We start from the raw sequence: 283,094 nt of genomic DNA on the forward strand, positions 1-283,094 counted from the left end.
CCATCGGCAGCTGTCCCTGGAGGTGCTGGGGGGGTTGGACCTGGAACCTTCCCCACTCCAAACAGCTGCCCTGACCTGCTCCTGCTACCTTAATGTCCCTCTGCGCTGGGAAAAGAGATATGTACCGGGTGCCATGCAGGTCCAAGGCTGAACAGTGCCCTTGGACGCTCCTGCAATAGCTAGGAACCAGCCCACTTGGAGACGGTGTGGGTGGTATTTAAAGGCTCTGCCACTCATTCTCACTCTCCCAGACAGTCGGTCGCTCGCGCCACAATGTGGAGGTTCTTCGTCCCATTCCTGTTGGCAGCTGAGGGTAAAGTCCACACCCCGCATGCAACCTAGAAGCCCACCTCCTCAATTCACCTGAGACCACCACCATGCCTGTAGTCATTTTTCATACTGGGCCTCCCCCCGCTTGGTGGACTGTGGTCTTGAGGGTATAACGTAGCAGTATAATGCAGAATCCCCTGTTTGCTTTGAGAGCAGAAATGCGGGGAAACGCGTCTGCTTTGGCCCTGATTCCAGGGGTTTGGAGCCAGTTGCAAAGCTAGCATCGGGGTAAGGTAAAGGGTAAAGGGACCCCTGACCATTAGGTCCAGTTGTGACAGACTCTGGGGTTGCGGCGCTCATCTCGCTTTATTGGCCGAGGGAGCCAGCGTACAGCTTCCGGGTCATGTGGCCAGCAGGACTAAGCCGCTTCTGGCGAACCAGAGCAGCGCACGGAAACGCCGTTTACCTTCCCGCTGGAGCGGTATCTATTTATCTACTTGCACTTTGACGTGCTTTCGAACTGCTAGGTGGGCAGGAGCAGGCACCAAGCAACGGGAGCTCAACTGCTGACCTTCTGATCGGCAAGTCCTAGGGTCTGTGGTTTAACCCACAGCGCCACCCGCGTCCCTTAGCATCGGGGTATTTGAGGCCTAATCTGGAGCCACCCTGGCTTCAGACCCTCCAAGTGTCCCTATTTTCCAGGGACAGTCCTGGATTTACAGAAGCCGTCCCGGTTTCTGACACAATCCCGGAATGTCCCCCTTTTCCTGTCCTTATTTTCATCGGAGAAATGTCAGAGGATATGGAGTTATCTGACCCCCAATAGGGAAGGGGGTTTCCTTTGGGGTGTTTTTTTTAAAGTTTAACGTTTTATCATGTTTTTATATCTATGTTGGGAGCCGCCCAGGGTGGCTGGGGCAACTAGGTCAGATGGGCGGAGTATAAATAGGAAAAAATTTATAGAATAGGATGTCCCTATTTTCATCAGAGAAATGTTGGAGGGCATGTGGGTTGCCTTCCCCGCCTTGCAGACAATCGCAGGGAAAGTGAAATCTGCAGGAAGATTTGGGTAATTTCCATCAATGACCCCCCCCAACGCAAACTGCCTTTCTCTCTTTCATCAGTCTATGGCTGCGGACAACCTTCTTATGCCCCCACGGGGAGAGTTGTGAACGGCGAGGATGCTGTGCCGTACAGCTGGCCCTGGCAAGTAAGTACCTCCATGGGGGGGGGAGCATTGCCTAGTGGTGTCATCTCACCTTAGTGTTCTAGGTGCGCAGCCTGGGAGTCATTTTGGACTCACAGCTGTCCATGGAGGCGCAGGTCAATTCTGTATCCAGGGCAGCTGTTTATCAGCTCCATCTGGTACACAGGCTGAGACCCTACCTGCCTGCAGACTGTCTCGCCAGAGTGGTGCATGCTCTGGTTATCTCCCGCTTGAACTACTGCAATGCGCTCTATGTGGGGCTACCTTTGAAGGTGACCCAGAAACTACAACTAATCCAGAATGCAGCAGCTAGACTGGTGACTGGGGGAGGCCGCCAAGACCACATAACACCGGTCTTGAAAGACCTACATTGGCTCCCAGTACATTTCCGAGCACAATTCAAAGTGTTGGTGTTGACCTTTAAAGCCCTAAACGGCATTGGCCCAGTATACCTGAAGGAGCGTCTCCACCCCCATCGTTCTGCCCGGACGCTGAGGTCCAGCGCCAAGGGCCTTCTGGCGGTTCCCTCATTGCGAGAAGCAAAGCTACAGGGAACCAGGCAGAGGGCCTTCTCGGTAGTGGCGCCCGCCCTGTGGAACGCCCTCCCATCAGATGTCAAAGAAATAAACAACTACCTGACATTCAGAAGACATCTTAAGGCCGCCCTGTTCAGGGAAGTTTTTAATGTATGACATATTAGTGTATTTTTGGTCTTTGTTGAAGCTGCCCAGTGTGGCTGGGGAAACCCAGCCAGATGGACAGGGTACAAATAATAAATTATTATTATTATTCTTGACCTGGGAAAGCGGAAGGCTGACGGGAGCAATTGGGGGGGGGGCACTGGGGAAACTCCCCTATGAGGAACAACTAACAGGTTGGGAGACTTTTCATTTTAGCTGTGGTCACATCCGCATAAAGTTCAAAGTTTCTTCCCGTTGTTATCCACACAACCATCTTGTGAGGTAGGCCAGGCTGAGAGAGAAAGCGATTGGCCCAGGGTCACTCCAGTGAGCTTCATGACCGAGTGGAGATTTAAATCCGGGGTTCTGAAGTCCTCGTCCAGCCTTCTTAACTGCTATCACACACACCGACAGACTGGAATCACCCACCATCCCAGACCTCTTGAGAAGGTGTGGGGAGCCTTTGGCTAACCAGATATGGCTGAACTACAACTCCCATCATCCCTGTTGGAGGCAGAATCGGTTCACGCTCCGAGTGGACTCAGCACGTGCCCCCTGGCACATGCCCCCACCCCATAGCTGTCAACTTACAGATTTGAAAATAAGGGACCAGCAGCCTCAAAAATAAGGGACCAGCAGCCAAAATAAGGGATTTTAGTCAACCAGCTCCCGAGCCAAAGGCAGAAAGCCCAGCCAGCCCAGCAGCCAAACGAAGCCTCAAGCGGTGGTTCCCACAGCACAGCAACCCGGCAAAGGGGATGCAGCAAGGAAAACCACCGTCACCTCTCTGCTGGGAAGCGCTGAGCGAAGGCGAGTCCCCAGGCAACGCAGCCAATTTGATCGGCACAAGGCATGCAAGCTCCACCTCCCAGTCGTTCTTAGACTCCTTATTGGGTGAACAACGCAGCCAAGCAACACAGTTGGAGCCTCCCTCCTCCCTGGTCGGCAGGAAGGGAGGGAGAGGAGCTGCTTCCTTTGAAACCCGGGAAATTTAAGGGACATCATCAATAAGGGACAGCAGCGGGACACGGCGCTGGGATAAGGGACTTTCCCGCCAAATAAGGGACGGTTGACAGCTATGCCCCACCCAAGCACAACACTTGCCCTGTTCCGGGCACTGGTAACCCATGATACACCACTGGCTGGGGCTGCTGGGGGATGCAGTTCAGCAACAACTGGACAGCTGCCCCTGTTCTTGAGGAAAGGAGCGGGAAAGGGCTAGGAAAGTCCTTTCAGGAAAAAATGTTGAAATATACATTTATTAAGAAACCAGAGGCCTTTCTTCTTGGAATAACAGGTTTGGAATTGCCCAAGAAAGATGTTAAATTATTTTTGTATGCCACAACGGCCACCCGAATATTACTTGCTAAAAATTGGAAAACACAAGCACTACCAACAGTGGAAGATTGGCAGATGAAGATGATGGACTTTTTGGAGCTAGCTGACCTGACTGGAAGAATCCGCGACCAGAAAGAAGAGGATTTTCAAGAGGACTGGAGGAAATTTAAGGACTATTTGAATAAATATTGTAATAGAAAAAATTAGAAATTACTTGAAAGAAACAAATAGGCCTAGGATTAAACTAAGTTATAATTAAATAAATGGGATTTAGAATGTTAAGAAAAGTGAATAAGATGGACTATAATTGGAAACTGTTTTAGTTTAACAATGATATTGGAAAGCTGTTATTTTTAATTACAAGGAAACTCAGAAGGGAGGGATTTGAGGAAGTCAACCAAGATGTTTAAAAGGTTGGATTTGTGAAGAATTAAGTTTGTTGTTATTGTTTATCTGTTTATTGTTCCCTTTTTCTTTTTCTTTTTCTTCTTCTTCTTCTTCTTTTTTCTTTTTCTTTTTCTGTTTTTGTGTATCATTTTGCTTTGTGGTTTGTGTTATCATTGTGGAAAATCTAATAAAAATTTTATTTATTTATTTTAAAAAAAGGAAAGTCCTTTCAGGTGGGGAGCAAAGGAGAAGACCTCCCAGCCTGGCCAGATCTCAGCTCCTCCATCATCTACGCTCTCTTCTACAGGTCTCCCTGCAATACGAAAGCGGAGGACAATTCCACCACACCTGCGGAGGGACACTCATCGATGCCAACTGGGTCATGACGGCCGGACATTGCATCTCGTAAGTGCGGTCTCTCTCAAGGCGTGCCGGAGCCAAGCACTGAGCACACCCATGAAACGGGGGTAGGAACCCGGGGGCCATGTGGGCAATCAACGAAGGGCCACATGGACTGCTAGGAGGGCCTAGCAGGCAGGGTAATGGATTTGACGCATACCTTGCTACCTTGAGACCACACGGGCAATCACCCGAGAGTCACACAGCAGCGGGGGGCAGCGTCAGAGGGGAAAGCGAGTGAAGGAGCAGGTATATTTCTTTAAAATTTGGATTGTAGAGTTGGAAGGGACCCTGAAGATCATCGAGTCCATCCCCCTGCAATGCAGGAATGTGCAGCTGTCTAGGACCTGTGCACTTGGTGTTATCAGCGCCATGCTCTAACCAACTGAGCTATGCTGAAACATTTACAGTGGTATCTTGGTTCTCAAATGCCTTGGTACTCAAATGTCTTGGTTCTCAAACGCCTTGGTTCCCAAACGCCGAAAACCCGGAAGTAAGTGTTCCGGTTTTCAAACGTTTTTCGGAAGCCAAACGTCCAATGTAGTGGTTGGCTATTGTTTCCGGGGTTCTTGCGCCAATCAGAAGCTGCGCCTTGGTTTTCAAACATTTTGGAAGTCAAAGGGACTTTCGGAATGGATTAAGTTTGGCGCTTTTGTTTTTTATTTTAATTTTAATCATCTACAATGCTGTCTTACTTATTTTATAGTACAGTACGTTGATAATTATTATTATGGGACGCAGGTGGCACTGTGGTCTAAACCGATCAGGGCTTGCCAATCAGGTCGGCGGTTCGAATCCCTACAACAGGGTGAGCTCCTGTTGCTCAGTCCCTGCTCCTGCCAACCTAGCAGTTCGAAAGCACCTTAAAGTGCAAGTAGATAAATAGGTACCGCTCCAGCAGGAAGGTGAACAGTGTTTCCGTGCACTGCTCTTGTTCGCCAGAAGCAGCTTAGTCATGCTGGCCACATGACCTGGAAGCTGTCTGCAGACAAACGCCGGCTCCCTCGGCCAGTAAAGTGAGATGAGCGCCGCAACCCCATAGTCGGCCACGACTGGACTTAACATTCGGGGTCCCTTTACCTTTTTACATTAATTATTGCTTTCATTTTGTGGATCAGAGGTCTCGTTAGATAGTAAATATCATGTTAAATGACTCTTTTGGGGGTTGTTTTTAAAAGTACAGAACGGATTAATCCGTTTTGCATTACTTTCTATGGGAAAGCGCGCCTTGGTTTGGGAACGCTTTGGTTTTGAAACTGACTTCCGGAACAAATTAAGTTTGAGAGCCAAGGTCCCACTGTAATTCATAAAATCTGATTGTATAAAATGTCTCACAATGGCTTACAAAGTAGATAAAACGATAACATTTTACAAAAACAAGCAGAAATAATTTTAAAACGTCAGAAAGGTTTTAAAAAATAGACTTAAGATCAGATTAAGACTCACACTGACTTTCCAAAAGGGCTTGTCTAAACCAGAGTGTTTTTGGCAGACGCTGAAAAGAGTACCACAAAGGCGCCGGCTTGATCTTCAATAGGCAGGGAGTTCCTACAGTGAACTACATTCCAGCCACACAAAAGCCAGAGGGTTTTTAATGCACCTCTCTCTTCTCAGACCATCCCGCAAATACAAGGTGGTTCTGGGTGAGTACGACCGGAGCAAAGAGGAAGGTCCAGAGCAGCACATCCTGGTGAACTCAGAGGACATCTATGTGCACCCCGGCTGGAACGGCAACTGCGTGGCTTGTGGGTAAGCTGGAGGAGAAGGGCACTTATCTTTTTTCCTATATGAAAATGATATACTGTTGGTATTTAACACCAAGTAAAATTGCTAATTTTTATGGGTGGTGCTGTGGTCTAAACCACAGAGCCTAGGACTTGCCGATCAGAAGGTCGGCGGTTCGAATCCCCGCAACGCAGTGAGCTCCTGTTGCTCGGTCCCTGCTCCTGCCAGCCTAGCAGTTCGAAATCACGTCAAAGTGCAAGTAGATAAATAGGTGCCCCTCCAGCGGGAAGGTAAACGGCGTTTCTGTGCACTGCTCTGGTTCGTCATGCTGGCCACATGACCCGGAAAAACTGTCTGCGGACAAACGCCGGCTCCCTCGGCCAGTAAAGCGAGATGAGGGCCGCAACGCCAGAGTCATTCACGACTGGAGCTAACGGTCAGGGGTCCCTTTACCTTTACCTAAAATTGCTAAAATGTACAAAACAAGTTCAAATTTGTGTCGGGAATGCAAAGAGAAGGAAGGTACTTTTTAATCATTTTATTGTTTTCTTTAATTCATTATACCGTATTTTTCGCTCTATAAGATGCACCAGACCATAAGACGCACCTAGTTTTTGGAGGAGGAAAACAAGAAAAAAAATATTCTGAATCCCAGAAGCCAGAACCAGCAAGAGGGATCGCTGCACAGCGAAAGCAGCGATCCCTCTTGCTGTTCTGGCTTCTGGGATAGCTGCGCAGCCTGCATGCGCTCCATAAGACGCACACACATTTCCCCTTACTTTTTAGGAGGGGAAAAGTGAGTCTTATAGAGCAAAAAATACGGTGTATCATTTCCCAGGAAGCCTTTAGCCGTGTACATGGCCACCACATATGGTAAACAGTACCCTCCTTACCTTTGCATTTCAAACACAAAACCTCCTCCGCCTCCTCTTTCAGGGATGACATCGCCTTGTTGAAGCTTTCTCGCAGCGCAGAGCTCAACGACAAAGTGCAGCTGGGGTGCATCCCGCCCTCGGGAGACCTGCTCCCCAATGGATCCCCCTGCTACATCAGCGGCTGGGGGCGCCTCTACAGTACGTGACCTTATTTATTTACTTGTTGCATTTCTCTCCCCCTTTTTTTGAACCTCTGAGGAACTCCAGGGGGGCAAATGTGGTACTCCAACTTCCTGTTTTATTCCTACAACAACCTTGCAAGGTAGGTTAGGCTGAGAGCAGAGGCATAGGAAGGTCAGGTGGTACCTGGTGTGGAAAATTTCTTGCCACCCCCCCCCCCACATTGATTTTTATTTCATTTTTTTCCTGCAAAAATGGTTTTACATTATTTCATATTTTCTTACAAAGGAATAATAATAATAATAAACTTTTATTTATATCCTGTCCTCCCCAGCCAAAGTCGGGCTCAGGGCGGCTAACATCAGATACATAACATTGGTATAAAATCAAACAACTATTAAATTACCTCCTAAAAACATGTCAAAATCAAGTTAAAGTCTAATTAGATGGCTTTCCGCTGGGTTAGGGTTGGGAACAGTAAGCGCTCCACTGAATTTAAATTTCAGCCTTCCCGACATAGGAAAACAGGCAAGTAAACAGCTATTTTCGTGGAGGAGGGTCAAGATATTAACCGATATGCATGAAATTTCATATATAGATATATAATCCCTAGTGTAGTAAGATAAGACCTTTGGAGCAGGCTTTTTTTTTTAAAGTGTTTTATGAACCACCCTAGTAGGGCAGTAATTGTTCCTTGATAATTTGTCACCCCCTCCATAATGGAACCTGAAACTGTTCTTAATCTGAAGCACCACTTTAACTAATGGGGCCTCCTGCTGCCACTGCGCCGCCGGAGCACGATTTCTGTTCTCATCCTGAAGCAAAGTTCTTAACCAGAGGTACTATTTCTGGGTTAGCGGAATCTGTAACCTGAAGCGTCTGTAACCCGAGGTACCACTGTATTTCCCAAAACCCCTTCCCTTCTCTTACAGCTGGCGGGCCACTCCCCTCCATCCTTCAGCAAGCCCTGCTCCCGTCGGTGGATTACGCCCACTGCAGCCAGCCGGACTGGTGGAGCTACACCGTGAAGGAGACGATGGTCTGCGCCGGGGGAGACATCCGGTCTGGCTGCAACGTCAGTAAACCGCAAAGAAGGGGCTGGCACTGTATAAGGGACCAGTGGTGCTATTGCCCCAGAGGATGCTGCGCGATGGAGCCCCATCTCCAGCTATCCTGGGGGCAAGACAGTGGAAGGCAGAAAGGGCTGGTCGTAGAACTATAGTATTGTAGAGTTGGAAGGGACCCTGGGGGGCTCGAACCACCAGCCTTCTGGTTAGCCGCTACTGAGCCACTAGTGTTCCCAAGGAGGGAAATGATTTCCATAGGAGGATGCCTTTTTCAGATTGTTTAAGGAAACATTAAGGGACGCGGGTGGCACTGTGGGTTAAACCACAGAGCCTAGGACTTGCCAATCAGAAGGTCGGCGGTTCGAATCCCCGCGACGGGGTGAGCTCCTGTGGCTTGGTCCCTGCTCCTGCCAACCTAGCAGTTCGAAAGCAAGTCAAAGTGCAAGTAGATAAATAGGTACCGCTCCGGTGGGAAGGTAAACGGCGTTCCTGTGTGCTGCTCTGGTTCGCCAGAAGAGGCTTAGTCATGCTGGCCACATGACCCGGAAGCTGTACGCCGGCTCCCTCGGCCAATAAAGCGAGATGAGCGCCGCAACCCCAGGGTCAGTCACGACTGGACCTAATGGTCAGGGGTCCCTTTACCTTTTAAGGAAACATTCTAGTATATAGTACAGGCATGTCCAACCGGTTGATCGCGATCGTGGGGTGTCCCTAGCCAATCCCAGTCAATCGTGTGATCCTGATCGACAGGCCCAAAAATAAAATAAATAATAATAATAATAAATCTCGACAACTTTGGGGCTTTCTCCCCCAACTTTGCTGATGGCCCCCCACAAAAAGCTCAACAACTTTGGTCAATCCAACGGGTAGATCACTGCCAGTTCTTTTTATAGTGGGAGTAGATCACAGTCTCTTGTGAGCTGGCCACGCCTGATATAGTATATTATACTATAATATTATGGTACGATGAACTCATGAGCAGGATTTGAGCTACAAGCAACAGAAGGAATTAGATTATAATATTGTGGTTCTGATTTGATAGATAGAAGACAGGGTGCAGCAGAAGGGGTAAAACAACAAGTCCGTGGAGAACGGGGTGGGAAGTCGAGAAAAATAAAAGACGAAATTGTGTTTTGACTGCATGTGTTAAAAATGTTGAAACTTAATGAAATATAATTGGGGCGGGGGAGGAAGGAAGGATTTCCAGAGGAGGCACTGCCTATAGGAAACGGGCATACTATTTATTTAACAGCACGTTATTTCCCCTAAAGAATGCAGGGAACTGTAGTTAAGGCTGCTGGGAATTGCAGCACTGCAAGGGGGAAACTACGGTTCCCAGGATCCTTTTGCGGCAGGGGGGATCTGTGTGCTTTGCAATGTACGGTAAGGATGCAAAGCCAGTCTTTTGCACAAGAACGCAGCAAAGGGTCTTGCGGCACTTTGAACCAGGAGCAGGGAACCCCTTCTCAACTGGGGGGTGCCACATTCCCTTCTGGGCAACTTCCTGGGGGTGCCCTGTGCCATTGGTGGGTGTGACCAGAGGCAAAGGTGGGCGGAGCAATAAAGGTCAGATTTACTTTTGAACTCTAGCATTGTAGAGTTGGAAGGGACCCTCATGGGTCATCTAGTCCAACCCCCTGTGGGGCAGCAATTGCACCCAAGACTCATTTCTACAGGGACTGATTGATTCATTTGGCATTATTCATTTTGCAATCTTCAGCTCGTGGGTGGTATATAAATTTAATAGATAGTATACAAGTTCTAATGATCTACCCTACTGCAGAGCTACAGACCTCGCCAATTACTGCCCGGGGAGCAGCTTTCTTTTAAAAAAATTTTTTTTAATGATTTATGCCTTTCAGATTTATACATTTCACTAATTTTACAATCATTTTAACATTTCCCAACTGACAATAAAATATAAAATATTGATAGATGCAAAAGAAAGAGGTTTTTCCCTGCAGGATATAAAACTATACTATGAGGCAGCCTGTCTTTGCTGGTTGAAGGAATGGATGACATTACAGAATTCATGTATTCTAGACTTGGAAGGTCGTGACAATATTTTTGGTTGGCATGCATATTTATGGTATGAAAAGGCGAAAGTTCATAAAGGATTTACAAATCATATAATTGGGGGGGGATGTATAGAGTATGGGATAAATGCAATAATTTATTCGAGTCAAAAGCACCACTTTGGCTCTCATCGTTGGAAGCTGTAGCGGTAAAGGAAAAGAATATGATAGAAGGGTGGACAACTTACAGAAATTTATTAAAACAAGAGGGAGGAGAATATAAATTAAAAGGCTTTATTTATTTTTTCAATTTTTTTTATTAATTTTCCAAATTTATAACAAATATAACACAACACAAACTAACAAAACATATTAAAAAACAAAACAAACAAACATATAAAACTTCTTGCTATTAAAAATCCAAATTACTTTTCATTGTTAAGTGACTTCCTCGAATCCTTCCTAACTGATTTTCATTAAATCTCATTTTAGCAATTTTCCAATATCCACTTTCTAATAAAATTAACTTATTCAAATTACTAACTTCCTTTCTTCTCATAATATTCTCAATCCATAGTATTATACCATTCAACATACTTTAATCCTAAACCAATTTAGTACTTGCAAGTATTTCCAATTATATTATATTATAATATTTAGCTAAATATTCCTTAAATTTCTTCCAATCTTCTTGATGTTCCTCCTCTTTCTGATCGTGGATTCTTCCAGTAATAAATTAAAAGACTTTAAGAAATTATCAGGGAAGTTAACAACATGGATCTAATATCATCATTTGAACGGGGTGCAGCTTCTGAGATCCTTTTCACACCTTGCCTATTATTTCAGGGTGACTCCGGAGGCCCCCTCAACTGTCGGGCTGCTGATGGGAGGTGGTACGTCCACGGGGTGACGAGTTTCGTCTCTGCCTGGGGGTGCAACACCTTGAAGAAGCCCACCGTCTTCACCCGTGTCTCTGCTTTCAACAACTGGATTGAAGAGGTAGGTCCTGCATGCAAGGGATCTGGCGGGGCACCAGATCGTTCTTTTACAAATAATTATAATTAATTGCTTCGACTGGAGGTAGAGGGGAGAACTTGGAGGTCTGCCAGGGCTTTGGCAGGTCATTGGGTGACTCCCTGTTTGAAATCAAAGGTGGAATTTTACATCAGAAGAGTTGAGAACAAAGAAAAAGACCTCTCCAGAGTAACTCCGAGTCAACAAAGGAGATCAGGAATAATTAATATGGACATCATATTTGAGAAAGGAATAATCGGTGGAAATTAAAACCTCACACAGGAAGAAGAAACGAGAACTTCATTTGCGAATTTACAAATTACTATATGTGTTGATAAAAGGGACACGGGTGGCACTGTGGGTTAAACCACAGAGCCTAGGACTTGCCGATCAGAAGGTCGGCGGTTCGAATCCCCGCAACGGGGTGAGCTCCCGTTGCTCGGTCCCTGCTCCTGCCAACCTAGCAGTTTGAAAGCACGTCAAAGTGCAAGCAGATAAATAGGTACCGCTCTGGCGGGAAGGTAAACGGCGTTTCCGTGTGCTGCTCTGGTTTGCCAGAAGCGGCTTAGTCATGCTGGCCACATGACCCAGAAGCTGTACGCCAGCTCCCTTGGCCAATAAAGCGAGATGAGCGCCGCAACCCCAGAGTCGGCCACGACTGGAGCTAATGGTCAGGGGTCCCTTTACCTTTATATGTGTTGCTGCGAATTGAAGTTAATCATTGTAGCTGTGGAATAAGGGGTTTTATCAAGAATGGGTTGTATTTAGTTTGAGCAATAATGTGGAGGCAGAATTAAAAGGAATCGGACCCTGAAGTACAGCACATGGGAAGCCACCCCAAATTTATAATTGGCTATGTAATTGATTTGGTTTCCTAATAAGCCAATGGCCAATTTAGTCCTGTATCTGGTCCTCACAGTGGCCAGCCACCATGCACTTAAAGCACATGGTTCCCCACCCCAATAATCCTGGGAACCATAGTTTAAGGATGCCAGGAACTGTAGTTCGCTGGGTTCTTTTTGGGGAAGCCCCATGCTTTAAGCATATGGCGTGGATCTGCCCAAAGATCTCTGGCACATTTCCTAACACTGCAACTCTCTTTAAGAGTTTGGGTGTAATCTTCGACACCTCCCTTTCCATGGAGGCGCAGATTGCAGCTATAACAAAGGCGGCATTTTTCCATCTCCGCCAAGCTAAGCAGTTGGCTCCTTACCTCTCTCGCCCTGACCTAGCCACTGTGATCCACGCAACCGTCACCTCCAGACTGGATTATTGTAACTCGCTCTACTTGGGGCTGCCCTTGAGACTGACCCAGAAACTCCAGCAGGTGCAGAATGCTGCAGCGAGACTCCTTACGAGGTCTTCGCTGCGAGATCACATTCACCCGGTGCTATACCAGCTGCACTGGCTCCCGGTGGAGTACAGGATCAGGTTTAAGGTGCTGGTTTTAACCTTTAAAGCCCTATACGGCCTAGGACCCTCGTACCTACGGGACCGCCTCTCCTGGTGTGCCCCACAGAGAAACTTACGATCTTCAAATAAAAACATCTTGAAGGTCCCAGGCCACAGAGAAGTTAGGCTGGCCTCAACTAGAGCCAGGGCTTTTTCGGCTGTGGCTCCGATCTGGTGGAACACTCTGTCACAAGAGACCAGGGCCCTGCAGGACTTGACATCTTTCCGCAGGGCCTGCAAGACAGAGCTGTTCTACCAGGCCTTTGGCAAGGGCACAGCCTGACTCCCTCCCTCAGCAATCTTCACGGAGCTCTGGCCCAATGGTTGCCAGTGGCTTAAATTAATTACTGTATTTTTCGCTTTATAGGACGCATTTTTTCCCCTTCAAAAATGAAGGGGAAATGTGTGTGCGTCCTATGGAGCGAAGACGCCATAGCCCCGCGACCCTCTCCCGGCTGGAGAGGTGACGCGCAGCTATGGCAGGAGCCTCTCCGCTGCGCCTTTCCGCTGCTCCCTGACCTGCTCTTTGGGGCTAGTGGTGGGCTTCCCCCCGCCAGCCCCAAAGAGCAGGTCGAAAGGAACCTGAAGCCTGGAGAGCAAGAGGGGTCAGTGCACACCGACCCCTCTCGCTCTCCAGGCTTCCAAGGTAGCCGCCTGAACGCACCTTAAACGGCACCTTGTTTTAGAGCGGGAAAACAAGAGGGGGAAAGTTCTCCCCCTCTCTGTGCAGCGCCTCCTGCCGCTTCACTGAAGGGGTGCTGGGCAGAGAGGGGGAGAATTTTTTTTTCTTGTTCTCCCCCCTCTAAAACAAAGTGCGTCCTATTGTCCAGTGCGTCCTATGGTGTGAAAAATATGGTAATTTTATAATGAATGATTTTAGAATGTTGTTTATGCTGTACTTTTGTTCTGTTTTATTGTTGTTAGCCGCCCTGAGCCCGGCTTCGGCTGGGGAGGGCGGGATATAAATAAAATTTATTATTATTATTATTATTATTATTATTATTATTATTATTATTATTTTCCCTTGCAGACCATTTCCAGCCATTAATGTCAAGCAGCAGCAACTGCAGCCGAATCCCTTCCTTGCTGGATTCTTCAGAATAAAAATTTAAAGATGCACTCACCTGCCTACCATCTCTTTCTCTCTCTCTCACCTTTGTTGCTTCTCTGGGCCAGCCCTACTGTTAGGCAAGTGAAATATACTAGGAGTCGAGAGTGGATTTCATGCTCTTTATTCAGCTCATAGTAGTGAGGAGGAATGGAAGTTCCCCCAGAATGTCTGCTTTATATACATGATTTACACAATGGGCCCCACGTGATTGGCTAATTCTGGGATTCTCCTGTAGGCCAATCAGGTTGCAGATTCACTTCCACCTGGAGCTGAATTGGGTAGTTCCTGTGGACCAATCAGACTGCTGCATTCTGGATCCTATTGTTCTAGGACCAATCAGACTGCTGCATTCTGAATCCTTTTGTTCTAGGACCAATCAGACTGCTGCATTTTGGACCCTATTCAACTCAGTACATAACAGCAAGGCAAGCTGCTTCAGGCAGCAAATTCTGGGGGTGACGCACTGGATCACAGAGCTTTCCTACAATTTGCTGAGTTAGTCTCAAGCCACCCTGTGGTGCTTTGGAAGAACGATTCAGCTTCCAGCCCCGTCACCTTCAGCAGAGATGGGTTTAGGGGCGCACAATTGCTTTGCTGACATTGGGTGCCGCAACAATGACTTAGAAAGGAACACAAGAGGCGGGAGGGGGGGGCAAAGTTTGGTGTATTACAGGATGCTGCTGGAATTTGAAAGCCCAAAGTCCATCCATGCCTTCTGCACAAGGAGTGGGGAATGGGGGGGGGGGGTCAGGCGCATCTTGTCCTTCCCTTCAGCTGGGAAAATGTCTGACAGTCACTGAGGCAGAGGGTGGTCCATCAGGATAAGTGAGGGCACCACCAACCCCAATGTGCCCTCTGCCAGCCCTCACTGGCCCGCCCGAAAACACATAACTTCCCCCGAAGAGTTGCAGGAACTGCATCTACCCCTGCACCAAGCTACAATTCCCAGCACCCTTAAAGGTAAAGGGACCCCTGACCGTTAAGTTCAGTTGTGGACTACTCTGGGGTTGCGGCGCTCATCTCGCTTTATTGGCCAAGGGAGCCGGTGTACAGCTTCTGGGTCATGTGGCCAGCATGACTAAGCCGCTTCTGGCAAACCAGAGCAGCGCACGGAAACGCCGTTTACCTTCCCGTCGGAGTGGTACCTATTTATCTACTTGCACTTTGACGTGCTTTCAAACTGCTAGGTTGGCAGGAGCAGGGACCGAGCAATGGGAGCTCACCCTGTTGCAGGGATTTGAACTGTCAACCTTCTGATCGGCAAGCCCTAGGCTCTGTGGTTTAGACCATAGCGCCACCTGCAACCCTCTACCCTTAACAAACAATAATTCCCAATATTTGAGGCGGTGGATGTGGTTTAAATGTGTGCTTTAAATGGGATGTGGGTGGTGCTGTGGTCTAAACCACTGATCCTCTTGAGCTTGCTAATCAGAAGGTCAGCGGTTCGAATCCCCGCAACAGAGTGAGTTCCTGTTGCTCTGTACCAGCTCCTGCCAACCTAGCAGTTCGAAAGCACGCCAGTGCAAGTAGATAAATAGGTACAGCTGTGGCAGGAAGGTAAACAGCATTTCTGTGCACTCTGGTTTCCATCACGGTGTCGCATTGTGCCAGAAGTGGTTGAGTCCTGCTGACCACATGACCCGGAAAGCTGTCTGCGGACAAACGCCAGCTCCCTCAGCCTGAAAGCAAGATGAGTGTGCAACCTCATAGTAGCCTTTCTGGACTTAACCGCCTAGGGGTCCTTTACCTTTAAAATGTGTGCAGAATGCATTTTAAATGTATGGTTTGGACCTGTACCTAGCATTGCCCTTGCATAACTGCCCAGGAAGGAGGAGGATGCCTGGGTGGGGCAGGGGTTATGGCAGATGAGAAATGGCCATTCTCAGATACAGTGGTACCTCTGGATGTGAATGGGATCCGTTCCGGAGCCCCGTTCGCATCCTGAAGCGAACATAAGACACGATTGCTCGTCTGCGCGTGCGTGGGTCGCAATTTGCCGCTTCTGCGCATACTCGTGACGTCATTTTGACCGTCTGCGCATGCGCGCGCGGTGAAACCCGGAAGTAACGCACTCCGTTACTTCCGGGTCGCTGCAGCGCGCAACCCAAAAATACTTTTCCCCAAGCTACTTCAACCCGAGGTATGACTGTACAGTGGTACCTTGGTTCTCAAACTTAATCCGTTCCTGAAGTCCGTTCCAAAACCAAAGCGCGCTTTCCCATTAGAAAGTAATGCAAAAATGGATTAATCCATTCCAGACTTTTAAAAACAACCCCCAAAACAGCCATTTAACATGAATTTTACTATCTAACGAGACCATTGATCCATAAAATGAAAGCAATAATCAATGTACTGTACTATAAAATAAGACAGTATTGCAGATGATAAAAAGTTAAAATTAATTCCCCCCCCCCTTACCTGCACTGATGATAGTCATTGTTTGGAGGGGGCGCTTTTATCCATTTCCGCAGTCACTCCATCAATCAATCAGTAGCTGAACTGGGTTCCACACAGTCACAAAAACAAATGAACTGGAAAAGCCTCAAAAACAAAAACGCAAAATAAACAGCAAAAACAAAAGCGCCACACTTAATCCTTTCCGGAAGTCCGTTTGACTTCTGAAATGTTCAAAAACCAAGGCAAAGCTTCTGAGTGGTGCAGGCGCTCCAGAAACAATAGCCTACAGCCGCGTCAGACGTTTGGCTCCTGAAAAACATTCGAAAACTGAAACACTTGCTTCTGAGTTTTCAGCGTTTGGGAACCAAGGCGTTTGAGAACCAAGGTACCACTGTTCACTGAAGATTCCTGCACAATATCAACAGGCAGGACGTTCCTTCCAAGACAACAATGCCCATTTACACCACAAAGAACTCATAACCCACCTGCTCTCAGCAGCCAGAAACACCATAACCAGACACTGGAGAGACGTGTCAGGAGTAAGCATGGACCAATGGTACCAAATAGTATGGGAAACAGCCCTACTAGAAAAATTAACTAATAAACTGAAACTGTCACGGGGACAAACAGAAGAAGACGCCTTCACCCCGGTATGGCTCCCCTTTATCACATACACATCCCAACAGGACAATGAAAATAATCCACCAACAGCATACAAATCAATATGGCTAACCTGATCCAAAACACCCACCCACCTCATTCACACACAAAAATAAAGATCACCACAGCCAATCACAAGCAAACAATCACACCCTAGGCCAACCCCAACCTCTCTCACCACCAAAGGAACACAAGTGAACAACACAAGCAACGCTGACACCAAACTCTACATACATTAAACATAATAGAAACACCACCACCCGACCCCACCCCCATCCATCTTCCCTCTCTCCACCCCCCCTTTCTTTTTTCTTTTTTTTTTCTTCTCCCCCAATGCCTCAACAAATGAAACGGATTTGTAAAAATGTTACATGAAAAAAAAAAAATACGAGGCACTACACTTCCGTAAAACAAGAAAATCCTTAATAAAATATTTTTTAAAAAAACAAAAAAAAAAACCAGGCAGGACGTTCCAAAGCACCCTAAAAGCTTGAGTTCTGACAAATGTGGAATAAGGTGGCAGGTTCAATTGCTGGCAGCAGCTCTAGGTAGGGCTGGGAGAGACTACCTGCCAGAAGCCCTGCAGAGCCACTGCAAGTCAGTGTGGACAATACTGAGCGATGATAATTTTATTATTTATAATAATAATAATAATAATAATAACAACAACAACAACAACAATTTATTATTCATACCCCGCCCATCAGGCGGGGTTTCCCCAGGCACTCTGGGTGGCTCCCAACAAAATATTAAAATACAATAGTCTATTAAACACTAAAAGTTTCCTAAAACAGGGCTGCCTTCAGATGTCTTCTAAAAGTCTGGTAGTTGTTTTTCTCTTTGACATCTGGTGGGAGGGCATTTCACAGGGTAGGTGCCACTACCGAGAAGGCCCTCTGCCTGGTTCCCTGTAACTTGGCTTCTCACAGCGAGGGAATCACCAGAAGGCCCTCGGTGCTTGACCTCAGTGTCTGGGTAGAATGATGAGGGTGGAGACGCTCCTTCAGGTATACTGGGCTGAGGCCGTTTAGGGCTTTAAAGGTCAACACCAACACTTTGAATTGTGCTCGGAAACGTACTGGGAGCCAATGTAGGTCTTTCAAGACCGGTGTTATGTGGTCTTGGCGGCCGCTCCCAGTCACCAGTCTAGCCACCGCATTCTGGATTAGTTGTAGTTTCCGGGTCACCTTCAAAGGTAGCCCCACGTAGAGCGCATTGCAGTAGTCCCAGCGGGAGATAACCAGAGTATGCACCACTCTGGGGAGACAGTCCGGGGGCAGTTAGGGTCTCAGCCTGCGTACCAGATGGAGCTGATAAACAGCTGCCCTGGACACAGAATTGACCTGCACCTCCATGGACAGCTGTGAGTTCAGAATGACTCCCAGGCTGCGCACCTGGTCCTTCAGGGGCACAGTTACCCCATTCAGGATCAGGGAGTCCTCCACACCCGTCTGCCTCCTGTCCCCCCAAAACAGTATTTCTGTCTTGTCAGGATTCAACCTCAAAGCTAGATGGCCCAAGGGTCAGACTCAGCATAAGGCAGTTTATTTTGCTCCAGTTTAAATTTGCCCTTTATCTGAGCGGCAGAATCTTACTTTATTTTTAATGAGAGCCTGTAACTCCATGGCCGAACCCCTACTTTACACACAGAAGACCCGGTAAGATGTTAAGTCCGTAATGATTCACCGGGCAAGAGATTTTGGATATAATATACAGTTGGCAGCATAAGAATGATTTGAAATTTACAGCGTGCTACACGCTGGAAGAAAATTACACAAAGGTGATGTGCCGTTGGTACTTAACACCCAGTAGGTTAGCGATAATGTGTAGCACCAATTCGAATGTATGTTGGAACTGCAAAAATTGTAAAATTGTAAAAAGATAAAGGAATTATGGGAAATGATATATAATGAATTAAAGCAAATGTTCAAAATAACATTTGTTAAAAGACCAGAAGCCTTTCTCTTAGGAATTCTAGGTGCAGAGCTACCGAAAGATTTGAGAAAACTATTTATGTCCGCTGCTACGGCTGCAATGATGCTGCTTTGCCCAGCGGTAGAAATCGGAGAAGACGCCAAGAAATCGGGTCCTCCCTTAAAGAGGGCACGTGTTGCGGCGGGACCTGGCAACCTAACCCTGTGTTGTGGGTGGGTACGTTTGGATAGCCACAATACCCGATTGGTAGGTCCCTTGATGGAGGGTTCAATCAAGCCAATGGGATGCAGGCTAAATGGATCAAGGGACCTATTTACAGTGGTACCTCAGGTTACATACGCTTCAGGTTACATACGCTTCAGGTTACAGACACCGCTAACCCAGAAAGAGTGCTTCAGGTTAAGAACTTTGCTTCAGGATAAGAACAGAAATCATGCTCTGGAGGTCCCATTAGCTAAAGTGGTACCTCAGGTTAAGAACAGTTTCAGGTTAAGAACGGACCTCCAGAACGAATTAAGTACTTAACCTGAGGTACCCATGCACGTGACCCAGAGCTTCCTCTTTTGGTTCGTGCATCAGAACACCCACCCACCATTCCCTATATTTAGGGCTTGTGTGTGTGACCTTGCTACGCCGTCGTGTGTCGTCTGTCGTTGGGACAGGGGCACGGCAGGAATTTTCCCTACTTTGGCTGATTGGCTGTTGCCATTTGGATTTCGCCTGACGCGTAGCAAATCGTCACAACTTGTAAGGTTGCAGATAGGCTCTGGTTCAGGTGATAGGGATGGGAGAACGCTCTCGCCATCCCTATGTGAAGGGTATTCCATTAAAGGAATCCACAGGACAACCCTGTGATGGGGTTGTGCCCATGCCTGAGTCCAGGGGGGCATTTGGGTGGCGGAGATAGCCTGCTCCCGGCTTTCGGCTTATCCAGGTGTTCACCCTAGGCTGACCTAGGCTGGTGCCCTGGGTCAGCGCTACCTGCAAGGGTGCAGGGGGCTAGTTGAACCAGAGCCTATGTGTTAAGTTGTGGATGAACATATCAGATAACACAGTGATTCTTCAGACAGCTCTTGTTTATTCACAGACCCAGGACAGGACAGAACTGAAGGGTTCAACTAGCCTGCTTATATAGAGTTCCACTACAACGCAACAGTAACAACTTTCTGAAAATATCCAATCACTGAATGTCACTTTCAATTCCTTATTTGCATATGTGGACCTGAGTGAAAACTATCTACAGTATCCCCCTGCTGTCCCAGGGTGAGAACTTTAGTACATAACACTATGCAACCAGTCACTTGCTGTAATCAATAAAGCTGTGGCCTAAATTCTGCCAAAAACCAAAGCAAAATTTGAGTCTTGTGTGAATTTATTCAAGGGGGAGGTTGAAAGGTCTCAACACGCAAAAGCAGACTGGCAGATGAAAGTATTAGAATATGCAGAGATGGTGAGACTGACGGGGAAAATCAGAAATCAGGACTATCGAAACTTCAATAGGGAATGGGACAAATAGAAGCTGTACTTAAAAGAACACTGTAATCACTTGAGCTCTTTGGCAGGCTTTCAACAACTCCTGCAGAGACTTTGGAGCACTTTAATCCGGAGAAATTATGATATACACTTGATTTATCAAGGACCCACGGAGGGGAGGAGGGAAGTCCTAAGATGCAGAAGAATCTTGTTTAAATTTGAAATTTTAATTTTTTTAATGTGAGATTTGTTTTGTAAAACCAATAAAAACCATTAAAAAATAAATACATGCAGCTGACCCTGGGCCTTTCGTAGACACCGCAGAGGGCACACTCCCATGAATGATTTAGAACCAGTATGCTCATTTCCCACCCGGGTTAGAAGGAAAACCCAAAGAGTTTCCAAAGAGAGAGGGCGAAAATTATCTGCATATCATTTTCCCCAGCCTGCAGCCAGCAGGCCATCAATCAAGGTCTTGCATCCAGCCTTGGCCTTCCCCTGGCTTTTATCGGCACATTGAGAACGTGGCGGTTGGGTTGGCGGTGGGGTTTAGTCCTTGTGCAAAAACGTCTCTTTTTGAACAAGGGTTAATTGTTAACAGATTCCAGCTGCCCCAGACACCTTTTCTCCTTCTCAAGGGTGTTTCACCTTCGTGGAAAAATAATTTTTAATTTTTTCCAGCTCTTACGACAGAAGGAGGGATCTTGGATTCCCACGCTCCTGCCACTGGGGGCTTATTTTCCGCCCGAGAATGCCAACGTTGTAGATGAGCAGAAATCATGAACTGTTCTTCTCACTTTTTTTTCTAAAATGGTATTGCCAAAATAAGTCTTTTTTTTTTTTTTACCAACCAGAAACAACTCCTTAAAAGACTTGCTGCGAGAGGGAGGTTTCAGTACAAAGGGGCTTGTCTAATTTTAATTATTATATTTTATTATATATATTTTATTATTATTATATTATATTATATTATATTATATTATATTATATTATTATAGGGACCACAAGTGTCATCTAGTCCAACCCGCTGCAATTCCCGAATTACTGCTTTAAATGTCTTTATTACATATTTAAAGTGCTTTTTTCTGGGGGTACGCAGAGGTGTGCACACCCCTAAACATTTTGTGAATCTTTGTACAGTGGTACATCGGTTTACAAACTTAATCCGTTCCGGAAGTCCATTCTTAAACCGAAATCATTCTTATACCGAGGCACACTTTCCCTAATGAGGCCTCCTGCCACCGGTGCCCTTCCACTGTTCGAATTCCGTTCTTAGACTGAGGTAAAGTTTGCAAACCAGGACACTACTTCCAGTTTTGCGGAGTTTGTAAACCGAATAGTTCATAAACAGGGCTTTTCTTAAACCGAGGTACCACTGTACTTTTGTCCATTTACTGTATTTATTTTCCCCGATTTGAACTATAAATTGGTGTTCTTCTTGAGTCAAAATGAGAGTACCGCTAAACATTTTTTAAAGCATTGCATATTTACAGTATCATGTCTATATCCCAGCTTCTATCCCCCAGGGAGCTCAAAGCAGCAGACATAGTTCTCCTCCACCCAATTTGCCAGGTCACCCAGCGAGTTTCATGACCAAGTAGGGATTTGACCCCTGGTCTCTCCTAGTCCAACCCTTACACCACTACACCACACTGTCTCTCAATTTCTTTCAGGAATATATTCCAAGGAGTAGGGGGCCACCACACAAAAGTCCTGATTCCAGCATCACTGCAGGGACGCTGACTAGATGGCCCTTGGGGTTCTTTTTGAACTCTGCAGTTCTACGATTCCTCACCCCAAGAGCAGGTAGATTTTTTCCCTTCAACTGCCTGGCTGACGTTCCCTCAAATGGCCTTGGTTGCTGGCAATGAGAGAGTTCAACACCTGTGCGGGGCACCCAAACTTCCTGGTGCTGATAAGGAGGGGTATTAAAAGTTTCGCAGCGCCACTAAGCAACTCCCAGTCAAGATGCTCGTGCTGTTGATACCCGTTCTGTTGGTGGCTGGTGGTAAGAATCTCTTTCTCCCTCTCTCTCTCTTTTACCATCATCATCATCAAACCTTTATTGGCATCCCATACAAACATTCAGACTAAATAGGCCAGTGCGATCTCGTCGCCATTTCAACAGCACAGTCATTTGCCAAAGGGAAGAAGAGGCGAGCAATCTATTTCATCTCTGTGGGTCTCCAGCAAGGGCAGGATCCTGTAGCGTACTTTGGCGACAAAAAATAAAATAGAGGAATTAGCTACTGTCTTGGTGAGCTCCTGGTCTCTCCCCTGTAATAAGAAGCGTATAACCTCTGACTCTGGTTTCCATGTTGGAATACATGTTGTTGTTTAGTCGTTTAGTCGTGTCCGACTCTTCGTGACCCCATGGACCACAGCATGCCAGGCACTCCTGTCTTCCACTGCCTCCCGCAGTTTGGTCAGACTCACGCTGGTAGCTTCGAGAACACTGTCCAACCATCTCGTCCTCTGTCGTCCCCTTCTCCTTGTGCCCTCCATCTTTCCCAACATCAGGGTCTTTTCCAGGGAGTCTTCTCTTCTTATGAGGTGGCCAAAGTATTGGAGCCTCAGCTTCAGGATCTGTCCTTCCAGTGAGCACTCAGGGCTGATTTCCTTAAGAATGGAGAGGTTTGATCTTCTTCCAGTCCATGGGACTCTCAAGAGTCTCCTCCAGCACCATAATTCAAAAGCATCAATTCTTCAGTGATCAGCCTTCTTTATGGTCCAGCTCTCACTTCCATACATCACTACTGGGAAAACCATAGCTTTATCTATACGAATCTATGTATATGGAATACATAGATGGTCTAAAAATTGTTGGCAGAGATCATCATACATTTTACATTTAAGGGCCATGTGAGCTAGAGTTTCTACCAGGTGGGCATCGCATGGGCAGATCCTATCTCCTTCTGCCATACCTGCACACCTATCCCAAAGGAGGTTAGAAGGATTAGGATTGAACCTAGCCAGCGAAAAAGCCCTTCTTTCTTACGGGTTAAACAGAAATTGCAAATAATTAAGGTTAAATTCCTGCGCCCAAGAGAGTCGAAAATAAAGAGGGGAACATGTTTTTTCTGCAGCTGAGATCAGTTCCTGGCGATCTATGTCCCATATCCTAGTTTTTAATATGGCCTTGACAATTGGGAAAGCCACAGCACCCAGGAGATCCCCGCCCCCGTGTGTGTGTGTGTGTGTGTGTGTGTGTGTGTGTGTCTGTCTAACATAAACCAATAAGAAGAGCCAGTGCTTTTTTTTTCTTAAAAAAATGTTTAGGGGTACTCTCATTTTCCTACTCATATTGAAATACTGCCCCCCCAATGAGGCCAAACTTAGATTCGCCAAATGTTTAGGGGTATGCAACCCCCCGGCGTCCCCCCAGAAAAAAAGAGCTATGCTGGATCCGGCCAGCAGCCCATCCAGTCCAGCATCGTATTCTCACAGTGGCCAACCAGATGCCACTATTTTGCAAACCCGCAAGTAGGATTCGACCACAAGAGCCACTCTCCCCTCCAGCAGTTTCCAGCAACCGGGATTCTGCCTCTGTGACAGCAGAGCACGAATTTGTCTTATAAAGCCACAAATTTGCCTTGCAAAGCCATCCAAGTTAGCGACCATCGCTGCCTCCTGTGGCAGGGAGTTCCATAGGTTAGCTACGTGCTGTGCAAAGGACTTTCTTTTCTCTCTCCTGAATCATCCAACATTCAGCATCGAAGCAACATGCATCGAAGCAACTTCTTGCCGTCGGTCTTAATCTCTCTCTTCCTCTCATCCTGCTCATGCAATGTGCGAGAGCGAACCGTTCGCCCCACCCTGCCTCTAATCGTGCAAGAGGGACTCCTTTTCTCTCCAGCACTTCCCAACCAAAACAGGGACAGCCTTTGCAGCATCCTGTTTTCAAAACACGGAGGCCCATAACTGCCCCACCCATGACTCCACTTAGCCATGACTTAGCCCAAGATACTTGGCCGCTTGATGCAAAGGACAAGATGCCCTAGGCTACCTTCCTGCCAGCTGGCTGGACCGGCAGCCTAGAATCACAGAGTCCTAGAATTGTAGAATGGGAAGGGACCCTGTGGGTCATCTAGTCCAACCCCCTGCAATGCAGGAATACGCTTCTGTCCCTTATGGGAATCGAACCTGAAACCTTGACAAAGACCGGAATCCTTTCATTTAGACATCCTTGATGCAGATATTCCGAAGGAACTGAGAAAGGTATTCATGTATGCAACTACTGCCGCGAGAATGTTAACAGCTAAATGGTGAAAAGGAGATAAAATACCAACTAAAAGGGAGTGGCAGGTTAAATTATTTGAATATAGTGGTACTTCAGGTTACAGACACTTCGGGTTACAGAATCCGCAAAACCAGAAATAGTACCTCAGGTTAAGAACTTTGTTTCAGGATGAGAACAGAAATCGTGTGGCGGCGGTGTGGCGGCAGCGGGAGGCCTCATTAGCTAAGGTGGTCCCTCAGGTTAAGAACAGTTTCAGGTTAAGAACGGACCTCCAGAACAAATTAAGTTCTTAACCTGAGGTACCACTGTATGTAGAATTGGCAAAGATGACAGGAAAAATTAGGAACCAGACAAACCAAAAGTTTAAGAAAAAATGGGGTTTATTCAGACCATATTTAAAAGAACATTGTTCTCATATGAAATCTCTGACGTGCTTGGATTAACTTCTGCAATGCTATATGCTACAAAGATTATCGATAATTTATGATAAGTTAAAGAATATACAAATATGCAGTCAACAAGGAAACAAAGGACCCATACGGAGGATGACGGAAGTCTCAACATATGGAACAATTTTATTTTACATGTAACATTTTCTTTGTAATTGATGGGATCTGGGTTTTTTCCCTTTTGTTCTTTTTGTGGTGAAGGGACCTAATATTTAAAAATAAAATCAGGAAAGATTAAATTGCTAAAAAAAGGAAGAAACTTTGGTGTTATCAGCACCATGCTCCAACTGAATGAGTTATCAAGGCGAATATTACTTCGACATCGGCAATGGGATAATTATTCAGGGCAAGAAGTAGGGTAGCTTAGAGACTTGAGAGGAACCACCTAGGGGCAAGTCCTCTGGCAAAGAGGCGGACTTTGATAATCTTTCGTTAAAATGGCGCCCTGTGCGAAGCCAAAATTTGGCACCCCCAAACGGATCTTCTCAATTTTGCACCCCCTCAGCTCAGTGTCATGTGCAGCGCCGTTCTAAAACCGGCGTTGGTCTCAGGGGCTTGCCACCCAGAATCTGCCACCTGGCTAGTGGTAGGGCCGGCCAGAGAGCATGCCTGATGCCTGGACTCCATCTGCTGTGGCGCTGTCTCCTGAATCAGACCTCCATCAGAGGGAGGCTTGAAAATGAGGAAAGCTTCAGAGCAAGTGGGGTTGTCTTTGTGCCTGTTAGTAATTGCTTGTATATTATTAGCTGTGACGGCTGCATTGCCGGGGGTCATAGCTGTCAACTTACAGATTTGAAAATAAGGGACCAGCAGCCTCAAAAATAAGCGATCAGCAGCCAAAATAAGGGATTTTCCAAGCACAGGTATGTTCAACTTCTGAGCCCCTCCGAGCCAAAGGCAGAAAGCCCAGCCAGCAGCCAAACGAAGCCTCAAGCGGTGGTTCCCACAGCACAGCAACCCAGCAAAGGGGATGCAGCAAGGAAAACCACCGTCACCTCTCCGCTGGGAAGCGCTGAGCAAAGGCGAGACCCCAGGCAACATGGCCGATTTGACCAGCACAAGACATGCAAGCTCCACCCCCCCAGTAGTTCTTAGACTCCTTATTGGGTGAGCAACACAGCCAAGCAACACAGTTGGAGCCTCCCTCCTCCCTGGCCGGCAGGGAAGGAGGGAGAGCAGCTGCTTCCTTTGAAACCCGGGAAATTTAAGGGACATCATCAATAAGGGACAGCAGCGGGACACGGCACTGGGATAAGGGAGTTTCCCGCCAAATAAGGGACGGTTGACAGCTATGCAGGGGGTTGGGCAAGATGACACTTGGAGTCCCTTCCAATCCTACAATTCTATGATTTCCTTCCTTCCTTCCTTCCTTCCTTCCTTCCTTCCTTCCTTCCTGTGGTGGTCATGTGGGATTGCTATGAGGAATTATGAAAAATGAAGCAAGCCATTGTGTCAGCGGTGAAAGCATTGCTTTGACTGGATTTGAGTCATTGACGTGATTTCTGATTCAGTCCCACAAGCCTCTGCATCTCTGCCCCATTTTCTCTATGCCTGGCAGTCACGTATAAGCATTCTACACAGACCAGTTGCTTCACCAGGCATCCTGGGTACATAAAGATAGGTAGCTTTGCTGTAGCTTTTGTTAATCTTTAGGGCCAGGAAACAGAGTTCACATGGAGGTGGTAAAATGCCTGTCTTTCCTTTTATGACCTCCGGAGTTTGCTAAATGCATTCCTCCTTGGTTCCTGTTTTATTTAGCCTAAATGCATGCTCAAATAGGAAATAGTTCTTTGCAGTTAAGAGGCTTCCTCTCATCTGACTTTGTCCCCACGTGGGGTTTTTGAAATGCTCAGAGGAAATCTGATTGGTTCTTACAAATGCTGTGTAAAAGTTCTTTTGTTAATAAAAATGGCCTGGGCCAGGGGGTGACAAGCGCACATTCTCCCAGAGGTCTTGCTGGTCTATTGTATTAATCAGGGTCCAGTCCTTCCTTTACCTTCAGAACGCAACACTTCCTTTCTCCCACAACTCACAGCCACCACTGACTTCTCCCCACAGCCTCCAGTTGTGGAACACCTATCTACACCCCCAATGCCAGGGTGGTGAATGGTGAAGACGCCATCCCTTACAGCTGGCCTTGGCAGGTAAGGAAGCTGCTTCTCCTTCTATTATCTTGTGCCACATTTAGATCCGTTTTTTAAAATAAAAAAACAGCAACAACAACATCAACAGCACAACTTATATACCACTTAATTAGAGGAATATCTCCAAACCTTTTGCATCCAATGGCATAAAATACTCACTGGCTCCTATCCAATGCTCATCCTTCTCAGAGTATACCCATTGGAAGTAATAGCCATAAGGACATAAGCAAAGCCTGCTGGGTCAAGGCCAAGGCTGATTCTCCAAGGGACAATTTTCCAGGGACAGTTCTGGATTTACAGAAGCCGTCCCGGTTTCTGATTTGATCCCAGGATGTCCGGCTTTCCCTTAGGACATCTCCAATTTCATTGCAGAAATGTTGGGGGGGGGGTATGCAAAGGGCCCCTCATCTAGTCCAGCGCTCTGTTCCCACAGCAGCCAACCAGATGCCTGTTCTAGGAAGCCCACAAGCGGGAAGTTAGTGCAACAGGGACTCTCTTCAATAAGAGCTCAGTTGGGATACAGCCCAAATTTAGAGATGTTATAAGAATTCTAAGGTCCCAATATAAAATTCATAAATGTACAAGGCAAACAGATACATAAGTACCGTATTTTTCGCTCTATAAGACGCGCCAGACCACAAGACGCACCTAGTTTTTGGAGGAGGAAAACAAGAAAAAAAATATTCTGAATCTCAGAAGCCAGAACAGCAAGAGGGATCGCTGCGCAGTGAAAGCAGCAACCCCTCTTGCTGTTCTGGCTTTTGTGATAGCTGCGCAGCCTGCATTCGCTCCATAAGACGCACACACATTTCCCCTTATTTTTTGGAGGGAAAAAGTGAGTCTTAGAGAGCAAAAAATTCGGTATATAAGCCACATGTCTGAAATAGTACAGGAGAGCAATCCTGAAGCCATTTTGACTCTCCCAAATTGACCTCAATATATTTCTCTGCAAGGAGGAAGGAAATGGGAAAAGCCTTCCCATTGTCTTTTTGCTTGCAAATCCTGTCTTAAGGGCATATTTGTGTATGAATAGGGTGAGCCTGTGACCTGGAGTCAGGAACTAAAAGTATTAACCATCACAAAAAAATGGCCAGGCTGCCCAGGTAATGCAATCAGTGACCATTATCGGGTACCCTGGCAGACAGGATATCTGCTGTAGATCGCCTCCTTCTGTGATGTATGTATGATGTTTTAGGGGGTGGGTCTTGAGTGATAGGGTGGGCAATTTCAAAAGTCTATATAGGGGCTTGCGCACCATTGCTCAGGGTCCCTTCTGCATCCTGCGTGTGGTGAGTGAGGACCCTGTTGCAACAGTTAATAAAGATCAGGCTTACTAGACGCTTTGCTTCTCAATACAGTGGTACCTCGGGTTACATACGCTTCAGGTTACATACGCTTCAGGTTACAGACTCCGCTAACCCAGAAACAGTGCTTCAGGTTAAGAACTTTGCTTCAGGACAAGAACAGAAATCGTGCTTCGGCAGTGCGGCAGCAGCAGGAGGCCCCATTAGCTAAAGTGGTGCTTCAGGTTAAGAACAGTTTCAGGTTAAGAACGGACCTCCGGAACGAATTAAGTACTTAACCTGAGGTACCACTGTATTCTCTTGTCGGCCCTTTTCTGATAGGGAACCCACTTAAGGACTCTATACGGGCTCTTGGATACCCTGTAAGCGAAAAAGAGAAGTTTTTTTCTTATAGCAGTAACAAAGGTCGCCCCCCCTCCCCGCATCCTGATCTCTGTCACTGTATATTCTGACTCCCTTCACAGATCTGTGTCTAGGATGGTGTCTTAATCCCTTCCCCGCCGCCTCTCTTGCCTCCCCACAGATCTCCCTCCAGTACGAGAAGGATGGCGAATTCCGTCACACCTGCGGGGGCACCCTCATCGCCCCCAACTGGGTCATGACTGCTGCCCACTGCATCTCGTAAGCTATCTTGGAGGTGGTAAGGGGTGGGCAGGGTGTATGTGTGTGTGTGTGTGTGTGTGTGAGAGAGAGAGAGAGAGAGAGAGAGAGAGAGAGAGAGTGTTTACAGGCAGAAGGAGCTGGTTGCCTTACAGACAGGTGAACCGGTCCATTTCGTATTCTATCAGTTTCCATCAGGGATGCAGGTGACATGGGATGGTCATGCCTCGTGATGCCTTGGTCAGACCCCACCTGAAGTCCTGTGTCCAGTTCTGGGTGCACCACAGTTTAGGGAGGGCATGGAGAAGCTGCAAGGTGTGCAGGGAAGAGCGACCAGGGTGATGGAGGGTATGGGGAATAACAACAACAACAACAACAACAACAACAACAACAACAACAACAACAACTTAATTTATACTCCACCCATCTAGCTGGGCTTCCCCAGCCACTCTGGGCAGCTTCCAACAAAATATTAAAATACAATAATGCATCAAACTTTAAAAGCTTCCCTAAACAGGGCTGCCTTCAGATGTCTTCTAAAAATCTGGTAGTTGTTGTTCTCTTTGACATCTGGTGGGAGGGCGTTCCACAGGGCGGGTGCCACTACCAAGAAGGTGAGGAGATTTCACCCCTCCCATACACAAGAATCTCCTGATCATCTCCTGATGGTCTCTGCTGACTCTCCAGAGAGAAGGAGGCGTGTCCTGCCTATCTACTTATTCTGCCCAGCAACATATCTGTGTGTGTGTGTGTGAGAGAGTCAGTCAGTCAGTGTATCGGAGAGAGTGAGAGTGTTGGAGATCCTAGAGATAAGATTGCTGTTAGAGCAGCTGCAGACTCTCAGTGTAGCTTTGATTTATGCTTAGAATATTCAGCTCTGTATATAGTTTTGTATCATAGTTGTAGTTATAGAATAAAAGGAAGATATTCTACAGAGCTGCTCTCCGAGTGGTTTATACTCTGCAAGACTCTGCAAAACTCTGCTGCGCAACGACTGTATTATTGAGACAGTGAATCCGGTGCTCTCAGCTCTGAGCTGTGAGTCCACAGCACTGTGACCGTTTCCTGTGAGAAGGAGGTCTCTGGCGGTGCTACCCAGCTCGCCTAGCCCAGTCGGGGTTGAGGTGCAAGAGTCCAGTTGGTGCACTGGCTCTAGGGCGATGCTGACATCGGTTATGGGCCCAGTCGTTGTTCCAGTCGTCTGACCTGGCGTTGTTCCAGTCATCCCAGGCGTCCCAGGCGTCCCAGTCGCCAGAGGTTTCTGTTGCTGATTGCCGGACGGTGGAACGGACGCTGCATGCTGGACTGATTTGCGGTGCCCAGAAGCAGAGCTGTTTTGGAGCAGAGTGTTCAAGCTGCCGCTGTTGCTCTTGCTGCTGCTTGATTTATGGAGGTATGTTGCTGACTGCCAAAGAAAGAAGATAGCATCCCTGTTTGCCTGTTAATTGCGCTCTGAGTGGGAGAGAGAGTGGCTGAGGGAGTCAAGGCTTTATCTGTGTTGCACGAGGGAAGTGTCGTGCTCTAAGTAATAGCAGACATGGCCTGTGCACATTCTGGCCAGATGGCTCTGTCCTTTCCTCTCCTCACGCCTGAAACCTATGCAGTTTGGCAAGTAAAGATGAAAGCGCTTTTACAGAGGGAGAAGCTATTTCACACGATAGAAGATGACCCTCCAGATAAGGATGATGATGATTGGGCTGAATGGCATGCTGCAGATATGAAAGCCCGAGGGACAATTATTTTGAGTGTTTCAGACCACTTGCTGGTGAACTTAGAGGGTCAAGAGACTGCACAAGCTGTTTGGCATAAGTTGAGAGATATGCATCTTAGACAAAATGCTGGTTCCAGTGTGATTTTCTTTAAGAAGCTGTGCAGGCTGCAGTTGGAGAAAGGTGGTGATTTGCCTAGCCATCTATCTCAATTAAAGCGTCTCAGACAGGACCTTGTTCAGCGAGACCTGGCTATTTCAGAGGCTGTGTTTGCAATGCTGATGATCAATAGCCTAGATGAGTCTTATGATGGAGTGGCTGCCCAGATTTCCACAATGCCTTCTGACCGGCTAACAGAAGATTATGTGTCTAGCGTGCTCTTGAATGAGTGGGATCGCAGACAGGCTGTTAAAGAAAGCCGGGACTGTGCTGTTAAAAATATGCTTGAAAATGTGCCTGAGTCTTCAGCAGGGGAAAGTGAAAGTGAAACTGCTGCTGTTAAAGCTTTGAAATTGAAGCGGTGCTTTTCGTGTGGAGTACAAGGCCATTTGAGTTTCCAGTGTAAGAAGTCTTCAAAGAAGAAGGGAAACTTCAGAGGCAGAGGGGGAGGAGGACGAAATCCCCATGCACCTGCTACTTCAAAGGCTTTGATCTCTCGCTGTTCCAGTCAACGTGGGCGGAGTTTCTTCGTGGTCGACTCTGGCTGTTCAAACCACGTGGCCAAAGATAAGAATCTCTTTGTTCAGCTTGAGAAGCAAGAGAAAGAAATTCATCAAGCAGATGGGACAGTTCTCACGAGTGTGGCTCAGGGAACTGTGTTCTTAAAGAGCCTGAATGCAACTATTAAGAATGTCCTGTATGCACCTGATAGTCAGGACAATTTGTTGAGTGTTTCCCAGCTTGATCGTCAAGGGTTTAAGGTGGTGTTTGCTAAATCTCGCTGTGAAATTCTTAGAGATGGCAAGCTCATTCTGTATGCAAAATGTGTAAATGGATTGTACCAATTGCCTTTTGTTTCAGGTACAGGCACTGCAGAAGCAACTGAGAAAGAGTGTTGCAATTTGTCTGTAGATAAGAATGAGAAGTTGCATGACCAATGTATTCATTATTACCATCGCGTTTATGGTCATTTGAATTTCCAGGCTGTGGCAAAAATGCCTGATATGGTTCAGGGTATGAAGTTGAAAGAATGTCCCTACCACATGAAATGTGTTTCTTGTGCTGAGAGTAAGGCACGGCAAGCTCCCAAAGGTACAGAGTCTGGGAGAGAGGCCAAGAAACCATATGAAGTCATTCATGCAGACTTAGTGGGGCCCCTAGCGCTCTCTAGAGGCAATTCAAGGTTTTTCATGGTTCTGATAGACTCCTATTCGAAATATGTTTGGGTCTATATGCTGCAGAAAAAGGCTGAAGCCTTTACCAAGTTTCGCCAGTTTTGTAAATGGCTCAGAAATGTACATAATGAGAATGTACGTTTTCTTTTCACAGACAAGGGTGGAGAGTTTTGTTCAGAAGAGTTTGAGAGTTTTCTTTCTGAACAGGGCATTGAGCATAGGACAGCCACGCCCAGATCACCCTGGCAGAATGGTTTATGTGAGAGAGTGAACCAGACCCTGCAGCAAGGAATCAGAACGCTGTTACATGATTCGGGGCTACCCAATCCTTTTTGGGCCGAAGCTCTTTCGTTTTTCTGTCATGTGTATAACAGGAGATACCAGTCTAGTGTAAATTGCACCCCATATGAGATGCTTCACGGAAGAAAGCCATGTGTAAAGCATTTTAAAATTTTTGGTTCGGAGGTTTGGGTGCACACCTCGCAGGGTGACAAACTGAGCAAGCGTGGAGAACATGGTGTTTTCCTAGGATATGAGAAAGGGTTTTATCGTGTTCTGATCACAGACACGAAAACCATAAGGCTGACCAGGAGTATTGATGACAATCCACAATGGGACAGAGTTGGCGTTTTTCAGTGCCATCCCATTTGTGATGATGGTGCAAAAGGGGCAAAGAAAGTTAAGAGGGAGGCAAGTGTTATTGGTGATGATAATCCTGATGCCACTGTAGTTCCAGATGATGGCACAGATTATCAGAGCCCAAAAGCCTCAGGTGAGTCTGACGCTGACTCAGACTTAGCAGCTTCATATACTTTAGCTCCCCATTCTCCCAAAGAGGAGGAAGCACCAGAACAAGAGGATCAGAGAGTTTTGCGCAGATCCGAGAGAACAACCAAGGGTGTACCACCGAAAAGGTTTTCTGAAGAGTTTGCAAAGACTGCGGTCACAAGCAACTCTGGTGGGGTTTTCAAACCAGGCATGAAGTGTGCTGAGAGTAATAGCACAAAACGCTTTATTTATTTCCTTACCTGATATTTGAAGGAAAGCGTGTATTTGAGTTCTGAAAAGTGGTTTGTTCAAATCTGCCTAATTAGAAATGTCAATTTGTATTTGAAAGGAAGAAATGTGTGTGAAGATTTTTCCAGAAGCTGCTTATTCAATGGTATTGTAAAAGTGTTTTATATGCCGGGAGAGAGATACCTGCAGATATGTTAACCAAGGTTGTAAGCAGAGAACAACTTTTGGAGTGTATGTGCAAATTGCAGTTATGTTAAAGATTCTTGAAATGGTCGGATGAAATGGGGGAGGATGAGGAGATTTCACCCCTCCCATACACAAGAATCTCCTGATCATCTCCTGATGGTCTCTGCTGACTCTCCAGAGAGAAGGAGGCGTGTCCTGCCTATCTACTTATTCTGCCCAGCAACATATCTGTGTGTGTGTGAGAGAGAGAGTCAGTCAGTCAGTGTATCGGAGAGAGTGAGAGTGTTGGAGATCCTAGAGATAAGATTGCTGTTAGAGCAGCTGCAGACTCTCAGTGTAGCTTTGATTTATGCTTAGAATATTCAGCTCTGTATATAGCTTTGTATCATAGTTGTAGTTACAGAATAAAAGGAAGATATTCTACAGAGCTGCTCTCCGAGTGGTTTATACTCTGCAAGACTCTGCAAAACTCTGCTGCGCAACGACTGTATTATTGAGACAGTGAATCCGGTGCTCTCAGCTCTGAGCTGTGAGTCCACAGCACTGTGACCGTTTCCTGTGAGAAGGAGGTCTCTGGCGGTGCTACCCAGCTCGCCTAGCCCAGTCGGGGTTGAGGTGCAAGAGTCCAGTTGGTGCACTGGCTCTAGGGCGATGCTGACAGAAGGCCCTCTGCTTGGTTCCCTGTAACTTGGCTTCTCACAGCGAGGGAACCACCAGAAGGCCCTTGGTGCTGGACCTCAGCGTCTGGGTAGAACAATGGGGGTGGAGACCCTCTAAGAAGGGTCTGGAGTTGGGTACGTTTAGACTGGATAAGAGGAGACTGAGAACCACTTTCAAATATCTGAAGGGTTGCCATGTGGAAAACAGAGCAAGCTTGTGTCTTGCTGCTCTGGAGGATAGGACCCGAACCAATGGATTCAGATTGCAAGAAAGGAATTTCCAACTAAATCTTAGGAAGACCTTTCTGATGAAGAAAGCTGTTTGACAGTAGAACGGTCTCCCTCAAGAGGTGGTGGACTCTCCTTCAAGAGCTGCAAGCTTTTGGACAGAGTTTGGATGGCCGTCTGCTAGATATGTTTCCTGCATTGCGGAAATGGTGGTGTTTGGACCAGATGACTCTACAAATCTATGAGTCTATGATGGCCTCTTCTCTGTTTCTCCTACACTCTCACAGCAAATCTCGGACATATCAAGTTGTGGTAGGTGAATATGACATGGATGCAGAAGAAGGAACTGAGCAGCGCATTCCTGTGAACTCGAATGACATCTTTGTGCACCCCAAATGGATCTCCATTTGTGCCGCCTGTGGGTAAGTGAGTTGTGGCTAATAATAATAATAATAATAATAATTTTTAAATTATTTATACCCCGCCCATCTGGCTGGGCTTCCCTAGCCACTCTGGGCGGCTCCCAACAGAACACCAAAAACAGAATAAAACTTCAAACATTAAAAACTGGCTCCATCTTGGGGGCAGGGGCGGTCCAGTCCATTCCTCTTTACCCAGGCCTATGGCTTTAAATAATCTATGGCCTGAGAAACTGGGATGGAGAGGACTGTTATTATGATGTCTATTTTATTATCTGTCTGTATGCTTTTTATTATGGCTTTGTTATGTTTTTATCACTGGTTTTCTGCAATGTGTTTTTAATGTTGTACAGTGGTACCTCGGGTTAAGCACTTAATTCATTCTGGAGGTCCGTTCTTAACCTGAAACTCTTCATAACCTGAGGAACCACTTTAGCTAATGGGGCCTCCCGGTGCCGCCGGACGATTTCTGTTCTCATCCTGAAGCAAAGTTCTTAACCTGAGGTACTATTTCTGGGTTAGCAGAGTCTGTAACCTGAAGCATATGTAACCTGAAGTGTCTGTAACCCGAGGTACCACTGTACACCGCCCTGGGATCTTCTGATAAACGATGCTATATAAATTGAATTGATGATGGTGGTGGTGATTATTTTGTTAAGCTGTTTAGAAAAAAAATCTGCTAATTTCCCCCCCCCCAAACAGTGTATAAATTTTATGAAATAAATAAATAAACCCATCTCTAGTCCGGCACCAGCATTCTGGGCCAGCTGAAGCTTCAGGGCCTTGCCCCTTGGGACTGGTGGGTTGGAAGTCAGGGAGCTGACCAGCAGATGGCGCCAGAGTCAATGACAGGCAGAGCCAACTCAGTTATATTTTCTCTCCATCCTCCTCCTCCTCCTTCTCCTCCTTTCGGAGTATACAATGGTACCTTGGTTCCCAAACGCCTTGGTACTCAAATGTCTTGGTTCTCAAACGCTTTGGTTCCCAAATGCTGAAAACCCAGAAGTAAGTGTTCCGGTTTTCAAACATTTTTCGGAAGCCGAACGTCCAATGTAGCTGTCAGCTATTGTTTCCGGGGTGCCTGCACCAATCAGAAGCTGTACCTTGGTTTTTGAACATTTCGGAAGTCAAATGGACTTTTGGAATGGATTAAGTTTGGCGCTTTTGTTTTTGCTGTTTATTTTGCATTTTTGTTTTTGAGGCTTTTTCGGTTCATTTGTTTTTGTGACTGTGTGGAACCCAGTTCAGCTAGTCATTGATTGATTGATTGATTGATTGATTGATTGTGTGACTGTGGAAATGGATAAAAGCCCCCATCCAAACAATGACTATCATCAGTGCAGGTAAGAAAAAACATTAATTTTAATTTTCATCATCCACAATACTGTCTTATTTATTTTATAGTACAGTACATTGATTATTAGAGGGAAGCGGGTGGCACTGTTAGTTAAACTATAGAGCCTAGGGCTTGCTGATCAGAAGGTTGGTGGTTCGAATCCCTGTGATGGGGTGAGCTCCCGTTGCTCGGTCCCTGCTCCTGCCAACCTAGCAGTTCAAAAGCATGTCAAGTACAAGTAGATAAATAGGTACCGCTCCGGCGGGAAGGTAAATGGCATTTCTGTGCGCTGCTCTGGTTTGCCAGAAGTGGCTTAGTCATGCTGGCCACATGACCCGGAAGCTGTATGCCGGCTCCCTTGGCCAATAAAGCGAGATGAGCGTGTAACCCCAGAGTCGGCCATGACTGGACCTAATGGTCAGGAGTCCCTTTACCTTTACCTTACATTGATTACTGCTGTCATTTTATGTATGAATGGTCTCGTTAGATAGTAAAATTCATGTTAAATGGCTGTTTTAGGGGTTGTTTTTAAAAGTCTGGAACGGATTAACCTGTTTTGCATTCCTTTCTATGGGAAAGTGTGCCTTGGTTTTGGAACGCTTTGGTTTTGGAACGGACTTCCGGAACGGATTAACTTTGAGAACCAAGGTACCACTGTACCAAGGAGGAGGAGGAGAGGCAGGCCTATTCCTTGACCCAGATGTCAGAAGGCAGACCAGTGGGTTTGGGGGAACTGAAGCTGTTGGGGCAGAACCACATTTGGCCCTATGGATTGGCCTGGGCTGCCCCACCCAGAGAGCACCCTCTTGACTCTCTCTCTCTCCTGCTTGCTTCCATCCAGCAACGACATCGCCCTGATGAAGCTGTCCCGCGCCGCGGAGCTGAGCAACACGGTGCAGCTGGGGTGCCTCCCCCCCGCAGGGGAAGTGTTGCCCAATGATTACCCTTGTTACATCAGCGGCTGGGGACGGCTGTACAGTAAGTGGTTCCGCCTTTATCTGAAGGGGGCCTGGAGAGGGAGGGTTTTAAAACAGAGGCTAGTGGTTTTTTAAAAAACCGGAGGTTGGGTGGCCATCTGACGGGGATTCTTGAGCTGCGATTTCTGCATCGCAAGAGGGTTAGAATAGATGACCTTTGGGGGTCCTTCCCAACAATTCTACGGTGCACGCATATAAACAAGCTTTGTGTCCTTGGGGAGGCCGGTGGCGCTCCTGTCTGTTTGTACAGAGTGGAATGGGATTTTGGTTTAGGGGACGGGCTCAAGGGCAAAACACCTGCTTTTCTTTCTTTCTTTCTTTCTTTCTTTCTTTCTTTCTTTCTTTCTTTTGTAATAGTGGACTTCTATTATTATTTTTTATAACAATTTATTAATTTTTCAAAAATAACATAGAAGAATAAAATAAAACAACAATGTTTAGGGTACTCAAGAAAATCACCATTTTATAGTTCAAATCGGGGGGAAATACAGTAAATGGACAAAGGTAAAAGATTCACAAAATGTTGAGGGGTATGCGTATCCCTTCGTATCCCCAGGAAAAAAAGCACTGAGCATATATATCCATGTTTGTTAACTAATGTGGTTAAACAATTTTTTGAAGAAAAAAAAAACTTAGACTGAGTTTTAGCACACATGAAAAGCTTAAAACAAATCCTTATTTCCTGATGAACAGCCTTTGGACTATAATATAACTTAAACAGAAAACTATCTTTAGAAAGATCTCTCCTCAAAAAGCATTTTATTTCAAAAATCCAATTTAAATTAAAATTAAATTTAAAAAATCCAGTTTAAATTTTAAAAAATCCAATTTATTTTATTATTTTTTTAAAAAAACACCATTGATTTTTATCCACCCTGACCCTTGACCCTTGACCAACTGCGCCTTCCTTCGCAGCGAATGGCCCCCTTCCATCCAAACTCCAGCAGGCCATTCTTCCAGTGGTGGACAACCAACACTGCAACCAGAAGGACTGGTGGGGAGGCGTCATCCGGCAAAACATGATCTGCGCAGGAGGGGACATCCGTGCCGGCTGCAATGTAAGTCCGGGGAGGAAATGGGAGTTTGGCCCTTGGAAGACGGAGGAACAAGAGTCTTGGAGGAGATGCTTTCAGGGCTAGCCGATGTGCTGTGGTATCCAGCCCTCCAGATGTGGCCCAGGGTGAAAACTTCAGTACATAACAGGGTGACCTTGAGGGGCAGTCACTCACTCTCAGCCTCACGGGGCGATTGTCGAGAGAACAAGACAGGGAGGAAGAGGAGTAGCTAAACTGCAGCTAGGAAGCCAAGCTCGTGAGCAATACTCTGGTCTTGAGGTTAAAACCATGTCCAAACACTTGTCAAAATATTCACAAGCTTTCACTTAAAAAAACAAATGGTAAAGTTTGTTAAGGAGTGCCAAGGTTGTTAGAATAATCCCACCCCACCCCATTCCCCTCACAGAGCTACAATTCCCAAAGAAGTTTAACAATCAATCATTCTTCCCAGGAAACTCTGGGAACTGTATCTTAGGGAGAGGACTACAGTGGTACCTTGGTTCTGAAACTTAATCCGTTCTGGAAGTCTGTTCCAAAACCAAAGCGTTTCAAAACCAAGGTGCGCTTTCACATAGAAATTATACAAAATGGATTAATCCGTTCCAGACTTTTTAAAACAGCCATTTAACATGAATTTTACTATCTAACGAGACCATTGATCCATAAAATGAAAGCAATAATCAATGTCTTGTACTATAAAATCAATCAATCAGTAGCTGAACTGGGTTCCACACAGCCACAAAAACAAATGAACCGAAAAAGCCTCAAAAACACAAAGTAAAAAGCAAAAACAAAAGCACCAAACTTAATCATTTCCGAAAGTCTGTTTGACTTCTGAAATGTTCAAAAACCAAGGCGCGGCTTCCGATTGGTGCGGGCACCCCGGAAACAATAGCCAACAGCCGCATTGGATGTTCGGTTTCCAAAAAAGTTTGAAAACCGGAACACTTTCTTCTGGGTTTTTGGCGTTTGGGAACCAAAGCGTTTGAGTACCAAGGTACCACCGTATAAGGTCAGTGACCTTAACAAACTACAGTTCCCAGGATTCTTTGCGGGAAGCCCTGGTTGTTCAAAGTGGTATCTAGAACTTTAAATGTACGGTGCAAAAGTGGCTTACAAACGCTGGCCTCCTTTTATTCCCCTTAGGATGAAGGGCAATGCAATGTACTTACTTGTTAGTTTGTTAGTTTGCTTGCTGAATTTATAGTCCAGCTTTCCTCCTGGGAGCTTAAGGCAGCAACCACATTTCTGGCAAGTACCGTATTGGCCCGAATATAAGCCGCACCCGAATATAAGCCGCACCTTTAAAATTCAAGTGGGGAAAAAGAAAAAAAGGCAATACCCGAATATAAGCCGCTCCCTTAAAATTCCGCAGGCACCCGTAAATGGCAAATGTAGAAGAAAATCCTACAGCTGCTAGAGAGGACCCACGAGTGGGTTAAACACCTGTTTGTAGCACCGGAAATGCAACAAACAAAACAATACTTCACTGTAAAATACGGGGAAAGTGATGGACGACATTAGAATTAATTGCACAACAGCCTCAAGCTCCCAATAAAATTTTTTTGGTTCCTTTTTACCGTAAATCTGCTTCAGCAGCGATATCGTAAAAGCCAATTTTTGCAAGGTCACGAATTTAAGCCGCACTTTAACTTTTCACGGTCGGAATTTGGGTTGGGGGGGAAGTGTGACTTATATTCGGGCCAATACGGTATAGTGGGTAAGTATGTATACTCCATAAGAGCAATATTGTTTTCTGAGCGGGGAGTCTGATTTAGCGAAAGTGGCATTGCCTCTGCAAAACCTGGGGGAGCCGCAAGTTTCAAAGAAGCGCAAAGTATTTGGGGGTGAGACTTCGGTTCAGGGTAGTAGCTGGGGGGGCCGCATCCTAAGCAGAATCTCCCCCTTCAGCGCTTTCACCGTACAGCATATTTCCAATTGCAGAGTTGTAGAGGGACACCCAGCGGTCATCTAGCCCACCCCCAATTATTATTATTTTTTTGCTGCGTTTTCCAGGGCGACTCTGGCGGCCCCCTGAACTGCAAGGCTGCTGACGGGAGATGGGAGGTCCATGGCATCGCCAGCTTTGTCTCCGCCTTGGGGTGCAACGCCTTGAAGAAACCCACCGTTTTCACCCGCGTCTCCGATTTCGAGACCTGGATTCAGGAAGTAAGCGGTTGCGAAGGAGACCCACCCGGTGGCTCCCATGCTTGGAAGTGCATTTCAGCACGGCGGGGTGACAATCGAAAATAATTTGGGAGAGCCCCCTTTCCGAAGCTTCCTTTTCCTCCCAAACCCCTGGATGTGAAATCAAAACAGCGTCTGCATGCAAGTACAGTGGATGCTCGGGTTGTGAACGTGATTTGTACGGGAGGCACGTTCGCAACCCACAGCGTTCGCAACCCGCAGCGGCGCGTCGGCGCACGCACAGGTTGTGATTCAGCACTTCTGCGCATGCACAAAGCACGATTTAGGACGCGGGTGGCGCTGTGGGTTAAACCACAGAGCCTAGGACTTGCCGATCAGAAGGTTGGCAGTTCAAATCCCCGTGACGGGGTGAGCTCCCATTGCTCGGTCCCTGCTCCTGCCAACCTAGCAGTTTGAAAGCACGTCCAAGTGCAAGTAGATAAATAGGTACCACTCTGGCGGGAAGGTAAACGGCGTTTCCGTGCGCTGCTCTGGTTCGCCAGAAGCGGCTTAGTTATGCTGGCCACATGACCCGGAAGCTGTACGCCGGCTCCTTCGGCCAGTAAAGTGAGATGAGCGCCGCAACCCCAGAGTCGGCCACGACTGGACCTAACAGTCAGGGGCCCCTTTACCTTTACTCAGCCCCAAATTATCCAAGCAAGGCCTTCCTTGGGGCCAAGGTCTTCCTAGAATAGAATTGTAGGGTTCGGGGGGACCCCAAGAATAGGAACATGTATGAAGCTGCCCTCTACAGAGTCAGACCAGTGGTCCATTCATCTCAGTATTGTCTGCACTGACTTGCAGGTTCAGGCAGGTCGTTCTTCCCAGCCGTGCCTGGAGCCTTCTGCCTGCCAAGCAGCTGCTCTGCCCCTGAGCTGAGGCTCTTCCATTCAAAAGTTTACTTGGGAGTAAGAGCTGGGAGGTTACTGGAGGGCGTTTTTGTCGATGCCCCAGGAATAATAATAATAATAATAATAATAATAATAATAATAATTTTTTATTTATACCCCACCCATCTGGCTGGGCTTCCTAACCATTGCAAGTGATGGTTGAATCATTATTATTCTTACTAAAATCGTTTTTATTCAAATATCAGCAGACCCTCCAAGTGTCCCTATTTTGCAGGGACAGTCCCGGATTTACAGAAGCCATCCCGGTTTCTGATTTGATCCCAGAATGTCCCGCTTTCCTTCAGGACACCCCTATTTTTATCTGTGAAATGTTGGAGGGTATGGAGTTATCCGACCCCTGAGCTGCCTGCTGGCAGTCTGATATAGGGGCGTTTTTATATACAGTGGTACCTCGGTTCTCGGTCGTAGTCTGTTCCGGAAGACCGTTTGACTTACGTAACGTTCAAAAACCAAGGTGCAAAGGGCTGGCTGCAAGTTTGGTTGCAAAAAAATTGAAAAATGCACAGTGGAAGCCGTTCAACTTCCAAGGCGCATTCGAAAACGGAAGCAATTACTTCCGGGTTTTCGGTGTTTGGAAACCAAAATGTTTGGCTTTCAAGATGCTTGAAAAATGAGGTACCACTGTATCTTGGAAGCTGCCCAGAGTGGCTGGGGCAACCCAGTCAGATGGGCAGGGTATAATTATTATTATTAATTATTATTATTACCATTATTTAAAAGGACGCCCCTATTTTCATCAGAGAGATGTTGGAGGGTGTGTTATCAGCGATCAGATCATCTCTGCTCTCAGGTTCACAGTCTAAATGACATGACAAAGAAGGAAAAGAGAGGAGGAGGGAGGAGGAGGAGAGAGCAAGCCCTGGCATTTATTCTTAGTGATGGAGGTCTGGCACATGGCCTCCATTTCCCTTCTGCCCTTGGACCAGAAGGAACCTTGCTGCAGGCCTGTGTTAAGAGCTCTCCCAGCAAGCGGTATACATAACCCATGACAATAAACCGGTTTGGTTTCAAGCAAGGGTTCAACAGACCCTACGCAGAGGGTCAGCCCTTCAGATCCCTTGCTCCCGGACCGATTATCCGACTCCAGGGAGGGTCCATATACAGAACACTTCTCCTTTGACAAGCTGCCCCATTGAATTCCCCTTGCCTGTAATTTGATGCTATCATTTATACCCAGCCTCTAATTCTAGATCAGGAGTTATATCTAAAATACTTTTCCTTTTTTCTTCCAGACCATCACTAACCATTCATGATGACCTGACCTGCCTTTTGCGGGACTCCTCTTAGTCCCAGAATAAAAAGCAGCTGAGATATATCTCACTGGTGTTTCCGTTTGCTTATTTCGGCGTCTTCTATCAAATGCAAAACACACACAACCCGAACAGCACCCCCGTGGGGTCACTGTTTTCGCCAAAATTCTGACGTCATCCGATTCACTCGAAAACGGCGCCAAACACCTGCAAATTGCCCCATGCAATGTTTGGCAGCGCAAACACCGTGTTTCACGGTAGGCAAAAAACCGGACCTCAGCGCCCTTACCTGACAGCCCTATTAGAAAAACTAACCAATAAACTGAAACTGACATGGGGACAAATAGAAGAAGACTCCTTCACCCTGGTTTGGTTCCCCTTTATCACATACAGTGGTACCTTGGTTCTCAAACACCAAAAAGCCGGAAGTAAGTGTTCTGGTTTTAGAATATTTTTCAGAAGCCAAATGTCTGACGCGGTCATCGAATATTGCTTCCAGGGGGCCTGAACCAATCAGAAGCTGCACCTTGGTTTTCAAACATTTTGGAAGTCAAACAGACTTCCGGAACAGATTAAGTTTGGTGCTTTTGTTTTTGCTGTTTATTTTGCGTTTTTGTTTTTGAGGCTTTTTCGGTTCATTTGTTTCTGTGACAGTGTGGAACCCAGTTCAGCTACTGATTGATTGATTGATTGATTGATTGTGTGACTACAGAAATGAATACAAGCTCCCCATGCAAACAATGACTATCATCAGTGCAGATAAGAAAGAAAAAATAATTTTTATTTTCATCATATACAATACTGTCTTATTTATTTTACAGTACAGTACATTATTGCTTTCATTTTATGGATCAACCGTCTCGTTAGATAGTAAAATTCATGTTAAATGGCTGTTTTGGGGGTTGTTTTTAAAAGTCTGGAACAGATTAATACGTTTTGCATTACTTTCTATGGGAAAGCGCGCCTTGGTTTGGGCACGCTTTGGTTTTGGAGCGGACTTCCGGAATGGATTAAGTTTGAGAACCAAGGTACCACTGTACACAGCCGAAAGAGTCAACAACAAGAATCAGCCAACAGCATACGAATCCATCTGGCTTTCCTGATTCAAAAAATACACCCCCCCCCCGCTCTCACACTAAAACAAATCTCACTACAGCCAACCAAAGACAACCAACCACACTCTAGGCCACCCAAAACCTCTCTCGCCACCAAAGAAATACAACAAGCTAATAGTAAGAGAACGCACACAAGTAACGCTGACGCAAAACCCCACACATACAATAAGTAGAAGAATAGAAGCATAACCACCCCTCCCCACTCCCCACTCACCATTCCCCTCTCCCCTCTTCCCCCCTTTCCCACTTCTTCTTCCTAGTGGGTTAAACCACTACACGGACCAAGAACTTCTACATTGACCACTAGGGATGCGCGTGGCGCTATGGTGGAAACCACTGAGCCTCTTGGGCTTGCTGATCAGAAGGTCGGTGGTTTGAATCCCCACGACGGAGTGAGTTCCCGTTGCTCTGTCCCAGCTCCTGCCAACCTAGCAGTTTGAAAGCACACCAGTGCAAGTAGATAAATAGGTGGGAAAATGGTGTGTCCATGCACTCTGGCACTCATCACGGTCCTCCGTGCGCCAGTAGTGGTTTAGTCCTGCTGGCACATGACCCGGAAAGCTCTCTGTGGACAAACGCCGGCTCCCTCGGCCTGAAAGCGAGATGAGCACCGCAACCCCAGAGTCGCCTTTGACTGGACTTAACCGTCCAGGGGTCCTTGACCTTTTTTACCTTTTACATTGACCACTAATAGTGAAACATACATTGTAGATATTTTTTCCACATTACTTATGCTAATATACAAATGACATGAGAAAACTTGGCACGCTTATTTGTAAACATTATTCTTGTTTATAAAACCCAATTAAAAAGAAGAAAGAAGAAGAATACAGTGGTACCTCGGGTTAAGAACTTAATTTGTTCCGGAGTCAGTTCTTAACCTGATACTGTTCTTAACCTGAGGTACCACTTTAGCTAATGGGGCCTCCCACTGCCGCCACACCGCTGCTGCGTGATTTCTCTTCTCATCCTGAAGCAAAGTTCTTAACCCAAGGTACTATTTCTGGGTTTGTGGAGTCTGTAACCTGAAGCATCTGTAACCTGAAGCGTCTGTAACCCGAGGTACCACTGTAAGCTGAAAAGTCCCCAGGTCCATAACGCCAACAAGGCTTCTCACCAGCAGGTGGCAGCAGAGCTAGGGCGACCAAAGACCGCCCCCCCTTTAAGACTCAGAAGGGTTTCATCACTGAACCTTGGGGTAAGGGATATTCCTTTACAGAAAGGAGAGAGGCGCTGAGTCCAACCCCACCGCCACAGCCCCACATCCCTCACAGTCTCTGACTCTGGAACTGTGACCCTATGCATGCCCTGATTTCAGCGATAGCACTTTGCACATGATCTGGGGAACTCGTTTTTTTTCATAGCTGAAACTTGGTGGCAAAAGTGTGTCCTGGCGAGGCCCTGGCGTGCTAGGGGTGTACCTGAAGCAGGGGTGGAGGACGTTTTGGGACCAGGTGTCCAAAATGGGTGCCTCCTCCTCCTGACCGCTATAGATTACAAGGGTGCTCAGAGGGGGTTAGACAAATCCCTGAAGGGACAGATCTGTCCGTGGCTAATAAATAAGCATGGTGCCTATGTAGAACCTCCAGGGTCAGAGGCAGTCTACCTCTGAGCACTCGGATTCTGGGAAAGGAACAACAGGGGAGGGCTGTGCCTGTGGGGCTTCTCTCGTTAGATTCTCATTGGGGACTGGACACCAAGAATTGGAAGGGACTCAGGGGATCATCCAGACTGACCCAAAGTGGTCATCTGTCAGGGATGCTTTAGTTGTGATTCCTGCACTGCAAGGGGTTGGGCCAGATGACCTTTGGGTGTCCCTTTCAACTCTACAGTTTTATAAACCCCTCAATCAATATATACACCTCCTCCTGTGTGTTCTCTCTCTCTCTCTCTCTCTCTCTCTCTCTCTCTCTCTTGCACTTCTGCCCACTGCAATCTATTTATTTATTTCCCAGATAGATTGCTAATGACCAGGACAGATAATAGCAATTGCAGGGCACTTAATTCTCACTTATCTTGCAGAAGGATTTCAGCTGGATTCTGCTGGTATTTCCTGGCAGGAGGGGAGCCTTTGGGTGCCTCTGTTAAGAGCCGGCTGGATCAGGCCCATGGCCCATCTAGTCCAGCACCCTGTTCTCTCAACGCCAAGCAGATGCCTCTATTGTGAAATCCGTAAGCAGGATCCAAGCATGAGAGATCTCTCCCCTCCTGCAGTTTCCAGGTCCAGTTGTGGAGGGCAAAGCACAGCCTTATCCCCCATGAGTTTATCTAATCCCCTTTTAAAGCCATCCCAGTTGGTCGCCCTCTTTGCCTCCAGTGGGAGGGAGTTCCATAGTTTAACACGGCAGGCGCGTGGAAAAGGACTTTCTTTAATCCTTCTCAAATCTTCCAGCACTCAGCTTCATTGGATGCCCACGAGTTCGAATCTTACACGAGTTACAGTACTAGGATAAAAATAGAGGGCTCCTCTTACAGCCCAGCCCATCCCTGAAGTGTTGATTCCCAGTTTCCTTACTTAGTCCAGTCCTTTTCTGTTTCCACTTGAGGTTGATCACTTTGCAAGACGGGGCATCGAGGGCATATCATGGGATGGGCTGATGCCATCAAGAAGCGCCTCAGCACATCTTGCTAGGATATGGTTACCAGACGTCCCCGTTTCCTGGGGACAGTCCCCGGATTTACAAATCGTCCCCGGACAAAATCCGTCCCTGGAATGTCCCCAGATTTATATTTTAAGTGTTGCAGATTTATTAGTAGGGAATGAATGTTGTGTGATTGGTTCAATGGCGCAAGTGACATCATATGGGGACTTCCAGCGAGACAAAATGGTGGGCGCCACGGCAGCGGGCAGCTCCTGATGCCAGCCAGAGCCAACTGCGCTACCAGGCTGGCTCCAGGCTGCTGAGACTGCCGCTGCAACTGCAAAGGGGGAACCAGGGACGCCTGGCATGTCAACTAGGGGAACCGCTGGACCTCCACCGCTGCAACCCAAATCGAGCCGGGAGCAAGAGCACCCAGCTGACTGCCCAGCGGTGCAGATATTACTTCTTATTTTTTAAAAAACAAAAAAAATTAATAACTTTTTTTTCCTTGTTTCAAAAAAAAAGTGTCCCTGGATTCTTTGGAAAAAAATCTCGTAACCTTATGCTAGGAAGTCTGTCTGTCTGTCTATCTATCTATCTATCTATCTGAAATCCTATGACATCCATGCTCAGAAGCAGGTACAAGCACAAGTACAGTGGGACCTTGGTTCTCAAACTTCATCTGTTCCGGAAGTCTGCTCCAAAACCAAAGCGTTCCAAAACCAAAGCGCGCTTTCCCATAGGAAGTAATGCAAAACGGATTAATCCATTCCAGACTTTTAAAAACAATCCCCAAAACAGCCATTTAACATGAATTTTACTATCTAACGAGACCGCTGATCCATAAAATAAAAGCAAGAAACAATGTACTGCAGTCACACAATCAATCAATCGATCAGTAGCTGAACAGTCACAGAAACAAAACGAAAAAGAGCCGCGAAAACAAAAGCACAAAATAAACAGCAAAAACAGACAGACCTCAGCGGAACACTCAAAATGGAAGTATAACACTCAAAACGGAGCATGTTCGGCTTCCGAAAAAAGTTCGCAAACCGGAACACACACTTCCGGGTTTGCAGTGTTTGGCTTCCAAGTTGTTTGAGTACCCAGGCGTTTGAGAACCGAGGCACCACTGTATTTGGGCAGCGATTGTTAAGGAGGAAGCAAGAGACTGGCCTACAGGGATCTTTCAGGGTCATCCAGCAAGGCATTTAGTATAGACCTTGCTCCAGTTTGTTTTTCAAATGGTTAGATCCGTTCCAGGCTGAAAGAGGAACAATCTCCGTCTTCCCTCTTTCAGATGAGTCTTTATGACCACCTCGGCCTCGTGCCTCTGCCCTGACTCATCCTGACCCTTGCTTTTGTTCTTTATTGAAGAAGCAGCGTGATTTTATTGTAAATTTGATCTCTGGGCGTGTGGAAGCCTCTTTGGCCCAAACGACAACACCCTAGTCCTCAGGAGGCTTTGGAAAAAAAACCCTTACCGGGTGACAGGTTCAAAGCTAAGAAGGCAGGCAAAACTGGGTGGTTCCCTAGACCAGATGGGTGGGAGGTCACCTGCTCTTGATGGTGAAATAAAAAATTTAAGGTCTTATATATATAATAAATGTTCATAAATGTACCAAGTAAAGACGTTCACGATGCACCGTGCAACCTATAAGCTGATGGCGCTTTGCTGAATCATTGAGAAGACACTATTTTTAGCCCACAGGGCTGACCCCAGCAAATATTTTGGCCTGCGTAAAGGTTATGGGGCTGCAACTGACCACGTCAGTTTCCTAACAGAGGGGGATGAGGAGCTTTTAGCCGTTTCCGGAAGTGAGAATGTGCGCTTTGCACCAGCGTGCAAATCGACAGCCAGGGCCGCTGATCCTCTCTGTTCCCATCTGTGACTATCTCAGCCGCCGGCGATACAGAGCTGGCAGAGGATAGAGTGTTTATCACTGCTGGCGCAGACATAACGCAGCTCAGCCAAGAACATGCCAAACCAGGTTGCCTTTGCGCTAGAAGCTTTTTATTACGGTCCCTGGGTCAGCTGGCAAAGCGCAGCAACACATCAGATTGTCAAGTCAAGCTGGAGTTGGCACTGGAATGGGGTGGGGGGGGTGGGACGTGCGAGTGCACTCTTTGGCCCCAGCGAACCCAGCGAACTCAGAGCCCACCGGGAGCCAGGCAGTCTCAGAGGGAGGGGGACATGTTGCCATGATCCTCAGAGCTTTGATGGGCTGAGCAAAATCCTGTGGGCTGCTGGCTGCTTGGTAGAGAGGGCAGTTTTGGGGAATGGGGCAGATGATGACAACTTAGTCCTGTCTGTACACCTTCCCCAAAGACTCAACCCGGTCTTCCTATCTAAGCTGCGACGCTCCTTCCCCATTGCTATAGAATGATGAAAGGGATGAAAGGACTGTTGGAGATACAATAGGGATAATGCTTCTCTAAAACATTTTTTCCCCACAGTCCTATATTGAAAGATTTTTGGCAGAAGGTAACTGAAACCATCAATGGAACTGTACGGAACAACCTTACATTTACAGAGCAAAAAATCCTCTTGAATTATATACCCAGCACATGGAACCTTACAAAATGACAATACCAATGGACTCTCTGTGCCCTTACCACAGCAAAAAGACTGATGGTGATGAATTGGAAAAATAAAAATGCGGCTCCCTTCTACGGTTGGATTGAAGACTTATATAAACTCGCAACGTATGAACAACTTGCATATAAACGCAGACTTGCCATGGACAAATTCAATGATATTTGGAATCCATTCTTACAAATACTGTACAGTGGTACCTCGGGTTAAGAACTTAATTCATTCTGGAGGTCTGTTCTTAACCTGAAACTGTTCTTAACCTGAGGTACCACTTTAGCTTATGGGGCCTCCTGCTGCCACCGCCACATGATTTCTGTTCTCATCCTGAAGCAAAGTTCTTAACCCAAGGTACTATTTCTGGGTTAGTGGAGCCTGTAACCTGAAGCGTCTGTAACCCGAGGTACCACTGTAATAGGTTAAGATCTGGTGAATTACAATAACAACCTTGTAAAGTATACAGTTTTGGGTTCCCCATCCCCTTTATTTTCCCTTCTACACAGGTTCTGTTTCTCTTTTTCCTTTTCTCCTTTCTATTTACGTCTCACCATATAATTATGTGCTTTTTGAACTTTCAATAAAGATGAAAGAAAGAAAGAAAGAAAGAAAGAAAGAAAGAAAGAAAGAGATGAAAGGACGGGGTAAAGTCATAGAACCAAAAGATTGTAGAGTCAGAAAGACCCACAAGGGTCATCTGGTCCAATCCCCTGACAGATGGCCACTCAACCTCTCCTTTAAAGCCTCCAAGGACCCTCCTAGTGCCCCTATTTTCCAGGGACAGTCCTGGTTTTACAGAAACCATCCCGGTTTCTGATTCTATCCCGGAATGTCCTGCTTTTCCTTTGGATGTCATCGGAGAAATATTGGAGGGTATGGAGCTATGCAACCCTCAAGCCATCGGCAGCCCTGAATAGCGATGCTGTTAAATGTTCTATTATATTTTAAGATATATGGGACATGGGTGGCGCTGTGGGTTAAACCACAGAGCCTAGGACGGTCGGTGGTTCGAATCCCCGTGACGGGGTGAGCTCCCGTTGCTCTGTCCCAGCTCCTGCCAACCTAGCAGTTCGAAAGCACCTCAAAGTGCAAGTAGATAAATAGGTACCGCTCCAGCAGGAAGGAAAACGGCGTTTCCGTGCGCTGCTCTGGTTCACCAGAAGCGGCTCAGTCATGCTGGCCACATGACCCGGAAGCTGTACGCCGGCTCCCTCGGCCAATAAAACGAGATGAGCACTGCAACCCCAGAGCTGGTCACGACTGGACCTAATGGTCAGGGGTCCCTTTACCTTTACCTTTATATTTTAAGATATGTTGGCTAGCAGTGGTTTTGCTGGGCTGGATCAGAGCAGAGCTCCTCAAAATAACTGGTGCAGCTAAACTTAGGCCCACTGATTTCAATGAATCTCATAGATCTGTAGCTTCCGGGTAGGAGTGCATCCTCCTTGTTGAAATTGCAGGATCCTCCTCACAGGACCCAGCTCCTGCAGCCTTGACTTTAGCCAGGGGATTGCCAGCAAAGGCAAGCCAGCAGCATCCCATAATCTCTCCGCTAAGAAGGGAAGGCTCAGAGGATTAAGCCTGCCTTTGTTTCAAGGGCGGTCTGGGCCACTCACTCGTGGTGGAAATTTACTACTTTCTCTACCTAAGGGTTGGCCTGGATTCGTGCCCGTTGCTCCTCTTGGGGCCCTCATTAACGGCTGAGCTCTTTGCCAGCTAGCCGGAGGAACAAAAGACCCTTTTCTTACGCTGCCTGAAGTCCAAAGTGGCTGGGAGAGGGAAGGGAAACTTGGGCAGACCTGCGAAAGAAATATGGTTCAGTTCAACCCACTCGATTTGCGCTCCCTGAAACAAAAGCAAAATTCCGTCTGCAATCTGCGCTTCTCTGAACTTGGCATTACATCTCTCCAGTAGGAAAGCACATGCAGTGGAGTTTAGTGTGCATTAGGTAAAGGTACCCCTGCCCGTACGGGCCAGTCGTGTCAGACTCTAGGGTTGTGCGCTCATCTCACTCTATAGGCCGGAAGCCAGCGCTGTCCGCAGACACTTCCGGGTCACGTGGCCAGCGTGACAAGCTGCATCTGGCGAGCCAGCGCAGCACACGGAACGCCATTTACCTTTCTGCTGGTAAGCGGTCCCTATTTATCTACTTGCACCCGGAGGTGCTTTCGAACTGCTAGGTTGGCAGGCGCTGGGACCGAACGACGGGAACGCACCCCGCCGCGGGGATTTGAACCGCCGACCATGCGATCGGCAAGTCCTAGGCGCTGAGGTTTTACCCACAGTGCCACCCGCGTCCTTTAAAGTGCCTTATAACAGTGCAAATAGCATGCAGGGATGCATATATAGTGGAGGAAATTATCGCTAGGCAAAAATGGGAATATCAGGTGAAACTGCGTGCATGTCCTGGGGAAATTCTCTCACAAAAATGCTGGTGAATTTTCACGAGGATGTTAAAGACACACACACCACAAACTAACGTGAAAACACGGACAATTAGAAATATGAGCAGCCAGAAAGATCAGCCAGCCTCTTGTTGACAGGGCTGCGGGATTTGTTTTCGTCGCCTGGGCAAGTTAAATAAAGGGCTGTATAACTTTATTGCCGCAAATGTCCCGGCTGCCTTTATCATGTTGGCATGCTGCGGAAGAGAAGGATAAAGATCAAGCCAGCAGCCTTGGGAGGCGTGATGGGACAGGGCTGGGCACCCATTTCGCCCTTGTGGGAGGGGAGGGAGGGCGGAGGCTGTTTGCTTAGGGTCACACATTTCCTCGGAGGCACCTAGTCTGGCCCTCGTCGAGTCAGCCCATGAAAAAGCGCGTGGCTGTACCAAACCAGGAAAGGTCATAGCAGGCCAGGAGAAGGTGGAGTCCATGGAGCCTGGTTGCTAGTGTAATAATAAAATTTAAGGTCTTATATATATAATAAATGTTCATAAATGTAGCAACCAAGCACGTACATAGATATGTGGACCACATGTCTGGAGCAGCACAGGAAGACCGTCCTGAAACCATTTTGACTCCCAAACTGACCAAATGTTTTTTCTGCAAGGAGGGAGGGGGCGAGGGAACCTTCCCATTGTCTCAGGAATTGAGTAATCACCATGTCAAAGGAATGGCCAGACTACCAGGAAAGGCAATCAGATAAGGCATTATCAGATAAGCTGGCAACCAGGAAAAACAACAACATTCAAATTTCTGTTGTAGACCACCTTTTCTGTGATGTAGACATGATGTTTGTGGGAGGTAGTCTTGGGTTACACCCTTTCTGTGATGTATGTATGATGTATGGAGGGGTGGTCTTGAGTGACAGGGCAGGGAATTTAAAATGTCTATATCAGGCCTTGCGCGCCATTGTTCTGGGTTCCTCCTCCTTTCCTGCGTGTGAGGGGAGCACCCTGTTGCAACAGATCAATAAAGATCAGGCTTACTAGCTGCTTTGCTTCTCAATATTCTCTGGTTGGCCTCTGTTATTTTCTCCTACCAATAGGGAACCCACTTAAGGACTCTATATGGGCTCTTGGATACCCCATAAGGGAAAAAGGGCAGATTTTGTTTACAACGCTAGCAACAGGCAAATCTGTCCATTTGGGGCTTCTTTCTGCTCCTTTCCACCCACCCCAATTTCATGGCTCAGTCCCAAGCTATCTGACATACCGTATGATTATGATTATAGTTTATATACCGCCCTATACCCAGAGGTCTCAGGGCGGTTCACAGAAAAGATCATGGCATATATAATCAGAATGAAAACAACAACACAATAACACACACACCTTCCATAAAAGAGCCACCTTTTAAAAGGGTATAGGATGTCAAACAGATCAGCCAAAGGCCTGGTTAAAAAAGGAACGTTTTTGCCTGGCACCTAAAGGTGTCTAATGAAGGTGCTAGGTGAAATTCCCTGGGGAGAGCATTCCACAGATGGGGAGCCACTGCAGAGAAGGCCCTGTTCTTGCGCTGCCACCCTCTCGAGGAGGAAGCAAATGAAGGAGGGCCTCGGAAGACGATCTCAGGGTCCAGGTAGGACCCTTCATACAAACCTTCCCAGGCTCCGAAATCTTCAGGGAAACCCTTCTCTCGGTGCTGCCACCCTCGCAGGCACTCTTGGTGGGTTCGCAGGAGAGGGCCTTCTCGGTGGTGGCTCCTCCCAGACAACTTTGCCATCCCCTCCGTAGAGGAGTTAGACTGGCTTCCTCCTTGCTGTCCTTTTCGCCAGCAGGTGAAAGCTTTCTTCTTCCAACAGGCTTTTGGGAACTGATGGTGTCTCAATGAAAGGGCTGGTGTTCCACGGTAAACATTTAACTATGTTAGCAGGTTCGATATAGCACCTGTAATTGAAAACGACAAAGGATAAAACCGAAGTGTAATAATTTAGATAAATGTAATTAGATGCAGTAAAAAAGGAAGATAGATTTTGGAAGCCATGGGAAGGGTAAGTTCGGGGGTTCAGGGAACCCCATAAATGTACTGATATGCACTATGGTTAAATGTAAACAATTGTGTGTAAAAATATTTTTTAAATAAAAATTATTTTTTAAAAAGAAAGGGCTGGTGGTGCCGTGATGTTTTCTAATTCATAAAATTTATATACTGCTTGATTGTAGAAAAAACATCTGTATGTTTTAATAGAGCATGTATATTTTATAAACATTTAATGTGTTGTTGTTTTTGAATGATTGCTTCTCCTCCCTGCTATGCTTTGACTGTTTCTATTTTAGCTGTAAGCCACCTTGAGTCTCCGTCAGGGGAAAAGGAAACATACAAATAAAAAAAATGATAATAGTAAGAATAATGACATCACCTGAGCTGACCCACAACCCAAGCCTAGCCTGTTGTCCTCAGATGCAACTAGGCCTGCTTAGTTGCATCTGAGGGAGAAATTCCATTCAGGTATAATAATAATAATAATAATAATAATAATAATAATAATAATACCCCACCCATCTGGCTAGGTTTCCCATCTGGAATTTAATGGTGGGCCTATGCAGCTCACAATTTCGGGGGGGGGGGGGTCTGTGATCCAAAACACAGATTTCCTTCGAAATCTGCACTCTTCTGAGTTCTCTGTAAAGAGGGAATGATAGTTAACCCACTCTGGGAATTGTAGCTCTTTGACGGGGAATAGTGGAGAAGCCTCCTAGCAACTCTCAGCAGCCTTAAGCTACAGACCCCAGAATTATTTGGAGGAATTAAAGTGGTATCATTGTTTAAAGCGATATGATACCATTTAATTGTACGGTGTGGCAAGGGGACTCAGCTACATTAGTCAAGAAAGTGTTTTGAATATGTTTTAAAGATGCAACACCATATGGGGCAAAAAAATTATAATTTCTAAGCGATTTTCCTTAGTAGTGGTGGTGTTATTTTTTAATTTTGGACTTATTTATAGCATTTCCACCCTGTGTGTAGATCCACCTAGGGCAGGCATAGGCAAACTCAGCCCTCCAGATGTTTTGGGACTACAACTCCCATCATCCCTAGCTAACAGGACCAGTGGTCAGGGATGATGGGAATTGTAGTCCCAAAACATCTGGAGGGCCAAGTTTGGGGATGCCTAACCTAGGGGGTTAGTCCCACAAAGGATCCTGGGAATTGTAGTTTTTTTATGGGTACTGGGAACTATAGCTCTGTGAGGGGGTAGACTGCCATTGCTGGGATTCTTCCTGCTTTAAAATGTGTGCCATATACCAACAGAATCATAGAAACAGTGCTTTTTTTTCTGGGGGGACACAGGGATAAGCATACCCCTAAACATTTTGTGAATCTAAGTTTGGCCTCATTGTGGGGCAGTATTTCAACAGGTTTAGGAAAATGAGAGTATCCCTAAACATTTTTTAGGAGAAAAAAACCACTGCATAGAATCATATAATTGTAAAGTTGGCAGGGGCGATGAGGGTCATCTAGTCCAACCCCCTGCAATGCAGGAATCTTTTGCCCAACATGAGGCGTGAACCCACGACCCTTAGATTAAGAGTCTCATGCCCTATAGCAGGGGTCAGCAACCTTTTCGAGCCGTGGGCCGGTCCACTGTCCCTCAGACCGTGTGGTGGGCTGGACTATATTTTGCGGGGGGGGAAATGAACGAATTCCTATGCCCCACAAATAACCCAGAGATGCATTTTAAATAAAAGCAAACATTCTACAGTGGTACCTCAGGTTAAGTACTTAATTCATTCCGGAGGCCCGTTCTTAACCTGAAACTGTTCTTAACCTGAAGCACCACTTTAGCTAATGGGGCCTCCTGCTGCTGCTGCGCCGCCGGAGCACGATTTCTGTTCTCATCCTGAAGCAAAGTTCTTAACCCGAGGTACTATTTCTGGGTTAGCGGAGTCTGTAACCTGAAGTGTATGTAACCTGAAGCGTATGTAACCCGAGGTACCTCTGTACTCATGTAAAAACACCAGGCAGGCCACACAAATGACCCAGAGATGCGTTTTAAATAAAAGCACACTTTCTACTCATGTAAAAATACGCTGATTCCCGGACCATCCGCAGGTCGGATTGAAAAGGTGATTGGGCCGCATCCGGCCCATGGGCCTTAGGTTGCCTACCCCTGCTCTATAGGTTTGACTTGCTGCAGTTGTTCTGCTTGACTTTTCACCTGCGCCTCTCTAGAAAAGCTTCCACATCAAAGTGTGTGTGTGTGTGTGTGTGTGTGTGTGTGTGTGTGTAAATTCATTAAATAACCAGGAGCCAAGGCAGAGCTGGAAGACGACCCAGCTTGCTTGGCACGTGAGAGAGGACTGGAGAGAGGAAGGTGCTAAGTCTCCTTTATCAGGACCAATTTATCAAAATTGCTCTTAAATGGTGAGGCAGAGATTGATGAATTAAATAGCTGCAAATACTCACCACCTCTGCCAGAGCCATAAGCCGAGCATTGCAGGTTCATCAGATTTAAGCCTATGTACACACGAGAGGCTTAAAGCCAGCGAGGTCATCCTGTGGCCCTGGCTGCATTTCAAGTATCATTAACACTTCATAGTACATAGCCAAGAAGGGACAAGGAGGTCTTTGCACATGTCAAATATGGTTTCCTTGCCCTTTGCGCATGAGCAGTGGCTGTTTCAAACACACGCGAGCTTAACTTTGTTCTAGGCATTCTAAGGTCTCAAATATATAAATTAGATGTTCATAAATGTACAAGGTGTAATAGGAATTTTATGGTCTTAGATATATGGAAATATTCATAAGTGTACCAACCAAGCACATACATAGATCAGCACAGGAAGGCCAACCTGGAACCATTTTGATTCCTAAACTGAGCAAATGTTTTCTCTGCAAGGTAAACTGGAAAAGCCTCCCCAATGTCTTTTCCTTCACAAATCCTGTCTTAAGGGTATGTCTATGTTTGAATAAGGTGTGAGCCTGTGACCTGGCCAGGAACTAAGTATTTATCATTACAAAAGACTGGCCACGCAACCCAGGAAATCCAATCAAGAAACCTGCCAGACAGGAGATAAACAAGGACAAGAGATAAACAATATTTAAATTTCTGTTTAGACCGCCTTTTCTGTGATGTAGGTATGATGTATCTGAGGGGTGGTCTTAGGTTACACCCCTTCTGTGATGTATGTATGATGTTTCTGGGAGTGGTCTTGATCTACAGGATGGGAATTTCAAGTCTTTATAAGGCTTTGCACACCATTTTTTGGGTCCTCCTCCTTTCCTACTTGTGAGGGGAGCACCCTGTTGCAACAGATCAATAAAGAATAAGCTTACTCGCTGCTTTGCTTCTCATTATTCTCTAGTTGGCCTCTGTTATTCTCTCCTACCAATAGGGAACCTATGTAAGGACTCTATATGGGCTCTTGGATACCCCATAAGGGAAAAGGGCAATTTTTTTGTTTACAACAAAGGCAAACACAAGTATATAAACCACGTGTCTGAAATAGTACAGGAGAGCAATCCTGAAGCCATTTTGACCTCAAATATTCCTATGCAGTAAGAGAGGAAAATGGGAAAAGCTTCCCCATTGCCTTTGTGCTTGCATATTAAGGGCATATTTGTGGGTGAATAGGGTGAGCCTGTGACCTGGAGTCAGGAACTAAAGCAGGGGTCAGCAAACTTTCTCAGAAGGCCAGTCCACTGTCCCTCAGATCTTGTGGTGGGGCCGGACTATATTTGGGGGGGGGGGAGAAAAGAACAAATTTTTATGCCCCACAAATAACCCAGGGATGCATTTTAAATAAAAGCACACCTTCTACTCATGAAAAAACACGCTGATTCCTGGACCGTCAGTGGGCTGAATTTAGAAGGTGATTGGGCCGGATCTGGGTCCCGGGCCCTAGTTTGCCTACCCATGAACTAAAGCAGGCATGTCCAAAGTCTGTTCCGGGGGCCTAATCGTTTGGATTAATCCAGCCCCCGTGGCAGTTTATTTCCTGGGGTAAAATTCTAAAAACAACTCCAACTCTGAAAAAGCTCTCAACAACTTTGGGGTAAAATCATAAAAAAAGCTCAACAATTTCAATCCTTCAGCCCTCTTTGAAAAAAGTTTGGACACCACTGAACTAAAATATTAACCATCACAAAAGAATGCCCAGGCTTTCTAGGTAAAGCAATGTGATCATTAACAGGTTTCTTGGCAGACAGGATTTCTGCTGTAGACTGCCTCCTTCTGTGGTCTTGAGTTACAGGGTGGGCAATTTCAAAAGTCTCTAGTAGGGCTTGCACACCATTTTTCTGGGTTCCTCCTCCCTCCTGCGTGTGGTGAGTGGGGTCCCTATTGCAACAGTTAAATAAAGATCAGGCTTACTAGCTGCTTTGCTTCTCAATATTCTCTGGTTGGCCTCTGTTATTTTCTTCTACTGATAGGGAACCCACTTAAGGACTCTATACGGGCTCTTGAATACCCCATAAGGGAAAAGGAGCAGTTTTTTCTTATAACAACTTTGAATGTGGCTTTCGTTTGCAAATCAGATGGGAGCTGGTTTCCGGGGGGAAACGCATCAAACCCCCGTGTTTCTCAAGAAACCGCAAGATATAGATCAAGAACAGGTGGTCCTTCTTTGCAGACAAAGTCGCACAGCAATGGGGCAGGAGCCCTGGAGGGCAGAAAGATGGCGATGACCACTCAGCAACCCCCCCGCCCATGCTTCCTGACCCAGTGACCCTCCCTGTTGGGAGCTTGGAGGCCTTGGCAAACACTTGGCACGCAGAAACACACATCTCACGTTTCCAAAACCCTGGCTCAGTTCATCGGGTGTGCTGCCTGGAGGTTGCAGGGTGCAAACGTCTGTCCCAGAATGGAGGATCTAAAGGGCACTTGATTCACAGCGGAGAGAAAAGATGCGCAGAGCATCCCATTCAGGGGAAGAGGCTGTTTCAGGAAATGTGGGGGGCGAAGGGAGGGAGCGGGGAGGGACAGGCTGTTCTGAACTCCTTGTCCAAAGTCCTCCTGCAAGCAACTGCTGGCCTATTCTCCGATTAGGAAAGAGGGTTGGCTTAAGCCGTTCCTCTTTACTGCCCACCCCTGGAGTGTAAGAACATAAGAAGAGCCCTTGTGGCTCATCCGATCCAGAATCCTGTTTCCACAGGGCCAAGCAGATGCCCACCAAGGGGAGTCAGCCAGCAGGATTCGAACACAAGACCAGCTCTCCCCTCCTGCGGTTTCCAGCAACTGGTATTCAGAAGCATTGCTGCTTCCAACTGTGGAGGCAGAGTAGAGCCATCCTCCTTGTCTAATCCTCTTTTAAAGCCATCTGAGTTGGTGGCCATCACTGTTTCCTGTGGCAGGGAGTTCCGTACTTTAACTAAGCACTGCTTGAAGGACTTTCCTGAATCTTCCAACACTCAAGGGTCACTCGATCCAGAGTAGAGTCATCCTCCTCCTTAGATTTGTCTAATATTTTAAAGCCATCCAAGTTGGTGGCCAGGGAAAATGGTTGCTTAGAAAGGCTAGAGTGAATAAACACCATCGTGATTTTATTAATGAAACAAATGTACAGTGTTTCCTTGCACAGTTTAACACTGGGCTTTCTTTTAACTGTCCTGAATCCTCTGGCATTCAGCTTCATTATTGGATGTCCATAAGTTACAGTGAGGGACGCGGGTGGTGCTGTGGGTTAAACCACAGAGCCTCTTGGGCTTGCCGATCAGAAGGTCGGTTTGAATCGGTGGTTTGAATCCCCGCTGTGGGGTGAGCTCCCGTTTCTCAGTCTCTGCTTCTGCCAACCTAGCAGTTCAAAAGCACGTCAAAGTGCAAGTAGATAAATGGGTACCGCTCCGGCGGGAAGGTAAATGGCGTTTCCGTGCGCTGCTCTGGTTTCCCAGAAGCGGCTTAGTCATCCTGGCCACGTGACCTGGAAGCTGTACGCCGGCTCCCTCGGCCAATAAAGTGAGATGAGCGCCGCAACCCCAGAGTCGGCCACGACTGGACCTAATGGTCAGGGGTCCCTTTACCTAAGTTCCAGTGTTATGCGAGAAGAAAAGTTTTCTGCCTGCCTGCCTGCAGACAAAATTATTCGAGCAGGCTTAAAGGGCTAGATTAATGGGGAAAGTTAGGAATCATGGTGACCAATAATTTAACCCAGAACAGGATAAATACAGACAATACCTAAAAGATCATTGTAAACATTCAAAATCTTTGGCAGGCCTTGAATGACTCCTGCAAGGTGACATAACTTATGGATCTATTGGATCAATATGAACCAGATGTTATTCAAATATGCAGCTAATATAGAATTGTAGAGGACCCACTATCGGGTGGAGGGAAGTCTTAATACTTTAGCATATAATTTTATTTCATTTTCAACATTTAAGTATTCTTTTCTTTTATGCTGGAGAAAGAAAATTGTGATGTATACCAATAAAGATTAAATGCAAAAGAGAGGGAGAAGAAAAGTTTTTCTCTGCTTGCTTCCTCCACGCTGTACATGCAGGAATGATAGATCTGAAATAACACAACAAACAACTTCCGAAATGCAGAAAGGGAATTACACGAGCGCACAGACACTGGCTGCCTAAAATGCCTTATCGCATCTCCAAGGAATAAAATGGAAACGGAAATTACTGTATTTTTTGCTCCATAAGACGCACCTGACCATGACACACCTAGTTTTAGAGGAGGAAAACAAGAAAAAAAAATATTCTGAACGAAACAGTGGATGTATGATTTTAGTGGTTCATGCTGTGGCCACAGACATGATATGTGATTTGATTGTGAGTTTGGGGTAGCCCAATGCAAAAATCCTGAGAATCCATGTGGATCCGTGCTTTGTAACCACGTTTTTGTGCCATTGCGGCCCCACAAAACAGTGGGTGTGTGATTTTTTTGGTGCAGGCTGTAGCCATGGACATGCTATGTGATCTGATGGTGAATTTGGGGTGACCCAATGCAAAAATCCTGAGCATCCATGGGCTTTTACCTCCCCACTCCCAGGCAGCCTCCTTTATCACTAGCGTCCCTTATCTCCCTTCTGATCGCTTGCCGATCAGCTGCTCAGCAGCTTCGTTTCAACACCCCCTTCCTTCTTGTTTGCCTTAGCGTCTTTTCCTTAGCTGGAGCAGTTTTTTGCTCCCCCTTTTCTTCTAATTACTCTCCTCATTGCTTGTTTTACTATTCCTGTCTCCTCCCTTTGCAAGTTCGCTGTCTTTACCTCCCCCACTCCCCCAGTAGCCCCCTTTATCCTCAGCCTTATCTGCCTCCTGATCGCTTGCCGATCAGCTGCTCAGTGGCTTCGATTCAACACCCCCTTCCCTCTTTCTTAAAAAAAAAAAAAGCAGGATCTGCTTTTCGCCCCTGGGCAATTTGGCTCCAGGGACCACGCATTCGCTCCATAGCTGTCAACCGTCCCTTATTTGGCAGGAAAGTCCCTTATCCCAGCGCCGTGTCCCGCTGCTGTCCCTTATTGATGATGTCCCTTAAATTTTCTGGTTTTCAAAGGAAGCAGCTCCTCTCCCTCCCTCCCTGCCGGCCAGGGAGGAGGGAGGCTCCAATTGTGTTGCTTGGCTGCGTTGCTCACCCAATAAGGAGTCTAAGAACGACTGGGGGGTGGAGCTTGCATGCCTTGTGCCAATCAAATCGGCCGTGTTGCCTGGGGACTCGCCTTTGCTCAGCACTTCCCAGCGGAGAGGTGACGGTGGTTTTCCTTGCTGCATCCCCTTTGCCGGGTTGCTGCGCTGTGGGAACCACCGCTTGAGGCTTCGTTTGGCTGCTGGCTGGGCTTTCTGCCTTTGGCTTGGAGGGGCTCAGAAGTCGAACATCCCTGTGCTCTGAAAATCCCTTATTTTGGCTGCTGATCCCTTATTTCCGAGGCTGCTGGTCCCTTATTTTCAAATCTGTAAGTTGCTAGCTATGATTCGCTCCATAAGACACACAGACATTTCCCCTTACTTTTTCGGAGGAAAATGGTGCGTCTTATGGAGCGAAAAAATACGGTAATAGCGATAAAAACCCTCCTCCTCCTTTAAGGAGACTTTCCTGCAAGAGGCAGCCTCATATTGTAGGCCTCTTTGGGTTATCGACGCCCTCCCTGCACAGAAGGCTCTCCCGCATTGTTTTTCAGCACTCAAGAGCAGCAAGTGATGGCCTTCACCTTGACTGTACTGTGCTCCAGCTTCTCAATTTCTCTCTCGAGGGCAATGGGTTGTGTTTCTGGATCCTGGGCCTCCTGCAACTTACACAGCTATCAGGTTTATTCCCCGTCATAAACCATCAAGCGCAGAAGGAGAGTTGGGCTCAGAGTGGACTCGAGACCTCTTGCCACAGTACCTTGTTTACCTTGGACTTTGGGCGATCTCTCCTGGTGTGAGCGCAGGTTAACCCCCTTGCGGGGTGTTTTCGTACAATCTCCGCCATTTCACACAATCCCCAGCCCCATGGATGGGATGGAGGGAACCTTGAAAAGAGGCCTGGGCATTTAAATCTTCAAAGCACATGGCTTCTCCCAAAGAATCCTGGGAGCTGCAGTTTGTACCTGGCAGCACTACAATTCCCAACACCCCTAACAAACTACAGTTCCCAGGGCAGATGGGGTCAGTGTTCTTTAAATGTGCATGTAGCCCATGCAGAACTGCAAAAAAATGCTAAAGATCTCTTTTAATAAAAAACCAGAGGCCTACCTCCTGGGAATAACAGATCTGGATATTCTGCAAAAGAGGAAGGGTATCTTTTTATATGCGACGGCGACAGCAAGAGTTCTGATCGCGGCAAAATGGAAGAGTAATGAAATCCCCTCTATATACGATTGGATCCAAAAGCTGACAGAATATGCCGAATTAGACTGTCTATCAGAAAAAAATAAAGAATAAATCAAAACAGGAATTTGTTTCAAAATGGGAGGTTTTCAAAGAATATTTGAAAAATAAATATAGTAGTTTAAATTCTGTTGCTGCATTTGAGGAACTTCAGTAATAGTTGCAAGGTAGATATAAGAAATTAGATATATTAAGAAAAAGTTTAATTATGATAAAAGTATGTATTGGCAATAAGTAATATGAAATCGAAATATGGAATAGACGGGAGGTTGGGTCTTTAGTGTTAAGACCAATATATGTTTTATTGTTTGTTAAGAAAATGATGTGTCTATGGTTATTTCTGTGTGCAATTTGGTTTTTGTGTTTTTTCTTTTTTCTTGCTGTATCAATAAAAATTAATAATAATAATAATAATAATAATAAATGTGCATGTAGCCCAGATGCTGTTGTTCCATCATGGCAAAGACATGGGCAAGGGGAGGATGGATTGTAGTCGTTCTTGCCCATGGCGGGCCATGAACATCCTCTGGGCTACAGCCTCCTCTTTACGGCAGCCTCCTTGACCCACGCAGGCTCCAAGTGGGTCACTGTGACATTTCACACAGCGCCCAGACTTTGCGTATAGAATAAAAACGGGTTAAACATTAAATCCCACGGGAGGTCCCCTCCCAGGTCAGCTGAGTCGAATGACAGGAGGTCATGTGGCATGGCCACCAAAGCTTGCAGAGGGCTCATCCACGTGGCAGGCTGCCAGCTCAGGTTGGCTTCAGGTCACACAGAGGCAATAAAGTGTACACACAGGACCAGATCTGCCCTGGCTGCCGCTGACTTCCTGCTTATGTGACCCTGAGTAGACCCAACGAGATCGAAGGGCCTAAATTAGCCATGCCAGTTTACTTCAGCGGGTCTATTCTAGAGTAGGACGAGCCCTGGCTACAACCCATGGGAGCAGACTCAGGGAACCCGATGATCCGCTCAGCTCAGCATTGCCAAAACCGACGGGCATCAGCTTAATGGGGTTTCAGGCGGAGGACGTTCCCGGACGTACCTGGAAATGCTAACAGGTACTGACCTTAGGAACTTTCTCCTGCAAAGCTCTGCCACTGTGCTATGGTCCTTCCTTTCCCAATGCAGAAAGTTTCTAGTCCTCACTGAGTAAAAGGCTGGTTTTTAAAATAGGAGCATAGGAAGTTGGCTCGTCAGGCCATCAGTTAACTGCTGTATTTGCTGTACAATCCGCTGTATAACTGGGACACGGGTGGCGCTGTGGGTTAAACCACAGAGCCTGCTGATCAGAAGGTCGGCGGTTCGAATCCCCACGACGGGGTGAGCTCCCATTGCTTGGTCCCTGCTCCTGCCAACCTAGCAGTTTGAAAGCACGTCAAAGTGCAAGTAGATAAATAGGTACCGCTCTGGCGGGAAGGTAAACAGCGTTTCCGTGCGCTGCTCTGGTTTGCCAGAAGCAGCTTAGTCATGCTGGCCACATGACCCGGAAGCTGTACGCCGGCTTCCTCGGCCAATAAAGCGAGATGAGAGCCGCAACCACAGAGTCATCCGCGACTGGACCTAATGGTCAGGGGTCCCTTTACCTTTACCTTACCACTGTATAACCAAGGGTTTGCCTTTGCAGACTGGCAGAGTCTTTACCAGGGACTGAACCCTGGATCTTGGACACGGAGAGCGGATAATCTACCCTTGATCTAAGTCCGTTCCCCTAAAAACAGATATTCTAGTCCTCCTGATTCTGAATCCCACTGGAGACTTCTGCTTTGTGTTCGAAGGAGACTGTGTCTTCTGGGCTGAATTGTGAGCAGCGACCTAACTACGTTTCAAAACGGAACGGACAAATATGTCCACCTGAATATCCAACTTGGCTAGGATTGGTGGCTTATCAGCAATCGATGTTCTGCAAACATGACCCCACCTCATGGAGATGTCTGCTGAAGCTCATTGGGAGCAGAGATCGGTCTATGCGGTTTACTCTCCTGGGCAGACAGTACCACAAACGGGGGGAAACCCCTCAAATATACTTGTTTGGGATTTAGCTCTGCAGAGTTGACCTGCGTTTCAGTCTATAGACCTTTCCTCCACCTTCCTCTGGCACAGCAGGGAGCTGAGCTGAGTTCCAGGTGAGGCCTTTTGCATTGCTGTTTCCAAAAACAACGCCCTGATCTCGAGCATCCTTTTGGATCTTCTCTGAACTGCAATGCAAAGACTCCCCAGCCCTCAAAAGGACTGTTTCTTAACACCCTGTTGCAATCGGGGAGGGAAGGAACAGGAAAGGAAGCAGGTTCCCTGTCCCACCAGCTAATTTCTGTTGCGTTTCTGCCCGCTGTGTTGAGGGAGCGCAGAAAAGTCTTCCAGATCCTCAAATACGAGGGTAAGCTTTAAAGCAGGGTTGGGAACATCTGTGCCCTTGAGATGCTGACCACTGGTCCTGCTGGCTGCTGGTGCTCCTGGCAGCTGGGAGCCCAGCCACACCTGAAGGAACTAAGGCTTCCCATCCCTGAACTAGACCGTCACTTGCCTTTACTGCCCCCATCACAGACCTGCCTTCTTTTAATGGAGGGATATGCCCTTCAGAAAGGGATGTAGGTGGCGCTGTGAGTTGAACCACAGAGCCTAGGGTTTGCCGATCAGAAGGTCGGTGGTTCGAATCCTTGCGATGGGGTGAGCTCTCGTTGCTCAGTCCCTGCTCCTGCCAGTAGATAAATAGGCACCGCTCCAGTGGGAAGGTAAACGGCGTTTCCGTGTGCTGCTCTGGTTTGCCAGAAGCGGCTTAGTCATGCTGGCCACATGACCCGGAAGCTGTCTGTGGACAAACGTCGGCTCCCTCGGCCAATAAAGCAAGATGAGCGCCGCAACCCCAGAGTCGGCCATGACTGGACCTAATGGTCAGGGCTCCCTTTACCTTTATGCCCTCCAGATGTGGCTGGACTCCAACTCCCATCAGCCCCTGCATCACACACGCATACACCTGCACTAGTTGGGGCATGATGGGAGTTGTAGTCCACACCCAAAGGGTGCCAGGTTAGCAAAGGCTGCTCCACAACCCAAGGCTGCACTCTGATCTGCTTCATCCTTCCTAGCTGGGGGGCGGAGGGTGGGGAGAGAGACCTTTGCTCCCAGCCCCTACCTATAATCTAAAGGGGAAAACCTTCTGTTCCTTCTGTGCACCCTGGAGAGAACTTAATCCCCTGATCTCTGCTGCCTCTTGCTCCATCCTCTAAGACTCTGGGGCGTCCAAACTTTTTTTCAAAGAGGGCCAGATTTGATGAAGTGAAGGGCCGTGAGGGCCGACCGAAGGACCAACCAAAATTGTTTTAGGATTGAAGTTGTTGAGATTTTTTGGGATTTTACCCCTGGAGATAAACTATAAACTGCCACAGGGGCTGGATTAAACAGACCAGCAGGCTGGATTAGGCCCAAAAGTGGACTTTTCCCTTTTCCCTTATGGGGTATCCAAGAGCCCATATAGAGTCCTTACATAGGTTTCCTGTTGGTAGGAGAAGATAACAGAGGCCAACCAGAGAATATTGAGAAGCAAAGCAGCTAGTAAGCTTGATCTTTATTGATCTGTTGCAACAGGGTGCTCCCCTCACCTGCAGAAAAGGAGGAGGAACCCAGAACAATGGCACGCAAGGCCTTATAAAGACTTTTGAAATTGCCACCCTGTAGATCAAGACCACCCCCAGAAACATCATACCTACATCACAGAAAAGGCGGTCTAAAACAGAAATTTTGAATGTTGTTTTTCTCCTGTCCTTGTTTATCTCCTGTCTGGCAGGTTACTTGATTGGATTGCCTGGGGAGCCTGGCCAGTCTTTTGTAATGATAAATACTTAGTTCCTGGGCCAGGTCACAGGCTCACACCCTATTCATATCTTAAATGTGCCCTTAAGACAGGATTTGTGAGGAAAGAGACAATGGGAGGTTTCCTACTTTGACCTTGCAGAGAAAATATTTGCTCAGTTTAGGAATCAAAATGGTTCCAGTCGGTCTTCCTGTGCTGATCTATGTATGTGCTTGGTTGGTACGCGTATGAACATTACCATATATCTAAGACCGTAAAATTCCTATCACAATATATGCCTGCTCCAAGTAGGGCTGGTATGAAGATGGTGTAGGTTGTGGAGAGACCCACCCCTCGCCCTTTTCTTTGTACTTAAGCCACCAATGAGAGCAACCAATGAGAGTAGTTTGGGCATCACCTGAAGTTTGGAACTCCCTGCCACTTGACATCAGGCAGGCACCTTCAGTGGCTGCCACATGTTATGGGAATTATAAGGTCTAAGATATAAAATACATGTACCAGGCAAACACATACATAAATATATAAACTGCATGTCTGAAACAGTACAGGAAAAAAGTCCTGAAACCATTTTGCCTCTCCCAAATTGACCTCAAATATTTCTCTGCAAGGAGGGAGGAAATGGGAAAAACCTCCCCACTGTCTCTTTGCTCACAAATCCTGCCTTAAGAGCACGTTTAAGATATGAATAGGGTGAGCCTCTGACCTGGATTCAGGAATTAAGTATTTATCATCACAAAAGAATGACCAGACTCTCCAGGTAAACCCATGAACAGCCAAGCAAACCCATCAAAAGGTTTCCTGTCAGACAGGATTCTGTTGTAGACCACCCCTTCTCTGATGTATGTATGATGTATTGGGGGGTGGTCTTGGGCTGCGAGGTGGCAATTTAAAGTCTATATAAGGCCTTGCACAGCATTGTTCTGGGTTCGTCCTCCCTTCTGCGTGTGGTGAGTGAAGACCCTGTTGCAACAGGTGAATAAAGATCAGGCTTACTAGCTGCTTTGCTTCTCAATATTCTCTGGCTGGCCTCTGTTATTTTCTCCTACCGATAGGGAACCCACTTAAGGACTCTATACGGGCTCTTGGATACCCCATAAGGGAAAAGGAGCAGGTTTTTCTTAAAACAGACATAAAACATTTTTGTTCAGACAAGCCTATCTGGGCATGGATAACGTTGCCATGCGTTTTAATCTCTTGCTAGCTGTCTTAAATTAGCTTGCTAAAGCTTTTTAAGTACCTGTTTAGAACTGCCTTTTATTTTTATTGTTTGTAAATCACTTATCGAGGATTTCGTTACGATGGAATGGTATTTAAATCATGTGAAATAAAATAAAAGCAACATAAACCAGAATAAAATTAAGGGGAGGGAACCTCACTGAAAACAGATGAAACTAAGGAATACAATATCCACACTAACCTTTGCTCTGTGCTTTTTAAAGAATGTGTATACTTTTTCTGGGAAAGCATGTGAAACAGAGCAAACATAAATCTGTGAAGAGCCCAACTGCTGTTTGCTGTGATTATTCAGCAGTAAAACACAGGTTTTCCTGGGGAAAATACTGGGATTAAAAAAACCCAAACCCAACCACCACTCACAGATGGAGCTTCAAATCCCAGACCTGTGCTTAGAAACACCAAAGTGTGGATGAGCCCTAAATGAGTGGCTCCCAAACTTTCAAACCACAGTTCCCTTGGTCGGTCCCATAAATTCATCCCCAGAACCCCCTACCTCACCCTATAAAAAGCAGGATTCACAACAGCAGTTTGCACAACTAACTAAGGGAGATAATAACATGAGAAAAATTCAAAATGGCAACAATTGCACATCAATTCATAATCCCATTTTTTAAAAAAAGTTTACAGTGGTACCTCGGGTTAAGAACTTAATTCGTTCTGGAGGTCTGTTCTTAACCTGAAGCACCACTTTAGCTAATGGGGCCTCCTGTTGCTGCTGTACCGCTGCATGATTTCTGTTCTCATCCTGAAGCAAAGTTCTTTTTAAAAAAAATATTTTTAAATTAAATTTTCCAACATACATTTATAATATCCAATCTAAATTTGTCACATATTTTCCCTTTTTGACTTCCTTCAACCTCTCTGACAATCATCCATTATTCAAATTTTTAAAAACGCATTTCCTAATTTTATATTGCATTTTATAAACCTTCACCTCTTAGTTTTCATCAATACAATAGTCCTCTTCCTGAAGCAAAGTTCTTAACCTGAAGCACTATTTCTGGGTTAGCGGAGTCTGTAACCTGAAGCGTATGTAACCTGAAGCGTATGTAACCCGAGGTACCACTGTAGTTCAATTGCTTCAGCAAAATGGATGAACTTGCTCCACCGATGCCAGTTTTTTGAAGTCTGATGGTCATTGACACCTCCAGTGCCCCCCATATATTGCCCCTCCTTGCCTCTTAGCACCCCCTTGGGTACGCCAAACACCCCACCCCACCCCACCCCCGTGTTGCTGCTGCCCACTTTAGGAGCCACCAGACTAAAACTGTGTCCCAGATAGACTTGTTGGAACACAGAAGTGTTTTTAAATGTGTCAATTCCCTCTTTGGTAAACAGGGGAAGGACAGCCTTGCGGGGAAATGGGGTCCTGCTGTTGTACCAGGGCAAAAGTCCAGGAGCCGGGCATGATGCCAGCGCAAGGCCGTGAAATGCCAGCTACTGAATGGATGCCAGGAGGGCTTAGAGTGCATTTGGCCGTGGAGTAAGAAGGCAGCTTTGCTCCATCCAACCAGGGTACAGTACATTAATACAGGTCTCTGGGAGCAGAAACAGCAGCAGAGGAGAGGCTTTGTGTATGGGGTGGTGGGGAAGAATAGTTTTATGTTCTGAGAGGGTAGAGAAACACCACTAGTAGCTTATTATGATGATTATTTAGAGTGGGATCGAAGTCAGATGTAGAACTATTCAAGACAGTGGGTGTAAATAGCGCCAACTCACACAGGATTGTAACCCTTGTTTACAGTTCCAACTCAGAGTAGGCCTCTTGGAATTAATTGCAGAACTGTAGAGCTGGAAGGTTACATCCCAAGTGTATAGGGAAGTGTTTGATGTTGTATTCTGTTTTTAATATTCTGTTGGGAGCTGCCTAGAGTGGCTGGGGAAACCCAGCCAGATGGACAGGGTATATATAAATAAATATAATAAATATAATAATAATAATGAGGGATGCGGGTGGCACTGTGGGTTAAACTACAGAGCCTAGGGCTTGCCGATCAGAAGGTCGGCGGTTCGAATCCCCGCGACGGGGTGAGCTGCCGTTGCTCGGTCTCTGCTCCTGCCAACCTAGCAGTTCAAAAGCACATCAAAGTGCAAGTAGATAAATAGGTACCGCTCCGGCGGGAAGGTAAATGGCGCTTCCGTGCGCTGCTCTGGTTTGCCAGAAGCGTCTTAGTCATGCTGGCCACATGAAGCTGTACGCCGGCTCCCTCGGCCAATAAAGCGAGGTGAGCGCCACAATCCCAGAGTCGTTTGTGACTGGACCTAATGGTCAGGGGTCCCTTTACCTTTACCAATAATAATAATAATAATAATAATAATATTCTAGTCCAACCCCTGCAATTCAGGGATCACAGCTCAAGAATCCCTGACAAATGGCTCCAGTGAATCATTGCATTGTAGCATTGCAAGGGTCCTCCGAAGTCATCTAGTCTAACCCCCTGCGATCCAGGAATGGAAGCTAACTTAGATCTGGTCATTTGGATGGATCTGCTCTGCATAGTAATGAAGCCGGAGGCAACCAGCAAAACCGGGAATGATTGTCAGCGACTTCCTTGCCCATATTTTTTTTTTAAAGCGGCAGCGCAGTTGGGCTGGCGGGGGCGGGGGAGAGAGGCAAATAAGTCGACCGTGCAGCTCAGACTTCGTCAGCCAAGCGGACTACGGCTCCCATAGCTCCCAGTTGCCACCATCTGATGGGCACCGCTCTGGAGATTACGCACGCCGGGAGGAGCGAACAGGGCGGGGGTGGGTGGTGCGGAGAGCTTTACTCCCGGGAAGGCGTGCAGGGCTGGGCCGGTGTCCTCCGGCTCCTGACCATCATAGAACCGGCTCGATGTTCCTTACAGTCCTTTGGGGGCTTCCACGCCAGTGGAAAAACCAAACAAATGCATCTCGCCTTCTTGTCCTTTCCAAGCTGCAGCGCCTACGAAAGGGGTGTGCGTGTTCCACGTGATTAACAGCATCAACAACTCATCTGCATAATATGCAAATGAAGGAAGTGGATCAGAGCACTTTGGCAAGGGGTCTTTCTTTAATCCTCCCTCCCTCCGCGTCTCCCTCCGTCTCCGCTTGAAAGGGGCGCGTGGTGCCGCGGGCATGGACCTCTCGGGGTGCAGTCCAGAGGCGAGGGAGACAGACGAGGGGCGTGTGTGAAAGGGTGCCTACCCTAGCCACGCCCCTTCCTGTGGAATTTTTCTGGATCTGGGGAAGGGGGGGGGGAAGGAGGGGAGAGATGCGCAACATATAAGCAGCAGCCGCAGCGTTGGACCGCATCAGCAGCTCTCGGAGAGGTGAAAGCGGCGTCGCACCGGATTCGAGTTGGTGAGTGAGTGCGCGCCGGAGCTTCGACCCCTTTACTCAGAAGCTCAGTCGGTAAAGCAGGAGACGCTTAATCTCCGGCTCGTGCGTTCGAGCCCCACTTTGATTCCTGCGTGGCTGGGGGTTGGACTAGATGACCCTTGGGTCCCTTCCAACTCGACTAGGATTCTGTGTGCGTCCGAGAGGAGAACACACAGAATAGCTGCCAGACCCTTGTCCAGCTAGCTCAATATTGTCTGCACAGACTTTACACTGGCCGGCAGTAGCTGTCCAGGATTTCAGGCAGGAATCTGTCTCTCCCGTCTGGAGATGGCAGCGGGGATTGAACCCGGGGATTGAATCACTGAGCTACGGCCCTTGAATCACTGAGCTACGGCCCTTCCGCCGGGAATCGTCTCCTGGGGATGGGCGCAAGGCAAACGCGGTGACGCGTGGCTCCGTGCGCCCTGGGCGCATCGCTGGGCGCTTTTGGAGAGACGCGTCGTAGCTCCAGTCCTGGCCTGCTTGTTGGCGTACTTTACGGTGATACACACCCCCTGGATGCACCGTTGAGGGAAGGACGGAGGCTGCCTCCAGAAGCGCCCCGGAGAGTAGCAGCAGCGGCAGCCACCTGGCTGTATATAGGAGTGCTATATTCGCGGGATATCCGCGCCACCTTAGTTGGGCATCGCCGTGAGAGGGCCCCCCACGCTCCTCCAAATCTCCTGGAGGAGGGAGAGAGGGAAGAAGGATGTTGCTGCCAATGCGGCCCCCCCCCATCAGGAAAGAGGGAATCAGAAAGGGCACTTTGCACCTGCTCAGCAGCGGTCTTCCATTAGGCTATCGCGGAGGTCAGGACCCCTCTTGTTAAGGGCGGTTGGGTGGGATCGCCAATTGAAGCAAGCCTCCAGCTGCAGAGGCAGTCTACCTTTCAGCGTCAAGTGCTTGGAGGGGGTGGGCTCTTGCTTTCTCGTCAGGGATTCCCATTGGACAACAGTGAAGATGCAGGCTGATCAAATAGGGCTGCTCTGGTCTTCCTGTGCTTTGATACCCTGAGATGAAATTGAGAGCTGGGAGAGAGGCCTGTCTTTCTCTAAAAAGCCCACTAACAAACATCAGCTGGCTGCTGGATCAGGCCAGAACCCGGCCCAGCATCTTTCTCTCACAGCAGCCAGCCCCAATGCATCTTCCAGGAAACCCAAAAGCAGGACCTGAAGGCGAGAGCAAAACTCTTCCCACCTGGTATTATTTGGAGGCCACAAACAGGTAGGAGGAGCCTGGCCATTGTGGCTAGTGGCGTTTTTCCCGTTGCCATGGCGATAGGGTGATGGTGCTGAGGAGGACGACACCCTTAGGTGGCGGCAGGGTTTCTAATGGCTTCTAGCCTGGAAGAATCTTTAAAGGTGGGGTGAGCTGCCATCAGGCATCAGGCTTCTGCTGGCTGATGTGATGCCCTAGTGCCCTGTTGCCAGACTCCGACTCCCATCATCCTCAGCAGCTAAGCTGGCTAATGATCAGCAAGGATAATGCTGGGTGTTGCAGTCTAGTAATATAGTGGTAAAGGTAAAGGTAAAGGGACCCCTGACCATTAGGTCCAGTCGTGACCGACTCTGGGGTTGCGGCGCTCATCTTGCTTTATTGGCCGAGGGAGCCGGCGTACAGCTTCTGGGTCATGTGGCCAACATGACTAAGCCGCTTCTGGCAAACCAGAGCAGCGCATGGAAACACAGTTTACCTCCCCGCCAGAGTGGTACCTATTTATCTACTTGCACTTTGACGTGCTTTCGAACTGCTAAGTTGGCAGGAGCAGGGACCGAGCAACAGGAGTTCACCCCATCGCGGGGATTCGAACCGCCGACCTTCTGATCGGCAAGCCCTAGGCTCTGTGGTTTAACCCACAGAGCCACCTGCATCCCCTTAATACAGTGGTACCTCGGGTTAAGTACTTAATTCGTTCCGGAGGTCCGTTCTTAACCTGAAACTGTTCTTAGCCTGAAGCACCACTTTAGCTAATGGGGCCTCCCGCTGCCGGAGCACGATTTCTGTTCTCATCCTGAAGCAAAGTTCTTAACCCAAGGTACTATTTCTGGGTTAGCAGAGTTTGTAACCTGAAGCGTCTGTAACCTGAAGCGTCTGTAACCCGAGGTACCACTGTATCAGGTTCGATTTTCCCCAACACCCTCCAGTGATTTCCCATAGAAGGGGATGTGCAAAAGGTTTCCTTCTGACCTGTTGGGAGAGGGAGCTGTAGCCTGGTGGCAGAGCCCCTGCTTGGCATGCAGAAGGTCCCAGATTCGATCCCAGGCATCCCCAAACAAAAAACCCAGAGCCTGCTGGACCGGTGGTATGACTTAGTAGAGGGCATCCTCTGGCGTTTTAAAATCAGCTCTTTGCTTAGAACCACGAGGACTGGAATCTTAGGGCTCAATAGCGCCGGCATCTCCAGGTAGGGCTGCAAAAGACCCGCCACCTGAAACCCTGGAGAAGCTGTTGCAGGTCGGTGCAGACAATACTGAGTTTGATTGACCAAGGGTCTGGCTCTGTACAAGACAGCAGCATCCTATGTTCCTGCGCTAGAAGGCAGCATTGTTATGTGTTGCAAAAGGGTCTGGGCTCCCTAGCTGGGGTGTGTTTATATGTGTGTGTGAGAGAGAATGAGTGACTGTTCCCTGGTCAACTCCCCTCAAAAAGCGTTTTATAGCATTGGAAAAGGTTTACGAAAATGACCGAGGGGATGGAATGACAACTTGCAAAGAAAAATGACAATGTTTGGGACTTTTTAGGTCAGGAAGAGGTGGCATGATGGATATTTATAAAACTCTGCATTGCATTAAAGGTAAAGGACCCCTGACAGTTAAGTCCAGTCGCGAACGACACTGGGGTTGCGGCGCTCATCTCGTTTTACTGGACGAGGGAGCCGACGTTTGTCCGCAGACAGTTTTTCCGGGTCATGTGGCCAACATGACTAAGCCGCTTCTGGCGAAACCAGAGCAGTGCACAGAAACGCCGTTTACCTTCCTGCTGCAGTGGTACCTATTTATCTACTTGCACTTTGACGTGCTTTCAAACTGCTAGGTTGGCAGGGATCGAGCAATGGGAGCTCACCCCGTCGCGGGGATTCGAACTGCCGACCTTCTGATCGGCAAGCCCTAGGCTCAGTGGTTTAGACCACAGCGCCTCCTGCATCCCTTTTATGCATTGCATAGAGAAAGCAAATAGAAGAAAGCTGTCCTCCCTCTCTCATAATACTAGAACTCGTAGACTAAGCTGAGGGTTGGAAGAATCAAGAAAGTCCTTCAGGCAGTGCATAGTTAAACTACGGAACTCCCTGCCACAGGAAGCAGTCATGGTTAGCAATTTGGATGGCTTTAAAAGAGGATTAGACAAGGAGGAGAGGATGACTCTACTCTGCCAAGTAGCAATGCTTCTGAATACCAGTTCCTGGAAACCACAGGAGGGGAGGGTTGGTCTTGTGTTCAAATCCTGCTGGCTGACTCCCCTTGGGGGCATCTGCTTGGCCCCTGTGGGAACAGGATTCTGGATCGGATGAGCCACAAGGGCTCTTCTTATGTTCTTACGCTCCAGGGGTGGGCAGTAAAGAGGAACAGCTTAAGCCAACCCTCTTTCCTAATCGGAAAACAAGCCAGCGCTGCTTGCAGGAGGACTTTGGATGTTGGGACAAGAAGTTCAGAACAGCCTGAACTTTGCCGCCCACATTTCTTAAACCTGCCTCTTCCCCCGAATGGGATGCTCTGTGCAGTGTAACTCAGCTTCCTTTTAGATCTTCCATTCTGGGACAGACGTTTGCACTCTGCAACCTCCAAACGGAGGCACACCCCATGAACTGAGCCAGGGTTTCGGAAACGCGATATGCGTATGGGAGAGGGTCACTGGGTCGGGAAGCATTTGGCGGGGGTGCCGAATGGCCTTGGCTCCTTGCCATCTCTCTGCACTCCATGGCCTCTGTCCCAGTGCCATGTGACTTCACATGCGTCAGCTGAGAAGACTTTGGTCCTGGGAAAGTGTGTGTGTTGTTCTCTCTCAAGAGGAACATATCTCTCAAGCACACACACACACACACCCCAGTCTGATAATGAGTTTGAGAGATGTTTTTGCCTTCTTGAGGACGGGGTCTAAGACCCTGGGCTGCATCCGACTCAGAGTAAACCCACTGTGATTAATGGAGCCAGCTAACAGCAAACTGAACCTTTCGTGTCATTGACCCAGTCTGGTGCAATGCAGAGACAGAGACTAACAGAGACCCAGCGGATGCCTTTTAAATGGATTTTCTATTCTGCCAGGATTATGCGGGCAATTAGGAATAAATCCAAACCGATGGATTTAAACAGGGCTATTTTTCTAGAAAAAGAGGTGCCAGAACTCTCCGTGAATGCCTCCCTTGTTCTCTTAGAATGGCAAATTGGGTTCCTGTTAGTTCCAGCTGAAAAATAGCCTTTCTTTCTTTCTTTCTTTCTTTCTTTCTTTCTTTCTTTATTTATTATTTTATTTGTTTATTATTTTATTTGTTTGTTGAATTTATATACCACCCTTCACCTGGAGGTCTCAGGGCGGTTCACAGAAAAGATCACACTATATAAAATCAAAATAAAAACAATAACCCAATAAAACCACCCCCAAAAAGAGCCACATTTTAGAAGGGTATCGCATGTCGATCAGGTCGACCAAAGGCCTGGTTAAAAAGGAACATCAAAAACGTTCCTTTTCAACGTTAAAAAGGAACATCAAGGAAGGAGATTATGACTAAACATCAGGAAGAACTTTCTGGCAGGAAGAGAGGGGAACCAACTCCCACGGGAAGTTGTGGACTCTCCTAGAGGGTTTAGCTAGATGACCTACAAGCTTCCTCCCAATTCTACGATTCATAGAATAGAGTAGATTAGAACTGGACTAATAATTGACCTGCAACACTCAAGCCCAGCTTTTTTAGATTCCCCCTCCCTGGTTACAGCCGTGATTATTCTGGGTTGCCCTTTTTCTGAACTTCTCCAAATTGTGGGTGGTGAATCTCACTCATGGTTTAATAATATACACAAACCTTCCCTGGATATTTTATTCCCCCCTGCTTGTTGCTTGGCTGAAGTTCGTCATCTGAAATCTAAGGCTGCATAGGTTTATAGCCACACACACACAAAACCAATTCTGGGAACTGTAGTTTATTCCCTGCAAAACTACAGTTCCCAGCACCCTCTGCAAAAAGGAACTTGGCACCTGTAGTTTTTCCTTTGCAGAGTTACAATCTCCAGCACCTTTAACAAAAAGAATCATGCGGACTGTAGTTTACCCTTCACAGTGCTGCAATTCCCAGCAGCCCGTACAAAAATATTATTTTTTGGGAGGTCTATTTTAAGTGTATGGTGTTCCCACTGCCTGAGAACCTGGCTAGTGACTCCCTGTAAATCTCTAAACATCCTTTCTCTTCTCTCCAGTTACAGAGTGCAAGGTCCTCTTGAAATCCAGCAAAGATGTGGATGCTGTCTCCCCCTTCTGGTGAGTCTCAAATATAGCTCAGTTTCCCACTCACTCTTCCTGTGCTGTTTCTTACTCGTGGATGGTTTTTGATGGGTGGAATAACCTTGCCCACCCCCACCCCCTGCTTGGGAACCAGAGAGGAAGGAAATTTCCCAATGTTATTTCAAAAAACGTAGTCTTGTGACTTGATTTGAATTGTTCTGGCAGCCCCTGTGCTGAGGAATGCTTCCCCAGGGAGGCGCTTCTGACACCTTTGTTGCACTGCGTCTTATGCTGAAGACTGCACCTCTTTACCCTGGCCTCTGACACATGAAACACACGCACTGTGTTAGGAGACAGCCTGCAAACTGTGCTCAGCTGATTTCAGTGTTCGGATTGCATCTTGATAGCTCAGTTGGTTAGAGCATGGTGCTGAGAACAGCAAGGTTGCAGGCTCAATCCCTGTAAATGGATCCTGCATAGCAGGGGGTTGACCTAGATCAGAGCTCTCCAAACTTTTCATGTTGGTGACACACCTTTTAGACAGGCATCATTTTGCGACACAGTAATTCAGTTTTGCAGGGATGCGGGTGGCACTGTGGGTTAAACCACAGAGCCTAGGGCTTGCCAATCAGAAGGTCGGCGGTTCGAATCCCCGCGACGGGGTGAGCTCCCGTTGCTCGTTCCCTGCTCCTGCCAACCTAGCAGTTCGAAAGCACGTCAAAGTGCAAGTAGATAAATAGGTACCGCTCCGGCGGGAAGGTTAACGGTGTTTCTGTGCACTGCTCTGGTTTGCCAGAAGTGGCTTAGTCCTGCTGGCCACATGACTCAGAAAGCTGTCTGTGCACAAACGCCGGCTCCCTTGGCCTGAAAGCAAGATGAGCGCTGAAACCCCATAGTTGCCTTTGACTGGGCTTAACCGTCCAGGGGTCCTTTACCTTTTAACTAATGTGTCACAACACACAGTTTGGAAAACTCTGGGCTAGATGATACCAGAAGCTTTTCTTTTGGGAATTATAGGGACAGAACTACCTAAATTATATAGAAATTTATTTATGTATACTACTACAGCAGCAAGAATGCTACTTGCCCCAAAGTGGAAAGAAGCAGAAGTCCCAGTAAAGGAAGAATGGATACAAAAACTTATGGAATATGCAGAAATGGCAAACTTACCAGAAGAATAAGAAATCAAGATAGCAGACTTTTTATAAAAGAATAGAAATGGTTTATTGAATATTTACAGATAAATTGTAAACAGATAAAAACATTAGCAGGATTATTGTAATGACCTGCAGTTTTATAAGAGTATTTATTTACAGTATATAATTAAATGAGCAAGTTAAATGAACTAAAGGCAGTTCTGTTTAGGGAAGCTTTTAATGTTTAATAGATTATTGTATTTTAATATTCTGTTGGAAGCCACCCAGAGTGGTTGGGGAAACCCAGCCAGATGGGCGAGGTATAAATAATAAATTATTATTATTATTATTATTATTATTATTACTACTACTACTACTACTTGGATATGCAGAAGGTATTAAAATATAAATTAAAGGAATTGCAGAAAGAGGGGGAAGGAAGTCAAATTTTGAAATGTTAAATTGATTGAAAAACTAATGAAATGTATAAATTTGAAAAGTATAAATAAAAAACTAAAAAAAGAGAGAGAAAGCGAAATCTCCGGGATATTAGGTTGTATCCAATGCTAGCCCTACTCTGAGCAGACCCATTGAATTTAACAGACACAGCTGACTTGGGCCCATTAAATATATCTATGACTCCCAGGCTGAGGATCCACCATATGTCCTCAAAAAAATCAGCACCCTTTAGATGCCAGTATCAAAGGCCGGTGCCATCAGTTTGTTGTGAATACCATTTACAGCCAATTCGTTTTGGGTGTCTCCCACATTCCCAAGAAGGCAGAAGGGTCAAGTGGTTGCAGATATCTGTGAAACCACCATTCCTCTCTGGTTCCTCTCCCTTCCGCTCTGTCCTTGGAGGTTTTCCACGGAGCTCTCTGATCCCAGGCACAACCGGTTCTTCTGAGCTTCGACAAATCGGAACTGACTTAATTATGATTATTTTCTACGACTCTTTCATTACTTCAACGGCCATCAGCCCCCTGTGCATAGTATAAGTACAGAAACCTGCCTCAAACGGCAGGAGTTGGGATCCAGTTTGCCGAGGAAAACTGGCTACGCTTATATATTTGTTGCTCAGAAAAATCCTAGAGCTCCTTCAGAATTCATGCCTGATGTGATCCGGTTTGCCTGAGGTTGTGTGAATAATAATAATAATAGCATGTGGGTGGATTTTTGCTTTTTTCAGTTTGCTCCAGTGCAGTTATAAATAAGCAGAATGGTGAAACATTTGGGGAAGGGGGCATTTGAACTGTGGTCCAAAACAGTTGGAGGACATTGGGGAAGACTGGACTGCAAGGCTTAAGGGAAGGCAGGATGCTGTGTCTGTTTGGGAGGTGGGAAGGCAACGGAATTTGGGGAGGGATCTTATGGCGAGGAAACAGGGATGGATACTAAGCGTTGCCAGACCTCCACGTCTGACCTGAAGCCTCCAGGGATGCCTAGCCTCCGCCAGGCGGCAAGTGCAGGGCTTGAAATCTCCAGGTGGGTGAGAGAGGCTTTTATATTATATTAAGAAGTCTGTTTATGTAGCCTGCAAGCTTCAGCCCAGCAGGAGCTGGCTACAAATTATAGCATAGATATTTGGGCAGCTGTGTGTGTGTGTGTGTGTGTGTGTGTGTGTGTGTGTGTGTGTATCTGTATCTGCCCATGTCGTCTCCCAATTAACCTCCGTCTCTCGGGCCTGCCCCTGTGACATCACTGCCCTCCTCTGTCCCAGTTAACCTCCGTCTCCAGGGGATGCCCCTCTCCTGTGATATCACCAGGGGATGTCCCTAGGTCTCAGGTTTGGGATGCTGCTGACAACCCAAATTGGGACCATGAACTACACAAAGGTCCTTCTGTTCATCTGGGCAATGCCAAAGGATTTCCCCACTTGCCTTGCCTTGCGTATCTCAAGATCGGCCTTCAGATCATCCAGTGGCCGAGTCCGACTCACATGTGGCATGATGCTGCCTTAGACAAAGAGCCTTGGCCCATCTAGGCTAGTATTTTCTACACACTGACTGGCAAGAGGCTCTCCAGCAGTTTCAGGTTGGAGATGCTGCTGGGGAACGGAAGCTGGGAGCTTCTGCATGCCAAGCAGATGCTCTACCGCTGAGCCAGGGCCTCAGTCCCAAACAGAGGGAAAGGAAAGGGCTGTAGCCCAGTGGCAGATCACCTGCTTGGAATGCAGAATGTCTCCGGTGCAATCCTCAGCAGCATCTTCAGGGAGGTCTGGGAATGTCCCCCTGCCTGCCTCAAAATGTGTGGACTCTTACGGAGCACTGCACAGTAACACCCTCTACATAAAGCCCAGGTGTTGCTGGACTACAAATCCCATCTGCCTGGCCAGTTGTCAGGGATGATGGGAGTTGTAGTGCACCAATGCCTGCTCAAGATCTTGAAGCTCTGCCAGTCGATATCTGGGAAAGCCAGCTGGTTGTAAATGCAACAGAGACCAGGCTAGCCCTTGCAAACTATTATGGGATGAGCATTATGAGAAGCGGGTATGTTGTAACACTGATGTCCTTCCCGGCACCCTCTCCTTTGGTATCTGCCATCTTCTGAATCCGCTGCCACCCATGAACTGCCTACAAGGACTGCCCCATATTTGCAGCCAAGTCCCAGCACGTCAAAGTGCAAGTAGATAAATAGGTACCGCTCCTGCGGGAAGGTAAACGGCGTTTCCGTGCGCTGCTCTATTTCGCCAGAAGCGGCTTAGTCATGCTGGCCACATGACCCGGAAGCTGTACGCCGGCTCCCTCAGCCAGTAAAGCGAGATGAGCGCCGCAACCCCAGAGTCGGCCACGACTGGACCTAATGGTCAGGGGTCCCTTTACCTTTACCCAGAAGCAGTGAAGTCCCCCCCCCCCAAGGCCCTCACTGGTCCACTTTCCATCCAAATTCAAGAGCAGCTTCCTGCTCCTTTTGCCAAAAACGTTCAGCCAGCATTAAGTCTGTGGAGAGATGGGGGGAATCCAGAATTACGGGTATGAAACAAACAGGGTTTATTAATTGCCTGTTGCATTGTTATCCAGTGAAACTGGGGCTGGGGACATTGCAAATGGGAGCCACGGGTATGTCTTCAAGCTGCCAACTCTTGAGTTTTATCTGCAGCTGATAAATCTCTGCGTGGAACTGACATCTCTTAACTGCAGAGGCACAAAGTCCTCTGGTTTCGGGTAAAATACCTGTGGCCTGCCTTGTTGTTTGGGGGCAAGGCACAGATATTTGGGGACACCGACTCTCTCCCAGTGATGGTGCGAAAACAGTCGCTGTTATCCATCCCTGGCTGGAGCAGTTGACTCAGTAATTCTCTCCAAGTTCACAATGCAAGTACTTGCAAGTTCCGAAGCGAAGAAAGTGTGCTTGAAAATGTTTTCAGCTGTCTGATGTAAATACAGTGGTACCTTGGTTCTCAAACTTAATCCGTTCCGGAGGTCCGTTCCAAAACCAAAGCGTTCCAAAACCAAGGCACGCTTTCCCATAGAAAGTAATACAAAATGGATTAATCCGTTCCATACTTTTAAAAACAACCCCTAAAACAGCCATTTAACATGAATTTTACTATCCAACGAGACTATGGATCCATAAAATGAAAGCAATAATCAATATACTGTACTATAAAATAAATAAGTATTGTAGATGATAAAATTTAAAATTAATTTTTTTCTTACCTGCACTGATGATAGTCATTATTTGGATGGAGGGCTTTTATCCATTTCTGCAGTCACACAATCAATCAATCAATCAATCAATCAATCATAGCTGAACTGGGTCCCACACAGTCACAAAAATAAATGCACCGAAAAAGCCTCAAAAACGCAAAATAAATAGCAAAAACAAAAGCGCCAAACTTAATCTGTTCCGGAAGTCAGTTTGACTTCTGAAATATTTGAAAACCAAGGCATGGCTTCTGATTAGTGCAGGCGCCCCAGAAACAATAGCCAACAACCGCATCGGACGTTCAGCTTCCGAAAAACATTCGGAAACCGGAACACTTCCGGGTTTTCGGCATTTGGGAACCAAGGCATTTGAGAACCAAAGTACCACTGTATAGAAATCAGTCCCTTTGGTGGGAGCACCAATCTAGTTACTGCTGGGTAGTGCTCTCAAGTGAGGAAGGGTATGCTTGATCTAAAGTCCGTCACTAAAAAACCACCCTCATTTTGGATGGCAGGCTCTATACCAATCAATCACTGTTATTCAAGAATGTGAACTGTTGGTTTTGAAAGAAAGGAAGGTTAGAAGAATGAGGTGGTTGTTAACTTAAGCACACACACAATTGCTGCCCCAACAATCGGTTCAACTCTTGAATGAGCAAAATGCATTTCTGGGTTTTTTGCATTGGGTAGAGTTTGGAGTTGGGACGCGGGTGGCGCTGTGGGTTAAACCACAGAGCCTAGGACTTGCCGATCAGAAGGTCGGCGGTTTGAATCCCCGCGACGGGGTGAGCTCCCGTTGCTCAGTCCCTGCTCCTGCCAACCTAGCAGTTCGAAAGCACATCAAAGTGCAAGTAGATCAATAGGTACCGCTCTGGCGGGAAGGTAAACGGCGTTTCCGTGCGTTGCTCTGGTTCGCCAGAAGCGGCTTAGTCACACTGGCCACATGACCCGGAAGCTGTACACCGGCTCCCTCGGCCAATAAAGCGAGATGAGCGCCGCAACTCCAGAGTCGGCCATGACTGGACCTAATGGTCAGGGGTCCCTTTACTTTTACCTAGAGTTCGGAGAGGGGCATCTTTTCAGGGGTTGGACTAGATGCCCACTGTTTTTCCTTCCAACTCTACTATTCCATGATTCTGACGGGTGCTTTTTGATCATGGCGGTTTGGTGGGTGCCCAGCAGTGGCAGAGGGATGGGCTCAAGCAGTTGTGTGTGTGCCTGTGTGTGTGTGTGTGTGTGTGTGTGTGTGTGTACCCAGGTTTCACATTCCTGGGTGATTTTTTTAAAATTTATTTTTTTCGGGGTTGCTCTGATCTGCTGTTTTCTTTCAGATGAAGAATCTCGCAAACTTTCCGGGATTTGGAAACGCGACAAGGGCAGGGTGCAAAACATGCTAGTAGGACATGTCCCTTCTCACACTTTCTCAAGAGTAGACCTTTCCCCCTTGGGGTTATGATAAACTATAATCTATTTTTAGTGTTAGCGAGTAGGGCTGTCAGTTTGCTGTTGTTGTTTTTTATGAATTGTGAGCGGGGCTGGTCTTTATGTTTAAAATTGGGTGGGGGGAGAACGAGAAGAGAAGCATCACTAAGAACAAGATGCTTCTGGGATCGTCACAGCGCTGGGAGGCAAAAGCTAACGGGATGGGCTGAGCTATAGCTTTGCATGTGGGCTGCTGTTCGCTTCCTTCTGTGCTGATACCTCATCTTCTGCAAAACCTAAAATGCCTCTTACTGTGTTTGGTATAAATCCAGCTTGGTACCATTTTGGGGTGCGGGGATCCCACTTCCAGATTTTGCCTGCATGGTTTTGCAGTTCTGCAAAGCACCTTGCCACTGCGGGCTTTTAAAGGCTTCCCTGGGTTGGGTTGGGAGGCAGTAGATGCACCCAGGAAGCAAGATTCACTGGCACGATGTTTGCTAACCAGGGTTAAGGCTGAAGACTCACCTGGCCCAGCAGTTAGGGAGGGGAGGTATACCCTAAAGCTGTACAAAGTTCTTGGCAGGCTGTACTTATGGGTTCCCCCACCCCAAAAGCATGGAGGGGAAAACACAACTTAATGCGTGCCCAATCTCACAGGGGTGGCATGGAGGTGATGCAAGCATGGAGGGAGGTTGAGCATGCCTTAACAGTGCATGTTAATCTACGGAACTCCTTCCCACGTGAGCCAACGATTGCCCCAACATAGAGGGCTTTAAAAATATTAGACAAACTGCAAGTGGGGAGAGGGCTCTGGGGCTCGGATTTTACTTACCCTCTGTCCTGATCCAGCAGACTCTTCTCCTGCACTAATGGGAGCCAACACCAGGGGGTGCTGCTGGGATCATCCGCCACCCTCCAAATGGCCAGTGTTTTGGAGGCTGCCCAGTGGCAGGAGCCAAACACCCGTTGACTTTTCCTCCTTCTGCTGCCTTTTGGGGCTTACGGAAAATCTCCCTTTCAAACTGAGAACAAAGCGTTTACTTTAAAGTCCAGGTAGATCTCGATCTCTCTCTTACAATTTTGCAAATTGTAGGGTGATGATGATATATTTATAACCTGTCCATTCGGCTGGGTTTCCCCAGAATAAACAGAATAAAACATCAAACATTAAAAACCTCCCAGTACAGGACTGCCTTCAGATGTCTTTTAAAATGTCAGGTAGTTGTTTATTTCCCTGACATCTGACGGGAGGGCGTTCCACAGGGCGGGAGCCACCACCGAGAAGCATAGCTGTCAAACTTGTTCCTTTTTTTAAGGGAAATTCCCTTATTCCAAATAGGATTCCTCGCAAGAAAAGGGAAAAGTTGACAGCTATGCGGAGAAGGCCCTCTGCCTGGTTCCCTGTAACCTCACTTCTCACAGGGAGGGAACCGCCAGAAGGCCCTTGGAGCTGGACCTCAGTGTCCGGGCAGAACGATGGGGGTGGAGACGCTCCTTCAGGTATACTGGACCGAGGCCGTTTAGGGCTTGCTTTAAAGGTCAGAACCAACACTTTGAATTATGCCTGGAAACGTACTGAGAGCCAGTGTGGGTTTATGTGGTCTTGGTGGCCACTCCCAGCCACCAGTCTAGCTGCTGCATTCTGGATTAGTTGTAGTTTCCAAGTCACTTTCAAAGGTAGCCCCGCATAGAGTGCATTGCAGTAGTTCAAGCGGGAGATAACCAGAGCATGCACCACTCTGGCGAGACAGTCCGTGGGCAGGTAGGGTCTCAGCCTGCGTACCAGGTGGAGTTGGTAGACAGCTGCCCTGGACACAGAATTAACCTGTGCCTCCATGGACAGCTGTGAGTCCAGAATGACTCCCAGACTGCGCACCTGGTCCTTCAGGGGCACAGCTACCCTATTCAGGACCAGGGAGTTCTCCACCCCCGCCCACCCCCTGTCCCCCCAAAACAGTACTTCTGTCTTGTCAGATTTCAACCTCAATCTGTTAGCCGCCATCCATCCTCCAGTCACCTCCAGGCACTCACACAAGTAGGTCTGGCCCTCTCTTCCCAAAAAGCATAAATTCTGGAGTGGTGATCTGCCCGGTCACCCCTCCACTCAGCTCCCATTGGCCACTTCCCAACATTCCCCTTAAGGGATTGGCGGAGGGCAGATGGGATGGAACTTTAATGCACCTGATTTTAATGCCTGCCCCTCTTTGGGGATGTATGCTCAGCACATAGGGGACATCTCTGCCAGGATCTCCCCCTTTCTTGCTCACTCCTTCCTCTGCCGCCTTCCAGGTATATTCCAACACACCAAGAAGCTGTTCCTGAGCGATCAGGCCGGACGGGCGCAGGCTCTGGAGTTCCTGCGCCGGAATGTTGCCAACTCCATCTCTATGGCCAACCTGGTGATGGGTCTCTCGTCTGTCCTTTGCAGTCTGAATGGGTAAGCCAGACCCCGGGCATGTCCTCTAACATTTCTCCTGTGAAAATAGGGGTGTCTATTCTACGGGTGGCGCTGTGGGTTAAACCACAGAGCCTAGGGCTTGCCGATCAGAAGGTTGGCAGTTTGAATCCCCGCGACGGGGTGAGCTCCCGTTGTTCGGTCCCTGCTCCTGCCAACCTAGCAGTTCGAAAGCACCTCAAAGTGCAAGTAGATAAATAGGTACCGCTCTGGCGGGAAGGTAAACAGTGTTTCCGTGCGCTGCTCTGGTTCGCCAGAAGCGGCTTAGTCATACTGGCCACATGACCCGGAAGCTGTCTGCGGACAAACGCCGACTCCCTCGGCCAGTAAAGCGAGATGAGTGCCACAACCCCAGAGTCGTCTGCGACTGGACCTAACGGTCAGGGGTACCTTTACCTTTACCTATTCTACAACAACAACAATAGCCCACTCATCTGACTGTGTTGCCCCAGCCACTCTGGGAGGCTTCTGTTGTAAAAAAAAAAACCTGCTCCTTTTCCTATCCAAGAGCCCAAGGCATTGAACATTTAAAAACTTCCCTATACAGGGCTGGCTTCAGATATCTTCTAAAGGTTTTATAGTTAGTTATCTCCTTGGCTCAGGGGCCGGGGGGGGAGGGGCATAACTCCATACCCTCCAACATTTTCCCGATTTAAATAGGCAAAAGCGGGACATTCCAGGATCAAATCAGAAACCAGGATGGTTTCTGTCAATCCGGGACTGTCCCTTGGAAAATAGGGACATTTGAGGGTCTGCCTTCATCCACACAGGGTCATGCGTCACGGCGCAGGAGGTAGGGCCATGGTCGAAGACAGTTTGATAGGCCCTGATCCCCTCCTCATGCGCTTGACCGCGCCTTCGCTCGCTTGGCGGCTTTGGGAACATTGAGGCTGCTCAGCAGGGCAGCCGTGGCAATGCGTAACAGGACTCTCCCATCTCTTCCCCCACCAGGCAATATAATTATGCATGCTGGCTGGTCCTGATCGGATTTTTGCTTGACCTTGCGGACGGCGCCGTTGCCAGGCAGCTGAACGCTTGTTCCGCGCTGGGTAAGTACCTCCTTGCGAAAGTCTCCACGCTCCGGCCTTGGACCTGCGTTGCTTAGCAAGCTGACAAGCGCTCATCCGGAAGATCTCATCTGATCAGATAGTTAGGCAGGATGGCATTTGCTCGCACAGGATGTGCCAAAAAGAGGATTATAGAAAAAAATTTCCAAGGAGGAAAAAACTAGCAATGGCTGCTCTCCACCAGCGATAAATCAGACAGGCACTCTCCCTGCTAAGTTTCGGGTGCCAGGTCAAAACAAGCCTCATTGCAGAAAGCTTTTGAATGTCTCCACTGGGACTGTTACAGGTGCCACACATCACTCGTTCCGTAAGATATCCATCTTCTACTTTGGAACTCCCTGCCTCTTGACCTCAGGCAGGCTTAAAACATTTATGTTTAGCCAAGCATACCCAGACATTTAGGGACACGGGTGGCGCTGTGGGTTAAACCACAGAGTCTAGGACTTGCCGATCAGAAGGTCAACGTTTTGAATCCCCGTGACGGGATGAGCTCCCGTTGCTCGGTCCCTGCTCCTGCCTACCCAGCAGTTCAAAGTGCAAGTAGATAAATAGGTACCGCTCTGGTGGGAAGGTAAACAGCGTTTCCGTGTGCTTCTCTGGTTCGCCAGAAGCGGCTTAGTCATGCTGGCCATATGACCCGGAAGCTGTACGCCGCCTCCCTCGGCCAATAAAGCGAGATGAGCGCCACAACCCCAGAGTCGGCCATGACTGGACCTAATGGTCAGGGGTCCCTTTACCTTTACCTTTTACCTAGACATTTAGAAAGCTGGGGTGTCTTTGAATCTGGCTTTTAGCTTATCAGTTATTGCAATTATTTTTTGAACCATTCACACTGTTGGGTTTTTGGGTTTTTTTATACTGATCGTGTCATCGTTTTATTCTTCTTGCAAAGTGCTTTGAGATTATGCTTTGTTTGTACAATCAAGTGGTATGTAACTTTTATGAAATAAGTACGTTTCTGATGTTTCAAGCTCTGTTTTAAATCTTGTATATTGTATGTTTTAGGGTTTTAGGGATTATTATTATTATTTACTGTAAGCTGCTTTGAGGCACAGAATGGAAAACACAAATTCCTTAAAGAAATACCGTATTTTTCGTCCCATAGGACGCTCCGTCCCATAGGACGCACCTACTTTTTTGGGGGGGAAATAAAGGAATTTTTTCCCCCTTTATTTCCCCCCCCCAACCAGGTCGGGGAACAGTGGGATGGCGGTGCTGCGCCTCCCCGCTGTCCCCCGAGCTTGTGGGGCTGGCCGATGTCTGCCCGGCGTGAGGGGCGCTCTGCTTCAGGACGCGCCGGGCGGCAGGCTGCGGACACCTGCATGAAGCACAGGGCATCCTCCGAAGGGCGCCCCGTGCTCCGCGCGGCAGGCTGCCGCCCGCAAGCCTTGTGCTCCCGGGGGGAGTTCCCCCCGGTGCGCAAGGCTTGCCGACACCTGCATGAAGCACGGGGCGTCCTCCGAAGGGCGCCCCGTGCTCCGCGCTGCAGGCTGCCGCCCGCAAGCCTTGCACGCCCGGGGGAACTCCCCCGGGTGCGCAAGGCTTGCGGGTAGCTTCGTGGAGCCTGGAGAGCGAGAGGTGTCGGTGCGCACCGACGCCTCTCGCTCTCCAGGCTTCAGCGAAAGCCTGCATTCGCCCCATAGGACGCACACACATTTCCCCTTCATTTTTGGAGGGGAAAAAGTGCGTCCTATAGGGTGAAAAATACGGTAAATACTCTGCCCTCTGTCAAAGGCAGTATGCTAGGAATCACAAGTGGGGAGACAGCCATTGCTTTCAGGCCCACTCAGTTTCCCCTTCCGATACTGTGCTCTTTATTTTGGGCTGGTGTCTTTATGCATTTTCTAGATATATAACTGTATTTTTTAATTATTCTGGTACCCCTTTCTGGGACTTTTTTTGGAAGGTGGTGGGGCCACCAATATTTATGTATTGTTATTCATTACATTTACATCCCAGCTTCTCCTCCAGTGAGCCCAAGATGGCGCACACAGCTCTCCCCATTTTATCCTCCCAACAACCTTGCGACGTGGGTTAGTCTGAGGCACAGGAACTGGCCCCTCAGTGACCTTTATGGCTGCATGGGGGATTTTGAACCCTGGTCCACCCAGGTCCTAATCCAGCAGCCTAACCACCACGTCACACCGGCTCTCGTTGTTATGTACGGAAGTTCTCACCCTGGGCCAGCAGGGGGATACTGTAGATAGTTTTCACTCAGGTCCGCATATGCAAATAAGGAATGGAAAGTGATGTTGAGTGATTGGATAGTTACAGAAAGTTGTTACTGTTGCTTTGTAGTTGAGCTCTATATAAGCAGGCTGGCTGAACCCTTCAGTTCAGTTCTGTTCTGGCCTGTGAGTAAACAAGAGCTGTTTGAAGAATCGCTGTGTTGCCTGATATGTTCACCCATGACTTAACACTCGTAATAAATTAAACCTTCGAGTTTGATGCCCTCCAGGGGGCCATACTGGAGAAACGTCACTACGTATTTTGGCCTCTACGGGGTGCTCATCTTGTCTCCTGCCCAGGGCTAACTGGCACCCATCTTTGACATTCCGTAGGTGCCAAGCTGGACGATTTTGCTGATTTCACTTCATTTGGGCTGGCCACCGCCCTTCTCTTGCAAGCCCACGGGATCCTCGACGGGCTTTTGGTGATTGTGTACGTCTTGGCTGTGTTCACGCGCCTGTGTTTCTTCTCTAGCGGTGAGTCCACAGCCGCGGCAATAACATGGCCACGTTAAGTTTGGCTGCAGGGGTCATATTCGCTAGTTCCATATATTCAAGCAGTTTAACTTGCCACTCCTCTTTCGATGGGATTTTATCTCCTTTTCACCCCTTGACAATCAGCATCCTCGCTGCTGTTGTTGCGTACAAAAAAATAAATAAATCCTTTTCTCTCTAGGAATGTCTGGTGCCATAATACCTAAGAGGAAGACTTCAGGCTTTTTTGATAAACTTTGTTTGAAACAGTTTTTTCAATTCATTATATATAAGTTCCCAAAAGCTCTTAATTTTTTTGCAACCCCACCACATGTGGTACATTGTTCCCTCTTAACTATCTACACCTCCAGCATAAATTTGAGTTGGTTTTTCTACATTTTGGCCAATTTGCTAGGAGTGATGTACCATCTGTAAAGCATTTTCATAAATTTTCTTTTACAGTAAAACAAGCCGTAAATTTCAGTTCCCTTCTCCATAAATTTTCCCCTTGTCATCTGTATGTTCTATCCAGGGCCAGATTTAGGTCTGATGAGGCCCTAAGCTACTGAGGGAATGGGGCTCTTTATATGTCCAGCTGTCCATTGTCAACAACAAATTTTCACTGTTTTTATGTTGAATATATGCTATATGGTAATTTATGGACCTAATAAGTATAGTTATACCTTGGGTTGAATGTGCTTCGGGTTGAGCGCGTTCAAGTTGCGCTCCGCAGCAACCCGGAAGTAACGGAGCACGTTACTTCCGGGTTTTGCTGCTTGCACATGCGCAGACGCTCAAAATGACGTCACGCGCATTCACGGAAGCGGCAAAACGCGACCCGCGCATGCGCAGACACGCCATCGCTTGTTACGTTCGCTTCAGGATGCAAATGGGGCTCCGGAACAGATCCTGTTCGCATTCCAAGGTACCACTGTATCTAAAGCCATTTTATTTGTTTTTTATCTTATATTTTGGAAATGTACATCCATTTTTTTTTTTCTTTAGAGAGTGGGGCCCTAAGCTATAATTTGTTTAGCTTTCATGTAAATCCGGCACTAGTTACATCCAAAGTCCTTTGCCTACTGCACCGTAACCAATTTTACTTCATCTTCTTTTATTTCCCAGTCTAACAATAATAGCCTGTACATTCTGGAAAGTAATTTGTCTTTATTTTTTAATAGACCTTTCTCTAATTCTGATTTTTCTGTCGCAAAACCAATGTTATTTTAATCTCAAATATGTCGTTCAATTGCTGGTATTGTAACCAATCTTGATTTTTGTCCTCTGCACATTAGTTTTTCATGTTTTTCATAGAATCATAGAATCATAAAGTTAGAAGAGACCACAAGGGCCATCGAGTCCAACCCCCTGCCAAGCAGGAAACACCATCAGAGCACTCCTGACATATGGTTGTCAAGCCTCTGCTTAAAGACCTCCAAAGAAGGAGACTCCACCACACTCCTTGGCAGCAAATTCCACTGTCGAACAGCTCTTACTGTCAGGAAGTTCTTCCTAATGTTTAGGTGGAATCTTCTTTCTTGTAGTTTGGATCCATTGCTCCGTGTCCGCTTCTCTGGAGCAGCAGAAAACAACCTTTCTCCCTCCTCTATGTGACATCCTTTTATATATTTGAACATGGCTATCATATCACCCCTTAACCTCCTCTTCTCCAGGCTAAACATGCCCAGCTCCCTTAGCCGTTTCTCATAAGGCATCGTTTCCAGGCCTTTGACCATTTTGGTTGCCCTCCTCTGGACACGTTCCAGTTTGTCAGTGTCCTTCTTGAACTGTGGTGCCCAGAACTGGACACAGTACTCCAGGTGAGGTCTGACCAGAGTAGAATACAGTGGCACTATTACTTCCCTTGATTTAGATGCTATACTCCTATTGATGCAGCCCAGAATTGCATTGGCTTTTTTAGCTGCCGCGTCACACTGTTGGCTCATGTCCAGTTTGTGTTTTTGCTTCTGCGCATCCACAGGAACAGTTTGCTCCGAGTCAACTCACCACCTCCCTTTCCTCTCATCTCCTTAGGGATGCCGTTCATGTACCGGGGGCTGCCCTGCCCGTATGGAGCATCTGTCCTGGCAGCCACCTACCTCCTGACAGGCGGCAACCTGCTGGTGATGCGTATCATCGCCATGGTGATGATCCTCTTCATGGTGGACCAGGGCTTCTACCCTCACGACAAGGTGCTGGAGTCTCAGCCCTGGAAGAAGGCCGTCTTCGCAGGAGGTGAGTGCAGAGCTGTGGGCCCCTTCAGCTCAAATAAGGAGGATACCCTCATGCTGAAATCTCTCTCTCTAGCTATCCATCGGTCTAAAGATAATAAACCTTTCTAAGATGGGTTCGTGCGGAAACGTTGTCATCAGGTCACAGCAAAATGTTACCTTGGTTCCTGCATTGCAGGGGTTTGGGCTAGATGACTCCACAATTCTGCGATTCCATGATTCAGTTCAGCCTGAAAATTATGGAGAACCTGCAATCCTTATATAGCCAAACCTCGGTTGTCGAACGAAATCCGAAATGTTCGACAACCGAGGCGTAGCTTCCGATTGGTTGCAAGAGCTTCCCGCACTCAGGCGGAAGCTGCGTCAGACGTTCGGCTTCCGAAAAACGTTCAAAAACCGGATCATTTACTTTCGAGTTTTCGAGATGAAACGTTTCAAAACGGAGCCGTTCAGGAACCGAGGTTTGACTGTAGAAATGATTTTTCCCTGCTTCTAGATTAACTTGCATGCTGGTAGCCTGGAAAGCCTTTGTCCAACAATCGTGGACAAATTGGTGTTTCTTTGGTTATTTTAAATCATGTTGATAGGCTTCAATCTACATGCTTATTGTCGAAAGTCTTGGTGGGGAACCGTCGGTGGCAAATAGTCTAAAGAAACTATATCAGAATAAATGAAATTTAAAAACCAGACATGCACTTTTCATTTTTGTGGAAACAGAATTGCATGCTGAATATTCTTTCGTTGCTTGGGGTTGGTCTGGATGAGCCCTGGAAGTCCCTTCCAACTTTACAATTCTGAAATTTCTCTCTCTCTGGCATTGCAGGGATCTTGATGGTGATGTTCTCTGCCACCTACTTCGCCTCGCTCTACTACCTGCTTTGGTCCTCGTCGTATATCTTCTTCCCAACTGCTCTGTGGAGCCACAGAGTCTAACCTTGCTTGCATGGTGTCATGCGTGGATGGACAGCGGCTTTTGCACCTCGCTGTGGGGCACATGCCCAGTGGGGCCACCCCCTCCAGGACCCTAAAGACCGGCCTACCCAGCGTTAACATCCACGCATCGCTTAAAACCATCCTAGAAACATTTCCACTGTCCTGACTAGGAACAGAACAACTGCGAGGTCTCTGCCGTAGGGGGGGATTTCTGCCCTGCAAAGGCTGGGCGTCTAGGGAGCACAGTGGGTGATATGGCTAACACTCCCAAGCCCCACTTTTGGTGTACATACAAATATACAGATTCTTTACATATGTATATAGAAAGAGAAAAAGATTTACAATGAGTTCAGCTTTTTTAGATTTCTATTTTTTTAGTCCACAATTTTACTTGCTGGTGGTTTTTAAAGAACTTGGCCTCCAAATCTCGTCACCAGCTAACTTTTTCGACTAATCCAAGAATAGGTCCCTGCAGCCTCGCCACAAAGTCTTCTTTAAAGAGAACATCTGGATTTTCAACGTACGAATTAGCTGGATTTGAAACCTTAGAAGTTGAGAGGGCTGATGAAACACTGCAAGATCACTGCTTGTGGGGTGAAAGCTGGCCCATGGGGGAAGGGGTGGTGATTACCTCCTGAAAGGCTTGGTGGTCAAAAATAAATTGAACCCATCAAATTACCTGTATGGATCCTAGATTTGCCGTTCTAAATTGGGTGTATCAAATACTTCTGCCAGAGAGCACTGTCAATGTTTTTGTTTTATTGATCATATTACTGAAATATTTGGAAAACTTATTTCCTGCCCCCATCCCCCAGGGGATAATAATGGAAAGGGAGATGATTTGTGTTACTGGAAATATACATTTGAGATGAGTTCTTTTGTTTTGGCATTTTTTTAAAAAATAAACTTTGAAAAACACTGTTTTTGCTGTCTGGCATTGTGTGAAAAGGGGTTTCTTTTTGGAGGGGATAGAGCTGCAAGAGGAATGGAAGGTTTGGGGTGGGGAGAGACCCCCATATGGAGTAGTCTCCCAGAGAAGAGGCACCAGCTACATCAAGTGGAAAAAATGAAACCGGCTCGTTTCTGGAACCAGTGATGATGATAATTATTACTATTCCGGGTGGCTCCCAACAGAATATTAAAAAGACGATAAAAGATCAACGTTAAAAACTTTACCTAAACAGGGCTGCTTTCAGATGTCTTCTAAAAGCCAGATAGTTGTTTATTTTCTTGACATCTGATGGGAGAGTGTTTTACAAGGTGGGTGCCACTACCAAGAAGGCCCTTGGTACCAAGAGATCTCGTATGGATTTAACAATCTGTCTCTGGAGCTGGTCTGAATAGACGGATAAAAAGGGAAAGCCAGAATGCGTGTGTGATGTTGACATGAGAGTGCTGGAGGTGAAATAGTTAAACAAGTTACCCAATCAGAACCCAGGGGGTGGAGTCAGAAGGATTATAAAACCAGCACTAGGAGGGGCGAAGGGAGGAGTTTGTTGGGAGTTAGGTGGTTGGTTGGAGTGGGAGTGAATTGGGATAGTCTGTGGGTAGGTTGAGTTAGTGTAGCGAAATAAGCTGAGTCAGGAACAGTTAGGAGCTAGGAAGACAAGTAAATATCGGAGAGGTGGTTTAGTGAGTGAGAGCAGGTAGCGGAAGTTATAGGTCTGGATAGGCACCCCATGATTGTAATGGACCAATACCGTTTATGAAACCACACGCTTGTTAAACTGCCATAAATAAACAGAAGTTTATGTTTCAATTTAACCCTGACTGGACTCATTATTGTACCAGGTAGGGTCTGGGTGGTGGCAGCGAGAAATAAAGTGGTGGCACAGGGATCAGTAGACGGTGAAACGTCCGGGGACCCTGTGTGATCGCCACAGCGTGCGACAATTCGTAACGGCAGCATTCAGATCACGGATAATTTGAGTGGTACAAAGGATGTTCAAAAAGGAACGAAGGGATTGGTCAGCAGGACGGGATGGGGTGCATGAAGAACTAAAGGAGCAGGATGGCTGGAAGATTTTTAACTATGTAATAATGGAGCAAGCAGGGATAAGAATGACATATGCCCCACCTGCATATTGGAAGTTCCACCTGCTCTGGATTCTTCCTAATGAAGAGTCCTGCTTGCGGACTTCCTGAAAGCATCTTGGTGGTGACTTCAAGAATGGGGTGCTGGGCAGAAGAGCAACTGGCCTGATCCAGCAGGACTCTCCTTATGTCATACTGTAAGGCTGTGGTTATTGGCAATGGAAGACTGGTGCTTCTATTGAGACCAGATGACTCTTCTGAAAGCCTTAACACACTATGTTTGCTATGTAACCTACGGCTTGCTGTGAAGTCCACCTCCCATCAGCCCCAACATCTTATGAATTGTGCTGGGATTTGCAGTCAAAAGCAGCCAGAAGACATCAGCTTGGTTAAGGCTGCAATATGCTATCACAGAGAGAGCGAAGCGTTTGTTTTTTTGAAAAAACACAACTTTATTTCTCAAACCAAAGTAATAAATAGGATTTTTTAAAAACAACAACAACAGGTTTTCAAGGGAGAACTCTGCTCAAGGAAGGTTTGGCAGGGGAACGCTCCGGTAAGGCAGTGTCAGCTATGTGTCATCGGAAGCAGTTCTGCCTGGCCACTGACTGCAGCCATGGGTGGGAAAGTGCTGGTCTTCCGAGCTGCCCGTCTGGAGTGCGGCTCCCGTCCTCAGTCGCTGGAAGTCTGCATCTGCTTGCAGAACGCGTCAAACTGCTGCTGCTCCAGCTCAGTCATCACCCTGTTGAGGGCGTAGATCTGCAGGCCCAACAAGACAGCCCTACAGTTTTAATACTTAAGACTTTAGACAGTAGATTAATAGATACAAACGATTTTAAAACACAGCCAAGCTTCCTACTGCAGATGCCCTCGCTACTTATTGAACTCCCTGCCACAAGAGGCTCCTGCTTAATTCAGGGGTCCACAAACCTTCTTTGGGGGTGGGGGGTGGGGAGGAGCAGCCGGCCAAAGCTGTTTTTCAGGGTGAGGCTGCCATTGCATGTTGACAGCTTCTAGAAGCCACAGGAGAGAGCTGAGTGCCGGGTGGGGACCAAAGATGCTCAAAGTACCCCAGAAGGAGCACGACATCTCCACAGGGTGGATAAAAATCAATGATTTAAAAAAAAATATCAGATTTTTTTTATTTAAATTGGATTTTTAAAATAAAATGCTTTTGGAGGAAAAAATCTTTCTAAAATTGTTCTCTATTTAGGTTACATTATAGTCCAAAGGGTATTCGTCAGGAAATAAGGATTTGTTTTAAGTTTTTTTTTTTAAAAAAAGTTTAACCACATCAGTTAACAAACATGGATACATATGCTATAATGTTATTGCTTCAGTTAAATACATTGTTTAAATTGTTTTTAAGGAAATGGTTATTTTTCTCCTTCCAATAAAATACAACAGAAAAGTTGTCCAAATATAAAGTTAACTTTTTAAACCTCACAATAATTTCATTCATTATCTATGTATTTCTAATAGTGTAACCAAATCAGTAATTTTTGATATAACAGCAAAAACTGCTCTGAATTTTTTTTTTATTCTAAAAATGAAATCTTCATCTGGTTGTAAATACTTATTAAGATTATGCCAGCAAGAATGAGTCTTTCTGTAAAATAAAAATAAAAATATATCAAGTCTGCAAGAAACCCGTAAAAGAAATGGAGTGGCCCTCATAGTCAACAAAAGAGTGGCGAAAGCTGTACTGGGATGCAATCTCAAAAATGATAGAATAATCTCGATACGAATCCAAGGCAGACCTTTTAACATCACAGTAATCCAAGTTTATGCACCAACTACTGGTGCTGAAGAATCTGAAATAGAGCAATTCTATGAAGACTTATAAGACCTTATAGAAGTGACACCAAAGAAGGATGTTCTTCTCATTATAGGGGATTGGAATGCTAAAGTAGGGAGTCAAGAGATAAAAGGAACAACTGGCAAGTTTGGCCTTGGAGATCAAAACAAAGCAGGGCAAAGGCTAATAGAGTTCTGTCAAGAGAACAAGCTGGTCATCACAAACACGCTTTTCCAACAACACAAGAGACGACTCTACACATGGACATCACCAGATGGGCAACATCGAAATCAGATTGATTATATTCTCTGCAGCCAAAGATGGAGAAACTCTATACAGTCAGCAAAAACAAGACCTGGAGCTGACTGTGGCTCAGATCATCAGCTTCTTATAGCAAAATTCAAGCTTAAACTGAAGAAAGTAGGAAAAACCACTGGGCCGGTAAGATACAATCTAAACCAAATCCTTTATGAATACACAGTGGAAGTGAGGAACAGGTTTAAGGATTTAGATTTGCTGGACAGAGTGCCTGAAGAACTATGGGTGGAGGCTCGCAACATTATACAGGAGACAGCAACTAAAACCATCCCAATGAAAAAGAAATGCAAGAAAGCAAAGTGGCTGTCCAACGAGGCCTTACAAATAGCGGGGGAGAGAAGGCAAGCAAAATGCAAGGGAGATAGTGAAAGATACAGGAAATTGAATGCAGATTTCCAAAGAATAGCAAGGAGAGACAAGAAGGCCTTCTTAAACGAGCAATGCAAAGAAATAGAGGAAAACAACAGAATGGGAAGAACCAGAGATCTGTTCAAGAAAATCGGAAATATGAAAGGAACATTTCGTACAAAGATTACCATAATAAAGGACAAAAGTGGTAAGGACCTAACAGAAGCAGAAGACATCAAGAAGAGGTGGCAAGAATACACAGAGGAATTATACCAGAAAGATATGGATGTCTCGTACACCCCAGGTAGTGTGGTTGCTGACCTTGAGCCAGACATCCTGGAGAGTGAAGTCAAATGGGCCTTAGAAAGCACTGCAAATAACAAGGCCAGTGGAAGTGATGGTATTCCAGCTGAACTATTTAAAATTTTAAAAGATGATGCTGTTAAGGTGCTACACTCAATATGCCAGCAAGTTTGGAAAACTCAGCAGTGGCCAGAGGATTGGAGAAGATCAGTCTACATCCCAATCCCAAAGAAGGGCAGTGCCAAAGAATGCTCCAACTACCGCACAATTGCACTCATTTCACACGCTAGCAAGGTTATGCTTAAAATTCTACAAGGAAGGCTCAAGCAGTATGTGGACCGAGAACTCCCAGAAGTGCAAGCTGGATTTAGAAGAGGCAGAGGAACCAGAGACCAAATTGCAAACATGTGCTGGATTATGGAGAAAGCTAGAGAGTTCCAGAAAGACATCTACTTCTGCTTCACTGACTATGCAAAAGCCTTTGACTGCGTCGACCACAGCAAACTATGGCAAGTTCTTAAAGAAATGATCACCTCATCTGTCTCCTGAGAAATCTCTATGTGGGACAAGAAGCTACAGTTAGAACTGGATATGGAACAACTGATTGGTTCAAAATTGGGAAAGGAGTATGACAAGGCTGTATATTGTCTCCCTGCTTATTTAACTTATATGCAGAATTCATCATGCGAAAGGCTGGGCTGGATGAATCCCAAGCCGGAATTAAGATTGCCGGAAGAAATATCAACAACCTCAGATATGCAGATGACACAACATTGATGGCAGAAAGTGAGGAGGAATTAAAGAACCTTTTATTGAGGGTGAAAGAGGAGAGCGCAAAATATGGTTTGAAGCTCAACATAAAAAAACCGAAGATCATGGCCACTGGTCCCATCACCTCCTGGCAAATAGAAGGGGAAGAAATGGAGGCAGTAAGAGATTTTACTTTCTTGGGCTCCATGATCACTGCAGATGGTGACAGCAGTCACGAAATTAAAAGACGCCTGCTTCTTGGGAGAAAAGCAATGACAAACCTAGACAGCATCTTAAAAAGTAGAGACATCACCTTGCCAACAAAGGTCCGTATAGTAAAAGCTATGGTTTTCCCAGTAGTGATGTATGGAAGTGAGAGCTGGACCATAAAGAAGGCTGATCGCCAAAGAATTGATGCTTTTGAATTATGGTGCTGGAGGAGACTCTTGAGAGTCCCATGGACTGCAAGAAGATCAAACCTCTCCATTCTGAAGGAAATCAGCCCTGAGTGCTCACTGGAAGGACAGATCCTGAAGCTGAGACTCCAATACTTTGGCCACCTCATGAGAAGAGAAGACTCCCTGGAGAAGACCCTGATGTTGGGAAAGATGGAGGGCACAAGGAGAAGGGGACGACAGAGGACAAGATGGTTGGACAGTGTTCTCAAAGCTACCAGCATGAGTTTGGCCAAACTGCGGGAGGCAGTGGAAGACAGAAGTGCCTGGCGTGCTCTGGTCCATGGGGTCACGAAGAGTCGGACACGACTAAACAACAACAACATATCAAGTCTTACTGACTAGTGATTTAAATCGATTTGATTTAATTCAAATCCACCCTGCCCCTCCCCTAAAGCCCCATACAAACCGATAATAATAATCATTAACAACAATAGTTGGTCTCTAACCAACTGAACAATTTTTTTAAAATTTATTTATTTCGACTGCGTCAGATCAACACGGCTACCTGCCTGAAACAATAATAGAGGCAGGGAGTTCCCCGGGTCAACTACCGCCCTTCAATGAAGCCGACCCGGCGGAATTTCCGCCAGTCGGCTCCCTGCCACGTCTCGCGAGAGCAGCGCTGACCCGAGAACACCGTACGCACCTTATTAGCATAGCCACACCCCTATCTTGCCTTCAAGAAGGCGTCCCCTCCCCTCCCGTCAGTCATGTCTCGCGAGAGCAGCGCAAGTGCGAGAAGACCGGCCGGCCCCAATTAGCATGGCCCCGCCCACCTCGGCCCGTTGCCGTTGCTTGAGCTCCTGCTGGGCCGCGCGCTGCTTGGCCTTCTCCAGGCGGCTGCTGGGACCGTCCTTGCCCTTGGAAGGCGTCCCCTGCTGCGGCAGCGGGATGGGAGGCGGCGGCAGCTTTTCGCGGCGGGCCCCGCCGGGCTCCATTTCCTTCCTCCTCCCGCGAAGGAAGATGGCGGCCGAGGTAGGGACGGCGCATGCGCCGGGGGAGGAGCGTAGCGGGGGTGGGAGAAGAAGCGCAATTTCGCACGGGATTGGGGAGGTAGCCGCTCTACCCACCCACTCCTCGTCTCTATGATGCGGCGCTCATACATGAGGACTGTACGCATGCGCGAGAACGGGTGCTGCGGTGATATCAGAGATAGGAATAGTAAGAGTTACACATTCCATGAGTTTGGAACGGGCGTTTCCGGGCTCGCTTTGGATAAAAGCATTCTTAAATATCTCACGTTTAGAGGTGAGATATCTCCATGGAGAAATCCTTGATTTTAGCCTAGTTGTGCCCTCTTCTCCCAAAAGAAAAAGGGATGCCGTTGCCGAGATTCGGTTGGCCTTCACTAGTGGCCAAGCCTTTAATGCGGTAGGTCCTGCCCTGCGGAACTCCCTGCGACTAGACCTTTGGCAGGAACCGTCCCTCTTTTGAGAACTGTATTCATGCACTCCTCTGCAGAGATTGGAGTAGCTGCTAGTTTAACAATGCACTGCCTGAAAGGAGGGTTTAATTTCCGGGTCGTGCATTGCAGAGGGTCGGACTAGATGATCCTCCTGGTCCCTTCCAACCATACAAATCTATGATCTGTGATCTACTTGTGTTCCTTTTGCATTAATAGGTAATACAACTGGTAAAGGCTGCTGAGTTTCTCATTGTCTTTTTGAGCTTTTGTTGTTGTTTAGTCGTGTCCGACACTTCATGACCCCATGGACCAGAGCATGCCAGGCCCTCCTGTCTTCCACTGCTTCCCGCAGTTTGGTCAAACTCATGCTGGTAGCTTCGAGAACACTGTCCAACCATCTCGTCCTCTGTCGTCCCCTTCTCCTTGTGCCCTCCATCTTTCCCAATATCAGGGTATTTTCCAGGGAGTCTTCTCTTCTCATGAGGTGGCCAAAGTATTGGAGCCTCAGCTTCAGGATCTGTCCTTCCAGTGAGCACTCAGGGCTGATTTCCTTCAGAATGGAGAGGTTTGATCTTCTTGCAGTCCATGGGACTCTCAAGAGTCTCCTCCAACACCATAATTGAAAAGCATCAATTCTTCGGCGATCAGCCTTCTTTATGGTCCAGCTCTCACTTCCATACATCACTACTGGGGAAACCATAGCTTTAACTATACTTTTTGAGCTTAGTTTAATAAAAATAAAAGTACTGTAATAGTTTGGGCAATGTGCAAGTTGCAATATTAGTGTCGTTCCAATCTCAAGGGCCTTCTGAGGCTGGAGATCTCTTAGCACCTCTCCTCTGCCTATTCAACTCCCTATGCAACACATTCCAGTCCCTCTTTAGTGCCGTTTCTGGTTTTCATTTGTACCTCTTTGCCATTCATCCTCATCCAATCATGGAATGGTAGATTTCGATGAGACCTCCAAAGGCCATCTAGTCCAACCCCCTGCGACCCTTTTTGATTTGCTCCCTGTGCCAAGAAGTTTTTTGGAGAACCACCATGAGGGCCCAACAACACTGAAAAAGCCATAGCGTGAAACAGAGTCCTGCCGGGGCTGGAGGGGATCTGAGGAGACACCTCCAGAACTCCCATCATTTTATTTACATTCATAAAATTTGCTTGGCCACAAAACAAAACAAACCTCAGAGCAGTTTACAAACGAGATAAAATTACCAACAAGAAAAACGACAACAGCGATTTAAAACTACTGTATCAGAAAGTTAAAAATTGCAACAGACTTGAAACAGATAGAAACTGGCATCAACCAATAATAACAACAATTTTATTATTTATACCCCACCCATTTGGCTGGGTTTCCCAATACCAATACCCAATACTTTTTTTCTATAAAAAAAAAAAAAAAGTTTATGGGTACAGTATTCTCATTTTGACTCAAGAAAATCTCCATTTTATAGTTCAAATCAGGAAAAATAAACACAGTAAATGGACAAAAGTACAAAGATTCACATGTTTAGGGGTGTGCGTACCTCCAGAAAACAGCACTGCCAATACTAATTCTTTCCAGGGATTTTGCACTAAGCAACCCAGATTCGCATTTTGGATGAGTGTTTAGTTTTAATGTCAATTCAGTTGTGTTTGCATCCTTCCTTTTTTGCGTATGTCCTTTCTTTTTCTTTTTTAACTTGCCCCAACTTTCCTACCACCTGGATAGGATTTGGCTAGATTCCGGAAAGGGTACGTCGAAGGCGTCCGCCCGATGTCCCTCTGCAGGGAGTTCCAAAGGCTTGGCCCCCTAAAACCGAGTTGTCACAAACGCGGAGAGGCGATTGTGTGACATCCCTCGGGGATGGTGTGAAAACGACGGAGACCGGAATCCGGCGCCGCCTAGCGGGCCGCGCAGCCTCCACCCAGCCTGCGATCCCGGCTCGCTTTGTCCAACACGGGAAGGCGGAGCGCCGGCTCTGCTCTTCCGATCCATCTCGCCTCTTCTTCTTCGTCCTGCTCCTCCTTTTGCAGCCCGTCGGGGGCGCAGGGAGGAGCCGGAGGTAGAGAAGCAGGAGGCGGAGGCAAGACGAGGCCGGCCGGCGGACGCCTCTCTCCTTCCTCCCGGTCCCTTTGCGCTCCTCTCCGCCGGGGCCCCCTCGCCATCTCTCCACCGGGCGCGCCGTCCAGGCGCCCAGGTTTGCGCTCCTCTCCGCCTCTGCCCCCTCTCCATCTCTCCACCGGGCGCGCCGTCCTCCGGAGGAGACACAAAGGGAGCTCGGAGAAGGCGCCTGGCTGCTGGGCCGGGCCGGATCGGGCCGAGGCGAACCGGGGCAAAGCGGTGGCCGCGGCTGGGGCCAGGTGGTGGCGCGCCATGGCGGGCGCGTCGGGCGCGTCGTGCAGCCTGAAGGACGAGCTGCTGTGCTCCATCTGCCTGAGCATCTACCAGGACCCGGTGAGTTTCGGCTGCGAGCACTACTTCTGCCGCCGCTGCATCACGGAGCATTGGAGCCGCCAGGAGGCGCAGGCGGCGCCGGCCCGCGACTGCCCCGAGTGCCGGCGCACGTTCGCCGAGCCGGCGCTGGCGCCCAGCCTCAAGCTGGCCAACATCGTGGAGCGCTACGCCGCCTTCCCTCTCGATGCCATCCTGCTGAGCGCGCAGCAGCGCGGCGCCTCCGCCTTCGCGTGCGCCAAGGAGCACGGCAAGGTCAAGCTCTTCTGCCTCACCGACCGCGCCGTCGTCTGCTTCTTCTGCGACGAGCCGGCCGTGCACGAGCAGCACCAGGTCACCAGCCTCGACGACGCCTTCGAGGAGCTCCAGGTGCGCAGAGGGGAGGAGGGGCCTGCTGCGCCTGGGCAGCAGGAGGAGGCCGGGATGGGGAGGAGGCTGTCTGCTGCATCCCTGGAGAGAGGAGGGTGCCTGCTGTGTCTCTGTAGGAGCTGGCGGGGGAAGGGCGCCTGTTATGCCCCTGGGAAGCTGGAAGAGGCGTGTCCAGTTGTGGCCTTGTAGGAAGGTGCCCGTTGTGCCTCTGGAGGAAGGGAAGGGGTCCAGTTCCAGCCCCGGAAGGAACTGGAGAAGGGTGCCTGTTGTGCTCTTGGAGGTGGAGAAGAAGGCCTGTTGTGTCCCTGTATGAGCTGCAGGAGAAGGGTCCCATGGCGCTTCTGTTGTGCCCAGTGCTATTTTTCTAGAAGAGGGAACCCTTGTTCTCTTAGACTGGCGCCCACCTGAGAGGTGCTGGAACTGAGTTATTGAGATCTTGGACTGAGAAAAAAAAAGCCCTGGTTGTGCCCATATAGTCCAGCATCCTGTTCTCACAGTGGCCAAACAGCAGAGCCATTGTGGCTAGAAGCCATCTCTCCCCTCCTCCATGAATTTGCCCAGTCCTCTTTTAATGCCATCTAGGTTGGTTGTCACGACCGCCTCCTGTGGCGGGGAGTTCCGTAGTTTAACTCTGCACTGTGTGAATAACTGCCTCATTCTGGGAGGGCCCCTGAGCTCTGCAGCGGGAGCAGGGTAGGGGTGCGAGACCCACCTGGACGATGTCGAAGCTGCGGGCACTGCATCACCTCCTTGCCGCCCGTCTATTTTTCAGAGGGAACTTAAGGAGCAGCTGCAGACTCTGCAGGACAGCGAGCGCGGCCACACAGAAGCCCTGGCTCTCCTGAAACGTCAGCTAGCCGAGACAAAGGTAAAGGCTGGGGTGGTGGTTTGGCAGGCCCCAAAGTTGTACCTGGGTGATGGCAGAAGGCTCCTGAGCAAAACCCACCATTGCCTACGCTGAGTTACAGGCAGGTGACATTCCTCATCCTAGCTGGTGCCTTTGGAGTTTGAACCTGGGACCAAGGTGTCTCCTGCTGAGCTATAGCCCTCCCCTAAAAACAGAGTAATATTCTAGTCCTCATTGTTCCGGACAAAAAGCTGGTTTAAATAAGAAGTTCCCTTATACCGAATCAAGCCTTTGGTCCATCTAGGTCGGTATCGCCAACACTGACCAACCAGGGTTTTAGTCTGGGGAGACAGTCCCAGCCCTGTCAGGACATGTTGCCAAGAAATGAAACCTGGGACCTTCATGCTTAGGTCTGCATGCTAAGATGATGCTCTGCCCTTGAGCTGTGGTCCTTTCCTCAAAAAATAAAAATACAGGCTCCTAGTCCTCAAGGCCCTGAACAAATGGTGTGACTTAAGCTCTGTAGTATCTGGAGGGCCACAGATTTCCCCCCTCTTGATTTTAAGTAAACGGGGTTTATATAAATGCCAGTTTGTCTCTTCACCCCTGAAAATTTTGACTTGTGTGCTAAGACTGCAAACCAATACTAGAGATTTTTCACCTGTTTTGCTCCTGCCTTCTGCTAAAAGGAGCCCTTTAAAAAACTTCCCATGCTAGTTTAAAGCCTGCTAGTTGTTGATATCAGCTGCGGAAGAGATTTTGAAGCCTCAGGTGTCTGCCTTCTCACTAAATGAATAGCCCTCTTGTTTTGTGGGGACTGAAGGGAGCTGGGAACATTGCTCAGATCCGATCGCTCCCCCCAGAGTGCAAATACTGCAGCGCTTTCGGATAAAAAGGTTTGTGGTGGTGGCGCTTCTCATGTTTCGACATCCAAGGCCCCTTTGCTGACAGTCGCTCGGGTCCTAAGCATGCAGAAGCATACAATGGGGGGTTCTTACAGTGAGAGAGACCATTGGAATCCACCAGGCTTGACATTGCCTTGCAGAAAAGGCTGTAGCTCATTGGCCGAGCATCTGTGCAAGGCTCCTGGTTCAGTCCCCAAAGACATCTTTGAGAGACCACTGCCTGGAAAACTGGAGAGCCTCTGCCAGTCAGAGTAGGCAGCACTGAGCTAGTTGGGCCAATGGTCCGGATGCGTCACCTGCCTGTGTCTGCAGCAAGGGCTTGGGAACCTGCAGCTCTCCTGATGTTACAGAATCATAGAATTGTGGAGCTGGAAGGAACCCCTAAGGGTCAAAGGCAGGAATCACAACCAAGGAATCCCTGACAGGTGGCTCTGTTGCTGGACTCCAGCTCCCAAGAGCCTCTGCCACTGTGGCCAGTGTTCGGGGATGCTGGGAGTGGTAGTTCCGGAATATCTGGACGAGCACCTGATCCTCATCCCTGATTGACTGTGACTTTCTGTCCAGGGGTTTGAGATGGAGAGGATGTCCCTGTACAGTGGTACCTCGGGTTACATACGCTTCAGGTTACAGGCGCTTCAGGTTACAGACTCTGCTAACCCAGAAATAGTACCTTGGGTTAAGAACTTTGCTTCAGGATGAGAACAGAAATCATGCTCCAGCGGTGCGGCGGCAGCGGGAGGCCCCATTAACTAAAGTGGTGCTTCAGGTTAAGAACAGTTTCAGGTTAAGAACGGACCTCCGGAACGAATTAAGTACTTAACCCGAGGTACCACTGTATTAAGGGACACAGGAGGTGCTGTGGGTTAAACCACAGAGCGTAGGGCTTGCTGATCAGAAGGTTGGCGGTTCGAATCCCTGCAACAGGGTGAGCTCCCGTTGCTCGGTCCCTGCTCCTGCCAACTTAGCAGTTTGAAAGCACGTCAAAGTGCAAGTAGATAAATAGGTACCGCTCCGGTGGGAAGGTAAATGGCGTTTCCGTGTGCTGCTCTGGTTCGCCAGAAGTGGCTTAGTCATGCTGGCCACATGACCCGGAAGCTGTACACCGGCTCCCTCGGCCAATAAAGCAAGATGAGCTCCGCAACCCCAGAGTCGGTCACGACTGGACCTAATGGTCAGGGTCCCTTTACCTTTACCTTTTACCACTGTATTACCTGAAGGTGCTGCTGAGGTTTGAAGCTGGTGCATTCTGCAAATGGAGCTGGGCATCTACCGCTGACCTGCAGCCCTTCTTTTAAGGCAGGGATGGGGAACCTGTGTCTCTCCAGATGTTCCTGGATTCGAACTCCCAACAGCCAGCATGGGCAGTGGTCAGGGATGAAGGGAGTTGAAGGAGGCCATCCACATCTGGAGGGCCCAGGGTTCTCCATCCCTTCATTAAAAGCCTCATTATAACAATACCAATTTATAATACAATTACTAAAATCAATCATTTAAATACCAAATTATATAGTTTAGATAAAGTGCCCCCCACATGCTAGAATTGATGATTTTCTTTATTTCTGCATTCCAAAATCTTACTGATTTCAGTTACATTCCAGTCATAATAATACAACAGCTGCAATATTTATAATTTCTATTTGTGTTGACACATTAAATGATTTATGAAACTACAAGTGAGGATCTCAAAACTATATCCTTGTTCTTCCTGTGTGTGACATTTATTCCATCCATATTGTTTTTTCCTGTCCTTGTAAAATGGGATATATATATTTCCCCAGTTGTTTCTGTGATCTGTCATGCCTTGGGCAGAGCTGATATCCCATTGTTGTTCTCCCTCACTCAGTCCCGTGCTTGGTTATTTTGCAACTTTAAAGTCACACCTCTCATCAAAATGGGAGGTCTCTTTCCCCACCCCGTCCCCCACGCAGACAGCTTTAAACAAGTCGCAAGATCTGCAAGATCTCCGTCTTCGCACAACAACCTTGCAGGGCGGTATCGAGGCAATTGCTGGTCTTCGTCAGGGGGAAGACAAGCTCCACCCATGACTTGCCTGCATCTCATTCTCTCCCCGCAGTCCTCCGCCAAGAGCCTGCGGGCCACGATCGGGGAGGCGTTTGAACGGCTGCACCGCCTGCTCCGCGAGCGCCAGAAGGCCATGTTGGAGGAGCTGGAGGCGGACACGGCCCGGACTCTGACGGACATCGAGCAGAAGATCCAGCGCTACAGCCAGCAGCTCCGCAAAGTCCAGGAGGGTAGTCAGATCCTCCAGGAGCGGCTGGCCGAGGTGGACAAGCACTCCTTCCTGGCCGGCATTGCGTCCTTGTCCGAGAGGTAGGGCGAGTTGCGTGGGCGGCTGACAGCAGGGGGAGTTTGGGAGCCCAGGGTTAGAGCAGCCTTCCCCAGCTGCGTCAAACTAAGCATCACTCATAGGAACACAGGGAGGCTGCTGGACCAGTCCAGCTTCCCATTCTCACAGGGAGCAAACAATTTAACCCCTGTGTTGCAAACAGTAGTCAGTAATATCCAAGGCAACACAATGACCAAATACAATGATACGATATCAATATACACTCTTTATATAATATGAAATACAGTGGTACCTCGGGTTACACACGCTTCAGGTTACACACGCTTCAGGTTACACACTCTGCTAACCCAGAAATAGTGCTTCAGGTTAAGAACTTTGCTTCAGGATGAGAACAGAAATTGTGCTCTGGCGGCGCGGCGGCAGCAAGAGGCTCCATTAGCTAAAGTGGTGCTTCAGGTTAAGAACAGTTTCAGGTTAAGTACGGACCTCCAAAATGAATTAGGTACTTAACCCGAGGTACCACTATATATGAAATCACTTAAACAAAAGACTTATGGATCTCTGAAAGTCACGAAATATGCACTCTTAATGGATTCTCTTGAAAACGTGAAACCAAATAAACATAAGCCTTATAAGTCTCTGAAAGTCTTTGAAGACTATGCAGGTCTCTGGAAGAAGCAATGTATCAGATTCTTATCTGGTGAAAACATGCTGTAAAGCTTTGTTCATGGCATCCAACGCTGCCAAAGTAGTTCGCAAACAGACGCTGCGAACAGTGATTCCGGATATATCCGCTGTTTCGTGGAATTTTTCTTCATAACTTTATGAACGCTGCTCCATAGCAATTGTTGTTATACTTTTCCATTCACCATATAGATGGGTTTATGAAGCATTTCTGTATCCTTCTGCTGTGCTGAAGAAGAATTCCATGAAACAGTGGGTATATTCTTTCAGAGACTTGCATAGTCTTCAAAGACTTTCAGAGACTTATAAGACTTATGTTTATTTGGTTCTATGTTTTCAAGAGAATCCATCAAGAGTGCATATTTTGTGACTTTCAGAGATTCTTAAGTTTTCTGATTATATGATTTCATATATTTCATATTATAGTGGTACCTCGGGTTACATATGTTTCAGGTTACATACGCTTCAGGTTACACACTCCGCTAACCCGGAAATAGTGCTTCAGGTTAAGAACTTTGCTTCAGGATAAGAACAGAAATCGGGCTCCGGTGGCGCGGCAGCAGCAGGAGGCCCCATTAGCTAAAGTGGTGCTTCAGGTTAAGAACAGTTTCAGGTTAAGAACAGACCTCCGGAACGAATTAAGTACTTAACCTGAGGTACCACTGTATATAAAGGGTGTATATTGATATCGTATCATTCTATTTGGTCATCGTGCTGCCTTGGATATTACTGACTCACGGGGCCAGCCAGATACTCCAGTGGGAGACCTGCAAGCCGGACCTCATTAAAACAGCAACTGTGTTCCTTCGTTCTTTCAGCTTGATGCTTATTCACAGCTATACAAAAATACAAACCCATTGCAAAGCATCTTTTTTTATAATATACTAAAATAAAACAGCTACTTTTTATGCTATATTAAGATAAACAGTCTAAAAAAGGACAAAAGTCAGAAAGAAAAGAGAAGTACTGTAAAAGAGAGAGAGAGAAGGGAAAGAGGAAAAACTAAAGGTGTGTTTTCCAGCAATGGTTATTCAAAAGCATCACTGCCTTGGGCCATGGAGGCAGAGTACAGCCACTGTGTCTAGCAAACATCAAGTAGACCCATTGAAAGTGTGTGCAGCCCACGTGCTCCTTGCTCACCCTGGTTCTCTTCCTCCTCACAAGGCTCAAGGGCAAGATCCACGAAACGAACCTCACATACGAGGACTTCCCCACCTCCAAGTATATGGGGCCCTTGCAGTACACAATCTGGAAATCTCTTTTTCAGGACATCCACCCAGGTGAGCTAATGTGTTTGCCTCATTTCTGAATTGCTTCCTGTAAAACTATCCCGATTTTAACAGTGAACGGCCGCAACAAAATCAGCATTATATGACAGTTGCAAGTCTGAGGCAGATGTAGACTGGGATAAAAGATCTCCACTTCAAAGGTGTTGTTGGGAAAGGAAGGTTCTTACTGTTGGTGCAAGGGAAAAAAACAGGTATAAAAGTAGAATGCCGCAATCCACGTTTGGTGAGAGAACCCCAGAAGAGATTTAAAATCACAAAGCACGCAGCAAAGTAAAGCATGGAATTAGAGGTTGTTAGACCGTTGAAATATGCCCTTGTGAGTTTCAGAACTCCCCTCACATCTAAAAAGACCACATGTTTGGGAAATTAAAAATGGTATACTTACAAACTCTCCAAAGGTCATATTCATGTGCTTTTCCATACAGCAGTCAGAAAAAGTTGCCGAGGCAGTAAAACTTGGCTTAGTTACAGTGGTGAAAGTTTAAAATATTGGTGGGTGCCACTACCAAGAAGGCATTTGGCCTGGTTCCCTGTAACTTGGCTTCTCGCAGTGAGGGAACCACTAGAAGGCCCTCGGAGCTGGACCTCAGTGTCCGGGCAGAACGATGGGGGTGGAGATGCTCCTTCAGGTATACAGGACCGAGGTCATTTAGGGCTTTAAAGATCAGCACCAACACTTTGAATTGTGCTCGGAAACATACTGGGAGCCAATGTAGGCCTTTCAAGACCGGTGTTACATGGTCTCGGGTGCTCCCAGTCACCAGTCTAGCTGCCGCATTCTGGATTAGTTGTAGTTTCCGGGTCACCTTCAAAGGTAGCTCCACATAGAGTGCATTGCAGTTGTCCAAGCGAGAGATAACCAGAGCATGCACCACTCTGGCGAGACAGTCTGCGGGCAGGTAGGGTCTCAGCTGCCCTGGATACAGAATTGACCTGCGCCTCCATGGACAGTTGAGAGTCCAAAATGACTCCCAGGCTGCGCACCTGGTCCTTCAGGGGCACAGTTACCCAATTCAGGACCAGGGAGTCCTCCACACCCGCCTGTCTCCTGTCCCCCAAGAACAGTACTTCTGTCTTGTCAGGATTCAACCTCAATCTGTTAGTCACCATCCATCCTCCAACCGCCTCCAGGCACTCACACAGGACCTTCACTGGTTCTGATTTAAAGGAGAGGTAGAGCTGGGTATCATCTGCATACTGATGAACACCCAGCCCAAACCCCCTGATGATCTCTCCCAGCGGCTGCATGTAGATGTTGAAAAGCATGGGGGAGAGGACAGAACCCTGAGGCACCCCACAAGTGAGAGCCCAGGGGTCTGAACACTCATCCCCCCCCACCACTTTCTGAACACTGCCCAGGGGAGTCCGTCCCCTCCCACAACCAAACGGTGTAGAAATATTACAAAATGAATAAATAGCAACATATTTCTCCCCGCAGTGCCTGCCACCCTCACGCTGGACCCCTCCACGGCCCACCAGCGCCTCATCCTCTCCGACGACTGCACCATCGTGGCCTACGGCAACCTGCACCCGCAGCCGCTGCAGGACTCCCCCAAGCGCTTTGACGTGGAGGTCTCGGTGCTGGGCTCGGAGGCCTTTGGCGGCGGGGTGCACTACTGGGAGGTGGTGGTCTCGGAGAAGACGCAGTGGATGATCGGCCTGGCGCACGAGGCCGTCACGCGCAAGGGCAGCATCCAGATCCAGCCCAGCCGCGGCTTCTACTGCATCGTCATGCACGACGGCAACCAGTACAGCGCTTGCACGGAGCCCTGGACCCGGCTGAACGTCAAGAGCAAGCTGGAGAAGGTGGGCGTCTTCTTGGACTACGACCGCGGCCTCCTGATCTTCTACAACGCGGACGACATGTCCTGGCTGTACACCTTCCGGGAGCGCTTCCCGGGCAAGCTCTGCTCCTACTTCAGCCCGGGGCAGAGCCACGCCAACGGGAAGAACGTGCAGCCGCTGCGGATCAACACTGTCCGCATTTAAGGGCTGCCGACTGGGTGGGGGAACCGTCAGCAGCACAGCACTGACTGTTGTGAGCCGTGATGCCTGACTCCTGGGGGTCCCTCCCAACTCTACCATTCTGTGGTTCTGTTCTTGACTGGCAGAACACAGGGGTGAACACGCAGGGTTCCTTGCTTGAGCTTCCGGAAGAGCGGGGCTTTTCAATTAGGAACAGAAAACTGGTGTGGGGTCCACCAGGGGAGGGGAGTCGGGATTCTTGCTTGCGGCGTTTCTGGGTGCTGCCCCTCGACGCAGCTTGGTGGGCGGCCGGAGATGGTGCAGTGAGGTGGGCCAGCTGAGGAACGAGGCACTATTGCGAGGGATCATACTCCGAACTTTTCTTTCCCGGCAAAGTCTGCGTGGCGCAGATTCCAGGCCCACAGGCAGGTGCATGTACCAGAACGAAACCTCGCGGCCCCCACCGCTGGCTGGTTTAAGTGGGAACGGGTTTATGTCTGTATGGACTTGTATTAGTTGGTCTGATTTCCTGTTTGGGGAGGCTGGGAGGAAAATGGCGTCTGGGGAGCACCGGGGAGGGGGAGGAAAGAAGGAAACGGTGAAATAAATGGAACGTTTGGACCCCACACCTTGCTGGATGTTTTGTGGGGTGTGCAGATTGGTGGTGTTGTTGTTTGCAGTGTCAGGCTATGACTAGGGGGACCTGGGTTCAAATCTGTGGTCTGTTCTCTTCCCCAGCCATGGACCAATCATAATCTCTCAGCGCGACCTACCTCGGAGGGTTGTTGTGAGATTATGGGAGAGTCTTGGGATGGAACATGACTGACGCCCTGAGATCCTTGAAGCTGCCTTGGAGCGAGTCGAACCACTGGTTCCCCACCCCTGCATTAAAGGAAAGCGTTGAGCTCAGGGCAGGGCAGGCAAGTGACGGTCCAATTCAGGGACGATGGTCTTCCAGAGACTCCTAACGATCAGAGATTATGGGAGTTGTCCCATGCTAACATTTGCACAGTCGAAGATTCCTTGTCCCTGTGTTTAAAGAAGCCATAGTTGCATTGGAGGCAGCTAGGGGCAGTGAAGGCAAGTGACGGTCCAGTTCAGGGATGGAGAGCTTGTCGTTCTCAATAAATTGCTAGACTCCAGCTACCAGCATCTGGGGGCCATGAGGCCCTATTGCTGGAATGTTGCTGCTCAGTGGTGGAGTGACCCCCACAATTAACAAGCAAACATGGCTGCGGGAGGAATGATTCTGGCAATGCTGAGCAGCTGCAAGAAGAAGGAGGCTGGTGCAAGTTTTCTGTGTGCAGTGGAAATGCTTGCCTCTCAGTTTGCTAAAGGTGCATCCAGGGGGGCACGACTGAGATGTATAGCTTGTGGGGTGTCGCAAGTATGACATCCAATGGAAGGCGAGAGGCGGGGAGACAGGGAAGGCTGGGTTTTGGCCTCACATAGGATGCCCCTGTGATCGCCAAAGAATTGATGCTTTTGAATTCTGGTGCTGGAGGAGACTCTTGAGAGTCCCATGGACTGCAAGAAGATCAAACCTATCCATTCTTAAGGAAATCAGCCCTGAGTGCTCACTGGAAGGACAGATCCTGAAGCTGAGGCTCCAATACTTTGGCCACCTCATGAGAAGAGAAGACTCCCTGGAAAAGACCCTGATGTTGGGAAAGATGGAGGGCACAAGGAGAAGGGGACAACAGAGGACGGAGATGGTTGGATAGTGTCTTCGAAGCTACAAACATGAGTCTGACCAAACTGCGGGAGGCAGTGGAAGACAGAAGTGCCTGGCGTGCTCTGGTCCATGGGGACACGACTAAACAAGAACAGGACGCCCCTGTAATTTGAGGTGACAAACTGTGTTAGCCAAACCGTCCAGAAGAGGGTAGCATTGCCTGAATTTGTGCCACAAGTGAACAGTTTAACCACAGTGAGTTGGGGGAGCTGCATTTTCTTTTCTGCAAGGAATGTAAAATATCTCCCCACGTTGATTGCTTGGCTAGGCATGTCCAAATAGCAGTGATGTTTCATGCTGCAGGTGGCAGAATGATGGCTTTGGTGTCTTTCTCTAGGTCAGGGCTCACCAGTTTGGCGCCTTCTGAAGGTTACCGAGCTGAAGCAACCCTCATCGTCCCTGACCACTGGGCATGCCAGCTGGCAGGGATCTTGGGAGTTGGCATCTGCCAACGTTTGGAGGGCCACAGGTTCCTCTGTTGCAGGCCGACCATCGCTTGCCTTTACTGCCCCTGGGTCTCCATCACAACTCTGCCTCCTTTACACACAGGGATGTAGCAGCCGCAGCCCCCCAGCTGAAGGATTCCTTCTTCCGCCATCACTCACCTTTGACGTCACTTGCCTTTACTGCCCCTAATTCCCGCCATCGCTATTTTGCCTTCTTTTCATGCACGGATGCCAGCTCCCTTCATCCATGACCATCAGCCAACCAATGACGGTTGGAGGTCAGTAGCCTGACTTTCCCTGCTCAAGTTGTTGCAGTGAATGTAGACATCATCATCTTCAATGGATGCAAAACAGGAAAAGGGAAAAAAGCTCTGTGCAAATTTCAGCAAGGCTACCTTATCTTGCAAAGGAGCTGAGTGGGTCATGTCAGGTGCTTGCTGTTGAGCTGGGGAAGGCAGAGGGTGGTTTTTTTGGTTTGTTTTCTCTAATTGCCAGAAGCAATGGTAATTGATTTCCGCTCTCAGGGTTTCCAGGCAGGTTCTATCCCCAGCCCTGCCTGGAGATGTCAGGGACTGAACATCCTTTCCCTTAAAAACAAAGCATGCTTCTAGTCGTCATCGCTGCAAATTGAGGGATGACTTAAATAGGAACGGAGGAAAGTGCCTTATGCCAAGTCAGGCCCTTAGACCAGGGTTTCCTAAACTTGGCTCTCCAGCTGTTTATGGACTACAACTCCTATCATCCCTAGCTAGCAGGACCAGTGGTGAGGGATGATGGGAACTGTAGTCCAAAAACAGCTGGAGACCCAAGTTTGGGGAACCTTGGCTTACTCTGACTGGTATCAGCTGTCCCAGGTTTCAGGCAGGGAACGTTCCTAGCTATACCTGGCTGCGCCGGCAAGAAAACCAGGGACCTGCCTGTAATGTGAGCACCCGGCTGGCGAGTTGCAAGTTTCTAGTCCTCACCACTGTGAGTAAAAGACTGATTTCCAAAGCTGGCAAGCTCCCGTGCTCCACACCGACAGGAGAGCTGTGTGATTGTGGTGTCAGGCAGGACTGGGGGAAAGGGGGCACTGTTTTAAGTAACGGGAAAGGGGGATTCCGGGGCTAGTTGGAATCTGCGGCCCCCTTCCCTCATCACCCTTGTGGATCCACTGTCGCAGGGATACAGCTCTGGCCCTCCTTGCTTTAGCTGGGGCCGGGAACGGGGGTCCTCAGCCAACATTTTTCATGTATTAGATGGCATCATTAGATCCCTTCGTTTGGGAGGCATGCGACATGTCAATAATTCCGGGATTAGCATCTATGTGGGACGGGGGCAACGATGTGCCGGCCAGCCAGAGGTCCTGACACAGGGCCACCTCTCCTTTCGCTGGGCTCAGCTGCTGCAGCTCCAGCTGCTGGTGGGTAACCCTACCCTCGCCCACAACAAAGGGGGAGAGGCGATCGCGACTCCAGGGAGTTATGCGCTCCATCTCAGGCCGCCATCTCAGCTTCCCAGAGTTGGCATGTACCCAAGCAGAGGCGGCCATGTCATTGCAATTCTCTCTCCTAGCCGGTATTTGAGAGGAGGGTCCTGCACCATGTGAGATGCTTAACCCCACTGGAAAGACATGGGACTAATTTTAATTCCATTGCTCAGCTCCGGCTGACATTACTGTCAGCGGTGGCGCTGTCCGAATGCCTGGGAAGTTTTGTGGGGGTTTTTAATTTACTTTTTTAACAGCAGCTGGGGGCCTTCTCAGATCACCCCTGCAGCCCTCTTAATCCGATCTCCCTCATTTCATTTCATTTGATACCCCCGTCAGGGGCAGGGGGCTCTTGATTTTGGCCTCTTCTTTCTCTCTGTATATGTCATATTTGGATATTAATGTGGCACATGCAAAGAATACCTTTCCTCGGAGGAGGAGGCCTGTTACCTTATTCTTTCGGGGAACCTGTTCTTTCTCCTCCTACAGAAAGGTTTAAGTTTCTAGTCCTCAAATTTCTGGGAGGAAGACCAATTTCTTCCAATGCTTGCAAACCTTTTCACTCTTCCACATCGATTGGGGAGCTGTGCAATTGTACCAGTGTCTGTGGCTGGCGCAGATAAAAGCCTCAGATTCATAGGGTCAAAAGCACAGGCCTCTCTGGCAACAGCCTTGCTGATTTTAAGGTCCTGGGCCCAGAGGGTTGCCTCTCCCCATGGATGATCTTGTGTTCTTAGGAGAGAGCTGTTGGACTTGGGTGTGGCTTTTGGGTCTCCCTTTGGGGCCACTGTGAAAACAGGATGCTCTTGGCTCGATCCAACAGGCGCTGCTTAGGTTCTTATGGAAATCTGCACCCTACTACTAAGTCTCCATGACTATGTCTCCCTCCACCTCCGTGCTTTCGAGGGGCTTTTAATGTGTGTAGAGAACATCAGGAGGACACCACTGACCTGGTGGCTGAAGAAGGTTGCTTTGAACACCTTGAATGTAAGGGATATAGAACCCAAAGAATCCTGGCAACCCAAAGGAATGCACAAATACAACCATTTTTAAAAAGACCAACAAGAGCGTTTTCCCCATTTTATTAATATTATTGTTACCAACTCAGAAGCGTCTTTCCATTTGTTATGATACTATTTTTGGTATAATGCCCCAAACCAGTTATATAGGCTTGTATCCGATCCTACCCAAGAGTAGACCCATGGAAGTTAATACACATGACTTATCTAAGGGGCCTACAAGCCAAGGAGGACTTCTCTAGATACGAGCCCCCGTCTCCAGCTGCCACGACTTCCAAAAAGCTTTAGCGTATACACACACAAAAAACACACAGAATATGGAATGGGCTTCGGGTCTTCTGTTTTCTTTTTCTTCTTTTGCATGCACAGAGAAAGGAAGCTGGCATTCGGCTGAAGGACTTTGGGAGGCAAAAAGAAGGGAGGAAAAAAACAAGCACACAGCACCCGCAAAGTCGTCAGTGAAAAAGAAAGCCCCCACAAATCTAGTTAACACCCGCCCCAAAGGAGCCCCATCAGTCCCCGAGCAACGGAAAACAACAGGGGAAAAGAAGCTGCTTCTGCCGGAGGATTCAGGCAAACAGTTTTCCCCCACTCACCCAACGAAGCATCTATTGATTTGTGCAGCTCCTCCAACCAACAGAGGTCTCTTGAGTCCATCGTTCGCCTGGGATGGCACCAACCCGATTCGAAACTCGGGATTGGTGGACTCGGGTCAAAAAGGCACGTGGGCTGCAAAACTGCTTGTCCGAATCCTCTCCCCACCCACCCCCTGGGTCAGTTTTCAGGAAATCTCCCCTTATTACTATGGAGTGACGTTCCACCATTTGAAGGCAGAAGGCTTGCGCTGAACGTTAGTGCCGCAATGGACCTCCCCCAGCTGCTTGTGGTAGGACGAAACGTCGTCAATGAAGGTGCAGGTCAGGCCCAGTGGCTCCAGGAGGGAGCAGACATGCTGCTCCAGGCAGCATTCGGCCTCGATGATAGGCCCAAACGGCTTGGGGATGCCCAGGTCCCTGGACAGGACAATCATGTTCACCTGGATGCAAAAGGAGAGGGAGAAATTGACTGCTGAGCTAACGAGGACCTAACGATGAATTGTTTAAGGGGGAATGGAAAGAAACCATTGATGGGTTATCTATCAAACTTATCGGCCATACATGAAATCGCAGGCAGGATTTGATATACAAGCAGCAGATTATTGAAAGAATACCGGGGCTTAGATAATAAAAACGTGCGTGTTTTAAAACAGCGAATAAAAAGGAGTAATAAAAATAAACATCAGGAAAGGAGGGGTGGGAAGTCAAGAAGAAGTCATGCATGTATAAAAAAACACTCTATAGGGTGATCAGTGTTTTGAAATATCTTTGGAGATTTAATAAAACTATATATCAAAACAAAACAAAAGGAGACGGAGAGAGCAAAAAAGAGACCAGGCTGCGGTCCTTCCTTGGGCTGTCTCCTCCAGCCAACTGCTTTATCCAGCACCCATCTTATTTGTTTCATTTATTTAGTTCATAAAATGTATCTACCGCTTGATTGTAAATAAATATGGATAGCTCAGTTGATTAGAGTGTGGAACACTAAGGTTGCAGGTTCGATCCCTGTATGGGACAGCTGCATATTCCTGATTTTCAGGGGGCTGGACTAGATGATCCTCGGGGCCCCTTGGCATTATCAGCACCAGGCTCTAACCAACTGAGCTATCCAGGCTCTAGTTTGGATATGCTAGTTAATCAATTAGCTCACACTCCTCACCTGGAAGGAAGTTAAGTTTCCTCCTTTGTCTTTCACGATATGAATTCCCCGAGATAGGATGTGCCTGAGCTTGCTGGCTATAAGCTGAGACTATTTCTGCATTTTGTAAACCCAAGACTTTCTGCCTGCGTTCTTCTTGCTGCTGCTGCACAGAATAATGCTTGAATCTGACCATTGGAGTGTTGTAAGTACAGCTTTTAAACTTACTAAGGTGTCTGGTATGTTTAATGCTAAGAGCAGTAGAAATGGAGCAGCTCTGGTAGCGGACCAAACAGGATATTAAAAGGTTTAATGCTACACTTTGTAAACTCTGCTGGGGGTTCTCTTTTGCTGGAGACTGTGTTTAGCCCTGGGATCCAGCCAGGTCCCAAGTTGCAAGGTGGTTAGATTGGTCTCAACTAGGGCCAGGGCCTTTTCAGTACTGGCCCCGACTTGGTGGAACGCTCTGTCACAAGAGACTAGGGCCTGCGGGACTTTTGCTAAATACCCCGTGTGACAATTCTCACCATGTTGGGGAAGTAAGCCATCGCTTTGCCTTGCTTGTCCATCTTGAAGAGGGCTGGGAGGTCAATGATGTCCTTTTCTGCCAGACCCAACTCCTTCTTGAGGATGTCCCGGTTCCAGTCAATGCACCGCTGGGGGAGGTTCAGGAAGTGACAGGTGCAGATTTAGTGACCTCAGATAATATGATTTGTTTCACAAAATTTACACACTGCTTTATTGTAAAAAAAAATATCTCAGTACGATTTACAAAGAGTAAAACCATAAATTAGCAGTAAAGGCAACTCTTGAAAACATTAAAAAAGCAATTAACTAAAAATAGTAGTAGTAATAAAATAGTAATAAAATAATAATAATAATAATAATAATAATAATAATAATAATAATATAATGACTAAGGAGGCTCAGAAGCTTCATTTGTGCCTTGATTTAAGTATGCTTCTTTTGGGGGGTGGGGGATAATTTTGATTAAAACGAAAAAGGACAGCCACTTGACAAGGACAGAACTGTAAAGTTGGAAGGGATTTCCAAGGGATCTCCAACCTGCTGCAGTGCAGAAATTGCGGCTCAGTAATCCTTGACGTACCTGCACATACTGATTCTCTTGCACCATGACCTCGTTGGAGAGCACCTTGTTGACGGTGACACGCTTTGTGTCTGTTCCGGTGTACCCTGGAGTGGGGGAACAAAAGGCGGGGGAAAGAAGGTTACTCCTAGAAGCCACGTGCAGGGCTTGGCAGCTTCTTATTTTCTGAAAGGAATTCCTCAAATGTTACTGCGCGCGAACACGCACACACACGGCTGGATTTAGGTTTGATGAGGCCCTAAGGCTACTGAAGGTAATGGGGCCCTTTCTGTGTCTAGCTATCCTTTCTCAACAACAAATTGTCACTGTTTTCGGTGTTGAATATATGCTATACTAGGTATCTAAAGCCATTTGCACGTGTTGCCATGCAACCAGTCCATGCAGAATGTAGGCACCCTATATATAAAGGTAAAGGTAAAGGGACCCCTGACCATTAGGTCCAGTCATGACTGACTCTGGGGTTGCGGCTCTCATCTCGCTCTATAGGCCGAGGGAGCCGGCATTTGTCCGCAGACAGCTTCTGGGTCATGTGGCCAGCATGACTAAGCCGCTTCTGGCAAACCAGAACAGTGCACGGAAATGCCGTTTACCTTCCCGCCGGAGCGGTACCTATTTATCTACTTACACTTTGACGTGCTTTCAAACTGCTAGGTTGGCAGGAGCAGGGACCGAGCAATGGGAGCTCACCCCGCCGCGGGGATTCGAACCGCCAACCTTCTGATCAGCAAGTCCTAGGCACTGGTTTAACCCACAGCGCCACCCGCGTCCCACCCTATATATAGAAATGAGCAAACCAGTGATATTTTAGGGAGCAGGCTAGCAGGATGGGCCCATTACTTACATCATAGGAGCCTACACAACACAAAACACTGTTGCTGTAGGTAGGTTTTATTTTATTTGTCTTAATCTTATATTTTGGAAATGTACATCCAGTGGTTTTTTTCCTTTAAATTTTTTGGGGCCCCCAAGAGAGTAGAGCACTAAGCTATAGCTTAAACAAGCTTATACATAAATCTGGCACTGCACACACACACACACACACGAATATGAAATGTCTTGGACAGCGATGGCACTAGAAGAAGACACATTGGCAACTATAAGATGCATTTCTCAGGAGCAAGCAGATGAGTTTGAAAATAAGGGACCAGCAGCCTCGAAAATAAGGGATCAGCAGCCAAAATATGGGATTTTCCAGGCACAGGTATGTTCAACTTCTGAGCCCCACTGAGCCAAATGCAGAAAGCCCAGCCAGCAGCCAAACGAAGCCTCATCAATAAGGGACAGCAGCGGGACATGGCGCTGGGATAAGGGACTGTCCCGCCAAATAAGGGACGCTTGACAGCTATGGTCCAGAGCTAGGAAATGAACCAGGTCGAGGAGAAGGTTTTGCACCTAAAGACATGCTCCAGGGGCTCCAATTTAGGAAACCGGGTGCCTGGTTTTCAAGACCCCCAGTCTAGATGACCACCTCTCTGAGTGGAACCCCTGAAATACAGCACATCTCCCCGCCAGTGAATCCTGGGAACTGTAGTTTAAGGGTGCTGGGTATTTAGCTCTGTGAGAGGTACGCTATTTATTCCACAAAGTTTATGCACTGCTTGATTGCTATTTTTTCCCCAAGCTCGAAGTGGTTTATTAAAAAAGTTTAAGCAATAAAATGACCAAAAGGGACATTAACAAAAATCAAGTTAAAACAACAAACTGCCATATTAGAAGCAAAAAAACTTGTTCTGATGAATGGGAAGAGCCGCAAAAAGATTCCATTGAGCACATGGATTGACAATATGGACAGACTAGCCACATATGAACGAATTGCATGTCGACGCAAATTAAGAATGGATAAATATGAAGAAATCTGGAAGGAATATTTAAGTGATAAGGCGGACGGTGGTGGGAAGTAGGGGGATGAGAGGTGGGGAAATATTGTTAAAAGGGTGCAGTCACAGGTATATCAGTACTCAAATCTGAAATGTTATATTGTGTTATTAGTGCTATTGCGGTTTTTGTTGTATGTGTTTTTTTGTGGTGGTTGTTGTTATTGAAAAAATGATTAATTAAATAAATAAATAAAAGTTAAAAGAACAAACTTAAAAAAAACTTGCATCTGAATATACTGTATGGGTAGGCTGGCCCAAAGAAAAATGTTCTTGGCGAGTGCTGAAAAGAGGACACTGAAGGCGCCTGATTGATCTCAATAGGCAGGGAGTTCCAAAGTGTAAACTATACTTCCCATGATTATTGGGGGGTTTTTGGGGGGAGGGAGGGAGAAACTACTTTAAATGGACCTTAAATGCATGGTGTGACCATTGCTGCTTCTGTAATGTTGCCAATATTATCATACACAGCTGAGACTGCAGTAGCATCTGCTGGGTAGGGAGTTGCATTTCGAACATAGCCAACGCTCAGCTTGGGGGGGTCCAAGGCAAGAAGTGGATCTGATTATCCCCTACAAGGAGGCTGGATAATTTGAAGCCAGTGTCCATGATGCGTTCCAACTATGGGCCTCCCCTCCCCATTCTTTGGGACATAAGGCGATTGCAGGAGCCGTCTGTGAGACATCTTCGTCCTGCTTCCCCACACATTGGTGCAGAATAAGGATGGGCAAAGCCACTTGTGTGATTCTCTCTCTTTCTCTCTCTCTCTCTCTCACACACACACACACACAGAGAGAGAGAGAGAGAGAGAGAGAGAGAGAGAGGGAATAGTTTTGGGTTGAGTTACAAGGTGCTTTGCGAAAGGAGCGATAAAACTGATGAGCCAATTTTGCACAAGCTCTTTTAAAAAATGAATGAATGCAAACATGCCAGAGAGTCCATTCCCTCCTCAGAGGCAGGACTCTGTTCCAAGACAGCTACACGAAGCAAGATTGCCGTTTTGGGGACTTTTTAGTTTAGAGAAAAGGCAAGTAAGAGGCAACACGACAGGTATATAAAACTATGCCTGGCATGAAGAATGTGGCTAGAGAAAAGCTTTTCTCCCTCTCTCGTAACACTGCAACTCGCGGACGCCCAGCGAAGTTGAATGTTGGAAAATTCAGAACTGGTAAAATAAAGTCGTTTGTGCAGTGTTGAACTGCGGAACTCCCTCCCACAGGACGACCCACCAACCTGGATGGCTTTAAAAGAAAATGGGACAAATTCATGGAGGAGGAGAGGGCTATCAATGGCTACGAGCAATGATGGCTATACTCTAAACATCAAACGGAGGGGAAAGGGTTCTTGTGCTTGGCTTCTGTTTGCGGGTTTCCCACATGCATCTAGTTGGCCCCTGTGAGAACAGGATGCTGGACTTAGCTGGGCCACCGGCCTGATCTAGCAGGGTTTCTTTTTAGGCTCTTGTTCTAGATCTGTCTGAACAGCCTACCTTTGAACATGACGGCCTCTCCATGACCTTCTTTCTGCTTCTCCCTGAACAGCTTGTAGCAGGCGGAAGGGCTGGCCATGAGCATCCGGAATTGCTGAGAGGAGGAAAGGGAAACGAAGGGCTGTATCAGGGCAGGTAAAAGAAAGGACTTTTCCACGCAGCTCATGGTTACCGTATTTTTCGTTCTATAGGGCGCACCGGCCCATAGGACGCACCTCGTTTTTTTTGGGGGGGGGGAAAATGAATAAAAAAAATTATTACCCCCCCCGCCACCCCAAGCCTTGTGCACACCTGCAAGAAGCACGGGGCACCCTCCGGAGGGCTCCGCGTGCTTCGGGCTGCAGGCTACCGCCCCAAGCCTCACGCGCTCGGCGGGACCTCCTGCCGGGCGCGCAAGGCTTGCAGACACTCGCCCGAAGCACGGGGAGCCCTCCGGAGGGCTCCCCGTGCTTCGGGCGACAGGCTGCCGCCCCAAGCCTCGCGTGCTCGGCGGGACCTCCTGCTGGGCGCGCAAGGCTTGCGGACACTCGCCGGGGCTGCAGGCTGCTGCCTGCAAGCCTTGTGATCCCGCGGGAACTCCCACCGGGCTTGCAAGGCTTGCGGATAGCTTCCTGAAGCCTGGAGAGCGAGAGGGGTCGGTGCGCACCGATGCCTCTCGCTCTCCAGGCTTCAGCGAAAGCCTGCATTCGCCCCATAGGACGCACACACATTTCCCCTTCATTTTTGGAGGGGAAAAAGTGCGTCCTATGGAGCGAAAAATACGGTAAACTATGGAACTCCTTCCTGCAGGAGGCCATGCTGCCCATCCATCTGGATGGCTTGCTCGCTTGCTTATCGGGGATGCGGGTGGCGCTGTGATCTAAACCACTGAGCCTCTTGGGCTTGCCGATCAGAAGGTCGGCCAACTCAGCAGTTCAAAAGCACACCAGCGCAAGTGGATGAATAGGTACCACTGCAGCGGGAAGGTAAATTGGCGTTTCCATGCGCTCTGGTTTCCGTCACGGTGTCCTGTCCAGTTTAGTCATGCTGGCCACGTGACCTGGAAAGCTTTCTATGGACAAACGGCGGCTCCCTCAGCCTGAAAGCAAGATGAGCACCACAACCCCATAGTTGCCTTTGACTGGGCTTAACCGGCCAGGGACCCTTTACCTTTGCTTGCTTGCATTATTTGTTTATTTATTATATTCCTATGCCACTTTTAACTCACATGAGTCACAAAGCAGCTTACATACCATAAATAATAGCACAGCAGAACACAGCCTCGGCCCAGTATACCTGAAGGAACGTCTCCACCCCCATTGTTCTGCCCGGACACTGAGGTCCAGCACCAAGGGCCTTCTGGCGGTTCCCTCCCTGCGAGAAGCAAAGCTACAGGGAACCAGGCAGATAGCCTTCTTGGTAGTGGCGCCCGCCCTGTGGAACGCCCTTCCATCAGATGTCAAAGAAAAAAACAACTACCTGACATTTAGAAGACATCTGAAGGGAAGTTTTTAATGTGTGACATTTAAATGTATTTTTAATCTTTGTTGGAAACCGCCCAGAGTGGCTGGGGAAACCCAGCCAGATGGGCGGGGTACAAATAAATTATTATCATCATCATCATCATCATCATCATCATCATCATCATCACAACCGCAACATAAATCACATAAAATAATCAACTAATCACCATTAACAAAACCACTTAGAAAATAGGCTAAAAAGCACAACCACAAGAAAAGTCGTACAGTGGTACCTCGGGTTACATACGCTTCAGGTTACACACGCTTCAGGTTACAGACTCTGCTAACCCAGAAATATTACCTCAGGTTAAGAACTTTGCTTCAGGATGAGAACAGAAATCGTGCAGCAGTGGCAGCGGGAGGCCCCATTAGATAAAGTGGTGCTTCAGGTTAAGAACAGTTTCAGGTTAAGTACGGACCACCGGAACAAATTAAGTACTTAACCCGAGGTACCACTGTATTATAAAATTCACAAAGCGTTACAGCGCTCATAACCCACAAAACAATATTAACAACATTAACGAACTAAGAACCCAAAACAAACTAAGCATTGCTGAATTCACACATGCACACTCAGGAGAGTGTGACTCCCCATGTGTCCCCATGACTCTTCCATAGTCTCTGTCCAATCCTTTAAAAGAGGACTGAATGAATCCATAGGAGGGGAAGGTTATGGCCACGCCAGCTATGCTTTCATCGCTGTTTCTCAGCCCAAAACACATACTTAACTAGCAACAATGCGTAAGGGTCACAGACCTTCACAGCTGATGCTCACCTTTTTGCCAGGAATGGGGACAAAAGTCACAAACTCGTCCACGTGGCCCACCGTCAGCCAGTCAGAGTAGAGCTCGATGGGTGACTGGACTTTCTGGGCATAGAGGAAATCCCGCACCACCTTGGTCATCCTCCGCCCTGCGGACCTGAAAAGGTCAACATCCCCCCAAGAAAAAGAAGAAGGATGACCAATTAAGGATGAATGGCTTATGAAACTGATGGACTATGCTGAAATGGAGAAAATGACTGCTAAACGAAGAGGACATAATGATGAATTGTTTATGGGAGAATGGAAACCATTCATAGGTTATCTACTAAACTATCGCCCATACATGAAGTCGCAGGCAGGATTTGAAATATAAGCAGCAGATTATTGAAAGAATTAGCGATATTGGGGCTTAGATAATAAAAATCTGTGTTTTAAAGCAGCTAATAAAAATAAACATCAGGAAAGGAGGGGTGGGAAGTCAAGAAGAGGTTATGTATGTACAGTCAAACCTCGGATCCCAAACGCCTCAGTTTTGGAACATTTCCCAAACGCCGAAAATCCGGAAGTAAATGTTCCGGTTTTTTACTGTTTTTCAGAAGCCGAACATCTGACGCGGTTTCCACTGAGTGCAGGAAGCTCCTGAAACCAATCGGAAGCTGCGCCTCGGTTGTTGAACATATCGGAAGCCAAATGGGCTTCCGGAATGGATTACATTCAACATCCGAGGTTTGACTGTATAAAAAAACTATTGGATGATAAGTGCTTTGAAATATCTTTGGATATTTAATTATATAAACACATTCCCCCAGAAGAAGAGGAGGAAAAGAATGAGAGAGAAAAATGGGGCCAGTGAAAACAGACATGTATTTACAGGGCCGGCGCTATCATTTGTCTGAGTGAGGCAGGTGGCAGATCTTCTCCTTTGCCAGAGTTCATCATCGCCTCTGCACTGCTTTCACTGCAAGCCCTGAGGCCCTCATTGAAGAAAACAATCCCTCTTGCCACCGTTGACATGAGGCTCAGATGCCCGTTCAGCCAGCTTCTGGCCACAGAAAGGGCTGAATGTTTTGTCCTTTGCAGGAAAATGCATATTTGTCTTAATTCTTCCCATGCCCCTTTAGCCTCTGTCCTCATACAACGATGGCAGGCAACAGGGGGGGGCTTTGCGCAAGGCAAAAAAAGGTGCCCAAGCCCTATGATTGATAATGGTCAGTGGTGGGTTTTGAGTTTTCTTTTTTAAACCAGAAATTCAGGTCGTCTGGTCTTTTACAATATCGACCTCTGCGTGCACTCTCTTACAGAGGGAAGCTGCTTCCAATGAGGATTCTCCCCAAAGGGTACTCTTTTCCATTGGCAGTCACTGGCGGGCTGACTTCCAGATTCCCAAAAGAGTCCAAGCTGGTGACTTCTTCAAAGAGGGGCTCCCTGGACACGTAGCCGAAATCCGGGCCCTGCAGGGAGGGGAAAGATATCTGCTTCAATCACAGGGCTCCCACTACAATGTTAAGTATCATTGTTAAATTGACACGGAAATGGTGAATGCCTGTGTGTACAGCTGAAAGGGTTCAACTCCGAGATTCCATTGAAGCATTGGTGGATCCCTGATTGTGGATTGCTCTCTCCAGAGAGGCTCGCCTATGCCATCATCTTTAGACACCAGGCAAAAACATTCCTCTTTACCCAGGCCTCTGATTAGTAAGTAATCTATGGCCTGTAAAAGTGTGGGGGAAAGGATTGCTATTATTATGATTATTTTACCATTAGGCTGTCTGTCAGCATGCTTTTTACTATGTTTTTATCACGGATGCTTTGTAATTTGCTCTCTAATGTTGTACACTGCCCTGACATCTTTTGATAAAGGGCATTGCAGTGGTATCTTGGTACTCAAACAATTTGGAACCCAAACACTGCAAACCCGGAAGTGTTCCAGTTTGCGAACTTGTTTCGGAAGTTGAACGTGCTCCGTTTTGATGCCACATTTCCAATTTGAGTGTTACGCTTCCGATTTGAGTGCCACACTTCTGATTTGAGTGCTACGCTGAGGTCTGTCTGTTTTTCCTATTTATTTTGCTTTTTTGTTTTTGCGGCTCCTTTTTGTGGTTCTGCGGAACCCACTTCAGCTACTGATTGATTGATTGATTGATTGACTGATTGATTGTGTTACTGTACAGTGGTACCTCGGGTTACAAATGCTTCGGGTTATGCGCTTTCAGGTTGCGTACCATGGGAAACCCGGAAGTACCGGAAAAGGTTACTTCTGGGTTTTGCCAATCGTGCTTCGCACACGCACAGAAACGCCAAATCACGCACGTGTGCAGGCGCAGCACTGCGGGTTGCGGACATGCCTCCGTCACAGATTACGTCCGCAACCCAAGGTTCCACTGTAGTACATTGTTTATTGCTTTCATTTTATGGATCAATGATCTCATTAGATAGTAAAATTCATGTTAAATGGCTGTTTTAAGGGTTGTTTTTAAAAGTCTGTAATGGATTAATCCATTTTGCATTACTTTCTATGGGAAAGCGCGCCTTGGTTTTGGAATGCTTTGGTTTTGGAACGGACTTGCAGAGCGGATTAAGTTTGAGAACCAAGGTACCACAAAAATAAATTGAAATAACATCATCATCATCATCATCATTATTAATATTTATACCTTGCCCATCTGGCTGGATTTCCCCAGCCACTCTGGGCAGTTTACATCATATCTAAAAACATAATAAAAACATCAAGCATTAAAAACCTCCCAATAGAGGGCTGCCTGAAATAATAGCCATAACCATCAATAAATTGTCTCTGAGCTCCTTCATGGTTTGATAATTAATCCCTCTTCCCAGGGAACTCTAGGAATTGTAGGGAAATTTTGGGAACTCTCAGAGGGGAACTGGACTCTCCAAACATCCCTCACTACTCTTAACAGACTACAGCTCCCATGATTTTTTGGGGAAGCCATGACTGTGTAAAGTGGGATGATAGTGCTTTAAATGCACAGTGCAGATGGCACCTTAGGTCAATAACAGTGAAGGGTCTTGAAACAAACCTTGCTGGGTAACACAAAGGAAGGTCTAAAGGGCAGAAAAGGCACGTGTTGCCCTAATGTTATCTTGCAGAGGGCTTGGAGGTGTGAAGCAGCTGTCCTGACAGACAAGATGTCACAATACTCTGCTAATAAGCATGAAATGTCTCCACAGTGAGGCACATCCCAGTTCCCTGAGCTGTTTAAATCCCCCATAAGCTCCATTTGGAGGGCATCTGCTAGAGTTCAGCTGGGTGGGCTGCCTGCCCCCCTCATTGACTTTTTCACTTTATCTGCTGAGCTCGTGGCAATTCTCTGAGGATTATTTGCATCTGTGTGTGTCGGGGAAAGGAGATTGCTTTTAATGAATTAACTTATTGCTATTATCATTCATATATATATATACTCAGGGCCATAAACATAAATGGAAAAAGGCATCCACTCAAACCAGTCTAAAAACACAACAAGGTTAAAATCTTAAACAGACTGCTTAGGAAGAGCAGGGTTAAAAGTTAGAAGAAATAGGAACAACATATGCTCAGAGGCACTCTTGCTATTGACTTTGCACTGCAGTCCAAAGCAAAGTATAAAAGGGATCTTTAACTGGGAAGGGAAAGGGTGAAGTAAATGCATCTTTCCAGGACGAACGTCCCTAAATATGGTAAGGTCTGGGCTAAGAGCCCAACCTGCCTCGCCTAATCCAAGCTCACATCTGCAATCTAAGTTCGTATCTACTTAAACGCACACAGACGGCAGCCAGAAAATTGCACATAGCCTCTGTTTATTAAGCCACACAGCTTAATTTGGAATTGAGTCCAAATTTGGGGGCCACGAAGAGAGCTACATACTGGGCATAAAACTGAAGTGTTGGAAGCAGCCTTACATTTGTAATAATAAAATTTAAGGTCTTACATATATAATAAATGTTCATAAATGTACCAACCAAGCACGTACATAGATCAGCACAGGAAGACCGACCTGAAACCATTTTAACTCCCAAACTGTCCAAATGTTTTCTCTGCAAGGAGGGAGGGGGTCAGGGAGCCTTCCCATTGTCTCAGGAATTGGGAAATCACCATCTCAAAGGAATGGGCAGACTACCAGGAAAGGCAATGATGTTTGTGGGGGTTGGTCTTGGGTTATACCCCTTCTGTGATGTATGTATGATGTATGGAGGGGTGGTCTTGAGTGACAGGGCAGGGAATTTAAAATGTCTTTATAAGGCCTTGCACGCCATTTTTCTGGGTCCCTCCTCCTCCTGCATGTGAGGGGAGCACCCTGTTGCAACAGATCAATAAAGATCAGGCTTACTAGCTGCTTTGCTTCTCAATATTCTCTGGTTGGCCTCTGTTATTTTCTCCTACCAATAGGGAACCCACTTAAGGACTCTATATGGGCTCTTGGATACCCCATAAGGGAAGAAGGGCAGATTTTGTTTACAACACGTTGAATCAAACCTATTGGTTCTTCTAGCTCAATGTTGCCTACACTGACCTGCAGCAATGGCTCTCAAGGGTTCCAGGCAGGGGAGATTTCCAGACCCACCTGAAGAGGCTGCCAGCGGGGATTGAACCGGGGACCTTCTGCATGCCAAGCAGGTGTCCCTAGTACCACGCTGTGCTACGGCCCTTCCATGAACTTTTCACAGAGGCCACCAATTCAAACGATGTCTCAGCACCCAGGGAAGCATCTCCAGCCCACCTGCCTTCTTCCCCCGAGAGAGGACTCGAACGTATCATTCCTCCGTTTTTGGGGTGTGTATGTCTGCGTGTATGCAGAGGTTTGCGGTGCTGAAAACCGGTAGCCACCAACTGCTGGGGGACCAGCTGTCTTGCAGGGATAAGATGTCATGGATTCAAGTCAGCACCAGGAAGATTTACGAGTGACAGAGAGGGAATCTGCAATTTGGCAGTTCAAAAATCTCTGCCCAAAAAGGAAAAGGAGATGTTTGAAGGGGAGGGGTTGGCTGGGGGAGGGAGAGAAACATATAGGGAAGTTCGTGGATTTTTATTTTTAAAAGGTCCCACACTGACCTCAGGACAAGAGCCTTCAATACAGCCTCCAGCAGCTAGATGCTTTCCAGCTGTTTTGGACTACAACTCCCACAAGTCCTTGCATCATACAGCCCAACAAGCCCAGCATCCTCTTCTCACAGTTGTCTTTGGAAAAGCTGTAAGCAGGATCTGAGCACAACAGCCCTCTCCACTCCTGTGGCTTCCAGTAACTGGGATTCAGAAGCATTGCTGCATTTGACTGTGGAAGCAGAGGATGGCCATGGTGGCTAGCAGCCATCATAGAATTGTAGCATTGGAAGGGACCCTGAGGATCATCTCATTCAACCCCCTGCACAATGTAGAATTATGCAGCTGTCCCATGCCGGGACCAAACCTGCAACGTTGGCGTTATCAGCACCATGCTCTAACCAACTGAGCTCACCCCTCTACTCCATGAATTTGTGCGACCCTCTTTTAAAGCCATTCAAGTTGGTGGCCATCACTGACTTCTGCAGATGATTCTATCTATTGTTCTCACCTCTTCCTTGCCTCTAAGTGGAAAAGGAGAGGAGTAACTGATCTAGACCTGAGACACCCCATGCACTGCTGGTGAATACACACAAATGCTCTGCTTGTAGAAAAGTAAAAGGTAAAGGACCCGTGGACGGTTAAGTCCAGTCAAAGGTGACTATGGGGTTGCGGCACTCATCTTGCTTTCAGGCCGAGGGAACTGGCATCGTCCACAGAGAGCTTTCTGGGTCATGTGGTCAGCATGACCTAACCGCTTCTGGCGCAACGGGACACCATGACAGGAACCAGAGTGCACGGAAACACCATTTACCTTCCCACCGCAGCAGTACCTATTTATCTACTTGCACTGGCGTGCTTTTGAACTGCTAAGTTGGCAGGAGGTGGGACAGAGCAATGGGAGCTGACCCCGTCACAGGGATTTGAACCCCCAATCTTCTGATCAGCAAGCTCAAGAGGCTCAGTGGTTCAGACCACAGCGCCACCCGCGTGCTGCTTGTATACAGCAATTTAACATGGGTCAACTTCCGAGGCTGAAGAAAGGCCAACAGGGATTAGGACAGGAATGATTTAAGAGACAGATTTATAAACATTAGTTTTTAAAAATGAACTGCATGGAGAGTGGAAAGATAAAAGTTTCCTCCCTCTCTCCGAAAACAATACTTGTGGGCATCGAATGAAGCTGAATGTTGGAAGATTTAGGATATAAGGAAGTTCTTCTTCACACAGCACAGTGTTAAACTGTGGAACTCGCTCCTACAAGAAGCCATAACAGTCACCGACTTTGATATTTTAAAAAGAGGACTGGGCAAATTTGTGGAGGAGAGGGTTATCCCTGGCTACTAGCCACAATGGCTATGCTCTGCCTTTGCAGCCAGAGGCAGCAATGCTTCTGAATAACAGCTGCTGGAAACCACAGGAGGGGAGAGTTGCATTTGCACTCAAATCCTCTTTGTGGGCTTCCCATGGGTATCTGGTTGCCCACTGTGAGAACAGGATGTTCTATCTGGTCCAACCAGCTCCATCTGGTACACCGGTTGACCCTGCCTGCGCATGCACTTTCTCGCCAGAATGGTACATGCTCTGGTTATCTCCTCCTTGGACTACTGCAATGTGATCTACGTGGGGCTACCTTTGAAGGTGACCCAGAAATGACAAGTGATCAAGAATGCGGCAGCTACACTGGTAACTGGGAGCAGCCACCGTATAACACCGATCCTGAAAGACCTACATCTGCTCCCTGTATATTTTGGAGCACAATTCAAAGTGTTGGTCTTGACCTTGTAAGCCCTAAACAGCATTGGCTCTGTATACCAAAAGGAGCATCTCCACCCCCTTCATTCAGCCCTGACACTGAGGTCCAGCTCTGAGGGTCTTCTGGTGGCTCCCTCCCTGAGAGAAGTGAAGCTACAGGGAACTAGGCAGAGGGCCTTCTTGGTAGTGGCGCCCATCCTGTGGAACACCCTCCCATCAGATGTCAAGGAGATAAGGAACTACACAACTTTTAGAAGACATCTGAAGGCAGCCCTGTATGGGGAAGTTTTTAACGTTTGAAGTTTTATTATGTTTTTTATGTGCTGGAAGCCTCCCAAAGTGGCTGGGGAAACCTAGCCAGATGGGAGGGGTATAAATAATAAAAAAGTATTATTATTATTAGGAACTAGCTGGGCCTTGGGCCTGATCCAGCAGGGCTCTTCTTATGTTTTTAAGAAAGGAGAACAGGGATTCAGAGCAGGAAAGATGGAAAGGAATCACAAAAGGGGTCTAGGTTTCAACAAGACTGAAAAACGGCCTGGCAGGATATTAGGTTGTTTGAACCTACTTTGCAAGGTGTAATCCCATCTCCGCGATTAGGTTACCGGGCGGTGCAACGAAGCACATCGCAGAAGGGCCCTTTTTCTTCCTGCCAGAAGATGCTTCGGCGATTGCGCCAACCCGGCCAAGGAGAAAGCAAAGTTGTGGCCGACGACAGCTTGACGGCTTCATCCCAAGGCCAGGAAAGAACTGGGATTCCTTCCCTGTGATGTCCTTGGACAAAACGTCTCTTTTCCTTAAAGGCCTTGTGGGCTCGGAATGGCAGGTGGGTAGGAGTGGCCAGGAAGCCACCAGAGAAAGCGCAGAGTCTTTTGCCTGGATAACGTTACCAGAGCTCCCCGTACGAATCCTACCTCCAAATAGATTTCAGAATGACTCAGGGTATCTGTTTCATCGCCTTAATCCTTCGTCATTCAATAATCCTGACTGCGAAGGCCTGTTTTGCTTGTCCGAGGATAACTGGGGCAGCCTCGTGGCCGTAGCCAATTGCGATGCCATCTTACGAATTCGTGGTATGGGGAGGGCTGCAAAAGCCTCCCTGGGAAGGGGGCAGCATGCCAGCTGCATCGCTGGAGCCCAAGGACTGGAAGATTTTGGAGGGGAGGGGAGGGCCACTAAATGGCATTAATAAGGGCATCTGCCTGGGTGGAGTTGGGTCGAGAGATGTTGTGTTAAATCCCAAAAGAACCTCAAAAACTAAACAAAACACCCCAGCACATTCTGCTCTTGCAAATTTGTGACTTTCTGCATGCATTGAATGATTGTTGTTTGTTATTCTGATGGATAATTGTGTTGAGGGTTCCGCCCCCCCTTTTACAATCAAGCAGTGCATAAATTTTGTGAAATAAATATGTCAGAAACTTTTAATCAGTTGTCTTGGTGAGATTTACAATCATTGCACAGTTGTTTTTGGACAGGGCTGTGACTCAGCGGTATAGCCCCTGCTTTGCGTGGCGGACGAGGCCCCCATTTCAATCAATGCTGGCAGCATTTCCAAGCAGGGAGGGGCCACAGCTCAGTGGCAGAGCACCTGCTTGGCCTGCAGAAGGCCCTAGGTTCAATCCTGACATCTTCTAAGTAGGGCTGGGAAAGACTCCCTCCCTGAAACACTGGAGAGCTGCTGCCAGTCTGTGTGGAGAGCTCTGAGCTAGGTGGACCCAAGGCACTGGCTCAATATAACCCAGCTTCCTGTCTTCCTGTGGACATTTTAATTTTGTGTGTGCTTCTTCAAAAAGTCACTGAATAAGGTACCTCTTTTCAGAGAAATCTTGCAGCAACACCACATGGGTATATGATGATGTTGATGTTTTAAACGCATATATCACCCTTCATTACAAGATCACAGGTTTGTTCACAGAATAAACTGAATAGGGACGCGGGTGGCACTGTGGGTTAAACCACAGAGCCTAGGACTTGCTGATCAGAAGGTCAGCGATTCGAATCCCTGCGACGGGGTGAGCTCCCGTTGCTCGGTCCCTGCTCCTGCAAACCTAGCAATTGGAAAGCACGTCGAAGTACAAGTAGATAAATAGGTACCGCTGTGGCGCGAAGGTAAACGACGTTTCCGTGCGCTGCTCTGGTTCACCAGAAGCGGCTTAGTCATGCTGGCCACACGACCCGGAAGCTGTACGCCAGCTCCCTCGGCCAATAAAGCGAGATGAGCGCCGCAACCCCAGAGTCGGTCACGATTGGACCTAACGGTCTGGGGTCCCTTTACCTTTACTAAAGAATTAAAACAAAAACAACAAAACAATAAGGTAGGGAAAAGGGGGCACCCCAAGGAGTCGACACCACCTGCCCAAGTGGGGCAGGCTCCTGGCACCCCGTCTCTTGCAGCAGCTCCCTGAACCATCACAGCCCTTGTTTATCTTGTGCTTGGGAGACTCGCTTGGTGGAAAGAGAAGACTGCAGCGTCCTTCTGCGTATGCCTGAGGGCACAATTTCTGGTGGGCACAGTGGGGAGAGGGAGGCTGCCATAAGGATGATTTATGCAGGAATGAGGATGTATTGGGTTAGTGCCTGGGTTTCCACTTGCTTCTCCTAAATGGCGGAGAGGCAATTCACTCCGGGAGGTGATGGAATGGAGCCTTTTTCTCATTCCTCTTCACGCTCATGGGGGATTGGAGACTTGAAACTTTGCTGCCGAGGGGTGGGGGTGGGGTGATTCCAAAACCCATGGCTCCCGAGGCCTTGCCTCAAAAAGGAGATGGCAGAGCTGGAGAAGACCCAGATAAGTGCAAGCAATATGATCAAGGGGATGGAAAGGTTGCAGTGTTTGTGACTTATTAGTTCAGAGAAAAGGCAAATAAGAGGTGATGCGATAGAGGAGTTGAAATGCTTTCTTCCTTTCTCATAAAGCGAGAACTCCACTGAAGCTGAATGTTGGAAGATTCAGGGCTGATAAAATTATGAAAGGACGTCTTCAGGTAGCACAGAGCTAAACTGGGGGAACTTGTTTCCACAGGAGGATGTGATAATCGCCAACGCCAGTGCCTTTAAAAGAGGATTGGGCAAATTCAGGGAGGAGGAGAGGGCTAGTGACGGCTACTAGACAGCTCTGCCCTGCAGTTGGAGGCAGCATCAATTCTGAACACCAATTTCTAGAAACTCCACAATTCCGCGACTTTTCACTGAGACGCTCTGAGATTCTAACTACTTTGCCACTTTTAGGAAAGGTCCTTCGGGAAAGATCCCAGTTTCCATTCCTATAATGGCTCAGATGGGACCCTTGCGGCTAGGACTGCTTCTCCCCTTGGTTCATTCAAGCCAAGTCCTTCTGCGCAGAGAAATAATTTCTCCCGCCTCTCAGTTTTTCCATTAAGCCCCACAAAGGGCTTATGGATGGCCACGTGTGCCTTGCCGGAGAAGGGGGCGAGAATATTTGGCTAAAGTGTCCCATCTGGAAAATGAGATTGGAAAAGATAGGAGGCAGAATAGAGGAGGCTTCAAAGCAAACAATTGGAATATAATACGTTCAGCTCGCTCCAGAGTCCAAAATTGCTTTTCTAAATGCTATTATTCCACCCCCCCTTTTAGAGGGGCGATTGCTTGCATACATATTTATATATATTTGCAAAGTAAGAGCCAGAGATCAACGTGGTATTCCTTTCCTGCATGACAAATCCAGGACTGGCTGTACTCATTCGAGGCATGATAAATGATAGATCTCACCATGTTTAAAAGCGATTAACCTTCTCTGAGGCGGGCGCGGACCATGAGGGGGGTGCCAACAGCGCTCCGCGCTCCCGTCTCCTGTTACCAGCGACGCGGGGTGGCGCCCAGCGGCAAGACAGACTGGTGCCCAGGCACCCCCTAAATTTCAAGGGTACAGACATCTCACGAGAGGCTAGAAGGACACACACAGACCAGATCTGGTGGTGCGAATCTAGACTTGAGGTCCAATGAGGTTAACGGGTTGCCAAAGGTTCGGCCCTCACCCTGCCCACTTTTCTGATTCGCTGCTGGCAAGGGCTCCTGCCTGTCCTTGGCTGACATTGCTTGACGCAAGCCGTCAGTGGGCTGTCCAGCAAGAGGGGGCAGTTTTTAGATGCCTCGCCCGTTCTTGACGCTCACCTCTAAAGGGATCCTGGAGAGGTGGAAACGGTTCAGAAAAGGGAGACTCCCCTAGGAGGAAAGGCTTCAGCATTTGTGACTTTAGAGAAAAGGTGGCAACGTGATAAAATTATGCCTGGCAAGGAGAAAGCGTAACACAATAACTGGTGGACATCCAGTGAAACTGAACGTTGGATGGAAGATTCAGGATGTATAAAAGGAAGTCCTTCTTTGTGCAGCACAGAGTTAAACTGCGGAACTCACTCCTGCAGGGGGCAGAAATGGCCATCAATCTGGATGGCTTTTTTAAAAAAAAGGATTAGGGAATTAGGCAAATTCATGGAGGGGAGAGGGCTGTCAATGCCTACTAGCCCGATGACCATGCTTTGCGTTTGGAGGCAGTAAATAATAATAATAATGATGATAATTTATTTATTATTTATACCTCGCCCATTTGGCTGAGTTTCCCAGACACTCTGGGCAGCTCCCAATAGAGTGTTAAAAACAATACAGCATTAAATGCTTCTGAACGCCAGTTGCTGGAAAGGGCAAGAGAGGAGCGAGCTCTTGTGTTTGAATCCTACTTGCTGGTTTTGCTTTGGGGCATCTGGCGGGCCCTTGTGAGAAGAGGATGCCCACTATGCCCTTATGTTCTCTGACTGAAGGCATGTGCGATCCCAAAGCAAGAAGGCCTGGAGAGCCCTTCTGAGCTGCCGTTGATCCAAAAGGGAAAGGGCTGTAAAACTGAGTGATACAGAGCATCTGCTTTGTAGGTCCCAGGTTCTGTCCTCAGCAGCATCCTAAGGTAGGGCTAGAAAAGACCTGAAACTTTGGAGAACCACTACCACTACTGGTGTAGGCAATACTGAGCTAGCTGGACCAAGGGTATAAAGACAGCTCCTATGGTGCTGTTTAAGTCAGCCCCTTATTCCAAAACCATTGAGGATTGCAAAAGGTGTTGAAATTTTGGGAGGCTGGATAAGTTACAATGGAATGGTCTCAGTGGTGGGGTGCTCATTTTTATTCTCATTTATTTATGATTATTACTTTGTCAAAATAAAATAATAAAAACTTTAAAAAGAAAAGGGGAATCTTGGTGTTTTTAGGGGGCAGGGAAGCAACAGGGGAGATGACGTAGTCCAGCTGTCCTGCATCATCCAGTGTCTTCGCTCTGCCCCTTCCAAGGGGAACAGAGCAGATGAAGACAGCGTGATCTCACAGAGCGAAACAGCAGCATTAAAAACCCATTTCTTTTCAGGTGACTGACCCAGCGGGTTCCACGTCAGCCTCCTGCTGCTCCCAGATGCCCTTAACCATTGCTGCCCTTTCCGTTGCTGCCCTCTCTCCCCAGCGAAAAGCACACAAGGTCTGGTGGGGGCTCTGGAGAAATGAGCTAGGCTCAGCCCTCATCACACTGGGTCAACATCACCCTTCTGGAGTTCCCATACCCACATTTGGCCCCCCTGCCATACACACAAGCCTCCTTTGCAGCCAGAGGAGGGGATAGCTAATGGGCTGGCCTCCGGATGCTGCAGAATTCTGACTCCCTTCAGCCCCAGCCAGCAGGGCCCAGGGGTCAGGGATGAGGACGGGAGCTGGGAGCCCAACAACAGTATAGTTAAACTGTGGAACTCACTTCCACAGGAGGCAGGGAGGGCCACCAACTTGGATGGCTTTAAAAGAGGGTTGGGCAAATTCACGGAGTAAGTTAAAGCTATCAGTGGCCACTATCCATGATGGTCGTGCTCGGCTTCTGCAGTGTGAAGCTTCTGAATATGAGTTCCTGGAAACCGTAGTAGGGGAGAGCTCCTGTGCTGCTTGTGGGTTTCCTGCAGGCCACTGTGAGGTCAGGATGCTAGACTAGATGGGCTATTGGCCTGATCCTGCAGGCTTTCCTTAGGTTCTTATGGAAATTTTGCGCTTTAAAAGTGGGCTGGATGTGCGTCCGACGGACAGTGTGGCTCTGCTCTCTGCCAGCATAGTCTGCCTTCCTGGCAGGATGCACGTTTGGGATGGCAAAGCAGATGAGAGCAGACCTTACCTTAGCAAAACTTCCTTCGCACAAGGGAATTCAGGATAAATCACATGTTGTGGTAACGGTGGTAAGAAGAGGATGCTCTTACCAAAATCTCTTTCACAGCGAAGTCTTCGAGGCCTCCGTTCCTCGGGGAGTCCAGGACCACCGGGAAGCCCTTGTGGGGGGCATGGATGTAGCCAAACTCAATCTCATCCTGCAGAGGAAAAGAGAAATCAGCAAGATCTGGACTCCCTCCATGCAGACTGAAGGTGTAAATAGGTGAATAAACCATATTTCTTAAAGCTATGACAATCTCTGCCGTGTCTCAATTCTCCGAAGGAACACAGACCCTGGGTGAGTGCCTGGAACCCCATGGGCTCTTGCCAAAGAGGGGACTCGCCCAACATTTGTAACATTAGATTGCAGAGCTGCCTCCTCACAAAGGGCTTTGCTTTAATCTAGCAAGCTCAGTTCCTTAATGACCCACTGGGGATAAAAATAATTCCCCCCCCCTTAAAAATAAAAATAAAAATCTGCCTGCTAAACATGCATCCTGCCAGGAAGCTGGGAGCCCACAGGTAAAACCAAGGACATCCGATGAAGCTGAATGTTGGGAGATTCAGGGCAGAGAAAAGCAAGTCTTTCTTCGTGCAGCAAGGAGTTAAACTGTGGAACTCTCTCCCACAGGACGGGGTCACCAACTTGGATGGCTATACAAGAGGACTGGACAAATTCGCGGAGGAGGTGAAAGCTGTCAGTGGCTACTAGCCGTGAGGACTATGGTCTACCTCTGCAAGAGGAAACAGCAATTCCAATTTGCTGGAAACTGCAGGAGGGGAAAATTGCTCTTGTGTTCGAATCCTGGGTTTCCCATCATGGGCATCTGGTTGGCCACTGTAAGTACAGGATTCTGGACTAGATAGGCCATTGGCCTGATCCAGCAGATCTCTTCTTACAGCTTACCTTTACTGAAAACCTGGGAAATTGAAGTTCAGGAAATGTGGGCAGAATCGTGGATTGGGAGCTTTAGACTGAGTCATGTCGTTGGCCCAAGTACCTTGGTACTGTCCACACTGGCTGGCAGCAACGGCTCCCCAGAGTTTAAGACTGGCAACCCACTCACCTGCATCCACCGGTCCCCTCGGTTCATGTACCGTGAGCAGACCGACACCTTGCAGTTAGCTTTGCTGACCAAGTTCTTGATCTCCTTCAGGAAGAGGTAATTATCCTTCACACTGACAGGGGAGGACAAAGATGGGTTAACTGGGGATGCTTTCATGGCCAGCTTGAAAGTAGGGTGGGGTGGGGTGGACTCCACAGATCAGGGCTGGGGAACAGCTATGCCCCTCCAAATGCTGACATCATGGTCAATGGTCAGAGATGATGGGAGTTGGTAACATCTTTGGGTACCCCTGGTTCCCCATTAAAAGGAGGCAGAGCTGTGAAAGGGGTAAAGGTAAAGGGACCCCTGAGCATTAGGTCCAGTCGTGGCCGACTCTGGGGTTGCGATGCTCATCTTGCTTTACTGGCCGAGGGAGCCGGCGTACAGCTTCCGGGTCATGCAGCCGGCATAACTAAGCCGCTTCTGGCGAACCAGAGCAGCACACGGAAACGCCGTTTACCTTCCCGCCAGAGAAGGTATTTATCTACTTGCACTTTGACGTGCTTTCGAACTGCTAGGTTGGCAGGAGCAGGGACCGAGCAACGGGAGCTCACCCCGTTGCGGGGATTCGAACCACCGACCTTCTGATCAGCAAGCCCTACGCTCTGTAGTTTAACCCACAGCACCACCCACGTCCCAGTGAAAGGGGTAACTGCACGTAATAAAGGCAAGTGTTTGAGGTGCGAAGTATGGGCAACAAAGGCAAGTGAGGGGAGGGTTCAAGGACAGGGAAGCTGTGGCCCCTTAAGTGTCATTGGACTCCCAGCAGCCAGCATGACTTAAGGGATGGTGATGGGAGCTGGAGTCCAGCAACATCTGGAGTGCTGCAGATGTTCCTCTCCCCTGAAGTTGACAAAGCCCTTGCCAAGAGGCTACCCCCCCCCCCAGTATGTCACAAACAATTCTGCCTTTTCTCCCTTTTCTCCCACTACTGCCTTCCAGACCACCTGGCATGATGCTTACGGGTGAGAAAACCTGTTGATTTCGGTTTCTAACTTTTTTCAAACCTTACCTTTAGTTCTCCACCTTCCCACACCAGCTAGTGATTTTCTTTTTAATAAAAATTCATCAAAATTAATTGGCATTTTAGGGAGAATTTCTCCTAACGCTCACACATCAGTCTGCATTTTGAACTTCTTGTAAATACACATTGTAGCAAAGCAATTTCCCCTAACTGCAGCACGTTCTTGTATGATATTCATTTACACTTTGCACCTGTGTATGGTGTTTTTTTTGTACACACAACTTGGTTAGGGAACTTCACTGCAAAATTCGGAGAATTAGGTAGATTTGCTTTACAATGCGAACTGGCTCGAACGTCTTCCTGACCTCATCCTTTTGTAAGTGCCATTAAATGGCACTTGCATTAAACATCAGTGATCGTCATAATAAAATGTTTCTCCTTTTATACTATCAGCTGCTGTTTGTTGCATCTCCCTTGTTGCTGTCGAATGCTTAGTTTTTGGAAAAAAAGAAACCCACCACTGACAGAACCTGAACCCCAGCCGAGTTTCAGGATGCAAAAGCTGGTTTTACAAATTCAAACCAAGCCCTGCATTCAAAACATCTCCTGTTAAGTTCCAACGCCTCCTCCTTTTCTGACACCTTACCTGCAGACAAAAACGTTGACTGGCGCCAAAGTGTTTGGGGTCATGATCCATGGGGCGATCCGGAAGACTACGGTGTCTGTGAAAATTGGGGTCTGTGGAATACCCTGGAAGAAAGATGGAGACAGCTTGTATTCTGCTACTCCAGAAGGCAGGACCCAAACCAACAGATCAAAATTACAAGATAGAAGTTTCCGACTAAACATTAGGAAGAACTTTCTGCTCTTATTCAGGGACTGGTATTCAGAAGGATTGCTGCCTCCAGCCATGGTGGCAGAGAACCACCCTGGCTAGTAGTATCAAGGAACAACTGGTGAAACAGAACAGTGCATGGGTTAATAAATAATAATAATAATAATAATAATAATAAATTTTTATTTATACCTCACCCTCCCCAGCCAGAGCTGGGCTCAGGGCAGCTAACACCAGTAAAATTACAATAATAATAATAATAAAACCAATTTAAAATACAGGTTAAAATATAATTTAAAATGCAGCCTCATTTTAAAAGTAGCCCATGGATCAAAACCGTAAGGGGAGGGCAACATAAGGGTCAGACTGAGTCCAAACCCAAGGCCAGGCAGAACAGCTCTGTCTTGCAGGCCCTGTGGAAAGATGTCAAGTCCCACAGGGCCCTAGTCTCTTGTGACAGAGCGTTCCACCAAGTCGGGGCCAGTACTGAAAAGGCCCTGGCCCTAGTTGAGACCAATCTAACCACCTCGCAACTTGGGACCTCCAAGGTGTTGTCATTTGTGGACCTTAAGGTCCTCCGCGGGGCATACCAGGAGAGGTGGTCCCATAGGTACGTGGCCCTAGGCTGCATAGGGCTTTAAAGGTCAAAACCAGCACCTTAAACCTGACCCTGTACTCTACCGGCAGCCAGTGCAGCTGGTAAAGCACAGGATGAATGTGATCCCGCGGCAAGGACCCCGTAAGGAGCCTCACCGCGGCATTCTGCACCCGCTGGAGTTTCTGGGTCAGCTAAATACCCTGTTATTGCACCAATGAAATGTTGCAGAATGCACCGGTGATAAAAAGCCACCAATCCAGTAAACACGGTGGCCCTTTGTTTTTAAAAACTGGCTGCCCAGAGAAACAGAGACAGCTACGGGATGTTGACCAACAGCACAGCTTCTGTGAGGGAAGAGAAAGGTCTGCTGGGGCAAGGAAGCAGAAGGCAGAACACAGGTCCATTAGGGATCCCTAGCCAGATTAGCAGGTGGCTAATAGAAGTTGCAGGCCCCACGAGAGTCATGCGCAGCATTCCAGCAGGCGAGTGAGAGAACATGAGAAGGCCGTCCAGCTTAATTTAAAGCTGGCCTTTTCTTCTAGCGGCCCCCAATTCATATTGCTTTGTTGGGGTGGGGGTGAAGAGGCAGGTGGGAAGGGGGCGGGAGAGGCAGCGAGAGAGATTCACACACCAAGCAGCCTCTTTGTGGCTGAAGTAGCAGACAAAGAGAAAAGGGAAACTTGAAAGCGAACCCGTCACCTGCCAAGGGAAAACTGGCACATTAACAGTGTGAAGTGAAGTGTCGAGCCCTAACATCAGCAGCTCCTTCTGCAGTTACACCATGCCAGTGGCCAGGAGGAGGGGACAGCTTTTGGATGCCTGAAAGCAACAACTTCCATTAGCTGCTTGCTAACTGGGCTGCATACTGCTGTTTGGACAGCGTGGCATAGTGGTTAGAGTGCTGGGAGAAACCAGGGTTCGAATCCCCCTTACTTGGCCATGAAACTCGCTGAGTGGCCTTGGCCAAGCCACTGGCCCTCTGTCTAACCTACCTCACAGGGTTGTTGCGGGGAGTAACTTAGGAGAGGGAGTACCATGTGCCTGAGCTCCTTGGGAGGAAGAAAGGTGGGCTGTGAATACAATAAATATCAGACTAACATCCTGCCCTGCCACACCAGCTTCCTTACCCGCACAGACCTTTCACTTCCCTCGCGGTGTTGTGCTGTTGATCAACATTCTGCAGCTGACGTTTCAAAGCCTTTTTGCTTAAAAGCGGCACTTGAGGTGATCTTTAAAACTGTAATGACGGTGACATACCAGCCCGAATGGGAACCTTACCTAACACTGAATTTTATACATTAAATTTGTGAAAATCTAATAAAATTTATTATATAAAAAAGGAACGCCCTACCGTCAGATGTCAAGGAAATAAACATCCCCCTGACTTTTAGAAGACACCTGAAGACAGCCCTGTACAAGGAAGTTTTTAATGTTTGAGGCCTTTTTGTGTTTTAGTATTTTGTCGGAAGGTGCCCAGAGTGGCTGGGGCAACCCAGTCAGATGGGCGGCATATAAATTTTAAAAAAGTATTATTATTTGAAGCATCCTCTTTGCTGGATGAAAGCATCTCCACTGCCTCCACTGCACCCACCCCCCTTTCTCTGGCCGAACCTCAGCAACTGGCTCCAGCAGGCTGACGTTGATGGTGACGAGACCGTCGAAGCCGGCGTCTGGGAAGCGGAGACCCTCAACAAAGAATTCCATCTCTGCAGAGCCCCCTGTGTATTTCACAACGTGGAAGAGCTTCCGTGGCCCCAGGACGTGGATGTAGCGCTGGCCAAAGAAGGGATCTGCGGGTCAAATATATGTTGGAAATGTAAGGAAAAATGAAGGCACCTTTTATCATATGTGGTGGAAATGTCAGGTAATAAAAGAATTTTGGGAAATGATATATAATGAATTGGAAAAAATGCTTAAAATAACTTTTTCTTTAAAAACCCAGAAGCCTTTCTTTTAGGGAGTCTAGGTGCCAAAATCCCAATGGAGCAGAAATCTATTTATGTATGCAATCACGGCTGCACGGATGCTATTGGCTCAGGGATGGAAAGAAGATAATGTCCTGACCAGAGAAGAACGGCAGATTAAGATGATAGATTATGCCAAAATGGCCAAATTGACTGGAAGAATCAGAAATCAGGAAGACCAAAATTATAATAAGGAATGGGGAAATTTTATAATTTATCTTAAAAACCATTGTAAGCAGTTAAAATCATTAGCAGTGTTGAAATAACACTTGCAGTTTAAAGTTGAATTTTGGATATAACGGAGAGGTAAAAAAAGATTTGGATTATTCTAAAAGATGCAGGAGGAAATGATTAACAATAGGACCCACAAAGGGGAGGAGGGAAGTCCAGGGGATTCTGTGGTATTTTGTTTTTATGTTGTATCTTGGATATGGGATGTAAAATATTAATCTGAAAAACCAAATAAATATTTTTATTTTTTTTAAAGAAGGGGTCTGTGGCGGGAAAGAAAGCGGAGATCAACACAAGTAAGGAAGAACTCTGCTGGATCAGGCCAGGAGTGCATCTAGACCATCATCATGTTCACAGGAAGCCTGCATGCAGGATTCGAGCACAAGAGGCCTTCCCCTCCAGTGGTCTCTGGCAACTGGGATTTAGAACCACTGCTTCCTCCAGCTGTGGAGGCAGAGCATAGCCATCTATGCAGTAGCCTTCGAAAGCCCTTTCTTCCTCCATCAATTTGTCTGATCCTCTTTTATAGCCATCCAAGTTAGCGGCCATCACTGCCTCCTGAGGCAGGGAGTTCCATAGGTTAACGCAGCGCTGTGTGAAAAGGGGCTTCCTTTTCTCTGTCCTGAACCTTCCCACATTCAGTTTACTTGGACATCCCTGAGTTCTAGTGTTATGAGAGGAGGAAAACTCCACTTTCTCTGTGCTGTGCACAATTTTATAAACTTCTATTGTGCCACCGCTTACTTTTATCTAATTTTAAAGTCCCAAATCTATCCTCGCAGGGGAGTTTCTCCATCCCCTCTTTGATCATTTTGGCCGCTTTTTTCTGAAACTTAAATATATATATATATATTACAAGATTTATTGTGAGATTTTATATATCAATTACCAAGCATTGCCTTCCAGGACAAATACATGTACAGATGTTAAGCCTGGCCTGCAAACATCCACATGGAACCAAAACAGGCTGGGAAAATCTTTTGCATTACAGATTAAAATCACATCCTTTTCCAACTCTGCCATATCCGTTTTGACGCGAGGCAACCAGAACTGTACATGGTATTCCAAATGCGGCCGCACCAAAGATTTGTAAAAAGTCATTACGATATCAGCAGCTTTATTTGCAATTCCTTTCCCAATGATCCCTGGAGCATGGAATTTGCCTTTTTCATGGCTGACACACACCAGGTCGACATCTTCATCGAGTTAGTGAAGGCCAGGTTCAAATACGAGTTCCTTTTCTGTGATTTGGAGGGAAATTGGGATTGGGCAGGGTCCGAGAAAACTGACATCCAAGGAGCAAGCCCACCCAACCCTGCTATCCACTGAGGAGGTGAAGGCAACTCCATTGCCCTCCCCCAACCCAGCTAATTAATACACTAATTGAACGCCTGGCTCGGAAGCCAGAATGTCCACGATTCAAGGTCCTGCAACTCAATCCCAGGGAACAGTTATTTGGCAACCTGGCCAGAGAGGTCTTAGCTTTCACCCAGTCACCAGACTCTGATGCCCTTGAGAGACGCCAAACAATTGATCCTCAGGACTCAAAAACAAGCCGAGTCTGTGAGGCCAGGGAGAAAGGAGGGCTCTCTGAAAGGGAACTATTATTTCAGTGCTTATTTATGTGAGATGCTCTGAGCTGAACATTTTCTTGCTGGAAAAGCAAGGGGCGGGGAGAATATTACCGTAAATTTGTCTTTTTGGAATTACTCCAGGCTGTACCCAAAGCTAGCCTGATTTCAAGCAAACCCGCTGCAGTTAATAGATTCGGGTAGCTTTATTTTATTTTATTTTCTATCTGACCGGTAGATTCACAAAAACCCCAGTAGAACATCGTTTATGCCCTTGCCTTATGAAAATTAAAGAGGATCTTACACATTACCTCCTCTATTGCCCCATCTACTCGGGCTTTAGAGACGCATTGCTGCAAATTATACCCAACTCTATAACCAATCCTGAAGATAGAGTAAAATTTTTGTTAGTTGATGCAAACCCACGTATTACCCATGTGGTAGCGGTTTTTGTGATGAAGGCCATGAAAGCCAGGGAAAGATTTATGGATGACAATGTAAAGACCCCTTCATCGTCTGTTTAACTCGTTGCTTGTTTTCCCTCTCTTTCTATTTTGTGGGATGAAGGTTTTGTTGGCGTAGTATGTAATGAATTTTAATATTTTTTAACTATTGTTGTGTTAATGTTTGTGTACAGGCATGGTCCTCACAATAAACGGATTTGATTTTGATTTGATTTTATTTTCAGTGGTACCTCGGGTTACATACGCTTCAGGTTACAGACTCTGCTAACCCAGAAATAGTACCTCGGGTTAAGAACTTTGCTTCAGGATGAGAACAGAAATCATGCTCCGGCGGCGCAGGAGCAGGAGGCCCCATTAGCTAAAGTGGTGCTTCAGGATAAGAACAGTTTCAAGTTAAGAACGGACCTCCGGAACGAATTAAGTACTTAACCCGAGGTACCACTGTATTTATTTAATTTTTGCATTTCAATCCCACTGTTTTCTCCAGAGGGCCCCAAGGTGGTGTACACGGTTTTCTCTTTGCCCCTGATTTAATCCCCACAACAACTGTGTGAGGTAGGTCCATTCATTCAGTGGACCTGCTCTGAGTAGGATTTAGGAATACAGACAAATTGCCTTATACCAAGTTAAGATTGTTGGGCCGTATAGCTCAATTATCATCCGCACGGACTGGCAGCAATGACTCTCCAGGGTACCAGGCAGGGAATCCTTCCCTGTCTCACCTGGAGGTGCTGGGGATCCAACCTGGGTCCTTCTGCATGCCAAGCAGGTGTCCTACTGCTGAGCTACGACCTTCCCATAGGTGGATAGATGCCACCTCTGGGGATTGATCTTCCACTCATCCCCCTTTGACAGGCACATCCACCTCACGCCAGGCCTGGCTGCAAATCCCACCAATAAGTAACCAAACAATTAAACCCCTGTGTTGCAAACAATTATCAGTAATATCCAAGGCAACACGATGGCCAAGTACAACAATGCAATATCAATATAAACTCTTTATATAGTCTATAAGGAACATTGAACAATATGAGAAACCAAATAAACAGAAATCTTATAAATCTCTGAATGTCACTAAATGTGTTCTCTTGATGGATTCTCTTGAAAACACAGAGCTTTGTTTTATGATGTCCAACACTGCCGAAGCGGTCTGCAAACAGACGTAGTGAACAGTGATTCTGGATATACCCACTGTTTTGTAGAATTCTTCTTCAGCACAGCAGAAGGATACAGAAATGTTTCATAAACTACAAATGAATTACTGAAACGATGACCTGCATATACATGGCAACTTACAATAACTCACTGTTCACTACATCTGATTGCGGACCACTTCGGCAGCATTGGACGTCATAAAACAAAGATTTACGGCTTGTTTTCATCAGATAAGAATCTGACCCGTTGCTTCTTTCAGAGACTTGCACAGTCTACAAAGACTTTCAGAGACTTATAAGACTTCTGTTTATTTGGTTTCTCATATTGTTCAATGTTCCGTATAGACTATATAAAGAGTTTATATTGATATTGCATTGTTGTTCTTGGTCATCATATTGCCTTGGATATTACTGCAAATCCCACCAGCCAGGCCTCTCCAACACGGACAGCATTCTCCACTGCCCCCCCTTCTTTAGCCCCATCCAACAACCCCGTAACCGAATCTGGTTTTATAACCAGCAATAAAAGACACAACAAGGCGTGTCGGAGGCAGAGATGTCTCCTGGGGATTAGGGGAGGCCAAACAGAGTGATGATGTCACGGGCTGCAGCAAATGTCTTGTGGCTGCTGTAAAATGAGGTGGTCGCCAAAGGTTGGCTTTTATTGGAGTGGGTGGGCATCATACCCACCTGCAGCTACGTTTAAGAGCTAAACGCCCATCACTGGAAGACCTTGAAGACGTGACCTTCAGTTGTTTAACACTGAGCGTTGCCATCAACTGAGCCCTGCTCAGAGTAAGCCCATTGAAATTAAAGGACATGATACTAACTTCAGTCTGTTCATTTCAATGGGTCTATTCTGGGTAATGTCTAGATGGATACAAGCTGACTCCTTTGTCAATCTACATGGGAAGATATCATCATGTGTGTGTGTGTGTGTGTGTGTGTGTGTGTAAAGGTACCCCTGACCATTAGGTCCAGTTGCGGATGACTCTGGGGTTGCGCACTCATCTCGTTCTATAGGCTGAGGGAGCCGGCGTTTGTCCACAGACAGCTTCCGGTTCATGACTAAGCCGGAGAAGCATGGAAATGCCGTTTACCTTTCTGCCACAGCGGTACCCATTTCTCTACTTGCATTTTGACATGCTTTCGAACTGCTAGGTTGGCAGGAGCAGGGACCAAGCAACGGGAGCTCACCCCGCCGCAGGGATTCGAACCGCTGACCTTCCGATCGGCAAGCCCTAGGCTCAGTGGTTGAGACCACAGCGCCACCCACGTCTATATACATATATGTGTGTGTGTGTGTGTGTGTTATGATGGTATAACATTATACACGCACACACACACACAAACACACACAATCTTACACCAATTCGCATTTATTTGTCCATCTAGAATAGTGCTGCCAACTCTGACCAGCAGCTGCTGCCCAAAATCCCAGGCCAAAAGAGTCCTTTCACCTTGTCTGCAATCGAAAAATCCTCCGTTAATTAGGGGATGTCAGAGACTGAACATTCTGCACACAAAGCAAGTAACCTCCAACTAAGCTATGTTTCCCCCCTCTCAAGATTCTAGTCCTCATTGTGCTGAATGAAGGGCTGATTTTAAAACGTAGGAAAATGCCTTCTGCTAAGTCAAACCATGTAGCTCAGCAGTGTCTACACTGACTTGCAGCTGCTCTCCAGGTTTTCAGACAAGGAGTGCCTTTCTAGAGATGCTGCCAGGGGTTGGACCTGGCACCTTCTGCATGTCACAGAGCTACTACATCTCTTCCCTTAAAGCACTCTGGAAAAAGAGTTCACGGAAGTAACAAAGCCCAGGACACTTTCAACTACCGTATTTTTCGCTCCATAGGACGCACTTTTTCCCCTCCAAAAATGAAGGGGAAATGTGTGTGCGTCCTATGGGGCGAATGCAGGCTTTCGCTGAAGCCTGGAGAGCGAGAGGCATCGGTGCGCACCGACCCCTCTCGCTCTCCAGGCTTCAGGAAGCTATCCGCAAGCCTTGCAAGCCCGGTGGGAGTTCCCGCGGGCTCACAAGGCTTGCAGGCAGCAGCCTGCAGCCCCGGCGAGTGTCTGCAAGCCTTGCGTGCCCGGCAGGAGGTCCCGCCGAGCGCGCGAGGCTTGGGGCGGCAGCCTGTCGCCCAAAGCATGGGGAGCCCTCCGGAGGGCTCCCCGTGCTTCGGGCGAGTGTCTGCAAGCCTTGCGCGCCTGGCAGGAGGTCCCGCCGAGCGCGCGAGGCTTGGGGCGGCAGCCTGTCGCCCGAAGCATGGGGAGCCCTCCGGAGGGCTCCCCGTGCTTCGGGCGAGTGTCTGCAAGCCTCGCGCGCCCGGTGGGAGGTCCCGCCGAGCGCGCGAGGCTTGGGGCGGTAGCCTGCAGCCCGAAGCACGCGGAGCCCTCCGGAGGGTGCCCCGTGCTTCTTGCAGGTGTGGACAAGGCTTGGGGCGGCAGCCGCGGCGGGGGGGGGGGGATAATTTTTTTTATTCATTTCCCCCCCCAAAAAAAAACACGAGGTGCGTCCTATGGGCCGGTGCGCCCTATAGAACGAAAAATACGGTAGTCATTTGTAGCTTAACAGAAAAATGAGATCGAATGAGCCAATATTTGCTTAAATGCGATCCCTGCTCCACTTTGGCCAAGCTTGAGTTTAAGAAAATATCAATGAAAACACCAGCTGGCGAGCCTTAAGTTAGTAAGAGGGAGCTCAGAAGTTTCACCCCTTCCCTCTTCGCCCCACTTCACAACAGATGGGGGGGGGGCTGTCCTCCTTCGCCAGAGATTTTAGGGAGCCTTCACCCAGATCACCCATTTAATTATTCCACGGCTCAGAGAAGCAAACAGCCAGCCTCCTTCCCTAGGAAGAACGCTGAGAGGTAACCCCGGGCCACTCGGCTTGGCTGGCTTCCCTAGGATCTCTCAGAGAGCAGCTCCTGACAGAGGCAGAGTTAGCAGCCGATTGACAAGCCCCTCTGGAGCTCCTTGCCAGGGAATGCCGCCCCTTCCCCTCGGTCGGCTCCAATTGCAATGCCTGGTTTCAGCGAGTTGTCGGTGGGCCCGTCTCTGGGCACCAACGGAGCTACTGGAATGTTGAAGACACCGGGGTCCTTTCTAATTAGATGTGTTGACGACCCATCAGGCCTAATTATTCCCAAGCTGCTCTTTGCTACAAATGAGATGCAGGTGCGAGAATTAACGTGACATGTGCATGCGCTTTCTCAGGTGGGGGGGGGGGGAGATGAGGTTAAAATTTTGCCACCTATTCACAAATAATAATAATAAATTTTATTTATACCCCGCAAGAGCTGGGCTCAGGGTGGCTAAATTACAATAAAAACATAATGGGGGGAGAACCAATTTAAAATACAGGTTAAAATGCAGCCTCATTTTAATAGTAGCCCATAGATCAAAACCATAAGGGGAGGGAAACATAAGGGTCAGACTGAGTCCTGACTGCAGACCCTGCGGAAAGATGTCAAGTCCTGCAGGGCCCTAGTCTCTTGTGACAGAGCATTCCACCAAGTTGGGGCCAGTACTGAAAAGGCCTTTGCCCTAGTTGAGACCAATCTAACCACCTTGCGACTTGGGACCTCCAAAGTGTTGTCATTTGTGGCCTTAAGGTCCTCTGCGGGGCATACCAGGAGAGGCGGTCCCGTAGGTACGTGGGTCCTAGGCCGCATAGGGTTTTAAAGGTCAAAACCAGCACCTTAAACCTGACCTTGCACTCCACCGGGAGCCAGTGCAGCTGGTAAAGCACTGGATGAATGTGATCCTGCGGCAAGGACCCCGTAAGGAGCCTCGCCGCGGCATTCTGCACCCGCTGGAGTTTCTGGGTCAGCTTCAAGGGCAGCCCTGCGTAGAGCGAGTTAATCAAGCCTGGAGGTGACCTATTTATCTACTTGCACTTTGACGTGCTTTCGAACTGTTAGGTTGGCAGGAGCAGGGACCGAGCAACGGGAGCTCACCCCGTCACAGGGATTCAAACCGCCGACCTTCTGATCGGCAAGTCCTAGGCTCTGTGGTTTAACCCACAGTGCCACCCGTGTCCCTGGCCACTAGCTTGGATGACTTTAAAAGAGGATTGGACCAATTCATGGAGGAGGAGGAGGAGGAGGAGGAGGAGGAGGAGGAGGAGGAGGAGAAGGCTATTGATGGCTACCAGCCACAATGGCTCTGCTCTGCCTCCATGGTGAAAGGCAGCAAAGCTTCTGAATCTCAGTTGCTGGAAATTGCAGGTGGGGAGAGGGCTCTTGTGCTTGGATCCTGCTTGTAGGCTTCTCTTTGGGGTGGCCAATGCAAAAACAGGAGGCTGGACCAAAGCGGGCACTGGGCCTGATCCAGCTGCCAGGCTCTCCTTATGTCCTAATGATTCTTGCAGTAAAAACATTACAACACAGAGAGCGGAAACAGACAGCCCACTTACTCTGAAGGTAAAATACCCCAACTTTGTCGCAGTCGGACAGCGGAATGTAGAGGACCATCTCATAGCCTGGAGGCAGCCGGTCAGGGCCTTTTGTTCTCAAAATCATGCGGGACATGTCTTCCAGGTCTGCGGGGGTTCGATGCCCGGGACAGAGAGAGGAAAGGAGACCCGGGGTGGGGGGGAGGAAAAGAAAAGAGAAATGCACATCAGAATTTGGGGGTTCGTGATGAAAATCTTGGAATATGCAGAGATGGAAAAATTGATGGCGCTGATACAAATCTAGACTCCTTTAAAGACCGGGAACCCTTTTCTAGTCTGTATAAAACGTTATTTCCCAAATGCAAGGATCACAGCGGGGTTTGAAGTGCTAGAAAATAGCAGAATATATTAAGAAACATGTCAGAGAGGGTGAAATTAGGTAAGGCGGAACCTTAAGACACAACTGTATGTAATTTGAGTTACAAACATCCGTGTCAGGTGAGCAGTAAGTCACTAGTTTTGTTGAATTAGAATGTACCGTAATTGCTAAGTAACAAACGTAACTTTCTAGATTGGAAAAAGAATAAAATACTGTTACAAAAAAGAAAAGATAAAGGATTTGGGGATTCAACAGACGCCCACCTACCATCCTTCGAGAAGACTTTGTCATCTTGGCAGTCCTCCTTTCCGGTGTACGGACTTTCCTTATCGCAGTTCACCAGCAGAACAGCACCCTGCCCATCTGGACCCCACGTCCACGCCGCCTGGAAGTGCAACACTTTCATTGCATTTCGATGGCATTTTCACCTCCAAGGAGCTCAAGGTGGCTCTCCCTCTCCTCATTTAATTCCCACGACAACGCTGCAAGGTAGGCTAGGCTGAGAGGCAGTGACTGGGCCCAAGGTCACTCCAGCATGTTTCATGGCCGAGTCCGGGGGGGGGGCAGATTTGAACCCTTGTCTCTCCTGGATCCTAGTCCAACACTCTAACCACTACACCACCACTGCCTCTTGAGTTTAGCCAGCAGAATGGGGCAAAGGGTTTCCCCTTTTTGCTTTTATCATTTGAACCAGTGCTGTGCCAATAAGATAAATTCTGTTTCCCCACTGCCCGCTGGACGTTCTCCAACAGTTAACTACAACCAATCTAGAACGCAGCTGCCATACTGGTGACTGGGAGTGGCTGCCAGGACTGTCTAAACATTGGTCCTGAAAGACCTACATTGGCTCGCAGTAAGCTCCCCATTCAAAGTGTTGGCGTTGACCTTGAAAGCCCTAAACGGCCTCAGACCAGTATACCTGAAGGAGCGTCTCCACCCCCATCATCCAGCCCGGACACTGAGGTCCAGCTCTGAGGGCCTTCTGGAGGTTCCCTCCCTGCAAGAAGTAAGGTTATGGGGAACCAGGCAGAGGGCCTTCTTGGTGGTGGTGTCCTCCCTGTGGAACGCCCTCCTCCTGTCAAGGAGATGAGTAACTATACAAAGCAGCACATTCTGCTCTTGCAGATTTGTGACCCAATTACTGTGGGTTCGTCAATGACTTTCTGCATGCATTGGCCTTCAATGATTTTTTAAAAATCATTATTCTTATGGATAATTGTATCGTTTTACCGTTGAGGTTTTTTCCCCCTTCTACAACCAAGCAATGTCCATTGTGAAATAAATAAATAAATTTTAAAAATTTAATCAGTTGTCTTGGTGAGATTGATAATCATTTTGCAGACCCTCCAAGTTTCCCTATTTTCCAGGGACAGTCCTGGATTTACAGACGCCGTCCTGGTTTCTGATTTGATCTCGGACTGTCCCTCTTTTCCTTAGGACATCCCTTTTTCCATCAGGGAGATGTTGGAGGGTATGGAGTCATGACACCCCCGAGCCAAGGAAATAAGGAACTATACAACCTTTAGAAAACATCTGAAGGCGGTCCTGCATATGGAAGTTTTAAAAATGTTTAATATTTTATTATGTTAGTGTATACAGTAGTACCTCAGGTTCTCGAATGTAATCCGTTCCAGAAGACCATTCGACTTCCAAAACGTTTGAAAACCGAGGCACAAAGGGTTGTCTGCCAATTCCGTTGAGAAAATTGAAAAACACGCAGCGGAAGCCGTTGGACTTCTGAGGCGCGTTCGAAAACGGAAGTGTTTACTTCCGGGTTTTTGGCATTCGAAAACCGAAACGTTTGGCAACGGAGACATCGAGGTACCACTGCATTTTGTAAGCTGGCCAGAGTGGCTGAGGCTACCCAGTCAGATGAGCAGGGTACAAATAATGAAATTATTATACTAAAGTTATTATTATTAGCCATTGGCCTGATCAGCATGGGGTTTTTCTGAGGTTCTTCTCCTAAACAGTAGCTGGGACACTCAGTGCCCCTTTTCCTTGGGAGTCAGATTCTAAGGAAGGCTCTGGGTTGCAGTTCTGTTGGGCACAGCATTCTGCCCCGATTGACCCCAGGGTAGCAAGAGGCTCTTTCCAAGGAGCGTTGCAGCCCAGAGGGATCACTGCCTCGCCTCAGCAGGGAGCCTGGAGGAATGGAGGGCCTCTGTGCCAAAGGACGGGTGGCAGGGCAGGGCAGGGCAGAGCAGAGCGGGAGGCTCCCCTTTCATACAGAGTGTCCCAGCCTTTCCATGGGAGCTTTCCATGGCAATTTAAATGCCTCGCAGGGCTGAGGGCTAACCCCATTTGACTCCGTCCTGCACCCCCACCTCCCCAGACGGCTGGATGGAGAGGAGAGCTGTCCTGTTTCCGCAAGGCCTTGGGGACAGAAGCACACAACCGGGATCAGGCATTTGTAGGTGGGCACTAAGGAGGCAGATGCCCCAGTCCTGAAGGTTATGATATAACAAGGAAGCTGCCTTTCACCAGGTCAGACCACTGGTCCATGCATCTCAGTACGGTCTACTCTGACTGGCAGCAGCTCTCCAGGATTTCAGGCAGATATCAGCGTTCAGATTTCAGAGAGGAGAGCTTAGTGTCACAAAGAAGAGCTTCAAATGATCTGCTCCCATCCTAGGAAGCCAAGGGCCAGCTCTGTGCCAGGACCAGCAAGTGACCTTAGTCCAGCCGTCACCCACCTTGGTGCCTCTCGAGCTGCGATGGACTACAACACCCATGAGCCACAAAGAGAGTGTTTCCGGTGGCACTGGATAATGGGGGTTGTGATTCAAAACAGGTGGAGAGCATCAGGCTCAGTGCTTTTTTTCTGGGGGATGCAGGGGGTGTGTAAACCCCAAAATATTTGGTGAATCTAAGTTTGGCCTCATTGAGGGGCAGTAATTCAATATGAGTAGGAAAATGAGAGTAACCCTAAACATTTCTTTAGGGAAAAAAGCACTGATCAGGCTGGTGAAGGGATTACCCCCCCGGCATTTTTATTTTTTTTAAATCTCTTCACCACATCTTTGCAAATCTCCATGCAAACAAAAGCAGGAAGAAATGTTCACCTTTTTGGGGTGGTTCTTCTCCACCACCCCATCGCGGTCAGCATCGACATCCAGAGAAATCTCTAGAAAAATATAAAAGTCGAGTCAGCAAACCCTTCCCAATTTGTGGGATATCCGGGACATTTCCTGAGCGCTGCAACCCCAGAGTCTGCGACTGGACCTAAAGGTCAGGGGTCCCTTTACCTTTACTTAGAGAGAAAAGCCAGATATTGGGTAGTTTCCCAGTTTCCCGATCCATCTATAACAGTTCCATGCTACTTCTGTGCTCTTTCCCCTAAGATCCCCGCCTTCATGGATCTGAATGATGGGCTTATTTAACAACCTAGGAAGCTGCCTTCTGGTGTGCCAGAGCTCTGGTCCACCTACCCCTGCAGTGTCTACACTGGCTGGCAGCAGGGCTTCAGACAGGGAGTCTTTCACCAGCTCTACCTGGAGATGCTGCTGGGGATTGAACCCAGAACCTTCTGCATGCAAAGCAGGAGCTGCACCACAGAGCTACTGCCTCCTGCTAAAAATAATGCAAGGCACTAGTCCTCAAGGAGCATGCAGAAGAGGGAGCAAGCTTGTTTTCTGCTGCTCCAGAGGGCAGGACCCAAATGGATGGATTCAAATGAGGAGATTCCGACTAAACCTTAGCTGTGGAATGGACTCCGTTGGAAATGTGGTGGACTCTTCCGTTGGAGGTTTTTAAGCAGAGGTTGGAAGGCCATCTGTCATGGATGCTTCAGTTGGGCTTCCTGCATTGTAGGGGGTTGGACTAGATGACCCTCAGGGATCCCTTCCAACTCTACAATTCTATGATTCTAAGAATAAGTAACAAAGCGTGTGTGTGTGTGTGTGTGTGTGTGTGTGTAAGACAGTCCTCACTAGCCTGATTCAAGAGTCCAGTAACATACACCCCACCCACCCATCCACCTTTCAAGGAGGGCCAACTATCCGGTTTCCCGACGGCATCCGGACCCATCATGTGAGACAACCCCGACATTGCTGGAGAGCTGTTTTCACTGCTGCCTTGGAGACCAGAGGGACAACGCTCACGGCTACAGTTTCTCTGGAGCGACGGCCACAAGAGCCAGCACAGCTGGGGTGGAAGGAGCTCCCTGCTTTCACAAAAAAGGCCAGAGCAAAATGAAGCAGCCGTACCTTGGTTTTCGAACTCCTTGCGACTCGAACGTTTTGGCTCCCGAACACCACACACCCAGAAGTGAGCGTTCGGGTTTGCAAACTTTTTTCAGAAGCTGAACATGCTCCTGAAGCCAATCGGAATCAGCGCCTTGGTTTTCAAACGTTTTCGGAAGTCAAATGGACTTCCAGAACGGATTCCGTTCAAGAACCAAGGTACGGCTGTAGATAAAAATTGCTCCACCGCCTCCACAACCAGTACTGGTAGGTTCTTCCAGATGCAGCCAGGAATTCCAGGGTGCCAGCTCAGAGTTGTTTTGTTTAGAAAGAGTTTAAAACCGCTTGATAAAAGCATAGCGTAAGAAAGATCCTAAAAACAGCCTGCAGGATCAGGCCGATGGCCAATCTAACGCAGCATCCTGTTCTCACACTCGATGGCCAGATACCCCCATGGGAAGTCTGCAAACAGGACCCAAGCACAAGGGCCCTCTGCCCTCCAGCAACTGAGATTCAGAAGAATGGCAGCCTCCAACAGTGGAAGCTTCTTAGCTGCGTCAGACGACAATTCCTTGGTGGGGAGACAAAAGATTCCTCTTTGCAGAGGGCACCAAACTGGGAGGGGTAGCTAATGCCGCAGAAGACAGAATCAGGATTCAAAATGACCTTAACAGATTGGAGAACTGGGCCCAAATTAACAAAATGAATTTCAACAGGGACAAATGTAAGGTTCTGCACTTAGGCGGGAAGAACCGGAAGCACAAATATAAGATGGGGGACACCTGGCGTGCCAGTAGTACATGTGAAAGGGATCTAGCTGTCTTAGTGGACCACAAGCTTAACATGACAGTGTGATACAGCAGCAAAAAAAGCTTATGCTATTCTAGGTTGCATCAACAGAAGTCTACTGTCCCAATGTAATCGTACCACTCTTTTCTGCCTTGGTCAGACCACACCTGAAATACTGTGTCCAATTCTGGGCACGGCAATTTAAGAAGGATATTGGTAAGCTGGAATGCGTGCAAAGGAGGGCAACCAAGATGATCAAGGGTCTGGAAACCAAGCCAGATGAGGAATGGTTGAAGGATCTGGGTATGTTTAGCGAGGAAAAGAGGAGACAGGATAGCCATCTCTCAAATATCTCAACATCAGGAAGAACTTTCTGACAGCAAGACCTTTTGAAAGTGAAACGGACTGCCTTGGGAGGTTGTGGACACTCCTTCGCTGGAGGTTTCTAAGCAGAGTTTAGAAGGCCATCTGGTCCTTCCCTACTCTATGATCCTAGGGGGAAAGACAGAGAAAGAGAGGGGGAGAGCACATCTTCATACTTACCAATTCCCGTCAGGAAAACACCAGCTTGGTCAATGGGGTGGCCTCCATTCTCACCATAATAGCCCACAGTTACCTGAGGAAGGAAAGAAGGTACAATGCAGAGTTAAAAGTTTTAAAATGCCAAAGGAACAATCTGGAACTACATTGACAAGCTGGGAGATTTGCAGAGGAGGGTGACCAAGATGATGATGGTCTGGAAACCAAGCCTTATGAGGAATGGTTGAAGGAGTTGGGTATGTTTAGACTCGAGGAGACTGAGAGGAGATACGATAGCCATCTTCCTAAGGGCTGTCCCATGGAAGAGGGAACATGCTTGTTTTCTCCTGTTCTGGAGGGTAGGATCCAAACCAATAAATTCAAGTTACAATAAATGAACAACTTTCTGACACCAAGAGCTGTTCGACAGCGCAATGGCCTCCCTTGGAAGGTGGTCGATTCCCCTTCCTTGGCAGTTTTAAAGCAAAGGTTGCGTGGCCATTTGTGATTCCTGCATTGCAGGGGGTTGGACTAGATGATCCTCAGGGTTCCTTCCAACGCTACAATCCTATGAAATGGAAAAGGGATCCAAGGATACGTTGTGCCAGATAAGGGTCAGCTGCATGTTCACCGCCAGTCCTTCGGAGCTTAGAGCTCTCCAGTCTCTATGCCAGGAAAATAACTGCCCGCCTTGGTATTTTTGAGGATGAAGCTTGCATCATTAGGGGACTGGTACAAAACCACAGCCCTTGCCACACCACGGCCCCTTTAGAGACACCAATGGTGATTTCAGTTTTGCAATCAGCTGGAAGCAGAACTGAAACAATAGATTCACATGACCCTACACTTTTGCCCCGCACAACTGCCAAGAAAAATGGTGCATGTTTACTCAGCGGCAGCTGATGCTCCCTAAAAGGTGAATTTAAACTGCAGCGTTTGCATTTGCCCAGCAAAGGCCCCCATCCCTGCCTCGCCATGTGCCTGGCTGCTTGGTACCTGTCCTGATCAAGCTGTGCATTTGTAAATGGAAATCCTGCAAGTCCTGATACTTGTAGAATACAGTGGTAACTCGGGTTAAGAACTTAATGCATTCCGTTCTTAACCTGAAACTGTTCTTAACCTGAAACACCACTTTAGCTAATGGGGCCTCCTGCTGCTGCGCCGCCGGAGCACTATTTCTGTTCTCATCCTGAAGCGACGTTCTTAACCCAGGGTACTATTTCTGTGTTAGTGGAGTCTGTAACCTGAAGCGTATGTAACCTGAAGCGTATGTAACCTGAAGCGTATGTAACCTGAGGTACCACTGTAACAGAATTGTACAGTGGGAAGGGAATCCAAAGGGCCATCTAGTCAAAGCCTTTGCAGTGCAGTAATCACAGCTAAAGAATCATAGAACTGTATGGTTGGAAGGGACCCTGAGGGTCATCTAGTCTAACCCGCTGCAACGCAGGAACCACTGCTAAAGGCTGCCCCTGCTTGGAATGCAAAACTGAGCCTACCAGGAGCTCAGGGAAGCAACGAGTGCGGGAATGTCTCTTACTTTGTTGTCATTGGCCTCAGTGCTGGGACGCGTCATCTGTATACTCAAGGTGGTCTTGGGGTCCAGAGGCCACTGCTTCCCGCCATTGGCAGGGGCATGCTCCGATTGGCCGTCGCTGATGATTTCAACCTCGACGTCATCCGAGTGCTTCACCGCGAAAGTGACTGCGTCGGCAGGAGCTGCTCTGTAAGGGAGCAGGCAGAAAGAGGGTGGTTATGTGAAACTGGGTATTTGCAGGTCCGGCACAGAACCCTGAAACTCCCCCAGTCTTTGTCCCAGAGAGCCTACAATCTGCATTTGCATTGACTTCATTCTCTGGTCACAGCCACAACATTGCCCAAGCTTTGATTTTCCTCTTCTTCCTCCTCCATCTTTTTTCCCCGGGAAGCACCTGGAACCCCTGGAGTCTCTTGCTGCTTGCAGTTGGTGCACAACAGGAAGACTCCGGTCATCATGGTTTTGAAGGGTGAGTCAATTTAAATAAGAACAGAGGAAGCTGCCTTATTACTGAGCCAGCCCATCAGTCTACCTAGCACATGACTGACTTCACTGACTGGCAGAAACACCTCTCTAGCTGGACTGGTGACTGGGAGCGGTCGCCAAGACCATATAACACTGGTCCTGAAAGACCTACACTGGCTCCCAGTACATTTCTGAGCACAATTTAAAGTGTTGGTGCTGACCTTTAAAGCCCTAAACAATGGGTAAGCAAACTAAGGAACCGGGGGCTGGATCCGGCCCAATTGCCTTCTAAATCCGGCCTGCAGATTTAGCATGTTTTTACATGAGCAGAATGCATGTTTTTATTTAAAATGCATCTCTGGGTTATTTGTGGGACATAGGAATTCATTCATCCCCCGCCCCTAAATATATAGTCTGCCCCCCCCCACAAGGTCTGAGGAACAACCTCCCATCAGATGTCAAGGAAATAAACAACTATTTGACTTTTAGAAGACATCTGAAGGCAGCCCTGCTTAGGGAAGTTTTTAATGTTTGATGTTTTATTGTGTTTTAAATATTCTGTTGGGAACCACTCAGAGTGGCTGGGGAAACCCAGCCAGATGGGCAGGGTATAAATAATAAATTATTAGTTGTTGTTATTGTTGTTGTTGTTGTTGTTGTTGTTGTTGTTGTTAGAGACAGGAAGTCTTTAGACCCTCTGAGGCATCAAACCTGGGACCTTCCGCATTCAAACCAGGTGCTCTCCCACTGAGCCATGGTCTTTTCTTTAAAAATAAAGCAAGCTTCTAGTCCTCATTGTTCTGACAGAAGGGCTGATTTAAACAGGAGTATAGAAAGAGACTATCGGTCCATCTCATCTAGTGTCGTCTACACTGACCGGCAGCTTTCCCCACTGCACCTCCTTTCATCCTCCACTCGCCAGGTCTGTCAGCTGGCATGGAAGGAGCAATCCTTCTCTGGGAGAACTCAACCCTTGAAAGAGAGAGCGAATTTAATCTTGCACACATGTGCTGGAAAAGACTCCAAGCCAGGAGAGCCAAAGATGTCTCTGTTAGCGGGAGAGATTTACTGCCACCACAGCTGTATGGTTCGCAGCAGACTTCGCATGATGTGCAGAGCTCCACCTCCTTCCTCGCCCTTTCCTATATATACCTGGCGACAGTGTGAGAAACTCAGATATATAAGCTGGGTGCCGAATGGCTCCTTAAATCAGAGTTACAGTTGCCAAAACAGAATGCCTAGTTGCCATTTTTTTGGGCCAGACAGCTCTAAAGTCACGTTTTTCAGTATGACTTTTTGGTTCTACATGATTGTGTTGCTAGTGTGTGAAAACAGGCAAGACCCAAGGATCCCCAGAAAGGCACCTCCAGATTGTGCAGATACTCAGGCACTATCCTGGAGCCCTGGCATCTTCACTTGGTTGCAAGTTGCCGATAGCCAGGTGCAAAATCTGAAGCTTCAGGCGACTCCTGAAGCTTCAAGAAAGGCAGAATACGGACTCCAGCCCTCCCAACCGCAATAGAAACTGTAATAAACAAAAATCTGCCCTTATTCCCTTATGGGGGACACAAGAGCCCTTATAGAGTCCTTTGCAGGTTCTCCATTGGTCGGATAAAATAACAGAGGCCAATCAGAGAATATTGAGAAGCAAAGCAGCTCGTAAGCCTGATCTTTTATTGAACTGTTGCAACAGGGTGCTCCCCTCACACGCAGGAAAGGAGGAGGACCCAGAACAAAGGTGTGCCCGCCCTCATATAGACATTTTTAATTGCCCGCCCTGGAGTCCAAGACCACCCCCAGAAACACCATACCTACTTCACAGAAGGGGTGTAGTCCAAGACCACCCCCCAGATACATCATACCTACATCACAGAAGAGGCAGTCTACAACAGAAATCTGAATGCAAATCTGAGTGCGCTGTTTATCTCCTGTCTGGAATATTACCTGTTAATGGTCACTTGATTGGAAACCCTGGGGAGCCTGGCCAGTCTTTTGTAATGATAAATACTTAGTTCCTGAGCCAAGTCACAGGCTCACCCTATTCATACACAGACATACCCTTAAGACAGGATTTGTGAAGGAAAAGACAATGGGGAGGCTTTTCCATTTTCCTTCGACCTTGCAGAGAAATTTTTGAGGTCAATGTGGGTCTCAGGACTTTTTCTGTGGGGTTTCAGACATGTGGTTTATATATGCAGTTATGAACATTTATTATATAGATAAGAATTTTTTTATTTCAAAACATACACCAACAACAGAGAAATACCGTATTGGCCCGAATATAAGCTGCACCCGAATATAAGCCGAACCTTTAAAATTGGGGGGGGGGGAGAAAAAGAAAAAATACCCAAATATAAGCAGCTCCATTCCATGCTGCTCCTGACTGAATACTGGGGGGGGTGGGAGCAAAGCTGCATTGCCGGCGCCCCACGCTCCTGGCTGCATACTGTAAGGTCACGAATATAAGCCACGCTTTAACTTTTCACAGCTGGAATTTGGGGGGAAAGTCAGGCTTATATTCAGGCCAATACGGTAATATTGAATTTCTTATCATACTTGGGGTCCCTTCCAACTCTACAATTATATGATTCCAATAAAATATGCCAGTTACTTCTTGTGTTTCTCTTTCTCTCTCCCCCACTTCTCCTTTGGATTGCTTTGAGGGACACATTCCTTGTCCAACCGACAGCCTCTCCTTGCAAGACTCAAGATTTCAACTCTTCTTGGGCCCTGCCAAACCTGAGCTGCGACCCTCAAAGCAAGAACCCTGGCTCTGCTACAAACCAGGACAAGCTGTGTTGAACATGAACCGCCAGATGACACCGGTTTAAGAAAATACGATCTCCGAAGAATGCGATTATCATTGTTAAGCACCCTGATTTCTACACACCCCAGCCTCAGGTTTGCTTTTGTAGTGAAGCCATGGGCTTCAAGGTCAGGGGAAGTAACCTGAACCCCTTCCTCTTTTGGATCTTTGGTGGCTGGCCGACCCACCCACTTCACCCTTTTGGGAGCCATTGCATAACACCCCTAAGCTTCCCACATCTATTTTTAAAGGCTGCGTCAACTAGACCCCTGACAGCGGCAGCTGGATTCTGCATTAGCAAGGGACCCGAGTGCCAGCACCAGCCCACTGCAACTCCTTGCCGGGAGGAGAGGGGCAGCTGCAGCAGTTGACACAGCAGATTGAAGCTGATAATGAGAAACCCCAGGGCAGTTGGAACCCGCTGCTTGCAGCACGCAGCTTCCTCCTTGGTTACACCCAGGACTGATGTCTTGTCGACATGCCCCAAAAGCTCTGGGCAGTTGACATCCTAGCCCTGCTCTCTGAAAAGCCAAAAAAATGAGATTTCAGATGCCACCCAGAATCTTCCCCAATATATCACCCATAAACGAAAGAAATCGGAGTAATTTTTTTAAAAGGATTTGCATTCATTCAACTACATTCCCAAACAGGCACCAAGACTGTATTAAAGGTGCTCTTTGCACGACCTTCGATCTGACCTATGCAATCAAAGCAGATTCTTTATGATTTGCACTCAATGCACAAACACATATAAAATGCAATTTTAAAAATGCTGGAGATGCTGCCAGAGGGAAGTGAAGCTGGGCACACTGAGCTGCAACCCTTGCCATAAAATTGAGCAAGATTCCAGTCCCCATGGTTCTGAACGCAGGGCTAACTAAGAAGCTGCTTTTCAGTGAGTCAGACTGTTGGTCCATCTAGCCCAGCATTGTCTTCTCTGACAGGCAGCGGCACTCCAGGGTTTCAGACTCAGGGGGTCTCTCTCAAGATGTGCCTGGAGATGTCAAGGATTGAACCTGGGACCTTCTGCATGCAAGGCAGATGTCCTGTCCCTGAGCTACGACTATGCTCCAGGCCAGCAAAACATAATAAAGATTAAGCACAGAAGTCTGGGTGTTTTTAGTATCGGAAAGGGAGAAAAATTATCCTGCAGAGACAAGCATTCTTTAAAGCCCTCTGAATTCCACTTCCAATGGCATAACTGACTTGGCAACTCCACTGCTTAAAACACACGCACAGATCACACAAAGGGTGACGGTGCCATCTGCAAATGCCCCTGGCAGAAAGCCTGGCATAAACGCCTCATTCAGCGAGCAGGACAATGGACAATCAGCTGCAAACAAGCATTTGCAGTGACAGGCGAGGCTTACAAAGGATTACTGGGTTCTCTCTGGATGGATGACCATTTAAAAATACAGACAGGCAATGGGTAAAGGGGCATCTCAATACAGCTCAGCCCCCAGAGCCAGTTTTCAAAGCAAGGGACGGGACCCCGAAACAAACAGCTAACAAAACAGACCTCTGAACATGTGCAAGCTGCCCACTATTCGTAGCCACCAAGCAACCAGACTACCAGCTTCTACATCTAGGATTCGGGATGAGAGGTTACAGAGCATAGGTTTCAAGGCAGCCTTGAGCCCCAATGTCTCTTCCCCAGTCTTAGAAACTCAGATATATAATCTAGGTGCCAAATGGCTCCTTAAACCAAGGTTGCAGTCGCCAAAATGGAATGTCTAGTTGCAAGTTTGGGGCGGCTCTTATTTTTTAAACGATGAACTGACTGTGATTGATTCTCAGTTAAACATCTGGCTAGTTAAGGTGACAATCTTGAGGTAGGTTAAGAACTTTGAGAAAAGTCACTTGATCCAGGGACAGTCCACATATATATTAGCCAGTTCAGACCTCTTTTTCTTAATGGTGACACGGACCATTCATAACATAGAAATACTCTTCACAACTGTGAGCAGGGCATTGGAGTGGGGGAAGTGAAGACAAGCGACAACAGTTAACTATAACGCTGTTCACTGCTCCTGCTCCAGCTGCACAGAAAAAGCATTTTGTTTCCTGAAATTCATTCTGACTGCGCAGATAAAATAGAACAGATAGAATTCTACAGCATTAGTGTGCGAAAACAGTCAAGATCCAAGGATCCCCAGGCATGCACCTCCAGATGATGGAGATGTCAGGCGCCATCCTGGCTTGGTTGCAAGTGGCCGACAGCCAGGTGCAAAATGCACCTGAAGTTCCCCACTTAGATGTAAGATAGTAATCTGAGCTTGTGCAAAATGCTTTTCTAGAGCGACTGACTGTTAAATGCTTTGAAGTCCTAGGACTGCAGGTTGCCCATCCTTGCATTAGAAGAAGGCAAAGTGGTGATAGAGGTAGCTACAGGCAGTTAAGACCAGAGATGAGGAGCTTGTGGTTTTCAAGGTGTTGTTAGACTCCCAACTCCTGCCAGCACCAGCCAGCCTAGTCTATAGTCAGGGATGACGACAAGGATGGTGGTAGCTAGGGGCAGTAAAGGCAAGTGAGGGTCTAGTTTGCGGATGGGGAACCCAACGCCCTTCAGGTGCTATTGGACCCCAGTTCCCAGCAGCCAGTCTGGCCAACAGTCACCAGGGATGATGAGACATTAAAGTTGCCCACCCCTGCCTTTGGAAAAGCAGATTGGCAATGGAGGGAGCCAGAGGCAGTGAAGGCAAGTGGGGACCCTGTGGCCCTGCAGACAATGCTGGTGGTGCTGTGGGTTAAACCACAGAGCCTAGGACTTGCCGATCAGAAGATCGGCAGTTTGAATCCCCGCGACGGGGTGAGCTCCCGTTGCTCGGTCCCTGCTCCTGCCAACCTAGCAGTTTGAAAGCATGTCAAAGTGCAAGTAGATAAATAGGTACCGCTCTGGCGGGAAGGTAAACAGTGTTTCCGTGTGCTGCTCTGGTTCACCAGAAGTGGCTTAGTCATGCTGGGCACATGACCCAGAAGCTGTACGCTGGCTCCCTCAGCCAATAAAGCGAGATGAGCGCCGCAACCCCAGAGTTGGTCACGACTGGACCTAATGGTCAGGGGTCCCTTTACCTTTATCTCTGATAAGCCTCAGCAACCAGTTTGGTTAATGGTCAGAGGATGGGAGGTGGAGGGCCACAGGTCCCCCATCCTTACGTTAGAAAACAGTAGAGCAGTGATGGAGGTAGCCAAGAGCATTGAAGGCAAGTGACAGCCCTTCAGGTATTATTGCTGGATATCAACTCCCAGCAGCCAGCCCAGCCAACCATCAGGGATTGTGGGAGTTTTAGTCTAACAACATTCATAGAATCATAGGATTGTAGAGTTGGAAGAGAACTCAAAGGTCATCTAATCCAACCCCCTACAATGCGGGAATCTCAGCTAAAGCATCCATGACAGATGGCAACAAGTCCCCACCCACAACCTAGACCATTTCAAACCCCAGGAGGATGTTTGGTTTGAAAGTGTCACCTCTCACAATGGCACACAATGTTTGCCATTGCAGGTAAAAGAGCTGTGAAATCTGAACTAAAGAGTGTCACTGGATGCATGCTGTGCTGGGAGTATGCCCCACTGAACACAGTGGGATTTACTCAGGAAGAAAACATGCACAGGATTGTGCTCCTATGCATGTTAGAATTTAGCAGCAGAACCAACCCCAAAGCTCTGTTCTGCTCCTGAAATGTACAACCTTACACCCTAAAGGAAGCGCACCCCTGAGCATATGCAGAGTGTTGCTCTCTCACCACTGACCCTCATACACCTGGAACCAACGGGCTTGTCATTTCCAGGCGGTTCAAAGACATGAAAAGCATGCTGGAGTCTGGAAAGCCTAAAGGGTTTTAAATATATATATCCTGTATATATATTTGTCATTGAAACCTCTGTGCTGAAGACATGGCTCTTGACAGCCCTCCCTCATCAGAGACAGAGATGACAGGTCACTCTCTCCATCTCTGGCACCCACTCACGGCACCAAGAAACCCCTTACTTGAGCAGGAATTTGAAGGATTGAGATTTAATCTCAACACTCGCATGCTCAGGGAAAGGATTCCCGGGTTGACCTCAAACAGCTGCTTGGGTGGCTGAGCTGACCACAGGAGAAGTTTTGCCACAGGGCAGGAGTAAAAGAAAGTGGATAATGGGGAAAAGAAGTACGTAAGAGGAGCCTGTTGGATCAGGCCAGTGGCCCATCTAGTCCAGCATCCTGTGGCCAACCAGGTGCCCCAAACCCACAAGCAGAATGATTCAAACGCAAGAGCAAATCTCTCCTCCTGCCGTTTCCAATAACTGGGATTCAGAAGCATGGCTGCGTCTGAATGTGGAGGGCAGAGCAAAACCATCGGGTACAGTACTCATCAATAACCCCCTTTTCTAGGGGGGGGGGGAATCAGAGCCCCATCCTAGTATAGGAGGTGTCCTGGTGCTGAGAACCACAGCTAAGAGTCCAAGGCAAAGCAGGCTCCAGTTTTCCAGGAAAGATCACACTTCCGTGGAAAAATACAGCAGGGGGATCTCCCCAATGAGCCGAGGGTGGAGGAATCGGCAGAACTGCAGGTTAACACAGGACGCTGCGTCACACCAAACATGAAGGTGGCTATCAAAAACCATAGGCTGTAACAAGTTCCACTCCTGCTCAGAGAGCAGACCAGTTGAAGTTAATGGACACGGCTAACTCAGCTCCAATGGGCCTGTTCTGAGTAACACTTCGTTGGCTAACAGCTGAATATACAAGGCATCAGGTGTGAGCGAGGCATGCTCCATTATTCACTTAAATTTATCATTGCATGTACAGCCCACCTTTCCTCAAGGTTTTCCCCTCCCTGTTCTTAATCCTCACAGCAACCTTGTGAGGTAGGCTAGGCTGAGAGACAGTGAGTGGCCTTTGAGGCCATCAGGTAAGCTTCGCATGGCTGATCTGGATTTGAACTCGGGACGCCCACGTCCTAGCCCAACACTTGCTTTTGGCTGCTTTACGCCTCCTCTCCTACAGACACCCCATGGGGCTCCCAGTCATGTTAGTGTTTCATCAATGAGCCAAGTCACTTAAAGGAGTTGCAGGCATTCCTAAGCACAGCTTCGAAGCTGCAAGTGAGAAATAGTTCTGTATAGCCAGAACCTTGCAGACCGCTTCACCAACTAAAGACAGACTTTTCATACCACTACTCCTCAGCAAATAATTCTGAAAGGTTTCCGAGAGGCCTTAGGGCAGAGGTCAGCAAACTTTTTCAGCAGGCGGCCGGTCCACTGTCCCTCAAACCTTGTCGGGGGCCGGACTATTTTTTTTTTGGGGGGGGGGAGAATGAACGAATTCCTATGCCCCACAAATAACCCAGAGATGCATTTTAAATAAAAGCACACATTCTACTAATGTAAAAACATGCTGATTCCCGGACCGTCCACGGGCTGGATTTAGAAGGCGATTGGACTGGATCCGGCCCCCGGGCCTTAGTTTGTCTACCCATGCCTTAGGGGAAGGTGGGGGTCCAGGTTTTAAATGCAGCACATCGGAAGGGGGTTCCAGTGGCAAACCACAACCTTTGAAACAAAAATCTGTACTGAGCTCTCCAAGAATTTCGTGTAGGAAGCCTCTCCCAGCCCTACCTGGGACCTTCTGCATGCAAGGCAGCTGCTCTGCCACTGAGCAGGGGGTTTCTCCAGACTCTGGAAATATCGGCAGCAGGGGGTGGGGTGCAGCTCCCAAATATAGGGAAATGAAAATCGGAGCACCGATATCTGGCAATAACAGGTGATGCTAAAGGAGGTTGCTTGCACCTAAGAAGATGGTGGAGAGACATTTTGCTGGGAGGGGTGATTAGAAAGTGGGGGGGGGGGGATTGCCAGAACTAAAGGAATATGGGTGAGGATAGGCAGGTGTCAGCATGGGGGTGGGGTGGGTAATAGTGAGGGTCCGGCAGCAAAACCAACAGGGGGTTGGGGGTGTCAATATAGGAAGGGGTTGCTTTGAAAAGGATTTCTTGCTGGGGGGTGGCAGCAGATGCTGGGCTAAATAGAGGATGGGAATCGAAAAGAAATGTGCTTTTCGGGGGGTGCTTTTATGCAGCAGCGGGGGTCCCCTTCGGAGGATGCAATTTTTGGGGGTGGGGCTATTTGGGAAGGAGAGATCCAAAGGACCTAAGACTTAGGGCGCGCGCAGGAGAGTCCCTTGGAAAGTCGTGCTGGGTCCTTCTGATGCGGCGGGGGGTTCCCTTTCTGAAGATGCAAAACTTTTTTTTGGGTGGGGGGGAGATGGAAGTATAGGCGGCCTCACCCATAGACGTCGGTGCAGAGGCGAGTGCCCACCACGCAAACCACCTCGATCCGGTTCCCGAACTGCAGCCGAAGCGTCCGATCGCGCCCCATCGCGCCGGGAGGAGCCGCCTCGGTTGGTCCCACAGGTGGCCACTGAGTCCCGCCGCCCGCCGGCCGCTGCCTGCCTAAACCCGGCCCCGCCCCTCGGTGCGGGGGGGGGGGAGGGAAGGAGGCTGTCAATCAAAGCCATTTGAAAAGAAAGAGAGAGAGCAAATCGCCCAGCTCTCCATTAAAGAGACCGAACTGTATTTTTAGCAAAGTCGGGGGCGGGGGGGGTGTTAAATTGTTTGCGGAGCCAGAGAAGCGCCCGGCGTAGCGCCCCTAGAGGTCACCTGGGACTTAGCTCTCCCACCGTGCCTCTGAGCAGGTGCAGAGCGCATTTCTTTAGTTGCAAAAGCATTTATATACCGCTGCGTCGTAAAAAAAAATAAATGTGCCGCAGCGGTTTGCAACATGGTTTAAACATAGGGAAAGCTTTAAGCAGCAGGAACCGAAAGACCATAGTTTGTTTTTAAGAAGGGGGGGGGGGACAAATCCATGCAGGGGGAGATGTTTATTTGTCAGGGATAAGAGAGAAATAGATTCATTTTTGTCCCAAAAATCTTTGCACTATTAAGTATTCTGACTGTGACATTTTACTATTTCTTTAACATTTGTTGTGTAAACAGACTGCCCACTTTATTGCTCCCTATCTACAGAACCCTGATCTTATATTCTTTCCAGGCATGCACAGATAAGGAATCATAGAATTGTAGAGTTGGGAGGGCACCCAACGGTCATCTAGTCCAACCCCAAGTATAGTATAATGTAGTTCAGAATGGATCAAGAGTTCCAAAGAAAAGTTACTTAGGCCTTAAAGCAATGCTGGTATTTACTGCTTAAGTTGAAAAAATGAATGTAAGTAAAAAATCAAATTGTGCTTCTGGGTAAGATGTAGACAATTTTTAAAAATAGATGCGAAGGGATGAATTCATCCTTGGGTGGCCCCTTTAGATGGCAAGATGCTTGGCCAAGAGGTTCTTCTGCAGGCCCATCCCTGGCTATAAGACATCGCAGAGAAGTAGAGCCTCCAAGTTAAGAAGAAGTCTACCTTGGACTGCCAACCTCCTTGGGATGCTCAGCAAAGAGGAGAGCTGTTTCCTTCAGATGGAATCCTGGAAGATTCAGGACCGCTAAAAGGAAGTCCATCTTTAGGCAGTGGAGAGCTGAATGGGAATCTCTCCTGCAGGAGGGCAGTGAAGGCCATTGACTTTGATGGCTTCAAGAGAGCATTGGACAGATTCATGGAGGAGCTATTGATGTGGCTATGCTCTTCCTCCACGGCCAGAGGCAGCAATGCTTCTTTTCTCCTAACTAAAATGAAACCAAATCATAGGGTTGTTGTAAATTCCTGTAAGAGGGTTGTCTGGTCCAACTCCCCACAATGCAAGCATCACAACTAAATTAGGTGGGGAAGAGGCAAGCCAAGTCAGCTGGAAAATTCAATGAGAAAAGGAGGGAGCCCACCTAGAGTCTTTTAAGGTCTCTGTGGCCAGATATGCTTTAATTAAGATATGCAACTGAGGGTGGGCCTTTGCAAGCGGAGTGGGTGACAGGGTGGATTGCAGAAGAAAAATTCAGAGCTGGTGCCAGGGGATCTGGTGGAGAATAACGCATGCCACTGCTCAGCTGGGTATTCATCCACCTTGTCAACATTCTGGTGCAGTGAGTGTCTCCACTGGCAAGCCACAAATGTCACCATTAACTGTGCTAAATTATCAAGGGAAGTAATAGTGCCACTGTATTCTGCTCTGGTCAGACCTCACCTGGAGTACTGTGTCCAGTTCTGGGCACCACAGTTCAAGAAGGACACTGACAAACTGGAACGTGTCCAGAGGAGGGCAACCAAAATGGTCAAAGGCCTGGAAACGATGCCTTATGAGGAACGGCTAAGGGAGCTGGGCATGTTTAGCCTGGAGAAGAGGAGGTTAAGGGGTGATATGATAGCCATGTTCAAATATATAAAAGGATGTCATATAGAGGAGGGAGAAAGGTTGTTTTCTGCTGCTCCAGAGAAGTGGACACGGAGCAATGGATCCAAACTACAAGAAAGAAGATTCCACCTAAACATTAGGAAGAACTTCCTGACAGTAAGAGCTGTTCGACAGTGGAATTTGCTGCCAAGGAGTGTGGTGGAGTCTCCTTCTTTGGAGGTCTTTAAGCAGAGGCTTGACAACCATATGTCAGGAGTGCTCTGATGGTGTTTCCTGCTTGGCAGGGGGTTGGACTCGATGGCCCTTGTGGTCTATTCCAACTCTATCATTCTATGATTCTATGACAGCTGCCCTGAATAGAAATCTTTTGCCCCTGCCCCACCACCATCCAGTCCCCCCCCCCCAAGTCTGTCTGTGGGGATTTGCAGGGTAACAAGAACGGGGATCAGGCTAGGAGGTAAACTGAGCTCAGCAGCTTCCTCTGATGTGGGGCAGAATTTCCCCCCAAATTTCCCACCAGTTCTAGTGTTATGAGAGAGGGAGAAAACCTATTATTTACCCACTTTCTCCATGCCAGGAATAATTTTATAAACTTCTGTCATGCTGTCTCTTATTCGCCTTTTCCCTAGACTCAAAAAATCCCAAATGCTGCAACCTTTCCAATCCTGAATTGGGTCCAGTTGCAGCGCCTTCGAGATCTATGTTGGGTAATTCCATTTCACTATCCAACCCTGCTGCCCGCCCCCCAACAGCTAGGGAACCGCATTCTCTCCCAGGTGTAGTTCCCTGGCTATCTTCAACGGAAGCCCCACACAGAGTGCATTGCAGTAATCTAACCACAATTGTTTGGAAGTTGATTTGGGCTCTTGAACAAGAAGGCCAGTGAGAGAAGACAAATTCCTCTGGGAAATAGCTGCCTCCAGTGGACAGTCTTTCTCTGCAATTTGGGGAAATTTGGGGTACACTCCTGGAGTGCCCACCCATTGCAAATTTGTACAGTTTTAGCTTCAGTTTAAATGCATTTGTTTTTATGCTTTTAACCACCTCAGAAGGTGGTGGACGCTCCTTCATCGGAGGTTTCTAAACAGAAGCTGGATGACCATCTGCTAGGAATTCTTTAGCTGCGATTCCTGCACTGCAAGGGGTTGGGCTGTATGCTTGGGGGTCCTTTTCAACTCTACAATTATATGAACCTTAACTGTTTTTAACCATCTGTTGTGTGCATTGCCTTGAGCCGGTTGTTGGAAAGGCGATGAAGAAATCAATGACAAGGAAGTGTCAAGGAAGTGTGGGATGTAATCAGAGCCGTCTTTCCTATTGGGCTTATTGGTGCGGTGCGCCAGGGCGCTGGCCTCTCGGGGTGCCCCAGCGAGTGGGGAAGCTGTGCGGCTTTGCCAGCGGCCTCCCCTTTATCTGCAAGCCCACCAGCTGTGCCCCGTCAACCCATATGGCTGGCGGGCGTGCAGCTTGCCTCCAAAGCCTCAGCGGGAGGAGAGCGATCCCTGCAGAGGTTTAGGATGGAAGCTGCGCCATGCCAACTATATGGCTGGTGGGCATGCAGCTTCCTTCCCAAGCCTCCGCAGGAGGAGAGCAACTCTGGGAAACGGGGGGCGCCGGAGGGATCTTTGAACCACAGTGCCAGATATGCTTAAGACGGCCCTGGATGTAATCCACTGAGAGCAGTCAAGTACAACATTCCTTGAAATGCTAGAGAAGACATGCGAGGGAATGTTTGGTCCAGCCATTCAAAACTTCCTGTTCCTCCTGGCTGGAGCATCCTTCCTTTTGCATGTGATTGAAGGTGGGCATGGCCTAACGTGTCCAGGTAACAAAAGGACAAGGCATGCTGCCACCCTCTCCCTCTTTTTCACTTCCTTCTTCGTTTGACCAGCTTCTTAGCTAGGACTGCTCTGTTAGCTCTCAGCTAGTAGGAGCACTGGGATTATCCCCCTATATGGGGTAGATCCACATGCACATATTTGTGACTAAGTCTGCTTTCAGGGATTCAACTGTGAACTGATGTAAGTAAACTTCTTTTATTGACTTTGAATAAGATTGTGGCGTCTTTATTCTTTTAAGAGACATTCAAGGGAACTTACCAGGAACATACAATTCAGTCTGACACAATAGTGAGAAGCTCACACAAGCTTGCAACCAGCTATCTGCTGTACATGTAAAAGGGGAATTTAAACTCTGCTAAGTAAAGAAACTTGCTAGCGCAAGTTAGGAAGGATATTAATAAATAATATATCTTCTCCTGCCACCCTGAACATTCCCACAGAAAGCTTGTTTGTTTCAAGATGTACAAAGCGGCATTCAGAAAGGCTTGTTTTCTTTTTGCAAAGTGCAGGTTCTCGTGGGTTGAAACAAACAAGACTGTTTATCTCTTCTAAGTGCTCCATTGTGGGATTTTTGACGGTGCCAAAAAGGACTCAGGTTACCTCCTGCCGGGATTTGGAGGATCAAGCACCAGAATTTATAGGGACCTTGACTGTTCCTCTGAAGAGCTCATGGGGACAAGGGCTCCTAGGGACACTTGCAATGGGAACGCATTTGGCCTTCCAGAAGTCAGAGTCCCTGGGTGGCCCCAGCACAGCTGTGGGTAGATTGCAAAGTTTTTAGGGCAGGGCTTGATTATCTGAGGCGGGTTTCACTCTGAGAGCTGCTTAGAACACCCTGATGCAAACCCAGTACATATAGATCTATTTAAAAGCTGGTTGCCTCTGGGCATATGCAGAGTGTGTTTTCCTTAGCGAGTTGCAGCTACATCAATGGATGGGTTTCTGGGTCTTTTGGGTCACTATCCTGAAGTTTAGGACTAAAACTATGTCTCGGATGGAGACTGCCTGTGGATTTCCTGCACAATATGGCTTTTGGATTCCCTTAAAAAAGAAATGTTTCATAGAAATCATAGTATTGTAGAGTTGGAAGGGACCATGAGGGTCATCTAGTCAAACCCCCTGCAATGCAGGAATATTTAAGTGATACACTGGTCACATCTGCACCATACTTTTAAAACACTCTTATCTACCACTTTGGGCTTCCCCCAAATAATTCTGGGAACCATAGTTTGCTAAAGGTCCTGAGAGTTGCTAAGAGACCCTTAACAAACTATAATTCCCAGGATTCTTTGGGGGAAGCCTCAAACAATGCATGTATGGTGTTGATTGTCTGGTGGCTTTTGTTATGCCACATGCAGTGGATAGGAATTTCTGTCCTCTTGTGCTAGAAACCTCCTCTCCTGAAACTGCTCTGTTTACCTTCTAACCCAGGGGTCCCCAAATTAAGGCCCCTGGACCGGATAAGGCCCGAGGGACTTGTTTATCCAGCCCACGGCAACCCCCGCTGCCGCCACTTGCTCTTACCAGCACTGCGCTGTGCGGCTGCCCACTTCCGGGTCGGAGGAGCACCAGAGATAGCTTGTGCACATGCGCAAGCATTGTGCGCATGCGCAAGAGTTGTGCGCATGTGCAAGCATTATTTCCGGTGCACATCCAGGTTGGAGGAGGCCCGTGCACATGCGCACAAGCTATTTCCGGTGCTCCTCCAACCCGGAAGTGCACCGGAAATAGCGTGTGCGCACGTGTATGGGCATGCGCTCCCCTGCCCTCTGGCACTCCATGAGGTGCGGTAAGTTTGCTGACCCCTGTTCTAACCTGATGAAGAGTTCTGGAGAATTCAAAAGCTTGCAAAGCATTTCATGAAATTTCGGCTGATCCAATAAAGTCATTGCCGTAATACAGATACAGTGATACCTCAGGTTACATACGCTTCAGGTTACAGACGCTTCAGGTTACAGACTCCGCTAACCCAGAAATAGTGCTTCAGGTTAAGAACTTTGCTTCAGGGTGAGAACAGAAATTGTGCTCCAGCGGTGCGGCAGCAGCAGGTGGCCCCATTAGCTAAAGTGGTGCTTCAAGTTAAGAACAGTTTCAGGTTAAGAACGGACCTCCGGAATGAATTAAATACTTAACCCGAGGTACCACTGTAGTAGAATCTTTAAAATGTTAGTTTTATGCAAGCCTCGTTTTACTGTATTTCATTTTTATATTTTTTTCTGTTTATCTTCACTTACAGATCTGCCTTCTGCTTGCACCTGAAGGGCTAACAACTTACTTCCCTTTTCGCAGCAAGAGGCTGAGACCACACCCTGATCCCTACCTACTCACAACACTTTGTGATTTCTAAACTTTGAAACATTGCACTATGTGTTTTAATAAAAGCCAGAACACTGCAAACCCAAGGGAAAGTTCTGAGGGTGGGTGGGGAATTTTGGAGGCCCCTTGAGCTCCCTTGGAAATGGATCCAGGCTTTTCTAAATAAATAAATAAATAAATGGAATAGCATTGATGCTCAGTGGAGAACCTTAAAATAGAACAAGCACCTCAGCACCTTACTGCCTGTCAACGCCTCTGGCAGGGCTCACAAATCTTTTGTCCTGAAAAGGGTCATATGGCTTATTATTCCATAGATGGCTCCCTCTGTGGGGATTTATAGTACAGACTTCTGAGCATGTGCAGTTTTGCAGCTGAAACTCACACATCATTGCACCGTCATGACTGCAGGAGCAGAGCAGGGTGGCTGTAAGATTAAACACTGAAATAAATAAATTAAGGTCTTATGTATATAATAAAGGTTCATAAATGTACCAAGGAAACACATATAGATATATAGGCCACATGTCTGAAGCTGCACAGGAAAGCATTCATGGAGCCATTTTGACTCCCAGGCTGACCAGGTGTTTTTTCTGCAAGGTCAAATGGAAGAGCCTCCCCATTGTCTTTTCCTTCACAAATCCTGTCTTAAGGGTATGTCTGTGTATGAATAGGGTGAGCCTGTGACTTGGGCTCAGGAACTAAGTACTTATGTACTTATCATTACAAAAGACTGGCCAGGCTCCCCAGGGTACCAGTCCAGTAAACATCAACAGGTAACTTGCCAGACAAGAGGTAAACAACCCACTCAGATTTCTGCTTTAGCCCGCCCTTTCTGTGATGTAGGTATGATGTATCTGGGGTGGTGGTCTTGAACTACACCCCTTCTGTGATGTAGGTTATGATGTTTCTGGGGGTGGTCTTTGACTCCAAGGTGGGCAATTTAAAATGTCTATATAAGGGCAGACACACCTTGGTTCTGGGCCCTCCTCCTTCTCCTGTGTGTGAAGGGGGCAGCCTGTTGCAACAGTTCAATAAAGATCAGGCTTACAAGCTGCTTTGCTTCTCAATATTCTCTGGTTGGCCTCTGTTTTTTTCCCTCCGACCGATGGAGAACCTACAAAGGAATCTATACGGGCTCTTGTGTCCCCCATAAGGGAATAAGGGCAGATTTTCATTTATTACAACACGTTTACTTGGAAATAAGCCCCATTTTGCACATAATGAATTAAAGAAGATGTTTAAAATGACTGCTCCCAAGATGCCTAAAGGATTATAGGGGCAGAGATTCCAAAAGAGATGGTTAAGTTGTTTATGTATGCTACTGACGCAGCCAGAATCCTGTATGTGCAGAAGTGGAAAAAAGAAGAGGTCCCAACGAAAGAAGTATGGATCTTGAAATCAATGGACTTTGCAGAGATGGCGAAGCTGACAGCAAGAATAAGAGATCAAAAGGACAAGAACTTTGTCGAAGAGTGGAGGCTCTTTTCGGACTCTCTGAGAAAAAACTATATAGCCAAACGAAATCGCAAGCAGGACTTGAATAATGGGCAAGGGAAGGAGAATAAATAAATGATTGTTATAATTACAACAGAAAATAAATGGCAGTTATGGCAGCAGATAAAGGAATACAACAGGAACATCACAGACATAAGGATGGGGAGTCAAAATGTAAACAATGATTATACTGAAAGTAAATTGAACTATGTCAAATGTCGCGTAAAAAACTAAAACAAAGGAAATAAGCCTCTATTTGCTAAAGAGAAGAAGGTTGTGTTTCTAAAGTCAAAACAGGAAAATGAGGACTTGCATCCATGTTAACTGACCATATGGCTTCTGAAAGATGCAGGCAATGTTTTTTTTTCAAAGGTCTGATTTTCGTATAAGGGATATTTAAATCAGCCCTTAATTCAGAACCATGAGGACTAGAATCTTGCTCTGTTTTAAGAGAAGCTGTAGCTCCATGCATGCAGAATGCCCCAAGTTCAGTCCTCAGAATCTCCAGGTAGGGCTAGGAGAGAGCATCTGTCCAAAAGCCCTGGAGACCTGCTGCAAGTCAGTGTGGAAAATATTGAGCAAGATGGACCCAGGGTGTGGCCAGGTATAGGGCTGCTTCCTCCGTTCCTCCTCAAATCAGCCCTTTATCCAGAACAATGAGGTCTAGAAGCTTGCTTCATTTTTAACGAAAAAGGACCACAGCTCAGTGCTAGAGCAGCTGCTCGGCCTACAGAAGGTCCCAGGTTCAATCCCTAGTGGCATTTCCAGGTGGGCTGGGAAACCCTAGAGAGCCTTTGCTGCCGGTCAGTGTAGACAATTCTGGGCTAGATGGACCCATGGTCTGATTCACTATAAAGCAGCTTTCTGTGCTCTGATGTCTTAAGGGAGGAGCCCAGCTGAGTGGTTAAAGAACCAGCATTGCATGCACAGTTCAAGAACTATGAGGACTAGACTCTTAAATTATTTTTAGGTGAGGGACTGTAGCTCAGTGGCAGAACCCCTGCTTGGCATGCAGAAGGTCCCAGCTTCAGCCTCCAAGGACTGGAGTTGTCCCCTGCCTGAAACCCTGGAGAGCCATTGCTGCCAGTCGGAGTTGACAATACTGTACTGAGCTAGATGAACCCGTGGCCTGAACCAGACTTGTTTATTATGGAAATAGGAAGCTGGCCCTGCCTGCAGTATGTGCGCCTGGGCAGGTAGAATTCTGGGCTCACGCCTGGAGTATAAAGGTGAGTCAAACATCAATATCTTCGTTCTGCTTTCCTTCAAACTCATACTTGTAGGTCATTATTAGAACCCAAAGCTAAGACACTGTCGAGAATGTATGATTTGCTGTTGAAATGGAATACGGAGGAGGAAACGGTTAAATCGGCTATGATAAAATGGGCACAAGACATTGGTCATAATATTATGTTTGCTGACTGGGAACGGTTGTGGACCACCGGTATGAAATTTACAGCATGTAATGCCTTAAGAGAAAATATTATGAAAATGATTTATAGGTGGTACATGACACCAGTCAAGCTTGCAAAAATCTATCATTTGCCTGATAATAAATGTTGGAAATGTAAAGAAACCGAAGGGACATTCTTTCACCTTTGGTGGACGTGCCCAAGGATCAAGGCGTTCTGGGAAATGATCTATAATGAACTGAAAAAAGTATTTAAGTATACTTTTCTGAAGAAACCAGAGGCCTTCCTCCTGGGCATAGTCGGCCAACTGGTGCCAAAGAAGGATAGAACTTTTTTTATGTATGCCACAGCAGCAGCAAGAATACTCATCGCAAAGCATTGGAAGACGCAAGATTTACCCACCTTGGAAGAATGGCAGGTGCAAGTGATCGAATATATGGAACTGGCGGAGATGACCGGCAGAATCCGAGATCAAGGAGAGGAGCAGATGGAAGAGGATTGGAAGAAGTTTAAAATTTATCTACAAAAATACTGTAAAATTTATGAATCTTGAAGGCTCTGAAAATGAAGTTAAGGGGTTCTAGCGATTAAGATAATTTAGACTATAAAGGGATGGATAAAAATCTAGAATGAATATTAAACGATCTTGCTGAATTAACTTTTAAAATAGAATACAAGAAGGGAAGGCGGGTGGAAGCAAAGAAAGTAAGGTTTTGAAAGTTACTAATATAAAAGAGTGTTCTTTTTTATGCTAAAATTCTTTTTTGTATTTTTTCTTCTTTTTCTGTTTTTTCTTTTTGTTTGTTGCTGTTGGAATTGTTGATGTTTGGTGATTTTTTTTTTCTTATCTTTGTTGTTTCCTTTGTGGATGTTAACTTTTTTTTGTGGAAAATTTTTAATAAAATATCATTATAAAAAAAAAAAAAAAAACAAACTCATACTTGTAGGTCACAGACGGAGACATCCTCCTCCCCAGATTGGCGAAACCACCTGCAGTTTGGCGCTGGCTCCACTAGAGGTTGCCAGCTCACCACCTCCAAGCCCCGGAAAACAGAACAGAGTTAGGACCATAGAACTGCAGAGTGGGAAAGGGATCCAACGGTCATCTAGTCTAACCCCCTGCACTTTGCAGTTCAGGAGGAAGGTGTCCTGGGTCATTTTCTTTGCGGCCCGGACAGGAGATGTTTGCTGGTGGAATAAGCAAATGATTTATGTGTGCTGCAGAGCACGTGCAAAGTGCCTTTCTCTCAATGCTTAGTAATTGGGGTCTGCACACACCCTACCTAGGATTAAGAGACAGGGCTTCCGAATAACAAAGGCGTGCTGCAGAGCATGTGCGAAGTACCTTTCTCTCATCCTTTTTCTCTCAATGCAAAAATCGACAGGAGCTGAAGGACTTGTAAGTGAAAAGAACCATTGGGAGAGGTTTCTCCAAGATAGTAACTTTTGCAGAGGAAATATTTGGGGTCATTAAGAGTCAAGGATTGTTCTCCTGTACAAATTCAGATTGTTTATGTACTAATGTACGCAGTGCCTTTTTTTCTTAAAAAAATGTTTAGGGGTACTCTCATTTTGACTGCTGAGACTTACTTCCGAGGAATCAGACCAGGGGATGGCTGCAATCCAAAACAAACACACGCATGCACAAAAAAGGAAAGCGCTCTTTGGAGAGCTGAATCATCTCCTTGCCAGTAACCCACGCCAAACAAACAGCCTGTTCCCCTGCTCACGCCAACCTCTCCCCTTCTTTTTACCGCTGGTGACAAGCTCCATTCCATGGCACCCCAACATACACACACCACAAAAATCTGTGTACGCCCCCCAGGAAATAGTAGGAGCCCTTGCTTGATCTTGCGCCTGCAGATACCCCAGAGCACGCAGCAAGCTCCGCAAACGCTCAACACAAGCGGCGCTGCGCTGGGAATGGGTTTGCGGGTGAGGGTTTGGCTTCCCCAGATGATCAGAATGGGGTGGGACATTACACACTCCCCCCCCACAAAAAAACCACAGCCACCAACTTCATCCTTGCAGCCATTGACAGCCCTTTTAGTTTCTTCTCCAGTTAGATTCAAAAAATGTTTAGGGGTACGCGTCCCTGCATCCCCCCAGAAAAAAGCACTGAATGTATGTATGTTTCAGTGGCATGGCCCCGGGTGCAAAATTCTGAGGGGCCGCAGCCAGATGCCCCCCGTCCCCCGTCCCCAGGGCGAAGGCGGCAGAGTAGCCCAGGCTTATGGTGAGCAGGCACGGACTGAGGGAGGCAGACAAGGGGTGACCCGGGTGTGGCCCAGCAAGTATAGTGGTACCTCAGGTTAAGTACTTAATTCGTTCCAGAGGTCCGTACTTAACCTGAAACTGTTCTTAACCTGAAGCACCACTTTAGCTAATGGGGCCTCCTGCTGCTGCCGCGCCGCCGGAGCACAATTTCTGTTCTTAACCTGAAGCACCACTTTAGCTAATGGGGCCTCCTGCTGCTGCCGCGCCGCCGGAGCACAATTTCTGTTCTCATCCTGAAGCAAAGTTCTTAACCCGAGGTACTATTTCTGGGTTAGCGGAGTCTGTAACCTGAAGCGTATGTAACCTGAGGTACCACTGTAAAGGCAAATGATGGTCTAGTCCAGGGGTCTGCAACCTTTAAGACAAAAAGAGCCACTTGGACCCGTTTCCGAAGAAAAAAACACTGGGAGCCGCAAAACCATTGTGACATTTAAAGCATGTGCCCTGCTGCCCTCCGATCTGACAGCGGGTGGGAAGGTGACGTCGGGACGGTGTGTGACTAACGCACGCACCGCCCCCATGCGACGTCACAGCCAGTACAGCGCCCGCCACAGTGGGGAGTGTCGGGGTGCATAATGTGCCTCCTCCCCTCGCTAGTATCCGCCCCGGAGCCACGGCAAAGGTGTAAAAGAGCCACATGCGGCTCCGGAGCCGCGGGTTGCAGACCCCTGGTCTAGTCCCAGAATGGGGAACATCATGTTTGGCCTTCCAGATGGAGTTGGACTGCCAACTCCCATCAGCTGGCTGAAGCAAAAGTCAGAGAAGATGGTGGGAGTTGTTGTCCAGTAACATTTCAAGGTCCACAGATCTGGGTCAGAGGGTGAGCGACGCCCTGGAAGCTGTTCTGAATTATTTACCTCTCTGCACAAGGCAGGATTGGAACCTGTACTCTCTCTCTCTCAAGTGCCCGCTCTGTAACCCGAGGGATCACACCTCTCTCCCATCAAAAACCATCCATTAACAAATCCCTTGCAGAAACACCCAGAGAAGGGAAACAAAGGCACCCAAACAAACCAGTCCGGTTGTGAAATCGAGCCTTTCCCACACGCCCCTCGTCGGTTTTGTCATCAATTCCGCATGACAAATTGGCGGGTTGTTCTACAAAGCCGGGATTATGTTCCTGACGGCCCCAGTCCTGGCACGTGGGCAAGTGCGCCCAGGTTGCCAGCCACACTTTGCCTCCCACGCTTGGGCTGTGTGTGGCTTCCCTACATCAAAGTTCAGCAGGTACGCAGCCTGGGGGTCATTTTGGACTCATGGCTGTCCATGGAGGCGCAGGTTAATTCTGCGCCCAGGGCAGCTGTCTACCAGCTCCATTTGGTACACCAGCTGAGACCCTATCTGCCCACGCACTGTCTCGCCACGGTCGTCTATGCTCTGGTTATCTCCCACTTGGACTACTGCAAGGTGCTCTACCTGGGGCAACCCTTGAAGGGGACTCAGAAACCACAAACCATCCAGAATGCAGCAGATAGACAGGTGACTGGGAGTAGCTGCTGGGACCATATAACACTGGCCCTAAAGCATGGGTAGGCAAACTAAGGCCCAAAGGGCCAGATCCAGCCCAATAACCTTCTAAATCCAGCCTGCGGATGGTCTGGGAATCAGCTCGTTTTCACATGAGTAGAATGGGTCCTTTTATTTAAAATGCATCTCTGGGTTATTTGTGGGGCACAGGAATTCATTCTCTCCCCGCTCCCTACAGAAAATAAATATAGTCCGGCCCGCCACAAGGTCTGAGGGACAGTGGACCCCTGCTGAACAAGTTTGCTGACCTCTGCCCTAAAGGATCTACATTGGTTCCCAGTACATTTCTGAGCACAATTCAAAGTGTTGATGCTGACCTTTAAAGCCCTAAACGGCCTTGGCCCAGTACAGTCATACCTCGGGTTGAAGTTGCTTCAGGTTGAGTGTTTTCGGGTTGCACTCCACGGTGACCCAGAAGTAACGGAATGTGTTCCTTCTGGGTTTCACCGCCCGCGCATGCGCAGACACTCAAAACGACGTTACGCGCATGTGCAGATGCGGCAATTTGTGACCCGGGCACTCGCAGATGCGGGTTGCATTCGCTTCAGGATGCGAACGGGGCTCTGGAACGGATCCCGTTCGTATCCAGAGGTACCACTGTATACCTGAAGGAGCGTCTCCACCCCCATCATTCAGCCTGGACACTGAGGTCCAGCTCTGAGGGTCTTCTGGTGGTTCCCTCACTGCAAGAAGTAAAATTACAGGGAACCAGGCAGAGGGCCTTCTTGATAGTAGTGTCTGCCCGGTGGAACACCCTCCCTTCAGATGTCAAGGAAAGAAAGAACTATACAAATTTTGGAAGACATCCAAACGCAGCCCTGTATTGGTTTTTGTTATTGTTATTTTTTTATATGTGTTGGACGCCAACCAGAGTGGCTGGGGCAACCCAGACAGAAGGGTGAGGTACAAATAATAAAATTATTATTAAGTAAGAGGATAAGCTGTATGCGTGCCAAATAGATACTGGGGATTACCAAGAAAAGAAAAGAAAAAAGGAATGTAGACTCCTTGGGGCAGAGACCTATTTTCCTGTTCTTATTCTATAATGCTCCAGATGCTGAATTGTGTTATATTGTTACATACTTCACTGGTATTATTACTGATGACTAATAATGAGAAGCAGGGTGCACATACTCTAAATCAGGGGTTTCCATATGGTGGTTCATGAACCACCAGCAGCCTGTAGGCTTCATTCAGGCAGCTGTAAAAATACAATTAAAAGTCACACAGCATTTAGCAGAGCCCATTGCAATTGCTACACCAGGCAGGGAAATCATTTAGTGGGTCTACCAAGATACTCCATTAATTTCTCTTATCCCCCTTTAAAGCCACCCAAGTTGGTGGCCACCCATGTATGCTGTGGGAGGGAGTTCCACAGTTTAACACTGCGCTGCATGAAGGAGTTTCTTTTATCTATCCTGAATCTTCCAACATTCAGCTTCATTGAATGTCAACAAATTATAGTGTTATGGGTGGTGATTTCTCTGTCCATTTTCTCCAGGCTATGCCTAATCCATCACAGAATCATAGAATTGTAGAATCGGAAGGGACCCCGGGATCATCTAGTCAAACCCCCTGCAATGCATGTCACCTCTTATTTTTCTCTGAATTAAAATATCCCAAACGCTGCAATATTTCTTCACGGGGAGCCGCTCCGTCCCCTTGATAATTTTGCAGACCCTCCAAGTGTCCTATTTTCCAGGGACAGTTCCCAGATTTACAGAAGCTGCCCTGGTTTCAGATTTGAACCTGGAATGTCCCACTTTTCCTTAGGACACCCCTATTTTCATCAGAGAAATATTGGAGGGTATGGAGTTATGCAACCCCATGAGCCAAGGAGATAAGTAACTGTACAGTGGTACCTTGGGTTAAGTACTTAATTCATTCCGGAGGTCCGTTCTTAACCTGAAACTGTTCTTAACCTGAAGCACCACTTTAGCTAATGGGGCCTCTTGCTGCCGCTGCTGCACGATTTCTGTTCTCATCCTGAAGCAAAGTTCTTAACCCGAGGTACTATTTCTGGGTTAGCGGAGTCTGTAACCTGAAGCGTATGTAACCTGAAGCGTATGTAACCTGAAGCGTATGTAACCCGAGGTACCACTGTACAGCCTTTAGAAGACATCTGAAAGTAGCCTGGTATCGGGAAGTTCATTTTTGGAGCGGCTGGGGCAACCCAGCCAGATGGGCAGGATATGAATAATAAAATTATTATTATGATGATGGAATAGGATGTCCCTGTTTTCATTGGAAAAATGTTGGAAGGTATGGTTTTGGCTGCCCTTTTCTGAACATAAGTGGGCAAAGTTGGACAATTTCATGGAGTATAAGTGTTTTAATGGCTACTAGCCAGGACTGCTCTTCTGCTCAGTTCCTGCTTATGGGTTTCTCATGCGGTGCATCTGTGAGAAGAGGATGCTGGCCCAGATGGGCCACTGGCCTGATCCTGCAGAACTTTTCTTCACTTCACAAGCAAAGGGACCCCTTCATGACCCTAAGCTACCAAGACCGGATTTGTGACATTCTTCTTGCTCTGCCCAGCAAAGACTGTTCGCTGCCAGGAAAGGTGAGTTGTTTTACCAGAACTTTATACTACTAATAGTTTAAAGGGAGAGAAAAAAAAGGGGGGAACCTCTGAGTCAATGCAAGATTTCAACATGCAAACCCAGGCCTTGTGCCAAAATAAATCATGCAGGACGACTCTGACAAACAGCATTAATCATAAGTTAATGCCCAGGTTTGGCTGAGGCTCCTTGGCGCTGGTCGTATATCTTGCCCCAAGATTTAAATGGAGAAAAAAAGAAGACATGCCTCAGTTAATTATACATATTATAGAAAATAGCCTGGGAATGGATTGTTCTGATCATTCTAGAGGGTTCTGGTGGGGGAACCCTAAGGAATGCATGAAATCATAGAATTGTAAAGTTGGAAGGGACCACGAGGGTCATCTAGTTCAAACCTCTGCAATATTTTTGCCCATGGGACTCGAACCCATGACCTTGTAATTAGGAGTCTCATGCTCCACTAACGGAGCTATCTAAAGAATCACGTACAGAATTAGGCCATGGTCCATCCGGCTTAATATTGTCTCCACTGACTGGCAGCAATGGCTCTCCGAGGTTTCAGACAGGGCCCCCTTCCAGCCCTACCTGGGACTTGGGACCTTCTGCATGCCAAACAGGTGCTCTGCCGCTGAGTTACAGCCCTTTCCTTAAGATGTAAGAATATAGGGCGCTGTGTTATACCAAGCCAAGCTCTTTGGTCCAGCTACACTGACTGACAGGGGCTCTCCAGGATTCTTGGAGATGCTCCAGGCTAGGAATTCAAGCTCTCACCTTCTGATCTCCAATTTGACTGGGGAACAAGAAGTGCCACAAGCTGAAGAAGGAATATGGGGGTGAGGGAAAGAGAAAGAAAGAGGGCACTTTACTTTGGGATGTGGGGCAGATCCACATTTAAGGAAAATTCTGTGCACGTTTAAAGCACATGAGTTTACCCCCCAAAATCCTGGAAACTGTTGTTTCCTCCCCACAGAGCCACAATGCCCAGTGCCCTTAGCAAACTATGGTTCCCAGGACTCTCTGGAGGAAGCCATGCACTTTAAATGTGTGTTGAATGTGTTTTAAATGTAGGGTGCAGATCTAGAGGTGACGCTTAACCATGTACGATTTCTTTTCGCCCAGCTATCCATTCTGGAGAGCTATATCTGTAGGACTGTTGCTGCAAAACCCGAACGCTTCCCTTTTTAGAGGAGAGATTCCAAGCAGTTCAGGTGCAGAGGGGATATTCTCTCTCCCTCTCTCCCCACTGCCACCCAGTGGTCTTCCCTGGCTCTGCGACCTTGCGCCAGAGGTATGTAGACACCCCGACACCATATAGCCAATGCAATCAGACTAATTAAATAAGTCCTTCCACAAACAAGAACTTGCTGTTGCTTCCTCCTTTCATTGCCTGCAATTAGCTGGTGAGACTTCGTAGGTCAGTCGGCAATTATGCACGCTGGCATACTAATTAATGCATGCAATTAGCAACTTAAGGAGATGATTAAACTATCCTGGGTGGCGGCGCTGCATTGGTTGTGGGTCTGATGAAAAGGAAGTGCAGTCCCTATAAATGGGGACCCCACCATCCTGCCCCTTAACAAGTTCTTCCATAGCAGCAATGGCCAGGTGGCTATCTAGTCACAGGCTGTCATTTTTTCTGCTTTCTAAAGCATCCCATGGACTGCAAGAAGATAAAACCTATCTATTCTTAAGGAAATCAGTCCTGAGCGCTCACTGGAAGAACAGATCGTGAAGCTGAAGCTCCAATACTTGGGCCACCTCATGAGAGGAGAAAACTCCCTGGAAAAGACCCTGATGTTGGGAAAGATGGAGGGCACAAGGAGAAGGGGATGACAGAGGATGAGATGGTTGGACAGTGTTCTCAAAGCTACCAGCATGAGTTTGACCAAACTGCGGGAGGCAGTGGAAGACAGGAGTCTCTGGTCCATGGCGTGCTCTGGTCCATGGGGTCACAAAGAGTCGGACACGACTAAATGACTAAACAACAACAACAAAAAGCATCCTAGGCTTGTGGAGGGACCTTGAGGGTCATCTAGTACAGCCCCCTGCAATGCCGGAACTGCAGCTAATGAATATAATGACGGAACCCTCCACAAACGCCTCTCTGATAAGTAAAGCAATAAAGCAATGCAACAGTAAAATAATAGGAGTTTTTAAAAGATGCAAACATAAAATAGGCATGGTGCAACTTACTTAAAATGCTGGCTGGTCATCATCAAGCAGTTGATGCATGCCTCCCAACATTTCTTCGATGAAAATAGGGACGTCCTAAGGAAAAGCGAGACATTTCAGGATCAAATCATGGTTTGAGCATATTGCAACGATCCTGGTCTGACTCCACTGGCTCCCACTTAGTTTCCGGGCCCAATTCAAAGTGCTGGTTTTGACCTATAAAGCCTTAAATGGCTCAGGACTGCAATGCCTCAAGAACTGCCTCTTTCCATATGAACCTACCCAGACCCTGAGATCATCTTCTGAGGCCCTCCTTTGTGTGCCTCCTCTTTAAGAGGTCTGGAGGGTGGCAACATGAGAACGGGGCCTTCTCTGCAGTGGCTCTCCGTCTGTGGAATGCTCTCCCCAAGGAAGTTCGCCTGGCGCCTTCATTACACACTTTTAGGCGCCAGGCAAAAACGTTCCTTTTTAACCAGGCCCTTGGTTGATCTGTTTGACATCCTATACCCTTTTAAAATGTGGCTCTTTTCTGGGAGGGGTGGGTGGTTGTTTTTATTCTAAAATATGTTGTGATCTTTTCTGTGAACCGCCCTGAATGAATGAATGAATGAGAAACCGGGACAGCTTCTGTAAATCCAGGACTGCCCCTGGAAAATAGGGACACTTGGAGGAGCTGTTGATGTTCAACAGAGAAGGTTGCCTGCCTGCTATCAGGTGGGAGAGAGTTGCACATTTGGGCCTGAACGCACAGCAACATATGCATCTGAGCCATGGGGTGGGGGACACACTAGAACAGACATGAGGATATAACATGAGGCCTGCTGGATCAGGCCAATGGCCCATCTAGCCCAGCATCTTGTTCTCACAGTGGCCAACCAGGTGCCCCCAAAGGAAACCCCCAAGTACGACCCAGGCACAAGTGCCCTCTCCCCTCCTGCAGATTCCAGCAACTTGGATTCAGAAGCATCCCTGCATCTAACTGTGGAGGCAAAGCATCACTGCTTCCTGCAGGAGTGAGTTCCATAGATTAACCATGCACTGGACTCCCCCAAAGATCACGGTGATCAGGCAGGGATTTAAGAAATCAGGTGTTCCTTAAATTATTCTGGACCAAAGTTGATAAGGACCACACAAATTAATGAACTAAACCTGGCTGGGTAACCTAGTGTAATTTCTGTCTGTCCCACCAACAGTCTAGCTGTAGAATTTTGCTCCAAAAATGAACAGAATTACAAATAATGGGAATTACAAATAAAGTCGTGCTGCATTCTGGAAAAATGAATCAACAGAAACTAGCACTGGTACCAGCCATATTTGTGAACAGGTTTGGGGAGATTTGGACTATATGGAATTGGCTGAGATGACTGGCAGAATCCGGGACCAAGGAGAAGAGTCGGTGGAAGAAGCTTGGGAAAAATTTAAAGTATATCTTCAAAAATATTGTAATATTAAAGACTGTTAGAAATATGTTGGAAAAAGAAAATTAGGTAGTTTTGGTAGATATGATATAAAGGATTAAGCAAAAATGAGTTGATGAAATTGATGAAAGAGAGGATGTTAAATTATAATATTTTAAATTAAACTACGTAAATGAAAATAAGGTTGAAGGATTTGCTGAAAAAACGATCTGAACTAGAATACAAAATTGGGAGGTGAGAGGAGGTCAAGGAAATAAGTAAAGGAAAACAGTTATGTAAAGGTTTAATCTGTTCTTGTTCTATTTCAATTGAATGTATTTTTATACCTTCTTTTTCTTCTCTCTCTGTTATTGTTATATTCTTTTTTGTATTTTTGTATTTTGTATTGTTCTTTTTTCTTTTTGTAACTTTAAACTTTGAATAAATATTATTATTAAAAAAAAAAAAAAAGATTTGATTCAGTTTGCATTTTGAGCCTAACCAATTTGCACATTCTGGAACCATATGAGAACCAAAACAGAACAGTCCTTCAAAATTCACACTTCTCTGAATTTTGCAATGCAGCTCTCCAGCCGGGCAACGTGTACAGAAATGCATGTACTGGGGTGAACTGTGCATAAAACTGGACATATTAGTGAAATCAGCACCCCAAAATGTGTTATGTCAGGGAAAACTGCAAGAATGTGCTAAGGGAATGTACGTGCCAAAACGCTGGTGGATCTTTAGGCTTATTCTTTTAAAAATCTGCACATTGATGTGGAAGTGTGCAAAGCTGAATTTAAGACTGAAAAAATGGGGGGAAATGGAGAGAAACTGACATGGATAGATTTGCTGATCCATAGATGTGCAGAACATATTGGATTATATTGAACGAAGTGCTAACCCACTGAAATTAATGATCTTAACATACGTTATTCATTTGTTCATTGTATCTGTATCCCATCTTTCCTCTAAGGAGCTGGCCTAACTGGTTCTCCTCTTCTTTCACTCCCCACAACATCCCTGCAAGGTAGTGTAGGCTGTGAGTGAGTGACTAGACCACAAGGTTACACCTAGGAGGCTCTATGGCCGAGAGGAAGATTCAAACCCTGGTCTCTCCTATGTCCTAGTCTGCTATGCCACACAGTCTAATCAGAAGTATGCAGCTCAGTTACGTATAACGCCATATTATGTGTTCTGTTTTAATCCCAGTTAATTATAACATCTCAAATTATAGCATCCGCTCTCCTGGCTATGATGAAGCGGTGACTGTTGCCCTGTCAGATGGGCAAAATCTGACGTCTGACCTGGGAAGGGAGCCGTGTCTCTCTTGGCTGCTCAGCCTGAGGTCATGAAGAAGAGGAGAGACAGTGCCCCAAGCCATCGGGACAACCTGGCTCCTCTAGTGCCGTGTCAATTGCTCCTCCGGGATTGCAGGGGCAATCCAAGGGGAAAAGTCACAGGTTTCTTTTTTTCAAAAGGTGCTTCCAGACAGTCAGTTTTCAGACGGGATTCAATAAACCATAGAATTGGAGGGGTCATCTAGTCCGACCCCCTGCCAGGAAGGAACTGCAATTAAAGAATTCAATCACATGGGAGCAAACTCAGGTCACACAACTGAAGTTTGTATTCACAACATGCCTGCTCTCTGCCTGTCTGCCCAACCCTGCCCCCGCCCTCCAAATTGGTCTTTTTGTGATAAGAAAAGCAATAAGGAATTGGACTCTTTCTGATGAGGAAATGCACCGGGGAGAATGGGATCGCTCAACATCAGTGGTGTAGCGTGGGTTGGCAGTGCCCGGGTCTGCACAGAGGGGGTGGTGGAAGAGAAATGGGCAGAGCATGCATGCACAGTCAACTGCCTAATGGCATCTGCGTCACCCAGGAGATCACAGCCACAGAGATAAGGAAAGAAAAGACATTCCTTTGTCTGGAGAAGTCACTTCCTGGTTTACATGGAAAAGCCATTTTATTCGTACCCTTAATTGTTGCATTATACTTGTTGCTAAACCTCATAACTCCATCTTATCTCTCCCCCCCATCACTCATATCTTGAATCCTGCTTGTGATTTCATATCTCTAAAATACTTTGACAAATAGTAACCAAAAAACAAAAAAGGCCTCCATTTTCCATAAACAGTTCACAGTTTTGATCTCTTAGTTTTACAGTCAGATTTCACCATTTCAGCATAATCCATTAATATTATAAGTTGTTCTTCTTTGGTTGGAATCTCTCCCTCTTTCCATTTTTGCATGTAAAAGATTCCGGCTGCAGTTGTTGCATACATAAAAAGATTTGTCAGCTATCATTTAAAAAAAAAAAAAGATTTGTCAGCTTCTTCGGAACCTCCGCCCCCATTGTCCCTAGCAAAAAGGTTTCGGGGTGTTTTTTTGGGGGGGGGGTTACCAATTCAAACATATTTTTAAATTCATTACACTCCCCCCCCCCAAGAATTCCTTGGCCGCCCAGATTCCTGTGGGAAACCCACAAGCAGGAATCGAGCACCAGAGCCCTGTTCCCTCCTGCAGTCCCCAGCAATTGGGATTATATGACCGCCAGGACTGTATAATACCAGTCCTAAAGGATTTCCACTGGCTCCCTGTACATTTCCAAGCACAATTCAAAGTGTTGGTGCTGACCTAAATGGCCTTTGTATACCTGAAGGAGTGTGTACACCTCCATTCTTCAGCCTGGACACTGAGATCCACCTCTGAGGGCTTTCTGGAGGTTCCCTCACTTTGAGAAGTGAAGTTACAGGGAAACAGGCAGAGGTCCTTCTCGGCAGTGGCACCCTCCCTGTGGAACGCCCTCCCTTCAGATGTCAAGGAGATAAAGAACTACACAACTTTTAGAAGACATCTGAAGGCAGCCCTGTATCGGGAGGCTTTTAATGTTTGACATTTTATTATCTTTTTATATGTGCTGGCAGCTGCCCAGATGGATGGGGTATACATGTTGTTGTTGTTGTTGTTAATAAGCATCACTGCCTCTGACTGTGGAGGGAATGCATAGGCTTCAATAGCCCTCTCCAACCCCAAATCAGTTTTCCCTGCCCAGGTGCCCTATTCCCCCGCTTGGTAACAAAACACAACATCTCCTAGCACCCTGAGTAATACGCAAAGAAAAGAACACATGAATAGCTAAATTATAGTATTCCTCGTAGCCAGGAGTCCTGCCCTTTCTGTCTCTCAGCGTTTGACCTCCCTGATGATCCAACACCCTTGCACACCCAGGTCCCTACCAAAGGACCCAGATTTTGAAGTGTTTTGGGGAGAGATTGGAACCTCCTCCCTCTGTCCCTTCCCCAGCTATATATTTCTCTCCATATATCTGTATATTTCAGATCCCAGCTGCACTCGAAGGCAAGGAGACAGCACCAACACACCAAAGAGGGAAAGGGAACAAGGTGGAGCAGAGGTCCCAGGGTTCCTTTTCGCCTTCCTAAGCCAGTCATGCTGGTTTCCCCGTGAAAACAGGACAATCCAGGCTCTCTGCAGAAGTGCTAATTTTGGCCACCTTTTCTCCCCGCTGAGACAATGACAGCCAGGCAGAGAGTAGTGCGGGTGTCCACCGAGCAGCCGAACTACATTGTCTGCGTGCTGGGGACAGAAATCTCGATAGACATCCATGGGTAAGTGATGGCATTTCTGTGGGCAAGTGATGGCATTTTGCATGGGCTGGCAGTTGAGCGTTTGTGAGAATAGGCAGCCCTGGGTGGTTAAAGGGCGTTGTGAGCTTGGTGATGGGTTCGATCTTAGGTGTGTCTGGCAATAAGCAAGGTCATTGTTTTTCTGGTCTCTGCCCTACAGCATTGTTGTGAGTGGGACTGTGGTGATGCACGTGGGGCACTGAGGGGAAAATGTGCTGTAAATCCTTATTTTTAAAAAATGTATTGGCACAGGGTCTATTATATTTTAAGCAATACTTCCTTGAAGGGTCATCCCTGACAACAGACCTCTCCAATAGAACACCTGCTTTGCATGCAGAAGGTCCCGGGTTCAATCTCTGGCATCTCCAGGTAGGGTTGGGGAGGTCTCCCTGGGGAGCTGCTGCCAGTCAGGGTAGACATTACAGAGCTAGATGGATCTATGGTCTGACTTGCTAGAAGGCAACTTCCTTCTAGCTATTAAAAAACTCAGAAACTATAGCTCACCAGGGGTTGACGCCCAGAAATCCCTGACCAGTGGCTATGATGGCTGGGATTCCATACCGTCCAACATTTGTCCAATGAAAATAGCGACAATTCAACAACAACAACGTTTCTGAATAATAATGCTGGGCTCGATGAGCCACTGGCTTGATTCAGCAGGCTCTTCTTACATTATGCTTCTATGTTATTTATTCATCTGTTTCATGAAATGTATACACCACTTGATGGTAAAAAGCTAATAATCCTCAAAGCACTTTACAAAAGATAAAACAGGAAAATCAGGAAAAATTTGCAGCCACGCTTCAAAATATACAATAAGTTAAAATACTATAACAGATTAAAATCCGCACCAACTTTCTAAGAGTCTAGATATGCTTGTTTAAGCAATAATGTTTTAAGCAGGTGCTGAAAGGAATACAATGGAGGCAGCTGATTGCTATCAAGAGGCAGGGAGTTCCAAAGTTCCAAATAGAGTTCTTACAAATGTGGAATGTGTTTTATGTGGCACCTGTAGCAGTGGCAATTCCACTGATTTAAGTGGTTGAGTGGGCCTGTGTCAGGCAAGAGAATATTGTAGGTCAACTGGTTATGTTATGTCACGTTAAGAAACCCCAGGAACACGAGTCCTTCTTTCTTCTGAGGAAGGAGAGGTGTGAAGGAGAATAGATTGAGCTTAGCCATGAGCCCTTACAGGTGGAGGGAGGGGGGTTGTCAGACAATGTTAGGCAAGCAAAGACTTGAAGGCTAGGTGTGCAAGGAGCCCACGCCCCTGAGACTGAGGTGCTATTTCTGTATACTGTGACACCAGCAGCGTGCAGCTTCCGGCATGAATAATCCCTCAAGAACTGCGTTCTGCACAGGGAGAAGGAGGAGGAGGGTGTCAGGGACCTGAACACAGCTTTATTATTTTAGACTGGTTTCATCTACAGTGGTACCTCGGGTTAAGAACTTTTATATACCGTATTTTTCGCTCTATAGGACACACTATTCCCCCTCCAAAAATTAAGGGGAAATGTTTGTGCGTCCTATGGAGCGAATGCAGGCACCTTAGCTTCAGCGAAAGCAATGCGAAGCCTCCAAATCGCAGAGGGAGCGCTCCCTCCGCGCTCCGGAGGCTTCGCGTTGCTTTTGCTGAAGCCTGGAGAGCGAGAGGGGTCGGTGCACACCGACCCCTCTCGCTCTCCAAGCTTCAGGGATAGCCACCTGAAGCCTTTGGAGCACAGAGGGACCTCGCGCTGTGCTCCAAAGGCTTCAGGGTTAGCTGCGCAAAGCCTCTGCAGGGCAGCGTGGTGCCTTCACCCCACTGCCCTGTGGAGGCTTCAAAGGCTGTCCCCGAAGCCAGAACAGCGAGACGGAGTGCTGTGCAGAGGCTTCACAGGCTGTCCCAGAAGCGCTCCCTCTAGCTATTCTGGCTTTTGGATGGCCCTGCGAAGCCTCTGCAGGGCACGGGGATGAAGGCTCCCTGTGCCCTGCGGAGGCTTCGCGCAAAGACCAGCTATCCCAGCGGCTATCCCAGAAGCCAGAACAGCAAGAGGCTATCCCAGAAGCCAGATCCCTTTTGCTGTTCTGGCTTCTGGGATTCAGAATTTTTTTTTTTCTTGTTCCTCCCCCCCAAACTAGGTGCGTCCTATCGTCTGGTGCATCCTATAGAGCAAAAAATACGGTATATATGTACATTTTTATTAGTTTTTAACATATTAATTATCATTCATACAACAAAACTTCTCATCTTATACAATAATTTTTGGACTTCCGTCAACACCTCTGATGATTTTCCGTTCTTATCACTTATTATGCATTTCTTAATTTCATATTACCTTTAATTCTTTAACTAACAATTCTCATTATCTTTTTTGCGATATTTCAAATAATTCACCTTACAAAACTTCTTGCAAACCTACTAGCGTAATCTGTTCATCACAATTACTTTTCAAATAGTCCGTAAATTTACTCCAGTCTTCTGAGAATCTCTGGTCCCGCAGGTTTCAAATTCTTCCTGTTAGTTTATCTAATTCTGCATAGTCCATCATTTTCCTCCTCCATTCTTCTTTCGTCGGTAATTCTTCTTGCTTCCAATTTTGTGCCAAACCTCGGGTTAAGAACTTAATGCGTTCTGGAGGTCCGTTCTTAACCTGAAACTGTTCTTAACCTGAGGTACCACTTTACCTAATGGGGCTTCCTGCTGCCGCTGCGCAATTTCTGTTCTCATCCTGAAACAAAGTTCTTAACCCGAGGTAATATTTCTGGGTTAGCAGAGTCTGTAACCTGAAGCATCTGTAACCTGAAGCGTCTGTAACCCAAGGTACCATTGTAACTGCATGCCTGGCGGAGGGTGGTTCTGTGCCCTCTCTCCTCATGTGTTTGGCATGCTGTCATGGAAGACAGAAACGTGGGCTGGGTGTTCAGTCACAGAATCACAGAGTTGGAAGGGCCAGATTCAACATGTTTCCCTCGGTGGTAGTGAGAGGAAGATACTTAGCTATCCCAGAATCAGAGCGTCTCTGCAAATGCAGAAAACAGGAACCCGATACTCTAGAGCATATATTCTTTTCCTGTGATTTTGGTAGTTATGCCAGAAAACAACTATTTGAGGCCCTAAAAATTAATAGACAGATTTTTACACAACCAACTGTTCAGGACCTGCTGGCGGACAACGATGATCAAATTACTTTAATAGCGGCTGAATTTTTAAGTGCTGTCCATGAAGAAAGAATGGGCCATGATAAAGAGACTTAGTGGTTTTTAATGGTAGGTGATGTTGCTGTGTTGTTGTATTATATTATCTATGTACATCGATTTATTTCTTGGAGTTAAGAATAGGACTGGGATAAATTGTGTTCGCGGAACTCGTATTTTATACAGTCTGTATATGATGTTTGTTTGTTAGTGTGTGGTGTGCTATGCCTAATAAAGGATTTAAATTGAAAGAGTTGGAAGGGACCCCAAGGGTCATCTAGTCCAACCCCCTGCAAGGCATGAATTGCAACTAAAGCATCCCTGACAGATCCAACCTTTGCTTTAAAAAACCCCTCCAAGGAAGGGATGTCCACCACCTTCTGAGGGAGTCCAATCCACTCTTGAACAATTTTTGCCATCAGAATTTTTTCCAGATGTTTAGTCAGAATCTCCTTTCCTGTAACTTGAAGCCATTGGTTCGAGTCCTACCCTCTGGAGCAGAAGAAAAAGATGGCTATCATGTCACTTCTCAGTTTCTTCTTCTCCAGGCTTCTTCAACTGTTCATCGTAAGACTTGGTTTCCAGACCCTTCATCATCTTGGTTGCCCTCTTCTGCACACATTCCAGCTTGCCAATATCCTTCTTAAATTGTGGTGTCCAGAACTGGACACAGTATTCCAGGTGTGGTCTGACCAAGGCAGAATAGAATAGAGTAGTACTATTACTTCCCTTGATCTGGACACTAAACTTGTATTCATGCAGCTGAGAATAACATGCGCCCCTTTTTTTTGCTTCTCCATCACACTGTTGACACATGTTCAGCTTGTGGTCTACTAAGACCCCTGGATCATTTCCCCATGTCCTGCTGCCAAGCCAGGTGTCCCCTCGTCTTATATTTGCACAGCTGGTTCCTACCTAAATGTAGAACCTCACTCCCGTTTACTCCCTGTCCAGTGCACTCCCAGTGTTGGTTTGGGAAGTGGTGCACGCCCAATGCTTAGGCACTATCCATAGCTTGGGACCAGTTTCCTTGTGGGATTGCCCTACTCTGTAAATACCAGCTCAGCCACTTTGATCAGCAGAACTGCCACTGCTACAGATGCCATATAAGACTCGTTCCGCAATTGCAAGGAATCCATATTTTAGTGTGTCAGCACCTATGCTCTGGAACTCCCTGCCTCTTGACATCAGGCAGGTACCTTCACTGTTCTCTTTTCGGCACATGCTTCAAACATTTAGGCAAACCTACCCAGACATGTACAACAGTAGGTTGTTGTTGTTTTTAAATTCCTTGTTTTTAACTATTTACATCCATAATTTTAGCATCTGTTACAAAAAGTTTGGTGGTTTTGTGGCAATCAAGTGGTACAGAAATCTTTTTAAATAAACAAAAAGCTGCTCTGCCCCTCTGTCTTTGCCTCCCCTCCAAAACTGATCCCACTGCATCAAACTCCGAGGTAGCAGAGATCCAGGTTTGCAGAGATTTGCAGCTTTGCAGATTCCACCACATCAACTCTGATTAGGCAGAATTCTGCTCAGAACCACCAAATCCACTAGCTGTACCCAACATGCAGTGTCAGCATGGCTGTGCGCTGACTAGGGGCTGATGGGAGTTGTAGTCCAACATGTCTGGAAGAAGCCAGGTTGCCAAAGGCAGCATCAGCAGAGAGACAGAAATTTGTGGGTGGGTGAGGGGAAGAACTTCATTTAAAAATTAGTCTGAATATCACATTACTGTACTCCTTTTCATTCCATATCCTCGTAGCTACCCTGTCAACTGTTTCTGCCAATGTATAGATATACCTGTCAACTAAGGATAACATTTTTCATCGACTTCCGGAGGTGGCGCCAACGGTAATGGCTGCTTCTCTCTAATTTGGAGAGAACTAGCTCTACGGAATTTGGGTCCTGTCACTACGGCGCAGCGGGGACCCCCAAATAAATCACAGGCGAGTGAAGCCTGTGACCGTGGGACTCAGCGGGCACTGTTTGCGCCCCCCCAATTGCTAAAGGAGCTCGGCAACGGGCTCCGGAGCGGAGCGGGGGTGGCGTGGTGCTGTGAGCAAATTGCTTCTTCCGTGGAGCGAAGCCGCGAAGCTGTTACCGGAGAGCGCTGCCTTTTTTCCTGGGATAATTGGCACTGAAAACAACTACCCGTGAGTAGGAGTAAATTGGATTTAAAGGGGGGGAAAAAAGTTAATTTGGCACGGAGCGGGGAAGGTACAACCAGGAAGTCTATCTTCCCTGAATTGTAAATAGATCAAAGCAAAGAGACTTCAAAGCGGAAACTCGGAAAGTCACTTAAATGTGCTAAATTCCAACATCTTGAAAGTGGTTCCCCCTCCGGATTGCAGGAGAGGAGGGGGAAAAAGACTGAGCTGAATTTCCCTGCAGTAAAGAAGGGGAGAGGAAGGAAGAATTTACAATTTAAGATTCGGAACGGACTGCCTTAAGATAGAGGTTCATAGTGAAAGCTTATTTCTGACAGCCAACTCTGCAAAAGTGATACAGTGTTTCCGCACCTCTTTTGGCTTGAAAGTAACTGTTTAAGTGTATTGAGACTGTGGACTTTGAAAGTAAATTGGGGGATTTATAAAGACTATTTTTGTTTCTAAAAAGCTACAAGTTTTGGCTGTTACTGTGTCCCCCTAGAGGAGGTTGGACATTGTTACAACAACAGTTACAAAGAGGAAAATTCCACTCTATGTCAAAACAATTGGCTGACTGTGGGAGTGACCTTGAATGTCTATGAGACTGTTATGGCAGATGATAAGGGGAAATCGGAACCGCAGGAAAAAACTACTACTAGGTCTGGCAGACATTATCGGATAGACACTGCGTTGCCGCGAAGGGGCTCAACATCTGGAGCATCTGGAGCATCAGGGGCCCCACTCCCACAGCCTAAATCAAAAGTTATGACATCAGAAGAAGTTTTGGCACAGGCACTGGCAAAAATTAATGAATCTTTGGAAAGCCTAAGTAAACAGGTAACTGAGACAAATAGACAAGTAGCTGAAACAAATAGACAAGTAGTTGAGACAAATAGACAAGTTGTGGAAGCATCAAATAAAATTGATTTAAATACTGCAAGTATTAATACCTTGGGACAGAAGGTGAATGCCAATACAGAGACTATCGAAAAATTACTACAGGAATCTGCCTTGATTCGACAAACTGCACAGGAAGCAAAAGATATAGCAATTGCTACTCAGGAGAAAATTCCACCTGTATACAAGAAATTGGAGGACCATGATGTGACATTTTCTATGATCGAATTGAAAGATAGACAGAGAAATCTGAGAATTAGGGCTGTTCCAGAGCGGGAGAAAGATAATTTGGCTGACTTTCTTACACAGGAATTTACAGATTTTTGGCAATTGGACCCGGGGAAGGAAGAATTTAAGATAGTGAATGCATTTAGGCTCGGAAGAAGACAAGGTAAGGGCAAGGTGAGAGACTGCTTGATTACCTTTCGAACAAAAGAAGAGAGAGATAAAATTCTGAATTTGCACTATCAAAAAACTTTGGAAATTGATGACTCAAGATTAGTGATTTTTAAGGATATCCCAAAACATTTGCTGGACTTAAGGTCCAATTACGGAGATCTAGTGACCTTATTGAAAAGAAACAGAATTCTTTTCAGGTGGGAATTTCCGCAAGGCCTGTCCTTCAAATATAAAGGGAGAAAGATAAAAATAAAATCAACTGAGGAAAAAGACAGATTCTTGAAAGATCACGAGGAAGACCTACTGAAAGAAGGGGAATCTGAAGAAGAACCAAAAGGCATACTAGACATATCAAATTTATCTTTTGGACTGCACGGTCCAGAAAAAGAGATACTACCCACAGAACAAGAAGCGGCACTTGGGGCAGTTGGAGGTAAAGTGAAGTAGCCCCCACCATGGCTCTGCAACTATTAAGCTGGAATTGTAACGGTTTGAATTTTCCTCGAAAAAGAAAAAGTGTGTTTCATTTATTAAAAAAAGAACAATTGGACTTGATTTGTCTACAAGAGACACATATAACAAGGGCACATAGGAAGTTACTGATTAATAAAAGATTAGGACAGGAGTTTGTTTCATCTGACAAAGTCAAAAAAAGAGGAGTTGTGATTTATGCAAAGGAGAGACTCTTACCGAAACTTATCTTTAAAGATGACCAAGGAAGATTTTTGGCAATTGAAATTCAACTACAAGGAGAGAAATTCTTAATTGTGGGAATTTATGCACCGAACGAGGGGAAATCTGAATTCTATAAAAAGTTGCATGAGACTCTACTGGATCATTTGGACTACAATTTGATTTTGATGGGGGACATGAATGGAGTAGTATCTACAAATATGGACAAGGCACAAAGACAGGTAGTTACCAAGGATGGTAGACTACCGAAAACATTTTTTGAGATGACAGACAATATGGACTTAGTGGACATCTGGAGGGTAAAGAACCCCCTGGGAAGAGAAGGTACCTTCTTTTCTGAAGCCAAGATGACATGGACTAGAATTGACCAAATATGGATAACTAGAGGAATGGCACCAAAGATAAAGAAGGTAGAAATCTGCCCAAAAACTTGTTCCGACCACAATGCTGTAAGGATGGAGATGAAACAAACAACAACCGGATCCTTTAGATGGAGGATGAATGACACCTTATTTAGAGATGAAGAAGTTTACAAAAAGGCCCAAAAGACTTTGAGAGATTATTTTGAAATAAATATGAATACCAATGTAGAAAAAAAGAGTAATCTGGGACGCAAGTAAAGCTGTGATGAGAGGGTTTTTGATACAACAGAATGCAATAAAGAAGAGAAGTCAAAATGAAAAGAAAGATAAAATCTTGGAAAAAATAAAAGAAGGTGAGAAGAAATTGAGAGCAAAACCAAAGTCCCAGGAGATTTTGAGAGAAATAAAATTATATCAAGTACAATATATGGAAATGATGAATCAGGAAATAGAATGGAAAATCAAACAAATGAGACAAAAAACATTTGAATCAGCTAATAAATGTGGAAAACTGTTGGCCTGGCAAATGAAAAAAAGACAAAAATTAAATACTATTATAAATCTAGAAGTGGAAGGAAAGAGTATACATAATCCAAATGAGATCAGAAATTGCTTCCAGAGGTACTTTAAACAACTATACACACAAGGGCCACAGAAGGAAATGGACATAGACCAATTTTTGAAGACAAATGGCCTACAAAAAATCTCTCAAGAAAGTAAATTAATGTTGAACTATAAAATATCTGAACAGGAAGTAGAAGGTGCCATACAAAATATGCAATTGGGCAAATCTCCAGGACCGGATGGGCTGACTTCCAGATACTATAGATCTTTGAAAGAGTGGTTATTGCAACCTTTGAAGGAAGTCTGCAATGAAATTTTGGAGGGGAAAAGGGCACCAGAATCGTGGAAAGAGACGTATATCACACTTATACCGAAAACAGAGACTGAAAAGACTCAGCTTAAGAACTATCGCCCTATATCGTTACTTAATGTGGATTACAAAATTTTTGCAGACATTTTGGCCAAGAGATTGAAAAAAGTATTGATGAAAGAGATTCATAAAGACCAAGCGGGCTTTCTCCCGGGAAGACACTTGTCTGATAATTTGAGGAATATAATTGATATTTTGGAAAAATTAGAAGTGAATATAAACACCAAAGCAGTATTGATATTTGTTGACGCGGAGAAAGCTTTTGATAATATCTCTTGGAGTTTTATGAAGAAGAATCTGCATGGGATGGGGGTAGGCCAAGGTTTTGAAAATGGTATAGGTGCAATATACTCTGAACAAAAGGCTAAATTAATTGTAAATAATGTGGTTACGGAAGAATTTAAGATAGAAAAAGGGACACGACAGGGGTGCCCAATTTCCCCACTGCTTTTTATATTGGTCCTGGAGGTTTTGCTAAACATGATTAGAAAGGACCGGTTGGTTAAGGGCATACAGGTCGGAGCTAAACAGTACAAACTGAGAGCATTTGCAGATGACCTAGTATTGACGTTACAGGAGCCAGAATCTAGTACTAAAAGAGTTTTAGAATTAATTCAGGAATTTGGTCAGGTGGCAGGTTTTAAATTGAACAAGTTAAAAACTAAGGTTTTAGAGAAAAACTTAACACCGATTGAAAGAGAGAGGTTTCAGAATGAGACAGGATTGAATGTGGTAAAGAAAGTGAAATACTTGGGGATTAATATGACAGCCAAAAATTGGAACTTATTTAAAGATAATTACGAAAAATGTTGGACGGAAGTGAAAAAAGATTTAGAAATTTGGTCAAATTTGAAACTCTCGTTGCTGGGCCGTATTGCTGTGATAAAGATGAATGTATTGCCTAGAATGTTGTTTTTGTTTCAGACATTACAAATTGTAGATAAGATGGACTGTTTCAAGAAGTGGCAGAGAGATATTTCTAGATTTGTCTGGCAGGGCAAGAAGCCCAGAATAAAATTTAAGATATTAACTGATGCCAAGGAAAGAGGCGGATTTGCCCTGCCAGACCTTAAACTTTATTATGAATCAGCAGCTTTTTGCTGGCTGAAAGAATGGCTACTTCTTGAAAACACAGACATTTTGGATCTAGAAGGTTTTAACAATGTATTTGGATGGCATGCATATTTATGGTATGATAAGGTCAAAGCACACAAAGCATTTAAAAACCATATTGTTAGGAAAGCATTGTTTAATGTTTGGATAAGATACAAAGACTTATTGGAAAATAAAACCCCAAGGTGGCTGTCACCAATGGAAGCAAAAGCTCTGAAAAGGCTCAATATGGAGGCCAAATGGCCGACATATTGGGAAATTTTGGAGCAAGAAGGAGATAAATTGAGATTGCAGAGTTTTGAAAAATTAAAAAATAAAGTGAGAGATTGGCTCCACTACTATCAGATAATGGAGGCTGTCAGGGAACTGCCATCGGAAGGAAGGGAAGTGAAAGGGCTCACACAGGTTGGGAGAGACTCAGCAGCTGAAGAGGGAACCAGTAGGGGGAGAGGAGCTGAGCTGAGGGAAAGGGAGCTGGAGGGATGGCTCAGAGACACTTCCAGCGAAAACAGTGGGGAGGTTTCAGGACCTCCTGTAGGGACACCCACTCCTCGCCGGAAACTGTCACGCAGAGAGTCCAGAAGACGTGTTTCCGTTAAGGAGCTTTTATGTTGGAAGCGATTCCGAAAGCAACCACTGTCGGAATCTGCCAGCGACTGACGGAGCCATGTTTAAGGGGCTCCGTTACAGACAGAGGTTTGCAAACTTGACCAAACTCTGAGGGACTAGGATTTTACACACAAGCAGCTCATCGTCCCATCACAGCATTCCGACAGTCTTCGTGAGCAGCTTGTGCAGGAGAAGGCATCATGAGCAACCCAGCCGGAACCGGAGAAGCAGGAGCTGGAGCGGGTCCAAGCCTGGAAGAAAGGTACCGGGTGTTGGAGGTCCAGCTAGCGCTGCAGACGGCGAGGCTTGAGGAGAGGAGGGCTCAGGATGCAGACAAAAAGGGGAAAGACACCCAGCTCGTCAGAAAGGTACCAGGATTGGTGCAGAAGTTTGGGGGGGAGCCCAAAGACTATCATGGCTTTCGGACAGAGATGCAATATGCCCTCAATCTGCAGTTTGATGAATTCCCTGACGAGGAATCACGAGTGGCTTTCGTGATTGGGCATCTTGAAAAGGGGGCGAGAGACTGGGTTAGACCCCTGATGGCAGCGAATAGTGACGTCCTAAAGGACACGATGAAGTTCTTTCGCGCCATGGATCTGATGTTTTCCAGCGATATTGAACAGGGAGTGGTCCGCAGACAGTTAATGGCTTGCAAACAGGGGAGCCGATCTGTCCGTGAGTACTGGACTGAGTTCACCATGTTGATCCATAAATTGGGGTGGGATCTATCGGCGGAACCCATTCAAATGCTCTTTGAAGAAGGGCTTTCTTCGGCTGTGAAAGACGAACTTTCCCGGGCGCCCAGGGCGGAGTCTATGGACCAGCTGACCAAATCAGCGCTGACCATAGGAGCGCGCCAGGAGGCGAGAGCATTGGAGAGGCGGGAAGGGAAGGGGGAACGTTGGAAGGAGTTCCGCATTCCAGACATTCCAGAGCCAACTTTCCCGCCGGCAGAGCCGATGGAAATCGGAACAGCGCGCGCGCGCGCAGTTTCAAAGCCCAGTGAGGGGGGAAAGAAGGAGGGAAAAGGCGCCCGGAAATGCTATCTCTGCCAACAGCCAGGTCACTTTGCCAGAGTCTGCCCCCAGAGGAAGGAATGGCAAGGGATGGTAGGAGCTGTGGAGGGAAGAGAGGAAGAAATACCGAAGCAAGTAAAAGCCAACGCCTGGCTGCCACCGTCGGGGCACAGCAGCCAGGCCAAAGAGCAGTGAAAGTGCCCACGCCAGAACCTCCTAAACCCGCCCTAGTGATAGAAGTGGCGCTAGAGCTGCCAAACGGACACCCTCTAAAGATAAAGGCGCTGTTGGACTCAGGCAGCTCCTGCAATTTCATGAGCAAAGAGTTTGCAGCTGAACACCAGATACAGACGATCCCTTTAAGCAACCCCCTGCAGGTGACCACGATCGATGGCAGGGAGCTGTTGGGAGGAGAAGTCAGCTTGCAGACCGTCCCAATGATAATGAAGGTGGCAAGGCACACCGAACTGATAGCGTTTAATGTGGCCACCTTGGGAGGAGCTCCCATTATATTGGGGATGAGCTGGCTAGCGTTACATGATCCGCTGGTGGGCTGGCATCAGAGAGTGGTTTCTTTTGGTTCAGCACATTGCTTAGAACACTGCAAAGAGGGAAAGGGTTTGGCAGGGGCCCAAGCCACCCTAGCAGGGACTGAAGTAACGGAGAACGTGAAGGTACCACGACAATACGCAGATCTCCGCGACGTCTTCAGCGAAAGGGAAGCTGACCAACTACCCCCGCATAGACCCTTTGACTGTCAAATAAATTTACTCCCTGGGGCACAGCTCCCTGTAGGCAAGCTGTACGCCATGTCAGACAGAGAGATGCAGGAGCTAAGAGAGTTCATTGACAAGAACCTGAAGAGAGGGTTCATCAGAGAGTCCAGGGCGGTGGGGGGCAGCCCAGTGTTTTTTGTGGATAAAAAAAACACGAACAAGCCGAGGCTTGTGTGTGACTTCAGGGCCTTAAATGCAGTGTCAGAACCAGTGGCTTTCCCTATGCCCAGGATTGACGACATTTTGACAAGGGTCAGGAAGGGAAAGATTTTTACTAAACTGGACCTAAGGGGGGCGTACAACCTGATACGAATAAGGAAGGGGGATGAATGGAAAACCACCATGTTCACCCCTTTGGGGGCATTTGAATATTTAGTTATGCCCTTCGGCCTACAAGGAGGCTCCGCGTGCTTTCAATCGTTTATGAACCATGTCCTGGGGCCTTTGCTTTACAAGAATTGTGTGGCCTTCTTAGACGACGTGTTGGTGTATTCTGAGAATGAGGAGCAGCATGTGAGAGACGTCAGAGAAGTGTTGAGCAGGCTGCAAGCCAACCAGCTGTGGGTGAAACTGGAGAAGTGTCAGTTTCATACCAAGGAGGTGGAATTCCTGGGGTATCGCCTGTCAGACAAGGGATTGGCCATGGATCCCGGCAAGGTCCAGGCGGTGCTGGAATGGAAAACACCCAAAACAAGGAAGGATGTGCAGAGGTTCCTAGGATTTGGGAACTTCTATCGTAAGTTCATCCGAAACTTTGCCCACCTGACGGCGCCCATTACGGACTGTCTCAGCAGTAAGAAGAAGTTCGTTTGGACTGAGGAGGCGGAGCGAGCATTTGAGGAACTAAAAAGGGCCTTCGCCTCGGAACAACAACTCCTGCATGTGGATTTACAAAAACCGATGAGAGTGGAAACTGACGCATCAGACAGAGCTATTGGGGCGGTGCTTCTGCAGCCAGGGAAGGAGGAGTCAGAGTGGAGACCGTGTGCTTTTTTTTCGCGAAAGCTGAACAAATCCGAGAGGAACTACACGGTGTATGACCGAGAACTACTAGCCATTCATGAGGCGTTCCGGAGATGGAGGCACCTGCTAATTGGCGCACAACATAAGGTGCAAGTGTGCACTGACCACAAGAACCTAGAGTATTGGAGGACGGCACGAGTGCTCAACCAACGGCAAGTGAGATGGGCCCAGGAGTTCTCCAAATTTAACTTTGAGATTTGTTACGTGCCAGGCCCAGAGAACATTAGGGCGGACGCTCTCTCACGCAAACCTGAATATTTGGAGGGGGAGGGAGCACCCGAAGAGAGACATGTCATTCCAGAGGACCGCTGGGTGTGTGGGGCGGCATTGGTGGGACAAAGAGAACTGGTAGAGGAAACAGAGAATGATGAATACGCCCAGAATAAGCTCAGAGGTCTTAGGGGTGAGGGAGAGGAACCAGGGGGTTTCGAGGAAAGAAATGGAGCTTTGTATTACAAAGGGGCACTGTATATCCCTGAAGGAGACTTAAGGGGGAGGGTACTCAAGCAGTTGCACGACAGCCCCACGGCGGGGCATTTTGGACAACACAAAACCATGTGGTTGGTCACCAGGGAATTTTGGTGGCCTAAGGTGAGGGAAGATGTACGGGAGTATGTAAGAGGGTGTGAGCAATGCCAGCGAGCCAAAGGGGAGAGGCGGGCACCGGCGGGGCTATTAGAACCCTTACCAACCCCAGAACGACCTTGGGAGGCAGTGTCGATAGATTTTATGACTGATCTGCCGAAGTCCAAGGGGAAAACAGCCATCATGGTGGTGGTAGACCTACTAACAAAGATGTGCCACTTTGTAGCCTGCTCGCATGCAGTCACGGCGGAAGAGACAGCGAAGTTATTTGTAGAACACATTTTTAGGTTGCACGGGGTGCCATTGAGGGTGGTCTCAGACCGAGGAAAACAATTTACTTCCAGGTTCTGGAGGAAGCTCATGAGCTTACTGCAGGTGGAGGTCAACTTTTCGACTGCCCGGCACCCTGAAACCAACGGGCAGGCGGAAAGAGCAAACGGGGTCCTCCAGCAATACCTGAGGTGTTATGTCAATGACAGAGAGAATGACTGGGTAGAAAAGTTGGCGCTGGCGGAATTTGCCTACAACAATGCCGAGAATGTGTCCACAGGGATGAGCCCCTTCTTGGCTAATTATGGGTGTCATCCCAGGGCTTTCCCAGGGGGAGAAGGGGAGAGATGGGGTGTCCCGGCAGCCGAGCATTTTGTAGAAGAAATGGAAGCAATCCATCGTCAGCTCCAACTCAACTTAGAAAGGGCGAAGGAAGAATACAAGAGGCAGGCAGACAAGAACCGAAGGGAAGGTGAAACCATAAGGGTGGGAGATAGGGTGTGGCTGTCAACCCAAGGGTTGCCGTTCAAAGGAGGTTGTAAGAAATTAAGACCCAGGAGATTGGGTCCCTTTGAGGTCATTCAACAGGTCAACCCAGTGGCTTTCAGGCTCCGGTTACCCAACCACATGAAACTGCACCCAGTATTTCACAGGTCGTTACTGTCACCGTATGAGGGGGGACGAGAAGGGATGGCCACTCGGGGACCGGTCATAGAAGAAAGGGAATGCAGCAGCCATGTGGCAGAAATCCTCGACGCCAGATGGAAGGGGGATCAGGTGGAGTATTTGGTAGCGTGGGAAGGAGAACCGGAGTCAGAAAACACTTGGGTAATGGCAGAAGATATCAATGACGAGGTATTGATAGAAACGTTCCATCAAAGGTTCCCAAGGAAACCTCAGCCTGTGGAGAGGTTCCGGAGGGAATACTTTGGGACCACCGATGAGGAGGAGGAGTTGGAAGGATTCTCGGAATCGGAAGGGGAAGGGGAGATGGACTCTGAGGAGGAGGAGTACTTCGAGACCAGGAACCGCAACAGGTGGAGAGAAGTGTTCGGGACATCGGAAGATGAAGGAAGTTCATTCCGGGGTTTTGCCTCCTCACCGCCCGTAGAGGAGGGGGCGAGAGGGGATGAAGGGGGCCCTGGAGGGGAGGTGGATGTCAGGGAACTGCCATCGGAAGGAAGGGAAGTGAAAGGGCTCACACAGGTTGGGAGAGACTCAGCAGCTGAAGAGGGAACCAGTAGGGGGAGAGGAGCTGAGCTGAGGGAAAGGGAGCTGGAGGGATGGCTCAGAGACACTTCCAGCGAAAACAGTGGGGAGGTTTCAGGACCTCCTGTAGGGACACCCACTCCTCGCCGGAAACTGTCACGCAGAGAGTCCAGAAGACGTGTTTCCGTTAAGGAGCTTTTATGTTGGAAGCGATTCCGAAAGCAACCACTGTCGGAATCTGCCAGCGACTGACGGAGCCATGTTTAAGGGGCTCCGTTACAGACAGAGGTTTGCAAACTTGACCAAACTCTGAGGGACTAGGATTTTACACACAAGCAGCTCATCGTCCCATCACAGAGGCATATAATTTGGATAAGAAAATAGGCTTCCAAGTGGAAAAGTCAAAATTAGAAACAGAATTGTTAGAACCCAAAACTAAAAATTTGTCAAGAATGTATAACTTGCTGTTGAAATGGAATACTCAGGATGAAACGGTGAAATCTGCTATGATTAAATGGGCACAGGATGTTGGACATAATATTATGTTCGCTGACTGGGAACAGTTATGGACCACAGGTATGAAGTTTACAGCATGTAATGCCTTAAGAGAGAATATTATGAAAATGATATACAGGTGGTACATGACCCCAGTCAAGCTTGCAAAAATTTATCATTTGCCCGATAATAAATGTTGGAAATGTAAAGAAACTGAAGGTACATTCTTTCACCTTTGGTGGACGTGCCCAAAGATTAAGGCTTTCTGGGAAATGATATATAATGAACTGAAAAAGGTATTTAAATATACCTTTCTGAAGAAACCAGAGGCCTTTCTCTTGGGCATTGTCGGCCAACTGGTGCCAAAGAAGGACAGAACCTTTTTCATGTATGCTACAACAGCAGCAAGAATACTTATCGCAAAGTATTGGAAGACACAAGATCTACCCACTTTGGAAGAATGGCAGATGAAGGTGATTGACTACATGGAATTGGCGGAAATGACTGGCAGAATCCGAGACCAGGGAGAAGAGTCGGTGAAAGAAGACTGGAAGAAATTTAAGGACTATTTACAGAAATATTGCAAAATTAAGGAACTTTAGGAAGATGTTGGATAGAAACTAAGAGGTTTTTAGCTGTTATGCTTTAAGAGACATGGGAAAAAAAAGGTTAACAATTGGGTAAAAGATTAATGGTAAGGATTTGCTGAACCAACAAATTGAATTGGAATACAAAGAAGGGAGGTATGAGGAGGTCCGGGGAAATAAGAGTAAGGAAGATAGGTTATGGAACATTATTGTGTTTTTAACTGTTTTATTTTGTACGTTTTTTCTTATTTTCTACTTTTTTGCTGTATTTTAAAACTTTATACTTTTTTCTTTGTTTTGTATTTTCATGTATTTTTGTGAAACCTTAATAAATATCATTATAAAAAAAAAAAAAGGATAACATTTTGCCCATCTGACAAAGCTGTATTTCTAGTCCAAGACTGCTTGCACCTTAGGCAACCTGTTGGCCTTTCAATGTGTCACAGGGCTCTTTGTTCACCTTGCCGCAGTCAAAGGGTGTATTTGAAAGATTCTCTCTCTCCGACCTCTTAAGTAGGTCACATACTTACATACTTGCTTTGATAGTAGTAGCTGAGGAAGCGTCTTTAGCCTGGGGGGACATTATTTATTTGTTTGTTTTAATTTACTTCATGAAATTTTCATGCCACTTGATTGTTAAAAACAACAACAAAGAAACGAAACAAACAAAAATCAAAGTGGTTCACAAAAAAAATGGAAATCATCAAGAAAAAATGTTTAAAATGTACAGAAAGTTCACACCAACTTTGTAAGTGACTGGGTAGGCTTGTTCAAACAACAATGTTTTTAGCAGGTGCTGAAAACAATACAGTAAAGTTGCCCCGACTGGTATCAATAGGCAGGGAGTTCCAAGGTTTGGGTGATGCGGCACTAAATGATCAAGCTCTTACAAATGCGAAGCATACCCTCCAACATTTCTCAGATGAAAATAGGGACATCCTATCCAACATTGGGAAGCTTCTCCCTTGCAACATAAGCCACATAAGCGGAATGGGCTACTGGGAGAACAGGATGCTGGGCTACTTGGGCCCTTTATGGTCTGATCCAGCAGGTATTTTATTATAAGGAGGAGGAGGTCCAGAGTGCTCTTGTCAACCGACCACTTGCTGAGGTGTGGGGAGAATTGCTCTCGCACTCAGGACCTGCTATGGGCTTCCTGTAATGGGCTCTGGACTTTAACTGCTATGTGACCAGCCAGCCCAAACTCCCAGGATGACCTTTATAGGTGTGTGCAGATTAAGAAATCGAAGGTGGTTGTTCCACCTGCATGGAAAACACTATTAAAATGATTGCTCTTATTTAGGGCCCATAAAGGAGGGTTTCATTCCCCCCTCCACCCTGCATTCCATCCTTCCTTTCTGTGACCAAAGATGACTAGCTCCGGGAGTCATGGTTAATGGGTGTGCTTCTGCAGATCGTAAATCCAACAGAGCCCAACCACAAGGAATGGAGCGATTAGACAGGTTTGCAGCCAGATTTACTGCCTTCCTCGGCTTCCCTTTTAAATTCTGCATGTTGACAGATTAATATCTTTCCTTACAAGCTGCTGCAAGGCACAGACGGGGCTGGGTGGAGGAAGCACAGAGAGAAAGGTGGCAATGCATATGTGGAATATATATGTGTATGTGTGTGTAAGGCTGTCATCAAGCAGCTCTCATTGAAGCTGTAGCATTGCATCACAATCCTGGCTTTGGACTGCAGTCAGAATGCAGGGGAAGTTCTAGGGTAGGGGATCCCAAAGTGGCCAGCAGGATTCCCAGGGGCCAAGAGGCAAGGGGGAATCACAGGTGCGATGGAGGTGTCAGTGTCTATCAGACTCTAAAAAGCCCCTATCACTGGATCAAGTTCAACAGCTTAGTTGAGTTCATTAAACTAAATAGTTTTAGCTGGCTTCGGAATAAACATTCCATTAACGGTTACTGTTTTTGATTGGATTGTGTTATTTTCTTCCTTAGTAGGTCGTGCAAAGCGCTATTCTGAATGATTCTTTATTTTAGAGTAGCAGGCACTAGGTATGAGTTTATGGAATCCAAGGGGGTGCCCCCCCCCCAAAAAAATTGGAAACCACACTCCTTACTGCTTTGCACTAAAGTGTTTTGGGTTTGTTGCTTAGCTGGAATAGAGAACCTGTGGGCCCTAGTGGTTACAGCATAAGAAATATTTAGGGATGCGGGCCAAATTTTGTCCTCGCTCCGGGTCACCATATTACCAAAGTCCGCCCCTGGTTAGAATGTCAGATTAAGACCTAGGAGACCAGGTTCAAACCCCCATTTTGCCAGGGAGCTCCCTGGGTGTGACTTTGGGGATGAGGTCACTGCCTTCCCTCAGCCTAACCTACCTCACAGGGTTGTTGTAAGGATTAAATGAGGAGGGGGAGAACCACGTGTGCCACCTGGTTTTCCTTGAAGGAAAAATATGTCATTCAAATGTAATCGTAATAGTGACTGTCAGAAAGTTTTCCTGATTATCAGTGATGATAATGCAATGATAAAACTGAACACCCCCCACCCCAATTGTTTGCTCTGGCCCTAGATCTATACCCAAAGGTGCCACGTCATTTGATGTCCGTGGAACTTCCGGGCTTCGAGTCTACGTCATCTACAACCCCAATGTTGCCACAGCATCTGAAGGTACAAGGTGGCTTCTCGACTCGGACGTGGAAGTGGTCGTGGCTCTAAACGGACCCAGCAGCGCTGTCAATGACAACAAGGTGAGCAGGGAGCAGCTGGGCTCCTCTGAGAGCCTGGCAACCATACCTGGGAGCCAGCCTTTGACCATGTTGCGGTGAGCAGCGCAGAGTGTCGCAACAAGGGAGGTGCGCTGGATCCAAATGGATTTCAAACCCAGTCAGGCTGATTGTTGTATAGTGTTTTGAATTACAGTGGTACCTCGGGTTAAGTACTTAATTCGTTCCGGAGGTCTGTTCTTAACTTGAAGCACCACTTTAGCTAATGGGGCCTCCTGCTGCAGCTGCGCCGCCGCTGCATGATTTCTGTTCTCATCCTGAAGCAAAGTTCTTAACCTGAGGTAATATTTCTGGGCATAGCTGTCAACCTTCCCTTTTTTTGTGGGAAATTCCCTTATTCCAGCGCCGTTTCCCGCTGCTTCCCGCTGCTATCCCGGATTGTTAGATATCCCGTAGACTGTCCCCGGGACAGGTGAGGTTGCTGATCCCTTATTTTCAAATCTGAAAGTTGACAGCTATGTTTCTGAGTTAGTGGAGTCTGTAACCTGAAGTGTATGTAACCTGAAGCGTATGTAACCCAAGGTACCAATGTACTTTTGTAAAAGAAAAGAAAAGTGGCTAACAATACCCATTCCGCATTTGTAAGAATTCAGTATTTTTACTATTTTAACTTTTTGGTATGTTTTAAACCAGGGGTGAGCAAACTTTTTCAGCAGGGGGGCCAGTCCACTGTCCCTCAGACCTTGTGGGGGGGTGGACTATACTTTGAAGGGAAAAAATGAACGAATTCCTTTGCCCCACAAATAACCCAGAGATGCATTTTAAATAAAAGGACACGGTCTACTCATGTAAAAACACACTGATTCCCGGACCGTCCGCAGGCCGGATTTAGAAAGCAATTGGGCCAGATCCGGCCCCCGGGTCTTAGTTTGCCTACCCATGTTTTAAACTATCGTTGTAAATTATTCTGGATAATTTTATTGTTTAAGCTTTTTGTAAACCGCTTGGTGTGTTTCCCCCCCTTACAATCAAGTGGTGTATAAAGTTTACGGAATATCTAACTAACTAAATCGAACCTACCTTCCAGGGTTGTTGTAAGAGGTGATGAAAGCAAAGTGCTCAAGGCACCCTTATACCAACAGTCGTGCTCATCTTCTGAAAGCCTGTCCTTTTGGATACAAGCCTGAAGGGAACCATGAGACTTAGGGAATAAAAAGATGAGGAGGGGGGGTGCTTACTTACTTTTCAGAGTATTCCTGTTATGAGAAAATCAAGACTGAGATAGTGGTAAGGGTGGAAAGTCAGTGATTTAGAGGAGAACATCACATGGACAGTGGAGAATAAACAGAGGTCCACATTAAACGGTGGGGTGGAACAGACCATGTTGCTGCCATATGGGACTTGCCATTCTGTGTGCTATTTAAACCTCGCAAGAAAAAAAATTAGGTGTCAATGGCATTGTTGGGAATGGCTGCTTGAGGGTTTCCCTTTGGGGCACCTGGTTTGGCCACTGTGGGAACAGGATGCTGAACTAGATCAGAGCTATTGGTCTGATCGAAACTGCAGGGCTTTTCTTATGTTCTTATGACTGGGTACTGTGTCTTTTTGCAGGTTCGGGTTTCATACTACGGGCCAACAGGGGACACCCTCATTGCCAATGCTTGGTTGTACATCACTTGTATGGGTAAGTAACGACCAGTCCTTCCACATTCTCACTCATATTTGGTATTCAGATCTAGGGCCGTCTTTAGCAGATGTGGCGTCAGGGTGCAAATATCTGCCCAGCGCCCCCAAATTACCACAGATAGGGGGGGGCTGAAGCTGCGCACTGCCAGCCATGGGGGGGGGCGCAACTCTCCCCCATGACGCTGTGGGAGAGTAATCCCCACAGAGGCTTGGGAAGGAAGCTGCACCCCTCCCAAGCCTCCACAGGAGGAGAGTGCAGCTTCCCTCCCAAGCCTCCTTGGGAGGAGAGTGATCCCCGCAGAGGCTTGGGAGGCAAGCTGCACGCCCGCCAGCCATAAGGTTGGCGGGGCACAGCTGACGGGCGTGCAGGGAAAGGGGAGGCTGCCGGCAAAGCTGTGCAGCTCCTCCACTCACTGGGGCACCCCTGAGAGGGCAGCGCCCTGGCGCGATGCACCACTAAACAGCTCTAGGCTTTTGGTGCAACACACACACACAAATTCCTGGATTCCAAGATCCAAGTCTGGGGCAAGTACTTTTGGCAAGAAAACCCCAGCACAGATTTATAATCACAACATATGCACCAAAGTACAGCATGGAAATATAGGCTGTTAGACCTGTAAAGGCTCCTGTGGGTTCCAAATTTCCCCTTTCCCCCAGCATAGAAAAAGGCCACACATTTGGTAAGTTAAAAATAGTTTACTTACAAACACTCCAAAGGTCAGATTCATGTGCTTTTCCATATAGCATTCAGAAAAAGTTGCACAGGTACATTACAGTGGTGCAAGTTCCTAAATCATTGGTATAGTGGCTCATGAGAGCCATACAGTTGAGCTGGAGCAGCTAGCTCAAACCTCTTTACATGTTGAACTTCTCAGGTAGACTGGGGGTGAGCAATAGGTTTCATTTTCTCCCAAGGTAAGGGGAATTGACCTAGCTAAGCCTGGCATGGCAGCTTACTCTGTGGTACTAACCCCCTGGGCCGCTTGGGGAGGAAGGATCGCGTATAAATGCAATAAATTCAATAAAGTAAAAATATTCATGCACAATATCAGATATGTAGCCTGAAGTACTAACATGATTATCCCCCCATCCCACCCCAATATATTGTCAGCTATCTCTCTGGACGCTGATACTAGCCGAACTGGTAAGGTGGATGGCAAAGCAAGCAACAAGGTAAGAATGGCAGAGTTTCCTATGTTTCTGTCAGTCCAGCCTCCTGTTCTCACAGTGGCTGAACAAATGCCCCAATGGGAAACCCGCAAGCAGGACCTGAGCACAACAGCAGCCCTCTGCCCTCTTGTGGCTTCTAGCTACAGGTGCTCAGAAGCATTGCTGCCTCTGACCGTAAGGACAGAGCAGAGCCATCCTGGCTAGTATCCATCAATAGCTCTGTTCTCCATGAATTTGCCCAATCCTCTTTTAAAGCCATCCAAGTTGGCAGCCATCACTGTCTCCTGTGGGAGGGAGTTCTGCCGTTTAACTATGTGCTGCATAAAGAATTACGTCAACAGATATGCTAATAGATCCGTATCTGCCAAGAACAGTCCCCACCACACCTTTTCTGCCCTCCAATTTACCTTGGCCAGGTGTGAGGCTCAACACTCCATGCTGTTTCTGATACTGTAGCTAGTACAAAGTCATCTTGATGATTAGTAGCCGTTGATAGCCTTGTCCTAGAATTGCAGAATTGTAGAGTTGGAAGTCCCATGGACTGCAAGAAGATCAAACACATCCATTCTTAAGAAAATTAGCCCTGAGTGTTCACTGGAAAGACAGATCGTGAAGCTGAGGCTCCAATACTTTGGCCACCTCATGAGAAGAGAAGACTCCCTGGAAAAGACCCTGATGTTGGGAAAGATGGAGGGCACAAGGAGAAGGGGACGACAGAGGACGAGATGGTTGGACAGTGTTGTTGAAGCTACAAACATGAGTCTGACCAAACTGTGGGAGGCAGTGGAAGACAGGAGTGCCTGGCGTGCTCTGGTCCATGGGGTCACGAAGAGTCGAACACGACTAAACGACTAAACAACAACAACAAGAGTTGGAATGGACGGCCTAAGGGGCATTGAGGTCAGGAGTCACAGCTAAAGCATCCCTGACAGGTGGCCATTCAACCTCTGTTTAAAAACCTCCAACAAAGGAGAGTCCACCACCTTCTGAGGGAGTCCATCCCACTGTTGAACAGCTCTCACCATTAGGAGATTCTTACTAAGGTTTAGCTAAGGAGCAGAAAACAAGCTTGCTCCATCTTTCACATGGCAGCCCTCCAAATATTTGAAGATGGCTTCACTTCTCACACAATGCAGACTGTGTAAAAAAAGGGAGCTTATTTCATCTGACCTGAACATTCCAACATTTAGCTTTGTCAGATGACTCCTTTAAGGTCTATTATGGTGAGAAGGCAGGAAAATTCCTGTCTACTCTCTCCACATCGTGTATGCACAATGCTAGTAGCAAATGACAGTCCTATCCCCTCTGGATTTATCCAGTAAGGATGCAACTTTCTCACTATACTAGTTGGCTGAAGAATGCATGTGGCAGTATGGAATGGAGTAAAAATAAGTGAGTTAGACCACTGGTTCATCTAGTGTTGTCTACACTGAATGGGAGCAGCTCTCTAGGGTTTCAGGCAACAGTCTGTTCCCAGCCGTACAGTGGTACCTCCGTTCATGAACTTAATTCGTTCTGGAAGTTCGTTCTTACACCAAAAGCATTCTTAAACCAAGGCGCGCTTTCCCCAATGAGGCTTCCTGGTGTCGGGGCCCTTCCACCGGTTGGCTTCTGTTCGTCTTCCGGGGCAAAGTTCGCTAGCTGGGACACCTATTTCCAGTTTTGCGGAGTGCATTGCCCGAATCATTCATTAACAGGACTGTTCTTAGACCGAGGTACCACTGTACCTAGAAATGCCATTGGGAATTGAACCTGGGACCTTCTGCATGCCAAACAGGTGCTCTGCCACTAAGCGGTGGGTTAGAAGGTCCCTGCTTGGTTCCTTATACAGAAGATGTCACCTGAAAACTGAATTAAGGTTCCAAGCGATAAAATCTACCTACCAGGCATAAGGACGGTGATGCCACTTTTCAGACAGTCTTTTGTTGGATGAAGCTTTTGGGATCTTCCTCCCAAAAAAACCTACTGCAAGAGACAGAGAGATTTTCGCATAACAAAATGGTCTTGTAAATGCCCTACGTTGGATTTACTTGCACAATTGCAGCTTTGCACAGGTGGTGGGAAAACAAATGGAGAACGGGAAGGAAATGGTCAGAAAGAGATTTTGCAGGATCTTGCGAAGACCTCACAAGATCTTGCGTGACCTTCTGCAAGATATTTGCGTGCAGATCCCCCAGAACATAAACCCTGCATAAGTTTTGTGCCTCCTCTTTTGCATCTGAATGGGGCCTGAAAAAACCTTTATTGGAACAGGGTGGGGTGGGAGGGCTGTGTTGACTAACAATCCGGACTTAGCCACTGGTTCAGTTGAACATGTGCATATCTAAACCAGCAGATCAAAAACTTGTTGTCCTCCAAATGGGGGGCAGGATCTGGTTTCATGGATCCGCCTTGGAAAGGGGTCTGTCTGCTGGAAGCAGAATGAAAGAGAGTAACGAGAGGCTCGGTCCCCCCCCCACTCCAAGGCACACAAGAGAGACCCTCTTATATATCATTTGAGAGGAAGCGATGAAATTCATTGTTGCTGTTTACCCTGCAGACAAAATGGTCTTGGGGTCCCCAAGGAGAAGGAGCGGTTCTGCTGGTCAACTGCGACAGGGATGGCCCGAGCTTTGGAGACATGGACAATGCCTATCCGTACGTCCGATCCCACACAGGTACATGCTGGGGCTAAGCAGCCAGTGTGGTGTAGTGTTTAGAGTGTTGGACTAGGAGCTGGGAGAGTCCAGGATTCACTCCCCCCCCCCCCCTTGGCCATGAAGCTCACTGGGTATGGCCTTGGGCTAGTCACTGCCTCTCAGCCTGACCTACTTCACAGGGTTGTTGTGGGGATTAAATGGGGAGAGGGAGAACCATGTATGCTCCTAGGAGTTCCTTGGATAAAAAGGTGGGGTGTAGATGTAATAAATAAAGAAATGCTCCTTGAACCCTGGCCTTGCAGCTTGATGGGAATAAGCTGGTGAAATCCGCATCCCTGCCCGCAAAGGCCTACAACTTATTGCAATGGGCAAGAATGGTTCTAATAATAATAACAATAACAACAGTAATAATAATAACCCAGGGTGGGTTATTACAATGATTTAAAATACAAAATTAAATAAAAAACCTGCCAAATATGCACAAGCTCAGCAACTCTTGTCTGTTTGGCATTAATTCAGATTCTGTAGCCAAATCCTGGAATTAAAAATAAGGAAAGAGTACAAACCAGCCCTCTGTATCTCTGCAGTGCTCATTGGCATAGCCAAGATTTTTGTTGTGGGGTGGGGAAGGTTTTTTGTTAGAGGTGGCAGAACCTCAGTTTGCTATATATTTTTATTGGTTTTTAATTATTGGGGGCAGCTGCCCCCCTGCCCCCCCCCGGCTATGCCCATGGCTGTGCTCTCCATTTTTCCCTCTTATGGTGACCAGGATACGGGGAGGGGAAGGACCAGCACTGTCAGCTCCCGATATCCCCAAATTTCATAGCATCAAATGAAGCTTCATCTCTGCACCTCTGAAGTCAAGTTTCATATGTGCACCCCTGCAACGAAGCTTTGTACGTGCACCTCTGCTGAAGAGACCTTTGAGGCCATTTCCCAGAGTCAACAGTTCTCAAACATCAACCCCTAGTTTGCACGAACCTTTGGAGTGGGTTGATATATAACTGGAAAGGCAAACTCAGTCAGAATACCCCATCTAGGGAGGCTGGAAGAGCACCTTGATGGTGACCTATTCTGACACCTAAATCCTTGTCCCTCCTGTTTTTCCAAGACCTGCAAGACTTGTCGCTTCTGATCCTGAACACCCATGGCCCTGCTGGCGTCTTTGACACCCACAAGCTGGTCCTTCACATCTCCCTATTCGATGCAGCCAAAGTGAGAGTTTTCCACGCTAGAGGTGAGTCCCCAGTTCTTTGCTCTAATATCTGCCCTCTGGTCTGGCAGAATCAACAGGGGGATCCTCCAGACCTGTTACTTGAGCATCCGTCCTGATTTCCTTGTGCAATGCTTATGCAGAGGTCAGACAATGCGCAGTCTTTATGGTGCATTTGTTCTGCTTTGTTTGCAGAAAACTCATGTGGATATTAGACTGCATCCAGTCTTTATTGTGCATTGATTCTGATTTGTCTGCAGGGAGGTTATACAACAGCAAACTTCCATCCTGCATTTGTTCCAGTTTGCTTGCAGGATATTATTTGCATGACTTTCCCTGTAAATATTATAAATAAACACAACAAAATATAATAACAGATGTCACGTGGCTTACTTTCACTGCAGGCGATGTGTCATTCTCCAACTACGAGCATGTGTTGGGGGTGGACAAGCTCTCCTACACCGTGGGACGCACCGATGGGAAAGGGCAGCACACTTTCTACGTGGAGGGCTTGGCCTTCCCAGATGCTGACTTCAAAGGCCTAGTTTCTTTGAACGCGACACTGCTGGAGCACTCAAGTCAGGTACAATCCTGATGAGGATGGTGGAGGAGATGGGAGGCCATAATTTCCAACTGCACCCATGCTTCCAATAAGCATCTGGTTGGCCATTGTGAGAACAGGATGCTGGACGTGATCCCAATGGCCTGACCCTGCAGCCAGACTCTTCTGATGTTCTCTCTCCCCCACCCAACTCTTACTTTCCACAGAATTCGCCAGCCACACCTGTTTTCACAGACACTGTGGTTTTCCGAGTGGCTCCCTGGATAATGACCCCCAACACACTGAAGCCATTGGAGATATTTGTCTGCAGGTTAAAAAACCACCATATTTTTGTGGGTGGCGGCAGGGTGTGTGTGTTGTGGGTGGAGCAGTGGGTAATGGTGTCATTTAGGATGCTAAAACCAAGCTGCTGGTTAATGTTCAGATGACTATCATTTCCTAGGTTTCCAGCCTTTAAATGGATTTTGGAGGTTTTCGAGCAGAGGTTGGATGCCCATCTGCCAGGGATTCCTCACTGTGATACCTGCATTGGGGGGGGGGGGGTTGGACCAGATGACCCTTGGGGTCCCTTCCAACTCCATACTTCTACGATTCTATATCTCATAGTTTCCTTGGAGTTGCACCTGGTGCTAGTCCTGCTCAGGGTGGAGCTACGGAAGTGACTGAACATGGCAAACATAGGTCCATTCATTTCCTCTCTGACTAGGACTTAGCTGAACATCTCAGTGCTAGAGGAAACAAGTCCTGGGAAACGTGTGTGTGTGTGTGTGTGTGTGTGTGTGTGTCTGTGGACCATAAGTACAGTGGTACCTCAGGTTACAGACGCTTCAGGTTACAGACTCCGCAGAAATAGTACCTCAGGTTAAGAACTTTGCTTCAGGATAAGAACAGAAATCGTGCTCCGGCGGCACAGCGGCAGAAGGAGGCCCCATTAACTAAAGTGGTGCTTCAGGTTAAGAACAGTTTCAGGTTAAGAACGGACCTCCGGAACGAATTAAGTACTTAACCCGAGGTACCACTGTACTAAGCTAATTTGAGAATGGTTCACTTCTGCAGTTGAGCTACAATGGCTTCCAAAGTAAGGGAGTCAAGGGCTACTAGCCAGAATCCAGCTATGCTCTATCTCAACAGTCAGAGGCAGTAATGTTTCTGAATGCCAACTGCTGGGAATCACAAATGGGAAGAGATGCTGCTGTGCTCATATCCTGCATACAGGATTCCCATTGGGGACATCTGGTTGCCCGCTGCGAGAACAGGAGGCTGGGCTATATAGGACACTGGCCGGATCCAGCAGGCTCTTCTCATGCTCTTAATGGTCCTCCAGGGCTGTCTCTACCCAGGGGTGCAAGGGGTGAGGGGCACCCAGGCGCTGAATTCGGGGGGGCACCTGCTGCTGAAGCTGCCTAAGTTCTTAACCGCGATCAGCAGTTGATCGCTGGGTCATTTCCATTCTCTTTTGTGGAAGAGCTGCAGAATCAATGTATCCAGCGGCATGCCCTAGTGGCGTCGTTCATTTTCGCATGATCACAAAAATGGAAGATGGAGCTATCGCTGCCGCTTTTTATTTTTTCATGTTAGTGGTTTTAACCTCCTTAAAAGCTGAACAACTTAGACTTGTACCCCTAAAAAAAAAGCTCAACAACTTTGACCTGGCTAAAGATGGCCCTGTGGTCCTCGTCTACATAGTTTTCTTTCCCTTTGCATCTTTTTCTCTTTTCCAGCATTGAAAGAGGCACCAACCCCAACCAGACATTCCTGGAGGCTGTGAAAGCCCTGGCACAGAAAGCTGGCTGTAAGATGACCATCTGCCCAGAGATTGAAAATCGGGGTGACCGCTGGATCCAGGTACCCTCCTTGAAGCTGTACATCCCTGAGGCCAGGTGGGGCACCTGCTGCCACCAGAAGGTCTCTGCCTTCCCCATCACTGCCTTCCCCCAGGTCTCCCAATACACACTCCAGCAGTTAAGGAAGGGTGAATATTTGTTTGCTCACCTTAAGGCACAATTGCTAATTTGCTGTTTATTGGACCTGTTCATAGGATTTTGTAATTCTTGTATATTATTGTTTTCCTTTTATTATTTTCATTGGCTTTGTTCCCTGATCTGAAGAACAGGCTGCAAATGCTTTAAGTAACTAGTAAGTGTTAAACCCATTTGGGGAAAGAGGGAAGAGTGTTTTTGCAAACAGATTTTTAAACTGGTCATTCCCAAAAGGATACAGCACCTTAACCAGTGGGGATCCTGATCCATTTCCCTCCCCTCTAACAGGATGAGATGGAGTTTGGTTATGTGGAGGCCCCCCACAAGTCCTTCCCCGTCGTCTTTGACTCCCCCAGGAACCGAGGCCTCAAGAAATTCCCTTTCAAAAGCATTTTGGTAAGCCAGGCTTCTTCAGCCCTCAGCACATAACTTCTGTTACTGAAAGCAGATGCTTCCATCAATAGCATTAGAAAAGAAATCTAAATATCATGGCTGTGTTTGCACGGAATGCTAAACTGAGGTTTGTTCAATAAACCACACTTTGTCTCACAGATGAACAATAAGCCATGACTTGTTTTCTCCATTTTCAGTGGACAAATAAAGTAAAAGAAATGGGGGGGGGGGATGAAAAGGTGCATAAAACTTTACTATGCTATACAGAGAAGAGTATACAAGTCACTATAATTTCTATAAATGCATTGCAAATATCATTATATTTATCCATACACAATCTGCGACTAAAAGCAATCATTTAATATGTTGCAAGAGTTGTCTTAGCTTCTTGATTTCCGGTTTTTCTTGTCTTCTGCTCTGTTGCTGGAAGAGATTATGGGCTAGGGTGGCCAAACAAACCATGGTTCAGTGAGGCTTCAGACAAAATGCCAAGCCACTTTGAAAATGAGCCATAGTTCTTAGCAAAAAGGAAACAATGGCATGACATTTTGGTTTGCCACCAGAAAACAAACCACAGTTGGTCTGCTGAGCTGGGTTCATACAAAACACACTTTGGCTAAGCAAACCATGGTTTTGTGTTGCGTACAAACCAGGCCCACGTCTTCCTTGAAAGAGCCCAGGATGGTTATGTTTCTCTCACCATCCACCCTACTTTCCCCCTAACAATAGCCCTGTGTGGTAGGTTAGACTAGAGAGTGATCTAGGCCTGAGGTCACTTGAGGAAGTTTCATGGCTGAGAGTGGATTTGAACCCAACTTGGTCTACCACACTGGGTTAACATAAGAACATATGAAGAGTCTGCCAGTGACTCATTTAGTGCAGCATCCTGTTCTCACAGTGGCCAACCAGATGCCTGTGAGAAACCTACAAGCAGGATTTGGGCACAAGAGCCTTCTCCCTTCCTGTGGTTTCCAGCAATTGGTATTCAGATGCATTGCTGCCTCCAACTGTGAAGGTAGAGCATAGCCATTTTGACTCATAGTCATGGATAGCCTTATCTTATCCCACGACTTTGGCCAATTCTCTTTTAAAGCCAACCAAGTTGAGGGCCATCATTGCTTCCTGCGGGAGGGAGTTTCATAGTTTAACCATGTATAGAAGGACTTATAGAAGGACTTCCTTTGATGCGTCCTGAACATTCAGCTCCATTGGATGTTCAAGTATTACGAGAGAGGGAGAAACAGTAATGAATTTCTATGGGTCTACTCTGAGCAGAATTTTGTTGGCTGCAACTGACTTTATCTGTACACTGCCCCTCTCAATGCCAAATAATGAAAGCACATCTCTCCAGATTAAGTAAGATTTCTCACCTTCCTCTCTGGAAACAGAGAGCATTTTTCAGACACAGATTAGAAGTTAAAGGCACATCTTGTACAACACCTTGCCTTCTGTATACTTGCCTATGCTCCTATTTCTCCTTGCTGTGTTTCCTTGGAGGGCCCTGATTTTGGGTACGTGACCCGAGAACCCCGGTATGGACGCGTATCCAGCCTGGATTCATTCGGGAACCTGGACATCAGCCCTGCCGTGACGGTCAAGGGGAAGGAGTACCCACTGGGAAGGATCCTCATTGGCAGCAGTTTCCCAGGGTAAACCACCAAGTTCAAAATAAAAATAATTACAATTATAATTCCCCACCCTTGCTTGTAGAGGTGGGGGAACACTGCATTGGAGGGGAAGGGTTTCAAGGCTTGCCATTCAATTGTTAACTGAAAATAATTGGGGGTGGGGGAAGGGTCATATCTCAGTGGTAGAGACTCTGCTTTGGATGCAGAAGGTCCCAGAGTCAATCTTCAGCAGCATCTCCAGGTGGACCTGGGGAAAAGACTCCCTGCCTCATCATATGTAGAGTGATTGCCAGTCGGGGAGCCTTTGGCCCTCCAGATATTGATTTATTCCTTGCATTTATATCCCAGCTTTTTCTCCCAGGGACTCAAGATGCCATACATGGTTCTCCCATTCTTCCTTTAATCCCCACACCAACCCTGTGAGAGAGGTTGGGCTGAGAGGCAGGGATTGGCCCAAGGTCACACCCAAGAAGCTTCATGGCACAGTGGGCATTTGAACCCTGGACTCTCCCAGGTCCAAGTCCAACACTCTAATCACTATGCTATTCTGGCTAAACCACAACTTGTATCATCCCTGATCATTGGCCATGCTGCCTGAGGCTGATGGGAACTGGAGTCCAACAATATCTGGACCCCACCCCCCATGATCTAAGGTACCAAGGATGCTCCAGAGAAAGCAATGATGACATAAATCCAAGTCTTCATCAGGGGATGAATCAGAAAGTCAGTGCCTTGATGCTGGATACCATTCAGATATTTTCTCTGGGAAAACCTGGTCTAGCAATTGTTTTGGGGGAGGCAAGTACTAGGAGTAGGTTGTCATGAGGCTAACAAAAGCTTTCCTGTGCTGTTCTGTGCTTGGTTAATAAAGGTAAAGGGGCCCCTGACCATTAGGTCCAGTCATGACCGACTCTGGGGTTGCGGCGCCCATCTCGCTTTATTGGCCGTGGGAGCCGGCGTTTGTCCGCAGACAGCTTCCGGGTCATGTGGCCAGCATGACTAAGCCGCTTCTGGGGAACCAGAGCAGTGCACGGAAACGCCGTTTACCTTCCCGCCAGAGTGGTACCTATTTATCTACTTGCACTTTGACGTGCTTTCAAACTGCTAGGTTGGCAGGAGCAGGGATCGAACAACGGCAGCTCACCCCATCGTGGGATTTGAACTGCGACCTTCTGATCGGCAAGTCCTAGGCTCTGTGGTTTAACCCACAGCGCCACCCGCATCCCTCGCTTGGTTAATAAGAAAACTTTAATGTAGGAGGATCTCATGGTATGAGGCCACCTAGAGACCCAAGCACCTCCCAACTCAGACAGAGGCAGCTGGGAAGATGTTTGCTGGGAAGGCAATGCTGGCTTCTGGTTCTCAATGAGTTCCTCACCACCAGATACTGCAAAGATGCATCGGGCTACTCATGAGAGCATAGGAAACTGCCTCTTACTGAGCCGGGTCCCTGACTGGCAGCAGCTCTCCAGGGTTTCAAGCAGGGATGCTTTTTCTAACACAATGAATTTTTGTAATTTATTTCACTATTAGATGCATTTATATGCATGCATTACCATAGTATATGCGTTTCTGTACACATTGTTTGACCAGAGAACAGTGTTGCAAAATTAAAAAGAAATGCGAATTTCAGAAGGTGGCTGTGTTTTGGTTTGGAAAGCTCAAATCATGTGAGAATCAAATGCAAACTGAATTTATTTTCCCCCATCACTAGTTCTAATCCCACCTTCTATTCTCTCTCTTTTTCTCTCTCCTTCCCTCCATCCCTCCCTTTCTTTTAAAAAAAACCCTGCCTCATTTCTTAGGTCTGGCAACAGGAAAATGGTCAAAATTGTCCGGGATTTCCTCTATGCTCAAAGAGTCCAACCCCCTATTGAGCTCTATTCTGACTGGCTCACTGTAGGGCATGTGGATGAGTTCCTGACCTTTGTTCCGGCTTCCAACAGGAAGGTAATGATCCTCAGGGAAGTGCTTTGACCGGCTTCCTTTTCCATATTTGATACTTTATACCTTATTAGCTCTGCACTGGAAAAGTCACTCTGCTGGCTTCTCTCACGGAGCCCTATCCCTGTCCCCAGTCTCTGTGGGAGGGCTGCAGCCTCCCAGAAAAGCTTTACAGGGGGATTAGACAAATTCAGGGAGGGCGAAGCCATCAGTGGTTACTAGTCACAGTGTGTTACCTCTGCTGTTGGAGTCGGTATGCCTCTGAATCACAGGAATCACAGGTGAGGAGAGTTGCTGTCCTGCTTGTGGGCTTCCCATAATGGGCACCTAAATGGAGGACCCAAATTCTGCCCGGCAGTTTACCTTTCTCATTTCTCTTCCTGCAGGGTTTCCGGTTGCTCTTAGCCAGTCCCGCTGCTTGCCTGAAGCTGTTTAGAGAGAAGCAAAAAGAAGGTTTCGGAAATGCTGCCCTGTTTGAAGGTGAGGACAGAATCAAAGAATGGTAAAGTTGGAAGGGACCCTGAGGATCATCTAGCCCAACCCCCTGCAATGCCAGAATATGCAGCTGCCCCATACAGGATTTGAACCTGCAACATTGCTGTTGTCAGCACCATGCTGTTACTGCTCCCTTCCTGACGGGGCTCACGAAAGCCAGCATGTTTTAAAATTTGTGGAAACCATTTCCCTTGCAGGTCTCGGGAGAGTGGGGCGCATTACTCTGGATGAGCTCCTGGCAGACAGACTTTTGCACCGTGACAGCAAGTATGTGCAGGTAAACCGTTATCAGAGTGCAGGTGGATCTGGACCGTTTCCATCCCACCCCACCCTGAATTTGCAGTGCGGTTTCCATTCCACCTCAGTTCACCTTTTGCAAAAAAACTACATTATTTGTCCTGCTGTCCGCCATGACACAATTATATAATATCCATAACTAATCACATGATTGTATTGTTGCTATGTTCTTCCATCCCATCATTTCAGTGCAAAGGAAACACAGTGCAAAGGAGGGGAAAGGGAGCAATCAATTATGTATCATTTGCAGATGGAAAGCAACATAAATACCTATTGTGCTTGCTAGATTGATTTCCGTTCCAGAGGTGGGACAAATAGGCAAAACCTGGCCATTTCTGTTCCCGTTAATAGTGAAATTGAGCAATTGTATCTGGGTTGAGCCCTGGCATCTCTCTGAAGTCACACCCTGCGTTAGATCTGCAATACATCTTCCCTGGAAGAGAAACACATTTTGTTTCATTTCTGTCATCAAGTAAACAATGTTTACTTACCACAACTTCCCCTGGCAAATGGTTTCTGTGGTCCAACTCGCTTAGGTAAATGTCTGTCTCCCTTTTTAGTAATCTCCTTTCCGCACTCCTAGACCTTGCCACCAGGATCTTTCTGCATCCAAAGACAGACTTTCTGTTATTTTTCAGCCCCAAGTAGGCCTCATAACACTTCTCAGAAACTTTCACAAATGACAGCTCCCAGAAGCCGTGACTGTTTCAAATGGCATCGTAGTGCTTTGAATGTCTGGCATGAATGTCTGGCATCCATCTGAGCCTTTGGCCTTGCTGGCCGGGGCTGGTGGGTGTTGGAGTCGAACCACATTTGGAGGGCCATGAGTTCCCCCATCCCTGAACTAGACCCTCACTTGCCTTCACTGCCCCTGGCTCCCTCCATTCCCCCTCTGCCTTCTTTTAATGCTGGGCTGGCCAACCTGTGGCTGAGCCCAGACTACAACTCCCATCTTCCTCCTCCCTGACCACGCTGCCTGCGGCTGATGGGAGCTGGAGTCCTTCAACACTATCTGGAGGACACCAGATCGACGAAGGCTATTAGGCCTAGGGATGGCTGAAACTGTCCATCTCAGTTTCTTTCATTTTTCCAGTTTTCAGTTCTCTGCATTGCCACATCAGTGTGCCAAGTGTGATGTGCGTCTTTAAAAAGCCTTCATGAAAATTTCAGCAGCAGTTCAGTGTGGATTTCTCCTAATATATACATTTATTCATGCAGTCCCCCCACTTTTTTTGCAAAGCCTATGTTCCCTAATATTTAAATATCCCCAATATGTTTATTTTTCCATGTTTATTTAAATGTCATAAGAACATAGGGACAGGCCAAACAACTTCCTCTTCTCACAATCTCTGACCAGAAGCCCCAAAGGAAAACCCACAAGCAGGGTTCCCTACTTTTGAATGCCATCTTCATTATCGTATGCATTTTTACGCACACTTTACCTCAGCATATGCATTTTTTTGGTACACATGGCTGGAGATGTACATTGCAAAATATGGAGAAATGCAAATTTGGAAATTTCGGTTCCTGTCTTGTTTCGGAAAGTGCGAATAAAGCAGATTCTTCTTTAAAGAATAATCCCCCATTCATTAGTTAGGCTGACAGAAAACAGTCACTTTGCAAAACACAAATTTCCTTTTCACGGAGGCCAAATTTCACACTAAGAATCACAAACCCCAATAGCAATGTAGCCTAACACACCAGTCACACTCCTATCGCCTCTTGGATTTTAAGAAGTCAGTTATGAACAATCGCTTAGTTGACATGGATCAAGATCCCTTCCTTTTGCTGTTCAGTCATCTTAGTCATGTTCAACTCTCCGTGACCCCATAAACCTTGGAAACTTCTCCTTTTTATGTCCATGGAGTTTTCTTGGCAATATTCTGGAGTGGATTGCCAGTTCCTTCTTCAGGTGGATCACATTTAGTCTAAACTCTCGGCTATGACCTGTCTATCTTGGGTGGCCCTGCATGGCATAGCTCATGGCTTCTTGGAGTTATTCAAGCCCCTTCGCCACGACAAAGCACTTCCTTTTACCCGCTAACAAAAACATGTTGTTTTTTTTAAAAAAACAACCTGATCCTTTTAAAATAAAAGCTCACCACCTCTTTATAATCTTCCGGGAGATAATCGCAATAAGGAAAGAGGAAGATGTGGATTTATTTCTCGCTGACTGACAAGGGAAGTGCTGTTAAGCGTGATCTGTGCTATAACACTCTGAGGTAAAATTTGAGGTAAAATGTGATGCCGAGCCAGACATTTATGGTCATTTATCTCCTAACCACACCAAATTCCCCAGCGATTATGAAAGAACAACTGTGGTTAGCTAAACTGAGGTCATCTGGAGATAAAATAAAAAGGCACGGCTAAGGTTTTTCGTTTTTTTACCTCAGACATGGATAAGGGGCATAGATTGCTCTCCTGACCTAAACAACAATCATGAAGTAAAATGGGAGAATTACAAAGTGCTTCAGTTCATGAGGCTGTTTTAAATGAACAAGACGGTTGTGGCAATTTCTACCACCACAGTCGATTAAAGTGATTTCCTTTGCTTTATTTTTCAGAAAGGGGGTAGCCAAGATGGCGCCCTCCTGGTGCTGAGGGACTACAACTCCCCTCATTGACAACCCTTGGGCCCTGATGGCTGGGGATGAGGGGAGTTGGCGGCTACCTGCAGGACGCCATGTTGGCTGTAGCTGTGGTAGAATATAGTAAAGGCCATGAGGAGAACCTGCTGGGTCAGGCCAGTGATCCACCCAGCCCAGCGTCCTGGTCTCACAGCGGCCAACCAGGGGCCCATTTTGTGGGAACCCCACAAAAAGGACCCGAGCGCAACAGCAAAAGTCCCCACTCATGATTCCTAGAAACTGGTATTCGGCAACAGGCGGAGGCAGAGCAGAAGAGCCATTGTGGCCAACAGCTATCAATAGCCCTCTCCTCCATAAGTCTGTCTTTTTAAAGCGGGTGGCCATCACTGCAAACTGTGGCAGTGAGTTCCACAGTTTAACTCTAGAAGTCCTCGATTTCATCTGTCCCGAATCTTCCAACATGGATGTCCACAACGTCTGGTGTCCCAAGAGAAGGAGAACAAGCTTCCCTCCCTCCACTTTCTCTGCACCACATGTAGTTTTATAAACTCTCATGTTGCCTTTCGCTCGGCTTTTCCCCTGGTCATTTGGGTCGCCCTTTTCTGGACTTTTTCCAATATCTTTTTTGAGGTGAGGCGACAAGAATGGTACACAGTATTTCAAATGCGGCTGTGCCCTAGATTTGCATGGCTGCATTTATACGTGAACACTACCCTGAGGCGAAAACCAGAGCGAAAGCTCTTGCTTGCTAAAGGTACAGTTCCCACATCATGGGGAACCACAGCTAACAGTTTGCCTCTGAGGGCTCTTTCGATCCTTCCCAACTGAAGGAAACAAACCCTGCTCCCTGGCGTAACATTACATCTAGCATAAAAGCGTAGAATTGGAAGGGACCCCAACGGTCATCTAGTCCAACCCCCTGCAATGCAGGAATCTCAATGCAGATGGCCATCCAAGCTCTGCTTAAAAACCTCCAAGGAAAGAGAGTCCACCATCTCCTGAGGGAGTCCGCTCTGCTGTCAAAACAGCTCTTACTGCCAGGAAGTTATTCCTGATGTTTGGTCAGAATCTCCTTTCTTGTAACTTGAAGCCATGGGTTCGAGTCCTACCCTCCAGAGCGGGAGAAAACAAGCTTGCTCCATCTGTCATGTGACAGCCCTTCAGATATCGGAAGATGGCTATCCAATCTCCTCTCACTCTCCTCTTTTCCAGGCTAAACAGACCCAGCTCCTTCAAGCTTTCCTCATATGGACTGGTTTGTTAAATGGGGGGGGATCTCGGCTGCAAATCATGGCTTACTGGAATCAAGTCTAGTTGCTATCGGTTCACCAACCTGGGTTTTGAGTTTTCTTTCCTCCTGGCACAAGGCCTGCAGAGTCAAATTGATCAGGAAAACGCTGTCCCAGGAAACTATTTACGGTGGTTGTGTGAACAAGACTGATGCGAGGCAAAAATAACAACAAAAAACTACCCTGAAGTAGCACTAACACATAGGGCCCCTTTGGAAGATCCATTTTATTGTGCATTTGTGATGGTTTGGACTTGTGACGGTATTGGGGCAGTCATAAGCAATCCCAGTCTCCAATGCATTTGCACCTTGCTGCGTTTTGGGGGCTTCGTTTCCAATCCATGCATATCCCATAATTTACAGCTTTTTATGCCACAAGCATTCTGGGTATATTTTCACCCTAGAGCCCCTTGGACAACAATAATGTGGTAGCAGTTGGGGAAACATTGTAGAACAGCTAATAAAGCCAGTGTAGTATAGTGGCTAGAGTGTCAGACTGGGAGAGACCCGGGTTCAAACCCCTCACTCAGCCATTAAGCTCATGGGGTGGCCTTGGGGGCCAGTCACTGCCTCTGGGCCAGACCTAACTTGCAGTGTTGTTGTGGGGATATAATGGGGAGGAGGGGAAGCATGTTTGCTACCTTGATCTCCTTGAAGCAAAGGTGGGACAGAAGAAATGATGATGATGATGATGATGCAGAATAAATCCACCAGTAATGCAATATTATTGTGTCAAGAGCATGTTGCAAAATATGCACACAATACTGTAAAACACTAATCTGGAGGGGCCTGTGATTTGTTATTTAATATCTCAGGAACTTGTGGTTGTTGTTTTTAAAAAAAACCTGTTACTTGCTATCCTGAGCTTAAAAATGCATGACAGCTTTGCTGTCTTCAGGTGCAAATATTCAACATGAAACAAAGCGGGTTTTACAGCCCATGGGGAATATTTTGCATCGTCTTCTTTCTTCCAGAGTTGCATCGACTGGAACCGGAGCATTTTGAAGCGGGAGCTGGGCCTGAGCGAGAGAGATATCGTGGACATCCCTCAGCTGTTCACTCTGGAAGACTCTACAGCGACCGCCTTGTTTCCAGACATGGTGAGGGGCTTTCCTTGGCGTTTGTGCAGAGGTGTCCAGCGCAGCTCAAACCTTTTCTCTGGAAATTGGCTTCCGGAGCAGTAACCCCCAGAGAGCTGCTGCCAGTCAGTGTAGGCAGCACTGAGCTAGATGGGGAGGGGCCATAGCTCAGTGGCTGAGCAGCTGCCTTGCAAGCAGAAGGTCCCAGGTTCAATGGCATCTCCAGGTAGGGCTGGGAGAGGCTGCCTGCACCAAAATCCTGGAGAACCACTGCGGGTCAATGTAGACAATACTGAGCCAAATGATTTGACTCAGTGCAAGACAGCGCCCTGTGCTCCTTTTGAAACCAGTCCTCGCTTCAGACCCATGAGGACTGGAAACTTATTTTACTTTTAAGCGGAGGCATAACTCAGTGGTGGAGCACCTGCCTTTCCTGCAGAAGGCCCTAGATTCCATCCCAATGGCATCTCTGACTAAGAGCGGGAGAGACCCTCTGTCTGAAACCTTGGAAAGGCGCTGCTGCCAGTCAGTGTAGTGAACTGTAGGCTGGATGGATGGTTAGACTCAGTAGAAGACAGCTTTCTACATGCTGAACTTTAGCTAGGATGGCAGAAAAACCAACCCTGACTGTTGCTTTTGGTTGTTTTTGCTCTGCCTAGGTGAACATGCTCGTCTTGGGGAAGCACCTGGGCATCCCAAAGCCATTTGGCCCCATCATCCATGGGCAGTGCTGCCTGGAAGAGAAAGTCCGCTCCTTGCTGGAACCGCTGGGGCTGAACTGTACCTTCATCGATGATTTTTTCTCCTACCACATCTTGTCTGGCGAGGTCCACTGCGGCACCAACGTCCTCCGAGAACCCTTCTCCTTCCACTGGTGGGACACAACACCTTGAAATTGGTGGGGGGAGCCTCCGGGCCCCTTCGCCACACTCTTATTTCTTCAGTACTTCTGGGCAGAGAAGATGCCTGAAGGTTTCAAAAGAACACCATCTTCTCCAGCATGTTGGACTTCAAAAATGAGAATCGACTTGGGTCAAAAACCCCACTTAAACATGATGCACTAAACTTACCCAAACCACAAAATTATGTGAAAGATTGGCAGGGATGGGGTAGATGGGCAGAATTCTTTGGCAGAACAAGTATTTTAAAGGTTGCATGCAACTGAAACCTACTCAGAGGAGACCCACTGAAAGAAAGGGGCATGTTAGTCATGCATTGCAGGGGGTTGGACTGGGTGAGCCTTAGGGTCACTTCCAGCTCTATAATTCCATGATTTTTTGTTCATTAGCTCCAGTGAGTCTACTCCTAGTAGGGCTGGCATTGGGTGCACTCTTACTTCGGGGTAAGTCCTACTGGACGCAGCAGGGATTACGTCTGAGTAAACATACACAGGACCACAACACGTTCTCTCCCCTTCCCATGAGGATTTTGCAGAGCAAGGGATGGCTGTTCTCTGCAAAGCCAATTGTCTTAAAATAAATGCATTTCCAAAGAATTCTAAAATGTATCGCTCAGTTCATTTCTAAACTGAAGTCACATCTGACCAAGAATTACACCCTTTGGTTAAACATGACAGAAGTTCAGAAAAAGGAAGTCTTCATTCAATAGATTTTAAAAAAAGAAATATATGTCATATTGCCTCTGAAAATCACTTGTCCAAACCACTGCAATGGAATTAACGAATCCCTGACTGGTGGCCATCCTACCTCTGCAGAAAACAAGCTTACTCCATCTTCTGTGTGACAGCCCTTAAGATATTTGAAGATGGCTATCTACTCTTATCTCAGGCCCCTCTTTCCCAGGCTAAACATAACCAACTCCCTCAAACATTCCTCATAAGGCTTGGTTTCCATACTCTTGATAATCTCAATCACCCTCATCTGCACATATTCCAACTAGTTAATAGTCTTAAATTGTGGCACCCAGAACAGGACACAGAATTCCAGGTGTGGTCTGACCAATGCAGAACAGAGCAATACTGTTATTTCCCTTGCCCTGGACACTAGACTTCTGTTGACGCAGCCTAGAATCGCATTAGCATTATTTGCTGCTGCATGGCCTTTTGACTCGTGTTAAGCTTGGGGTCTACTAAGACCCCTAGATCCTTTTCATCCTTTTCTTTTCTGTTTAATTTATGTCCAACAGGATATGCCTGAACACTGGAAAGTATCCCTTCTTGCCCATAAGGATGATGACTCTAGTCATCCAAAGGGAAATCAAATGGCAAGTATCTGAGGAGGATGGGATTCTGAGCATATGCAGAGTTGCATACATCTGGCTATGGCTGGGCTGTAGATCAGACCACCAATTCACTCATTTTCAGCAGAAGAATATGAGAAGAGACCCCTTCATTTATTCTTGAGATTTTGCAACAACAACAGCAAAAAGAAAAAAGAAAAGCCCAACAACTTTTGTGTCCGGATTCTGTGTGCAGATGAATTTTCATGAGGACAGACACACACACACACACACACACACACACACACACATCCTGATCTGAAAATGTGGAGAACTTGAAAAAATGAGAACCCGAAAGAAAGCGAAATTGACATGGTTGGATACAACTAGGTTTTTCTCGACGTAGACCCATTGCATAGCAGGGGGTTGGGCTAGATGAACCTTCTAACTCTACAATTCTACAAATCTTAGGCATTAATAGATCTATGTCAATCATGGTCAGGGATTTCAATGGGTCTACTCTGTGTAGGACCAGCATTGGCTACTACCCAAAGGTTTGCCCATAGGATCTGCTGTGCCCATTCTTTTCAGCTGTGCCTCCTAACTAAGTATAATTCAAAAAGTGGACTGACTCTGGCCAACAAAAACTTGTCACACACAGTGAGCTTCGTGGCTGTGTGGGGATTTGAACCTTGGGACTCAGCTACATTGGCAAAGAAAAAGTGCTTTACAGTATATGCATTGTTTATACTGTATATAACACTGTATTATAACACTGTGACACCAGATGGTGCTGTGGAGTTCCACTTTTGCCAACCCGATTTTTCATACGAAGTTTACAATGTGTTTAACTGAAACACTTCTCTGATGTGTCTAGATTCAGCCCTGATTCAACACTTACCATTCCACCACACTGGCTCTCAAAATATGTGTGTGTGTGTGTGTGTGTGTGTGTGTTTGTGTGTGTGTCTGTATGTGTGTGCAAGCACACATCGGCTTAGTTTTACATAACTTACTTTTCTATGACTATTGCTTGATGCCTCGATGTTGTAAATACCGGTTAATCCGGGGCTGTTATCCAGTCCTATAAAGAGGCTGGCAGTGTTGAACCCTTTGCAATATTGATCCCAAAGCAAGGAGATATTTCCCCGCCCCTTCTTTTTCAAGCCAGTATTTCCTTTTTTAAAAAAATTCTTTGGTTTTTCAGATCAAAGTTTTACAATCACATATCCAACATACAACATAAAAACAAAATTCCAGAGAATCTCCGGGACTTCCCTCCTCCCCTTTGTAGGTCCTATTTTTAAATCATTTCCTCCTGCATCTTTTATGATCATCCAGATCTTTTACATCTCCATTATGTCCAAAATTCACCTTTAAACTACAAGCCAGTATTTTCATTGCAGATTTTATTGCCATTCTATTTCCTCTGTGCTTGCGTTCCCCTGGTCTTGTGACTCCCACCCTAAATTGCAAGGCAAATCCATGGGAGATGGGCGTGTGCGTGTGTGGAGTCCGCCAGCCTCCGATCGTCCTTATAGGAGGATGTTGGGCAGCCCTTGAGTATTGTTGGTCATTTGACACAGATGCTAACTCTCCTGAGCCAGGGAAAGTCGTGGGATGGAAAATTTGCCCGAAAACCTTCTGTTGGATATCTTGTCTCTGATTCCAGCAAGAGACCTCATTTGCAATTGCCAGCTGGTCTGCTCTCAGTGGCGGGACTTGGTAGACCTGCCGGTCCTGTGGAAGCGCAAGTTCCGGAAAAGGGACCATGACTCTTCTCCAAAGCCATTGGCTTTCTACATTTTCTCCCGCCTAAAGAAGAACTTAATCAAGAATCCTGATGGCCGAGGTATGTCCCCATTTATCTGGTAGAATAAAATGCTCCTGGACAGAAATCTGAATAATAAAGCCTTTAGGAACATAGGAAGCTGCTGTACACCGAGTCCCAATATTGGTTCATCTAGCACAGTAATGTCTACACTAGGGCTGGGCAATATATCATCCAAGACTGGTTTGAAGTTCACCTGATGATATTTTTTTCATAATATTTGAGCTGGTTTTCAACATCGGGATAACTCACCAGCTAAACACTGCAATGTTATCAGCAGCTAAACCTGACAATATCACCAGCTAAACATTGCAACCTACCACAATGTCTGAAATGAGGATGGAACTATACAGAGGCGAACAGGACAATGTCCTGGCAACTGCTACTACGTAGGGGTCTGAAACAGATAAATGACAATATTATCAATCATCACACACTCAGTTTCATCAGCAGGCAAGCCAAAATGCATCCCAACAGGACTGTGGGCTTTGGGCTTGGCTACCATATGGTGAACGGGATGTGGGTGGCGCTGTGGGTTAAACCACAGAACCTAGGGCTTGAAGATCAGAAGGTTGGCGGTTCGAATACCCATGATATTGTACTATTGATGTTATACTATTTTATTGTTGTTAGCCGCCCTGAGCCCGGCTTCGGCTGGGGAGGGCGGGATATAAATAAAATTTATGATGATGATGATGATGGGGTGAGCTCCCGTTGCTCGGTCCCTGCTCCTGCCAACCTAGCAGTTCGAAAGCACATTAAAAGTACAAGTAGATAAATAGGTACCGCTCCGGTGGGAAGGTAAACGGCATTTCCATGCGCTGCTCTGGTTCGCCAGAAGCAGCTTAGTCATGCTGGCCACATGACACGGAAGCTGTACGCCGGCTCCCTCGGCCAATAAAGCGAGATGAGCGCCGCAACCCCAGAGTCGTCCACGACTGGACCTAATGGTCAGGGGTTCCTTTACCTTTACCATATGGTGGTATTCAGGACAATCCAAAGTACGGCGATGAGTCATAGTGAATACAAATAATCTGGGACAGACAGACCGCCAGCAGGCCTGCTAGGAGGCAGAAGAAGCAGAAGTGGCAGAGATTACATACCGTATTTTTTGCTCTATAAGACTCACTTTTCCCCTCCTGTGCGTCTTATGGAGTGAATGCAGGCTGTGCAGCTATCCCAGAAGCCAGAGCAGCAAGATCCCTCTTGCTGTTGTGGCTTCTGAGATTCAGAATATATTTTTTCTTGTTTTCCTCCTCCAAAAACTAGGTGCATCTTGTGGTCTGGTGCGTCTTATAGAGCAAAAAATACAGTATACATAATTACATATTCTAAATAGCCAAAAACCTTGTTTTTCCAGGTGTGAGAACCTAGAGGTTGCTGAACTACAACTCCCATCTACCCCAGCAATCAAGAAAGGATTAGCAATATCTGGAGGGCCAAAGTTTCCCTACACCTGCTCCTCAGAGTAGATCTGTTGGAATTAATGGACCCAATATAATAATGTCAGTTAACTTCTGGGTGTCTACTACTTAATCACGCAAACTAAGGGTGATAATTGAACTATGGTCATTTCCCAACTGCCTGTTTTTTGCCCCTTCATCCTGATTGTTTGCCCCACATTTAAGGATACTGGCTATTTATCGAGACAATTCATTTGTGGGGAGGTTTTATGGCATTGCGTCAAGAAGTCTGATTTTGTTGTGATGCGGGTTGCTTGCACACCATCACAAAACCAGCCTAAATCTGAGACCCTGAAGCTGCCATTATGCAATTGAGTTCCTCTTGGAAACAGGGACAGTCTGAAAGTGGCCTAAGTCATTCTTGTTTTCTTTCTAACCCATGGGCTGCTTCCATGCACTCAAAGCCTCTCCCTTCATTTTCTGTCTCCCCATCACACACACTGCGTCAGATGGCCTGGACTCCTGGGAAATCCAGACACCTGCCAAGGGCCACTGGGAAACTGAGGAACTGTCCATAGAAGACTCAAAAAGCGTCGGTGAGATGCTCAGCCCTTATAAAATGAGCAATTTTGGGAAGAATGTTGAAGATGCTCCTGTTCAGCTCTACTGCTTTGCTGCACGTAATGGGTGAGGAAGCTATCATTGTCTGAACTCAAATCCACTTAATAATAATAATAATAATAAATTTTATTTATATCCCGCCCTCCCCAGTCAAAGCCGGGCTCAGAGCGGCTAACAATAGTAAAACGATAAAACATTCTAAAATCAATTCATTCTAAAATCAATTCAAAATCGAATTAATGGCAACTGTTGGGCTAGAATTCTGTGAGGATTACTGAAGGAGGGGGTCAGGCTGTGCCCTGGCCAAAGGCCTGGTGGAATAGCTCTGTCTTGCAGGTCCTGCGGAAAGATGTCAAGTCCCGCAGGGCCCTAGTCTCTTGTGACAGAGCGTTCCACCAGATCGGAGCTACAACCGAAAAAGTCCTGGCTCTGGTTGAGGCCAGCCTAACCTCTTTGTGGCCTGGGACCTTCAAGATGTTTTTAAAGATGAGGAAAGGGAGTTTTCATTTGCCCTTGTGCGGGTTCTTGTGCTTCACACTGTATTCTGCATAAGGAGAGCCCCCCGCTCAATAAATATAACTCATTAAAATGTAATGGTCACAAAAAGGTGGAGCAATTTGCATCACCAAATCCTATCAAATGAGCTGTTCTTTTTTTTGTATGGACTAAAGAAATGTGTGTTGTGGGGAGTGATGAGGGCCAGGCCCCCAGTGGCTTTCCCTTAAAAAGGTTGCTAGCAGACCATCATTCCTTGCCTCTGCATAAGAGGGGGCAAACTTTCTTTCCAGGGAGCTGGAGGTGGCCCACAATAGCCAGCTGCTGAGCCTTTCAGAACACGTGGTCCAAATGCTGTGGGTAAAAGGTAAAGGTCAAGGACCCTTGGATGGTTACGTCCAGTGAAAGGCGACAATGGGGTTGCTGCGCTCATCTGGCTTTCAGGCCGAGGGAGCCGGCGTTTGTCCACAGCTTTCCGGGTCATGCGGCCAGCAGGACTAGACCGCTTCTGGCACAACGGAACACGTGACGGAAGCCAAAGCACACAGAAACACTGTTTACCTTCCCGCCGCTGCGGTACCTATTTATCTACCTGCACTGGCATGCTTTCAAACTGCTAGGTTGGCAGGAGCTGGGACAGAGCAATGGGACCTCACCCTGTCATGGGGATTCGAACCGCCAGCCTTCTGATGGGCATGCCCAAGAGACTCAGTTGTTTAGACCACAGCACCACCTGCATCCCGCAATGTGGTGGGGTAGTGATGGTAATGTGGGGTAGTGATGGTGTCCCTTAATGTCTCAGGCCCTGCAGCAAGTCTCAGCTCATCACCTTGAAAGACGAGGGCTACTGGGACGAACTGATGGATGAAGCCAGACCCACGATTGAGGTGAAGGACTGGTGAGTGCCAAGTGTCCTGTCCCGGCTGGGGCTCAGGGAGGATGGACACCCCAAACCAAGTTCTCAGCATGTGTGATATCCCAAGAATAGATGTGGTCAGTGAATTGGAGGCACAGGGGAAGGTCTGCTTGGACCTGGGCTTCAGCCCCAGGGGGAGTTGTCTAGAGCAGGCATGTCCAACAGGTAGATCGTGATCTACTGGTAGATCACTGGACATCTGCGGTAGATCACTGGTAGATCATTGGCTCCCCCCAAAGAAGCTGAACAACTGTGATTCCTCTAAAAAAAAAGCTCAAAATTTTACATCCTCTTTCTTTGTACTTTTGTCCATTTACTGTATTTATTTTTCCCCATTTGAAGTATAACATGGTGATTTTATTGAGTCAAAATGAGAGTACCCCTAAACATTTTTTTAGGAAAAAAAGCACTGCCAAGATCTCTCTCAATCACCATGCTGCAGTGGAAGAAACAGTGGCGGTTGACGTGCCCAGCTGGACCTCAATTTGTCCCAGGCTCATATAATTTCTCTCTCTTCCTCCCCCCTCAAAAAAAACAGCTTTTCAAGTGGGTATGATTCATGCTATAAACTGACCGTGAAGCTGTTGTCTGCAGACTCTGAAGTCCTTAAAGAACATCAATATGAAGAACCTCGTGTATCAACGTGGTTTCCGGTAAGCTGAGCCTGAGTAGAAAATGCAAGCTTTGTTAAATTCGTGGAGGGTTGTCTATGGGGGTGAAAGGGGTCCCACCAACCTCCGTCTGCTGCGATGTGCAGGCCTTCTTGTGTAAATATTTCATAAAAGATATACAGTGGAATCTTGGGTTGCGAACGTGATCCGTGTTCGTAACCCGCAGCGCCGCATCTGCGTCAGCGCATGACGTGATTTGGCGCTTCTCCACATGCGCAAACCACGATTTAGTGGTTCTGCGCATGCGTGAGCGCCGAAACCCGGAAGTAACCCGTTCCGGTACTTGCAGGTTTTTGCACACCTGTAACCTGAAAATGCGTAACCCGAAGCATCTGTAACCCGAGGTACCACTTTATACCACTAGATCATGGGTAGGCAAACTAAGGCCTGGGGGCCAGATCTGGCCCAATCACCTTCTCAATCTGGCCCGCCAATGATCCGGTAATCAGCGTGTTTTTACATGAGTAGAATGTGTCCTTTTATTTAAAATGCATCTCTGGGTTATTTATGGGGCATAGTAATTCGTTCTTTCCCCCCGCAAAATATAGTCCGGCCCCTGACAAGGTCTGAGGGACAGTGGACTGGACCCCTGCTGAAAAAGTTTACTGACCCCTGCTAGATTGTAGAAAACCTCAAAGTGTCTTACTGACAAGCAGCTCACCTGGTTGACTACCTGTGAGCTTCCTCTTGCTTAACATCCAGCAAGAGGAGAATGGGGACAAAACTAGTCTGCCTCTGTCTCTCCTTGTCTCTGGCTCCCCCTACTGTTGGCTTCCCCCCTTCCGCCCCTCCAGCCACCGCTGTGGGGGGAGAGGTTGCATCCTGGAAGGGGTAGTTTCTTCTCTGCATCCTTCCCCAGACCCAGCAGCCTCCTCCCTTTCTCTCTCCTCTCCAGGTTTCACGCATTATTTACGACTACCCTCAAGGTGTCCGTCATATCCTCTTTGAACACAAAAGGCACATGGAAGGCTGTCATCCCAACTTCCATAAGTACATCTTCCCAGAGCAAGGCCCAAGTGAAGACGGGGAGCCATCCTGGCGTAGGATGAGGGTGTTGCAAAGCAGCATCAAACTTCACCCACCACCAAAGGCAGTAGTGGATGGCTATTACATTCCCCCAATGAAGCCTTGTTGTGTTTTTTCACGGAAAGCTCGGAACAGGGCTAGGAGGCAGGGGGATACAGAGAGCCTCAGACTCAGCGCCTTGTCCAGCGGTGGGGAAAGCCACACCTCCAGTGGAGCAGAGGGCGAAGGGGGCAGCCGAGCAAGAGGAGGGCTTGAGGATGCTACTGAGAGCCCAAGTTCGACTAGCCAGGAAGCCGTTTCTATCACCCAGCCTGCACAAAGGGGTGAAATGTAAGGAGGGGAGATTTGTGGTGTCTAAGTACTTATGTTGGGGGAGAAACCGGAAGGGGCCACTCCCGGAATCTGCAACTGACTAAGACGGGCATGAACTTTGTGGTTCTGCACTGCAAATAGTTTGCTCCAATAAAACTTGTAGTAGTAATAATAATAATAATAATAATAATAATAATAATAATAATAATTTATTATTTATTATTTATACCCCGCCCATCTGGCTGGGTTTCCCCAGCCACTCTGGGCGGCTTCCAGTAAAACACTAAAATACAATAACCTATTAAACATTAACCTAAAGACAGGTCGGAGTCCTGCCTGGTTACTCACGAGCAACCACCAGCAGCGCTTGACAAAAGTAAAAAGCCGTCACGCCCCTTCTTAGCACCATCATCCCTTCTCTCATCTGCGCTAAATTTTGCACCCAGTTGTAGCTTCGATTTTGCGTTCTCTTTGCTTCTCTCAACTTGTATCTTATGCAGATGCTCTGTTTCTACAAATCTGTGATCTAGAAGCATGTCTGAATATGAAAGCAAGGCAAGAGGTGGGATGGCAAGGAGGTTGGTGAAAACCAGCTACGTACCTCTTTATTTTTTAAGTGAGATGGTTTTGGGATAGCAAGGTGTCCTCTTTCCCCACCCCCATTGGATAGGGCGCATCGCAACGATGGGTGGCAATCTGAACTTCTTTTTTATGGTTTAATGCTGCGGATCATGGCATCAGTGACACTGGCATAGATATAAAAAGAGACCCCCTATTTTAACCCTATGTGTTGAACCAAAGGTGAACGGTTCCGTAAACTCTGCTAATGCCATCTTGGTAGTCAAGATAACACCACAATTAATTGGTAGCTGTTGTAGCAATGAGCTCATATATGCTTATATTCGCTTGCTTTGATACAAGCTTGGGGCTTGGGTACTAGGCTCTGAGTCCACAAAGGGGAAGTATCTATAAGATTAGGTATTGGCCACCCAAGCCCTCATCTGGGCAGGTGAAGCAATGGGATGTCCTAGGCAATGAAATGTATGCTGCTTTGCATATGCAGAATGTATTCACTTTTGCTTGGGTGTCGACAGACCATCTCCTTGCTGCAGTGTCTGTCCTGCATCTCTGCAAGAGAAGGCCAGGAGATCTGGCTTCCTGTAAGCCTATACATTTCTTAATAAAGCGCTAGAATGGATCATTCTCGCATCTTTGGCCTCCTTCTTTGTCATACCTGCACCCAGCCACTCCCACAAGCCCTCCTCTGGGTCTACGGTTCAAAACACCCTGGTACCAGACTTTACCTTAAACATGACTTGGAAGGCATAAGCAAAGATCCTGGCCTCTTAATGGCTAATATCACGCTAACCCCACATGCCAGCAAAGTTTGATTATCGCCTCCTGTTGGGAAGAATGGAGTTCTGCACAGACAGTGAATGAATCTTCCTGCAAAAGTGAAGCTATGAATTTGGAAACAAACAACATAAACAATCAGTCATTTCTTATGCAGTTCATGTTCATTTAGCTAGAAACTAGCCCAAGGTGAACAAAATAACAAATAGACCGGAACTTGCAGGAAATAAACAATGGGGCAAATGAATAAAGGCGCCATGACACACTCCCGCCCAAAAGACTTCTCCCTTCTCCATAAGGTAACCTTGGCCCAAAATCATACACGGAAATCCTCACTTCTGATCTAGGTGGTTGTGAGGATAAAAGGAGGAGGGAGAGAATCACGGACGCCTCCGTGAGCTCCTTGGAGAAAAAGATTGGCAGCTACAAATGTCATTCATTCAGGCTGAGCCATCTCTCCAGGCTTTCAGAATAGGGAGGTGTCCTTTTTACTCTCGGGATCAAGGTGTGTGATTTGCTGCCCACTTATATTGTGACCTTTCTGCTTGGAAAAAGCATGCATGCAGTCTTGTCACTTTTATCCCAAGTAATAAACTAACCTGTAATCCTCTGGGGTGTGAAGTTATTGTGGGTGTAAGGTTATGGGTATAAACACATATTCACAACAGATACACAGTTCAACTCCAGTAGAAGATCCTAATCTTCTTGGGTGGTGCACATATCCTGACAGCTTACCTATCTAAAAGTGAAAATTTCCTCTTCTAGGCAGCAATGAACAGAGCAGAAGGTCTTTCAGCAGGGGGCCGGTCCACTGTCCTTCAGACCCTGGGGGGGGGGGGGCGGACTATAGGGGGGAGATGAACAACTAATTCCTATGCCCCACAAATAACTCAGAGATGTCTTTTAAATAAAAAGACACATTCTACTCATGTAAAAACACCAGGCAGGCCCCACAAATAACCCAGAGATGCCTTTTAAATAAAAGGACACATTCAACTCATGTAAAAACATGCTGATTCCCAGACCGTCTGCGGGCTGGATTTAAAAGGCAGTTGGGCTGGATCCGGCCCCTGGGCCTTAGTTAGCCTACCCATGCTCTACTACTTCCAGCCAACCAAGCTGGATCTGACAGAATTTGGGGTGTGTGGGGGTGCCTGAAATGCAGCCCCCCATTGGCTCACTCACTTGCCGTGTTTTTCCTCAGGTAAGTTGGACCAGCACACCATAAATCAATAGTCCTTTCCCAATATGAGCTCATCCCTGCTTACGTGTTGTTCACATGTGCTTGCTGAGACGCATCCTGGTTCCAGTGATTTGAAATAGCCGCCGGATGTTCCAACCCAAGCCCTGCTTGACTTTCCTGCCTGTGTCCTGTATCTGTTTAGCAAACTGCCCCTTGCTCTTCTGGTCTGCTCCTTGCATTGTCCACGAGCGCCTCTCTTCCTGTTGTCCCTCCAGCCTTCCTGCAGGCCTAACCCCAGCATCCTTTTCTATTGTAGCCAGCCCTGTGAAGTTAAGTGTGAGACAGATATGGGACAGAAGCCTCAGTACAGTGGTACCTCAGGTTACGTACTTAATTCTTTCCGGAGGCCTTAACCTGAAACTGTTCTTAACCTGAAGCACCACTTTAGCTAATGGGGCCTCCTGCTGCCGCCGGAGCCTGATTTCTGTTCGCATCCTGAAGCAAAGTTTCTGGGTTTACGGAGTGTGTAACCTGAAGCGTATGTAACCCAAAGCGTATGTAACCTGAGGTACCACTGTACTGTCAAAATAAAGATCCGATTTTTAAAAAAAGAAATATAAGTCATATTGCCTCTGAAAATCACTTGTCCAAACCACTGCAATGCGATTAACGAATCCCTGACTGGTGGCCATTCTACCTCTGCAGAAAACATGAACAAAGAAAAGGACTTAGTTTGTTGGTCTGAAGTTCCTCAAGTTGCAGTTCCTTGTTAGGGGTGGATACTGTTGTAAGAATTTTAAGGCCTCAAATACAGCGGTACCTTGGGTTAAGAACTTAATTCGTTCCAGAAGTCCGTTCTTAACCTGAAACTGTTCTTAACCTGAAGCACCACTTTAGCTAATGGGGCCTCCTGCTGCCGCCACACGATTTCTGTTCTCATCCTGAAGCAAAGTTCTTAACCCGAGGTAATATTTCTGGGTTAGTGGAGTCCGTAACCTGAAGCGTATGTAACCTGAAGCGTATGTAACCCGAGGTACCACTGTACTGTCAAAATAAAGATCCGATTTTTAAAAAAAGAAATATATGTCATATTGCCTCTGAAAATCACTTGTCCAAACCACTGCAGTGCAATTAATGAATCCCTGACAGGTGGCCATCCTACCTCTGCAGAAAACAAGCTTACTCCATCTTCTGTGTGACAGCCGTTAAGATATTTGAAGATGGCTATCTACTCTTATCTCAGGCCCCTCTTTCCCAGGCTAAACATAACCAACTCCCTCAAACATTCCTCATAAGGCTTGGTTTCCATACTCTTGATAATCTCAATCACCCTCCTCTGCACATATTCCAACTTGTTAATAGTCTTAAATTGTGGCACCCAGAACAGGACACAGAATTCCAGGTGTGGTCTGACCAAGGCAGAATAGAGCAGTACTGTTATTTCCCTTGCCCTGGACAATAGACTTCTGTTGACGCAGCCTAGAATCGCATTGGCGAACCTCCTCAGAGGAAAGGCGACAGACCTGTGAAGATTAACGACAGTAAAAGTGTTTTTATCTATGCAAGCGATGATATACGGAAACCGTCTGGATATGGCTCTTGGACGAACAGAAAAATCCACACAGGATTACATTTTGTCTTAACCCGCTTGTGGAGACTATCAGAGGTCACAAAGAGAAAGGAAAAATATATGAAAACAACAAGAAGAGATGTGGAAAACAACAAGAAAGGACTGGATAGAAGTGTGAACATTATTTGGACAGATTTGTGGACATTAAAGCAGCAGCAAGAAGATGCTTGGATTCCCTTCGGAACTTGAAATATGGGTACCCCCAACAAAATTTTAAATTCGGCTTTGTAATTTGGAATTTATGTGATTTGATTTGATTTATTGGTCGGTTAATAAAAATTATTTTTTAAAAAATAGAATCACATTAGCATTATTTGCTGCTTGCTGCATGACCTTTTGACTTGTGTTAAGCTTGAGGTCTACTAAGACTCCTAGATCCTTTTCATTCTTTTATTTCCTGTTTAATTTATGTCCAACAGGATATGCCTGAACACTGGAAAATATCCCTTCTTGCCCATAAGGATGATGACTCTAGTCATCCAAAGAGAAATCAAATGGTAAGTATCTGTGGAGGATGGGATTCTGAGCATATGCAGAGTTGCATACATCTGGCTATGGCTGGGGTTGTAGATCAGACCACCGATTCATTAATTTTCAGCATAAGAATATGAGAAGAGCCCCAGAATAAACTTGCAGGGCAGCAGCTGAAGAAGGAGCAAAAAGGGTTTTCTTGTGTGTGTGTGTTTCTTTGTGGCTGATTAGCTGTTCTCCCTGTGCAAAGGTCAGAGGGGGCAGGGTTTCTGTTGAGGCAGGTGATTAGCTGTGGGAGGAGCTTATCAGAGTTTGCAGGGCAGCGGCGCGCGCCTAGCGGCGCACGCAGTTTGATCCGTCTTTTAGATTTAGGGGAGCTAGTCTCAAACGTTTGTTGGGGGAGACCTAGGTTTTTTTGGGGGGGTTTATTTGTCCTGTCTTCACGCTTTTTATGATGGAGGACCGCTGTAGCCACCCCCAACAACACGTTCTCAAGATGGAGGGGGAGGGAACAGCTGCAGTCGCCTGCGGTTCCTGCGCAATGTTTGCCATCTTGCCAAAGGTTGCAGGCAGCTTTACCTGCAGCAATTTCATGTTGATTGCCCTCTTAGAAGACAAAGTCCAGCAACTGGAGGAACGTGTAGCTACGCTCCAAAGAATTAGAGAGCTGGAGCTCTTCTTGGAAGCAACAGAGCACACCGTCTCCACCAAGGAGGAGACAGGGGACTCCCCTGAGATGGAGGCTAGTTCACCAACACAGGAGCCAGATATATGGAGAAACGTGACTCAAAGAAGTAGGAGGCCCAGGGTTCTCTCTGATTGTTTAGAAATACACAATCGCTTTGAGGTCCTCTCCCCTAGCATGGAAGACGAAGAGCAGACTCCATTTGAGGATCTCTCCCTCATTACAGCCGATCAGGTATATGAAGACGAGCAGCAAAGTCAGTCCTCAGGGAATGTGCAGGCGACCTTGGAACGGACAGCTCATGGAAGAACCCCGACCAAACCTAAGAGGAGGCGTGTAGTGGTGATAGGGGATTCCCTACTGAGAGGAACAGAAGCAGTGATCTGTGGGCCTGACAAGATGTCTCGGGAAGTGTGCTGTCTCCCCGGGGCTAAGATCCAAGATGTAACTGAACGACTGCAAGGAATCATAAAACCCACTGACAAATACCCCTTCCTCTTGGTTCATGTGGGAACCAATGACACTGCAAGCAATAGCCTCCAGAAGATCAAAAGAGACTACGAGGCTCTGGGCAGGAAATTGAAGCAATTAAATGCACAAATTGTCATCTCATCTGTCCTCCCAGTTGAACGATGTGGCCCAGGGAGAGAGGGAAAAATAGTGGAAGTGAACAGCTGGCTTCGCAAATGGTGTAAACAGGAACGGTTTGGATTCTTAGATCACGGACTGCAGTTTCTTGAAGATGGACTTCTGGCAAGCGATGGGCTGCACCTCACAACGGTTGGGAGAAATGTTTTTGCCAAAAATCTCAGAAACCTCATCAGGAGGGCTTTAAACTGACTAATGTGGGGGAGGGAGACAGTGCTCCTGAAGGTAGGAGTCTATCAATTGATGAAGATGATCATCCAAATGTCATAGACCAAATGGAGCAAACAGCACGCAGACCTAGTGGTGGGAGGAAAAAATCCTTAAATAAGAGACACGGGGGAATGATTAATGGACTTCAATGTCTGTACACTAATGTGCAAAGCATGGGAAATAAACAAGATGAGCTTGAGCTCTTGGTACAGCAAACTAAATATGACATAATAGGCATCACTGAAACCTGGTGGGATAAGTCCCACGATTGGAATGCAATAATGGGGGGATACAATCTATTTCAGAGAAACAGACCAGACAAGAAAGGAGGAGGAGTGGCGTTATATGTCAGGGATGTGTATACCTGTGAAGAGATCCAAGATTTAGAACCTCAAAGCCAAAGTGAGAGCATTTGGGTCAAAATTAAGGGAGAGAAGAATAACAGTGACCTCATTGTGGGAGTTTACTATAGATTCCCAAGCCAAACGGAGGACATAGATGATGCCTTCCTGGAACAGATGGCCAAGCATGCAAAAGGAAGGGAGATAGTAGTAATGGGGGACTTCAATTACCCGGATATTTGCTGGATGTCAAACTCAGCCAAGAGCATAAGGTCAAACAGATTCCTCACTGGCCTTGCAGACAACTTCATTGTCCAGAAAGTGGGAGAAGCAACAAGAGGAACAGCCATTTTAGATCTGGTCCTAACCAATGTTGATGACCTGGTTAGTGGGGTAGAAGTGGAAGGATCATTAGGCGCGAGTGATCATGCTCTTCTGAAGTTTACTATACAGCGGAAAGGAGCAGCCAAGCATACTAGGACTCAATTTCTTGACTTTAAGAAAGCCGACTTCATAAAACTTAGGGAAGTGCTGGGTGAGATCCCATGGACAGTAATACTAAAAGGAAAGGGAGTTCATGATGGCTGGGAGTTTGTTAAGAGGGAGATAGTAAAAGCACAACGTCAGGCAATACCAATGAGACGGAAACATGGAAGGTGCCTAAAGAAGCCAGGGTGGCTATCTAAAGAACTTTTAACTGAGTTAAGATTAAAAAAGGATGTGTACAAAAAATGGAAAAGGGGGGAAACCACCAAAGAGGAATTCAAACAAATAGCCAGCACGTGTAGACACAAAGTCAGAAAAGCTAAAGCACAGAATGAACTCAGGCTTGCTAGAGAGGTTAAAAGCAACAAAAAAGGCTTTTATGGGTATGTTTGTAGCAAAAGGAAGAACAAAGAAACAGTGGGGTCACTCAGAGGAGAAGATGGTGAAATGCAAACAGGGGACACAGAAAGGGCTGAACTCCTCAATGCCTTCTTTGCCTCAGTCTTCACCGATAAAGAAAACAATGCCCAACCTGAAGAATTCGGAGCAAATGATTCAGCAGAGGAAACACAGCCCAGAATAACTAAGGAGATAGTACAAGAATACTTGGCTAGTTTAGATGTATTCAAGTCTCCAGGGCCAGATGAACTGCATCCAAGAGTATTAAAAGAACTGGCAGATGTGATCTCAGAACCACTGGCAGTCATCTTTGAGAATTTCTGGAGAACAGGCGAAGTCCCGGCAGACTGGAGGAGGGCAAATGTTGTCCCTATTTTCAAAAAGGGGGAAAGAGAGGACCCAAATAATTACCGCCCAGTCAGTCTGACATCAATACCAGGGAAGATTCTGGAGCAGATCATTAAGCAAACAGTCTGTGAGCACCTAGAAAGGAATGCTGTGATCACCAATAGTCAGCATGGATTTCTGAAAAATAAGTCATGTCAGACCAACCTGATCTCGTTTTTTGACAGAATTACAAGCCTGGTAAATGAAGGGAACGCAGTGGATGTAGCCTACCTTGATTTCAGCAACGCATTTGACAATTGCCCCATGATATTCTTGTAAAGAAGCTGGTAAAATGCGGTCTTGACTATGCTACCACTCAGTGGATTTGTAACTGGCTGACTGACCGAACCCAAAGGGTGCTCATCAATGGTTCTTCTTCATCCTGGAGAAGAGTGACTAGTGGGGTGCCACAGGGTTCTGTCTTGGGCCCGGTCTTATTCAACATCTTTATCAATGACTTGGATGATGGACTCAAGGGCATCCTGATCAAATTTGCAGATGACACCAAACTGGGAGGGGTGGCTAACACCCCAGAGGACAGGATCACACTTCAAAACAACCTTGACAGATTAGAGAACTGGGCAAAAACAAACAAGATGGATTTTAACAGGGAGAAATGTAAAGTATTGCACTTGGGCAAAAAAAATGAGAGGCACAAATACAAGATGGGTGACACCTGGCTTGAGAGCAGTACATGTGAAAAGGATCTAGGAGTCTTGGTTGACCACAAACTTGACATGAGCCAACAGTGTGACGCGGCAGCTAAAAAAGCCAATGCAATTCTGGGCTGCATCAATAGGAGTATAGCATCTAGATCAAGGGAAGTAATAGTGCCACTGTATTCTGCTCTGGTCAGACCTCACCTGGAGTACTGTGTCCAGTTCTGGGCACCACAGTTCAAGAAGGACACTGACAAACTGGAACGTATCCAGAGGAGGGCAACCAAAATGGTCAAAGGCCTGGAAACGATGCCTTATGAGGAACGGCTAAGGGAGCTGGGCATGGAGAAGAGGAGGTTAAGGGGTGATATGATAGCCATGTTCAAATATATAAAGGGATGTCACATAGAGGAGGGAGAAAGGTTGTTTTCTGCTGCTCCAGAGAAGCGGACACGGAGCAATGGATCCAAACTACAAGAAAGAAGATTCCACCTAAACATTAGGAAGAACTTCCTGACAGTAAGAGCTGTTCGACAGTGGAATTTGCTGCCAAGGAGTGTGGTGGAGTCTCCTTCTTTGGAGGTCTTTAAGCAGAGGCTTGACAACCATATGTCAGGAGTGCTCTGATGGTGTTTCCTGCTTGGCAGGGGGTTGGACTCGATGGCCCTTGTGGTCTCTTCCAACTATGATTCTATGATTCTATGAAACTTTGTTTATTCTTGAGATTTTGCCAAAAAAAAAAAAAGCTGAACTTTTGTCTCTGGAATTTGTGTGCGGATGAATTTTCATGAGGAAAACAAACACATACTGTATCCTGATCTTGAAATGTGGAGAACTGAATTTTGGTCATGGATTTCAATGGGTCTACTCTGTGTAGGACCAGCATTGGCTACTACCCAAAGGTTTGCCCACAGGACCTGCTGTGCCCATTCTTTTCACCTGCGCCTACATGCCTCCTAACTGAGCATAATTCAAAAAGTGGACTGACTCTGGCTCACAAAAACTTGTCAAACACATTGAGCTTCATGGCTGTGTGGGGACTTTAGCCCTGGGACTCAGCTACACTGGCAAAGAAAAAGCGCTTTATATGCGTTGTTTACAACACTGTGACACCAGATGGCACTGTGGAGTTCCGCTTTTCCCATACAAAGTTTAGAACGCACTGTGGAGTTCCGCTTTTCCCATACAAAGTTTAGAACCCGTTTAACTGAAATGCTTCTTTGGTGTGTCCAGATCCAGCCCTGGTCTCCCAGGTCCTAATCCAACACGAACCAGTCCACCACACTGTCTCTCAGAATATATGTGTGTGTGTGTACATATTCATAGTTTTACATAACTTACTTTTCTATGACTGTGGCTTGATGCCTCGACGTCGTAGATAACAGTTAATCGGGGTTATCTAGTCCCATTAAGAGGCTGGCAGCGTTGAACCCTTTGCAATATTGATCCCAAAGCAAGGAGACCTTTCTGCTCTGGGGGCATAGACAGGCAGTATTTCCAGTGCAGATTTTATTGCCAATCTATTATATTTCCTCTGTGCTCGCGTTCTCCTGGTCTTGTGACTCCGGCCCTAAATTGCAAGGCAAATCCATGGGAGATGGGCATGTGTGTGGAGTCTGCCAGCCTCCAGTCCCTGATTAGATAACATCCTCTTCTCCATAGATCTCCATCATCCTTATAGCAGGATGCTGGGCAACCCTTGAGTACTATTGGTCATTTGTCACAGATGCCAACTCTCCTGAGCCAAGGAAAGGCTTGGGAGAGGTGTGTATGGTCCACACTCGCCACTAACCCTTATCCATTTGCAATGGTTTTGTTTTACTAGACGGTGCCTCTGGCCTCGCTGCTCTTGCCTTTGCAAAGTTGGGTTCGAGATGCGCATTGGCTAGATTTTTTTTTTTAAGTAATTTTTTATTAAGTTTTGCAATTTTCTATTCAACACAATCATCATTATCACGAAAAGAATATATAAATCCCAATCTCTCCCCACCCCCACCCGCAACTTCCCTCAACCTCCTTTCCTGGTTCTTTAAGTATTTGCTTCTCCTGCCTGTTTTATTCTACCTTAGTTTTGAAATCATTTAGCTAAATATTGTTGTATTCTTATCAATTTTCTACCATATGTTTTCAAATTACCTCTTACACTTTGTTGTTTTCCCGATTGTTGCATCTTGACTTTTATATTTGTTTTCTTAATTGTAAGTGTTTACTCAAACCCTGCTAATGAGTCCACTTCTTTGCAATATTTTTGTAAACACGCGTTGACTCGCCAGAAGAGCGTCATCTGATGCAAATGCGCCCCGGCGGGGATTCCGCTCCTTGCCCCCTCCTCCCGACGAGAGGGATTGATGGCGGTGGGCGGGTCGTTTCTCGGAATTGAGATCCTGGACTAGGATCGCTTTCGGTTTCTCCCTGCCACCTGGCGGTGGAGCGGGGCGGAGACCAGACTTGCTCTCGGAGGCGCCGCGCGGCTCCTGCCCTCGTCCCAGACCAGGTAAGACTCGGAGGGGATGGGGGAGGGGGAGAGAAGAGCATCCAGGAGAGTGGATCTTTCTTTTTACAGATAACATTTGTATTTAAACATAATCAATTTTATACATCATGGGATTCCCTGAATCCCCCGGCTTCCCCCCCCACCGATGTCTTCACACACATATATATATATATATATATATATATATATATATATATATATATCCCCTTACTGTATCTAATTATATTTATCCAATTTGGTTTATATCCATTTTTAACCCTACAAAATCACATTACAAGTCCTGCTAACATCTTCAAGCGCTTACAGTGTTCTTTAAGATATTCTATAAACTTTTTCCATTCCTTAAATTTCTTATCATCTTGGTGTCTGATTTTCCCGGTCAATTTTGCCATTTCGGCGTAGTCCACCATCTTGATTATCCATTCTTCTTTGGTTGGAGTTTTCTCTTATTTCCACCCCTGGGCGAAAAGCATCTTAGCAGCTGTCACATACGTAAAGAGTCTTTTCAGCTCCTTTGGTATTTCTTCAAAGGGTGGATTTTTACAATGGGGCAGGATCTGGGAAGGGCAGCCGACAGGAGTCCATTTGCACTTGGGCTCTCAGATAGAACTCTGCACATGCTCAAAGCATCCCTCTTCACAAAGAGGCAGGTTCTGTGAAGATCAAACACACACCCTGCCCTTCAAAAAAATGTATGGACCCTGACAGGGGTGCCAACTTGAATAAAATGTGGGGGGAGGGGCAGGTAAGCCCTGCCTTGCATAATCAATCACATGATGCAATGCCTTAAGGACTGTCTCTTTCCATATGGACCTACCCAGACCCTGAGATCATCTTCTGAGGCCTCCTCCTTGAGAGGTCCGGAGGGTGGCAACACGAGAACGGGGCCTTCTCTGCAGTGGCTCCCCGTCTGTGGAATGTGCTCCCCAGGGAAGTTCCCCTGGCGCCTTCATTATACACCTTTAGTCGCCAGCCAAAAAGTTCCTTTTTAACCAGGCCTTTGGTTGACCTGATCAACATCCCATACCCTTTTAAAATGTGGCTCTTTTTAAGGAGGTATTATTGGGCTCTTGCTTTTATTTTTAATTTATATATTGTGATCTTTCGATGTGAACTGCCCTGAGACCTTTGGGTATAGGGCGGTATATAAATACAATAAATAATTATGATGATGATGATGATGATGCACGGATGCACACCATTTGAATTGCAATGCCCATCAACTTGATGGGGCACCTGTCAAACATTCTATGGGGTGGCGAAGCCCCATCAACCCCTGGAAGATGGGAGGGAGGGAGACGCGCATCCAAGACGGTGGATCTTTCTCTTTTTTAAAATTTTTACAGACAAGATTTGTATTTAAACATAATCGATTTTATACATTTATGGGATTCACTGAATCCCCAGGCTTCCCCCGCCCCTCCATGGTTTCCAATATATATCTCTTTTTTTTTTCTTAATGATGATGATAATGATGTGGCGCATGCACACCATTTGAATGGCAATGCGAATCAACATTTTGTGGGCGGGGGGGCCTCCCTCAAACATTCTATGGGGAAGTGAAGCCCAATCAACCCCTGGAAGTTGGCTCCTAGTATGGACACGGAGCCAGAGAGATTTGTGCTAGCTGCTCATTATTAAACAGGGAGGTACAAAAATTTCTCCAACTGAACCAAGAACAGGAGATACAAGTCTTAATGGCATGGCATGGCTTTCCACTTCCTGCACCCATCTCAGGGAGCGGGTCATGAATCAATGGACAGCAGGGTTGGGAAATGCTAAGCTAGATGGATCAATCTAGTCTGACTAGGTATAAAGCAGCTGAACTGAAGCATTTAACACTGCAACATTTTGTTGCAGTACCCCGCTTTTCCTTGCCTATGGCCCACTCACAGATCTTGTATGTTTGCTTCTTCCCTTTGCTCCCCTCTTTCGTGGTTCATCTCTTCAGGTGGCTGAGACCTCATTGATGGCAGGGAACATGGACAATTTGCCCGAACACCTTCTGTTGGATATCTTGTCTCTGGTTCCAGCAAGCGACCTCATTTACAATTGCCGGCTGGTCTGCTCTCAGTGGCAGGACTTGGTAGACCTGCCAGTTCTGTGGAAGCGCAAGTTCCAGAAAAGGGACCACGACTCTTCTCCAAAGCCATTGGCTTTCTACATTTTCTCCCACCTAAAAAAGAACTTAATCAAGAACCCTGATGGTCAAGGTACGTCCCCATTTATCTAGGAGAATAAAACGCTCCTGGACAGAAATCTGAATAATAAAGCCTTTAGGAACATAGGAAGCTTCTGTACACTGAGTCCCAATATTGGTTCATCTAGCACAGTAATGTCTACACTCGGGCTGGGCAATATATCGTCCAAAACCGTTTTGAAGTTCCCCTGATGATAATTTTTTCATAATATTTGAGCTGGTAATATATAATAAATCACAGTGTGTATAAGGGCTATGCAATATCTGGTTTTCAATATCACAATAACTCACCAGCTAAACACTGCAATGTTATCAGCGGCTAAAGCTCACAATATCACCAGCTAAACACTGCAGTCTTGTCACCAGTTAAACATTGCAATCTACCATCGTGTCTGAAATAAGGATGGAACTATACAGAGGTGAACAGGACAATGTCCTGGCAACTGCTACTACTCAGGGGTCTAAAACGGATAAATGACAATATTATCAATCATCAGCAGGCAAGCCACAATGCAATCCAGCAGGACTTTTGGTCTTGGGCTTGGCTACTATATGGTGGTATTCAGGACAATCCAAAGTGCGGTGGTGAGTCATAGTGAATACAAATAACCTTGGACTGCTAGACCACCAGCAGACCTGCTAGGAGACAGAAGAAGCAGCAGTGGCAGAAACACCTTGCCATGACTGCGTTATCTATCTGTCTGCCTGCCTGTCTATCTATCTATCTATCTATCTATCTACACACACACACACACACACACACACACACACACTGTACCATATGTATATAAATAATTGCATATTCTAAATAGCCAAGCACCATGTCTTTTCCAGGTGTAAGAACCGAGAGGTTACTGAACTACAGCTCCCATCCACCCCAGCAATCGAGAAATGACCCAGGATGATGGAAATAGTAGTTTAGCAACATCTGGGGGGCCAAAGATTCCCTACACCTGCTCCTCAGAGTAGATCTATTGGAATTAATTGCCCCTAGGTAATAATGTCAGTTAACTTCTGGGTGTCTACTACTTAATCATGCAAACCAACGGTGATAATTTAACTACGGTCATTTCCAGGCGGCCTGTTTTTTGCCCCTTCATCCTGATTATTTGCCCCACATTTAAGGATACTGGCTATTTATAGAGCAAATTCATTTGTGGGGAGGTTTTATGGCATTGTGTCAAGAAGTCTGATTTGTTGAGATGCGGGTTTCTTGCACACAATCATCAGACCAGCCTAAATCGGAGACCCTGAACTTTCCATTATGCAACTGGGTCCCTCTTGGAAAGAGTGACAGTCTGAAAGTGGCCTAAGTCATTCTTGTTTTCTTTCTAACCCACGGGCTGCTTCCATGCACTCAAAGCATCTCTCTTCATTTTCCCTACCACACACACTGCATCAGATGGCCTGAACTCCTGGGAAATCCAGACACCTGCCGAGGGCCACTGGGAAACTGAGGAACTGTCCATAGAAGACTCAAAAATCATCTGTAGGATAATCGGCATTTATTGGAAGAATGATGAAGATGCTCCTGTTCAGGTCTACAAATGCTTTGCTGCATGTAACGGGTGAGGAACCTATCATTGTCCGAACTGAAATCCAATTAAAGATGAGAAAAGGGAGTTTTCATTTGCCCTGGTGCGAGTTCTTGTGCTTCACACTGTATTCTGCATAAGGAGAGCCGCCGCCCCCAATAAATATAACCCATAAAAATGCAATGGTCACAAAAAGGTGAAGCAAATTGCATCACCAAATCCTATCAAATGAGCTGTTCTTTTTTTTTTTTGTATGGACAAAAGAAGTCTGTGTTGTGGGGAGTGGTGAGAGCCAGGCCCCCAGTGGCTTTCCCTTAAAAAGGTTGCTAGCAGACCATCATTCCTTGCCTCTGCATAGGAGGGGGCAATTTTTCTTTGCAGGGAGCTGGAGGTGGCCCACAATAGCCAGTTGCTGAGCCTTTTAGAACACGTGGTCCAAATGCTGTGGATAAAAGGTAAAGGTCAAGGACCCCTGGATGGTTAAGTCCAGTCAAAGGCAACTATGTGGTTGTGGCACTCGTCTCACATTCAGGCTGAGGGGGCCGGCGTTTGTCCACAGACAGCTTTCCGGGTCATGTGGTCAGCAGGACTAGACCGCTTCTGGCACAACGGGACACCGTGACGGGAGCCAGAGTTCATGGAAACACTGTTTACCTTCCCACCACAGCGGTACCTATTTATCTACTTGCACTGGCATGCTTTCGAACTGCTAGGTTGGCAGGAGCTGGGACAGAGCAACGGGAGCTCACCCTGTCATAGGGATTCAAACCGCCAGCCTTCTGATGGGCATGCCCAAGAGGCTCAGTGGTTTAGACCACAGTGCCACCTACATCCCCCAATGCTGTGGGGTAGTGATGGTGTTGCTTAATGTCTCAGGCCCTGCAGCAAGTCTCAGCTCATCACCTTGAAGGATGAGGGCTACTGGGACGAACTGATGGATGAAGCCAGACCCATGATTGAGGTGAAGGACTGGTGAGTGCCAAGTGTCCTGTCCAGGCTGGGGCGTGGGGAGGGTGGACACCCCAAACCAAGTTCTCGGCATGTGTGAGGATAGTCCAAGGATAGATGAGGTCAGTGGGTTGGAGGCAGAGGGGAGGGTCTGCTTGGACCTAGGCTTCAGCCCCAGGGGCAGTTGTCTAGAGGAATGAAGGTTGCCATTGGCCATCACTTCCATGGCGGCACAGAGAGGGCAGTGGTTCTCAAGGGTTTCAGTCTTATCTGGAGATGCCAAGGATTGAACAAGAGACCTTCTGTATGCAAAGCAGATGCTCCAACCACTGAGCTACTGCCAATTAGGGATTGCAGTTTGTCTCCGCTTATTTAGAGTGGCACCCAGTCCAAATTAGTTACCACATGTGTTCATCAGGAAGGCACTGGAACCCATCTTTTAGTTTTATTTTGAATGTTAATGAGACACTTCCTAATATTGAGTCTCTTTACTTCCCTGACCAAAGATACCCAGAAATATAAAAATGCCGGCACCAAGATCCAGTGCTTTTTTTCTGGGGAAATGCAGGGGTACACATACCCCTAAACATTTTGTGAATCTAATGGGAGAAGAAACTTTAAAAATGTAATTTCTTCTCTAGCACGGTAAATCATCAGCTGTGTCATATGAAGTAATCCAAATGAAAAAAAGTTTCTTTGTACTTTTTCCACTTACTGTATTTATTTCCCCTGATTTGAAGTATAACATGGTGATTTTATTGTGTCAAAATGAGAGTACCCCTAAACATTTTTTTAGGGAAAAAGCACTGCCAAGATCTCTGTCAATCACCATGTTGTAGTGGCAGAAATAGTGGTGGTTGATGTGCCCAGCTGGATCTCAATTTGTCCCAGGCTCATATAATTTCTCTCTCTTCCTTCTCCCCCCCACCAAAACCAGCATTTCAAGAGAGCCTGGTTCATGCTATAAACTGATCGTGAAGCTGTTGTCTGCAGACTCTGAAGTCCTTGAAGAACATCAGTATGAAGAATCTAGTGTGTCAATGTGGTTTCCGGTGAGCTGAGCCTGAGTAGAAAATGCACGCTTTTTAAAATTAGTGGAGGGTGGTCTATGGGGGTGAAAGTAATCCCACCAACCTCCATCTGCTACAACATGCAGGCCTTCTTGTGTAAATATTTCATAAAAGATATATACCACTAGATTGTAGAAAACCTTAAAGTGTCTTACTGACAAGCAGCTCAGCTGGTTGACTACCTGCAAGCTTCCTCTTGCTTAACATCAGGCAAGAGGAGAATGGGGACAAAACTAGACTTTGTTGACTGCCTCTGCCTCTCCTTGGGCTCTGGCTCACCCTACTGTTGGCTTCCGCCCTTCTGCCCCTCCAGCCACTGCTGTGGGGTAAAGGTTCCATCCTGGAAGGGGTAGTTTCCTCTCTGCAACCTCCCCCAGCCCAGCAGCCCCGTCCCTTTTTTCTCTCCTCTCCAGGTTTCACACACTTTTGAAAACTACCCTCAAGGTGTCCGTCATATCCTCTTTGAACACAAAGCGGACAAGAAAATCAGCCTCCTTAAGTTCCTCTACCCGGAGCACTGCCCAAGTGAAGACAGGGAGCCATCCTGGGCTGGGATGAAGGTATTACAAAGCAGCATCAAACTTCACCCACCACCAATGGCAGAAGAAGAGGATGACGATTACTACGACTACCACTACAGGGATTACCCTGATCCACATTCCAGCGATGACGAAATGCCTTATTGGCTTTGGCATTGGTCCAATTATGATTCGTGGTACAATGATGACTGGTACAATGATGACCGCTCCTCTTCTTAACGCCATCATATCTTCTCTCATCTGCGCTAAATTTTGCACCCTGTTGTGGCCTCGATTTTGCGTTCTCTTTGCTTCTCTCAACTTGTATCTTTTGCAGATGCTCTGTTTCTACAAATCTGTGACCTGGAAGCATGTCTGAATATGAAAGCAAGGCAAGAGATGGGATGGCAAGGAGGTTGGTGAAAACTGACTACCTCTTTCTTATTTTTTAAGTGAGATGGTTTTGGGATAACAAGGTGTCCTCTTCCCCCACCCCCATTGATAGGGTACATCGCAACGATGGGTGGCAATCTGAACTCTTAATGCTGCAGATCATGGCATCAGTGACACTGGCATAGATCTAAAAAAAGACTCCCCATTTTAACCCTATGTGTTGAACCAAAGGTGAATCGTTCCGGAAATTCTGCTAATGCCATCTTGGTAGTCAAAATAACACCACAATTAATGGGTAGCTGTTGTAGAAACGAGCTCATATATGCTTATATTTGCTTGCTTTGATACAAGCTAATTAGCCGAGTTTGATGGTGTCCTTATCTGTGGGCTTGGGGTGCTGGGCTCTGAGTCCACAAAGAGGAACTATCTATAAGATTAGGTATTGGCCACCCAAGCCCTCAACTGGGCAGGTGGAGCAATAGGATGTCCTAGGCAATGAAATGTATGCTGCTTTGCATATGCAGAATGTATTCACTTTTGCTTGGGTGTCGACAGACCATCTCCTTGCTGCAGTGTCTGTCCTGCATCTCTGCAAGAGAAGGCCAGGAGATCTGGCTTCCTGTAAGCCTATACATTTCTTAATAAAGCACTAGAATGGATCATTCTCGCGTCTTTGGCCTCCTTCTTTGTCATACCTGCACCCAGCCACTCCCACGAGCCCTCCTCTGGGTCTACGGTTCAAAACACCCTGGTACCAGACTTTACCTTAAACAAGACTTGGAAGGCATAAGCAAAGATCCCGGCCTCTTAATGGCTAATATCACGCTAACCCCACATGCCAGCAAAGTTCAACTATCGCCCCCTGTTGGGAAGAATGGAGTTCTGCACAGACAGTGAATGAATCTTCCTGCAAAAGTGAAGCTATGAATCAGGAAACAAACAACATAAACAATCAGTCATTTCTTATGCAGTTCATGTTCATTTAGCTAGAAACTAGCCCAAGGTGAACAAAATAACAAATAGACCGGAACTTGCAGGAAATAAACAATGGGGCAAATGAATAAAGGCGCCATGACACACTCCCGCCCAAAAGACTTCTCCCTTCTCCATAAGGTAACCTTGGCCCAAATTAATCAGGGAAATCCTCACTTCTGATCTAGGTGGTTGTGAGGATAAAAGGAGGAGGGAGAGAATCACGGACGCCTCCGTGAGCTCCTTGGAGAAAAAGATTGGCAGCTACAAATGTCATTCATTCAGGCTGAGCCATCTCTCCAGGCTTTCAGAATAGGGAGGTGTCCTTTTTACTCTCGGGATCAAGGTGTGTGATTTGCTGCCCACTTATATTGTGACCTTTCTGCTTGGAAAAAGCATGCATGCAGTCTTGTCACTTTTATCCCAAGTAATAAACTAACCTGTAATCCTCTGGGGTGTGAAGTTATTGTGGGTGTAAGGTTATGGGTATAAACACATATTCACAACAGATACACAGTTCAACTCCAGTAGAAAATCCTAATCTTCTTGGGTGGTGCACGTATCCTGACAGCTTACCTATCTAAAAGTGAAAATTTCCTCTTCTAGGCAGCAATGAACAGAGCAGAAGGTCTTTCAGCGGGGGGCCGGTCCACTGTCCTTCAGACCCTGTGGGGGGCCGGACTATAGGGGGGAGATGAACAACTAATTCCTACGCCCCACAAATAACTCAGAGATGTCTTTTAAATAAAAAGACACATTCTACTCATGTAAAAACACCAGGCAGGCCCCACAAATAACCCAGAGATGTCTTTTAAATAAAAAGACACATTCTACTCATGTAAAAACACCAGGCAGGCCCCACAAATAACCCAGAGATGCCTTTTAAATAAAAGGACACATTCAACTCATGTAAAAACATGCTGATTCCCAGACCGTCTGCGGGCTGGATTTAAAAGGCAGTTGGGCTGGATCCGGCCCCTGGGCCTTAGTTAGCCTACCCATGCTCTACTACTTCCAGCCAACCAAGCTGGATCTGACAGAATTTGGGGTGTGTGGGGGTGCCTGAAATGCAGCCCCCCATTGGCTCACTCACTTGCCGTGTTTCTCCTCAGGTAAGTTGGACCAGCACACCATAAATCAATAGTCCTATCCCAACATGAGCTCATCCCTGCTTACGTGTTGTTCACATGTGCTTGCTGAGACGCATCCTGGTTCCAGTGATTTGAAATAGCCGCCGGATGTTCCAACCCAAGCCCTGCTTGACTTTCCTGCCTGTGTCCTGTATCTGTTTAGCAAACTGCCCCTTGCTCTTCTGGTCTGCTCCTTGCATTGTCCACGAGCGCCTCTCTTCCTGTTGTCCCTCCAGCCTTCCTGCAGGCCTAACCCCAGCATCCTTTTCCATTGTAGCCAGCCCTGTGAAGTTAAGTGTGAGATAGATATGGGACAGAAGCCCCAGTACTATGCATTAACAAAGAAAAGGACTTACAGTGATACCTCGGGTTAAGTACTTAATTCGTTCTGGAGGTCCATACTTAACCTGAAACTGTTCTTAACCTGAAGCACCACTTCAGCTAATGGGGCCTCCTGCTGCTGCTGCGCCGCCGGAGCATGATTTCTGTTCTCATCCTGAAGCAAAGTTCTTAACCTGAAGCACTATTTCTGGGTTAGCAGAGTGTGTAACCTGAAGCGTGTGTAACCTGAAGCGTATGTAACCCGAGGTACCACTGTACTATGCATGAACTGAAGTTCCTCAAGTTGCAGTTCCTTGTTAGGGGTGGATACTGTTGTAAGAATTTTAAGGCCTCAAATACAGTGGTACCTCGGGTTAAGAACTTAATTCGTTCTGGAGGTCAGGTCTTAACCTGAAATTGTTCTTAACCTGAGGTACCACTTTAGCTAATGGGGCCTCCCACTCCTGCTGTGCCGCTGCCACACGATTTCTGTTCTCATGCTGAAGCAAAGTTCTTAACCCGAGGTACTATTTCTGGGTTAGTGGAGTCTGTAACCTGAAGCATATGTAACCCGAGGTACCACTGTACTGTCAAAATAAAGATCCGTAGCTGAAATGCCACAACTTAACAGAAGCATTCCCATTTTAAAACGTTAACATAAAGACCACCTTAAAAAAAATATTTTAAAATAGCAACGACAGGAGGCTCGGGTTGAGACAGCAAACGGAATTGAATGGCTTCCTGGAAGCGAACCTGGAAATCCCCAACTGGTGACTGACGACAGTGGCACTACTCTAAACTTTTCTCAGCTCTGTGTGGCGCCTGGGATTTCCCTTCTTCTGGGAGCAGAAGCAGAGGCCGCTTGGTTGGTGGAGGAGAAGCACCGGGCGGGACTTCCCCCGGCTTGTCATTTTAATATTTCCTCCTGCATACTTTCTGTTTCTCCCTTTCTCCCCTCCCCACATTTTTTGCATTCTCTCCGTTTTGCAACTGGGTGCTGCTCGGGGCAGAGACTCCTTTTCCATTGCTCCGCTGGAAAGGTAAAAATCCAGTTGTTGTTGTTGTTGTTGTTTTTTAAAGTGATGGGGACCTCGTGCAAGGCAGCGAAGGGGGTGGGTTGGTTGTTGTTGGATGTGTCTTTTTTTTTGCGCGAGTGTGTTTCGCGAGAGTTTTTTGCACGTGAGAACGCAAAAGGGGTCTGTAGGATGGAGTCGGTGGACAAACCCCCCTCCCGGGTGCATTCCGCAAAAAAAAAAAAAAACTCTCCCCTTAAGCCATGCAAAGCTTACCGATACCAGCATAGAGGCAGATAGAGCGGAGGGGGGGGTGGAGATCTTGAGGCTTCTGTGTGCAGTTTTGGGGCAGGGGTCGGGGGGGGGCAGAGTTGTTGCTGCTTTGGGGGGGTCTTGCTTTTGAGCAGCCTGTTGGGGCAGCTGGTTGACCACAGTGAGAACAGGATACTGGGCTGATCCGATGTTTTTACATTAAATAACCAAGCGAAATATTATTATTATTATTTGTTTCACTTTATGATGTATATAAAACAGAACAGTTGCAGATGGGTTAAAACAAGAAAGTCCAGGTAAATAATATGAGCGTTATCCGATTATAAAGTATACTTCCAGATTTGTGATGAAAAGCTTGTTTGTTTGTTTTTAAAGTGTTGAATAATAAACAGCGGTGCTGAAAATTGGCCATATTTTGGTTCTCTTCGCCGCGTAAAAAGGTCAGGTTTGCTCCGCAAGGCTGTGGCGAGTTTCGTTTGCTCAGAAATCGGAAATCGGAACTGGACCACGCCTCAACAGTTGCCCCAAGGCATGGGGCATTTCTCTCTGGCTTTGCCTTCATTTGATTGCAAAAAGAGATTAGACAAAATGGGCTGATTTGCTTGCAGGGAGGTGATACAGTGGTACCTCGGGTTACATACACTTCAGGTTATGGACTCCGCTAACCCAGAAATAGTGCTTCAGGTTAAGAACTTTGCTTCAGGATGAGAACAGACATCGTGCTCCGGCGGCACGGCAGCAGGAGGAGGCCCCATTAGCTAAAGTGGTGCTTCAGGTTAAGAACAGTTTCAGGTTAAGAACGGACCTCCGGAATGAATTAAGTGCTTAACCCGAGGTACCACTGTATTGATGTTGCGTCAAAGCAAGTGTTGCGTCCACACATTCGATTTTATTTTCTTATCTTATCGCTTTCCTCCTTGCAAAAAACTCCCCAATCTTTTTGGGAAGCAGGTTTGTTGCACAAGAGACCATTCAAATAATTTAGAATGGCACAAACAGTTGTCATATTTTGAAAAGGACGCTATGATGACTCTCATTTTAAATACCCCCTACTATATGTAGGCTATAAAGGTAAAGGGACCCCTGACCATTAGGTCCAGTTGCGGCCGACTCTGGGGTTGCGGCGCTCATCTCGCTTTTTTGGCCGAGGGAGCCAGCGTTCAGCTTCCGGGTCATGTGGCCAGCATGACTAAGCCGCTTCTGGCGAACCAGAGCAGGACACGGAAACACCATTTACCTTCCCACCGGAGTAGTACCTATTTATCTACTTGCACTTTGACGTGCTTTCGAACTGCTAGGCTTGCAGGAGCAGGGACCAAGCAATGGGAGCTCACTCCGTCGCGGGGATTCGAACCGTTGACCTTCTGATCAGCAAGTTCTAGGCTCTGTGGTTTAACCCCCGGGGTTCGAAGTGCAAGTAGATAAATAGGTACCGCTCCGGTGGGAAGGTAAACAGCATTTCCGTGCGCTGCTTTGGTTCGCCAGAAGCGGCTTAGTCATGCTGGCCACATGACCCAGAAGCTGTACGCCGGCTCCCTTGGCCATTAAAGCGAGATGAGCGCCGCAACCCTAGAGTCGGTCACGACTGGACCTAATGGTCAGGGGTCCCTTTACCTTTACATGACAGGGTTGTTGCATAGGCATCTTCATGTTAATAGTGGGGTACACACTACAGGGTTGTTGTATAAACCTGCTCTTCTTCTCTTCTCTCTCTCTCTGTCGTACACAAACACCAAACGCCGTTGAAGTCTGTAGTTTATTAACAATGAATTAAATTGCTGAACTGGCATAACACTCCCTCTCCCAAACCACGTGGCTGTCATGGCATTGGGATGCTTTTAACCTTTAAAGCCACACCCGAAATGAAAAATGAGTTACATAAATCAGGAACTGGAACTCCTGTTGTTAGTCCTTTCTGTTTCGTTGGGGCAGAGGTTATAGGGGCTGCTTTCACAGCTCTGATAACAGTCTTCATGTGCATAAAGATAGATAGGTATTAAAACCGCTAAATAAAGATTGGTTTATTCCAACAGGCCTTCGGGAACTGATTTATTTATTTTTATTTTTAAAGAAAGGGCTTTTAAATACTGCAGGGCTGTATTTATTATCTGTTGTCAGGGCTGCCTCAAGTCTCAGCTCACAAAAGACCAACGCCAATCTCTTCTTATATACAAAAGTGTTTATTGCAGTTCATTGTTTGCTTCACATCCGAGGCGCGCAGCCCCACGTCTGTTACGCTTAGACCGTTGAAGTCCCCTCTGAGTCAGTCCCTCCCCTGCACCAGTTTAAGAAGCTTGCGCTGCTCCACCTCTTCCTCTCTTTCCTTTTCCGCAGGGTCTTCCTGCCCCCTGGGGTTTCGCCCCTCCTGGATTCCCCTGACGCGGAATCCCCAGACTGCGATTCCCCCCTCCTGCGGGCTTTGGGACCTGGCTCCTCCTCCGGGCTCCCTGTACTTCCGCGCGCCTCTACATTTGAACTTGGCGCGCGCGCCCAACCTCTAACCTTCCTTTTGACAGTTACACTACTCCCTTCACTACTCCCCTCCCCTTCCGGGAGGGTGGCTTGCTCCGACCTCCCTCCCTTCTCTGCTGCCGGAGCTGCTTCCCCTGATACACTGGAACCTCCACCCCCTTCGCTGCACTCTGGCGGGGAGGCTGGTCCTGACGCCCAGCTGCCACTTTGGGATCCCCTGCTGGCCCCCTGTTCCTGACACCTCCCCCCTGGGGCTCCCCTGGCCCTGACCACCGGCGCCCCCTTCTGGGAATCCTCTAATTCGCTGGAAAGACTCATGGAATCTCTTGAGTCATTGTCATCCTCTTCCTCGCTGTCCTGGGATTCATCCCCATCGCTCTCCATCTCCTGCCTACCCTGTGCCTCTGTCCCTGAACCCCTGACATCCATTCCCCCCCTCGAAGCCCCCCCTTCCCCCCTCCCGCTGCTCGGGCGCAGGTTCCGGGAGCTCCGTTGTAGCGGGGGTAGATGCTGGATACAGTCTGTCGACGTCGATCTCCTCTGCTTCCAGTTCAGTGTATGAGTGCTCGAAACCAGGGTCCTCCCCCAACACATCCAAGTCCTCCCCTCCCCCTGTTACTTCAGGCGATGCTGCTTGCCAAGGCTCCCGTCGCCACCCCACTTCTGGTTGATCGTCCCACCAATAAGAGCGGTCCGTGTCCACCCCCGAGCACGATCCCCTTGGAGGGCTCGATTCCGGCGTGGTCCCCTCTGTGGAGGAGAACCCCCGGAAGGTGCTGTCTGAAAGTGTGGGCGTAAAAAGCCAGTCGTCAAAATACTCCGCTGGCATGGGCCTGTGTGGGAAGAGTGCATGGAACTCGTCTTTGAGAAGAGGTTCCTCCAGAGCATAATCTGGCACCCAACTGTTGGCGCTGGCCGGGGTACCTTCCCTGGCGAGGAGGTATTCCACTCCCTCCTCCCCCCATCTCGAGTCCAGAATTTCCGTGGCCTCGTTGAGTGTCGGGGCCCTCGGTGACTTCCCCCCCCCTGGTGACTTTCTACGTGGGTCTGGTGCCGTCCCTGGCTCCTGAAATCTGTGTGGGGCTTTGTAGGGTGTAAGCACCGACCTATGAAAGACCGGGTGCATTCTGGAACCTTCTGGGAGTGTCAACCGAAAAGCTACGGGGTTGATCCTGCCCTCAACTTGGTATGGCCCTAGCTGTTTGTGTCCTAGCTTCTTCTTAGCCAACGACTTGGCCGGCACCGCCTGAGCTGCTAACCACACCCAGTCCCCCACCTGGATGTCTTCTCCTGCCCTCCTGTGCCTGTCTGCCTGCACCTTGTAGGCGTGTTTAGCTAGTTCCAAGTGCCGTCGTAGCTCCTCGTGGACCTCTTGCAATTCTGCTGCTAAATGCTCAGCTCCCTGCGACTCCCCCTGCGTCGTTGTCTCCAACGCCGGGAAGGTTCTGGGATGTCGCCCATTGTTGGCGAAGAACGGTGTCACCCCCGTTGACGCGTGCTTCGTGTTGTTGTAGGCAAACTCGGCCATTGGTAAGTAGTCCACCCAAGTTGCAGGCTGTTGATTGGCGTAACATCGCAGGTACTGCTGCATGATGGCGTTGACCCTCTCCGCTTGGCCGTTGGTTTGCGGGTGTCTCGCCGACGCTAAGTTGATCTTGACATTCAGGATGCCCAGGAGCTTCTGCCAGAAACTGGAAATGAATTGGCGACCCCGGTCGGACAAGATGGACCGTGGTAAGCCGTGCACCCGGAACACGTGGTCTATGAACAGCTTGGCGGTCTGTTCCGCTGTTGCCACCTTCGCGCAAGGAATGAAGTGCGCCATCTTGGTGAAGAGGTCTACAACCACAAGCACCGTCGTCTTGCCTCGCGAACTGGGCAGATCAGTAACAAAGTCCAGCGCCACCCTTTCCCACGGCTGTGGTGGCGTCTCCAGCGGTTCCAGCAATCCCGCTGGCTTCTTGTGCACTGGCTTGGACCTTTGACAAGTGTCACACCTGGCGACGTAATCCGCGACCTCTCCTCGCATCTGGGGCCACCAAAAGTCCCTGGCTACTAAGTCCGCCGTCTTTTCCTTGCCGAAGTGACCCGCGCTGGGTGCGTCGTGTAACTGCTGTAGAACCTTCGCGCGGAGATCGTCTCCCGGCACGTAGAGAGCACCTTTGCGGGTTAGCAGGCCGTCGCGTATCTGGAATTCGTCGTCCTTTGCTGTCCCTCTGCGCACCTCCTCCATCTTGGATTGTGCGAACGGATCCGTCTGTAGCGCGCGTCGTACCGCGTCCAGGTCCACGGCGGCGGAAGCGCATGCCCACGCCTGCGGTGCGAAAATGTGCCTGGCTGCCACAGGTGCCGCTTCCTCGAGATACTGCGGTTTCCTGGAGAGAGCATCCGCTATGACGTTGTTGTCTCCCGGGATATACTCTATCTTGAAGTCGAAATCCGCAAAGAACTCCGCCCATCTTATGCGCCTCTGGCTCTGGAGCTTCGCCGTGCGCCAATACTCTAGGTTCTTGTGGTCCGTGCGGACTTGCACGGTGTGCTTGGCTCCGATGAGGAAGTGCCGCCACGCCTTGAAAGCCGCGTGGATGGCCAACAACTCCCTGTCCCAGATGGTGTAGTTCTGTTCCGACTTGCTGAGCTTCCGGGAATAGAAAGCGCAGGGCCTCCAGTTCCCTTGCGGATCTTCCTGCAAGAGGACGGCCCCCACTGCTCTGTCAGATGCGTCAGTTTCAACTCGCATGGGCCTGCCGGGATTCACGTGTAGCAGCTGTTCTTCGGACGCGAAGAGGCTCTTAAGTCTCCTGAAGGACTGCTCCGCCTGGTCCGTCCAGGTGAACTTTTTCTTCTTGGAACTGAGGGTGTCCGTGATAGCTGCCGTCTCTTTCGCGAAACCCCTGATGAACTTGCGGTAAAAGTTGGCGAAGCCGACGAACCTCTGGACTTCCTTCCGATTGCGCGGGCTATTCCAGTCCAACACCGCGCGGACCTTGGCGCTGTCCATGGCTAGTCCCTTGGACAGCCGGTAGCCCAGGAAATCCACCTCCGTCACGTCGAACTGGCACTTCTCCAGTTTGGCGTAGAGTCTGTGCTCCCGCAGCCTCTGCAGGACCTCCTTTACGTCTCTCTCGTGAGTCTCCTGCGATTCTGAGAAGATCAGAATGTCGTCGAGGAAGCAGACGCACTTCTTGTAGAGGAGTCCCGCTAGCACGTGGTGCATGAAGGCTTGGAAACAGTGGGAGCCATTTTGGAGACCAAACGGCATAACTCGGTATTCATAGGTGCCCAGCGGCGTGAACATGGCCGTCTTCCACTCGTCACCTTCCCTCATGCGTATTAGATTGTATGCTCCGCGTAGATCCAACTTGGTGAAGATCCTCCCCTTCCTTACCGTCGCAAGCAGGTCGTCAATTTTGGGCATGGGGAAGGCCTTGGGCTTTGTCATCGAGTTTATGGCCCTATAGTCCACAATGAGCCTTTTTTGGGGCGTGTCCTTCTTCTTCACGAAAAACACAGGACTGCCCCCCACTGCCTTGGATTCTCGGATGAATCCCCGCTTCAAATTGTGATCTATGAACTCCCTGAGTTCCTGCATCTCATCTTCAGACATGGAATACAGCTTCGCAGCCGGTAGCGTCGCCCCTGGTAAGAGGTCAATTGCACAGTCGTAGGGCCGGTGGGGTGGTAATTGGTCAGCTTCTTTTTCGCAGAAGACCTCCAAAAACCCCTTGTACTTGTGGGGCACTGCCTGCACCATGCCTAGATGCAACTGTTGCCCTTCCTCCTGGCCCTCCTCCTCCTGGCCGGTCTGGATGCAATGTTGTGCGCAGTAGGACGAGCCAAAGGTGAGCTGCCGCTGGTACCACGCTAATGATGGGCTGTGTCTATCCAGCCAACTCATCCCCAACACTATAGGCGTGTCTGACAGTCGGGTGACATTGAAACTGATGACCTCGCGATGATTCCCAATTTTCAGCAGCATGGGTGGCGTCTGTTGTACCACTTGCCCGCCCAGCAACATCCTGCCATCTACCGTGACGACGTTCAGAGGCAGCGTGGCTGGTAGTAGCGCTATGCGATGCTGCTTGATGAACTGCGCCCCCACGAAGTCTGCGTTGCTCCCTGAGTCAATTGTAATGGGGACTTCCAGGGTGAGTCCATTAGGTAGCTGGAGAGTAGCAGTGAGCTGCACCACTGGCTTGGGTGGTAAGGGGTTTGTAGGCTGCAAAAGCGCTGGGGACTGCTTCACTGACTTGCCTGGCTGAGCCCCAGCATGTCTGCTTCCAGCCAGGCATTGTCGTTTCCCTGAAACTGCTCTCCTTGGAGCGCTTCCCCTGTTACTGTTGCTAAGGCTGCAGTGTGCTTCTGGAGCCTCTGGGGACACTCTTTGGCCATGTGCTGCGCACTGTCACAGATGTAACACTTCCTGGTCCCTCTAGGAGGCTTCGCCTTGACTGCTCCGGACGCTGAGGCTCCGGCAGCTGTCTGAGCCTTTGCACCACCCAGTTCCATTGGTTCTTCCCCCTCCCTCAGCCGAGGCGAGGGATGCGTATGTCCCAGGTCGCTGGGAAGAAAAGGAGGCACTCTAGCTGGTGCGCGGACTTGGCGCCCCTCCTCACTGTGCCAAGGGCGTTCTTCGTGGCGCACTCCTATCGTGAGTGCCCTCTGCACGACGTCTGCTAGGGTTTGAGGTCTGTCCCCCCTGGCCAACTCATCTTTTACGGAGCCATGAAGCCCCTCCCAGAACAAGTCTCTCACTGCCAATGAGTCCTTTTCCCAGCCCAGCACATTCAGCAAAGCAAAAAAGCGAGAATGGTACTGACGCACTGTAGCCTTGCCCTGCCGCAATCCATGCATCTCCCGGCGCGCCACATCAACATCTACTGTAGATTGGAAGCAAGCGTCCATGGCTTTGATAAATTCATCAGAGTTCCTGCGGGCAGGACCATCTTCGCGCCACAAATTGCGTAACCAGGCTCTAGCTTCCCCATGCAAGTGGGACACAATAAAGCCTACCTTCTCCTCCTCATCTTTGAAGTCTTTCTGAAGCAAATGCAGCGCGTATACGACGTCTGCTCTGAAACTGGGATAATGCTTCAGGTTTCCATCGAAGTGGGCTACTAAATTGCCCCCCCTCCGTCCGAGTCCGATTCCCTCTGATCTGGACCCCGGGAACCCCTCTTTGCACGCATGATCCCACCTGGCTTGTAGATCCTGGCATCGCGCTTCTGCTTCGGCAACTGTCTTCTGAGAGACCAGTACTGCAGCGGAGAGTTCAGCGACTGCGTTTTGCAGGGTCGTTATCTGCTCCTCAGTAGTCATGTCTGCCAAACTTCGTGAGCTTTGCAAAAAAAAATTTTGCGGTTTGATGAGAGGGGACTTACTGTCAGGGCTGCCTCAAGTCTCAGCTCACAAAAGACCAACGCCAATCTCTTCTTATATACAAAAGTGTTTATTGCAGTTCATTGTTTGCTTCACATCCGAGGCGCGCAGCCCCACGTCTGTTACGCTTAGACCGTTGAAGTCCCCTCTGAGTCAGTCCCTCCCCTGCACCAGTTTAAGAAGCTTGCGCTGCTCCACCTCTTCCTCTCTTTCCTTTTCCGCAGGGTCTTCCTGCCCCCTGGGGTTTCGCCCCTCCTGGATTCCCCTGACGCGGAATCCCCAGACTGCGATTCCCCCCTCCTGCGGGCTTTGGGACCTGGCTCCTCCTCCGGGCTCCCTGTACTTCCGCGCGCCTCTACATTTGAACTTGGCGCGCGCGCCCAACCTCTAACCTTCCTTTTGACAGTTACACTACTCCCTTCACTACTCCCCTTCCGGGAGGGTGGCTTGCTCCGACCTCCCTCCCTTCTCTGCTGCCGGAACTGCTTCCCCTGATACACTGGAACCTCCACCCCCTTCGCTGCACTCTGGCGGGGAGGCTGGTCCTGACGCCCAGCTGCCACTTTGGGATCCCCTGCTGGCCCCCTGTTCTTGACACCTCCCCCCTGGGGCTCCCCTGGCCCTGACCACCGGCGCCCCCTTCTGGGAATCCTCTGATTCGCTGGAAAGACTCATGGAATCTCTTGAGTCATTGTCATCCTCTTCCTCGCTGTCCTGGGATTCATCCCCATCGCTCTCCATCTCCTGCCTACCCTGTGCCTCTGTCCCTGAACCCCTGACATCTGTATATTAATATTTTTTAAAATATTGTTTCAATTCTATTAGTGGCTTAATGACTATGATTACCTTTTATATGTTCTCAGCTTTTAGGTTTTTAATCTCTGTTATTATAATTTTTGTAAGCAGCTTTCAGTCCTGGTCTGGAAAGAAGGCGGGTTATAAAATATAACGACAACAGTAATGGTAATGAATTCATATTACAAATATTGCTGTTATTATTTATATCCCACTTTTCTTCCAAGGTTCCCTGCCAATCCCATCATTTTTTCCTCACAACATCCCTGTGAGGGAGGTTAGGGCTGAGTTTAATGACTGAATTGCAATTTGAACCCTGGTCTCTTCCAGGCCCTCTAACCACTATGCCAGACTTTTTTTTGTGAATAGCCATCAGTTTTATCCTTCAAGCAGATGGTGAGGGTGGCAAAATGGTGTCAAGAACGAACCAGGAAATTCCATTTTTATGCCATGAAATTTTGTCAGAACTGTTGGGGAACTGCCAGGCATAGTAGGAGAGCAGGCGCTGCCCCCCCCCCCCAGCAGATTTCCCACAGATTTTGACACTCAGATAGACACTCTCGGTTTGCGGAGGCTCCAAAAATCCATTTAGCCCATAATTCCGTTTCCAGTGACAACCGGGTAGAAGCTTCTAAGGAAGTTCACAAGAAAGCAGGGCCTTCCCTGCTGTTCCTACTCCACCCCCATATGATCCTCTGAGGTATACTGCCTTGACAAATGGAGGTTCAGATCAGCTATAATAAGAGCCAGTGGGGGGGGGGGACACATATCTCTAGTTTCGACAATCTGCTTTCCACAGAAGCCTTCATCAAGGCATGAAGACATGAAGGAGATGGCCTGCTTCCCTCTTGACCGAACACAGTGTCAGGTATATTGCCTTGGAGTATGGAGGTTCTGTTCAGGTGCTGAGACCAATACACTTCTGAAACGCCAGGGATGGGGGGAGCAGTCTATAAATTATTTCATGCTAACCCTATGCCAGGATTTATTTATTTTTTGCAATGTTTTATTGTTTGCTTAAAATTATTATTGTACAATATGGGTTGTATTCAACTCACTTTTACTCATAGAGTAGACCCATTGGACCTCAGGCATATCCAGTAATTTCAATGGGTCTACTCTGAGTAGGGGGACGTGGGTGGCGCTGTGGGTTAAACCAAGAGCCTAGGACTTGCTAATCAGAAGGTCGGTGGTTCAAATCCCCATGACGGGGTGAGCTCCCGTTGCTCAGTCCCTGCTCCTGCCAATCTAGCAGTTCGAAAGCACGTCAAAGTGCAAGTAGATAAATAGGTACCACTTCAGCGGGAAGGTAAATGGCGTTTCCATGTGCTGCTCTGGTTCGCCAGAAGCGGCTTAGTCATCCTGGCCACATAACCTGGAAGCTGTACGCTGGCTCCCTCGGCCAATAAAACGAGATGAGCGCTGCAACCCCAGAGTCGGCCACGACTGGACCTAATGGTCAGGGGTCTCTTTACCTTTACTCTGAGTAGGAGTAGTAGGGGATAGCTGTTTAAATTAACTTTAATTTTTAAAAAGCCAGAGGCTTTTCTATTAGGATTTGTAGGTGCTGATATCCCAAGGGAGCAGAAAATACTCTTTATGTATGCAACGACAGACGCATGGATGCTATTAGCCCAGGGATGGCTAATAGAGAAGAATGGCAAATTAAACTGTTGTTGGACTATGCCAAAATGGCAAAGCTTGACCAGAAAGCTCAGGAACCAAGAAGACCAAAACTTCAACAAAGAATGGGGGAAACGTATAATTTATCTTGGAGTCCACTGCAAGCAGGTGAAAACATTAGCAGAATTGCGATAACACTTGTAACCTAGCAAGTACTATGGAGTTCTTTAAAACGTGGGACTATTGAAAACGATGCAGTAGGAAAGGTTTAACAATAGGGCCCATGGAGGTGAAGTCCAGAGATTCAGAGGAATCTTTTAATCGTTGATGTGTATGGTTGTATGTGTATGTTATGATTTTATATTCAAAGAAAAATGATTTCAAAAATAAATAAATAAATGTGGCCCTTCCCTCAACAGCTCTTTTACCGATTTATTATTTTTTTCCTTTTTTGCAGACAGCTGAGAGCACCCCAGAGTAAGATGGTGAGCATCGGAGATTTGCCGGAAGACATCCTGATCGATGTGCTGTGCCTGGTCCCCGCCAGGGAGCTGGTTCTCCGCTGCCGCCTCGTTTGCTTGCTGTGGCGCAACTTGGTGGACCTCCCTTCGCTGTGGAAGCGAAAGTGTCACCTTGAAGGGTTCCACCCCCGTGCGCCGGATAGGAACGTTCCCGACTGGAAGATATTCTACTTCCTCTCCACCCTGCGGAAGAACTTAATTCAGAACCCTTGTGCCGAAGGTTTGTTCTTGTCTTGCCAAGACAGAAGTACTGTTCTTGGGGGACAGGGGGTGAGCTGGTGTGGAGGACTCCCTGGTCCTGAATGGGGTAACTGTGCCCCTGAAGGACCAGGTGCGCAGCCTGGGAGTCATTTTGGACTCACAGCTGTCCATGGAGGCGCAGGTCAATTCTGTGTCCAGGGCAGCTGTTTACCAGCTCCATCTGGTACGCAGGCTGAGACCCTCCCTGTCCGCAGACTGTCTCGCCAGAGTAGTGCATGCTCTGTTTATCGCCCACTTGAACTACTGCAATGCGCTCTATGTGGGGCTACATTTGAAGGTGACCCGGAAACTACAACTAATCCAGAATACGGCAGCAAGACTGGTGACTGGGAGTGGCCACCGAGACCATATAACACCGGTCTTGAAAGACCTACACTGGCTCCCAGTATGTTTCCGAGCACAATTCAAAGTGTTGGTGCTGACCTTTAAAGCCCTAAACGGCCTCGGTCCAGTATATCTGAAGGAGCGTCTCCACCTCCATCGTTCTACCCGGACCCTGAGGTCCAGCTCTGAGGGCCTTCTGCCGGTTCCCTCACTACAAGAAGCTAAGTTACAGGGAACCAGGCAGAGGGCCTTTTTGGTAGTGGCACCTGCCCCGTGGAACACCCTCCCATCAGATGTCAAAGAGAAAAATAACTACCAAACTTTTAGAGGGCATCTGAAGGCAGCCCTGTTTAGGGAAGCTTTAATGTTTAAAAGGTTATTGTATTTTAGTGTTTTGTTGGAAGCCGCCCAGAGTGGCTGGGAAAACCCAGCCAGATGGGCAGGGTATAAATAAATTATTATTATTATTATTATTATTATTATTATTATTAGTATTAGTATTTGGCGCAGATTTCGAGCTGATTTGGAGCACCCTTCCTTCAAACGTTGGTGGGGTGTGGGTGGCGTTGAGCTGGGCCTCAAAAGTCTGGAGAATGGGATGCGGCCCTCAAGGCCTTTCTGTCTGGCTCTCAGGAATTTTGCGAGCCACGCCCCCTTCTCCACAAGCCACACCCTTCGCCCTCCCTGCTTCCCGACCTGAGCGTTTGTCCCTGGATGGGATGTAAAAAGGAGGCGGGTGGCGCTGTGGTCTAAACCACCGAGCCTCTTGGGCTTGCCGAACAGAAGATCGGCGGTTCGAATCCCCACGACGGAGCGAGCTCCTGTTGCTCTGTCCCAGCTCCTGCCAACCTAGCAGTTCGAAAGCACGCCAGTGCAAGTAGATAAATAGGTACCGCTTTGGTGGGAAGGTAAACAGCGTTTCCGTGCACTCTGGTTTCTGTCACGGTGTCAGATTGTTGAAAACCTTTGAAACTCAATAAAAAACAATGGGCGAAAAATAAAGAGAAAAGAACAGCCGTAGTGATCACTGTCATGGAATCATAGAATGGTAGACTTGGAAGGGACCACGACATAGCTGTCAACATTCCCTTTTTCTGTGGGAAATACCCTTATTCCAGCGCTGCTTCCCGCTGCTATCCCGGATTGTTAGATATCCCGTAGACTGTCCCCGGGACACGTGAGGCTGCTGATCCCTTATTTTCAAGGCTGCTGATCCCTTATTTTCAAATCTGAAAGTTCACAGCTATGGACCACAAGGGTTATCTTGTTAAACCCGCTGCAATGAGGGAATCTTTCGCCCCACGTGGGGCTCGAACCCACAGCCCTGAGGTTAAAGAGTCTCATGCTCTGCTGACTGAGCTATGGAAGGATCTGGTAAAATGCCAAGAGCGGTCAGAGCAATTCAGAGCCTTGAAAAGCACATCCAGCTGAAAGAGGAAGTGGAAATGAGTGCCTCTCTTTCAGTTTCCTCCTTCAGCTCTGTGTACTTGTCAAGGGACTTGGAAAAGGTCACTGCCAATTGGACAGTGATGGTGTCCTCTGCTTTCATTATATCTTCTCTTTCTGCTTTCCCCTACAGCGGGCTTCAACTCCTGGAAAATTGAACAGAATGGAGGGGACGAGTGGAAGATTGAGGACCTTCCTGGACACCATGGGAGGGAATTTCCTGACCCGCACGTCCGCAAATACTTCGTGACATCTTACGGGTGAGGATTGTGGGTCTTATGTGAAAGATCTTAGTGTTGTACCTGACAAACTTCTTCCTTTTCGGGTATGCCAGTTTGCACCCAGATGCCACCCTCTGGGTTGTCTCCAGCCAAGTCCTACTGAGAGACAGGCCAGCTGAAATTCCTGGACCTAAATCGGTCTTGAGGACTAGTAACTTCCATTTTTTATTTATTTTTTAAATGAAATGAGATTCCTAGGGTGCACCAGTTTTCATCCAGATACCGACAATGTTCCATTCGAGAATTGACCCATTGAGGGGGGAAATGGACCATAGTCAGTCATGTCCCTTGACTGCAGTGGGTCTACTCTGAGTAGGACTAGTATTGGAAGTAACCCATGCTGAAAGGTGAGATCAGATTGGCCTCATTGTCTGGTTGCCAAAGAGAGCAGGAGGTAGGGTCATCGTGGCTGCCTGTCAGATGTTGGTGGGGAATCTGCGGCTTTGAGACGTTGTTGGGCTTCTAGTAGCCATGCTCCAGGATGATGGGAGTCGGAGTCCAGCAACACCTAGAGGGCCACAGGTCTCTCATCTCTGTGTTATGTAATAAACAAAAATCTGCCCTTATTCCCTTACGGGGGACACAAGAGCCCTTATAGAGTCCTTTGTAGGTTCTCCATCGGTCAGAGGAAAGAACAGAGGCCAACCAGAGAATATTGAGAAGCAAAGCGGCTTGTAAGCCTGATCTTTATTGAACAGTTGCAACAGGGTGCCCCCTTCACCCACAGGAGAAGGAGGAGGACCCAGAACCAAGGTGTGTCCCCCCTTATATAGACATTTTAAATTGCCAGCCCTGGAGTCCAAGACCACCCCCAGAAACATCATACATACATCACAGAAGGGGTGTAGCTTAAGACCACCCCCCAGATACATCATACCTACATCACGGAAAGGGAGGTCTACAGCAGAAATCTGAGTGCTTTGTTTACCTCCTGTCGTTGTTTATCTCCTGTCTGGCAGATTACCTGTTAATGCTTACTGGATTGATTCCCTGGGGAGCCTGGCCAATCTTTTGTAATGATAAATACTTAGTTCCTGAGCCAGATCACAGGCTCACCCTATTTATATACAGATAAGACAGGATTTGTGAAGGAAAAGACAACGGGGAGGCTTTTCCATTTGACTTTGCAGAAAAAAAACACCTGGCCAGTTTGGGAGTCAAAATGGCAACATGGCTGTTCTCTTGTGCAGCTTCAGACATGTGGTTTATATATTTATGTACGTGTTTGCTTGGTACATTTATGAACCTTTATTATATACATAAGACCTTAATTTTTTATTTCAGTTAAAAGAAGGCAGAGTGGTTATTGTCATGGAATTCTACTCAATATTGATCCAGAGCAGAACTCCGACATAGTTAGCAAAGTAAAAACTTAAACATTGCAAGATTCCCCAAAAATAGACCAGAGGCAATTGTATTTCATCCAGCAGAGCTTTACTGCTACTGAAGGCAAAGGAGCATAATGGTCACAAATAAAATACATACAGGATTGGCACTGTCCATAAGAAATCCAGTTGCAGCAGAAGTAACTTAAACTTACAATAACTTAGAATAAGTCTAAACCTTAACACTAAGCATACTATGTGCAGAACACCACACCAGAAGGAAAAGAGATAGGAATAGGAAGTGAAACCCGGGCTCCTCCTGGCCCTACTTTTATAGACAGCATGACCTTGACTGAAAGTGATAACAGAACCAGTTTAAGCCAGCTGTACTCAGCTTCTCGGAAGGAATAACCCAAAGATCATGAACCTTCTGCTTGTTTCTGTCACACGGAGAAGCTTGAGGCGTTCCCAAAGCAAAGGAAGGATTGAACTCTGATTAATAAGAATACACACAGAGGCTTGAACCAGCAAGACTCTGGGAAGGGTGCGTATAATAATCTCTGTCTCCACCCTCTAGCCCAGGTCGTTTTATTCACAAAAGAACTTTTTTCAGAGTGTTCGTAAGAACCAATCAGATATCTTCTGAGCATTTCAACAAACCCCAAGTGGGGACAAAGTTAAACTACCAAAACTAATTAAGCACACATATTTCTGGGGTAAACAAAACAGAACTACAAAGGAGTGCATTTGGCAACCCCTGAGGTCATGAACAAGCAATACACTTGATAAGAAGGATGGCCAGGAAGATAGCGATCATTATCACCTTCCCTAAGATTAACATCCTAAGATTAACATATCAGAAAAGCTGCATCAAAGAAACTTGCCCACTTTCTTTATGGCCCAGGAGGCATGCCTGGCAAAGCAACTGGCAGTGTACGTGACTGGTCAAGAAAGAGAAATGGAAGAGGGATGCAGAGGTTTGGAATGATCAAAAATCATATCAAAATAGTTTAAACCCAGTCAACGCAATGCTTTCATTGCTGACACAGATGGTTTACTCTATATTTGTTATAATTCCTCATAGCAATCCCACCTGTTCACTACAAAGCTTCCAGAATAAGTAGAATAGGAAAGATCTCTACATATCAGAGCAATGCTTTTTGCACTAAGAAATGCAAACTGACAGTTACGGTGGTAGCCAGGGGCAGTAAAGGCAAGTGATGGAGTTCAGGGATGAGGAACCTGTAGCCATCCAGGACTCCCATCAGCCCCAGTCAGCATGAGATAATGGGAGATGTTGTCATACAACATCTGGAGCTTCTCCAGCTCTGCATTAAAAGGAAGCAGAGTTCTGACGGTGTTAGCTAGGGGCAGCAAAGACAAGTAACAGTTCAATATGGTGAACCTGCGGCCTTCAGGATATTTTAGACCTCCCCCCTCAGCCAGCAGAGCCGATGACTGGAGATGATGAGAATTGTGTCCCAGAGCGACGCAGCTTCCTCATTCCTCCCGTAAAATTGGGTTGACGCGTTTGTTTGCCCCATTAGTCCTTCTGTCCCCCCTTAAATTTAATTTGAATTCAGCCTGATCTTTTATTTCCCTTTTCTTCCCTCCCCCTCCCCTTTTATGAAGATCACCCGCTCTGAGACCCCACAGCTAATTCTCCTCCGGCCTCCTTGCTGGCCCAAGTAGGGCCCAGCTAGCCCTGGGGATTATCTAATGCTTATTTCCCCTAAATTGATTTCTGAATTTTGAATTTTATTGTTATTCATGTTTTTATACTGTATTTTATGCTGTTTTTACAATTAAGTGTTTTAAATTTGTTGTTAGCTGCCCTGAGCCCGGTTTTTGAACCGGAAAGGGCGGGGTATAAATAAAAAATGTATTATTAAATTTGCGCTGAGACTTTCCAGTCCCGGAGGCTGTTTCCAGTGCTTCGGCTCAGCTCCGGAAGACACCATGCGGAGAAAATCCTTAGCTGTTTCCAAGAGCTTTTTCTCTGGCGGTGTGCAGTACTGCCACCTTTTGCAGGGGAGACTGGAGGGCTCCAAATTCCTGTCAGAGTATTATGCATACTTCTCCAAGCCTGGGGAAGCGCTTGCCCAGCTTTGGGAAGGAAGCACGATGCTCTGACAGGATTTTGGAGCCCTGCTGCCTCCTTCCCAAAGCCAGGCAGGGGAGGCCTCTTCACATGGGCAGGAGCACTAAGCAGCTAACCCGCCCTCACTGTCCAGCCTTGGCATCAGGCTACGCCCCTCCCCCATGCACTGCCCCACTTGCTGGTGAATACCAGCACTTTTTCCCCCTACAAGAAAAGCATTGGCATACGGCCTAAGCCCAGTCTACCTGAAGGAGCGTCTCTACCCCCATCGTTCTGCCCGGACACTGAGGTCCAGCGCCGAGGGCCTCCTGGCAGTTCCCTCCCTGAGAGAAGTGAGGTTACAGGGAACCAGGCAGAGGGTCTTCTCGGTGGTGGCACCCGCCCTGTAGAACGCGCTCCCATCAGATGTCAAAGAGATGCAACTACCTGACATTTAGAAGACATCTGAAGGCAGCCCCGTTCAGGGAAGTTTTTAATGTGTGACATTTTGATGTATTTTTAATCTTTGCTAGAAGCCGCCCAGAGTGGCTGGGGAAACCCAGCCAGATGGGCAGGGTACAAATATTATTATTATTATTATTATTATTATTATTATTATTATTATGGCCCCATGGAGAAGAGATCAAAATGGCCCAACGGGAATCTCAGGGGTGTGGTCTCCCTCCCTCTCAAGAAAGTGACTCTGAAGGTGTTTGTTTGCTTGTTGCAAACCTCTCCTCCCTGCCACACGCACTCCCTGCCCCCCCCTTTTGAACCACTGGTACTTTTGAACACCTCCAATGTGCCTTTGCAGGCTCTGCCTCAAAAACCAGCTTGTTACCTTAAAGAATCATGGCTACTGGGATGAGCTGATGGACGAGGTCAAGCCAGCTATTGTGGTGAAGGATTGGTAAGTAAATTGGGGTGGGCGGGAGGAGAGAACTCAGAGAAAGGAGGGCACAAAAACGGGAGGAAGGGGTAACAGCACTGAAAGCCCACTTTATTTGCTATAGAATGAGGCACACTTAATTCCTTGCAGGGGTAACTATTTGCAAAGGTATGTTCACCGTTAATCTCCTCCAATGGGGTAGTGGCCCTGGGGCTAGATACTATTTCTGCAGTGGGGTTTCTGCCTCCAGCATCCCAGAGCTGACCAATCTGCACAAAAGTGGAGCTTTTTAGCCACTGAGAAGGAGTCTTCTAACCCTTTGTGCCAACGGGAGCCAATTGGAGTGAAAAGAGGCAAGTCGGCCACTGAGAACGGGCTCCTAGGGTCCCTCTGGAGAAGGCATGTGGGAAACGAGTTGTTCTGTGTGCTTCAAAGCTATAAACAAGCTATAAACTGTAAACAGGTTGATACAGTGGCAGGATTTTAAGTGAACACTTGCAACTAGTAGAAGATTAGATAAAATTAAGGGAAATAATAATTGGATAAGTATGGAAATGGGACGCGGGTGGCGCTGTGGGTTAAACCACAGAGCCTAGGACTTGCCAATCAGAAGGTCGGCAGTTCGAATCCCCGTGACGGGGTGAGCTCCCATTGCTCGGTCCCAGCTCCTGCCAACCTAGCAGTTCGAAAGCACGCCAGTGCAAGTAGATAAATAGGTACCGCTCCAGCAGGAAGGTAAAGGGCGTTTCCGTGCGCTGCTCTGGTTCACCAGAAGCGGCTTAGTCATGCTGGCCACATGACCTGGAAGCTGTACACCGGCTCCCTCGGCCAATAAAGCAAGATGAGCGCTGCAACCCCAGATTCGGCCACGACTGAACCTAATGGTCAGGGGTCCCTTTACCCTTTACCTAAATATGGAAATGCAGCAGAATTTTGTTTATATAAGGAGCCAGAAGAGGGTATGCAGGGAAGTCTAGAGATTCAAAGAATCTCAAAGAGAAGGTTCGTGAAAATGTATCTGTTTAAATCCAGATCTGGTAGAAACGTGAGTTAACTTTTGTTTTTAATTGTGGAAATGTAACTGTGGAAAATAAATAAATTTACAAAAGAAAAAAAGCTCAGCATTTAGGAGCACTGAAATGCAAGGTTTCAAGGTGTGCAAGCTTTTATTACGTACAGTGGAACTTCTAAAGTCACCTTGAAAATTGATAGTGCAGCACTCCCAATCATTTGCCCGTGAAAGTAGTAGATCCAGGCAACTTGTGGAGATCTGCACTGATAGTTGCAATGCATCCCTCGTTATTAAAGGTAAAGGTAAAGATAAAGATAAAGGGACCCCTGACCATTAGGTCCAGTCATGGCCGACTCTGGGGTTGCGGCGCTCATCTCTCTTTACTAACCGAGGGAGCCGGTGTACAGCTTCCGGGTCATGTGGCCAGCATGACTAAGCTGCCTCTGGCGAACCAGAGCAGCGCACGGAAACGCCGTTTACCATCCCGCTGGAGCGGTACCTATTTATCTACTTGCACTTAGATGTGCTTCGGAACTGCTAGGTTGGCAGGAGCAGGGACTGAGCAAAGGGAGCTCACCCCGTCGCGGGGATTCGAACCGCCGACCTTCTGATCAGCAAGTCTTAGGCTCTGTGGTTTAACCCACAGCGCCACCTGCGTCCCATTCCCTTGTTATTAGTATTATATAATTATAAGATAATTGCAGGTGTGTGGCTGTGAGCAGGTAGGGTGGCCTTGGAGGAAGGGCCCCAGAACTTCCAAATTTGACACCGCCCTACCGACCTCCAGTGCCAGATTTACATATAAGCTAAACAAGCTCTAGCTTAGGACCCCACTCTCTTGGGGGCCCCCAAAAAATTTAAAGTAAAAAAACCTGGATGTACATTTCCAAAATATAAGATAAAAAACAAATAAAATAAAACCTACATACAGCAACAGTCTTTTGTGTTGTGTAGGCTCCTATGATGTACATCTTTTGTTATGTGCAAATGGCTTTAGGTCCATAAATTACCATATAGCATATATTCAACACAAAAAAAACAGTGGCAATTTGTTGTTGACAAAGGACAGCTGGACATAGAAAGGGCCCCATTACCTTCAGTAGCTTAGGTCCTCATCAAACCTAAATCCGGCCCTGGATGCTGCAAAGACGCAAGGTTAGAGCTGGGGTCTGCGCCCACCTGTCCAGTTGTGACATCCTTCTATTCCTCGTGTTCCGCATCCTAGGTATGCCGCCCGACACGACTGCGGCTGTCACTACCAGCTCCGGGTGGAGCTTCTTTCCGCAGACTACATTGTCCTGCAAGAATTTCACCCCGAAGACGTGGTCATTGAACCGTGGAGCGATGCAACATGGCACGAGGTGAAGGCATCAGGGTGGGGCGTGGCAGTGGGGTGGGCGTGGCATGGCTCTGCCTTCCCCCAGAGCACAACTGCAAGCTGGGCATTTGTTTTTTTCCGGTTTCTGGTCCTCGTGGGGCTTGTGTAGTCCAGCATCCTACAAAGTGGCCAGTTCGAGGGCAGAAACAGCGATCTCCCTACCTATGATTTCCATTAACTGATACTCAAGTACACCAGTTGATTTATTTATAGAAATATATTTGTAGATCACTATTCGTTTAAAATAAAAAACCCCACCAGAGTGGCTTACAACATATAGAAAACCATATACAGTGGTACCTCGTGTTGTGTAACCTGCAGGTTATGGAATCTTTGGGTTATGGCTGCCGCAAACCTGGAAACACTTCCAGGTTTCGCCGCTCATGCATGCGCAGAAGCGCTCTATCGTGCCATGTGTGTGCACAGAAGCTGTGCCTCTAGTTACGGATTTTTTGGGTTGCGCACAGCACCCCGAAACAAATCCGTAACCAGAGGTACCACTGTAGTTAAAATCAGAAACTCTGGAAAAATGTATTCTTAAAATCTGCATAGGCCTGGAGGAATAGAAAAGTTCAGCAGGCGTCTAAACGTCGGCACAAAAGGCACACCTGCCAAACTTCTAGTGGCAGAGAGTTCCACAGGACTGGGCCGATGACACTAAAGGCTCGCTTTCTTGTTGTCAAGTGAGTTGTCAAATAACGCTCCTGCAGAGGATGTCAGTGATCAAGCCGGGAGATAAGGGTTCAGGTGATGCCTGAGGTAGCCTGGACCTAAAGTTGTTCAAGGCTTTGTAAATTAGTGCAAGGAACTTGAACCTGGCTTGGCAGTAGACAGGCAGGCAGGGGAGATGCTTTAACAACGGTGTCATGTGGTCTTGACCCATCAGCAATCTGGCCGCAGCATTCTGCACCAGCTGGAGTTTCCGAACCACCCCCAAGGGCAGCCCCACGTAGAGCGCATTGCAGTAATCTTGCCCATGGACTGCAGTGGTCAGGTAACTTTGGTAGGTCTACTCTGAGCAGGTCTACAGCCTTAAAAGATCAGCAGAGGGCTGCTGCCTCTGTGCCTTGCGAGGCTCCTGATGTCGCGACATCCGATTGGCTACCTGGAGAACAGGACGCTGGGATGTTCAGACCTTTTGCTTCTTTATCCCGCGAAGGTGGCCTTATGATGCGATCAGGCCCAGAAACTTCACAGCATCCAAACCTCTTCCTCTGCGCAGCCTGGGAGTCATTTTGGACTCACAGCTGTCCATGGAGGCGCAGGTTGATTCTGTGTCCAGGGCGGCTGTCTACCAGCTCTACCTGGTATGCAGGCTAAGACCCTACTTGCCCGCAAACTGTCTCGCCAGAGTGGTGCATGCTCTAGTTATCTCCCGCTTGAACTACTGCAATGCGCTCTATGTGGGGCTACCTTTGAAGGTGACCCAGAAACTGCAATTAATCCAGAATGCGGTAGTTAGACTGGTGACTGGGAGTGGCCGCCGGGACCACATAACACTGGTCCTGAGAGATCTGCATTGGCTCCCAGTACGTTTCTGAGCACAATTCAAAGTGTTGTTGCTGACCTTGAAAGCCCTAAATGGCCTCGTTCTTGTATACCTGAAGGAGCGTCTCCATCCCCATCGTTCAGCCCGGACACTGAGATCCAGCTCTGAGGGCCTTCTGGTGGTTCTCTCATTGCGAGAAGTGAGGTTACAGGGAACCAGACAGAGGGCCTCCTCGGTAGTGGCGCCCACCCTGTGGAACACCCTCCCTTCAGATGTGAAGGAAATAAGCAGCTATCCTATCTTTAAAAAACATCTGAAGGCAGCCCTGTTTAGGGAAGTTTTTAATATTTAATGCTGTACTGTTTTTAATACTTGATTGGGAGCCGCCCAGAGTGGCTGGGGAAGCTCAGCTAGATAGGCGGGGTATAAATAAAAAATAACTATTATTATTATTCCATCTCTCTCTCCAGGTCTCGCACACGTTTCACGATTACCCTCGTGGAGTCCGCCACGTCATCCTTCACCACGGAGGCAGGGACACCCAGTATTGGGCTGGCTGGTACGGCATCAGAGTCACCAACAGCAGCATAACCATTGAGCCGGAGGTGGCAGAGTGAAAGCTCGTGGCGTGGAGAGGCTTGGCTGGATTTTTTAGAGAGACATATATACATATATCTATAAAACCTCCCTTTTCCGCACTTTCTTTCTTTCGCGTGGTTGATGGGCGAAGCATCCCTTCCTCTCCCCTTTAAATTTGCACAGCCGGTAATCCTCTTCCATCCCCGCCCTTGAGAAGGATCCCTTTTTTTGAAGACAACCTGTTTTTGGCAGTTTATTTAGAGCAAGCTGGCTCTCGCAGCGCTGATTGGCTAGCCCTTGTGTCGGTCATGGCTGTGTGCAGCGCTGATTGGCTGGCCTGTGTGTCCGCAGTTAGGACGCCGCTTCCTTTACGTCTTGAGAGCAGAGTTGGCGTTTATGTCGGTCATAAAGCCAGTTTTTTTATTTTAAAAATATTTCCCAGAGGACCAAATAAATGCCCACACTTGAAAAAGAAAGAAACCAGCCAGCTTAAAAGAAAGTTGGGGGCTTTTTAGTGGTGGGGGGAGGTGGGCAGAGAAGAGGGGAAACAGCCCTATCAATTTGGAGGCAGGCCTGCAAGGGAGATGCAGTAGTTCTGTAGGAGCACACCTGTTCAGGTAAGGCTGGGGAAAACTCCTGCCTGAAGCCCAGAGAGCCACTGCCAGTCAGTGTAGGAAGCACTGACCTAGATGGACCAACAGGAAAAGGCACCTTCCTGTTTAAACCAGTTCTTTATTCTAATCATGAGGGACACGGGTGGCGCTGTGGGTTAAACCACAGAGCCTAGGACTTGCCGATCAGAAGGTTGGCAGTTCGAATCCCCGTGATGGGGTGAGCTCCCGTTGCTCGGTCCCTGCTCCTGCCAACCTAGCAGTTCGAAAGCACGTCAAAGTGCAAGTAGATAAATAGGTACCGCTCTGGCAGGAAGGTAAACGGCGTTTCCGTGCGCTGCTCTGGTTCATGGCTTAGTCCTGCTGGCCACATGACCCAGAAGCCGTACGCCGGCTCCCTCGGCCAATAAAGTGAGATGAGCGCCGCAACCCCAGAGTCGGCCACGACTGGACCTAATGGTCAGGGGTCCCTTTACCTTTACCTTATTCTAATCATGAGGGCTAGCCTCTTCTAATTTTTATGGGGAGGCAGTTGCTCATTGAGGGAGCCCTTGCTCTGTACGCAGAAGGGATCTCTGGCACCTCCGGGTAGAGCTGGGGGCGCTCCCTGCCCGAGACCCTGGAGATCCATTGCCAGTCAGTGTAGACAGTGCCAAGCTGCATGGATCTGGTGGTCTGACTCTGCCTAAGGTGATGTCGTCGGTTTGTATTGGTGGCTGGGCAGGTGGCAAGCTGGATCCTTCTCTCCATTTCCCTGTATGTCTGTATGCAAACCCAACTTTCAGGTGTTCTCTGCTATTCCTGGCTAGGCTGCAAGCAGCGATGTAGTGGGTTTGTTCCACAAGGTGGTGGGTTGGGCCAGGATTTCCGGATCACTGGTTATTGCAAGGATGTGGTCATGTCCTCTGGCTTCAGAGAGCAAGTCAGACCAACTTTATGGTGGTGAATTCTATGAATGGATGCATCAGCTGCAATGACAAAAAAAAATGGAACCTCCAGCTTTAGACGCAGTCTACCTCCAAATACTTCTCGCTGGGCCAAAATAGCAGCAAATGGGAGGAATCTGGTTCCCTGCTGTGGGAAGCTAGAGCTGGATGGACTTTTCATCGGATACCAGGAGTTTTGTGCCTTCAGGCTCTGATCGGGCGCCACACAGAGGGAAGAATGGAATCTGGTACCTGAATTGTGCTGGTTTTTGTTTAGAGAACGAATAGTACCCCCAACCTGGGTAGGGGGCAGTTGTGTGGGGAGAGGCCTTAGCTTCAGCCCAACCTAAGACTCCTGCCCTTATGGCTCTATTAAGATCGGCACGTCCCATTGTAAAGCTTTTTCTCCAGGAGGGGCAAACCTGTTTTCAGGGTCTTAACGTCTGTCTGCTAACATTTCTTTTCCACAGGTGTGTGGAGACAGTTAAAATCATGCCCTCCTCCTCACCAGCAGTGGGCAGCCTTTCTCGCTACTTTGCTGCTGAAAGTGCCTGTTCTTGTCTTGTGTTTGCTCCTTTCGCTGGGAAAAGAAATGCAGAGACTGTTTTGGCACATCTCAAAAAGATCTCTGTTTTGCTGTTTTGTGATAGTGGAGGCAGGAGAATGCATATACAAGTAATAAAAAAAACCTGTTCAAACACCTATTTGCATGATTCCAGAAACCTCCTGCTCAGATTAGCAACGGTGTATCACCTAAACGCAGGGACACAGGTGGCACAGGGACGCGGGTGGCGCTCTGGGTTAAACCACAGAGCCTACGACTTGCCAATCAGAAGGTCGGCGGTTTGAATCCCCGCAACGGGGTGAGCTCCCGTTGCTCGGTCCCTGCTCCTGCCAACCTAGCAGTTCGAAAGCACACCAGTGCAAGTAGAGAAATAGGTACCGCTCCGGCGGGAAGGTAAACGGCATTTCCGTGCGCTGCTCTGGTTCGCCAGAAGCGGCTTAGTCACGCTGGCCACACGACCCGGAAGCTGTACACCGGCTCCCTCGGCCAGTAAAGCGAGATGAATGTCGCAACCCCAGAGTCGGTCACGACTGGACCTAATGGTCAGGGGTCCCTTTACCTTTACCTTATCACCTAAACATGAAAGGAAAGGAGGCGGAGGCAGCCCAGAAGGAAGGTGTTGGAGGGAGAGCAAGGGAGGTGGAAACAGGGGCTGGGGTTTTTTTATGATGGGGTGGGGGGAGACAGCAGGTGCCTGAGAAAAGGAGTACATACAAACAAGCAGCGGTGGGTGGTCAATGAGGGGAAGTGGGGCACCCCCAACCTCTCAGTGTGCCCGCTTTCTAGCTTTTAAGTGGGCCAGGGGGGTGGAGTTATCTGTCGCCTTCCTCCTCCTTGGTCTAGATGTTTCTCCTAGTAAATCTCATCAGGGAGGATGATGGGAACAAAACTGCAATCGGTCAACTCTGCCTATAGCCGCTTCTGGTGCCACCTACTGCTGACCTCTGTGCCTATCACCATATCACTCTCTATGGGCACCAGAAGTCACTGTATATCTTCCTATATTGTTATAAGAATTTTAAGGTCATATATATATATATATATATATATATATATATATATTCATAACTGTACAAGGCAAACACATATACAGTGGTACCTCAGGTTACAGACGCTTCATGTTACAGACTCCACTAACCCAGAAATAGTACCTCAGGTTAAGAACTTTGCTTCAGGATGAGAACAGAAATCGTGCTCCGGCAGTGCAGCAGCAGCAGGAGGCCCCATTAGCTAAAGTGGTGCTTCAGGTTAAGAACAGTTTCAGGTTAAGAACGGACCTCCAGAACGAATTAAGTACTTAACCCGAGGTACCACTGTACTTAGTTCCCGAGCAAGGTCACAGGCTCACCCTATTCAAACACAGACAGACATACCCTTAAGACATTTGTGAAGGAAAAGACAATGGGGAGGCTTTTCCATTTTCCTTTGGCCTTGCAGAGAAAAGATTTGGTCAGTTTGGGAATCAAAAATGGTTTCAGGTCGGGTTTCCTGTGCTGATCTATGTAGGTGCTTGGTTGGTACATTTATGAACATTTAAGATATATCCAAGACCTTAAAATTATTATCACACCAACATCAGGGTCTTTTCCAGGGAGTCTTCTCTTCTCATGAGGTGGCCAAAGTATTGGAGCCTCAGCTTCAGGATCTGTCCTTCCAATGAGCACTCAGGGCTGATTTCCTTCAGAATGGAGAGGTTTGATCTTCTTGCAGTCCATGGGACTCTCAAGAGTCTCCTCCAGGACCATAATTCAAAAGCATCAATTCTTCAGTGATCAGCCTTCTTTATGGTCCAGCTCTCACTTCCATATATACATTTATTCTATATCTGAGGCCTTAAAATTGTTATAACAGAGGCTTCAAATGTGGAGGCTTTTAAAAAATAAAATAAAAACCCAGTATCCACCCCCACCCCCAGCTAGGAACTGCAACTTAAAGAACTTCAGCCCTAAGTCCTTTTCATTGTTCATGCATTGTACTGGGGCTTCTGTCCCACATCTATCTCACACTTAACATCGCAGTGCTGGTGTTGTAAACAAAATCTGCCCTTTTTCCCTTATGGGGTATCCAAGAGCCCGTATAGAGTCCTACCGGGTAGGCAAAAATAA

General features: G+C 47.3%; 11 protein-coding genes and 2 long non-coding RNA genes across 27 annotated transcripts; 9 read left to right on the forward strand and 4 right to left on the reverse strand.

Moving 5' to 3' along the window:
• The first annotated feature begins 256 nt into the window (after positions 1-256).
• CELA3B (chymotrypsin like elastase 3B) lies at positions 257-13,710 on the forward strand. The gene is made up of 8 exons (XM_081018013.1): positions 257-313; positions 1,395-1,480; positions 4,190-4,287; positions 5,896-6,030; positions 6,943-7,079; positions 7,994-8,136; positions 10,990-11,142; positions 13,640-13,710. The coding sequence occupies exons 1-8, from the start codon at positions 274-276 to the stop codon at positions 13,655-13,657; spliced, it is 810 nt and encodes a 269-aa protein (XP_080874139.1). The 5' UTR covers positions 257-273; the 3' UTR covers positions 13,658-13,710.
• On the forward strand, positions 13,657-42,241 carry LOC308484058 (proproteinase E-like; the record flags this gene model as incomplete). The annotated part of the gene is made up of 9 exons (XM_081018544.1): positions 13,657-13,669; positions 14,132-14,215; positions 26,933-27,018; positions 28,846-28,943; positions 34,343-34,477; positions 36,652-36,788; positions 37,703-37,845; positions 39,859-40,011; positions 42,173-42,241. The coding sequence occupies 9 exons, from the start codon at positions 13,657-13,659 to the stop codon at positions 42,191-42,193; spliced, it is 870 nt and encodes a 289-aa protein (XP_080874670.1). The 3' UTR covers positions 42,194-42,241.
• A 10,012-nt stretch (positions 42,242-52,253) lies between these two features.
• On the reverse strand, positions 52,254-57,809 carry LOC308483813. The gene is made up of 2 exons (XR_013989804.1): positions 57,653-57,809; positions 52,254-52,807 (listed from the first exon to the last, which is right to left on the reverse strand). It is a non-coding gene; the product is annotated as an uncharacterized lncRNA (long non-coding RNA).
• Positions 57,810-69,816: 12,007 nt separating this feature from the next.
• TMEM269 (transmembrane protein 269) lies at positions 69,817-92,007 on the forward strand. 6 transcript variants are annotated; one of them, XM_081018011.1, is made up of 9 exons: positions 69,818-70,047; positions 75,471-75,531; positions 81,610-81,674; positions 82,553-82,753; positions 83,990-84,137; positions 85,107-85,204; positions 87,784-87,927; positions 89,959-90,159; positions 90,979-92,007. In XM_081018011.1, the coding sequence occupies exons 5-9, from the start codon at positions 84,088-84,090 to the stop codon at positions 91,086-91,088; spliced, it is 603 nt and encodes a 200-aa protein (XP_080874137.1). In that variant the 5' UTR covers positions 69,818-70,047; positions 75,471-75,531; positions 81,610-81,674; positions 82,553-82,753; positions 83,990-84,087; the 3' UTR covers positions 91,089-92,007. The 6 variants fall into 6 exon arrangements, with proteins under 6 accessions (XP_080874134.1, XP_080874137.1, XP_080874136.1 ...); XM_081018010.1 differs by lacking the exon at positions 82,553-82,753; XM_081018008.1 differs by lacking the exons at positions 81,610-81,674; positions 82,553-82,753 and having other exon boundaries at positions 69,817-70,047.
• A 1,542-nt stretch (positions 92,008-93,549) lies between these two features.
• SVBP (small vasohibin binding protein) lies at positions 93,550-98,098 on the reverse strand. Its single transcript, XM_081018033.1, has 2 exons — positions 97,874-98,098; positions 93,550-93,881 (listed from the first exon to the last, which is right to left on the reverse strand). The coding sequence occupies exons 1-2, from the start codon at positions 98,033-98,035 to the stop codon at positions 93,795-93,797; spliced, it is 249 nt and encodes an 82-aa protein (XP_080874159.1). The 5' UTR covers positions 98,036-98,098; the 3' UTR covers positions 93,550-93,794.
• A 2,156-nt stretch (positions 98,099-100,254) lies between these two features.
• On the forward strand, positions 100,255-109,932 carry TRIM62 (tripartite motif containing 62). The gene is made up of 5 exons (XM_081017981.1): positions 100,255-101,308; positions 102,081-102,176; positions 105,135-105,391; positions 107,217-107,332; positions 108,780-109,932. The coding sequence occupies exons 1-5, from the start codon at positions 100,862-100,864 to the stop codon at positions 109,328-109,330; spliced, it is 1,467 nt and encodes a 488-aa protein (XP_080874107.1). The 5' UTR covers positions 100,255-100,861; the 3' UTR covers positions 109,331-109,932.
• A 4,069-nt stretch (positions 109,933-114,001) lies between these two features.
• On the reverse strand, positions 114,002-186,288 carry LOC308483757 (protein-arginine deiminase type-2-like). 2 transcript variants are annotated; one of them, XM_081017955.1, is made up of 17 exons: positions 185,974-186,288; positions 183,291-183,365; positions 156,117-156,300; positions 154,601-154,673; positions 152,150-152,211; positions 149,352-149,469; positions 148,727-148,852; positions 140,535-140,713; positions 138,137-138,240; positions 136,488-136,599; positions 135,471-135,578; positions 123,744-123,895; positions 122,457-122,601; positions 120,180-120,273; positions 116,817-116,902; positions 116,236-116,364; positions 114,002-115,010 (listed from the first exon to the last, which is right to left on the reverse strand). In XM_081017955.1, the coding sequence occupies exons 1-17, from the start codon at positions 186,048-186,050 to the stop codon at positions 114,777-114,779; spliced, it is 2,058 nt and encodes a 685-aa protein (XP_080874081.1). In that variant the 5' UTR covers positions 186,051-186,288; the 3' UTR covers positions 114,002-114,776. The 2 variants fall into 2 exon arrangements, with proteins under 2 accessions (XP_080874081.1, XP_080874082.1); XM_081017956.1 differs by lacking the exons at positions 183,291-183,365; positions 185,974-186,288 and adding an exon at positions 165,656-165,811.
• Positions 186,289-187,101: 813 nt separating this feature from the next.
• On the forward strand, positions 187,102-227,756 carry LOC308483759 (protein-arginine deiminase type-1-like). The gene is made up of 16 exons (XM_081017959.1): positions 187,102-188,298; positions 207,147-207,324; positions 208,912-208,984; positions 210,098-210,159; positions 212,696-212,813; positions 213,907-214,032; positions 214,413-214,591; positions 214,777-214,880; positions 216,292-216,415; positions 216,838-216,945; positions 218,440-218,591; positions 220,376-220,520; positions 220,901-220,994; positions 221,207-221,286; positions 226,157-226,282; positions 226,921-227,756. Exons 1-16 carry the CDS (start codon positions 188,204-188,206, stop codon positions 227,152-227,154), a joined length of 1,998 nt encoding a protein of 665 aa, XP_080874085.1. The 5' UTR covers positions 187,102-188,203; the 3' UTR covers positions 227,155-227,756.
• On the reverse strand, positions 204,974-224,521 carry LOC308483799. Of its 3 annotated transcripts, XR_013989783.1 has the most exons (7): positions 223,695-224,521; positions 221,577-221,739; positions 220,878-220,942; positions 212,040-212,121; positions 210,564-210,697; positions 208,381-208,483; positions 204,974-205,185 (listed from the first exon to the last, which is right to left on the reverse strand). It is a non-coding gene; the product is annotated as an uncharacterized lncRNA (long non-coding RNA). The 3 variants fall into 3 exon arrangements; XR_013989784.1 differs by lacking the exons at positions 204,974-205,185; positions 208,381-208,483; positions 210,564-210,697; positions 212,040-212,121 and adding an exon at positions 217,231-217,382 and having other exon boundaries at positions 220,751-220,942; XR_013989785.1 differs by lacking the exons at positions 204,974-205,185; positions 208,381-208,483; positions 210,564-210,697; positions 212,040-212,121 and having other exon boundaries at positions 220,545-220,942.
• A 2,161-nt stretch (positions 227,757-229,917) lies between the features above and the next one.
• On the forward strand, positions 229,918-235,769 carry LOC308483001 (F-box only protein 44-like). Its single transcript, XM_081016541.1, has 5 exons — positions 229,918-230,291; positions 232,183-232,360; positions 233,592-233,687; positions 234,244-234,358; positions 235,272-235,769. Exons 1-5 carry the CDS (start codon positions 230,060-230,062, stop codon positions 235,734-235,736), a joined length of 1,086 nt encoding a protein of 361 aa, XP_080872667.1. The 5' UTR covers positions 229,918-230,059; the 3' UTR covers positions 235,737-235,769.
• Positions 235,770-240,510: 4,741 nt separating this feature from the next.
• On the forward strand, positions 240,511-242,177 carry LOC308482972 (uncharacterized protein). Its single transcript, XM_081016496.1, has 2 exons — positions 240,511-240,562; positions 240,616-242,177. The coding sequence occupies exon 2, from the start codon at positions 240,803-240,805 to the stop codon at positions 241,874-241,876; it is 1,074 nt and encodes a 357-aa protein (XP_080872622.1). The 5' UTR covers positions 240,511-240,562; positions 240,616-240,802; the 3' UTR covers positions 241,877-242,177.
• A 4,352-nt stretch (positions 242,178-246,529) lies between these two features.
• On the forward strand, positions 246,530-253,983 carry LOC308483002 (F-box only protein 44-like). Of its 3 annotated transcripts, XM_081016542.1 has the most exons (6): positions 246,532-246,660; positions 248,612-248,873; positions 250,263-250,428; positions 251,272-251,367; positions 252,281-252,395; positions 252,827-253,983. In XM_081016542.1, the coding sequence occupies exons 2-6, from the start codon at positions 248,630-248,632 to the stop codon at positions 253,169-253,171; spliced, it is 966 nt and encodes a 321-aa protein (XP_080872668.1). In that variant the 5' UTR covers positions 246,532-246,660; positions 248,612-248,629; the 3' UTR covers positions 253,172-253,983. The 3 variants fall into 3 exon arrangements, with proteins under 3 accessions (XP_080872670.1, XP_080872668.1, XP_080872669.1); XM_081016544.1 differs by lacking the exon at positions 251,272-251,367 and having other exon boundaries at positions 246,530-246,660; XM_081016543.1 differs by lacking the exon at positions 246,532-246,660 and having other exon boundaries at positions 248,145-248,873.
• Positions 253,984-256,627: 2,644 nt separating this feature from the next.
• On the forward strand, positions 256,628-281,124 carry LOC308483519 (F-box only protein 6-like). Of its 5 annotated transcripts, none has more exons than XM_081017556.1 (6): positions 256,628-256,787; positions 267,764-268,043; positions 269,988-270,114; positions 274,355-274,450; positions 276,667-276,802; positions 278,779-281,124. In XM_081017556.1, exons 2-6 carry the CDS (start codon positions 267,785-267,787, stop codon positions 278,923-278,925), a joined length of 765 nt encoding a protein of 254 aa, XP_080873682.1. In that variant the 5' UTR covers positions 256,628-256,787; positions 267,764-267,784; the 3' UTR covers positions 278,926-281,124. The 5 variants fall into 5 exon arrangements, with proteins under 5 accessions (XP_080873682.1, XP_080873679.1, XP_080873678.1 ...); XM_081017553.1 differs by having other exon boundaries at positions 256,629-256,787; positions 267,760-268,043; XM_081017552.1 differs by lacking the exon at positions 256,628-256,787 and adding an exon at positions 266,293-266,547.
• The last annotated feature ends 1,970 nt before the right edge of the window (positions 281,125-283,094 follow it).

This window comes from Podarcis pityusensis (genome assembly GCF_964106645.2).
Source record: "Podarcis pityusensis genome assembly, chromosome: 8".
In the NCBI taxonomy this organism is placed as follows: Eukaryota; Metazoa; Chordata; class Lepidosauria; order Squamata; family Lacertidae; genus Podarcis; species Podarcis pityusensis.

Coding starts and splice junctions, on each gene's coding strand:
- CELA3B (XM_081018013.1), top strand. CDS start 274: ATGTGGAGGTTCTTCGTCCCATTCCTGTTGGCAGCTGAGG. Junction 314..1,394: donor ATTCCTGTTGGCAGCTGAGG/GTAAAGTCCACA, acceptor CTCTTTCATCAG/TCTATGGCTGCGGACAACCT. Junction 4,288..5,895: donor ACGGCCGGACATTGCATCTC/GTAAGTGCGGTC, acceptor CTCTCTTCTCAG/ACCATCCCGCAAATACAAGG.
- TMEM269 (XM_081018007.1), top strand. CDS start 83,860: ATGGGATGGAACTTTAATGCACCTGATTTTAATGCCTGCCCCTCTTTG. Junction 84,138..85,106: donor GTCCTTTGCAGTCTGAATGG/GTAAGCCAGACC, acceptor TTCCCCCACCAG/GCAATATAATTATGCATGCT. Junction 90,160..90,978: donor GAAGGCCGTCTTCGCAGGAG/GTGAGTGCAGAG, acceptor CTGGCATTGCAG/GGATCTTGATGGTGATGTTC.
- SVBP (XM_081018033.1), bottom strand. CDS start 98,035: ATGGAGCCCGGCGGGGCCCGCCGCGAAAAGCTGCCGCCGCCTCCCATC. Junction 93,882..97,873: donor AGCAACGGCAACGGGCCGAG/GTGGGCGGGGCC, acceptor TTGGGCCTGCAG/ATCTACGCCCTCAACAGGGT.
- TRIM62 (XM_081017981.1), top strand. CDS start 100,862: ATGGCGGGCGCGTCGGGCGCGTCGTGCAGCCTGAAGGACGAGCTGCTG. Junction 101,309..102,080: donor ACGCCTTCGAGGAGCTCCAG/GTGCGCAGAGGG, acceptor TCTATTTTTCAG/AGGGAACTTAAGGAGCAGCT. Junction 105,392..107,216: donor ATTGCGTCCTTGTCCGAGAG/GTAGGGCGAGTT, acceptor CCTCCTCACAAG/GCTCAAGGGCAAGATCCACG.
- LOC308483757 (XM_081017955.1), bottom strand. CDS start 186,050: ATGGCTTGGGGCACTGTCTCTCCTCTTCTTCATGACCTCAGGCTGAGC. Junction 120,274..122,456: donor TCCCCATTCCTGGCAAAAAG/GTGAGCATCAGC, acceptor TCCTCCTCTCAG/CAATTCCGGATGCTCATGGC. Junction 115,011..116,235: donor TGGCTTACTTCCCCAACATG/GTGAGAATTGTC, acceptor TTTTGCATCCAG/GTGAACATGATTGTCCTGTC.
- LOC308483759 (XM_081017959.1), top strand. CDS start 188,204: ATGACAGCCAGGCAGAGAGTAGTGCGGGTGTCCACCGAGCAGCCGAAC. Junction 207,325..208,911: donor GCGCTGTCAATGACAACAAG/GTGAGCAGGGAG, acceptor GTCTTTTTGCAG/GTTCGGGTTTCATACTACGG. Junction 212,814..213,906: donor GTACGTCCGATCCCACACAG/GTACATGCTGGG, acceptor TGTTTTTCCAAG/ACCTGCAAGACTTGTCGCTT.
- LOC308483001 (XM_081016541.1), top strand. CDS start 230,060: ATGGAAAATTTGCCCGAAAACCTTCTGTTGGATATCTTGTCTCTGATT. Junction 232,361..233,591: donor TGCTTTGCTGCACGTAATGG/GTGAGGAAGCTA, acceptor TTAATGTCTCAG/GCCCTGCAGCAAGTCTCAGC. Junction 233,688..234,243: donor ACGATTGAGGTGAAGGACTG/GTGAGTGCCAAG, acceptor CAAAAAAAACAG/CTTTTCAAGTGGGTATGATT.
- LOC308482972 (XM_081016496.1), top strand. CDS start 240,803: ATGATGGAGGACCGCTGTAGCCACCCCCAACAACACGTTCTCAAGATG.
- LOC308483002 (XM_081016542.1), top strand. CDS start 248,630: ATGGCAGGGAACATGGACAATTTGCCCGAACACCTTCTGTTGGATATC. Junction 250,429..251,271: donor TGCTTTGCTGCATGTAACGG/GTGAGGAACCTA, acceptor TTAATGTCTCAG/GCCCTGCAGCAAGTCTCAGC. Junction 252,396..252,826: donor GTGTGTCAATGTGGTTTCCG/GTGAGCTGAGCC, acceptor TCTCCTCTCCAG/GTTTCACACACTTTTGAAAA.
- LOC308483519 (XM_081017552.1), top strand. CDS start 266,503: ATGAAGGAGATGGCCTGCTTCCCTCTTGACCGAACACAGTGTCAG. Junction 266,548..267,763: donor TTGACCGAACACAGTGTCAG/GTATATTGCCTT, acceptor TTTTGCAGACAG/CTGAGAGCACCCCAGAGTAA. Junction 270,115..274,354: donor TACTTCGTGACATCTTACGG/GTGAGGATTGTG, acceptor GTGCCTTTGCAG/GCTCTGCCTCAAAAACCAGC.